Source organism: Notolabrus celidotus, chromosome 4 (assembly GCF_009762535.1).
Source record: "Notolabrus celidotus isolate fNotCel1 chromosome 4, fNotCel1.pri, whole genome shotgun sequence".
NCBI classification, from domain to species: domain Eukaryota; kingdom Metazoa; phylum Chordata; class Actinopteri; order Labriformes; family Labridae; genus Notolabrus; species Notolabrus celidotus.
Genome location: NC_048275.1, coordinates 18708089 through 18996446, shown reverse-complemented (window position 1 = coordinate 18996446; position 288358 = coordinate 18708089). Strand labels below are relative to the sequence as shown.

At 39.8% G+C, this 288358-nt stretch overlaps 13 protein-coding genes and 1 long non-coding RNA gene across 22 annotated transcripts in view; 8 read left to right on the top strand and 6 right to left on the bottom strand.

The window, feature by feature from the left end:
* The window catches only part of lrpprc (leucine-rich pentatricopeptide repeat containing), a 69990-nt gene extending 52074 nt beyond the window's left edge, over window positions 1-17916 (top strand). The window contains 9 exon segments of the mRNA XM_034681294.1: window positions 507-633; window positions 3531-3619; window positions 3700-3904; window positions 5429-5556; window positions 5730-5845; window positions 12126-12200; window positions 12435-12519; window positions 14234-14376; window positions 17624-17916. Coding sequence (XP_034537185.1) covers window positions 507-633; window positions 3531-3619; window positions 3700-3904; window positions 5429-5556; window positions 5730-5845; window positions 12126-12200; window positions 12435-12519; window positions 14234-14376; window positions 17624-17653 — 998 coding nt within the window. The 3' untranslated portion in view covers window positions 17654-17916.
* A 2458-nt stretch (window positions 17917-20374) lies between these two features.
* Window positions 20375-32619, bottom strand: abcg8 (ATP-binding cassette, sub-family G (WHITE), member 8). 5 transcript variants are annotated; one of them, XM_034682192.1, is made up of 17 exons: window positions 32354-32619; window positions 30270-30349; window positions 29663-29852; window positions 29520-29558; window positions 29063-29422; window positions 27552-27653; window positions 27259-27406; window positions 26652-26890; window positions 26404-26536; window positions 24941-25210; window positions 24667-24826; window positions 24377-24478; window positions 24093-24292; window positions 22177-22253; window positions 21689-21956; window positions 21468-21595; window positions 20375-21264 (listed from the first exon to the last, which is right to left on the bottom strand). In XM_034682192.1, exons 5-17 carry the CDS (start codon window positions 29105-29107, stop codon window positions 21127-21129), a joined length of 2010 nt encoding a protein of 669 aa, XP_034538083.1. In that variant the 5' UTR covers window positions 29108-29422; window positions 29520-29558; window positions 29663-29852; window positions 30270-30349; window positions 32354-32619; the 3' UTR covers window positions 20375-21126. The 5 variants fall into 5 exon arrangements, with proteins under 5 accessions (XP_034538083.1, XP_034538081.1, XP_034538079.1 ...); XM_034682190.1 differs by having other exon boundaries at window positions 32387-32619; XM_034682188.1 differs by lacking the exon at window positions 32354-32619 and adding an exon at window positions 30595-32322 and having other exon boundaries at window positions 30270-30371.
* Window positions 29686-42207, top strand: abcg5 (ATP-binding cassette, sub-family G (WHITE), member 5). Its single transcript, XM_034682304.1, is given in 16 exon segments — window positions 29686-29864; window positions 30241-30362; window positions 30612-30748; window positions 31812-31910; window positions 32411-32543; window positions 33559-33620; window positions 33622-33668; window positions 33670-33697; window positions 35476-35605; window positions 35768-35981; window positions 36184-36389; window positions 39341-39479; window positions 39591-39664; window positions 39922-40033; window positions 40551-40663; window positions 41172-42207. Coding segments are annotated over 16 exon segments (1980 nt in total). The 3' UTR covers window positions 41357-42207.
* Window positions 41799-48264, bottom strand: dync2li1 (dynein, cytoplasmic 2, light intermediate chain 1). Its single transcript, XM_034682193.1, has 13 exons — window positions 48131-48264; window positions 47888-48026; window positions 47754-47788; window positions 47353-47422; window positions 47053-47141; window positions 46641-46839; window positions 46144-46212; window positions 45919-45996; window positions 45727-45806; window positions 45542-45612; window positions 45254-45351; window positions 44725-44817; window positions 41799-42070 (listed from the first exon to the last, which is right to left on the bottom strand). The coding sequence occupies exons 1-13, from the start codon at window positions 48142-48144 to the stop codon at window positions 42008-42010; spliced, it is 1098 nt and encodes a 365-aa protein (XP_034538084.1). The 5' UTR covers window positions 48145-48264; the 3' UTR covers window positions 41799-42007.
* Window positions 48265-50098: 1834 nt separating this feature from the next.
* lyrm7 (LYR motif containing 7) lies at window positions 50099-52618 on the bottom strand. Its single transcript, XM_034682294.1, has 5 exons — window positions 52493-52618; window positions 52219-52291; window positions 52049-52119; window positions 50721-50802; window positions 50099-50548 (listed from the first exon to the last, which is right to left on the bottom strand). Exons 1-5 carry the CDS (start codon window positions 52508-52510, stop codon window positions 50478-50480), a joined length of 315 nt encoding a protein of 104 aa, XP_034538185.1. The 5' UTR covers window positions 52511-52618; the 3' UTR covers window positions 50099-50477.
* Window positions 52619-52625: 7 nt separating this feature from the next.
* hint1 (histidine triad nucleotide binding protein 1) lies at window positions 52626-63171 on the top strand. Its single transcript, XM_034682292.1, has 3 exons — window positions 52626-52788; window positions 62588-62692; window positions 62867-63171. The coding sequence occupies exons 1-3, from the start codon at window positions 52678-52680 to the stop codon at window positions 63029-63031; spliced, it is 381 nt and encodes a 126-aa protein (XP_034538183.1). The 5' UTR covers window positions 52626-52677; the 3' UTR covers window positions 63032-63171.
* Window positions 63172-64321: 1150 nt separating this feature from the next.
* On the bottom strand, window positions 64322-109878 carry cep170aa (centrosomal protein 170Aa). Of its 4 annotated transcripts, none has more exons than XM_034682219.1 (22): window positions 109747-109878; window positions 97605-97664; window positions 97261-97397; window positions 92264-92353; window positions 89636-89714; window positions 89385-89443; window positions 89015-89246; window positions 87103-87228; window positions 82280-82447; window positions 81560-81865; window positions 75827-76180; window positions 75405-75694; window positions 73497-73589; window positions 72615-72732; window positions 70948-72507; window positions 69243-69516; window positions 68812-69043; window positions 68207-68374; window positions 68014-68102; window positions 67318-67411; window positions 67179-67230; window positions 64322-66990 (listed from the first exon to the last, which is right to left on the bottom strand). In XM_034682219.1, exons 3-22 carry the CDS (start codon window positions 97363-97365, stop codon window positions 66686-66688), a joined length of 4794 nt encoding a protein of 1597 aa, XP_034538110.1. In that variant the 5' UTR covers window positions 97366-97397; window positions 97605-97664; window positions 109747-109878; the 3' UTR covers window positions 64322-66685. The 4 variants fall into 4 exon arrangements, with proteins under 4 accessions (XP_034538110.1, XP_034538111.1, XP_034538113.1 ...); XM_034682220.1 differs by having other exon boundaries at window positions 68812-69022; XM_034682222.1 differs by having other exon boundaries at window positions 68863-69022.
* A 3048-nt stretch (window positions 109879-112926) lies between these two features.
* On the top strand, window positions 112927-124741 carry rtkn2a (rhotekin 2a). The gene is made up of 12 exons (XM_034681833.1): window positions 112927-113131; window positions 115593-115792; window positions 115982-116040; window positions 117292-117345; window positions 117444-117561; window positions 117824-118024; window positions 118566-118660; window positions 119678-119784; window positions 119869-120000; window positions 120450-120618; window positions 120857-120964; window positions 121853-124741. Exons 1-12 carry the CDS (start codon window positions 112970-112972, stop codon window positions 122536-122538), a joined length of 2091 nt encoding a protein of 696 aa, XP_034537724.1. The 5' UTR covers window positions 112927-112969; the 3' UTR covers window positions 122539-124741.
* Window positions 124742-125135: 394 nt separating this feature from the next.
* Window positions 125136-210791, bottom strand: arid5b (AT-rich interaction domain 5B). Its single transcript, XM_034681832.1, has 10 exons — window positions 210681-210791; window positions 210096-210350; window positions 199264-199498; window positions 175423-175653; window positions 151030-151193; window positions 147474-147753; window positions 140190-140242; window positions 139031-139128; window positions 129321-129531; window positions 125136-129193 (listed from the first exon to the last, which is right to left on the bottom strand). Exons 1-10 carry the CDS (start codon window positions 210699-210701, stop codon window positions 127223-127225), a joined length of 3519 nt encoding a protein of 1172 aa, XP_034537723.1. The 5' UTR covers window positions 210702-210791; the 3' UTR covers window positions 125136-127222.
* A 12089-nt stretch (window positions 210792-222880) lies between these two features.
* On the top strand, window positions 222881-232659 carry LOC117811608 (transmembrane protein 26-like). Its single transcript, XM_034681988.1, has 6 exons — window positions 222881-223360; window positions 224261-224357; window positions 224617-224688; window positions 228063-228271; window positions 228529-228608; window positions 230758-232659. The coding sequence occupies exons 1-6, from the start codon at window positions 223170-223172 to the stop codon at window positions 231063-231065; spliced, it is 957 nt and encodes a 318-aa protein (XP_034537879.1). The 5' UTR covers window positions 222881-223169; the 3' UTR covers window positions 231066-232659.
* Window positions 232660-233178: 519 nt separating this feature from the next.
* On the bottom strand, window positions 233179-233473 carry LOC117812024. The gene is made up of 2 exons (XR_004631110.1): window positions 233374-233473; window positions 233179-233274 (listed from the first exon to the last, which is right to left on the bottom strand). It is a non-coding gene; the product is annotated as an uncharacterized LOC117812024 (long non-coding RNA).
* A 2347-nt stretch (window positions 233474-235820) lies between these two features.
* Window positions 235821-249833, top strand: perp (p53 apoptosis effector related to pmp22). The gene is made up of 3 exons (XM_034681987.1): window positions 235821-236252; window positions 242985-243125; window positions 247672-249833. Exons 1-3 carry the CDS (start codon window positions 236048-236050, stop codon window positions 247881-247883), a joined length of 558 nt encoding a protein of 185 aa, XP_034537878.1. The 5' UTR covers window positions 235821-236047; the 3' UTR covers window positions 247884-249833.
* Window positions 249834-259500: 9667 nt separating this feature from the next.
* Window positions 259501-271606, top strand: tnfaip3 (tumor necrosis factor, alpha-induced protein 3). 2 transcript variants are annotated; one of them, XM_034682564.1, is made up of 9 exons: window positions 259501-259819; window positions 261469-261881; window positions 265548-265738; window positions 265879-266020; window positions 266369-266539; window positions 266659-266839; window positions 267070-268067; window positions 268233-268399; window positions 268607-271606. In XM_034682564.1, exons 2-9 carry the CDS (start codon window positions 261575-261577, stop codon window positions 268892-268894), a joined length of 2445 nt encoding a protein of 814 aa, XP_034538455.1. In that variant the 5' UTR covers window positions 259501-259819; window positions 261469-261574; the 3' UTR covers window positions 268895-271606. The 2 variants fall into 2 exon arrangements, with proteins under 2 accessions (XP_034538455.1, XP_034538454.1); XM_034682563.1 differs by having other exon boundaries at window positions 259532-259819; window positions 268233-268438.
* A 4185-nt stretch (window positions 271607-275791) lies between these two features.
* Window positions 275792-288358, top strand: part of sdccag8 (SHH signaling and ciliogenesis regulator sdccag8) — a 56143-nt gene continuing 43576 nt past the window's right edge. Inside the window, exons 1-13 of the mRNA XM_034681642.1 lie at window positions 275792-276229; window positions 277808-277963; window positions 278124-278209; window positions 278345-278458; window positions 278563-278688; window positions 279006-279086; window positions 279762-279826; window positions 279967-280167; window positions 280281-280419; window positions 280603-280755; window positions 280997-281131; window positions 282751-282867; window positions 283406-283548. Coding sequence (XP_034537533.1) covers window positions 276163-276229; window positions 277808-277963; window positions 278124-278209; window positions 278345-278458; window positions 278563-278688; window positions 279006-279086; window positions 279762-279826; window positions 279967-280167; window positions 280281-280419; window positions 280603-280755; window positions 280997-281131; window positions 282751-282867; window positions 283406-283548 — 1583 coding nt within the window. The 5' untranslated portion in view covers window positions 275792-276162. The remainder of the gene's footprint in view (window positions 276230-277807; window positions 277964-278123; window positions 278210-278344; window positions 278459-278562; window positions 278689-279005; window positions 279087-279761; window positions 279827-279966; window positions 280168-280280; window positions 280420-280602; window positions 280756-280996; window positions 281132-282750; window positions 282868-283405; window positions 283549-288358) is intronic.

Here is a 288358-nt window from a genome sequence, read left to right as displayed (position 1 = left end):
CAATGCAGCAGCAAATTGGGCTTGCATTTTGAGTCTCATGTTAGGAATATTAGTTTGTTGCAAACTCATCTGATAGTACTCGTTCAGAAACATGAGAATGTGTTTCTAGACTCGAACATGGACCACTCTAGATCTCTGACTTTCAATCACACGGTGGACATAATGCATTGAATAGGAGTTTCTGCTTGAAACAGCATTTTATAATGGCACTGTTAGCCGGGCTGCTAGGTGACCACTATAAAGTGTAATACAAATATGAAAAAGACCGGTTAGCATAAAATGAACTCGTATCAACATATAACTCAAGTTATTCATTGTTAATACAGAAAGTAATTTGTCTTGCATCTGTAACTATAAGCTATAAAATGACAAGAAGATACTGCCTTTGGACTTCTCTGCTGTATCCATATTTCTTACATAGATTACATGACTTTGCTTTTTCTTCATCACGTCAAGCCTCCTATATATTTTTGATCTTCCTCCCTCCTGTACATCTCTTCCTACAGAAGCCTATGGGATGCTGAAGGATGCCGACAAAAAGGGTGTGGCATTAGGCCCCGCCCCTTACGACCACCTGATCCGTGCCCTGTTAGCCGAGGGGTCCATGGAAGATGCCATGATCGTGAAGGACATGTAAGTGCTTTCAAAGTTGATGCTGCAGCCACAAAGGAAGCCAGTTTGCAAAGAAAAGAAAGAAAGATCATTCATATTTGGCTTGAGTGATACTAAGTATATATTATTAGGAGTATATGACAGGGTATACATTTTAAATATCATTACTTCTTAACTTTTCTTTACATAACTTTTGCGACTTGTCCCTTCTTTCAGTTCAGTCCATTTAATTTCTTTCATAAAAAAATTCACTGCTACAAAAGACTCATCCTTTTCAATGTGTTTCTTAGTTCAAACAGTCATAAATCTAGAGTTATTAAATGAGAATACTGTATAAGAAATAAATAAATAGTAATAGATTTTCACAGCTTAGATATCTTGTGTTTAAACCTACAAACGGACAAACTGAGCATGCATGACGGTCAGCCTGTTGTACTGGGTCGCCTCAGGCTAAAACTCCTCAATACACATGAGGATTATAAACTGATTGTGTGCTAACACATTCAGTCCTGCTGGATATGAACAGTGGTTCTTACTAAGCCCAAAAATACACACCCACACACACACAAAGGTACAGATTAATTTTGGTTTTCTGAGAAGCGCTTGACTTTTCGTGAAAACATCAATCTCTTTCCAATTAGTAATGTATCATGTGTTGTTGTCTTGCCGGGGTCATATCAGAGCTTGAGCCTGGAGACAAATAGATGGACAGACAGAGGTATTAGAGATCTGAGCTTAGTGCAGGGCTGATCTTCTCAACTCTGTTTGTCTTTTTATGTAATCTCCTCGTTTCTTCTTTATCTCTCTTTGCCCCTTTTCTTTATATCACTTTCTCCCATGCAGAGGAGAAACACAAACACAAAGTGGTCAGAAAAGAGGAGAATAATATGAAGACACAATACTCTGAAAGAGATGACGCAGTCACTAATTTGCGGGGAAGAAAAAAAGGATGTAAAAACATCTATTACACTATCAGTCTCTGCCCTTGTTTTCGCCTCTCTCCATGGTTCACTCTCTCATGTTATGAAGAATAATTGTATCAAATTTTGACCCGTGTTTCAACAAGCGCGAGGCAATACGAGTGATAACCCATCTCCGGTCTGTGTTTGAATTGGTTTATGGCATCCCTGCATGGATAAAAGCCTCAGTTATCTGCGCTCTAAATGAGAAGTGAAATGAGCTGAGAGGAGAGTGAAGATGAGGAGGAGAGGAAGCAGATAAAACGAGCTAAATGGGAAAGGAGCAGTGAATAGAGGAAGGAGGGCAAGATTTAATCACGTACGGGGTTAATGAAGACGCTATAGGCATTAATTCTCTGTGCGTGTGGGTGTTTGTGTATTTGTTTTGGGGTAATCTGCACAGAATTGAGCAGCAGGGTGCTTATGGCGAGATTAAGGGATTGGGAGAGAGTGATGATGATGAGAGAGAGAAGAGGTGGATGATGGATTCATTGGCTGAAGCACAATACCCCTCGAAGGAGAAGGCAAGAGAGAGCATCAGTGTGTGTGTTTGTGTGTGTGGGGAAAAGGTGAATGGGAGGAGGCCTCTGGAGATTTTCTTCCAACCGATAAGAATAATTCTGACCCTGCGTCCCCCCTCCTTCTCTACTCAGTCTCCACTGCAATCCGTCGGCAACCCTGTTCTCACTCCAATCTCCGCCATGACCCTGTCACTCCGGCTGCTGGATGCCGCTTGGCCTGGTGTCGCCGCAGTGATAAGGATTGCCGGCCTGATGCTCAATTGAGCGGAAGGATTAATCTGGTTGTGGGGCTATAATAAGAAATAAAAAAAAAAGACGGGAGGCGAGCTTGATTGAGGTTTTAGAGGCAAATAAATGAAAAGGAGGAGGGCTGAAAAGGACAGCATATAGACGAAGCAAGGGAGGGGTGGCGATGAGGAGCCAGGGATCTCAGTATGGTAGCATCCAGCCTGTCCCACATAATACCACACACAGATATACAAACGCACATGTAAGAGCTCAGCAGGAAGTAATCAACTGTTTGATGTCTGTATTATTGTCAGGGTCACAGCAGGCGCTTTACAAGAGGCTCAGACTCGCCGTTGATCACATTTGTTCCCATTGTCTTGTCTATTTTCTGCCTTTCAGCTCAATATATCCACTCTGCATGTCTGATATGGTTTTCAAAACATGATTCAGAACGGCCACACGCAGAATCCGAAGAGTGAAACGACAAACAGATATTAAGTCAGTAATCATAGATTTAAAAGGTTTCTTTTTAGTGGAGGACTTAGAAGTAATGGACTTCCTAATAGAGATAGTCTGATATTAATGTACCACTCAGATATGTTGATGAAATCTTCTCTTATGGTATACATAATCTCAAATCACAATATTGAAATATATGTGATTGAATTTTCCTATTTTTCTGCTAACATTTGGATAACACAATACATCATGAGACTTTCTGTTGATGACATGCAGCCTCTGTGCTTTAATAAGTATGTTAGCGAATGAAATATAAATATTTGATATTATAGTTTAGCCTATGTCCAATCTGTTGACATGGAGGAGGCAGGCTCTATGATTGCACTAAAATCAGTCAGTAAGGGCAGCTCCAAATGTTTTGGCCTTGACTTCAGGGATCTCTTGGTATGCGGTCAGGGGTTGGTTTGCAGTGGACAAGCATACTCACTGCCATAATGTTAATTTTGAATATGAATTTGTGAATGTTATTTAAGATACTGCATCTTAATTATTTTACACAGTGGGGCTAGGTCTCTGACAAGTTCCTACGATCATATACTCAATTTTATCATTTATACAAAAGTTCAACAGTCATATTGCTGCAGTTTGAGATCCCTAACCTGCATTAACAACCAAAAGAAGTTTAAAATAATGTTATTTTTCGTTGTTTAAAGAAGTTAGAGGCTAAAAGGAAACATTTTCTCCTTCTCAGTGCTCTGGCTCATGTGCCAGGCTTCCAGCTCAGTGATATCGCCAGCAGTTTGCTCATCACCACACAGAGTAAGAAAGGCCAGACCGAAGGTAAGAAACACACACAAACACACAGTTACACACACACACTGTACACACACAGCCTCACTTCTTGCATTCCTCCCCCATAGATGCTGTTGAGAAACTGAAGTCGATGCTTCAGACCGACCAAGTGCCGGGGCAACTTGCCATCACCAGACTTGTTCAGGCTCTGGGTAATAAGGGCGATGTCGCAGGGATACAGGAAGTAGAGTCACTTATAAAAGACCATGGGACATCCCTCAACCTGTCCAGCATGGTGTTTATCAACAACAAGGCCCTGGCGTACATCAAGAAGTAAGACTGCAGAGCATATGCTGTGTTTGGTGATTAAGGTTTGTTACTGAATTATGAGCGTGCGTCTTATTTTTCACTTTGGACACCTCAGTATCATCTTAAGTCCTAAAAAAAAACCTAAATCTGAAAGATTTTATAATCCACAAGAAGGGGCTTCAAATGATGATTTTGGTCGTGTATGTCACGTTTGGGAAAGAACAACTTTTCAGATTTTCCCCCAAAATAGATCTTCTATGGAAATTGTGGAATATTGTGCAGAAAAATACCAACCATATATAGGCAGATAATTCACAGACACTAAAAAAGAAAAATATATATTGTTGAGCAAAACATCATAATTTTCATCAATGCCAAAATTTACCATCCAATATGTAGTCATCTAAACTAATTTGCAAACTCTTATTAGCATGCAGAACACAAAGACAAACAGTTTATTGCATTGCCAGCAGCAAAGTATGACAAGACCCAGACTGACACACTCTTAAAGTAAGAGCTCACAGGGCGAGTGGAGCGTCAAGTACAAATAGGAAACACGGGCATAATAGGATTATTCATGGATTCCTTTTAATGTCATAAAACACCCACCCTCCACCGCTGCTTTGTCGCTTCTCAAACAACAGAGAACAAAATATGAAACACGTTTTGCATCAAACTTTCATCGCACCACTTTCAGCATTAGTGCTGTCCCCCAGCTCGGCCTGCATTGTTGTCATGCCAGCTTGGAGGGGACAGCAGGAAGTGAAGAATGGCACAACGGTCTCACGCCCGATTGGCCATCGCAGCGCGGGCCTGTCAGCTTGAACCCTGACCTCTGGGAGCAGGGCTCTGAGTGTCTCTGACACGTGCGTCCCCACTGTATCTGACTCAAGCTGACTGGTTAAGAGCCGGGGCGGAAAAAAAAGCGAGCAGGCCCGGAAAGCGGAGCACCACATTTAGAGGGGCCCCCTGCTGAATTATTCAGACGGTCCCAGTCGCAACAATCAGCGTAGATATGTTCCCCCACCTCTGAACGCTCTCACATATACATACACGGAGACGCAAACACACCCTGTGTGTTAAATATTCATCATGATTGGTGACGGTGGGGAGGGAACAGGCAGCGGAAAGTGTTAGTAGCGAGGTCAGGTTGCCAGATTGAGTTGTTTTAGATTTGTAATGCTTTGGTGTTCAGGCTTTGTTTTTGGTTTGGGCAACCTCAGCAGAAAAACATTTTCCTGTCGGAGTGCGTTTGAGCCAGCGTCAGTGGAAGAGTGGGGGGGTCTGCACTCTGGGAGGTAATGGTGGGCAAAATGAAACCAGTATCATTTCAATAAATTATAAAAAGTCTGAAAAGTGTGTTTTTCACTGTTCTGTAATCTAGCCTTGTTTTTGCATTTTATATTTTATGTAAATGTTCCTCCCGAAGGGGTCACCTAACTTAAATCTTACAGTCTCAGAGTTAAATGAGTTTTGTTTGTTTATTCTTCTCCAACTGACCTTTTCTTTCCCTCCCTCTCATCAACTCTCACCTCCCACCGTCTCTAGAGGTGATATGGATTTGGCCGTGGAGGAGTTGGAGGCAGTTTTTACAAATCCAGGCAGCAAATTTCCCAGTATTTCATTTGTCTTCAGGAAGGTCCTGGAAGAAGACAATGACAAAGCCTTAGACAAGTGTAAGAAGCTCACTCACAACATACATGTTTATCAAAAATTAATGAAGACATTTATTATTAGACCACAAGATGAATGACTGATGAGTAGAAATCAGTAGAATTATGACATCAAATCCCTCATAATAAAACACTGTGAAGATGTCCCAGTTGACTATATGGATGTTGTTTTACAGTGAGTGTGATGGTAGAGCGGCTAGCCAATCATTTTGCCTGCTACAAACCTGCCACAGATCTCTTCCTGCAGCTGCTGGATGCGGGCAAAGTCGAGGATGCAAAGTTCATGCTGGCTGTAAGTATGAGTGTGTGTGTGTGTGTATGGGGTGTGTGTATGGTGTGTGTGTGTGTGTGTGTGTGTGTGTGTGTGTGTGTGTGTGTGTGTGTGTGTGTGTGTGTGTGTGTGTGTGTGTGTGTGTGTGTGTGTACCCAAAGCCAAAGAGCAAACAAATGTACACACTAAATAGAAGACTAGCACTTTCTAAATGCATCACATCAGATATGAACTAAATACTTTTTACAACTTGTTTTTCATTTTTGAGTGTGTGGTTTGGTTGAGCTACAGATTCTTACATGTATCTGCTCATTTTGTTTCATAGAGACTGGCACCACCTGTATTAGAATTTTAAGAAATAATTTTTTGCTCTCTCTTCCCTTCATCACTATTTTAATATGATGTGAAGAAATCTGCTATTTTCAGGTCAGACTTGTCTTTTTTGTTATATTTTATTCCTTTTTCCATTTTTTTTTCACATTTAAGTATAAACAAAAAATTCATCGTACAGCAATGAGACTAAAGAAGATATACACTATAACAAAACAGAATAAAAACATTCAAAAAAACGCATACAATTTAAAAAATATTAAAGAGAAATAAGAAAAAAAAAATAACAGAGCCTAAAAAACCAACTCCTATATATGGCACCTTGAGATACTGATTACTACTTGTTTATCACTATTATTTTATTATTTATCCTTAGAATTTAAGATCTAGTATTTTATTAATAGGTAATATTCCCACCTGTTAGTCTGTCTATGGGAAGCTTTAACTAATGAAACCATCCTCTGAAGTTCTATCAACCACTCTTTATGTCTTTCTCCTTTCCTCAGTCAAGTCTGTCCACTCTGTTCTATAAACTGCTGATTCAGCTTATATGAAAGAAACTGAATACCTTACTGGAGGAAAACCATGTTTTGCCTTTGATTGACTCTAAAGTTTTAATTGTTAACAAAAAAATGCAAAAACTTTTTTTTCTTCATCTCCAAACAATGATCTTCAGTGTTGAGTGTTATACTCTGTTTCAGAACAGCACATTATGCAGCTTTTAGTCCCAGCCTGCTGCTTCTTGATGTTTAGGTCGGATGAGAATCGAAATCAGCACGACACAAGGACAGCTCTGAGAAATGTTACTTTTTGTGACCACTTTAAATTAATTTTAAATAATACGAAGCACTTTGTCCCGATGCGCACTCCCCCGTTGAGTGTCTTGCACTTGGCTGCATTTTGAATTAGTATCTTAAAGTAATTAAAATCTGCAAAAAAAAGAAGAATCAACAAGGGAAGCTGGGATGAATTTAGTCCATCACAACTCCCTGATGTATTCGTCCAGTTGTCGAGCCCGCCGCTATCGCTGACTTATTTATCCACAGTCACATTTGTGTCAGGAAATGCTTGCCCACACTCCTCCGCTGAGTCTGGTGGTCTGAAATTGGCCTCCTCCTGCTTCACTTATTTAACACAGTTCATACATTACAGCTCGATGGCTTTGCATTGAGTCGGGGGACATGAATATGTAGGAGGTGGATGAGTGAGAGACAGGAGGAAAGTTGAAGAGGAGGAGGAAGAGCTCTCTGAGAAGGGAACACAAACTGAGATAAAGATGCTGCTTTTCTATAACAGAGTGTATTTTTGTCTACCACCCTTGCTTCCAGCAATTCATTACCTTTTTAGACCGGAACATAAGAAATCCACGTTTCTAAGGTTCTTATGTTTTTGTTACCCAATCTTCGCAACTTTTATTTTTTTTAATTTTATTGTTTGTTTTGGACATCTTTAAATAAAATGTAACTCCTTTAATTCTGATTCATACTGAAAGAAGTACGGTCAAAACAGCGAAAAAAGGCGGCTAATGCAACAGACATGAGTATTTAGTATGTTTAGGTCTCTTGCAAAAGAGATTTTTAATCTTAAAGCGACTTCCTGGTTAAATACAATTTTAAAAAATGCAACAAAAGGACCAATGTGCAGCATTTTAATTAGATTCATCATTTGAAGATACTGTAGAAGAGAAAGCATGTTTTTAAACAGTAGTTCCTCTGAACAGTGAAGAAAGTGGGTTCTGAAATGACTTTGTCGACAAGAAATATCTTAAGCCAGCTTTGTGCTCAGACCTGATTTGGTCTTTTTATCTTTTATTTATTATGTAGGTCAGTTTAAACAGCTTCCCTGCTCCAGACTAACCGAGAGGGATACTTAAAGACGCACAGAAATCAAAACCCCTGGTAGATCCACTCAGACATGGAAGCGACATGTGTCTGCTCCTCTTTCATCCCTGACATCTTGAGTAATTATCCCTCTCAATCTTTAAACAGGGATGTCTGACGAGCATGCATGTTAATGAACAGATACATTTCTCGCCACTCTCATCTTCATCACTATTTAAAAGCAAACTATGGATTACATGATTTTGAAGCTATAATATGCTTCTTGCTTGATATGCAGCTTGATTTGAATTTTCCCATTCCTCTCATTAAGATGGAAGACTGACATGAAGTAACAAACACTGGTTATCAACAGGGGAATATATTTACAGCACACTTATTGATGCGTTATAATATATATTGAAACTCCAACAGTTAGTGAAATACAACGTTAAATACTGATAGAGAAATGGTAATGGACTTGTACTTATATAGCACTTTTCTAGTCTGTCTGACTACTCAAAGCGCTTTTACACACTACTCAAAATCTTGTTTATATGTATAGATTTGGAAGTTGTTTTGGTGTAGATACAAATAGACTTCCAAAAATAAAAGCAATGAACAGCACATTTGAAAGAAGATGAAAATAACAGAATTCAAACCCTGCTCCTACTTTCTACTTGAACTGAAATGATGTTATTATTAACTCGGAATCAGTGAAAGGCAACGATATGACATGACACTAACGACACTACACGATACAATAAAATACCCAATACTTGGAATTTGGTTTGGTTTTACTGACATGAAACAATACTCATGTTTTAAGTCTTCAAACTAAGTTTACAGAACAACTTTAAAAGCTGTGTAAAGATACACAACTCTTTGAATATTGCACATTTCAAAATAGATGCACTTTTTTGTGTGTAAACCAACAAAATCAGCTTGTCTATGTGAATCACTCTCAACCTTTATTACAGAGACTTGTTATGTTAACCTAATCACTGTACAGTTGTATTCAACTACAGCCAGGCCTTTTTTAAGCATCTATCCCTCGGTACCCTTCAGTAAAAAGATTTGCAACAAGAGAGCACAGCTGTAGGTCTTATGCATAACGCTAGTTTGTTGCACTTATCCACTTACTGCCAAGAAAATAGGCAGGAATTGCCATGTAGGTCTCTGTGTACCGTGAGGTCCACCTATCGCAGGTGAGTGAAACTCTCTGCAGAGTCTCCTCATAAAAAGCTGGGAGAGCTTTTTCTCTTGTCATTCTTTTTTTTGAGAGATTTTGAAAGTATCTAGCGCATCCCTTCGCTTATTTTCACTGCAGTGTGGCATCCTGCTTTGGTTAGTTAACTGCCATTCATGTTCCTCTCATTCATGTCATTAGCGCCACCGCCAGGAGTCATCAAGTGGTGACGTGTTGCTCCTTTCCCCCCTCCTCCTAACCTCTCTCCCAGGGTCACTGGAGGGTAACGGCCTTACTCCTCCATCCCAGCATAAGTGGAGCAAGACCAAAACTCTGAAAAGCTTTTAAGTAGGCAAGCAGACAATAATGACGACAAGGCTATCAGGAGAGAAGGAGGTGAGGTCGATGGGGAGCGAGAGGAGAGCGAGAGGGATGAAATCAGTCATTAAGAAGCGAAGCAGGCGGACTCGGCTACAACTGCTTACGTGCGTGTGTGTGTGCTGGGAGGGTTGATTGAGGAAAAGGAGGAAGCATTCCCTGGGTATGAAGAGCTTTTAGGCGGTATGTGCGAGAGGCAGGGGAGACTGTAGGCCCGGACGGTTGTGGCATCACCTTTGGGAGCGGTCCGTGTAGTGATGGGGGTAAAAGGGAAAAAAGGGAGAGAGTGAGAGCACGGAGCAAAGTTGAGTGAAGTGGCACTGTGTTGGTCTAATTGACTGATTGTGCTAAAGCCATTTTGCTGCTTGGTGACTCAGAAAGTCAGCAGCTTACCGCTCAATGTGTGTGTGTGCGTGTGTGTGTGTGTGTGTGTGCGTGTGTGTGTGGCGTGTGTGTGTGTGTGTGTGTGTTAGGGGGGGCTGTTAAAAGCCTCACAGGCCACTTGCTTTTAATTCGGTTTAAGGTGGAGGAGAACTGAAACACGTCAGTTTACGACTCGCTAGTAATCAGACCTCATTGCTGCTCAGTAGAACACATTCATTCACTGAGAGCGCAGCAATGTTAATGCCTTTCACACACTCACTCAATGTTTGGTATGTATGTTTGCATGCCATCATAGGCAGCCATGTGAGGGTTAAATCTTTGGTTAAGGCATGCTCTCAGACTAGAGTTGGAAGTCAGATTCAAATGTAATTTAACTTCAACTAAAAGTCCTTACAGCGGCAATTCAATCACAAATAACCACTTTAATGTTTTCTTACGCTAAGTTCAGGTTGAATATAAATAAATGTTTTACATTTTGCCTTTTTAGTTTAATACGGAAGAGGATTCGGGCCTTTTTTTTTTTTTAAAAAGGGCCAATTTATATTTTTTATTAATATGACTATTCTGAGAAAAAAGTCAGAATTCTGAGATTAAAGTCAGAATTTTGACTTTTCTCTCAGAATTTAGTAGGGTTTTTTTTTGACATTCTGACTTTAATCTCAGAATTCTGACTTTATTCTCAGAATCCTGACTTAAATCTCAGAATAATAGTAATAGTGATACCAAAAACATTGGCCCCTTTTTTTTTTTTTTTAAGTGGCCCTAATCCTTTTCCGTAAGTTTAAGGAGATATAAAAATACAAAATTGTTGCAGAGAGACGGAGAAGATATGGTTGAAGGTGTACAAAAAAGAGCCAGTTACCTATATTTGTCAACCACAAACCCTAATAGAGTTAATCTTTAAAGGAATGCATGTTAATTTATGTTTTGAAATCTTTGGTATTTGCTTCAAATAATTCCAGTTTTCATAACAATAAAGATACATTTATTCCAGAAGCATTTCCAATGTTTTCCCTTTTTAGTGTGTACCACTCAGGGAATCTTTTTTGTCTGAGACTATTTTGACAAAAGAAGTCACCGTTTCTTGTAAACCGCAAGTGATAACCTCCATGTGTTGAGAAATGGAGCCAATGTACAAGTGGAGCACTGCCGTTTTTATAACTCATCCGTTTTGACGATATTAAGGCTGAAAGTTTAGCATAATTTTGAATTACTCAACTCCACCTCTTTGGTTGTTTGTAGATTAGCTGAAAGTAAGTTGGAGTCAAGCGTCAACCTCCGGTCTAAAAATAGTCCAATGAAGTGCTAAAAACTGCAGTTCATCGAGGATCCGCTTGAGGCTGGCTCTGGAAGTACTGGAAGTCACATACACATGAAAGGGAAAAAGACGATCTTTACAGCAGAAATAAACATGTTTACAGCCTGGTACAAAAGACGAGTGTAGTCTGGATAGCTCATTTCTCGATCTGCTCACACTGTACGGGGGTGAATTTATTTCTAACGCGGCAATTTCTAAGATATTGAGATTACAGGTCTTCCAATGAGAGGCACAGCTGGCTGCACCGAAGCTGTTGGCTAGGAGGCTCAAAGCCCGCCTCTTTACGTCACAATCGCTCGACAGCAGTAATATGGCTCCCGCCACCGATTGGCCTTAAACAGCTCTTCAGATACAGATGGGTGACATCACGGATAATACGTCCATATTTTATACAGTCTATGGTAGAGTCCAATATGGTGACCACCATTTTGGCTTCCCTAACACCTCTTCAGAAACCAATGGCTGACATCACTAAGACTACATTTGTCCTTTAAACAGCTCATAGGCAGCCCATATGGCTTATAATTATTAAACTCCTATAATTGATCAAAATTTAAAAGCTTTACAGGTGACTGTAAAACAATGAAAAGGTTGAGGCTCCACGTACATTTTCACTCTGTACTAGATTTGTCTTTTCAATGTATGTTCATGTTAATGTTCATGATACTATCTAATGTGAGCAGTGCGTAATTAAAATTATTGAGAGAAAAGAGTAGTTGTCACATCCATACTTAGTCTTTAATTTGAGTGTGAATGTGCAGGTGTGTTTACTGTTTGTATACAAGGAGTTCAGGTTGGAGGGTCTTCATGACATATATTGCACTGCCTTCCTCACGTCATCTCTTTCCCGCTCTGTCTCTTTTTGTCCCTCTTGTCCTGGTGTAGCGCTGCAATGCCGTGGCTGAACAGAAAGACTTGCTGTTGTCCTACGTGACACGAAAGGCCACAAGTCCTGGACAGGTACAATAACACATGAAGAGATAAATGTAAAACTCAAGCTGTAGAAATGAGGAATTATACTTCAACTGCCTGTTAAAGCTTGACATAGATTTTAGATATAACTTAAAACAAATATTTAAATGGTACAGCTTTTTTCTTGAGCATATAAATGAATAATTTATTATCACATTTTCTGTTATTTGTGAAGTCAATTATGTATCTGAAAACACTGACAGTTGATGTTTGTGTGCATAGCTGGACAAGATCAATGCCCTGCTCAACCTGATCCCAGATTTCGCGGAGAAGGATGTGCTGAATGCATACCTGATAAAATGTCATGGTAAGATTCTCTCTCTCTCTCTCTCTCTCTCTCTCACTCTCACTCTCACTCTCACTCTCACACGCACACGCACATGCACACGCACACACACACACACATGAGCACCAGTTCCCGATGTGTCTTGTGGAGCAGCTAACGGTGCGGCTGGCGGCTCGCTGGACTGTGGCTAAGTCAACATTAGCGTATCCATTAACAATGCATCAGGTCAAGAAGTGTGTGTGTGCATATGTGTGTGTGTAGTCAGACATTCAGAGGTTAGAGGAACACATGTCCCCTAATGAGGTAGCTGTCCTGGCTAGCCTAGCGTGCTAATTGCAACACGGTCCAGCACTCAACTTTCCTTCTTTTTTTTTTTTGCTACACACATTTTTCCTCCTTTCTTCTTGATCTCCCAAACCTTTCACTCCTCTCTGTCTTTGCTTGTCCTCAGCTTTTCCTTGTCCTTCTCTGCTTCCTTCTCCCTTCATCGTCACATGTCCTCACCTCATTTCCTCCCCTTTATTTCACCTTTTCACCCTCCCGTTTCCCCTTGTTTTGTACCTTGTCAAACCAGAGATGAGCAGACATGACTATTTAATCAGCATTAGCTAGCTGGTCGCTCAAGGCAGCCATAGGGGAGACAATTATAGATGCTCTGCTGGCGTCTGTTCTCTGCACAGTCTGTGTACTTTTTTTTTTCTTTTTATGAAGATTTTCTTTTCACTTATTTCTTGAACTCTCCTCCTTTGAGAGCTGTGACCTTACTTTCTTTACTTCTGACTTTTTGATGCACAGAATCACTCACACATTTATGTTAATCATATGATTTAGATAGATGATTAGCGTCATGATTTCCAACATGTTTAAACCCATTGTTCAGTTGTGTCTACCTAAAGAGAGAGGTGGTGTGTAGAAAGTGACTGAGTTCAGCTCTCTAATGTTTAACTATCTGATATGTGTAAAGAATCATGTCTTTATTTGGGACTTTATCCCCAAGCAGCTTTATTTTAACAAGTGCACTTAACCCTCCTGTTATGTTCGTTTCTCTGGAACAGCATTAATGTTCCTGGTTCAATTTGACCTGGGGCGTATTCAATTATCCAAAAGTGTCAGAACCCCAAAAAATCCTAATACACATTTTTTTAATCTAATTTTTAACTCCATTACTAACCATTTAAATCAAGATTTAGTCCATTGGTGTTCTTTAATTCTGACAGATCATGGTTCAATGAGGATAAATCACTCGTTTTTCATTAAAAGTAATGTTAAAACTTTTTTTAATATACATTGGAAAGCCCTAAATATAAATACAACAGTTTTACACCTTCTCTGTCACATGCTGCCCAGATTTTTATGCTGCATTTAGCTAGTTTGGACGCCATATATTGCCTAAAATAGACTTTAAAAAGGGCCAATTTGACCCGCTACATAACAGGAGGGCCAAGAGTTCCTTTCATATAAAGTTAAGGCAAACTCTGATTTTCAAACAGTGTTTTCAAACACCTTTGCCTGTTTTTTCTATTGGTGGATTTAAGATGGAACAAAGTCATTTTCACATGATAATAGACTGAGATAAAAAAAGAACAGGATTATTTCATCATCATAAAACATGCGGCGTATTTTTCTCTCTTGCACTTGTACATTTTTCTGAAATGTCTACATTCAAATACCATGTTTAGTTTTCTGTCTCATTTCCTCCCTTTCCTCTCTGTCTCTCGCCCCTATCATCTGGCAGTTCTGGATAAGGACTTACCGGGAGCCAAGGCTCTGTACGAGCAGATGCAGAAGGAGGGGATGGTCGTAGACGAGCTGTCACTCAAACGGCTGGCTGTGCTTTACCGCAGTGCAGGAGAGACGGCACCCTTCTCTGAACCGCCTGTGAGTCTCTTGCACACCAATATACACATACAGTGTAAACACTAAACATGTGCCAAAGAGACGCCCCACACAATCACTCAGCTGCATGTGTGATTGGCTGATGTATTTTGGGATATAACACAGGTATTTAATTTTACTATGCTGGGGAAAATCTAATCTGTATTTACAGAATTTGGAATCTGTGGCAAGTGGGCCTTGCTTGTAGTATGGGAAGTGTTTGGGTTTCCCTTTGTTGTACATTTCTACTCCAAGGAGTGTTGATCAATCATGAATTGGTAAGCATTGGTGTAAGCAGGAAAACAAATCTGTATGGAGAGCAAAAGCAAGTGGAGCATAATCCAGCGTAGCAACATTTCAGCTACCATAGATGTTAATCTGACAATGTTTTATTTACAAATCTAATCAATTTCAATCCATTTTGGGTCAATAATAATGTCAAATTTAGCAACAACTTTGTTGTGAAAGCCAGGAAGTCAGATGTCCTGACTTCCTTGAATGCATCAGAAATCCTCAAATATTATAAAAAAAAAAAGCTTTTTAAAACTTTTTTTTCCCCTCCTCCCAAGACTAACTGGACAAAGTTCGCATTTCACTTTTATAACTCTGCATCATGATGCTTTTATATTGGAAAACTTGAGATTGATTAATTGCAGGAAATCAAAACAAAAATAGGTAAGCCAAAGTTAGGCCTCTTTGTTACTCAATATTTACAGTGAAACTGAGACTCACAAACAGTTGAACACTCCTCCGGGGATATCATGAAGCGGGAAACGACAGTTTTTCTTTGCAGACATATCTGAAGATCTGAACACACAGTGGTTTCTCAAGTTGCTAGTTGGACTGTAAACAACATTGCAGCTGGTAAAGGAAGTTTAGGCTGGAAGTCTGTTGTGGCTAGTCATTTGAAAGACCAGAATGCCTACATATTGATACATAGAGGCAAAAATATGACCATATATAGATCCATGCACAAATATATAAACATGCACACCTCACAGCAGCCTAACCAGTGCTGGCAGTCACTCGGCTGGTCTCCGAACGTGTGCCATAGTGTGTGTGTGCTGTGTGTGTGGGTGCTGTAGTAATGTGACAGAGCAGTCTGCCTGCTCAGAGTAGTTCAATTTACAGATGCCTGCAGCTAGCGTCCTGTGTTTGTTACAGTGTGTGTGTGTGTGTGTGTGTGTGTGTGTGTGTGTGTGTGTCAGAAACTTTGCCCAGCTTCACAGAGTACATATATTGTGTAAGCGAGATGGTGTCACTGCAATAGCAGCTCTCTTTCCCCGGCTTCTAGTGTTTTTGAGCGTTTCAGCACATTGCACATTTTGTAAGTTGATGTAGCCCTATTTTTGGCAGAGGACCCACATACTCATACACACACACACACACTCACACACACACACACACACACACACACACACACCACACACACACACACACACACACACACTTGCAGGCCTCTCAACCCCATCACTTTGGTGTGCTGTCCCCTCGAGGCAGGTGTAGACCAGAGCCCACCTCTTACCTTGCCATCACTCACCTGCAGTGCAAAGATAGAAGGAGAAAGAGGGATGAAGGTGGAGAAGCTGCTGCATAATTCACTGAGTGTCAGGATAGTTAAGTGATGGCTGGTTTTATAAGCAAAGGAGAGCCAGAGGAGGTACAAGGAGAGGGAAAGGTGAATATAGTACACGTCTTCAGAAGTTTCTACCAGTGAGTCATAGAAACCTTCCCCTGCCTTCCTAGCTGCTCATACTCCTCTCTGTCTATATATAGGTTCTATTTGTGTTATAATATTTGTGAATATGCCTTCAAAGCCTTCATCGGGGCTTGCACAGAAGTTTGATATTTGAACCTAAATCAATTAAATATAAACAAAGTGTAAATCAATATCCTGTTTACAGCATCATGGTGATATAAAATATGATTGTGAAGATTCAGGAATAGAACAAAAATAGAAGTTCTTCAAAGTTTGAGAACCCCTGCTCGAGACTCTAGAGCAGGGGTTCTCAAACTTTTGGAGCCAGGGGACTCCTTACAGGTGAGAAAATTGTCCAAGGACCCCCTCATAATTGTAACACAGATTAAGGCATGACTACTACCATTTGCACTCTTATTTGCCCTTGGAAGTAATTTGTATTGTAAAACGTATCAATGTAAATCCTTCAGCCCTGTACCATCGTGAATAAACAGATAACACTTCAATTTGAATCAAGTAAATCCCACTTGTATCCTTTAAAACAGAGGGTCATTTCATTCCTTATGGACTCAACATGACAACATTTATACTTTTCAAGTAATTGATCTTAAACGCTTTCAGAAAATTAACATTAGCAAGACTCACATATGCCACCAAATGGTATCATAACAATGGTGTATATACTGTTTTGTAATGACAGCACAATTTTATGATTTATTAGAAATGTATTCTAATTATTTCACGGACCCCCCACGCTATTGTTCGCGGACCCAGGGGTCCCAGGACCCCACTTTGAGAACCACTGCTCTAGAGCACTGTTTGTGGAAATCAATATTGCATCACAATCACATAAAATTAATTTGTAATTCCTCTAAGCAACACAAATTATGTGTGTTGGTAGAGGCCAAAATCTCAGACTTGATATCGCGAAACCTGGACAAAACAGCTAGTTCCTGAGGGCAATATGTTTTTGTTATTAGGGTAAAGTGACCCTTTTGAAAGAGTTCCAAACCCCCACCAGGATCTCTCTCTCTATCGCTTTGTGTATTTACACAGCTGTTTTATCAGCCTTAATTACTACATAAAAAAGCAAATATATGTTGTAAGAAGCCGACGTAATCTGCAGAAAAGCTCTCACCTTGTCCTCTGCAGAAAAAACACACCCAGCGCAACACTTTGTGTGGATCAAACACACGATTAATTAGCCAGAACAGAGGCTGAGAGGGAAGAGTGTGTTTGGGGAATGAACTACAATCCCTTATTGTGTATTAATGGGGATTTAAAGATGAAACGAGACAACCTGGTCGGAGAGTGGAGACTATTTAGACGGACCCAGGAGGGCTACCACAGCTGCTTACTTTTGGAAAGAGGCGAGACAGAAACACACACACACACACACACACACACACACACACACACACACACACAACACACACACACACACACCACACACACACACACACACACACACACACTCTACAGCAGGTGACGTTTTTAACTTTGTCTTAGTTCATGTTTGATTCTGAATCGTCTTTCTTTTTTCTTTTACAGGAGTCCTTTAAGTTTATGCAGACAAGCTGAAAGAGAAAGCTGCCAAAACCCAGGAGACACCTGAGGAATAAAGACGCATCCTCCTCTCATCTTACCCTCCATCCACATCCCTGTGCCCTTCCTTCCTTCCCTCCTTTTTTATAAGTTGTGTCATCTAAAATGTTGGGTATTGGTTATTATAGCTGTCTGATGTGTGAGTCTGTCTGCTACACCAAGGACAATGTTGAAAATGAAGGTGATGTTGAGAATGTACAGAAGTATTTATGCTAATAAATGATGTTAGGAATCCACAATACTTGTCAGATCTTTTGTTTGGTTTGAAAGTTGATGAATCAGTGGATCTTTTATGAGGGCAGCAGGGTAAGCACACATTGCTGCTGGCTAACCATGTTTTAGTTTCTCAGTGGGCTAAAAGATCACTTATAGAATGAATTTCCCATCCACAGAAAATTACAAAGCACATTTACTCGAGTGCTTTACTTATAAGGACTTGCTTTGTTGTTCGCCAATACTTCATTTAATTCATTGTGTAATGTGTATTTAAAGTTTCCTTGAGAACTTTTGTCATGCTGTTAGGAAAGCTTGTAATGAAACAGACTGAAATAATCACTGATGCTTTCATGTGATCTACAAAAGCACATAAGACCATCAGTAACATGTTTTTTTTCCCACTCTATTATTTTACACACCTGTCAGACCTGCTGTGAGGAAGGTGTGAGGCGAAGGTGATAAACCTAAACATGTTTTTTTATTCGTTGTCCCAAAGAGTTATCTGGATTTAGACTCTTCTGATTGGCTTATTTTGAAACTCCCTCGAGTAACACTGAAATGTTGTCGATCAGCATTTTCCATTGATGCCCCTAAATCATGGAATACCCCCCAACAGACTTTAAGCTGACATCCATTCCCTCTTTTGCAGAATTTAAGACTTCAATCACAGACCACTGTGTTACAATGTATCCGTTTTAATTAATATATTATTTGTGAATGATTGTGTGTGTTTGTTGCTGTTTCTAATGTGCCTGTGGAAATCTCAATGCATTTTCGAGAATAAATAAAGGTTTGAGACATTGTTCTTTAAAATTCGAATTAGATATTTTGTCAGAAAACTCTTTCCACATGCGCAGGAAGAGATCAGCTTATAGATGAGACTTTTAGTTACAGGTGCTGCCAAAAGCATCATGACCTGAATGTTCCTCCACTGGAGACTCGATTTAACACCAATGCCTCTGATGCCTTTTTATGACCTCTGACCTCCTATGTAGATTTTTTTTTTGGTTATTGTTTATAGCAAACAGATCCGTAGAACCTTAGTTTCAGTTTTCCATGGCAATGTTTCAGCATTAAAAAAAAAAAAGTATGTTGACCAGTAAAGAGAAGGGAGATATATTTCAAATTTGAAACATTCAAGTACAGGACAGGATCGAGCACAGGATAAGACACACCAACTTGTCAGCATGGGTGGCCAAAATGTACCTCAAAAAAATATTTTTATTCAGAAAGCCTTTAAACCTTAGCAAATTGAACCTGCTGTTACAGATCAAACTATGCAAAAGTCACTAACAATAGAAATACTGAGCATTAGCTCCTCGTAATTAGCTGATATATTAAACCAGTTATTTTATGTCTGGAACAACAGGAACCCCATTTTTAAAATGCCCTTGCTCTCGTATCAAGAGTACCTTAATTTTGACACCTCAGATATGCTTTAGTAACAGGGCAGAACTTTGATGTACACCATGCTGTGATATTTGCACTCTTTCCACCCTTCTAGTGCATTGTGTTGTGAGATAATCGTTCAGGCTATGTTCAAAGTATATTAAAAAATCAAGTGATTTTTGATGCACGTTTACCCTTTAAAGTTAACTTTATGTCACATTTTCAGCGCTGAAAACTTGCTTCAGGTATGTATGTTTGTATGCAGTATGATTTGGGAAACAGCTGATGTTAGCAGGGAAAAAGTCCCACATCACCTGGAAGTGTCTTCCTCCCTTTACCCGCTTAACTGTGTAATTGAAAATAACGAAGAGATTGTTAGATGGACAATTGAGTTTATATAAGCTCTAATCCCATGTGAAGTTAAATCTTATCCCTGATAACAATTTTTTGATCGCCTATGGAGTGTGTCCCTGTCTCGGCCTGTTGTCTCTTGTGTGCCCTGACCTGAATCTGCAGCATTCATCTGTTTGGCTCTGAACTCTTTCTGCTCTCCAATATCGGCCTCACATATTCCCCTGTCATGTAACACAAGCTGTTCTGGACCCTGAATGAGACACATCTTAGATAACACACACACTGGTTGTGGACTTGGTGACGTCCGAGGGTCAGGCTGGACGGTCAAGCTCATTTTGGATACAAATCAATATGCAGGGAGATAAATATCATCACTGGAAACTTCCGTTAAGAACTAGGGTTTGTGTGTTTTTTTTGTTTTGTTTTGCTTTAAATTTTGTCAATGAAACTTAAACATGTAAAATTGCACTGAAAATTTTTGGATAATTCTCTGGATAGCAGGGTGCATACGTGATTTTAAAGAACCTTTTTTTTTTAATAAAGAAATAGGAAAATTAGATCTTCATATTTCCTGTATGTTTTAACAAAAAAACAATGAGTAGGATAAACACTGGAAATGATCACTTTCATCAATAACATTCAGAGTTTCAAAATTGCACATCTGCAAGTGACAACGCCGTGTAGCAGAACGACGAGGCCAAAAGGATAGCAGACAGTGTGATGACAAAAAAAAACACATTCAAGGGGAGCAATTTGATTTAATACTTCACTAATTTGAACTCAAACCATGTCAGTAAAACATTTATCAGGCTTTTGCACCAGCGCAAAAAACACACAGCTTACATAATCTTCAATCTATGAGGACACGAGTACAAGCTCTTTCTTTTTTTCTGAGTGTGACTTACTAAATCTCCATTAGGCTCTTTTTTCAGTGCTTCCTATACTGGCACACACATTGTTAAGCTTAATAACCTTACATATACAAAAAGATAAAGCTGTAGAAAAAAAAAGAAGATTGAAAAAGGGAACATGCAAAAGCTGCAGATGGATATCTGCCAAAGTGGGGCTCTAATCAGTTACCAAGAAGTAGCAGAGAAGAAAGAAATACAACCTTTTTTTTAATACTGCAGTGCTCTGCTGCCACCCAGCAGCAGACAGAGGTACTGCAATAAGTGCTTCTCAATCAAATTTCAATTAATCCCATATTCAAACTAAATGTGCATGTGTTGAATTTACTTCACACATCATGAACTTGTATACCCTGCTGCAGTATCAGGGTAGTTCAGTCTGCCTTTAGAAATAGTGCAGGAGTTTTCTGATGTAGAAATTATTATAAGAATTATAAGAATATTCTATTAAAATCACAACGCAAAGCACGGCTCGGTGTCGAACCAGTCGAACTAGAGCCCAGATTACTTCCTTCAAATGTTACAAAATAAAACACTTGCTCTAAGTAGAACCCCAATTATTGGAGACTCCTCCAAATGAGTTCACCAGTCCTGACTGGACTTCTGTTTGATGAATCTGAGGGATATGTAATAAAGCCCCATGAAGCACAGAATGACTGCCAGCAGCACCAGATAGCAGGAGTACAGAGGGTACTGGTTCATGTCCATGGACTCCACCACCTGAAAGACAATCAGAGGATGTTACAGAAAGAGAAAGATGTTGTTTCTCAATATTTGAATTTAATAGTATTGTTACTCTTACAAAGAGATTGCTTTACTATGCTGTTTAAAGTGAATCCAAAACTTCTTCATCTATTCGTTGTACTCCACAAATATACAAAAACTTTGATTTACTGATGTTGTACTTTTGTGTTTTAACTCACATGTATGCCGTCCACAGGGATGGTGATGTTTGCGATGGTGATGAGGTACTTGTTGCCCCTGAATTGCACCTGCAGCATGCCCTCAAAACCCCAACGCATGAACGAGATGTGAGAGAGCCAGGAAGCCACTGGGGAATCAAACACATGCAGAAGTATAACAATCACACTCTGAGCAGCATCTTCATTTTATACACAAGTTCTTCTCGTCAGAATCTGCTCACCGAGCCACATGTTCTCCAGGCTGATGACGAACCCGCCGGTCAAATAGAAGACGGTGAAGACGGCGTTTCCCATGAAGGCTGAGGTCTGCAGGGTGGGCAGGGAGGCAGCCACAAACAGAGCCATGGCACGGCTGCAGTACACCATCAGCCATACCAGAAGGAAGTTAAGCAGGAAACGCTCGGGAGCCTCATTCAGCCCGGCCAGCCAGTAGATGGGTAGGCCGTACACCAAGGTGAACACACAGTGCTCCGGTAACTCTCCCAGGATCTGAGTATAAAACAGATTTATAGATTTTAATAGACTAAAACAGACAGGAAACCCCACACATCTTCAGTGTTTGAATGCTCTTTATCAAAATTCCTTTTTACTTTCCAACTCCACATTACAGTACTGTACACTACTGTGGTTGTACTTACACTGAAGTGTTTCAGTATGGAGTAAGACTGCCCCCTGCTGGAGTAGCAGTTTTATTTTCACTGTGGTTTACCTTGGCGAAGAAGTAAGAGGTGACAGAGTACATGCCGTCCTCCAGCTCATGGTACAGCATCGCTCTCTCTGTGTGACCTGCAGAGAACACAAAGACTTTATCCCCAGACATCCTCAAGGATTCATACTGTTCTTGATTTACTTGTACACTATACCACCACACAGAAAGAATGACCACAGGTTCAGACTCTGAAGCAACACCAGTTACGTGTTTTTATTGTGATTCCAAAGGTTTTCTACATGCGTTTGTCCTCTGTTATATGCAGTCTGTAACTCTGAGTCAGGAGTGAACTTTGAATAAATTTATAACCTTCATCGGCCTTGACCTTACTTTAAACTGTCCCTTGATGGCTGTGTGCCAGGATCAGTCTTTCTATCTGAGCAATAGTTGGGACTGATTATAAAATCACTTGGAGTGAAGGGACAGGACGTCAAACTCTATCATCTAAATATCTGATAACTCTTGGATGACTTTCACTTCAGTGTACCACGCCTGCGTATCGAGAGTTTAAAGATGTTTACAGTTTACTGAAACAGCAGAAAAGCACTGTATACGTTGTGAACAAGTGAGGATGTTAAAAAGAACATTCTGTGCATTTTTGTTTCTAGTTTTTGTAGGTTTGTAGGATTGTAAGTTGTCTCTGGAGTCTTATAATTCCCTCTGTATCTGTAACGGCATTTGCACCTGTCTACTGATACTGAATGGTACTATATAAAAATAATACGTTTTTTCACTGATTGTCTCTTTTGTATCTGTCGGTCATATATAGGCAAACATTTTCATTTTGGTCTATTTTATCACCAGACTAAAAAAAAGAACATTAAATATGTTTCCTATATTATTGTCTTATAATAACTATGTTCTCATTTCATGCGTTGTCCCTTATTTACTTGAAAGGAAATTGTATTGTTATCAACTGCAATCAAGAATGCAGGGAGCACAACTTAAACTGAATTTTCTAACTTTCAGTCATTTGTGCAAAATTTTGATTTCTTGATTTGATTTCATTTGATGTCTTTATTTCGAACATGTAAAAGTAAAATAGAAAAAAAAAAAAAAAAAGCATACAAGTAGAAAAGAAGAAATAGTTATGCAAAAGAAACAAAATCAATATTAGCAAGCACTGAAACATTTTACTATACATGTGTGAAAAGGAGTAGGAAGAAGTTAAAACTTATCTAATCCTACCCCTTCATTCACTATTATCTGGCATTATACTAGTGCACTCCCACAAGTCAAATCTTCATATATTATCTTCATATTTACACCTACAATCAAAGTAAACCCTTGTGATAATCAAGACTTGTCTTCCTCCTTGAACACTCACAATCTTTAATCTTAACTTCCCTCTTAAGTTATAACCCCCCCCCCCCCCCCACACACACACACACACACACACACACACCCATTAATATGCACCATATAACATATGGACGTAGATTTATTTCAAGTAAATAGGGCTCTCCATGTACAGCCAACGTATGCACTCAGGGGCCAGTTGTTTGGAGGAACAGACGTATGGAAAAACGTGTTGTTCGCTCACAGTAAAGTCAGAGTAAAGTCATTTCAGTGTGCAGCAGTCAATTTATTAATTTCCATAGATTTTATTTCTGGCTTTCTTGTTTTTGTTTATTCTGATTCAGTCCTTCTGTGTACAATATGTTGTGTTGCTTGCTTTAATGTCAATACTTGCTCAAATGAGATGTTCTATATCTGTGAAACTTTATTATATTTCAATGAATATTTAAAAAAAACTATTATTAGGAGATCTAGCAGATGTCAGACACTTGAGTGAAGTCTTATTCTCAAATAATCCTCAATCTTGCTCCAATTGAAGACGTACCTGTTTTCTGCTATCATACAAACGTTTCAGTTTGTATGCTGATAAACATAATCATGAAGTTTGCTTTACTTACATTTAGCTATGACGTCCAGCACCACAGCGAATGGAGTGAGAGCACCGATCATGTAGAGGAGAGCCACTGTGTCCTGAATGCTCAGACGATTTTCTCCCGCCCCATAGTACAGACAACCGACCAGCAGTGACATGAGGAGGGCCTCGAAGCCGTGGACCAATAAGGTGACCAGGTCTCTGTAGTCATTGTACATGTGACGCCTTGAGGAGAGGACAGGAAGGGAGATCACTATTCACATGAGTCCCTTTTGAGTGCTTTAAGACATCTCTGTGTGCTGTCCATACCTGATGAGGGTTGTGAATTGATGTAGACGACCAGGTAATCTGTTTGCTTTCTCTGAAATAGTGATGACTTCCTCTTCTTTAACCTTGCTCAGCTGCTGAGAGCTGCAGGTAGGAGAAGAGAAGCAAGTTATCTGTGTTAGAACACAGGAACCAGAATCCCATAAACTACAAATACTGAAGGGTGAAGCTCTGAAAAAAAAAATCTATGATTGTCTTTAAGAACGTTTTGTACCAAGATGTTGTTCTTACTTAAAACAAGAAGAACAGAGGCCAATAACACACACTGCTACCTTTCAGTTTGAGTCTGTGCTGAGTCAACCACAGTTGGTTTCCACATGTGATCGTCTGTGTCTTGGACCTTTTCCATGAACTTCCGAGACAGAACTGTGGCCCGCTCTAAACACTCAGCCTCCCGCTCTGGACTGCGTCGGTCTATACTGATCAGATCAACTACACAAACACAAAAAAGCACACACACATGAAATAAGTCTCAAAAACATGGGTCATATTTGACACCACAGTTTTGGTGTTTTGAGAGTTTCTACATTATTTTCACTAACTAACCATAGAAGTCAGATGGGTTGCAGTATCGTGGGCAGGGGTATCCAAGGGCAGTAAAGTAAGGCACCATGTCACGAGCAGGGCCAAAGTAAACGGCTGAACCCGATGATAGCAGGACGACGAGGTCGAAGAGCTGAAAGATATCTGAGCGAGGTTGGTGGACTGACAGCAGGACTAGACGGTTTCCCCGGGCCAGGCGGGACAGTGTAATGACCAGGTTGTGGGCTGTGAAGCTGTCCAGACCAGACGTTGGCTCGTCCAGGATTAAGATTCCTGAAATATAAAGGCCCCTACAGTAATCCATGAAAAGCTACAACTCTGGTGCTGTGGGTTATAAGAAAAAAAACATGTTCTATTGCTGATGAAGATGATGATAATAAATGTTTAGCAAGGACAGCAGGTGAAAGCTTAGCAGTTAGAGTATGCGCCCCATGTACAGAGGCCTAATCTTCGTCGCAGTGATCATTGCTATGACTCACGGCTGTGACCATTTGTTACATGTCTACCCAAACTATCTACTATCCACACTTCCTGTCCCTCTCTAGCTGTCCTAACTGTTTGAGGCAAAATGGCCCAAAAAAGTAACTAAATAAAAAGTTCTACTGTCACAAGATAAACATTACATTTTTTATAATTAACCCTCCTGTTATGTTCGTTTCTCTGGAACAGCAATAATGTTCCTAGGTCAATTTGACCCCAGGCATATTCAATGATCCAAAAGTGTCAGAAACCAAAAAGTCCCAATACACATTTTTTTAAATCTAATTTTAACTCCATTACTAACCATTTAAATCCAGATTTAGTCCATTAGTGTTCTTTAATTCTCACAGATCATGGTTCAATGAGGATAACTCACTCATTTTTCATTTAAATTACTGTTAAAACTTTTCTTAATATACATTGGAAAGCCCTAAATACAAATCCAATAGTTTTACATGAAATTGATTTTTGTTTATTTTATTTTACATTTAGTTTTATTTATTTTTTATGAAGTGATGTTGAAAAATTAACATGACACCTCATCTGTCACATGTCACATGCTGCCTAGATTTTTATGCTGCATTTAGCTGGTTTGGAAGGCATATATTACCTAAAATAGACTTAAAAAGGGTAAATTTGACCCTTTTTAAAGTCTATTTTAGGTAATATATGCCTGAGGAGGGTTAAACCAATAGTATATTTTTATTTGGAGTGTTAAACATAAAACCTGAAACTCACTCATGACTTTCTTTGCCACTACCTGACAACATTATATGTCTGTGCTTTCATGTCTTCACTTTTGCTATGTCTTTTTTCCCCTCTAGGTATGGTAGGTTGACATGTAAAACACCACATAGAGCTGATTTTGAAGTTGAAATTAAAGTCAGTTCATGAAATGTTTTTTTGTCCAAAAAGTCAGAAAGATGAAAAGTTAAAATTTCAAAATCAAGAAGAACAGTTAAGACTTGTCTCTTTTTTTCTTTCACCTGGGTTCCAGAGAAGTTGGACAGCTATACTGACTCTTCTCCTTTCTCCTCCAGACACTCCTCTCACGTAGTCGTTTCCCACCCTGGTGTGAGCACACTGTCGCAGACGCAGCTCTGCAATGACATCATCAACCTATGGCAGAAAAATAAAAGCAGATTACAGGAAATTATATGTAAAGATCAATGTCGGTAATGGAAGGTGAATATTCTGTATCTGTTGGGTGTAATGGGACGATTTGCGACCTTACCCTCTGGTCCCTCTGAGCCTGTGTGAAGTGTGTGGGGAGCCTCAGTTTGGCAACGAAAGAGAGAGTTTCCCGGACAGTGAGATGAGGAAGAAGTCGGTCATCTTGGCGGACATGAGCGATGTTTTTCTTCACCAGCTGGGGAGTGTTCGGCTTCCCGTTAATCAGAACCTGACCGGATGCCATTGTGCCGCCCTCATCACGGCATGTTATGATGTCCAACAAAGATGTTTTACCACAGCCTTAAAGAAGAGAGAAAACCTTCTGTCAGCCACAAAACTCCCCATCCAATTTAAACTCTACACCAGGTTCTTTTTGATGAAGTTGAAAATGAACTTTTTGGACTCTAAGTGTGACTGATTTTCTCCTGTTGTCCACCTATTTCACACACCTTGAATTCCCCACATTATATGACAATTTTGATTATATATAAGTTAGATCTAGATGTTAGAAGTTGGGGGTTTCAATGTCCTTGTGATTAGAGCTGATACAGGACCCAGTTTGACAATGAAACATCAAGTGTATGATTGATGAATGATGATCAATCCAGGAGGCTGTTACATTAACTTTCTGGATAAGGAAGGTTAATATTTAAAGCTGTATGTTTCACCTGAGCTACCGATGACAGCCAGCATCTGTCCACTGCGAACTCGAAGGCTGAGCTTGTTGATGGCTGTCTGCTTGTTTCCGTTTATCTCCCATGGTAACTTGAACTCTGACAACCTCTCATACCAGGGGATCTGAGCTGCTGTGTCGACCTAAGTGTTGCAAATACAAATACATACAATTTATCAATCAGTAGATGCATGATGCACTTATCTAGTACAGATATGCACTTACAGGGAGAGAAAATACATTTAAAGATGGCTGGGTATTAGAGCGGAGAAGCTGCCCTTCAGTTACCTCATAGTGCAGATCGCTGACCTCAAGCTCATTGCACCCTCCACTGTAGGTGAAGTAGAGACTACTGTCTTCTTCAGACGAGAATAACTCTGTGTCAGGATGCTGTTAGAGAAGAGCAGACAGGTCAATGAGTTTCATGGAGACAGGGACTTTTAATCTGCATCCATATCAGTTCTGCAAGGACACACAGCATTAACACTGACAGCAATAAAACTATTTTAATAGAGCTCAAGATTTACAAGATAACTGAGAGAATCTGAAGAGGAATAAATTAGGACTTACGAAGAACACACTGTATAGCAAACTGTTTTTTTAGTTTACATTGGAACAAACCATTAACAGCAATGCAAATGTCCAAAAAGATGGTCAGTTAGTTCAGAAACATCTCTAAAATGAGTTTTGTAGCCAAACACAGATAATGAATTATCATCGTTTTATCGCCTGAGATCATCGTGCCGTATCTTTTAAGTGCTGTGCTATTCTTACATCGCAGATTAAAACCTTATCAGCTATATTTTATTTGACAATTTCAAGGACTAATAATTTGTTTATGACCATGTGCACGCAAATATTTGTGAGCATGTGTCAGCTGTTCCAACACGTGACTCTGCTTGTGTGTATTCACATGCACTTCTGTGGTTTTGAGTTCAGACAGTTGTCTGAGAGCATTTGAGGGTTCAGGGTCAGTTGAAAATGGCGACAACATATCCATTATGTAATCTCAAAAATCGTCAATTCCTTGTAAATCTACCGTAGATACAGTTGATCATTCTCTGTTTACTACTGTTTATCTTGTAAATGTGGAAGTAAACTGCTCTATGTGTTTTTGAATAACGTGAACTTTCAGGCTTATGGTAACTTTTGGCTTTCTATCACCATACTACCTGGATGTAAACAAATGAAAATTAGCTAATTGCACACAATTATTATAAACAAAAACTTAATAGATGTAGTCAACAGAAGAAATGAGTAGATCCTGTGTCCAGTGCTATCAACATAGTGATCTACAGCTGCAAAATCAGAATAAGAAATTGATAGAAAACCAACACTAGAAGTGACATTCACAAGAAGCATTCATACTTGCTCTCATTCATACTAGATATTGTATATTTATAGCTAAATATGGATTCATAAAATGTTTAAATGAGTGCATAATTATAATCAATAAAAATTAAAATAGCGTTTGAAGTTAATTGATTAATAAAGAAATATGTTCTTTTTTTGTTTGGTTATATTTATATTTTTTATATGATTAGACCACTGTTAAAACCTTTTTTAATTTCTTTTTGTACAATAAACCTAGTCATTCAAATCTGTAGTTTTGTGGTAGTCAAAAAAAGCTCTTCAATAGTTGTGTGGATTAGAAGCAGTAGCGAGGAAGTAGGTAAGGAAGTAAGAGCTTTTTCATTTAACAAATGTAAATCAAAACATAAGAACAGTACAATGACTGTTTTTTACTAATGACTGTAAGACAGCTCAAAATGCTAACATGTTGTAGTCTTGATGTTTACCTGTGAGGAGCCGTTAGTATGATTAAATCCAGTCTCTTTGTCCATAATGATGCAAGATGCTGGTCAAAGCTTGTGGGGTCAAGAGGTCATCAATTCCCTTTTTCTTCTCCAGCTTGATTCCTCTCTTTTTCCTGTAAAGGTCTCTGCCCTGTAGATCACCTGTACCCCTGCCTTCTCTTCCTTCACTCTGTGAGATAGTTTGACTTCAGTCCAGCTGAAGATCTCCTAGGGTTTTACCTCACACAGCGTCCCTCTCAAAGCGTCCAGGTTCATGTCATGTCAGCTCTTCCTCTGCTCTGCCCTATCAGTCATTGCATTTCTGACTTGGTCACAGCGTTTTATTTGAGAACTGAAGAGAGACTGACAGCCCATCAATGTATTCAGCATGTGTTTTTTTTTTTTTGGTCTTCCTTATGCAACTGCAGATCAAAGTTCTCTGAGATAACGCAACACTCACTGTGTGTTTATGGTTCCAGCCTGTTCTCACACTGCTGCTCTGTACGGGAATTGTGAACAGAGAAACAAAGTTAGACGACTAAACTGCAGTGTTCCACATGATGTTTACGTGCCCAGTGGATGTAATCTGAGAGAAACCGATACCTTTGTTGTTTTTGAGGATCAAAATGGCCGCGGACAATAACAGATTTTATTCCATGCAGACAGAGGAGCCTAACGGGACCAAAGTCAGAGAGTCATTCAAGTTTGTGTCGGAGGAGAAGAGAGATGTCTGGAGGGACGTTGGAGAGGAGCAAGCGGAACCCTCCTGCAGTCTCAGCGTCAGCAATATCTCCTACACGGTCAGGTAAAGAAAATATCATAGACTCAGATGGAGCCGACAGGAGGATGATTTGGAGACAGATGCAAAAACATTCAGAGAATCAAACATTTTACTAATGTTTTGTTATTCTGTATAAATCAGACAGGTTTGGTTCTAATTATCTTTGAACTTTTGTGACAAACCTCTAATTTACAATGGCACTGTTGTAAGGTACACATAGAAGACATAAATGTGCAGTTTTGTATATGTAAGGCAAAATTAAACCCATCAGATTATTATATTTTATCATTAAATAACAATACTTTCTACAGAGGGGTTAAATCTCCTCTATGAATATTAGAAATATTAAATATATATATGTCTCTGTCCATGTACGTGTGTGTGTTTGTTTGTGTTTCAGTGAGCGTGTGGGTCCATGGTGGGACTTACCCTCCTTCAGGAGGCGATGGACTCGTCAGATCCTCAGTAACGTCTCCTTCCATGTTGACAGTGGGCAGATCATGGGCATACTGGGAAATTCAGGTTTGCACACTGCTTATAATTAATTGTAATAATGAATGTATGGTAAAATAAATTATATTTCTGAAAAATACACCAGAAAAGAAAATGACAAGAAAAGTTTTTAAAATATATTTTTATGGCTAAAATAATTGGCGAAATATCTTGTGACTCTGAGAAGGATTCAATAAATTCTTCTTTAATATCTGACCAGATAAAACATGCTTTTTTTCTGTAATAAAATGTGTATCACTACATCTTTGAACTGTGAAGGATCAGGAAAGACCACTTTGCTGGATGCCATCTCAGGAAGAATTGTAAACACTGGCACACTGTTGGGTGAGGTGTTTGTTAACGGCAGGAAGATGAAAAGAGAAGAGTATCAGGACTGCTTCTCTTATGTGCTGCAGGTAACAGAAAAAAACACTTATTTGTGACCTTTAAGAATCACACACACACACACACACACACACACACACACACACACACACACACACACATAAATATTACCCTTTGCCCCAGTTCTCATCACACACTGACATCCGGTTAAACTTTGCCCCTCAGTATAACATGTGTGTGTGTTGTATGTACTTCAGTTGCCTGAGGTCTACCCACCACAAATACCAAACCAAACTCAATGAGCACACTCAATCTTGCTAAAACTCCTGCAAAGGTTGCCCTGGCCTCTGGATGAAATTAACTAAAGACCTTTGCTAGCCTCCTCATATACTTAATCTCTCAATGAGAGGTGCTCAAGTGTATCCAAAGCCTGAATTAAAAACACTGGCTTAAAACCGGCCTTGCTTCCTTTCAAATCATCTCTCTCTTCTGGCTGATAGCAACCCCTTCTGCTCTCTAAGCCTCGTCATTAACTTCCCCTGCTAAGCTGTAGATGAGGAGGTGATATGAGCTCCTGATATTAAAGTCATTCAGATGAGAGACTGAGGGGAAGTGGGATTGGGAGGCCCAACGTGTTAATTGAAGCAGGCAGCAGGTTCAGGAGGTTCAAGCAATGAATTTGTGTTTGTGTGCATGTGTGTGTGACCGCAATTTTGTGGGCCTAAAGTATGTTACAGTTAGTTTGCATTTATACATTCAGCTATGCATTATTCTGTGGTATTGGTGTCCTGTATGGATGTACATCTAATGTGCAGGGATAATAAGCAAAGATACTGTTGATAAATCCTCCTGCTGTTAAAAATTGTTGCAATGTGGATAATTACAGAAAATCTCATGGCCTTCATGCCGTTAACTTTTAATATACTGTAGTTGGCTCAGTGATTAAGATAAAAAAAGATGGAATTGATTGTACTTTATTCAAGCAGCATATTTTACTTAAAAGCCCTTAAGAGTCGATTTTATGATAAATCCTCAATAAGTACGAAGGATCCATCAGATATATGTCTGCCTCACTTCATCTCTTTGCAGTTTCTTTTCATCTTCACTCTCTGTCTTTGTCTCTTTCTTTTCCAGAGTGATAACTTGTTGAGTTATCTGACAGTGGAGGAGACTCTGACCTACACAGCTCAGCTGGCCCTGCGGAAACACTCCGCCAAAGCTATCAAGAAAAAGGTGACTTTTGATAGCCTCCTCTGCCCTGTCCACTCTCTGTTAGTTTTCCTCAGCTTGAATTTGACATTTTCTCCCAGCTAAGGAAAAAATACAGAAAGGAGACTAATGGAGAACTACAGGGTTTTCAGCACATTGATGTTTGTAGCATGAATTCTCTTCTCCTTCAAATAACTTTTACGTTGTTTCTCCTTTTGTGCAGTATGTTTAACTATCTTAGCTTAATATGTTTGAGTTACAAAGTTCTTTCATTTACATTTTCTGTCATAAAAATGAGTTGTAAATACTTATTTTGTTTGGTCTCTGTTTCAAATTCACATAAACGAGTTTACCCTTATTTATATATGCTTATTGCTCCAGGCAGTAATAGTTCTAGTGTATCCAGTGCTTTAACTTATACCGTGACTTATCATATTCCTGTTAATTGGAAACCATTGTCAGCTGACCTGTTAACGGTGGTAATTCTCTTGTCACCTGACCTTTGACCTCTGACTCCTGTGCAGGTGTCGGCGGTGATGGCCGAGCTGAGTCTGAGTCATGTGGCCCAAAGCGTTATCGGAGGTCGAGTTTTCGCAGGGATCTCTGGGGGTGAGAGGAGGAGGGTCTCTATCGCCAGCCAGCTCCTCCAGGACCCGAGTGAGTTCCTCTGCAGCCGGGAAATGTTTATCTGTGTATCATAAACATTAGACTTCTGCAGGATGCTACTGCTGCAAATTAGAATCGTGGAAATGAGTTAAATTGATATATAAGCTGTTATTCATGAAATTCCTGACAAAGATGAGGAGTTATAAAGATAAAGAGAAGCGTTAGAAATGAGACATTAAAGCTTTGACACATTAGGGACACAGAATATAGAACAGAGGATGCCATATCAGAGCGATGTTCCCTTGTTTAGTCATTTTATGATAATCAAACTTAATATCTTTTACATTTTGGAAGCTGTAATACTGAAGTGAGGACTGTGCCATCACAAGAAGAGCAGAAAGTTCACCAAAGTTCTCCCCAAAGAGTTTTAGAAGTCCACACTGAAAAACAAAAGGATCTAAGTGAGAGGGGAGTGAGGAAAGGACAACGAGAGGGAAAGATGGAGGAGAGTAATGAAAGTCTGGGTTATCACACCACCAAGGGAATGAGCACAGACCTGCGTCTGTGTGTGAGTGTGTGTGTGAGAGAGAGCAGGCCCATACTCATCCCAGGTGTGGTTTATCAGGTCTAAAGTTCCCTCGGGAGGATGAAGGGTCTCAGTCCTCATTCAGGATTAGAAGGGGCCATGGACACACACACACACACACACACACACAGAGTGGCACACAGAGTAATGAGGAGTTCCCATTCACTGCCTCTCCAATCAACCAGGAAATGAATTAATCTCACAATTAAAGCATCTGCTAATTCCACTCTGCTTTCATAATGCAAAGAGGCAATCTTTTAATTGTCCTAATTAGAGTAATTAAGTACAAAAAAAAAGAACTCGCTTATCTCCACAAGTTAGGTTGGCCCCACGGAGAGTCCTGCTTGTGCCACTTAATAAAAAGTACAAGTAAAAGTTTCCAACTTAAAAGAAGAAAAAAATGTTATCACCCTGCCTTTGTCCTGCTACCAGTGTTTTGACATGTGACTCGCCTGTGTGATGGTGATGATGTCATTGCAGGGTTGATCCTATTGGACGAGCCGACCACGGGCCTAGACAGCATGACGGCCAATCAGATCGTGGGTGCTACTAGCAGAGCTGGCCAGGAGGAATCGGATAGTCATTGTGACATCCACCACCACGCTCCGAGCTCTTCAGGGTGGGTTTCAAGAATGACCTAGGAGAAAAGATACAAATAGAGATAGACTTAACTTTCTCAGGGAACACTCACATTTTTAACCCTCCTGTTATGTTAGTTTCGCTGGAACAGCATAATGTTCCTGGGTCAATTTGACCCGGGGCATATTCAATTAGGCTATCCAAAGTGCCAGAACCCCAAAAATCCCAATACACATTTTTTTAAATCGAATTGTTAACTCCATTACTAACCCTTTAAATCAAGATTTGGTCCATTGGTGTTCTTTAATTCTCACAGATCATGGTTCAATGAGGATAACTCACTAATTTTTCATTAAAATTTATGTTAAAACTTTTTTTAATGTACATTGGAAAGCCCTAAATATAAATACAATAGTTTGACATGATATAGATTTTTGTATTTATTTATTTTACATTTTGAATTTTTTTATTTCTATGAAGTGATGTTGATAATTAACATGACAACCTCATCTGTCACATGCTGCCCTGATTTTTATGCTGCATTTAGCTGGCTTGGAAGGCATATATTGACTAAAATAGACTTTAAAGGTGACATATCATGCCAAATCTACTTTTTAATGATTCTCTACCTGAAAAATGTGTCCCTGGCATGTCTACAAACCCCCCGAAAATAAAAAAAATCCATTCTGCCCCTGTTCTGATTTCTCCACCTTTCTGTAAATGTGTGCTGAAACGAGCCGTTTCAGTTTTCAGTGTTTTTCATACGTCGCAACGCCATCCGGTCTGTAACAGAAGTCAGAGCTCTGAACTTGTTCAGCCCATAGACTGTATAAAATACAACTCAACCCCTCCTCCGTTTTTCATTACCTGCACACATGTGTGCTAACAAGGAGCTTAGAAGGGAGGCATGCTAGTTGTAGGCTGTCTTAATAAACACAAAGGTCGGTTTTACTCCCCACGTCTGCAGATTTGAAGATCTAGTGGTTTTTTTTAATTTTTCATGGAAAAGTGCTAGCGCTAGTTAGCATAGCCACATAGCTACATGTTCGTAGCTGTGTACCAAGACACACGTCGACATATTGACAAATAAAACGACAAGAAACACAAAATCTGTGACCAATGGTTCAGAAAGGTCCTGCTGCAGGCACCTCTCTGTCAGGATCAGATTCTGGATCAAATTCAGAGGGTTGAAGCAACGCGGGTCTGTGAGCAGCCATGTATATGCAGCCAACATGTAAACATTAGATCAACGTGCTGGAGAGCCGAGGCCACATCCACTTCCTGAGGGGGCGTGGTCAGAGAGCTTATTCTCATTTAAAGGCACAGACACAGAAAACAGCCTGTTCTGAGCAGGGCTGAAAAAGAGGGGTTTACAGGCATACCACAATCTGATCTCGAAGTGTTTTTTTGAGCAATAAACTTTAAAGACATGTTTTGGGGACCTCTTAGACCAATATATTTTGATGAAAAAGAGCATAATATGTCACCTTTAAAAAGGGTCAATTTGACCCACAACATAACAGGAGGGTTAAGAGTCTGTCAAAACACTGCCCACAAGCACATGGATATTGCTCCTCCTATCCATACTGGTTCCAAGGAGATGACCTCTTCGAGGGAATGTCAGTGAAGTTATGTTTTTTCTGACACTGATGAGGTGATAAGGCGCTAGGTCAGATCCAGAGCTTATCTTCTTAAGCTGAGACCTTTGAGGAGAGTTTGTTTATTTACACAGTGAATGTTTCCCTGCATGTTGAATGAATGTTTGCACAAAGAAACAGGATAATGTGTTGGTTGTTTGTTTGTGTGTGTATGCCTCAGGTGTTTAGCAGGATAGCCATAATGAGTCGTGGAGAGCTGGTGTTCTGTGGGCAGCCAGAGGAGATGGTTGACTTCTTCAGCCAATGTGGATATGAGTGTCCAGAGTACTGCAATCCCTTTGACACCTATGGTACTGTTGCTATGATCCCGGATTACTTTATCTTTACTTTTAAGCTTTTAAGCTTTGATGAAGCCCCAAAATATAATATGTTAAATAAGAATAGACTGTATTGAAAAGTATGAAAATGTGTAACCCTTAGAATAAATTCAAATTGCTCTGATGTTTGAACAGTTGACTTCACCTCAGTGGACACACGTAACAGTGAAAGGGAGGCAGCTACCTTCAATCGTATGCATGAGATCACTTCATCCTATCAGAAATCTGACATCTACCAGAGCATGCTGGGAAAAATGGACCACAGCCTGCAGTTGACAGACAAGCCAGCCATTCCCTTTAAAAGCAAAGAGTCACCCAGTGGTGCAGCCAAACTGGAAGTTCTGCTCAGGTCAGTGATGGGTGAGACTTCAGTCCCCTTGCTTTGTGTGTTGACAGCAACTAGCAAAATTCAAATCATCATCATTAATGTGTTTTCATCGACAAGGATTTTGACAGTGTCTTACATATATGTTTAAAGGTCATCTTCTGTCTATCATGTTGTGTTATGAATACCTGAGGTCATGTATTCCTGTTTGTGTGCTTACATGTAGGCGAACATTAAGAAACCTTTCCAGAGACAGGATGGGTGTCCTGATGCGTCTGTCTCAGAATCTGATCTACGGCCTCTTTGTGGCCTTCTTTGTGATGCGGTTGGACGATGATGTCACCAAAGGCGCCGTGCAGGATCGCATAGGCATCATCTATCAGAGCGTTGCAGCTTCCCCTTACACTGGCATGCTGAATGCTGTAGCTCTCTGTGAGTTCCACCAACAACATACATCTGAACATAGAAGGGAAAAAGAAACATTTGATTCATTATTTCATCAATCAATAATTTTTATTATAGAGCCAAAACACAACTTACTTATATCAAAAAACTTTACCTAAAGAGCAGGTCCAGACCCCATAGTCTTCGTCATATCAATAGAGAAACCAAACATTGTTTCACCAGAGGCAAAGGTGGCGAGGGAAACTTCTTTTTGAAAAGCAGAAACCTACAAAAAGGGGCTGAATATATGGGGTAGAGTGAGGTAGAAAAAGAGAGATGTATAGACACACAGTAACATGAGGTTACTGCATACTGATGAAGTGAGGAACAGGAGCTCTCTCAGTCCAACGGCAGCCAAAGCCTATAACAGCAGGACAAGGGGCTGGTCCAAGACAACCCTGACCCAGCTCCAACCATGAATTTCATCAAAAAGGAATAGTTTTTGCTTACTCTCACAAGTAGAGGGGGCATTTGCTTGAAGATGATCTGAAGACAATGGCTTGATTATTGATGCCTCTGCCTCCCATGATACTTTTGGAAACTTTAGTTTCCACTGCACTTTGGGGGTTCAATGTGCTAGAAAACTCTTAACCTACTCTAACAGAGAGAGAGATTCTCTGCTTCCCGGATCCAAGCTGTAGTTGATTTCAAAGGACAGGGGTCCGATCAACAAAAACCTCTGCCTCCAAAACGATTTCTTAAGGCTTTGTTTACCTCTGTATTTGGAAGCACAGGGTGCTAGAGGGGCTGTCGGGCAATATAAGCTTTTGATACGATGTTACCTGTAGTTAAGAAGAAAGATTCTGAATTCTATTAAAGGTTTTATAGGGCTAGTGTAGAGAAGCTAATATGGGAGAGATTTGATTTATTTTCCTAGTTCTTGTCTGTATATGTGCAGCAGCATTTAGGACCACCTGAAGAGTCTTAGGAAATGTCTTAGAGCAGCCTGGTAATAGTGTTTGAGGGTCTGAGGTTGTCTTTTCAAAATAATAAATCGATTGTCCAAGACAAGATACATCAAGCTTTAAGTGTGTATCGAGTTCCATAATTTTGCTAGTACACAACACAGTAGCTGTGTTGCAGGAACATCTAGGTGACACTCTATTCTTTTTACCTGCATGTATCTGATAACATAACCTAATAAATATCTACACCATGTGGACACAATGTCTTCAGGGAAATTCTGAAGTGCATGTGGTCTGTCATCTACGTTAAAGTGATCTATTATCTTCGTTAAACAACATGTTTGAAACGTCTTATCTCTTCTGTGTAAGCTGGCTTATCTCTTGTTCAGTAGGTGAGAGGGGACTGCAGTCTGCAGTATTTTGGGTTCCCTTCAGCAAAAATGTGTGAAGTCTAGCTTTGATTTTCTCATGCTGATAGTACCAGTAGAGAGACTTCTTGTACTTTCAGCATCTCTCTAAAGTCAGCGTAAAATATTAAGTGTTGGTTTGGTGTTAGGTGTTGAACAACCAATGTGCCAGTATTAGTTTGGAACCACAGTTGATCATAATCACAAATATTGTCAAATGTCATTGTAAATCTTTATTTTTTACTTGAATAGCTTTATTTTTAGTCACTTAAAGGGCACTAATATGATGTTTTATTTACGTTGGATTTACACACAGCTTTACAAGTGGGTATGACCCTTACTCTATTTACACCACAATGAACCTAAGTAACCTTTTACCTGCAGACCTACAGTACCTTTACTATCTATACTGTAAGTGTGTACAGGTATGTGTCCCTTCCTGTTCAATGAGTTTGAGGTTAGTATTTATAGCTGCTGCTGTGACTTGTGTAAGTGAAAGAGTAAACAAATTTATGCAAATACAGAGAGAAACTTAACTAAACATGCACTCTCTGCCCTGCAAGACCCTCTGCAAACTACAACTACCAGTGCCTGCAAGAGGATATTCTATATACTATTGGTGTGAAATGCAAGGTTGTATTTTAAAGTGTGTTATGTGATTCTAGACAGTCATTTTATAATTCAAAAGCTTATTTTTTGGTGTTGTGGTATATATTTAGAGTTGTTTGTAACATGGTAGTTTTGCAGCGAAAACACTGAAAAAGAGATTTTTTGGCGTGTCAATTAATTTTTTACATGTCGAATTAAGATTTAGAACTTTTTTTAAGTGACTATGTTATAAGGCCTCACTAAAATCCATTTTGGCACTTACGTCCTTCATGAGGTACATGGTATGAGATGTTATAGATAAAAACCTGTGATGATATTGGCAGTATCAAATGATTATCTGTTCAATATCTTCCTCAGTTATCAGCTCCATCTAAACTTTTAGCCTCAGGTCCTTGGCTGTCACAGACACTGGTGATAAGAGATGTGATAAAACACTGGGCTGAGTGGGAGTCACACTAGAGTTAAATGGTAATTAAAAGCCAGCTCAAAGCACCCAAACAGCCAGAGGTAGTGATTGCGGATATCACACTGACCTTGAATCTCAATGATAACACTGATACAACACCATGCAGCTGTTTGTTCTAAGAGACAGGTTTAGTGAGTTGTCTGGGAAACTTTGCGGAACTGGAAACAAGTGGATGAGGAAATCTGGAACTTCGAATGATGTCTGTAAAGCCAGTTTGAGTTTTATTCAGTCATGGAATTCCTCAAATTTTCCTGGTCAGGTTTGATTCTTATGGGAGTTGTTATAGTGATGGAAAATAGCAAAGATGATTAATAATTGCATGATGCATCACATGTCAAAATCAACATTCCCCAATGTGATAGCTATATTAAAGATGAAGTATTCTGACCCTAAAATTGCATTATTAAAAAGCATCATAGGCTTTCATCTTCGTCCTTCCAATTCATCCCATTATCTGTGCTCTCTCTCTCTCTCTCTCTCTCTCTCTCTCTCTCTCTCTCTCTCTCTCTCTCGCTCTCTCTCTCTCTCTCTCTCTATCTCTCTGTCTGTCAGTCCCAGCATTGCGAGCCATCAGTGATCAGGAGAGTCAGGACGGTCTGTACACTAAATGGCAAATGTTCTTGGCTTACATCTTTCACATCCTGCCCTTCAGTATCCTGAGTGTAGTTATCTTCACCTCCTTCCTTTACTGGTGTGTACTGAGTGTGTTTTCATGGATTAATGGATTTCATATAGTTGACATATTTGCAGCCCTATCATAATTCAGTACTAACTCTTTTTGTTCTGCCTGCATTTCTCTCAGGACAGTGGGAATGCACCCTGAAACCTTGCGCTTCCTGTTTTTCACTGCTGTAGTCCTGGTCCCACATATTATAGGTGAGAGGATAAAGTAAACTCATTGTTTTCAAAACATTGGCTTCTCCACATTACAAGAGCATAATTAGCGGCAGGCAGGTCTTTCGTCTCCATTACTTCTTTCAGCCAACACTTTTACAGAGATAGACTATAAATATTCAGTTGTAATTATATAAAAATACATTCCTCTAATATTTAAGATCCCTTTAATTTAATGTTGCATCTTCTTGTGTATTTTAGTTTAATTTGTTGGTATGCTTTTTTTTAATGTTCTACAGGTGAGATGCTGACTGTAGTGCTTCTAGGAGTGGTCCAAGACCCTAACATGGTCAACACTGGAGTGGCTCTGCTCAATATTGCAGGAATATTGGTCGGATCTGGCTTTCTAAGGTGAGGTGTCAAACTTATACAGAATAGTCCTGGTTTAGAACTTGTAAATTGTTGAAAAAGGCTTCTATACCTTGCTGACCTCCTCTACCAACACACTCCATCCCGGAACCTACGGTCTCCGGACCTGGGTCTCCTCTCCATCCCCCGGACTAAGCTGCAGACTTTTGGAGACAGAGCCTTCAGTGTGGCAGCCCCCACTCTGTGGAACTCTCTCCCCCCCCGACATCTGCAGCGCCCAAACCCTGGACACTTTTAGGAAAGAAGTCAAAACGCACTTTTATCTCAAGGCCTTTTCCCATTACATAGTGTTATCCCCACCTACCCCCCAGACCCCTACCCGCCCCTGGGAAGCGACCTTGGGTTTCTTGAAAGGCGCTATATAAATACCAGTTATTATTATTATTATTATTATTATTATTATTATTATTATTATTATTATTATTATATTAAAGCCACAGCTAACTTTCCATAAATATGGTAACAATAACACACCTGCTTTCCCTTTTCTTCTTAATAGGAGCACCCTGCAGATGCCTGTTGTCTTCCAGTGGCTCAGCTACCTGACCTTCCAGAAGTACAGCTGTGAGCTGCTCATCGTCACAGAGTTCCATGGCCTCAACTTCACATGCAGTAAGATATTTTTATGATTGGACCATCCTCATCTAACCTGAGAATTAAAAGGGACACATTATCATAGTAATTAATATCTCTACAAGTTTTATTTAAAGATCACAAACTTGTCCTGTTATATTTCAATATTGGGGTTATCCACGAAAAAAAAACACTACAAAGTGATTGACAATTACTTTCCGCACAGCCTTAACTTACCAAAGTGCTTTGCAACAGGATATCAAATATGAAGTAATAAGACAAAAAGCATTGAGAAGAATAATTATCAACGACAATAAAAACAAGCACAGAATTACAAATGTGACAACAGATACTGTATAGTCCAAGATTCTTAGCAACCTGAATTCCGTTTATGAATTTCACTGCTAATCATTACGCTCCGTTTAGAGTTCAAGGATATTTGGCAGTATAGAGTGAAGGACACTCAGGCTGTTATGTGAACTAAAATTGTGTCTATAAAACCACACAACTGTGAACCCTTTCAACCTGATGTGTTGTGTTGTTGCAGGTACTTCCAACCCTTTACCCGGAGCTTGTCTGATTACTAATGGCGATCACATCATTGATGAGGGCTACCCTGGTGCTCTGTCAAGATATACACAAGACTTTATTCTCCTCTACTCCTTCCTCCCTGCACTGCTGTTGCTCGGCATGATCAGCTTTAAGATCAGAGACAAGATTGCGCGTCACTAAAATCAAACACATGAAGAAAGATTTAATGTACAGTTTTGCAGTATGATTTGATCCAGAGAGGACAAGGTGTACTAAATTACTGTGGCTGTTTTTGCACTTGACCTTTTTCTTCAACATTCAATGAATATTTCAGTGTTAGCATTTACCTTAAAGTTTTACAGAAGACAGTGTTTTATGGTTTAAGTATTGTGGCAAGTTGAAAGAGCTTCTGCTGAAAATCCCCTTTGAAAAAATTGCACTAGTGTCATATTAATCAATTGTAAATAAATGTATAGACGGAGCGACACATGTGTACAAGAAACTACAAGTTTGACTTAAAAGATGTGATACTGTCTGTTATCAAGTAGTGAGAGTTTCCAAAGCACTTAAGTGCCACCTGTGTATAGAAATAATGTCGACTTCCTTACATATTTTGATTATTGTATGTAATAAAACAAACATGTTTATTTTTTGGAACACATTTTTATCAGAAGTACACAGTTTCTGAAGTATTTAGAGAAAAATACATGTGGACTATAAAACTGGTGTATGAATTGAAAAGTATTAACAAAAATGTTAGAAATGACTCAAAAATAAATACATATTTCAAAATGAAGATTGTATTAACACTAATATGTCATGTTTGTGTGTGAACATGTATCTGATTATCTCTCATGTGTCCAGCTCCAGCCCTTTCCATGACTTAGCTGCATTCCTCTTATATTGATCCAACTCCTGAAAAACAGACACACAAGAAAAGGAGATGTTAGAATTTGATGAAGTATGATGAAAAAGTTCAAGTAATTGCTCAGATATTCTTTAAACTATAACACAGTTAATATCTATTATTTTTAACTAATATTAGCTTTTATGATGTTGTGTTTTAAGCCTGTAAAGCACTTTGGTAAACAGCGGTTGTTTTAAAAGGTGCTTTATAAATAAACTTTGACTTGACTTGACTTGACAGTTAAGTAAATACGTATTTTTTGCCCCCCATCCATTAACACAGATAGAGGCAACATATGACATGTCCAGAACACTAGCACAAATGACACATTTAAAAGACACTGCAGTATATACAATTAGCTTAAGAACTCCAAACATCAGTCGTCAAAGTGGATCATTTTACTTTTTCCTCCTTTGAGCCTGGACTTTGGGAAAAGTCATGACACTTGCTGGCTGGTGTTAGGTGATGCAGAACAGATTTGGTTTGAGTGTTGGAAACAGATGAGGACACTTTGTTCACTTTTGGTAAATGCAGTAATGACTTTGTCATATATTTTACTTTGTAAGGGTAATGTAGAGATCTGCATTTTATACAACTTTTACCACTTATATGATAAAGTAAGGCAATGATGATTCAAAGGAGGGTGTATAGATAAGATGAAACCGGAGAAGTTTAGCCTTCATTGATTCTCAGGGGAGATGTGTGTTTGATCAAAAATATAAGTACACAGATAGTCCTAAATAAAAATAAATAAATGAAAAGGTAATGGGGTAAAACCAAGCGTGCCGGATACGGCCCTGGTGGTGAGGCTTTCAGCAGTGTGACTGCCCCCTGGTGGCTGGCTGCAGTATAGGTAAAAAAATCCGTCTCCCCCATTCATTTGAATGGGGGAGCAGTCAAACTTTAAAAAATAAATACACGTCGTACGAATGTTTCTCACATCCGTATGCTGTGGTTATATGTAGTTAGTATTTGACTGTTTTGTGTCCAAGGCCTCTTTTTTTCTGAAAAGTTTCTTTTTCTTTAGTTATTAGAGTTTAAAAAACGGGGTTTTACTTCCGGGTTTCCTTTGATTCACAGCCGCCGTAGAACGAAACTTCAAAGGACACACAGTGTCTTGTGACGTTACGCTGTAGGACGGAGCTTATTACAAAGGCTTCACAGGCTCTGGCTGCACAATGGCGGCGCCCAGGAGAGGGATTTTTTGGCTTCAGAACTGTACAACGGGAAGAGGCGGAGCAACGCTGTCCATTTTTATTTACAGTCTATGGGTAAAACTAGAATAAAATAATGATACAAATTAAATACATGTTTCTGCTCATCTTGGTCTACCTTGTAAAAAAAAATCTCTGCTCTCATTAAAACCAGGTTAAATAAAAAAAACTCCAATGTGTATACAACAATTTCCCCAGGTGCAGTTTGGTGATTTGTCTCCTCTGCCTAATATACATTTTTAAATATAACTAGTTGCAATTTGGGCAACAGGTTAGAAGTGTTTTATATCACACTGTGCACTGAATAATAATAGCAGATGCACAAATTGGCATGTGGGTTGGACTTCATCTTTTAGCATTAGATGAGACAGAAATATGGTTTGTGTGAAGGATGAGTCCAGACAATCTTACATAACATGCAAATGGACCTTTATAAAATTGTTCTCTACACTCTGTTGGAATAAACCTTTGGCCCTTTTCCCTTTATGGTTATCCAGAACAATAACATTACAAGCTGTTCAATGAACGGCATCAGGTGAGACTCAGTCAGTGATAACAGGGTTGTGACTCCAGCAGGTTACTGTAGTTCAAGTGCCAGAGTGGCACTAGGGCAGGCCTGCAAGGAGACTCCTAATCTCAGTGGCCATGAACACAGGATATATCACAGACAGTAAATGAGATCACTAAAGTTAGAGTAGTAAACTCAGGATTCTGAGAGGGGAAGGGTTACTCTGGGGCATTACCCTTGTTTGGGAAAGTTGTGAAGGAGAGTGCAGAACACAGAGGTCAACAACAGCAGATCATTAACATAATATGTATTTATATGGTGCAGTCATATGACAGCTGACCCCATTTGTGTATTTAAGGCTCATCCCTAAAAAACACAATATATCCACATTGTGTATCTCAAATAAAATGTTCCTAATACTCAAAATGAAAAAATGGAAGAACACCAGTTGACCATTATACTTCCAAGTTGTGAGTCTTGACACTGATTAAGAAGCACAGCCTGTCCAGGGTGTAAGCCCATGCCTGGTGTGTCAGTGTGAGTACTTGAGCTGGGAACAGCACCCTCACTACCTTCTGTTCATTTGTCAAACAAAGAAGAGTTGAATCCCACTCAACTGTCCTTCCCCAGTACCATTAAAATTAAGATGCAACGGAAATAACAAAAACAGGTCTGTTTTATGTTATTGTGCGTACCTTAAGTGGATCACACCCATAGACAACATATGAGAATCATTAAATTATGAGTGAGCGTACAGGTAACATGCACACACACAAAAAGGGCTGAGGGGTTTGATGGTGGAGGAGATTTGTTGCTGTGGACGAACAGATTTAGGGATACATGTGACTGAACCAATCACCTCCTCTGCCTCTCTACCATACTTGGCATATGAAGTATATAGTGCAGCAACCCAAGCATGTGATTGGTGGAGATGTGTTACCTGGTCTTTCTGGACTCTCATGGCATCAATCTGAGGCTCACTGTACCGTGGGTCTTTGGCTGGATCCTTCAGCTCCCTCTGCTCACTGGTATTCTGTAAACACAAATTAAGTTAAATGAATATGTACTCATCACACTTAAATATAATTAACTTCATAGTGTAGTGCTTTTAGCTTTTTATATTTTATTATTGGGTTGATAGTCCCTGTTATTGTATAGTGGTTATGTATTATTGTGTAGCTGTTTAAATGATGTACTGTTTGTTTTTAACAGAGGCATTTGTTGTACAACTAAATGGCTGTACACTGTCTCTGTTGAAATAAACAAACAAACAAACAAACAAATAAATAAATAGATATATAAATAACAGACAGCAATGCATTTGAAATGGACTGTTAATAGAGGCTTCTTATTTTGTTAACATTAGTATGACACTTTTTTTTAAACTGTTATTTTGTATGAAGGTGAATGTCCAGTGTCAGAGTTGTAATTCCGAACGAAAAGATAAGTGTCATCAGTGATTCAGCTACCTCTTGGGGGAAAACTCGCTCATAGACTTTCTTCCAGAGGTCCTTTGGGTTTTTGGCGTGAAGAGAAGTAATGTCCACATCAGAAGTGGGAGGGGATCCTAATGCAAAAGAGTGTTATTCTATACAATATAAAACAGCATCACATCATGTTCATGTCTACAAATGTAAAGCTAAATTGTGCTTATCAAACGAAGAATGTTTCTGTGTCTTCAAAACAGCCATGCTCTTAATTTCTAACTCAGTTTAAATGCATTACTGCTTTTGGCCACAGGGTGGTGCTGTGCTCACCTATTTGGGTGAAGGAGTCAAAGCCGGCTGGAATGATGAGAGGCTTGGTGGGGTCACTGGTCACAGTTTTCCTGAACACACCATTAAATAAATAAAACAAATTGTAGTGATAACAAACTAAAGAATGTCAGCCTGAGTCTTTGTCCTCAACTATTCTATGTAAAATGCTGTGTTATCTCCCTCACCCTCTGTCCAGACCAAAAGCCAGGTGAGAGAAGAAACTCTTGGTTTTTGACATGAGGCTCTCTGACTTGATGCTTGTGAACTGATAGGAAGTTAAGGGACAGGAAAACAATAAATATAAAATCAAAGAAAAGTGGAACAGTGAGATATTGATTGACTGGATAAGAAATATATTTTGGTAAATTAATACTTACAACAAGAGAGGCTGCATAGTAGTGGGCTATAAAACGCAGTGTTTTACTAACCACTTTCCTCTTGTCCGAGTCAAAATCCTGAAACACAAATGTGTTAAACAAGTCATCCATGAAGATAACTACTTAAGAAAGATGCCATTGTAACTATATTTCAACAGCATACTTCCATGTCTACAAAAGGTCATATGCTAATAAGTTACATTCCGATTTTGGCATGTGTTTTACCTGAAAGAGATCATATTTGCTTCCAATGATGAGCAAAGGGACAGGAAAGGGACTGATCAGCTCTCTGTCCTGTTAACAGAGGCACAGTAAGCTCAGGATACATGTTGCATCCATTATCTGTACTGGACAAACACTGTTTTATGTCTGTGAGGGTTCTCAGTCATCCAGGTCAACTTGAGTTGGTCAAAATTCTTGAAATTGTTTCACCTCTTATCTAAAAGGCATCCTAAGTTTTCTTTAGTTCTCCCAGCCTTTCAGATGAGAGGCGAAACACCTGCAAGAACTTCAACCAAGTCCACCTGCCTTTTAGCTCCAAAAAATTGACTGATCTAAAAATCTCTAAAAAGTCACTAAACGTAATGCCTGATGTCCTGATAGGGTGGATATACTGTATATGTAATTCATGTTAATCAACACTTGTTTAAATGGCTTAAAGAAATACTTTTATATAGGCTCAAGCGTTCTTCAAACTTGCAAATACTGAGCTGAAGTCTTACTGGGAAATCTTTGGGTAAGACGCGTGCTGCTGAGTGGACAGAGGTCTGGTGTTTAGTGCCAGATTTGGTCTTCTGCCCTTGCTGAGCAAGGGAAAAGACTTTCTCCAGCTGATCCTGTGCTGCCTGCAGGAGCTTCTCCATGGTTCCCCACAGGGCATTGGGTTTAGACAAGTCCAGAATGAGGATGACAGAGAGAGACCTGGGGAAAAACAAGGAAGATCATTTCCACAGACTTTATATATAAAAGAAGAAGTATGGTCAGTGCTGTTTAAACCACACTGCTGCTAGATACACTTAAAAAATCAACAATATTCACATTCTAAAACGTCCTACTCTAGACATATTAAAAACACGGAAACAGTGAGCTGTGAAGGAGACAACAAGACCACTGAGAAGTGTTTATGTGACAAACCTGATGCTGACAGGAGAAATTGGGATCTGGACCAGGTCCGACAAAGAAGTTCCTCCTCCAAGCTCCCATAGGTGGGCTATATCTTTAGGCTGGAAGAGAAAACCACCTCACAGTAAGCCTGGATAACCAAACTGGATTATCTGGAGAGCTGGGAAAGGGGTTTGTGGGGGATTCTATGTTCTACCCTTTGTATCTATTAACAGAATTGGCCTTTTACAAAGCTCCCTTTATAGGACTTGTTGTTATGTGTCTTAATCCCAGTCGGTAAGACATTGGTCAAAGAGTCTTGAACGTCCTTACTGTGTTGTGTCCTCGGGCTCTTCTACCAAAAGTGTACTCCAGTGCCAGGGTTGGCTTGGAAGGTTCATCCCTGGTGGATTAAAAAAAACAGTGTAAATGTTCTGTAACAATGTTATCCAAGCAAAAAGATCTATTGACATGCTTTCTGTGCTTTCCAACCCCGGTTATAATAAGCTTTATTCCCTTACAAAAACTATGAGAATAAAGCTTGGAGAGGAATTTGAGATCTTCGATTCTCATATTATTGTTAATAACTCTCATGTTGGTTTTGTTTTGTTTTGTGAGAACTGATATTGGCCTGCATTCATACTGAGAAGAGAGCAGAGAGTTGGTGTAGGTACATTATGACGCCGAGATGTTAATTTACAGCTAACAGTTTCTGGATAGTAAATGATACACACCTGTCGAGACATCTGAGAAGGATTGTCGTTTTACCCTGGGGAAAAAAGCAAAGTAAGCTTGTTAACGTAGCTGTATATAATGTGGGTAATTACAAGGTCTTATTTTTCTTTGCTCTGGTATGATAAAGACACACCCCCGCCTTGCTCCCCATCAGAAACACGGTCCTCTCGCTGACTGACTCTCCTCCATCCTCTCCTCCTCCATCCTCTTCTCCTCCTCCAGTTTCTCTGCTGTGAACCTCGGCTGCTGCCAGCTCCCACAGTGTGTCCGAGCTGACAAATAACACACAGTGGCGTCAATTCGTTTTCGTTGAAAAACACATTGCACCTTTAATTTTTTTAAAACGCAGTCATAACACGAACAACATCATCCTCACCTTATTCTCGGCATCACATTTGAAAAGTTCCAAGCTAGGTTAGCTAAGTGGCGGAGTTGCCGTTACAAGCGTTGCCAGAGGAACGGCGGACGCGATTTGATGATGTAATAATATATTACCGGGCATTGTGGGAAATGTTGTTCTTTCGTTGAGTCTATAGTTGAGTCCATAGACTGTATAAAATGATGGTTGAGACTGAAATGTACGGTGGCCCTGAAGGACTAAACAAATTTACAAAAGATGACACACTTTTACAAAGTTGGAGACAAATTTACATTTTGGAAAACAAATTTACATTTAAGAAAACAAAATTACAAAATCAAAAAGCAGTTTTACCAGCGGTTAGACCAGGGGTCGGCAACCTTTAACACTCAAAGAGCCATTTGGACCCGGTTTCCACAATAAAGAAAACACCGGGAGCCGCAAATCCTTTTTAACATTAAAATGAAGATAACTGTGCATATATTGTTTTTCTACCTTTATGCTATGTATAAAAAACTATAGTGTGTTGCTTATGACATCAATGAAGTGCTACAGAGAAAATTAAATTTTATTTCTGTATACAAAGAAAACATTTTAAACATTTTAAACTATGGGGAAAAACAACATGCTGTGAAGGTTTATGTCATAAAAAGCCAAACTTAAATTATCCATCTGCAAAACAAAAATGCTATGTGCTGTCATCCTTCTTGTACCAGAAATACACATATTTGCAAAATGTAAGTGCTGATGTGTGAGATCCACCGCGGGGAATTTATAAGATTGTGATGCATATTTTGAGCAACAAAAAATTAAACAAATAAAGCTGCTTTTTATTTTAATATTACAAATTCACAATAATCTTCAAATTTAGAATTACAATTAAAAAATAACTAATGAACAAATTTAAAATGCACTAAAATGTATTACTCATCATTTATTTTCCAAACCCACAGGGAGCCACAGCATAAGAGCGAAAAAGCCGCTTGCGGCTCCTGAGCCTTAGGTTGCTGACCCCTGGGTTAGACAATTTTACAAACGGCTTAACACTTTTATCACTGCTGAAACAAATTTACATTTATTTTAACGGAAAGGGAATGTACCAAATACCAGAAGTGATCCAGGAGTGATCGAGTGAGGGGTCACTTAGTTTGTTTGGATGGAGAGAAACCAAACAGCGCAACGTTTGGTACTGGTACTCCGTTTGGTACTGGTACTCTGTTTAGTACTGGTACTCCGTTTGGTACTGGTACTCTGTTTGGTACTCGATCACTTCCGGTGTTTGGTACATTCCCTTTCTGTTAAAAATAAATGTAAATTTGTTTCAGGAATGGTAAAAGTGTTCCGTTGTTTGTAAAATTGTCTCACCGCTTGTAAATGTGTTTTTTTGATTTTGTAAATTTATTTTCTTAAATGAAAATTTGTTTTGGTCTTGGAAAAAGTGTTTGGCTAATTTTATTTTATTTTATAAAATGTAAAAATGTTTTCCTATATGTAAATTTGTCTCAAACTTTGTAAAAGTGTTTCATCTATTGTAAGTTTGTTTTGTCCTTCAGGGCCACCGTAGAAATGGCTATACCAACAAGATCCATGTCAAACTTTAAGATACCATGGGCGTTTATAACGCTATTATCATTAAACTATTCAAGTCCCATTTCAAAACAGTTAAAAAAAATGATTATCCCATTAAATTACTTTTTTATTAAAAAAAATTAAAATAACAGGCATATTCTGTTTGTATGTAATGTTCGCAAATAGGATGCAACTATCTTACATTCCTTGGTTTTTATTTCACAATATGTTGTTTGAAAAACATGCCTAAAAAAATACATATTTTTCTAATGACCAACCTGTTGCCGTCCCCAACATGTATCAACTATATTACTACTACATTTAATATTCAAAAGCCATAAAATGGTATCCTGGATTATTGCAGATACTAAAAGCTATTCAAAAGTAATTCAACAATTCATAAAACATGACACTCACTCTGGGAATACCCCTCTTTATTTATAACACAATGACATTTTTTGTTTTTTCAGAAGCATCACAGTAACTTGTACATGGTTTAATCATATTATACCACTGAAAAATAGGCAAAATCTCCCAATTGAAATGACAAATCCTTTCAATTACATTTGATAAATACTGTACACAAAAATTTGCCATTTACCTTACACTATTTTTATTGCAGGACAGTTGAGATCTTAAGTGAAATTGAAAACAGGGTTCGGTCTATGTTCCAATGATCTTAAAATTGGTCTTTGTTATGGAGAACAATTTGAAATTTTATTTCAAGGTGAGGACTGATTATAGTGTTTAATAGTAAATCTCTTTCTTTATGTAAAAGATGTTATCAGATGATCTGTCATGACTTTTTCCTTGGCTGGTCACAATAGGGTACATTTTCTAGTAGAAGACTCTCTCTGGGTCGAAGCACTGTGAGAGAAAAAGAAAAGTTAAGTTCACGTCATAACCAAATATAATTTATCTATTACAAAAAAGCAGAAAGAAATCAAGATTTCCATTGTTTATAATTTACATACATTTGCTTCTTTTTTGAATGGTACCAAATAAAAAGAAAGACAAAGATAAGAGAAAAATAACATACAAAGGGATTCTTTTCCAATATGCTCCATTTGTAGCACAGTCTCTCGAAGAACAATTTCCACATCTGAGCCAATTTTAATCATCTGGAAAACAGAAGTTTGAAGAATGATTACAACACATTAGCCTCTTGGACACAAACACAAACATGCTGACATCAAACAAAGCAGCATCCTATTTGTTTTGCATCCCCTTGAAGTATAAACTTAACTCTTTAGTGCTGGTGTGTTTGAAAATTGCAAAACAATCAATTGTCACTGTTACTGTGCTTGAATGCAACACAGTTTATTTTCATACACTGCCACTTTTTGTCAAATAAATTGTATTACAGTCAGTACCAAGTAGGATATAGCAAGAGAACTTTCAATCCATATGTCAACTTCACTGTTAGTTTACTATAGCCATTAATGTGCAGGTAAGTAATACTAAAGAGAAAAAAGTAAAATAAAATACCAAATGAAAATGAAATACAGTCCTTTCAGGCTGAAATGCTCAAAATATAAAAATGTGCCTACAATCAGGATCTGGAGCATCTAAAAAGGAATGTAGTACTATGATTGGATTTCATGACTTGAAAGTTAGAGTAATTTAATCCTGGATTTAATCACTTCCTTACACCTTGCAGCCCTTTAGACCTTGGACATGAGCGTAGAAAACCCTCCTAATTAATCCATGACTCTAGAACAATAATGCTTCTATAAGGCCTGACATTTTTTTTAATGCAGATATGTGTCTGTTGTATAAATTAATTCATGATCAGGCCCCACCACCACTTAAACAATGTGTGTTACTCTGCAGGAACAATCTTAGGGAGACCAGGGCATCAGCAAGAGGAGACTGTTCAGCTAAACGTAGGAAGACTGCATTTGGACAGTCTGCATTTTCAGTCAGAGCGGCAGGAAAATGGAACTCAATTCCTACCAACATTAGAGACTGTACAAGCCTCAGTGTTTTTAGAAGTACACTGAAATTATGGCTCAAGGAAAAACAATTATGTGATCCTCTGAATGCATCAAATTAGAGACAATTAAATGTAATTTTAAATGTGTTGTTATTAGTGATGGACTGTGTTGAGTAGCCTATGTATTGTTTTAAATGCTAGTATGTTTTTTTTTATCATTTGTATTGTACATTTGTTTACATCTTCCTACCCAGGGACCACAGATGAAAATTAGCTTATAGCTAACTCTGGCTTGACAGTTTTTGTTTTGCATGGCCCCTGTCAAATAAACTAATAAATAAAATTAAATCCACCCATTCTTTAAATGTAGTTATGTATAAAAAACGTCACAAATCCAATTTATATTATTCTCTGTTGCACTTATACTGTACCTTCTGGATGTTTTCCTCTGAAGTTTCATTTCTATTTTTGCGGAACTCGTCGTTGATCTTTAATCTTGCAGCTTTGGGAAAAGGAATAAGGTCACTTATTTGTCCTGTTTGATTAATAAAAAAAATCAGATGCTCTTCTAATGAAAAAGAAACACTCTCACACGACTCACCTGTTAGTGCTTTGTTGTCTTCTTTGAAAACAGCTAGCCTTGTTCTGTGCAGCGATTTAAACACGCTCAGAACCTGCATAAATACAGACAATTAGCTTTTGCAATTTCACCATCGTGACAGCTGCTACTTTAACTATCTATGGGTCTCATTTTCAACATTACAGATATAGTGACAGAAACAAGTATTTCTGCAAATGAAACAAGCAAAGATAGGTACAGTTAACATTCCCTTACATTTTAATTTTCACCAATAATAACCATTTCTTTTCCTCACCTTCAAACGAGCACTCATGTTGACTTCTTCAGCTTCCTTCCTGGATTGGGGGCGGTTCTAATGACCCAGTCCAATGACCAATCAGTGAAGACGTTTTAGTGACGTCTTCTCGTAGCCAATGAGCGTTCGTTGTAGTTTTTCAGTACCAAAATCGGCACTGACAGCTGAACTTTGTCTGCGCCAACATGGCTGATGAAACGGCCAAAGCGCAGGTCGCCCAGCCGGGTGGAGACACTATATTTGGAAAGATTATTCGTAAAGAGATTCCTGTCGAGTTACTGCATGAAGATGACCAGGTATGCAGTGATACTTCTTACCAAAATCGCTGTTTGGGTGCACCACGCCTGAGCAGCGTGCCCCAGATCCCTGCAGCTAATGTTTGCTAGCTTTGCATTAGCTGGCTTTGCATGATTATATGTGTTATTGGTGGGTCGTTTATCACACATTTAACAACATCTATACCAAGAGCCTGGTCACAGACTTCAGAAAACGCACCTATGATTAGAACTAAGGGTATGGCAGTAGAAACTGTCAGGTCATTAACCATTTATTTATTTATTTCTGCATGTTCGAAGTTCCTGCTCATGCTGTAATTGCTGCATTTTGCCTCTGCAGAAAGTTGGCTTCCAATCAAATGTCAAACAAAGTCCACTTAGCCAAGATGCATCTCTTGTAAAGCCATTTACTATGTAACTTTTAAAGCTACTGTGAGGAGTTTTAAGTGGTCATGAAATGGACTGAAATTAACAGTGATGGCTTTTTATGACCTAGAAAAGCAAACAAGATTGTTAGAAAAGGAATTGATCATTTCTGTTTTGTTATTTTAAAGCCTGAAATCGCTGTGAGAGGGTAGGTGTCAGATGAGGTGATTGACAGCGCATCAAGAAAACCCCTTTTTCTGCAGTAAATATTCTTAATGAGTGAAATACTTGACTGTTAGTTGAATGCAGGAGGAGATAAAATAATAGTATTACACATGTACAGGACAAAATAAGCAAGATCACTTAGTCCACAGGGGGGCGTCAAAGTCAACACAAACAGAAAGTTCCTCACAGGAGCTTTAAGTTGGGAGCTGTCATCAGTTATTATATCCATGTGTTGCAGCCAAGAATACAGTCGGACGCAGGACGGACGTTTCACTTGTCTCAACTTTATTTACCTTAACAGAACTCTTTTCGACATATTCTCCGGCTGCTCACAGAACACTGCAGCTTCATGCTAACAGCATCTTTCAGTTACAACGTTCCATAAAAACTCTTCTTCTCACTAACACGTCTGTGTATTGCTCCGTTCCTGACTCACAGGCACCACCTAGTGGTGTAAATAATACAGCGCATGTAATCACATGTAAACATCAGCTGCGAAATTAATACTGCAGTTCAGGAAAAGACATTAACTTTCTCAGTTTCGGAACACAAAATGACATCTATAACTATAACAAATTCAAGAAAGACTTATTAAAACCAACAAATACTTATAGAGTCCCTTATTAACATTGTCAACTAAATGGTCCTTGTTGGATCTCTCACACTCTCCCCCACTTCCAAAAATGTCGTCCCGACATTTAATTATACCTGTTTGCCTTACACAGAATTACATGGAGCATTGTTTAATCGATTGGGCATGTTAGCTTTACCTTTATGAGATACTCAGACTACCGTGCACTGCAGACATGAATATACCTGATTTTATCAGTATTTGTGCCCAAAACTTGTGCCATAACGCACATTACAAAGCCCATGAATCCACACACCTAGATGGGTCCACTCCTTTTGTTTTCCGTTTTTATGTTACATAACAGTTAACAATTCTTAGACTCCATCAACCTCAACATAAACACAAATTCAGGAGACAGTCTGTGTTTCTTATTACCAAAACTTAACAAGGCACTAAGTATAATTCAATTTGGTGGGTCTCTTTCTTTCCTTTAATTCTTTTTTTTTTTTTTTTTACCAAGGCCGCCAATAACCACCGACAGCTATCTCTTTGGTAGAAACAGTTCTCTCTGTAAAACTTGGCTGGCCAAGTCTGTCATAAGTCAGAGTCTGGGGTTGCCTCTTTTGTCTCCATGGATACCGTTTCCCTTGTTCTGTCTCCTCAACCTCATCTACCGAACTCTCAGTGTCTGTTGTAGCCACATCACCTGTACTCTCATCTGATGCTGCTGTGTAGACCACGTCCTCCTGTCCCTCCTCAGGAGTTTGAGCAAACTCACACAGTTCTGGAGCAGTCATTTCACCCTGAGGACAAAACTCCTGAGCTGCTGGACTGAGTGCAGGTGAGAATGAGGGTTCTTCTGAAGGCCATTTGAGGATCCCTGGAGGGAAATCTTCATCTGATTCCTCTTCAACATCTGTTTGGTGTATATACTGTGTTCGAGATGTTTGTTGTTTCTTTTGTCTTTTCTTTGTTTGAGCTGAGGTAGGAATCTCAGTTTCAGGAGCAGCCACAGGAAGAAAATCACATGGTAACAGCATGTTTCTGTGCAGTATTCTTGTCCTGCCTCTGCCATTTTCTGGTTCCACCTCAAACACTGGACTGTTCTCACCTTTTTGACTCTTGATGACATAAATGTTGTCTTCCCAGTAGGAGCGGATTTTACCTGGTCCCCCCCTTTCTGCTACGTTTTTCACCAGGACACGGCTGCCTACTTGCAGTGTGGGACCGTACACTCTCTTGTCATACTGTTTTTTTCCTCTCTCAGCTGACTTGGAAGCATTTCTGCAGGCAATGTCATAGGCCGTAGCCATTCTCTCTCTCCACTTCTCCACATAGTCCTGATAGGAGCCTGAACAGTCCTGACTGTCTATACCAAACAGCAGATCGACTGGCAACCTGGGAGGCCTGCCGAAAAGAAGAAAGAATGGAGAGAAGCCTGTAGCTTCGTTAGCAGTGCAGTTATAGGCATGTATGACCTTAGGGAGGTGATTTTTCCAGTCACTTTTCTGTTCTTCGGTGAGAGTTCTTAACATCGAGAGAAGTGTTCTGTTAAACCTCTCTGTTTGTCCATTTCCCTGGGGATGATATGGACTGGTATGAGACCCCTTGACACCAGCAAGCTTTTTCAGGTGGAACAACAGCTTGTTTTCAAATTCTCTTCCAAGATCATGGTGTAGTTTCTCTGGAAAACCAAACTTGAGACAGAAATCATTGAACAATTTTTCTGCCACTGTTTTAGCTGATTTGTTGGTTGTGGCATATGCTTGGGCAAAGCGAGTGTAATGGTCCATTACTACAAGGATGTATTCATAACCTCCTCTACATTCCTCCAAATGCAAGAAGTCCACTGAAACCAGCTGGAATGGGTGAGTGGTCTCAATACTCAACATAGGTGCCCGTGTCTGTCTGTTTGGTTTTCTTTTCTTGAGACACTCACATACATTTGTCACAAAGTGCTCTGTGTCCCTTTGCATTTTGGGCCAAAAGAAGCGGTCCCTGATCAGATTTAATGTCCTTTCTGTGCCCAAGTGGCCCATGTCCTGGTGCAGTTCCTTGAGAACAAGAGGACGGTACACTTCGGGTAGCACAAGCTGACATTTTGTTTGAGTCTTTCGGTGCATTGTCCCATCTGTCCTGATCTGGAGCTTGTCCCACTCCCTGGCTAGAGTTTTCACCTCGGGGCTCTCATCCTGTAGTTCTCGTGCAGTTGGTCTTTTGCTTCTCATTTTGTACTCATAGATTTTGCCTATCACAGGATCTAGCTGTTGAGCTGTTTTTATTTCATCTCTGGCTAATGGCTGAACTGTGTTTAACAGATGTTCTGCTTCTGCCTGCCTCTGCAGAGCACTAAATGAAACTGAACTCAAGAGCGGACTTGGTTCTTGTTGCATACTAATGCCCTGTTCTGTTGCCTTAACAGTGTCTTGACAGATTGACTGCGTACACTGACTCATGTAGCTCTCAAAATTAACTGGCATTCTTGACAACCCATCTGCATCAGCGTTTGCTTTACCTGGCCTGTATTTTATTGTGAAATTAAAATCTGCTAACTCAGCTACCCATCTCTGTCCTACTGCATTCAACTTTGCTGTTGTAAGTATATAGGTGAGTGGATTATTATCTGTATAGACTACGAAAGATGGGGCATGAAACAGGTAGTCTCTGAAGCGCTCACAGATGGCCCACTTAAGTGCCAGAAACTCTAGCTTACCAGAGTGCAGGTGATAGTTTTTTTCTGGAGGGGTCAAAGTTCTGGATCCATAGGCTATCACCTTCAGTCCGCTGTTTCTCCGCTGGTACAACACCGCTCCGAGTCCTGCCTGCGAGGCATCTGTGTGCAGGATGAACGGCTCATTCAGGTCCGGGTAGCCTAGAACTGGAGGGCTGGAGAGTCTGTCCACTAGGTCACTCAGGATCTGGTGATGGCTATCAGTCCAGGAAACTGGTGCTGCTGAAGGACGCTGTCCCTGCTTTCCATTCTTTGTTTTCCCCTTTTTCGACACTTTAAAGTCTTTCTGAGAGAAACATGCAGCAGTTGGTGGGGCTACTAGCAGTTCATACAAGGGCTTTGCTATCCTTGAAAAGTCTTTAATGTATGGTCTGTAGTAAGACAGAAAGCCTAAGATCTGCCTGACTTCTCCCACTGTGCTAGGGTGTCTTTCTTTCAGAGCTTGTACAGGGGCCACCTCTGCTGGATCCATACCATGACCCTCTTTAGACACTATCCTGCCCAAGAATCTGACTTTAGACTTAAACAATTCACACTTCTTTGGTGTGAGTTTGACTCCATGTTGCTGATAACGATGCAAAACTGTTCTTACATGTTCTACATGGTCTATAAAGGACTTACTATGCACTAGGTTATCATCAAGGTAAGGCAGGCAAATATCATCACGTAAACCCCACAAACACTCTTCCATACTTCTTTGGAATTCAGCAGGTGCTGAACTCAAACCAAAGGGGATCCTCACCCATTGGTAAAGGCCCCAGGGGGTAATGAAGGCGGTGAGAGGCTGACTGTCCTCATCTACAAAGCCTTGGTGATATGCCTTACCTTGGTCTAACACTGAAAACAGAGAGCTCCCACTGAGACTGTCCAACATGTCTTGAATTCTCGGAATGGGGTGTCTATCCGGCACAGACTTCCGATTCAGCTCCCGGTAGTCTACACACAGTCTCAATTCACCTGATTTCTTCCTCACACACACAATGGGTGATGAGTAAGGTGATCTTGATTTTGCAATCCAGCCCCTGTTAATTAAGTCTTGAAGATATTCCTTTACCTCCTGATGTAGTGGCTTGGGAACACTGATGTAAGTCTTTTGGACAGGTGTCTGGTCTTTCAGGGTGATGTGCAGACGGAGTGAAGGTATGCAGCCTACATCATTCTCGTCTCGAGAAAAAGCTCTGCACTCCTTCCTGAGCATCTCTCTCACCAAAGTCTGTTGGTCACTAGTTAAATGGTCTAATGCTACAGGTGGGTCCCATGCTTCACCACAGTCAGTGTCAGGGCATTCTGTACCTGGACAATTTGTGTTTCTTGGCGCAGCCCTTTCTGGCCCTCCTTGTGACATGGGTTGTACAGCAGCTGGGTACACAGCTTTCACATTCTCTATGTGTCCCAGGCTAACACGTGGGCCCAGTGTGATGCTGTGTCCTGAAGTGTTAATCACAGAAATAGGGACGGTGGCTGAATTACCTCTCTTCATGGTAAACAGTACTTCTTGGATGTGTAGTCCCTCAGGTAAGCTTGTGTTCATGTTGGGGCAAAACAACATTACAGTGTCTTTCTCAGTCTGTGTGTGTGTGCGACACTTAACTGTGGTGACCTCCCCTGGGTGCAAAACAACTCTACTCTTGCCTGTTCTTACTCTGGTTCCCTCACTGGTGTCTTGGTGAGTGTGTATTAACTGGACAAAAGTTTTTGCAGCACCAGAGTCAATGTCAAAAGCGCCACTGATGATTTCTGTAGCACAGTCACTTGCTGCCACACCTCTCTGTTGTTTGAGTTGTTCATTGATCACTTCCTCTATTACATTGAAGCCAATAATAGGGTCTGATGCCACATTTGGATCACTAGAAACCAGTACTGGCACTAGCAGGTTAGTACTGGTGGCTTCTGACCCACTTAGTTTAAACTCTACAGGTATCCATCCTATGAAAGGTATTTCAGTCTGATTGGCTGCAAGGCCGTTCAGTGGTTCTGGCCCTAAGAGTTCATCTAATGTTCTGATTGAACTGCTGGGTAGGTGTTCTGCTCGCCATCTGTCATTTATAACTGTTGCTTGAGCACCTGTATCCCACAATGCTATCACTGGCACATTATCAAAGGTACACTTGACCATCTTGCGTTTACCTATTAGTTTTATAAGCTTTTTACCTTGTTTTGCAGAGAGGTAATCAACTTGGCAGGTTTCTGGTAGCTTGTTATTTTGTGTGTCTGTCTCAGCTAAGTGTTGCTCAACTAGCCTAACTGCTCTACAAAGAGGTTTGTGTTCCTGCCATTGACACTTCTGACATGTTTTGGAGCAATACACTGTGGCTGAACACCCTGCACATGTCTTGAGCTGTTTGCCTGTGCCCTCCTCCTGTAGGCAGTTGTGGCAGTGGCGGGACTCTGATGGTTGTGGCTGGATCACTGCTGGTCCCTCGGCAGCAACCCTCTGGAGTTTTCCTGCACCTGCCGTAACCCTCTGCATCCTCTGGAGATGTGGCCATGCTGACCACACTTGAAGCAGTGGCTGCAGCTCTCTCCCTCTCCTTTGTCCTGACAGGTCCTGCAGCCCCTCCTATGAATGTCTTTGGACTCTGTTGTACGCTTGGAGTGATGTGGCTTACCAGCACTCATTGAGGCAAGCATCAATCGTTTCATTTCAGCAACCTCTGTTTGAAGTTCTCTTACCAGAGAGTGAACTTCAGGCTCAGGCGGAGGGTGAGACACTTTGGTCTTTTCCTTGGAAAGTTCTGATGAGCCTCTCTCAGGCTTGGTGTTTTGAGGTGAGGAGGAACCATGCGAACTATTCCAAGCGTTGCTCGCTGTCTGCAGCTCATTCACTCTGGTAACCTTTGTGCCGTGTCTTTTCAACTTATTGAGCCTCTCCGTCTCTAGGTTAGCTGCTTCAGTTATCTTTTCAATCAGGGTTTCATCCGTCACACCTGGGTCATCCAGTAGGGGTTTAATCTGATATTTAATATTGTCATTAAGCAGTCCTGTCCCAACTGACCTCAGGAACTTCTTTTTGACTAGGTCTGCACTGTAATGTTCCTCAGACCCTCTCCCCTTGGATGCAAAAAGCAGTCTGTCTTTGAGTTCAATAGCTCTGAACAGAAAATCTTGTGCTGACTCTTTAGGCTCTTGGGAAATGCTGATCAGTTTTTGGTACAGGTCTGACGTGTCATCTTCTTTGTAATGTCCCTTTAATATTGTTGTAAGCTGAGACAACGTCAGATCAGTCTTTATTTCTAGCATGTCACGAAGCTTCAACCCTGGGCTAATAGCCCGTATCACAGCCTCAATGACTTCTGACTCACCATGACCCTTGCGGAGCCCACTCTCTATCTGGTGCATGAGGTTGGTGAAAGACAACTTATCACGTTGTCCTCCTTCACCGATCTGGCCACAAATCCTAAACTCCCGGCGAATTGTCACTTCTGGTACTTTAACAGGAGTCAGGTTCTGGACTGGACTGACTCGAGGACTTTCTGGTATGTTCAACTTTTCACCGATGGTTTTTATTTCCTCATCAAGGGCTTTGCGGGACTGTTGGAGCTCCAGGTATTTTCCCTTCATCTCCGTCATGTAGCGAGATTCCCGCTCTCTTCCCTCGCTGGCCTCCGCCATCTTGTCTTCCACGAATATCAAAAGTTCTTTAACAGTGTCCATTGCTTCGTCTTGTTCTACACTCTGTTCAAGCTCGTCCAAGTAGTTTTCAACAGTTTTTATGAGTGCTCTTCTACTTTTGTTTACACTCTCATCTTCCTTGTCAATGCATTTCAGGTATTTACAGACCTCCAGAATACGGTCCCAGCTCAGCTGACATAAAGCAGTAGAGGTCCGATCAAGGAGAATCTCCAAATCCATCGTGGTTCTTTGCTTTTTCTCGGTTCGTCTCCGGAGTAAAGCTCCTTTCTCCCGCGCAAACACGGCGGCTCGTAGGACTTCACTCCTGGCTAGCTCGCCAAAATATGTTGCAGCCAAGAATACAGTCGGACGCTGGACGGACGTTTCACTTGTCTCAACTTTATTTACCTTAACAGAACTCTTTTCGACATATTCTCCGGCTGCTCACAGAACACTGCAGCTTCATGCTAACAGCATCTTTCAGTTACAACGTTCCATAAAAACTCTTCTTCTCACTAACACGTCTGTGTATTGCTCCGTTCCTGACTCACAGGCACCACCTAGTGGTGTAAATAATACAGCGCATGTAATCACATGTAAACATCAGCTGCGAAATTAATACTGCAGTTCAGGAAAAGACATTAACTTTCTCAGTTTCGGAACACAAAATGACATCTATAACTATAACAAATTCAAGAAAGACTTATTAAAACCAACAAATACTTATAGAGTCCCTTATTAACATTGTCAACTAAATGGTCCTTGTTGGATCTCTCACACATGCTTTGGATTGATATCAGTAAGTATCAAGCTGATTTCATAATAAAGACGTATTAATCCCTGCTACTGTGATCACTGCTGAAGGGTACCACACACCCAACTAAACAGGCCTGACTGCATTGTGTTCATGAGTCATAACAATCACTTGAACTAGTGATGGGAAAAAAAAGGGTGTGTTGTTTTAATACAGTATGAATCAACATTACTGCAAATATCCAATGTGTATCATATGCTGACAGCTGGGGATCTGTGTCGTTAGACTGGCTGTAAGTTAATTCAGAGCTGGGAAAATCTGCTTTTGGCTTTTTTGCACCATCTGCATGGAACTCCCTTCAAAGCACTTTAAAAATGAATGCATTTGTTTCTTTTAGTCATTTTAAATCATCATTTTAAAACGTTTTAACCTCTGATTGCACCTGTTTTAACTGACTTTGTGTTAACATTACTTTTCAATGGTTTTAACATTACTTTTTAATTGTTGTATATTTTTTTCTTTTTTTTTTTAAACAGAGTTTTATTGTTTTTTGTTTTTCCACAAACAGAGGAGAATTAAATCAGATCATACAACTTGTCTTCAAACAACATTACACATTTAAAGTAAAACATTGAGAGTGGATTATATAAAGACATTTACATTAGAAAGAGAAGAGAAGGAAGAAGAGAAAAAATAAAAAAAATACATAAAACAAAATAACATACTGCCACCATATCATACATTCCAAATAAGGAAAACCCAGCTGCCAGACCACTCCCCCCACAGGTTGATATCATGCATATTGCCATAGTAATATGATTTCAATACCTGATTTAGAAAAAAAAAAAAAAGGGCAAAGCCAGCTAAGCTACACCGACATTAGAGACTCAATAAAAAAAGAAAAAGAAAAAGCAGTCTGTTTTTAATTGATCATCATTGTTTTAAGGTTTTATCTTTTATTTGCTTTTCATGCATTTTAATGTTTGTTTATATGCTCAACGTCATTGTAAATGAGGGCTTCGCTCTCAATTATTTTCAAGTTTAAATAAAGATAATTATAAGTTACATTACTCTACATACACACGTAAAAGATGAACAAGGAAAAAGGCAGCTGTGTGTACTGTCCAGTCATCTTAAGTAAACTTTGTTTAGTTTGCTGTCTCTGTATAAGAACAGGCTCATACATCAGTTACTGCTTGTTAAGCAGCCTGATAGCAGAATGGGCAAAATAGTTACTGTTGAGTCTAGTTCCTTTTTCCAGACACAGGATTTAAGATCTTCTGAACTTCTTGGTAATCCCAGTGTAATATAAATATGGCTGAGTCTTGATTTGTAAAAAGAAGATTCACTGATTATGTAGCATCCGCTAGACCTCAAGCGTGAGTTAAATTTCACAAAATGCAGCTCAACATATTGAACGATATCAATGGAAGTCAACACAAATTGAAGTACCATTCACTGCTCTTTTCATCTAGATGTGACCTTTTGTTTTATCCCCTTGATGTGAATAAACAGCCAGTTGTCAGCCCACGTTTGATTCATGTTTTCTGTTGTGTTTCAGTGTGTAGCTTTCAATGATATTTCACCTCAAGCTCCCACTCACATCCTCGTGGTGCCAAAAAAACCAATTGTGAGGCTGTCTGACGCAGAGGACAGTGATGCTGCAGTAAGTATGATTGCTTGAACTTCGGTGCTAGAATTTCTGAACACTGTAGACTGACCTATGTTTTCTATCTAGTTTCTGTCATTGACCACTAGATGGAGTCTTTACATCAAACTTGTTGTTTTTCTGGACAGTCACAGCAGAATTTCAACACATTCATTTTTCTTCCTCTCTTAGTTGTTGGGCCACTTGATGATAGTTGCAAAGAAGTGTGCTCAAACTGCGGGTCTGGCTAAAGGCTACAGGATCGTCATCAATGATGGAGCCGACGGTGGCCAGTCAGTCTACCACATCCACATCCACGTCCTGGGTGGTCGTAGTATGGGATGGCCCCCCGGCTAACCTCTACCTCCAAGCATAGACCGTCCTGCTATAAGTGTTCAACCTGTGCTGTTAAATTTGAACTAAAACTGTTCGTCATGTAAAACAAGTCAAAGAAAACCGGGAAATTCATCAATGATAATAAAATGCACTTCACAACAGGTTGTCTTTGTATCTATATCTCTCTTTATCTTATTCTATAAAAAAATTAGAAATACATTCTAATTGAATCTTTGAAACTTTGACTTTCTCTGATGAAATTGGTCTAGTTTTCTTGTACTATCACTATCATCTCTCTCCTAATCTTCTCTATCCCTCTTACCAACCCCAACTCGGTCTCAGCAGATGGATGTCTAACATGAGTCCGGTTCTGCTCAAGGTTTCTGCCTGTTAAAAGAAACATTTTTCCTCAACACTGTAACTAGCTAAATACTGCGAGGTTCAATGCTCATGGTGGATTAAGATTAGAGATAGACCAATACGTTTTTTTCAGGGCCGATACCGATTAGTAGTAGACAACCGATATTTGGATCCGATATTCATTTGCAGTAAAAGGGGAAATATTGGCGTCAAAATTTTGAATAATACAAACAAAAAGTGCAGGGTGCTCCCAGGCTCAGCAGCATGTCTTATAAAATTTAATGAAAACTTAAACAAATAAATGGCTCCCTAAAGTTTTCTACAGTAAATAAAGTTTTTCAAAATGTCAAAATAACTAAAATGTTAATCTTTCACTTATCTTTGTTTTATGGGGGTATTTCAGTTTTTTTTAAGTGGGGTTGTATGAGTTTTAAATCACTAGTAGTTGTAGGGGTCACAACGGATGCTGCTCAGCTCGTCCCCTGTAATGAGAAACTGCAGGGAGAAATGGAACACAAGCTAGGCTACAGTTTCTGCAGACGTTGTCATTTCTGCCACGTGATTAAGTGAATTTTGAGTCAAAATAACCCAGTTTTAAATTGATCTCTTATTGTCCGTCGGATTTTTAAAAAAGGCGGATGCCGATATGCGTCAAAATGCCGAATATCGGTCTATCCCTAATTAAGATGAGATCAGACTGAGTCCTGTCTGTAAGAGGGGACTGGATCTTATCCTGTCTTGATGTTGGGTCTTCGTTAATAATTAAACATAGGGTATGGTCTAGGCCTGCTATGTTTGTGAAAGAGTGTTGAGATAACGTTTGTTGTGATTTGGCAGTATATGAATACAGATTGATTGATTCAGTAAAGACTAAATTCCATAGAAATGAAAGTCTAAAATCAACTTAGTTCATATAAATGAATACCAGTCAGATAAAACCGGAGACACAAGTGAATGGCTCTCTTTTAATATCAGTAAGAAACAATGCAGGTAGTCGGAACAAATATAAAATACATGAAACATCCACAAAATATTAAACAAAAAATAAATAAAATGGTGTTTTTTTTCTTTACAAAAATAACAAAAAAAGAACACTGATCAGATGACACTTAGAATTTCAAAAATAAACATGTACCTAGCATTCACAGTCCCCTAACTTCACTTCTTGATAAAACAGGGAGGAGGGAAAGAAACACGATTAGAGGCTTCATTTGTACAAACAGAAAAGTTTCAGAGAGGCAAGGCAGTCACTTCTGATATCAGGCAGAGTGATACTCTTCGTCAAGCTATTTGACATCTGATGCAGCCTTTCACTTCTTCTGTATGAAAAAAACACCACAGCCTGATGTGCAAAATAAGAGATTTGTTTTTACATATTTTCTTTTACTCAATGCCCTTTACTAGTTGAAATGGGCACTTAGAGGCATTGAAAATCATTTTACAGTACAGTATAGAGAGAGAGGAAAATGAACATGTATCCTGGTACCTAAACTCACTATTGCAAACATTTCTAAATTCTACTATACTGCTTTACTCTAGTACACAGACTACACGCTGAGAGACTCAGCAAACGGTTAGTCCCCGTGAAGTAACCAGAGAACCAGCAAAGTCAATGAGAAAGGTTAACTGTACTGTCTCTGCAGTTCCACTGTTTCAGGAACTTCTCCTCCTCGTGGTGATAGAACAATTCCCCTAGAGTATTATATACACCAATATGAGGCGATATTATGAGCATTTCCTTTTCAAAGATGTGTTCATTTCCACTTACTGGAAATTCATTAAATGAAAGAGTGAAAGGCCTCTTTGTGAGTTGCCTGTGTTCTTTTCAACTTAAACAAACAGCAGCAGGTTTTGTGTGGACTCAAGAATTTGATGTCAGGTGACTTCAATTGTTAAAGAGAAAGATCTGCGATTTTGTAGTAACCGTATCTAAATGTCATAAAATATATAGTTCAAACTATAATTTTCTTTCTGCTAGTTTCAAAACATGTCCCATCAACTGTGACCAACCAAAGTAAAAAAACGAATTAGACATCATACAGTAGAACACTTGAATGGGTGTACTGCTAAAAGCAAAGTGCAACAATGACACAGGCCACACAAGCTATGACAGCAGAGATTAAACTAGAGTGTCATTACATTAAATAAAATTCTTGAGCGTTTGATTTCGTTGACAGAAAAATGGCGTCGACATTCAGAGAAACTGCAGAAATGGTTAGAGACATATGAGACAAGCTGCACTATTTGAAATACAGTTTCTCAAGATTTTGCACAACAGATGAATTTCAACATGGCTCAACTGTTAAAAAATGACAGCATCATTACTGTTGTTTACTTTGGTAAGTGATTACTTTGAGTGAAGATGATCATTGGTTTCCAGGATGCTCTAACTAAAGTGAAAAAAAACATTAGTACGATCGACACAGACACCAACTCTCAGGAGGAAAGCTCTCAGCTCTGTCCTGGACATGCTACTGGAGTTATACACTGTGTGTAAAACTACAGGGAGATAAAGAAGGGAGAGAGTAAAACATACAGGGGGAGGGAGGAGGCACTGAACTTTCCTTTTCAACAGATTCAGTTTGAGAGATTCTTCAATGGACGGTTAGTTACTGAGTATCAAAACTTCTGATAAATGATGATGATGCATGTGTTACTTAAGGCTGCTGAAATATCTTCTTATAAATCATCATGGTATTTTGCATTATACAATAGAGTAAATATGTCAGTGGAAGTATTTTACAATGCATTGTTTTTCTTAATGTTATACTTCAATAAAAAGTCTTATTAAAGTTGAATATTATTTGAGGGGAAGAGAGGCTGCTACTATGGAGGGTGTGTTTTAAGGCATGTCCTTAGTGTAGGTAGGGTCCAGACACATGGAAAAGGCAAGAGGAAGAGACTGAAGGAGACTGTACAAGCAGATATCTGTCCACTGAGAGAGCAGCCAGGTAGTCTTCTGTCTATCAGGAAGTCAGGTCGGCAAGTTAGCATGAAGAGTTTTTAGGTTGACCGTGGCAGTCCATGTGTTAATTGGCTAATTTCCTTAGAAGGTTTATCCATGATGACACAGTTGGGGTTTTGCATTGAGTCCAAATGTCGTATTGGAGCGCTTCATTTTCAGCCTGATAATACTTCAAGGTTTGTTTACATTACACTCATAATCCTGGACTGGTGTACTGAGTAGAATGGCAGCTGTTCAAATAATTCCCCGCCTGCTTCATTGCTGTGAACACAAATCATCCACCAACTGCACTCCAATCCAGACTCTCTCTTCTTTATTCACACGACAATGATTGCAGGAAAACCTTCTGTTCACTTCTGCGCGATGGCCTCTTCTCCGCTGGGCCGTATGCGGTTGAAGGACAGTCCTCCGACTCCTGTTAACCCCAAACCCACGCTAGGATCTCGTACAGTCGACTCTGTGCTGGCTGTTGATCCTCCAGGACCTGGTAAGACCCCGGGGAGTGGTTCTTTGGCTTGGAGCGCAAACCCAGGGCTGGTGGCAGAAGGGGAAGTTGTTTTGGCGGTTAGGGGTTTAGTAGGGGTGGTGGGGCTGGTCAGACCGAGGTTGGCCAGGGCATCCAAAGTCCCATCTGGATCTACCATAACATTGATGACTGTGACGAAAACAGGGAGAGTTTTAATATATGTTGGTGATCCCTGGTTTGATATAAAGCCCTTGAAAACAGATTAGGTTATTTCGCGTGAAGGATTCAAGATTGAAGATTTCATGATTCAGGATCTTTACTGATACATGCTCATACGCATGGGCACAAAAAAAAACCTTATGTGAGTGTGTCTTTACCTTGAAGCTGCTTTTCAACTCTCTTCAGTTCGAGCAAAATTGAGGAGATCTCCTGATATGAAGAAACAACACAATTAGCTCCACACAAGTCTTTGTTTCATTATGTACCAAATAGTGTTCAGACGGATAGGCTGTGTACCTTGTTTGAGGTTTTCAGGAGCGGTATGTCACTCTCTGATCGCAGTTTGCCCTCAATTTCATCCCAGTTCCTGTCCTTGTCCTTGAATAATATTCTAAGGAAAAGGTAGCACACAACAGGAAAAATGTTTATTTATAGTTGAATTGGCCACATAAAGAAACACAACAGTACACAGGGGGCAAACTCACACTAGGAAACTCCATACATTGCCCAAGCACGTTCAACCCCTAAAGTCCAGTTTGTTTGACTAGTGTGAGTGCTTTGTACCGTGTCCTTAGCCCTGGCATGGTTGAAAGAGGGGCGGTTCCACATGCATTATTCCTCTGGACAACCATTTTTAAAAATTGTGGCAAAGGGTCTATGTTGGTGTGATGTACGAGTGTTAGAGTAGCAGTATCTGAGCAAAACGCCATTAAGTCAGTGAAGTTGCAGCCATGTTCTCTGGGTTGTCCATTGTACTGAATTTGAAGCTTCAAATTAAGGATGCAACATGAAGACGGAAATCCATGCCGTGTATGTGTGCTCAGGTTTATTTGGGCAATATGAGTGAGTTATGTTGCTCCAGGCCAACAGAGGATGCTTCAGCACAGTACATGGTAACTGGGCCTAGTGTGAGTGTGCCCTGATTGACAGATGCATTGAAAATACACTTGTTACATTTTAATGAAAACTTATACCATGAAAAGGCATTCTAACCTGATTTTTCCTGCTGTTTTGTCAATGGAGGACCTGATCTTGGTGGAGAGCTGAGAAACTGAGTTGAGCAGCAGGCTGTCCAAAACTGCCTGGATACACAGAAGAACAGAAAAGAGGTTTGACATGTGCAGATCTGGAGGTGATTACCTCTATGTTGATACATTTATATCTTGTGTTTTCTGCTGCTTTGTACCTCCTCTCGGTTCCAGGTGCGCCTCCTCAGAGCTCGGGGCTCAAGAGTGTCAGGAGCACGGGGGCGGAGCTCAACCGGCTTGCCGTTAATCTCTGGTGCCTTATTGGTTGAAATCACAGGAGGGATCTTCCTGAAATTGAGGCTCTCATCAAACACCCGATCCACCAGCTGATACAGAGATGTAGAAGAGAGAGAAATGGGAAAACACATTTAAAACTTTAAAACATTTTTTTTCTCTTTAGTGCTACTCAAGCTTAATTTAATTGTTTAATGGAGTTTAGTAAAGGTTTGAGAAAAATGAGGGAATTAGGAACTCTGCCAGAGGGGTAAGCAGCACTAAAGCTTTTAATGTCTCACCAAAGGAAGTGAGATATTAATCCAATAGAGCTAAAATATGTAAATCCTTTCATGCAAAAAAAATACGACTAAAAAAGTTAAGGAATGAAAGTGGAGATAATTGGAGAGTAATAAATGAATACCTCTCGCAGCAGATGAAAGCTTGAAAGCAACAAAGAGGCGGCCGGTTGTTTTAAATTAAGGATGGCAAAAGTGCAATGGAAGCACACACGCAGTCATGATAGTAGTAGAAGAAGAAAAACGGGCACCTTTCTCATGCTCTCCTGTATTTCCGGCTGCGTGGGACGTGCAGGGCCTACCTCTTCCCGGGTGTCTATAGCTGATCCGGGGGTGGTGGCGGCGGTGCTGACGGTGGTGCTGGGTGCTGTGCCAGATGAGCTGACCGAGTCTATCTCACCAGCTACATCGTGTATCTCACGAGCCAAGATGGCCAAATCCTTAGCCAGGTCCTGGCTGATCCTGCGCACACATGGGAATAACCTGTTAACCATCAGACAGATGGAGGAGTTCTTTAGGACACAAGAACACATGCAGCGTGCATACAATACAACATACATGTCACAGTTACATTTCTGTACCTAAACCTAATCAAACATTGCATTACAACATCCTATTAAAACTTTAAATACATTACATCAATGAATGAATCTGTCTTTTATAGAAAGGCATGGATCACTACCTGGCTATCTCCTCGCTGTGTGCTGTCCAATCCCTGATGTACTCCTCCTGCTCTTTCATGCGGTGTTTGACCCCAACTCCACCTGGACCTGTCACCACACTGGAGCCTGGGCTTGCAGTGGTGTTAAGTCTTGAGCTGCGGTGTGGAACGAGGTGATGAGGCCGTACGTGAGAGCGTCCGCCGTGCTTTGGAGAATTACGATTAGAGCCAAACTCTTCCTCTGAGGTGGAGCCATACTCCGGCGGCAGACGTCTCCATCTGCTGCTACTGGACACTGTGAAGGACATGGAATGGTAATGAGATGTTTTTCAGAGTTCAGTGTTACTGTACTTTTCTCCTGCGACAATATTTGTTATTTATGATGTTAATAAATGAGTTTGTGAGCGTGAGGAGGTAAGTTACTGCAGCTGGCCCTGACCAATCCTGCTTTGATCTGACAGTCTTTAAATATTATGCATGAAGAGGTGCTAAATCTGTATTGTCAAGTATAAGATTATGAAGGAGAAAGGATTAATATATTCAAACTTTTTAGATATGCTTTATTTCACAAAGATCAGGAAGATGAATTAGAATTTCTAATAATGTGTTATTTTCTGCATATACTTCTTTTATCCAATAATCCATCAGTCTCTGCATAATCCGTGTTTTCAAAAGTAAAAATGTTATTAAGAAAGATTGGTGAAGCAGAGCTTTTACTTTCTTTTCATTCGTTTTTTAAGTTGTTGTTCATCAACAGCTTCAAGGATATTTATACAACATTCACAGCAGGAAATAAAACTTATGAGTTCATCTGAAAGCTCCAACCCAAGCCGGCCAACAAAAGAATACAACACAGGACGAAAAAACCTTGACAGAGCCAGAATATGTTAATGCTTCACGATGATCACATAACAAATGCATTAATGTAGCTGCACTATGATGAGACAACCCCATGCTCTCTCAGCTCTCAGGGTAAAATGGAACAAAGTGATAGTGTCAAGAATAAAAACCTCCACAAGGTGGAGCACTGTTTCAAAATCCTTTGCTTATAGGTTCTGAAGTTTTGAAATGTTTTGATGGTGAGAGCGAGTGTGAGTAGAGCATTTGGGTCATCATCACAGCATCACTTAATGGATGTCAAGGAGGAGACACAGAGTTAACATGGACACATATGCTAGAGCTGGGTCATCATACTTAAACTTAAAATGTCTCTATGAGATTCCCTCATAAAAAAAAAACAACCTACAGTTTACAAGAGGCAAATAAAGAGGATGTTGCTGCAAAATGTTTAACATAAAGGATGAGTGTGTAAATTGCTGAGACCCAGGTCTGACACAAAAACACACACATACACACACACACACACTGTTAAATCAAGGCTCTACAGGTCTGGTACAGTACCCGGCAGCTCTTCCTCAGCATCACAACCCTCGGGTTCAGGCTGAGAGCTCTCTGAACAATGACAACCAACGCACAAGTTTGTCACAACACAGTGGAAATGTTTGGAGACAAATGATTACACACACACTGACACAATATGAAATATGCAATGGTGACCTACTTTTGGACCTGACCCTTACACCACAGGATTTTATGCGTGTACAATAACGTTACAAATAAAATAGAAATAGATCATTTTATATAAAATATTCCTCTTTTATCGTTCCTCAACAGATTCAGAATATCCCGTAAAATACCCCTTAAAATAGGCAGTTGAAGAGCTCACCTGTGGGAGAACAGTATCCAGCTGAAGTGGTCTTAGTCTTAGCCTCATTCAGTTTAGACACACTGCTGGCCCTCATCCTTGGTGTCAGCCTGTTTTCTGTTGGGGTTGAAGAGCGCAGGCCCAGACGCAGAGCTGTCTCAGCGGACAGGCGAGGTGAAGAGGTGGAGCTCCGTGTCATCGTGCACTCTGAGTCACTGCGAGCTGAGATGGAGCCCACACGGTTTCGACGCGGCTGAGCCAGCATGTCCAGTCTTGACAATCCCTTCCGACCGGATGGTGGCTTGGAGGTGGAGCTGGTCGTGGACACCTCAGAAGCCACTGACACCCTGTCTGCATCAGCTAGATCTGTGTCCGATGTATCTCCCAATCTCGCTCTTCGAAGAAGGGAGGCTCTCGTTGGCCGTGGCTGAGGCAGTGAGGCCTGCTTGTTGAGGGAGGAGGCTGTGGCTGCCTGGAGAGTGCGGCTGTTTTTGGAGGCTCCACTGGCGGAGTTTTTAGCAGACCTGCTGTCAAATTTGGAATGCCCCAAAGGTCCAGAATAGGTTTCCTGGTCTGAGGAGAAATTGTCGGAGATAGGGAATGAGGAAGTCTGGTCGTCATCGGTGAGGTCCAGAGAAGGCTGGCGTGCTCTGGAAGAGCCAGAGGAAGGCTGAACAGAGCGGCGTGTGTCAGTCCGGCTTGTAGTTTCTGTAGTTCTTGTTTTAGACTTCCTCTCAAGTCGTTCGCGGGCACTTGCATTGGTGATGCTGGTCCTAGAAGTTGTGCTCATGTTGCTCTTCTCTCGATGCATACTGCTAAAGGAACGGCGTTTTTGTTCATTACTACCTAATCCTTTCCTCTCTGCCTCTCCAGCTACATGGCTAGCTGTGCTGGCCGTGTCCACATCCGACTCAGGAGAGATGGAGCCAGTCCGACCAGGCACACCAGAACCTGAACCCTGAGTGGTTTTACTACTTTTCTGGTCAAGTTTGTTTTCATCTCTTAGCTTGGCCTCCAGGAATGCCATGACAGCTTCAGTGTCCTTCAGGAGCGTGGCAGTATCCATGCTGCCCACAGAGTCACTACGTTCACGCCCATTGCTGCCTTTGTTTATGCGCGGGATGAGCTCTGCGGGGACATTAGCGCTGGGCTTCTCTATTGTGAAGCTGCCCTGTCGTACTAGAGGTTTCCCGGACTTCTCTCCTACTTCTCCAGCTCCAGCTCCAGCTCCAGCTCCAGCTCCTCCTCCTTTGCGCTCCTCTGACCTCTTCCTCCGATCAGTACTGCCAGAGGTCCGGGCAGGAGTCTTGGATGGAGAAGATGTGGAGCTTTGCTTCCGTTTACTGATCATCTCAGCGTCCCCAGTGGGAATCGGGGACTCCCCGTCTCCCTTGTTCTCTTTTTCCTGGGGTTCAGTATCCTGTTTCTCCCCAATCTCAGATCTCACTCCTAGAGCCTTGTTGCTGGATTTAGCCCTGGGGTCATCCACTGGGAGCTGGGGGAGGGTCCTGCGCTTTCGATCAGTCAGACTGGAGGAGGATTCACCTCTGCTGAGGGATGCCCCAGACTCAAAGGCATCAGCTTTAAAAGAAGGAAAAACAAAGTCACTTAAGTGAGACTGAAGACTTTTCAGCTGAGTGAAAGACACACTGAAGTGAAGCTTCTCTGGTAGTCCAGTGACTATGTACCTCTCTCTTTGTGCAGGAAGGCGGCTGTTTCTGCTCCTGAGCCCTCTGGGTCTGTCCTGGTGTGATTGGCTGCCAGACTGGCCCACTCAGAGACCCAGCTCCTGTCACCAGGATGAGCCTAAAGGGGGCACGAAAGCAGGGTGGAGTGACAAGTGAAGGAGTGACGAAATCAGAAAAAAGGGAAGTTTAGTCAAAAAGAAGCAGATCATGAGAGAAATTTTAAATAATGTGTTCACTGGAAATGTAATACATGATGATGGATGTCATTTAGTCTGCTGGAATGAATGGTAGCATTATCAAGACCAATTCCTGTGTTTTATTTTTCTCTGGATATCAAAATGTCCCTTTAGAGGCTGCTTGTAAGCATTAAACAAACACAACAATGCAATCCTCATACTATCAAGAAAGTTTAAAAAAAGGCTAGTCACCATTTAAATCAGAAAAAGACACCTGCCTTAAAAGTTGTAAGTTGTAGTTACAGAAAGACTGTCAGTGCTCATATACATTGCCCTCCCCTCCATCTTATGAAATAGCCTGGAGGGCGACGTGTGTCTCTCTACATCTTGCTATGATCTAGGTCAGACACAGGGAGGACTAGCCCACTCCCATGAGCTGGCCAAGGGAGTTGAGCGGTCAAGCAATGGGAGTGACTGTGACTCACATTGTGAAACGCAGCCACAAGACTATGTCTACCTCCTACAAATATTACACTGGACTGTGATGCACCATGAAACACTGGGAGTAGAAGGTCATTTTGTCACCATGGAATTTATCTAATCAAATTCAATTAACAAAGAATAAGTCATCATGACAACATGTAAAAATGGGAACTAAAACCAAACAAAAGAAGAACACACAAGCTGTCAGAGTATGGTTTTCTACCTCTTTCCCTGCCTCTCCCGTCTCCTTTCCTTTCACTTCTGCTTTAAGGTCTGACAAAATAGAGGGGTCCTGGCTCTGCTGCACACCAAACACCTAAAATATTTTTTGGGGGAAAGGATGCAAAAAAAAAAAAACAGTCATGCTGGATATAAAGTGTAATTCATACAAGTCTTAAAGCATTCAGTATGTCTGTATTTTCAATATACTAATACAAGTTTAGAAGCACATTATCTGTTGTGCACATTCAAGAGCCAAATGGTATATAAATACTATGGTAATAATACTCTGCAGCACTGTTGATCAAACTTAACAGACAGAAGAAGATGCTGCAATAATTATTAAGGATTTGAACTTGACAGTTTAGAATCATGGCAACGAAAAGGGATCATGCACACTCACTTGCAAACACACACTACTAACAAAAGGCAGAGGGAATGGAAGCGGACACACTGTGAGCAGTGTGCCAATTAGTGTGTCAGCTAATTACAGGAATTAGCATAACAACGCTTGCAGTTTTGAATGTAATGCACTCAGACTTACATGGTCTAGAAATACACCCCACTAATTATATCACTGCTCCTCGTAGGATTACACCTTTTCATCACTTTAAGGGACAGCTGCTTCTTTAAGATGTCATTTAGTGAAACTGAAATAGTGTCCTTGTAAATTCCTAGAAAGAATTAGATATGCTGCCAGTGCCAACTTCCAAAACTGTTAAATAGCAATTAAAAAGCCTAGTGAGCTTCTGTTTACAATCGTTTATCACTTCTAACTTCTTTTTAAATCCTGCTGTACTTGTAATGATGGTCAAAAGTCATGCAAGCACTCCTCCTGTTTCTATTTTAGCTGCAGCCAATAAATCGTACTCTGAAACTAACATTAAAGCTGCTCTCTTTGAGACCAACACTTTCCCCTTTCAGACACGTTTTCTGTTGACCATGAGAAACTGCTGTGCCATCAGAAAGGGTAGAAAAAGAAACTAATGGTGGTTTTCCAGCCTCCCCGAGGCACTGTTTCATTGAACAGGGCAGAGCTTGAATTGAGCAAGTCTCCGTGGGCCATTGCAGAAGCATTAGGTTTTCCAAAGGGACAGAAAAGATGGAGTGGTGGTCAAACTTGGCAACAGAGAGCAGCCTTGTTTCAGTGGCAATAACACAAAACAGCCTCAAAGGACAAGCTGACCTTAAAAGTGCCAACTAAGCAGGTAATACAGAGACAATTAACCTTGCTCTGGTCTTCTCTTTAGATTTACTGTGCAGTAGGTTTTAATGATAGTCTTATGGATAGCACTTGGGTAGAAGTTTCTGTTTCAATACATTTTCTTTTCTTTTTAATTGCAGCAATCTCAATTTAAAGGCCAAACATTTAAAAAATGAAATAGTAGCATGCCAAATTACCTCATTTTGATATTTCAAACCATTGTGACAAACAAAGTATATTTTTTATTATTTTTATCTTCAAAGACTTCTCTGGGCATTCGATTCAAAAGAAGTTGAAATGTACTTCAAAAGAGGATGAATACACAAAATACAATCTCCCTCAGGTTGTGGCCGACTTTAGAGATTTTTATAGTAACTACTCAGTTGTGGTCAATTATTTTAATTACATGAAGCCATGCAAAAGAAAATCAATATGTGAGCTTGCAGCAGTATTGTGTGTATTGTGTAGTGGGATAATGTGAGACTTTAGATAGAAATTTAATTGGGTTTTGTTGTAGTTTCATGCAAAGCATTCTTTAACAGTAAAATATGTTGATAAAAGTAGTAGCATAACATGCAAAAAGTTATTCAAAAGAAATTCCCCAATCTTTCACTAATTTGGGCGGAGAAAAAAAAGTGATAAAGTCAAGAGAAACTATTGTAATCCCATATGGTACAGCAAGGTGTGAAGACCTCTGGCCTCTCCTACCTTATCTATCATACGCCTGGCCTCCTCTTCCTCTGGATTCCTGTTCTCCAGTTCAATAGTGTAAGTCCCCTTGTCACTGTGGTCGTCCTCTGCTTCCCCTCCAGCAGTTCCCCCTCCTCTTCCCACGATGGATGTGTCTTCGCTGGGGCTGGTGGGGCTGCCTGTCGCCAGCCCTGTGCTGACTGAGCTGCGGCCAATACTCAGGTCCTCTGACCTCTGCTTGAGGAGGACACGGGCAGCTGTAGGGGCACCTGCAGTTACTGTAGCAGGGATTGGAGCTGGAACCTTGCCTGGAGGTAACAAAACATAGAGCACAAGCATAGCTATTAGATTTACATGGACACACACACACACACACACACATACAATGCTTCAACAGAGAATCCCAATAGAGAGATGGTAAAATAAAAAAGTTTCATTACCAGAATCTGAGGCTGAGGCAGAAGACGTGGAAATGCTGAACACCTTTGGGTGAGAGGGAGGCTGAGGGCACAATCCCTCCCCACTTGTTCCCCCCACCTGCAGGGGTGCAGTCTGGGAAAAGGAATAGGATCTGCGCTTGCGAGGGTTTTCCTCGTCAATGAACTCGATCATGAAGGCAGTGCGGGAACCTGTTCCTCTGGACCCACTCACTGTGATGTTACCCCCTCCCACACCTCCCCCCACGCCGCTGTGTGCTGCTTTCAGGCGTTCCTCGAGGGCATGGCGGCGGTTGGCAAAACGCAGGCCCGGCCCATTCTCAGAGTCACTCTGGGTGCCATCCTCATGCTTGCTGCCTGATGGGATGGAAAAGATAGGATACAGTTAAGCTTCAGTCACACTTGATCTTGAACAACAACTAAATACTTAATGGAAAATATATACAAAAAACTAGGACTGAATTTAATAGGATAACATTAACATGAGTCTTATATTTAAGTTCAGACTATTATTTTGCTGACCTGACAGGGAGCTTAATTCAAAAGATAATTACAAATACTGATCTTCATGTACTGTAAACTACATGTGCTGGAAATCTGTAGAATGCTGTTCACATAAAAAATGTTTACACACCACTAACATATCAACAGACAATTGATGTTTGCATTCATTCAAAATCTACAGATGGAACAGTCTTACAAAATAATACAATGTCTAAAGCTATGAGAAGAAAGTAGAAGAAAATGAAGACAAAGAAGAAGAGAAAAAAAAGAGGAAATCTATAGTCCCAAACAGATGATGCCAAAGACCCAAATCTTCTTGAGGGCACCTCCTTAGAAGATAACACAACACAAATGTAATCTTTGCTAGTCTTCATGCTCTAAATGGACTATGAACTTTTTATCTTTTATAGCCTGAATCTCCTTCAACTATCACAACAGACCCTACATCCTCCATGCCTGGTGTACATACCACATTACTTCCATTTCTACATTCTGTTCAGTCTGGATTGAATCAGCATGTCCCCTCAGTGTTGTACGAACGCAGACAGTGTGCCACACTAATCCAGACATGCCACCCACACGTTTACTAGCCCTGCCTACTGGCAGTGAGAGGCAGTGAGTAGGGGGAGGGGAGGAGGTGAACATGGAGGGGGAAGTGGGGTAGGAATTGAGCATTTGAAGAGGAGAGAAAAGGCTTCAGGGATGGAAGAGGAGGAGGAGGAGGGAATGTGAAAGGAGGCTGGGAAAGAAAAAGGGAGGAGGATGGGAGGGATGAGGAAAGGAGAGACGCTGAATTAGATGTAGAAAAGAAAAAGACAGCCAGAGAGAGAAAGAGAGAAAGTGACTGGGAACCCTTAACTGAAGGAGGCTCAGGATGTAGTGTATTGCCACTGGTTGTGAGTGACAGCCACTCACACAATCAGCCTGTCTGTTAACTAGCCAACAGTCAGTCAGGAGAGCGAACACCACGAGAGTGTTGTTGCAGACCCCAATCAGAAAAACATGTCCTCTTCACATACCACTTTCATTATTCATTTCTCAGGTTTGTATGATGAAAAATACATGTATTGCAATTTATTTGTCAAATTTTCTTCCAACTATTGCTCAAAAAGATACTACAGCATCACTGTGACGTAGGGTCTGCATCTGTTCAACTTCAGGGGGAAATCATGAAGAATGGATGGACTGGTAGCTCCAAGAATTGTGCATCACTCGCCCCCACAGTCTGCTCCATCTCAAGGTCTGATTTACAAAGCAAATTGCTCTGATGATATTCAAGCTCAAAAACACCCACAGATTTCTGCAGCTCTGTGCAGTTCGCTCCAGTTTACACCTGCTTGTCACTGAGATGAGCTGCCACATCTTCACTCTGTGCAGAGCTAAACTGTGAGGTCTCATCCTGATGGTGCTAAATTCTATCTACATATGTGATGAGCTGAATGGAGAGGGGAAGTCCTTACCATTTTATTCAGGAGTCCATTCATGACAGATGTGACACACAATTTAGTTTGTAACCAGCTTACTTCATGGGGAGCTAGCAAAAAGCAGCTTGTTAAAATTAATACATGATGAATAAAAACACTCTGCTGCATATTATGGCACAGCCCATGTGTGCAGGAGTTCAGCCTAAGACAGCCCCAGACTGATTTAACCTCTGATTATTATAACAACAGTAGTGACAAAGTTATATTAGCATACTTCATGTACAGATATGTTGTTCTTAGGTCATCTAGAGATGGAAATGTTGTTAAGACTGAAAAGTTTGAGCGTAACCATAGTTATAAACATTGTGGCTCTATTACCACCAGCTCTCAGCAGACGATAAGGCCTGTTCACACCAGTGAACTAGAGGCGTTTTTCGACCGCAGGAACTTTACCCCGGAACTAGGGGCTTTACCCCTGAACTACATGCGTTTCGAACCAGGGTCTAAATTTAGTTCAGAGGTAGATAATCTCCCCCCTGAAAAGCCCCTGCTTGAGGGGCAGTACTTTTCAAAGGTCCTGGGACTTTCCACTGAACGTTACGGTGTTTGTGGAGTTTACAAAGATGTTGAAACACAGAGGGAGTTCCTGGGAATGCATACTAGTTTAGTTTTTTATTAAGATTTCAAAATATTATTGAATCTAATTATTTTTCTCCATACGTCACTGGCCTGATTTGCACAATCTATCCGGGACTTCAGCCCAGGGTTGAAACGCAGACAATCATGGGGGCACAGGAACCTTTTAGTTCCGGGGAAAGTAGTTCTGGGGGCTAAAAGACCCGGGAGCTAAACTGTTTGCACATGCTTTGTGAATTAGATGATGTCTTTTCGTCTCATTGCACACATTAGGGCTGAAAAGCCAAGCAACCTTTTAATAAAGTAAGGTGTAATGTATAAACTAATGTAATGATAGAATTAATAGCTGACATAACATCAAATATGTTGGGTAATGTATTTCAAATGACCCCGCTTATCAGTAGTATCATTCTGAATATTGATTTAGGTATTCAGCCTGTGCACTTCACTGATTTACAAACACATCAGGATCTATTTACTTGTTTGATCAATGGTTGGTACTACTCAGCCTGACAGAGCAGTTGTAAAATGTCTCCTGTAGCTGGAGGAGTTTTGTCAGGTCTGTGTGAAACAACTTAGTTTGAAAGACAGGAGGAGTCTCATGGAAGACGCCATGTAAGATTAAGGGATTGTAGGATCCTAATTTTTTTTAGGTTGAGCCATCCTAAGGTCATATTTCAAGGAATATAAGTCTGTTGCTTTCCTTTTTATTAAAAGAATCCATCTCTCACATTTCCTTTCCTTTGTGAACAGCATGAATCAAACTAAAGAGTAAAGTGGCAGTGTTATGGCAGTAGTTTGAGCAGATCAGCAGATAAACAGACACAGAGAGGCAGGTCTTTCATGCTGTGTGCCCCAGACAAAGAAGCCGTTGGCAGAGCCAGAGGAGAACAGAGGTATCTGTGAGAATCCAGCGCTCTGCCCCGCTTGCCCCGCCATGACTCACAGTGGGGCCGGCCCCTGCCTCAACTGCTGGTTGTACACACATACACACAGACACACACATGTGCACATACACACACACACACACACACACACACACAACTAAGCACCCAACCCAAGGATGCACTCACTTAATATGCATACACAGTTTCAAGCAAAACATGCAACCCCAATTATGCTTTTGTGTAGTAACTCAGCACAGAATACAAAAAGCCTCTCTTGTACATGTACTGTAGTGCATATCTGAATAGTGAATGTGCATGAAGTTTTATCACAAAATGCATATGAGTTCAGCCTCACACTGATCGTTATTGCATCTTTTGGTGATGAAAATGCCGATTTCACAAAACTCAAAATAAAAAACAGAAACAAATATATTCTCCCACCATCACTCTATTCAGCAAGAAGAAAAAGACTCACCTTGATGCTAACAATCAGAAGCAAATCAGAAGCAAATCAGAACGCTCCGCTTCCCTCTCTGTCTAGTACCTCCACGACACACCCTGAACACATCTCACACGCCTCCTCTCCTGCACATGCTGCACTGCTTGTCTTGAGATCAGCACTGAGCATGTCACAAAAACACACATGCAGCCAATGCAGACACACAATGGATTTTAGCCCCGCAAATCCACATGTGATGTGAGCAGCATACGCTTCACACACGCCCTTCACACATCAGGAGTAACATGCATTTCTCACACACACCTATCTGGCAGCTTCCTCACAAACACAGACACAAAGAGATGATCAACGCCAGTTTTTTTCTATTTGTAAAAATTGTGTCAGTAGTCTCTCTTTCCCTGCCATCACTGTTACTATAACAACTATCTGCCAAAAACTGCTCTCTCCTCTTACCCTCATACACTGCAGTCCAGGCAACAAGCCTCTCTCTCTCTTTCTCTCTCTCTCTCTCTCTCTCTCTCTCTCTCTCTCTCTCTCTCTCTCTCTCTGTCTGTTTCTCTTTCTATGTCTCTCTGTTTCTCTCTCTCTCTCTGTTTCTCTCTCTCTCTCTCTCTCTCTCTCTGTCTGTCCATTCACCTTTGCTGTTATTGCTGCAAACGCTGCTCTCAGTGAGCTTCTCCCGCCTTTCTCATCCTCTCACCACACTCTCTGCTATAGCTTTCATCAAACATATTCATAGCTGGCATTGACAGGCAGCGCTCCATCCAGCTGTCCACCTTGCCCTCTAACCATCCCTCTTTGTCCTCCTTTTCACCCCACCCTTCTTTTCAATCCTCATTACTCCGTATTCTGCAGATATTCTTGGTTTTTCACTTACTTATCTCACACAGCACACTTTCTTTAGGGAACCAAGCTGATCAAGTACCAATCAGAGACATTCAACTAGAAAACTCAGTCAAATAATCAGTTAGCATCATAAATATCCATCAGAGGAGCCGCTCTGTCATCCAGTTGACAAGCATGTAGCGCTATCTCAATCTAGTAAATTAGCCGTCCTGCTTTTAACTTTAGTTTCAAAAGATTTCCATTTTCATTGGCTCCTGATTGCTGGTCCCTCCCCCCAGACATGTCAGCAACATCATAAATAGGCCTCCATTTAATTAACTCTTGACCAGCATGTATTCTCGGATTCATTTCTCTATCCTGGCAGCATGAAGCCTTGCCTTGTTCATCCGTTCTCACAAACCCCCCCGTGCAGCAGGAGCATACTCTGCAGTTGGCTTCTTTCAGGTAGAGGGAACAAAGAGATGCAGAGAAGCATGCAATTCACATGGCAATCTCAAACCTTACCCCAAAGATACATAGCAACAAGCCCGCAGAGGCACACAGCAACAACATAAAGGTCCACGGAAAAGAAAAAGTAAAACCAAAAGCAAATTCAAACTATCTTAGTCAGGTAGTCATTTCCCTAAACCAATACATATGTAGAGTATATGAGTATGTGCTTCAACTGGTCTGTAAAGGCTGAAAAAAAAGAAACTGAAGGGGGGGCTTACTCTTGCTAAGCTGCCTTGTTATTGGATGTTAAAGCAGTTGAGTAGATAGGGGTTTGAATGTTTCTGTATGCTAGCTGCTAATCCCCTGGTTTGGTTACGACTGCCAACAACCACTGCTATCAAACAATAAAGCTAGTCTCCACATTGTATGGGAAAAAAAGCAAGGTCAAATAAATAAAAGAAGTAGAGAACCCCCCAAAAAAGGTAGTTTATATACTAATTTTACACAAACCGCATACATATAAATGTTAACAGGAATCAAAACTTACCTTTAAGTCTTTTCAGATGGACCGGCACATCGCTCTTGATGCTTTTGCTGTCATCCTCCGTTGACTCGCTGCGCACCAGAGTGGGGTCATTCTGGGCCAGCCAATCTGCTACCTTGCTTTCCGATGCCATCATAGCGGCTTGCAGTGTGCTCAAGTCTCTCCCTCCTGCTCCTCCACTTCCAGTTCCACTCTTCTTGGAGCGAGATCTGGGGTGGTCTGGTGTGAACTTTGACACATGGTCTTTAATGGTGACTTTCCCAGGAGAGGTGTTGTCGAACTCTATAGTGAAGGAGGCGTGACCCTGAGCTGTGGAGCAGAGATTTAAAGTTTTGTAACTGTGTCAGTCACCGTCAGTCAGAATAAGATCAACTAAATACTGGTGGAGCTAGGCGGGGCACTTTGAAAGACTTACTTCTGAGCATAGGACTGTGATTTTGCATAGTTAAATGAATACATGGATATTTATACAAATATGTTCAAGTCAGCTGATTGCTTCTGTGTCAGAATGCTTGCTTCTCTGTTTGTGCTGGTAAACAGTCTTTACTTCCTGTTCTGTGTTGTAAAATAATTTCCATTCATGCCACAATAAAATTCTCAGAAAGGCAGACTCATCAGACCGACATGTTTACAAGAGTTTTAAGCCAAGTACAGTTGAAAAAATAATTTACAAACACAGTTACATTTATTGCCTGGAAATGGGAATACATTAAATATATTTACCTGCTGCAGTGGCGCCACCCTCTGTATCTTTGGTGGGAATCTCATGGATGCCATTATTGGCCATGTGACCTTCCTTGGTGGGGAGCTCAAAGTAACTGGAATCATGGGCGGCGGTTGCATGAAGGCTGTCCTCTTTAGCTTTCTCCCCTCTACGTGCCTCTTTGCTGTCTGTTAAAAAAAAAAAAGACATCAGGATGTTAGGAAGATAAATAATTTCAATTCTGATGTTTAGGTTGGCTATTTCCAAATTAAAAAATGTAAGTTCAAGCGTATTGAGAACAAGTTATCAAAGCCGATCTGTATGGCTGGTATAAGAAGACAATATCTATTTCACAAAAAAGTTGTTTATGAGGATTGTTTCTAAACTTGAGTTTACTATTTATCATGAAAACATACAATCCTCTCCAGCTGATCTAGGACACGGGTGAATAATTTCACTTTAACTACTTATAGTAAAATGTCAAAGTGAGAGATACAGTCTAGGCTTTGTTATAAAAAGTCAAAGAGAAAGGTCAAAAAAGACACAAAATAATCCAATGCAATGATGGTTCTCTCTTTAATGTGTGTGTTTTACCATTTATCAAAAATAAAATCTCCTTCAGGAGAAAACGCAGCCTTGTGTGCAAATATACATCCTGTCTCTGTTTCCGTGTCCACATACATAAAAGACACAGAAACACGTCACAGAAATGGATCCAAAAGTGCTTACACAGCTCTTTAAAGCCTGCTTTGGGGGAGTCACAGTATGGAGCACTTATTTTGTCATCTGCTCATATTAACAAACAAAGCCTCTGTGGGATCTGAATATGATAAATGATACTTTCAGAAATTAGAGTGGCCATCTGTTCCATGTTGGGAAGCAAATGGGGGAACATATGGCAATCAGCAAGAAGAAGTAAGAGACAGAATCTGACATTGCAGAATTTAACTCATTTTGAGTTAATTTCTCATGAATAATGTTTTCTAAAAAAGTGATTGTGCAGCTTCATGACTCAAGAGACAAAGCAGGATTTTCCCAGAAACAAGCTCTGAATGAACTTGGTCAATTAACTCTTCAATTCCATCATAATCACAGAAGTATACTGTGCAATAAAATCTCTTTTGACTTGTTTATGAAACTGTTGGCAGCATAAGCTGCTCTACAGGTTTAAAGAGATTAACAACATGGATTTAAACAAAGTGCAGATATTAACATCTGGAGATCAAGTATACTAAATGATGCTTAAGACACAATGACTTAACTGAGAAAGTAATACAATGAAAACAAAACTGAAAATAATTTGACTATTAATTACTGTTATGCAGTGCTCATTTTCCATCAATGCACTACATCATCTATCAAAATACAAATATAAAACACAAGGAATAACACTGTCTCTTTTTGCTCATCTATTGATGTAATAATGACCTGACTTGGCTCCCTGTATCACACACACACGTGTAATAAGTGTCAGTAGGTCTGAGTATAATCAGAGCTTCTATTGACGTCACTTTCAATCACATGGCTTATCTGGAAAGCACCTGGTAGTGTCTGTGAAGTTACAAGTTTTGCAGATGGAGACAATGCAGACTAATGCTGACTGTGCTGCATAATTATGTTTTATTGGTGTTGTTAGCTTACTGTAAAAATGCTAAAGCCAGGCTTTACATATGAAGCTTTTAATTTTCTAAATTATTTTTGCTGACAACAAAGACAAATATTATAAGAAAAATAATATATAACAAAATCTTTAATTTAGGGGCATGAAACACATACAAAATGCATGTGCTGTGAGGCAAGTGGGACTTTAAATAATCATGTCAAAACTAAAAATAAAACTTAATTTGGGACCTTAAGTGCTTCAACTTTGAAAAAAAAATAAGATAAAGACAGTGATCTGATACTTCCTGAAATAGTAACAGCAAGTGACTAAAGTCAGATGTAAAGTAAATAAAACGTTTTTTATATTCAAATGAAATTTTTTTACTAGCTCCATTAGCAGAATTATCTATGGAAGTGAGAGCAATACTTACAGGGGATTAGAGAGTGGTTAGCTAAAGAACGCTGCAGTGTAGAGTGAGCGTGTGGTCTGTTTAAATGCTGTCTTAGTGTGTGTGTAATGGGAGGAATGGGGGAGCTGGTGCAATGGTGTAACCCAATCACAGTGAGTGACAGTACACAAGAAGGAAGGGGGGGGCTCTGACAACACAGCCTATTCACTAGCCGGGAGAAAAGGACAGGCACTAAACCTAACTGACATACACATGCATGTGACAAAAACACTGTCAAACAAAATCACTTCCTAAATCTAAAAACTCTTACACTTCCTCTTTATTGCTATAATTGATTTTAACAGTTTGTCACAGAGAGCTGGCTCATACTATTTTAAAAAAAGCTTGTGGAGCATGCTGCTCCACAAACAAATGGAACATCAAAACATCTATTCAGGGCTCAGTCAAATAGTCAATGCTCCAAAAAGGCAAAATGCCCTCCACTCACCCACTTCCATGACTGAAGTAGCCAATCCCATCAGCCTGATTTTTGGAAAGCCTTTGGGGTTTCAAATCACTGGGCCGTGCTTTCTCACATTTACTCCAAAATTAGACACTAATTTAAACTCACTCTTACTGAAAAATAGTAAAAAAAAAACATCTGCATTGTATAACACATAAAAAATAGTCGCAAAAATTGATAGTTAAAAGAGCTGTTAAACAAAGTATTCCTTGTTAGGCTGCTGAAGACGCTGCCAGGCAATCCATCCAGATGTGGTGAGAGATTTAAGGACTCTTCAGTCTGCTCCAATGTTTGTGATTAACCTCCCCCCACTCCTTCAGAGCACACTTGTCCACTCTAAACAAGCCTGGCACAGAATGATTTCACAGCACTGAGCTGTTTCACTATTGGTGTAGCCTCTAATCCTGTTACTCTGGCTATCCAGCACCAGTTAGTGGGATCCCCCCAGTCCAACAGTCCAACAACCGATATGCACACACACGCACATATTGTATGCAAACAAACACACAGACTGAAAAAAGCCTTTGTGCGCACTATACGCTGTTATACATTCAAACACATACTCTGGCAGGCCATTAGCCCTTCATGCTCAACACAGAGCAAATAAACAGAGGTAGAGGGCAGTAATATCAACGTATGTTTCTCTGCTAGAACAGAATTATCTGCACTGTATGTTTCAAATCACCATTTAAATGTCTCATCATCATTTAGTTTTGTTTTACTCAATAAACAAGGAAAAATAGCATTTGTACACACTGCAGAATGATATGTGTGTTGTCGCTATTGTCATGTAAGACAAATCTATCATAATATTCTGCACATTCGTTTAGAAGTGTACAATGTTGTTTTACACTCTGAACTTTATTTTTAATTTATGTATCATGCTAACTGTTGTCCTGTTAAAATATATTGAGACCTTTACATAGCTTAGAGAAGCACGTAAACAAAGCTTAGTCCACTTTAAGGAAAAATGTTTAAAGACAAAGCCGTTATTCAAAAAATCATCAAGCTTCCATCCACTTACACCACGGATGTTTCAACATTATTTATGTCAACACTTGGACCACTGTATCCAGTGCTTTAAGTGGCATTAATCAGTGCAAGTACTCCCCTTATTTATTGTGCCGTGTGTATCGTGCTGACAGTGTCAATAACTCATTACTATTACACTGTAAATTTCTACAGTAAATAAAAGATACCAGATAATGTTGATTTTCACAACATGCATTTATTAAAAAACCTACTTAAGAATGTCACACACAAAAATAAACTTTGTGTATCTGCATCACCATGCCTCTATCAATTTTCAGCCCTTTTGGAGCAAGGCCAACATTGCTTTTGTTATCTTTTTACTCAGATTTTCCCCATTTATCCAACACGGCAGAATCTTAAGAGTTCATGTTAGTTTGCCATCACTCTCTGGCAAACACGAGCATCACATTCAACTCGTCAAACTTTATTTCTTCATCCTCCTAAATGTTTTACCTGTAGAAGTCAATTCTCAATACGTTTCAGGGGCAGCAAATTCTGGAATATTTATTCCAATGTGGCGAAAAACTGTTTATCTTTAAAATGTTATAAAGGATGCTTGCAAAAACTTTTAACCTCTGCTACTTACTTATACTCATCATGCTCAACCACATACTCATAGAGTAGGTGTCCATACACATCATATTCATATTTTTTGTACTTTTTAATTCTGTTGATGTAATAACTGTATTTATATTAATTGTTAATTTTGTATACTCTTGTGTTTTTTTATTTTTAGAATCAACTATTGTCTTTATACGTGTCAATTTAGTTGTTTTTAATTAATTTTTGATATTAGAACACTATTTGAGTGGAGGCTTCAGATAAGCTCTCTGAGTTTTCTGCCTCTTCTTGCACAGTATATTATTTATCTTTACTCTTTTTTGTATGTATTTTCTTTTATTTGTGAAAATAAATAAACGTAAACATAAACACATAACATCCATGAACATATTTTAGGAGCTATGATGAATAACCAAGAGGAACTGTAACATAGAGGGAACAGTCAGATGGTTAAGAAGTCCAGGTACACCAAGGGGTTCAATTTTGAGATGGCAGCACTAGGTACCTGAGTGTAGAGGCCCCGTTTATAGCAGGGACTGTATCCACCTTCTTTTTATTTTTTAATAAAGTGATTTCAGTACGGTTGTTTTTAAGGTGTATTGTTTTAGATATATTTATACCTTTTTAGAATTTTTTTATTGTTACATCATTGTGGGCTGGGAGAACAGCATGTCTTCTTTTTTAATGTACGCAGGTGGGTAAGGAAAATGACAAACAGAACAAGAGTCCACCCTACCATCATGTTTTTTGCTGGATGGCTTTGTTTCCTGTTTGAAGGAGTTCTCATCGTCTGCATCCCCATCCCCCCACCAAGAAGGCTGGCCGTACAGAGGGGTTCCACGAGGCAGTGCTGTAACATCCCCTGAGAAAAAGACATAAATGCACATGATTTCAGAAAACCTTAGAGAAAGTAGAGCATTACGTGTAGTTCTAACTGTGGCCTGTATAACGTGTTTATAGTAAACTTTGCATGCTCTGATACTGTCAACATGAACTACTCATTGGATCATGATGACTCAAAGTGAGCCCAGCTGCTCTTTGTGTATCTGTGTGTTTGTGCACTAATTCCCCTCTGGTGGGGTCTTGCACCACTGACCTATTTTCCAAACTTTAGCCAGCAGAATGGACACACACGTGCACACTGTCTATCATGCTCTCTTTTTTTCTCTCTTTTCCTCACTTTCTAACTGTTCTCTTGCTCTCTCTCAGACACGTGCAATGAAAAAGGGACTTTCCATTTGCCTTTCTGTCCCTGTTTTAATGAAAGCTAACATGGGATGAGCTTCCCGTGGTAACTCCTTTTTTAAAGAAACTGGACAGCAAAGTAGAAAAGAGAAAGGAAAAAGTTGAAAAGAGAAACAGGCTGACATGCAAAAAGGTCTCCAGCTGGCAGAGAAATAGCCATGTTTTGACAACTTCTGCTCCAGCCTTTTTCCTTTACCTCCTTTTGCTTTAACTACCTTTAGCTATGTAATTCTAATGACCGCTTACCCAGATAATTTTAGGTGCTCTATGTGAAATTGCATGCAGGAGGAAGGAGCTTTCTATATTAAAGCTACAGAATGTATGCACACTACAGGGTATAATATGTGGGTAGGGCCTGGTGTTACTTCTCTAGAACCACAGAGGGGATGTCATTAAAAACCTGAACGGCAGATGAAGAGACATGTAACACCGAATGCGAGTATGCTTGTTTGTGGTCCAAATGTAATATTCATTCGTCTGAATCTTACTGTACTTTAAGAAAAATAGTACGGGCAGATGGGTTGGCATAATGCAGGCACTGTGACCCTGTTACTGCGTAATCTGTCCAACAATTCTAGCCTTGTGTGGCCTTGTTTCAACATCTGGAGCTTAACCAGGACCCCTGCTAGCACCCCAGCCTGATCAGTGATGTCAATTAATACAGTCACTCATAGACCTGAATCCCGCTCTTGTTAACACTGAGTGACTGCATGTTGGTGTGGTGGGTGAAGCCCTTTCCCCTGTGACTATGTCCACCCCCTGCTGGCCTAAGAAAAAAACCCACTACAATTAAATTCATCCCATTGTATTTGAAAAATCTTTTTGTTGGGGGAAAGTCAGTGTAAAACAGAAATTACTGCAATTATCTACAATTATGTGAATATTAATATCTCACCAGCTACACAAAATTAATGCAGGACATATTATTCTAAAGCTGTGGCTGAGCTATAGCAGTCAATACATCTAGGATATAAGGACACAATATACATATTTGATACAATACGGGGTCAAAATCTCACACAATACCAGGCCGCTTCTGAATTCTTAGTTTGATCACATCTTTGATAACACGTTTTAAGTACTGGTCTTTTAGCCTCCCCTGTTTTTATCTGTTCTTTCAACCCACTTTTAGCAAAGACATTTTAAGGACCATTTTATTGTTTTATTTATTTTAAGTGGTACAATTTTAGAACATCTGACACAAGAACAATAAATCTGTTTTGTACCAGAGAGATTATTGTTTTAAACCTCTTTTATTGGTGACAGTGCTGCTCTCACACCTGATAATTCAAACCTATCTGTCCATCATTTTCTCCTCTTCTTATCACCACTACTCACTCTGCTACAGTACCTTACATACCTGAAAATACACACACATCTTATTTGTGTGATCTGACACTTACCTCCTAACCTCTCCTCTGCTTTGTGAGAATCGACAGGTCTAGCTTGTAGGTCTCTGGAGGAAAGGACCCCGTCTGTTGATCTACTCTCTGCTGGCCTTGGGCTGCTTCCACTTGGGGACTTAAGTGCCTTTGTGGGTGTCTTCGCAGGAGACTTGCTAGTGGTTGTGGTGCTAGTGGTTTCCCCGTTAGATGGCTTCTTGGTCAGCTGCAGGCCACTGGTGAATTTTTCATGCTAGAGGGAGATTAACAATAAGAGAAACAGTCCAACAAAGCATATCATGGTGGCGACTGATATTTGACAGAGCTAGGGTACAGGTTGTGTGTGTGTGTGTGTGTGTGTGTGTGTGTGTGTGTGTGTGTGTGTTTTTACCTTTAAAGCCTCTTCAGGCACAGTAAGCTCTCCCCTCACCACCGTGAACAGGTTGGTATGTGAGACAAACAGGTTAAGGTATATTGACGCACAATAATGAAACATGAGCATGCACAGATACGCAAACATATGCATGTAAAAAGGTACAACGGAAATTATATAATATCTACTTAAACTGGTTAAAAAATCTAATCTAGAGTTCTGCAAAGAAAAAAAAGGGATGTTAGAAGGTCAGAAAAGTGAAAGGATATCATATCCAAACCTCAGCTTGTCCTCCAACTTCAGAGTGATGTACATCTGCTCCTGAATGCGGACATCATTTACGAAAGTCTGCAGAGGGAGTAAAAAAGCAAGACATGAACCAATATAATGACATTAGTCAAATGCAATCATGAAATGAGCAAAAAACTGAAAATCCACCAGTTTAACAACAATCTGTGTTAATGTGAACAATTAGAATGAAAAAATATGAATCAGTTGCTTTCCTGCTTATTAATCTTAAATCCACTGATCAAATATTTGTCTATTTGACTAGTTGTATTCCGTTGTAAATCAAACTCTTAAAGGCTGTAGGATGTAACTAAGCTATTTGTTTCTGGTGTCAGGATATTGAAAGCGGAAACCATCAAGGAAACTCCTGCTGCCAGTCAGTGGTAGTGAACCTGCATGAGGTCAGTGATGGTCAGGTTTGAATAAAACCATTGTGAACATTTCAATCAGCTGATCCTTGTGTCCTTAAAAGAAACCAGCCTGAACAGCCAGGTCTGAAGGCAGAATGGCCATTATGTCTTCACCTCCAGCTGCTTTTCTTCCTGTCTCTTTCTTTCTCCCTCTCCCATTTCCCCTTTTCACTCCTCCTATGACCATGCAGCTCTGAGACTGATCAGGTTTCACTGAACTGTAAATGAAATTCTATCATTGCTCTGTTGTAATAAAACATTCCTGCCCCCCTCTAGTGCGAAAAATTCCAGACAGCCTAACAAAACAGCCATGACACTCCTGGAGTAGGAGGAAAATTTGTGACACTGCCAAAACACAGCTTTTTACTCAGAGCAGTTGCAAATCTCTATATATCTACTGACTCAGCAGGAGAAAACTTCCTGTAAATCCTGCCAAAAAAGCTGGATGGTCAATGACACAGCAGGAAGTGGCTCTGACTCTTGTCTTCCTGACTGAGAGCTCAAGAGGATGTGAGAGAAGAGAAGTCTGCATATGTGTCCAATCTGGTGTGCTGTGACTGAATGCTAATCACTGCACATGACTAACGGCATGTGGCTGAGTTTTACCAGCCTGTAATGTTTAAGAGAAAAGTGAAGCGTATCTAAACCGAGAGAAACACAGAGTTAATTTATGATTCCCAAAGTAATGACTCAGAATGACTTTCAAAGTTACAGGGATGTTTGTTTGCTCTTGGATATCCATTTTTCCTCAGCTAATCTTTTAAGACCAGACCAGCAATGTGTCATCAAGCAACACTCCACCGGAAGCTGAGGGGGCATGGGGTAGAATCACATACAAATAAGAAAAACATCCTTTTCACACACTGGTAAAACTGAAGGAGCATAACTTTCAATCAATTACCCATAATTTATGGCAAACAAGAAAATAATCATAAGACTTTTTTGAACAAAGGTGTGTTTAATAGGGGTGGTTCAACCCCTGCATTTACAAGCTGTGGTATTACACATGACAGTGTGTCTTGGTTTGTTTGCTGGTTATTATTGAGCTGCTTTTTTAGAGTTTTTGGCAGGCTTTTATGCCCTTATAGAGAGGATAGGGTAGTAGATAGAGAAAGAAACTAGAATAAGATAAGATAAGATAAGATAGAAGAGATCAGATATCCGTTATTCGTCCCACAACGGGGAAATTTAAGTGTTATACTGCAAAACAGTATAAAGCAAACAAGAGCCTATAAAAAGTAATTATTAAAAAGTTATTAGCATTTAAAATTAAAGAAGTAAAAATAAGCATATCTTACAACATACTGTATATACACAACGTATATACACAACTAAATAAGTAAATTTCCAAAACCAATGACGTGGTGAAAAATGTGCACAGACTTGTAGCCTAGGTATAAACAATGTACAGAACAGAACTGGGAAGATGGGTAGAAAGATGCATTTCACATGTAAGAAGAACGAGATGAACTGAGATGAAATAATTATTGCACGTTAATAAATAGATTGGGGAAATATTGCACTTGAGTCCGTTTTGGTGATGTATTTGTTATTAGTTATAGAGTCTGACCACTGCAGGAAGAAAAGAGTTGCTTACAGCTCATCTCAGTTACAATGAAACGCAAACTACAAAGAGCTGCAGAGCTTTGTGGGCATAATTGTGCTAAATATCATTAGTGCAATATGCTTTGTGAATTAGACCTAGAGACGGAGCAGATAGCAACAGTAAATGATTTGCAACTCTTAGTGAAATTAGCGTACGCAATTCATTCTCAGTGAATCCGCCCACATTTTAAGTTATATTTTGACAACAGATTGTGCCCTGAAGTTGTGATTTGCATAATTAGATTTAGATACCAATTGACCTCAGACCTAAAGCAAATCTTCATTGACAGACAGATTGATTAATTAGCAGAAACATAGAGGGTCTTATTGACTCCCAAAAATCAAGTTAACCTCTAACCCCTCAGAGCCTCTGCTCTAAGGTGTGTTCTTTGAATGTCTAATCATTTCTCCACATTTACAGACTCATTAATCTCCTTCTAAGCCTCTCTTGTGTCTCCATTGAATTCAATCCCATCTTCCCATTGCTCATGCATCATGTGACCATGCACTCTCCTCAAACTGTCCTTTCTCTTTTGTCCCTTTATCTTCATCCTTACCTCTCTTTGATTTGCATATTTCTATTTGTGTACTCACCCCATTCAGGCTGCCCAGGTCTTTGACCTTGTGTTCATCAGTGCCTGCCTCGTAGTTGATGACCGCATGCTGCTTATCCACACTGCGGGACTTCAAACAAAAATACAACAAAACATTAACCCAGTGTGGTTGGATGTTGAACACAATTCTTAACAGAGAGTAATAGAAGCATATTCCTCATGTGTGCTCCTCTTCAAATTTGCAAACCTGTCCTGCATTTAAACTACAGTGTGCAAGCTTGATGGTGAACTGCATGATTTATTTTATAAGAGGGCTGTAAGTGACAGGCGCTTAATGTACAACTTAAAATTTTTTAAGTTTATGACCATTGAATGTCAAGAATGCACTTCTGATAATAAGTGATTCAATGGTTCTATGATGGTTCTACGTGCTGTAATATCAGCATAAAGAACATCAGCAGGAATTTAAATTACTTTGACACTGCAAACAACAGACCTTCACATTCATACATAGCTCTACACACAAACACACCCACACACACAAACCGAAGGAGAGCAATGGTGCAATGAAGGACTTGAGGTGAAAGTATTGATTTCTGAGGTCCAGAAGACTCTGTCAGCTGTTTTGATAGTGAATTGTTTCTAGCACAACCACTGCAATCTTCTGTACAACAAAAAAAGATGATGTGAGCTTGAGATGGAAATATGAGGCTCACAATGTTACATTTTGTAAATATTTCTCTCTCACGTATCGATACACAGCCTGAAGTATACACTGACATGGACTGATAAGCAAATTTTCTGCAGTCCTCAAAAGCCTGTTAGAGCGCTCTTGGTTTAGAAAGCTGCTGGGCCTGAGTTTGCAGCTGCGTAATATCATATTTGGTGTACAGTAAGACATTTCTCAATGATTAGCTCATCATTTGGAGTTGCTGGAGCAGAACAAACACAGTGATGTTATCTGATAAATATCTAAGACAACTTCATATGAACACAGTGCTGAAGCAGCATCCACCTTTGACCATGCTTTAAAGTTTAAAGCATGCTAGCACTAAAATCTTTTCACCAAAAAGTAACACACTTACACATTGAGATCTAAAGAACAACAAAGAAGAACAACTCATGATTCTCTGAGCTGAATGTCATTTTCAATTCTCATACAGATCTCTTTAACCTTATTTCTCCTCTTGGGCTGGGCTGTAACATCATGCTGAAAGAAAAAGTATATAACAAGACAGTGTTGCTGAAGTAAAGGCAAGAGAAGCAACTCCAGGGAGCCAACCATGAATCTGATTACCTTGGTGAGATTAGGCTACATCAAACAGAACTGAAACCAACCAAGCTGCATCTGGTGCCTCACTCCAAAAAATTCAGCAGTCTCATGCTGTTATACAGACACACTGCTGACTGGCTGACAGTCTGAATAACCAAAGATCAACTAAAGACATACAGATAAAGGGAGCTCAACTTACTATACAAAAACTGAGAGTCAGCAAAGTGAATACATCTGGTACTAAAAACTTCTACAAAAAGAACTTGCAGGAGTTTATGTGTCAGAGAGTAAACCAAAAGACACAAAATGAAGTTCAGAAGGATAAAAAGACAAAATGCAAATTTGATTATTTGTGAAAACAAGGATAACATAACACATCTTCCAACAAGCACACAACAAACCACAATGTAGCTGTGAGACAGGATATAATTCTAAGAGACAGAAAGTGCCTCACTGACTTTTTGTATTTGGTTGATAGCTACCGGGGGGAAAAGTAATTATATGATTAAGACTTGGGAGGAAACATTTCTCAATCTAAAATTGAACTGTTCGGTACTGCATCCACAGTCCAGTAAGCACTTATGAATTGTGGTATTTTCTGTTTTGCATAGAACTAGCTTCCATGCATTCTATTTCTCTCTGAATTACTTGCGATGAAGTTTGGGGAAGCTGATAATATTGGTGTCAGATTACAATAATTACTTTAACATGGCGACCAGCAATATGAGGAAGCAATGCCATCTTTCAAATCTGTGGTGTGCTCAACAGTAAACAAAAGAAAGACTGTCTATAAACATTAAGCAACAGTTCCTTGCTCATGCCTTCCATCTTACATACTCCAGTGGTTCTGAGAGACAAAATCATAACAAGGGCAGAGGGGGTGTTCTTTGACAAAGATTTGCAGCTGTTTCAAGTAGTAGGAGATGTGAGCTTCCGTCACCTTCAAAAACACTTGATCGGAGCTTCCCTACCTTCTCACACATTTTTCTGCACAGAGGTATCCCTGACCTCTATGAAACAACAAGCAAAGGTATTGAAAACAAATTGGCTTAAGCACAGAGCAACACTCTCACCACAGATAGCTGGACCTTGTGGGCAACAGAGAGTTACCTCACTGGGAGACAGTTTACTCTATGTCGGATTGGGAAGTGAAGAGTGCTGTACTCCAACCTGTCCACTGTATGAGAGCTTAAAAATAAAATGTGTTTTTGAATCAAGAAAATAGCTTTTTATCTCCCCTTGCTGTTGCTGTAAATTTCACCTTAAACATCTGAGAATGTAGAACAAAAATCCCTCTGACAGCTCAGACCATTAGGACTGGACTAAAAGCTGTTACATAGAACCAAGGTACGTATTAAACCGTGGGCTAACTGTATTGTTGCATCCCTTATTAAGACTGACTCTGTTCCTGTCTTTATTTCTTTCTTTCTCTTTACCAGTTCCAGTTACTAGTCATTATGCCTGGGTCTGTAAACAGCACTGTTAAAACCATTGATATACATGTAATTGATGAACAGTTCAGTGAGATGACATCAAAGCATTTACCAGTCAGTCAGATCACACAAGTCGTAGTGTCATAATTCTCTGTCACTGGAAGTTTGCTACTCTTTCAATGTGTGTGTGTGTGTGTGTGTGTGTGTGTGTGTGTGTGTGTGTGTGTGTGTGTGTGTGTGTGTGTGTGTGTGTTTAATTCGGTGCATGCAGTGCTTAGCATTTAGCCCTGTGATTAGACCATGGCTTGATAAAGCAGTCACATGGAGGACAACTGTAAGCAACCACGCAAAGTGATGTTCTCACACACACATACACATGCACACAGACACACACGCATAGACAGACACACACACACACACACACACACACACACACACACACACGCACGCACTCACGCAGACAGACAGACAGACAGACCAAAGGCCAAAAATGTCCTCAATTTCAAAGATTCCAAATATCTTTCAATCATTCTAAGGACATCACAAATGCACAGACGAACACTCATGCATGGTTAGGGTTACATGGAGATATGCTTGAGAATTTGCTTGAATAATAACAACCCTGACATGACCTTTGAAAAACTCTTCATGCTTCAGTAAATGACCTTAAATACTCCTTAATTTTACTCATCAAAGAAAAGAACTTTTAGAGGCATTAGGCCAGCTGAGACACTTAGAAAAACTCAGCAATCAGCAGACTGAAAGGGCAACAAGGTCAGCTTTAAGACACAGTGCTGCTGTGTTCAAAACTGTGTCCTCATAATTAATGTAGTATTTTCCACTTGAGATAAAAATTTCAAAAAATGAACAAAAAGGAATCCTGAAATCCTGTGATCACTCAAAAAAGTATAGCTGAGACAGCTTAGTGTCAAAACCCCTGTCAGCACTCCAGCTCAACCCTCTTGTCCAAACATGGTAACTTCAGTTTGAACAGAAAAAAAACGCTATGGCATTAAGCAGAAAACAATTTCCTTGTCCTTAACAATCAACTTTTACAACTGAACAGCTTGAACGAAATATTTTAGGCTGTTTGAAATGTGTGAGAAATGCCATGTTAGGACTTAGATGTAAATAAAATTAACCCTCAAAGAAAAAAATTAAGAAGAAAGTGTACCTATACTGTGCATTGCATAGGAAAACTCAACATGAAGTCAATTAAATTCAAACAATTTAATTTATCCCTGTAGGGGCAATTAACTGATTAAAACTATTGTTCAATCACAAACAAAATGTATACTGTATGCCTTAGATCATTCTGTTTTATGTTTTAGTCCCTCTGACTCCAAAACCCTAAAGCAGATTACATTTCTATTAGGGCTGTCACACATTAATCCAACATGAGTAAGAAATGTTTTACAATGTTAATATTGACTCAAAAACGGTTTTGAAATGCAAAATTATGAAATTCTAAAACATGTGATCAAAAATGAAGTTAATTGTGATTAACAACCTAAATTCTGGCCTAATTTCTACACATCTTTGAATATTGGATTTTACAACACTTGTAAAATAAATGGTATGTATTCATGCATGTTTTTAAAGCTTCTAAGTATTATCAGAAAAACCTCAGAGGATTTGCAGACCACTAATAAAGCCGTGCAGAAAGCAGAAATCATAATATATTTTTATACTATTGCGTAGACAGCCACCCTGATAGAATTGACAGTTTATAAAGTAAGGCCTTTTTACAACAACACAGTAAAAATGTATTGATAAATGTGTTCTTCACGGTCAAACTCTCCTAAGGGTACTGGTACCAGTCAAATTCCCTCAACACCTAATGTCATAACAGAGACTGCTACCATGGTTGCACCCTCTACCCAAAACAACCGAGTCCATTAGATAAGATCTAACTCGGGAGGTATCTGCCCCACTTTCTATTAATAGTGAGGCAACCAGAGGTACACATGAGCAAACGCATGGTCTCACTGGACGTATGCACAGCTGCACAGACACCACCTCAGGACACACGGACACACAAGCATGAAGATGTATAAACAAGTTCTGTTACTGCAAGAGAAAGAGCATGAGCCGTGAAGTCACTCTGTGATCACTCACACACATCAGCTTATTAAACTGACTGTAGAGAGGTCAGCAGGTTATTTATATGACAGAGAAGAACCTTTAATGAATGTCAGGCTTTTTGTATTCAATTGTAATCATCTCAAAATGAGCCGCTTGCTGAGACTCAGACTATCATTTGTTGCAAGAAAAGAGCACCTAAATGCAACAATGAAATTCTGTCTGCTCTGGTTCATTGAGTGTTCTCACCTGAAGCATCAGCTCACAATCATCCCGGCCAACAAAGATCATTTCCCGAGGCAGTCTGTGACGAGTCCCCCCACTGCTCACCAGGAACCAGGAGGTCACACTCATCTCTGCAATCTGCTTCTGCCTCTGGTACACACCTACAGGGACAGGCAGACGAGAAGTAGAAGAGGTTCAGCTAATCTGTGTGGGCTAATAAACAGAGGTGTCTTTCTAGCAGCTGTTAACTGCTCTTAAAGGATTAAATGTGTATAGGGAATGCTGGAATTTGAACTCTGGCAACTTTGGATCTCAAATATGAAGGAACAAATATGATGTACAATACAATAGTGAGCTTAATTACAAACCTTTGGTCCGAGAAGCTCACTGCCGATAGACTGCCAACAACACAACACAGCTAGGCCATCCTGAATGAGGAGAAAAGGGAAAATGTTTTACTTCTTTTCATTTATAACCACAGACACAAGCAAACACATGTTGCTTGTTTGCAATACGATAGAAAGAGTGACAATGGAAAAAATAATGAAGTAATGAGACAGTGGGGTAGTGATGCACTAAATCAAAACTCATAATATGGCTTCATTTTGTTTTGCTGGTTGGGGGAATGAGGTTGAGTAGGCGGTCTTGTAATGTGATGCCTCAGTGTCTACGCCTGGAAATGAACACTAAGCCAACCAGTAAGATACATCCTCCCTTTTTCTCTGCCTGCCCTGATCATTGCCAGATGTTAGAGGAGGAAGTGATGTAGGAATGTTGGCTGGCCTCCGCAGCAGGACATTTATTTTCCCTCTTGCCTTCCTCCTCCCCTCGCTCTCCTTCAGCTGAGCTGGAAAAGAGGTCAAAGACAGCCACTTTGACTCTCAAACTTTTTCAGACCTGGAAGGACTGACGGGCATTACTATATCCATGACGATATTCAAACTGACTGTCTGAATTGTTAGAAGTTTAGTTTGATAGCTGGGTGAAGGACTGTTGGGAATTATTCTGTCAGCATCTTTTGTAAAGCTTCATTTTTGGCACTGATAATGAAACACCTCAGAGGGAAGTAGGATTTTTATGCATAAATTACCTTTTTTGTTTAAATTGATAGAGAGGTTTAGATCATTTTGATACAATAAATGTTTATGTATTTTAACATTTAACAGGTTTAAATGGGAGGTTTAAGAAACACTCAAGTAACAGGCGCTCCATCATGTTAAAAGTGCCAAGAAAAGCCCATCAGAGAGGGAATTAAAGATTATTGAGCTTAGCTCCTGCTCACTTGACCTCATAAGTACTGGATATACCAACTCAATAATCCCCTGGGTAAAATTTTAATCAACTACACACCTCTAACGGTTCCTTGCACACTGTTGTTGGGAACATGACTGCACCAGAGCAACAGCTGTCTCTGATGGAAGAGGGATCAGCTTTTTAGTCTTAGATCATCCAAGGACTTTATATCATATGAGAACATTTAATGTGGGAATTTAAGACAGTTATAAATTAATGTGATAGACGATAAGTTGGGAATGCAAAATGCTGTCATAGCTAAGTATTTTTTAAACATATTCAATGCTACATCTTGCTCTTCCATACATCACTGATCTCCTGTCATTCTATGTTCCAACCACATCACTAAGGTCCTCGAATGCTTCCCTTTTAATTGTTCCTCGTGTGTCTCACACAAGCGCCAGCCAGAGAGCTTTCTGTTTTTATGCCCCTAAGCTGTGGAACTCTCTGCCTCTGGACGTTAAGACTGCGAGCTCTCTGGGTGTTTTTAAAAGTAAACTTAAGACTTACCTTTTTAATCTAGCTTTTAATTTGGAGTCATTTATTTTTAGCCCCGGATTGCATTGTTATAATTTTTTTTTATTATTATTATTTTTACTATTATTTTAACCATTATTATTTAAATCATTGCTTTAACATTTATTTGTCTTATTTTAATTATTTATTCATCTATTTATTTATTGTGTTCATCTGATCTTGTTAATGCTACCTTATTTTTAACTTTTCTTTCCACTATTACTTATTTTATTAATTTTACTGTATTGATTTTATTTTATTTTTAAGTATTTTATTCATAACCCTGCCTTTTATAATTTTACTATTGCTGTTGTTTTCTGTCTCTCTGTTATTCTCTGAAGCACTTTGGGCTGAATGTTTTATGCATGAGAGGTGCTATATAAATAAAGTTGAGTTGAGTTGAGAGCAAGTTTTGCCGTTGTGGTGTTGTTATTGGAGAGGGAAAGAAAACATGTGGACAAAGAAGGATGGGATGTCTTATGACACATTAGTTTGTCAAAATTGTCCTAGACATACTACAGCTGAACAATAGTTGAACAACATAATCCATTAAAGCTGTAACTGGTCAGATTCCAGCTCCGCATCTCACGCTATAGGATTTGCATCCTCTGCTTGGTAAACATGTTTCTTCAACAGCCATGACAACACAGTCATATGACCACTTTACATGTTTGGCATGGAACATAAATTATGTTCATGCAGACTCTGCATTCATTAACATAGATAGTCTACAGAGAAGAACAGCATTGCTATTACACTGCAATTATGTGAGGTTCCCGTTCCCACTGAAACCAAAGCATCTGAAGGCTTGCCATCAATAACCACTACACACTCAGTACAGAATGAAGAGTAAACGATAATGTGGTTGAGGAGTCTGAATACAATGAAGGCCAGCCTGTGCAGTGCCATTAAAAATTCCTCTTGCTAGCACACATGAAAGACACGGCATACAGGAGGAACGCTGCGGTGGATCTGAAAAGGGAGCTGCAGCTGTCTGCTGCACATGTGCTCTTTGAGCCAGATGTTATATCTTGGACAGCTGTAGGCTGATATGCTAGCTCTGCTGACGTTAGACACAAAGGATAACCAATTTGACACTGTTTACAGACTCTGTGATCACTTCTTTAGCTATGTTAAATAAATTGTACTCAATTGTGACTGTTGTCTGAGTGTTTTCTAACCTATTGATTAATCAGTTGGTCGGAATTTAAACTTCAGTTTAGACCACTAGGAAGTGAGTTGCTTCGGAACGTCCCTATGTACTACTTATTTAGTAACTGTGGTGTTTGGGCTCTACTTACATCTACAAATTACACCTTGGGTTCTTTAAATCCTTGTGAACAGTTTTTAATCCTTTTTGACATTTGATATAGGGATGCACCAGAAATTCGGCCACCGAAAAGTGCATTTTGAGCCGAAAGACTTTTATCACCGAAACAACACGACCATAACATAATGTTGTGATGACGCAAGCAAAAAACGGGACCAGTACGCTTGTCTGGATAAGATCCAACATGTCTGCATCCGTTATTCCTTTAATTGCAGCACTAAAGCGTCTTCTAAGCAAAGAGGTTGAGACGGACCACAGAGTGAAAACAATGGAAAGTACTCTCTTAGAATCTGTCAGCACACGTTTCACTGAGATCTATTCGGATCCTCTGCACTTCATCGCCACTTTCCTTGATCCGCATTATAAAGATCATTACTTGGATGACGGAATAAAGCAGTGCGCACGAGAAATGATCCAGGCCGCGATGGATGTGGAGAACCCGCTTGGAGACGGAGAAGCGCACAGCGCAGGAGAAGGAGAACAGAGCACAGAAAAAAGGACTCATCTCTCTGAACCAGATGAGGGGCATGCACCCTCGTTGTCTGATAAGTTCAATGAGATCCTTGATGTTAGTGAGGTTAGTTCACAGTCAGAGCCATAAATGCAATGGTAGGGGAGACCGGGGACAGTTGTAACATTTTTGACATTTCTGTCTCTAACTTTGAGCTCCTTTTACCCAGTGTTCAAACTGCTATACAAACTAGCTGCAACTAAACTGCGTGTGCAGAGTGAATCAGGTGATTCCTACCTTGTTCCTGATTGGAGCAAGTGCAAGTGTTACAACTGACCCATGTTACAACTGTCCCCGGTGTCCCCACTAATAATTGGCATAATAATTTATTTCAGTGTTTCAGTGTCCAGTTTTCAGCCTTGGTTTCCTCGTTTTCGTTTTTTTTCATTTCGGTGCATCCCTGATTTGATATTCAAAGTATTGAATGATTAACCAAGGAAGATAATGACCGTTTACTTCTTCAAGCTTCTTCAAACTGCATAAACGCCATTTCTTAACCTCTGAAATTTAAAACAATAGGAGATGCAAAACCCTGCTTGTTAGTACTGGCTCTTCACAATTTCGATGTTTAAACATTTGCAAAAACATACACCATTATTCTCTGAATTTAATCTCATACCCACTCTACTCTTACAGCAACTCCAACTCACAGTGGTGCGAAAAAGGAGGAATAGTGACTTCATAGTTTTGAAAGGAATTCCCCAGCCCACAGACCTAACACACAGAATTAAGGAGTGAAAGGGAAGGATTATTCCGAGATGACTGTGAATTCTTTGTAAAGAGGAGAGGCTAGTGAACAGGCATAAGTGTGCACAGCGCTTCCTGTGGTGAACAGCTTACTTGTATTTGAATCTACAGAAGATATGATGTGAATTTATGTGGGTTACATAAACCAAGTGTCAGATTCAATGTGGCTGCTCTTTCGCAGCTCAAAAAATAGAATATAATGTCATGAGGAAGTCATCTTAAACACTAACAGAGAGACAGATTAAAAGCTAATTAGGATTTATTATACAATAATAAGGAACTATAAACAATCAAATATGCAGACATGTGGGTGATTACAAAGCTGTGTTGTATTATCTCATTTATTGGCCCTCATTAATTGTTCTTCAATGTTCCCATTTTCTGCAAATATTTACACAAGCAGTCTTTTGTCTTTCTGTCATTTCATATCTGTTCCCTCCCGCCAATTACAAACACCGACTTACAGAGGACAGGAAGTGATGCCACTGAGTACAAGTTTATTTACTGCCATCACTAATAAGTTTCTCTGCTGCAACACATGTCCGCTGCTCTCCACGTAGCATCTGGCTCCAGTGTGTATCACAAGATGATGCAACAGCTGAGTAACCATCAGTGCTACTCATATGCTTCAAAATGTGTTTAACCTCCAAGACTGTCACATCACCACCAAGACCTCGATAGCTGACTAAGACCACATAGCCCCCCACACATAGATTTACACCGACACACACATGCTAAGCACATCATGACAGCAGGAGAAAAAAGAACCAGGGTGGACGAAGGGAGACAACTCATACTCTTGTTACATACATTTCCTCACAGTCTTGTGATGAGAGCCAAACTTAGCTCTAGCAGGGGTGTGGTTGTCTGCTTGGATTGTAAAAATGCTTAAATCACAGAGGAAGAACAGTAAAAATACCAATAACTACAGTATAGTTGAAACAAACTCATAAAGCAAAAAACAAGTTTGTTGTTGACACTTGCTGTGCTGTGCTTCCAGGATAATAGCAAACACAAAATACTCTCATTCTGCTAGTCACTGATAAATAGAGATTCAATTAAAAGGCTTTCAGGCATTTGTTGTTCTGGACTTTCATGTAGTCTTTCCCAGGAGAAATCCTCTGCCAGACAAGAGGTGGTGCATTCAATGTTTACAACAGAAGCAGAAGCTGATGCTTCTGATATAAATAGCACTGTGTAGTCAGCTGGAGAAGTAATAGCCTCCTTGGCTGAAAAGGCAGAGAACAGAGCGGTATCTGGAGGACAATCTGAAGACGATATTATGATTGAAAGTGAGTTCTTCAAGGACAAATTAGTGCCACAGATGCTATAAAAAGAAGACGTGAATTTTTGTGGGTTGTAACATTGAAATGTATGCACTGACATTTATGTTGTTGTAGCCAATATAGCTTTGCAGAACTGGGACAAAAAAGAGCTAAGAAGGTAAAGTGCTGCTGGATAGAACGTTCAACACATAAACAAAAACAATGAAAAGACAGCGCATTGAAGGGGCCAGACAAATGAAGAAAGCAACAACATATTTCCTTGAAAATGCTGAGATAAGGTCAGAAAGTCAATACTTCACAGACTAGGGAGACTGTATTGCACCTGCAACCCTTCAAATCTTTTGGGAGATGGGGAAAAGCCTAGACCCTGAAGGGTGTAAAGAACACAGCTCCCCTGGACACAGACAGACAGACAGACAGACAGACAGACAGACAGACAGACAGACAGACAGACAGACAGACAGACAGACAGACAGACAGACAGATTTTTTACTCCCTAATGGCTGAGTCTACAGTACATACAGACATGAAAGTGTTCAGCGGAAGAGGATCTATTGTTCCACTTTAAACTTCCGACAAAAAGAGGGACTGATGCAGATATCTCAGACACCTAAACAAGCTGAATCCAAGTGTTATTTGAGCTACAATATGATGAGCCTATAAGCCAACATTATGTTTAAAGTTCATATAATTATCCATCTGAAAAACTCACCCAATCACCGGAAGTGCATCATGGTTTCACAGGTTTTCTTTCTTATGCTGTGTTTACAAAACTTCAACACTTTTATTGTACCATTCGAGAAATGATTGTGTGATGCCAACATCAGGCTTACCACTATGAGTAATCTAAATGAGGAGTGAGCTCATCATGTCAAAGCCAGACGCTGAACTCTAGGTGTTCTGAACACAGGGTAAATAAATCTTATCTCTGCAGGGCAGCCGGTCGATCATCAGAAGTTTTGTTTGACATCAGTTAAATAAACAGTATATTAAACGGTCTTGGTCTAAAATTGGGGGTGCACAAAAAAACACTCTGTGGCCCCTCTTGGGATATCAGTCTCGAAGTGTGTGATTCCTTTTGACATTTGAATTAAGCTGCCCTACTTAACCTCACCTCACACATGAAGAACAGGGAAAAACATTCAGTAGCCATATTCTGTTGAAGCGATCACCTCTGTATGTTTAAAGAATGGCGTCTAATGCATAGACTGTATAAATAATGGACGCAGTATCCGTGACGTCACCCATCTGTTTCTCGAGGGCTGATTTGAAACCGATTGTCGGCGGAAGCCATATTGGAAATGCTGAAGTCAACCTATCGTTTGTTGAGCGAAACTGCCTATTATTCTATTGACTCGGCCAAAATTCAGTATGTAGTAAGTAGTATGTGAACAAGAGCAAAATCTGCAGTATGCCAAAGCTCCCCGGATGTCTACTGATTCAGGAACATTTCACAGTATGCATCGGACCAGTCTGCCTCGCTTACTGTTTCCTATAATGCACAGCGCTTGTTCCACTTTTTCTTTTCTCTTCTTTTTTTGACGAAGGGAACTCAGTTTTTAGGTGCAGTGAAAATTATTAAATTCCATATAAACCACTTCCTAACTTTTTAAATCATAAGTGGATACTAAAGAAGCAGTTCATCTATCAGCTTGGCCATTGTTTACTTCCGCTTTCCAAAACCGGAAATCCGGTGACATCTGGCCCAGCGTACTGCAACACAGATCGAACAGAACAGTCATACTACAGACTAAATTCAAATGCAGTAAGTTTTAGGCAGTACCTACTGCCTACTACTTTAGTAGGTAGTATGTAGCAGGCCATTTCGAAAACAGCCCTAGTGTGAGGTAAAGAGGCGGGCTTTGAGCCTCCTCGCCAACAGCTACAGTGTTCCTGCCTGTCAATCAAGTCAGCTGTGCCTCTCATAGTGGAAAACTCCTAATCTTAATATCTTCGAAATTTCCGCGTTATGAAAGAATTCACCCCCCGTACAGTGTGTACCGATGGAGATATAAACGTGTTTATATCTGCTGTAAAAGATTGGCTCTTTTGAATGGGTGTGTATGTGGTTTCCGGTACTTCCAGAGCCAGCCTCAAGAAACTGCAGTTTTTAACACTTCGGCATTGGCTTTAATTCTTGCAGGTGGAGGTTGTTGCTTGGTCAAATGATGGAGGAGGAACACTTTGAAACACATACATTGTAAACTGCACCATTTGCTTTTTTTTCTCTCCTGCTCATTGACCTTTCCAGTAATGACATGGTCATCATATGAGTCAAATCAGAAGGAAATAATTCATCTGAACATGTGGCTGAAATGGGTCATGCTTTCCCTGTTATACTTTTATATAAACTGTAAAATTGGAGTGAATTTAAAGTGCTGCTGTTTATTTATTGAGACAAGCACAAAAAAAGCTCATGAAGGAAGTGATTTGTACATTTCCAAACGTACAAAGCTAATACAGCCAGATAAAGATGATACCCTGACATTAATCTCTTACAACAGGATAATAGCACCATGCAGGATGGTAATAAATCATTACGGTGTCACTAAAGCCCCTCAAATCTGTAGAAACCTGAGTGTGCGTCTTTCTGTATGGGCTTTATGTGTGTTGATGTGGCTTGTAAATGCAGCATGTGGGTGAAAAAAAAACTCCCCATGCAGCAGAAAAGACCATATGGTGCAGAAAAGCAGCCACACACATCACATGAGCAGTTGGCAATATGAACAAACAAGCAAACACCTCCATTAGCCTGCATCCGTCCAGCCTGCCTCATTGTTATCACCATACACAAAGCCAGCACACCCCTCTGGCCTTAAAGACCCACCACATGCTCCATGACCCCAGTATTCCATATGACCCACAGACCTACATATGGGAAATTTATACCTCACGGATACTAAAAACTACACGGTATTTCAGTAAAAAACATAGCCTACGCGTGAGAACTAAGAAAGTGATTCTTCTTGTAAAAGATAAAGAGGGGAAACCAGCACTGTGAAGAATGAAGAAGCTCTCTTGCTGATAAAGATAATAAAGAATAGATGATTAATAATCTATGAGAATTAATGACGCATATGCCCTGCAGCATTGTCTGTTTCAGTGCATGTGATTCACTCTCTGAGGCGTGTGTGTAGTTCATTTTTCAGAGAAAATATACGGAAATACTCCCGTTTCTGGAAGCAGTTTTCTCAACTTGACAAAATAAGGCAGAATATACTTTGTGTAGTCAACTCAAGTGCAACCTTTCACTGAATCAATTTGGTGATAGAAGCAAAGAAACTATTCAAGCCAAAATACAAATAATTTCTGGGTCAAGCTTCTGCAGATTTGTTCAGCTTTGACTAGTTTGTTAGAAGAATAGCGACTTAAAGACGTCACCTTGGCATTAAAAACACAAACTAAAACACAACTATGCATGCACGCACGCACACGCACACACACACACACACACACACACACACACAGACACACACACACACACACACACACACACACACACATTCTCTTACACACACATACTCAATCACACTCAACCTAACCCCCCTTGCCCTCCAGCATATAGACAATTAAGGAATAAAAACGTTTCTATTTAAGGCATTTATTGTTACTTGTTATTTATTGTTTTAGTACCCAACACAAGATCTGCAGTTTTATTTCTTGTCACTCCAGTATTTGTGTCCATTTTTCACTTCACACTGCTCTGCACTACCTTACCATGACTTCTTTGCACATTGGTAAATTATGTTTTTATATATGTATGTATATGTACGTATGTGTGTATGTATATGTATATGTGTATATATGTATATGTATGTATACTGTCGCCTGTAAATTTTGTTTTGTTTTCATAACTATTTTCTTTCTTTTTTACAATCCTTATAATTTATGTGTCTCTTTCTTGTATTCAATACGTGCCTAAAATTGCCCCCCAGGGACAAATACAGTTTTTTGAATTGAATTGAATTAAAGAGGTTATGTAAGCCTTTTCAATAATGTTTGGCAGTTTTACAGACCATCTAAAACCTTTACAAGACACATACTCAATTATAAATGCTATTCCTACAAATGTAATTTTGCAAGCCAAGAACTATTTTAAAGGGGTCTCTACATTCACTGTCTGTAATATCCTTGTGCCAGACTGTAGTGTGAATGAATCACTGTATCATTAATCTTTAGTCGTAGGCTGTTTAAAGTATAGGTTTGCTCTGCTGAGTGCTCTAAGGGCCCTCTTTGGCCCCTGCTGAGTAGATAATGTCTGACCCGTGGCCCTTTCACCGGAACATTAGCATTTGGCCAACCCTGCCACGTTGATTATGGCACCACCAATGTTAAATCCTGCCCATAGCAATAGCCTCAGCAGCAGCACACAAAAATAGTGAACTGTCTCACTCTGAAATCCACACTAGCACTTAGGAGGGAAAAAAACACGTTAGCATAACAGGACAATCAGAGGGAGCCTGGCAGGGCGAGAGATGGGAATGGAAACTGCCCAAATACAAGATCAATATCTGCAGTGGAAAGAAGTCACAGGGGAGTATGTTACACCCCAAAACAGATGTGGAGCTCATCGTGTTTTAGTCTTCATTTTGAGAGGCAAAAAAACGACACACCCCTTCATGTACCATAACAAGGGAGAGGCTGATGATGATGTTTAAAAATTTGTTCAAGCGTTTTTCTTGTTTTCTACTCCACCAAGAAGTCTCTCTTTCACTCCCTACAAATGTCTTACCGCAGACTTTTCTGTTCACTTTCCTATTCTGTCTCTCTGCCCCTGCAGCACACAAGCTGGAGGTGCATCAGGCAAAGCTATCTGCCTCTCATAACCCTTTCAACTTTTCCACTCTGGCAGATTACTGACGTGAGATTCACTGCTATTTTAAGCCACAGGCACCCTGATACAAAAACACTTTTCTGAGCAACTTAAATAGAGTGAAAGAGACTATCAAGACCTAGGCTAGGTTGTTTTTGGTCACAAATATAACTCCCTGGCCACTGAAGTAAAATGAACTCACTTCCTAAACTTCCTACTATACACAATGGCCGTGGGCAGGCCGGACAACAAAGTCCTCAGTCCCATCTGTGGACAAGGGGGAAAAATAAGCCCCTATTATTGAAGTGAAGCCTTACTTGTACAAATTGCTTATTGGTAACCTGGTTATTACAAGAGTTATTTTAGTGAAGCAGAGGCACCTTTAACATAACAACATAGTGAAACTTCAACAGATATAGTACACATAAATATTAATTTGTTACAATAGATTTACATGTTTGTTATTATATGCGCTCTATGTAAATGTACACATATGAAGGCATGGAGGAGGCTGCTTTCTCTCAGTGAGTGCAGCAACGGTCCTGTGACACTGACACACTTTTTAAAAATGCAACCGCCTGAAGAGCAAACCAGCCTGCCGGCAGCCACATTTGCAGGGAGGACAGGAAGCAGGCGGGGAAAAAAAGACAGCGCAAAAGAGAGAAAAGAAAGAAAAGAAAGAAAAGAAAAGAAAAAGAGCAAAACTGGACTGGATGGTATCAACTGCACATGGCTCAATCCCAAAAAATTTGAATTAATACAGCCCAGGAGGGAGGAGACTAGAGGACTTGCTGGTGTGGTGTGCAGCCGCTTTCTCTCTGGCTATTGAAGGAACTCAGTACCTGAACAGCAAACTGTGTTATTAACAGAGACCTGAACCAAGGGGCCTTTAATGGTACATGTAATGCCATCAAATGAAATTGAGATAAATTGTTAATATGAATTAATTTGATCAGCTTCTACTGTTAGGACAAGAATCTCTTTTTTAACACTTGTGTAACTTTGAGTCTATCTGTTATGTATCTCCCACTGGCATGTTGACTTGATTCATAATTTATTCAAAGCAGTCTGAACACCAATAATAAGGAAATAATGACAGTCTGTAAATGCAAGAGGCATGCAAACAACATTTATTTAATATATTTTCTACATACATTGCAACTATAGCTCACATTTTGCAATGTCCCTACGTTTTGTATCTATTTTATATCTGTGTTTATATCTATGTGATGATGACAGCAAAAATCAAACTCAACACAAAGAGAGCGGATGCATGTAGGCCAGCTACATCTGCCCCACCAAAACAAAGCCCCCTCACAGAAGAAGATGAGGGGGGTCCAAGATCGGGGAACCTACTGCAACTGCATTTAAATAGCGAAAGCCTCCACATGAAATCCTTCCTTCAGACAATATAAATAGACTCAAAGAGGACCCTCAGGTTAGTGTGTCTCCACCGAGATGAACACAAAGCGTCCATTGTGACCGACCTTCATTAATGTGCATCCTGTCTCGATAGCCTCCGTGCGGTTAAAGGAGGAAGCAAGTCATAGAGAGAAAAAAGGTCATAAGCAAATGATAACGGGATTTAGAGAAAATGTGGGCAATGTCCTAACAGAGGGAGGAGAGTGGCAAGGCTCTGGATCAATGTACAAAGGAAGAGCAGAGCAGGCTGGTCATGCTGCTGCAAACAACAGTAGCCACATCCAGTTAGCCCACAAGGAGTCAGACCAGTTCTGGGTATTTATAAACTGCGCTTATTGCCACATTGTATCCGTTCATTTGAATATATGCTGATGGTTTTAACATGAGAAGTCCAGTCGTGTCAACCCGGATAGTTTTTTATCATCGTAGAAATTAAACCTCACATTGGCATCAATAGATGGGCAGCAGAACAGCGACTCTTTTCCCTTTCTGTCTGCCGCAAACTTCACTTGCGTTAAAGCGTATTCTTAGTCAGCGTGATTATTATACTGAGTGCTTGGTAATAAAAAAGTGAATTTTGCTCCTCACTTACCCTTTTCCTCTCTGGTGTGTGTTACTGTTGAAGGTGTGTTAGAGCCCAGCCCTGCCGTTGCTGCTGTTCAGTCTAGCTGCGCGCGTCGGCCTTCTCCCCCTCCGTTGCTCAGCAATACGCTACTCCCTGAGAACGAGCGGCGCGCGGAGCGTCATGCAGACAGAGGCGTCAAAGCAGTGGGAACATAAATCGAGACTTCCGGTCACAACTTTCACAATAAAACCAAAGCCTGTGATAAACATTTTAACAGTTTAATTGTAGATTTAGAGAAAAATAGTACTTCAGTTTTCCTTGATCTGGAAGGTTAGATGGGCATCTGGAAAACACTGACATAAAAAAGTGAAGACAACATTTTGCATATTATTTATTTATTATTACTTGTTTATTTTGCTTTCTTGTTAGGCCCAGTTACAGGCATAAAATGACAACAATCAATTGAATTAATGTACAGAAACAATGATGTAAATGTATTTGATTTAGCTGAGGAGCTATTTTACCTATTTTAAGTAAAAAATAAACAGCTGAGGTGACATATCACAATAAGTGCCATATCATAATGATATACAGTGAATAGCAAAAGTCTACACACCCCTGTTAAAATGCCAGGTTTTGTGATGTAAAAAAATGAGACCAAGATCAGAATCAGAATCAGAATCAGAATCAGGTTTATTCGCCAAGTATGCTTGAACACACAAGGAATTTGACTTTGGTAAACTGTGCTCTCTTTGTACAAGGCATAAGAATAGGAATAAGAATAACAACTACAATAAAAAATAAAATAAAAATATAATAACAATAACCTTAGCTATAAATACAAAGAAACAACAAATAGGCTTGACTAATATGTACAGGCTAAAATAATATGATAAAGTGCAGTGGTGAGTTGCAGAGGTAGTTTTACATTATAAAATAGTAGTTAAATAATACAAAAAATAGAAATATGGAATTCTGCTTGAGAATTGTTGCATTGTATATCTACAAGATAAATCATGTCAGAGGTTTTTCCACCTGTAATGTGACTTATAACATGCACAATTCAATTGAAAAATTAAAATATTTTAGGGGGAAGAATAAAAACTAAAAAACTAAAATAATGTGGTTGCACAAGTGTACACACCCTCTTATAACTGGGGATGTTGCTGTGTTCAGAATTAACCAATCACATTCAAACTCATGACAAATAGTAGTCAATATGTCATAATTTAGAGTGACTTTGATTAATCCCAATAAAGATCAGCTGTTCTAGGAGGATTTTCCTGACATGTCCTCAGTTGCATCTTACAGCAAAAGCCATGGTCCACAGAGAGCTTCCAAAGCAGCTGAGGGATCTCATTGTTGAAAGGTATCTGGAGAAGGGTACAAATACTTTTCCAAGGCATTAGATATACCATGGACCACAGTGAAGACAGTCATCATCAAGTGGAGAAAATATGGCACAACAATAAAGGAGCTGCATGGATTTCTGACTAGTACTGGCTGTGTACAAATCACTTTTAGCTGCAAGACAACTGAATACAGCTTATGGTAGGAGAGTTGAAATGAAAATGCCCTACAGGTGGCACAGCTGCAAACTGTACAACATTGGAGCAAATGTGCCTTTATAGTTTAAAGGAAATGTCGTAACTTCCGGAGAGTGTACTTTTATTTCTCTACCTTTACAGAGGTCTTCCATAGCAGCGCCTGCGTCTACACTTCCAACCATGGATGCTTCCAACTCGACCAGAAGCTAGAGAGAACCCGGTGGGCGGGTTTCCTGGAGTCACTGGTCGCGTTTCAGGGTTTTTTGTCCTGTAGCATCAGCTGGGCTGCGTAGGTGACAGAATCTTATTATTAAAGTAAAAATAAAGACAGTGATGATGCGCAGCCCCAATGAACAATGACACACAGGAACCAAACAACAACAAAAAGGAGCAAATGAAAGGAGAATGAGGCATTATAGGAACATAAGAGCCAACATAAAACACAACTATTTTTTTCTTATACATGCAACTATTTAAAGAGAGGTGTGAATGTGACGGTTTAATTAAATGGTGTTGAAGTCCTAACAAAACTCGATAAGACACGGTATTATAAGTTTTGAAGGTTACTGAAATTGTTTGCATTTAAGTACGATTAAGCTTGCTTTCTCTAAAGTTGTTCGATCACTGCAGCCAATCGTAGCAATTGAATGGAATTTGTTCTTTTTCCCTAAAAAATAATAAATCCACCACACTTTAAAGCCGTCAAACAGATAATTGTATGTTATTCTGAACACATTTTTAAACCGAAAACGTAGTGAGTCTTCAAATCGTGGCGTACAACAATGACGTAATGACGCATCGCTTCTGTTTGCTTGGAGCGCTTGGTTTATACATTTGGAAGTACCTTCGGACAAGGCGGTGCCTTAGATTTATATTTATTTTTGAATTGTATGTCCCCCTGTAGGGATCCTCTTCCGTAATAGGGAAGAGGATTAGGGACACTGGGGGGAAAAAAATAATGACAAGGTCAATGTAAAAAAAAAAAAAACATCATTATTCCGAGTTTAAAGTCAGAATTCTGAGATTTCAGAATTCTGAGATTATTGTCGGAATTCTGAGATTATTGTGAGAATTCTGAGGAAAAAGTCAGAATTCTGAGGAAAAAAAAATCAGAATTCTGAGATTAAAGTCAGAATTTTAGATTTCATAATTCTGAGATTAAATTCATAATTCTGAGATTAAAGTCAGAATTCTTACTTGAATCTCAGAATCATGTCTTTTTTTCGTCATAATCATAATAATAATAATAATAATAATAATAATAATAATAATAATAATAATAATAATAATAATAATAATAATAATACAAATTTGACCTTGATTTATTTTTTTCCAGTGGCCCTAATCCCCTTCCGTTCCCCTATTATTTTGTAAGAACCAATTATTTGATTGAAACCACATAATACTTCTTGGTTAATGTTGGTTTGTAGTTAAGCTTTCCCATGTTTATGTCTGTTATCAGTTTAATTAGTAATGTTATCTTTTGCGTTAATAAAAATGTATCGATAATTTCAACGCCATAAACTACCTGTATGAACATTAATCTAAACTTCTAGAAGAGTTTTAGATTTTTTTATGATTTTTTTATATTATAATTTACATTTGTGATTATTCGTCGTTTTAACGGCAGCACGGGTGACACAAATCGAACCTCCCTGTTCGTTGGAGGGGCGTGGCCGCGTGGCTGGAAGTCAGGAGCAGGAATGTCGAGGAGCGAATGGATGTACAACATGGACGACCCGCGGGATGTTCAAATTTCCAAGCGAAACGGGAGCACCAGGTCCATAATGTCGGCAGGTTCCGCGGTGGCAATGGAGATTAAACGGAAGAAAATACGACACAGCACCCTATTCCACCAAACAGAGGTACGGGCACAGAGAAACCGAGACCACGACGGTTGGTTTTGCTGTCAAATTAGAATCACAATGACAGGTCGGTTGACTCTTGAGGAGGGGGGTTCAAAGTGCAACGACCGCAGATAAACTAGTTCACGCTTCATTTTTACTTCACAAACTGATTACAACAGCTGGGGTATTCTGTAAACTATGCTAACATATTTGGTCTATCGTCTTTGTGAGCATTTTACACACCCTGGCCTTCAGTTCCCGAGGACAAAGCGAGCAGGGGGTTTGGGAACTGCCCCCCTTTCAACGTTATTCTGAAACCAGAGCTGTGTGAGCTCTCTCTGCGTTATTGAATGTTTCCTCAGCATCATGTGCAGAAATAATGCTTTTCTGTTTGCTCCTAACATCGCTCAAACTCATTTCATTTCAGACCAAAAGCATGAAACGATGCCTGAGTCTTCTGAATGACACTCAACAGATAGTAGAGGATCTGAATTTGTTGTACATACGACAGATTTCTAAGAAGCTACAGGTGCATATACTGTAGTATGAGGGTCAAAAGGAACATGATGTTGTTTGTATCCATAAATCAGCTGTGCATGCGTTTTAGACAGTCATTTGACTGATTTCCATTTCAAACAGAAAGAGTTGCATTTTCAATTAAAGCTGCTGTGAGGAACTTTTTATTCATATCAACTTTGGCGCCCCATTGTGGACAAAGTGATACCCCTTATATCTTGTTCTCTACATGCAAAAGTAGTGTTTTCAACAAAAACCTCACCCTGCTGTCTTTTAACAGCCACATTTATCACTCAATGTGATTATTTGCCATGAAAACAGCCGAAAAAGGGGGTTTCTAAAGCCAAATGTCAATCATGTGGTCTGACACCTACCCCCTCTGAGTGGTTTAAGGCATTAAAAATGACAACAGAGAAGATATCAATGTTGTTGTTTATGGTTTTGTTTGCTTTTGAAGGTCATAAAGAGGCATCGGTGTTGGTTTCAGTCTGTTTCTCAGCTGGTGAAAAACTCCTCATAGTGCCTTTAAGTTTGATAAGTTTTGACACCTACTTATATCAGACGTCATCATACTCCTTTTGACTTTACATAGGTAACTACCATAGACTGTATAAAATAGGTAACTACCCAGCTAGCAATGATCTGTTCTAAAAACATTCTGTTAATGTTACAGAGAATGTTACTGTAATGTTTTCAGCAGGAAGGTTGCTTTGTGTTCAAAGAATTTTCTCTAGGAACATTCTCTAAAAACATTAATAAAATGTTAGGTAAACATTCATGAAATGTTAAGTGACAACAACAGTGCCCCAATGTTCTTGAAACATTCTCAGCTGGAAGTTTTCTTTATGTTCACAATTTGTTCTCAGATAACGTTCTCTAAAAACATTCAATAATCTGTGAATCAAAGAATGTTAACAAAACATCCTTTGAATTTTAAAGATAAAACTTTCTATCTTTGTTCTAATTAAACATCCCAAGAATATTCTTAAATAAAACATTTTGTGATTTGAGGTGTCAGTGACATCCTGAAAACATTCTTTACATGTTGCTTTGAGAATGTTTATTTTATTCATTCATTCATTTTATAGAAAACATACAATAATCTATACCAAAGAATATTACCAGAACATCATCTGAGTGTTAAAGACAAAATGTTCTTCTTTCATTGATAGTTAACAAAAAAGGAACATTATTTAAATCGATAAACATCCATAAGATGTTCTTTGAATATTTCTCTCAAAATCTCTTGAAACATAATCAGAACGAATAGGGACTGTTAGCCAATGTGGTGAGAACATTCCATGCTAGCTGGGTAGACCAAACTATAGTACTATTTCATATCATTATACACATATTGTTTGCAGCATGCCATCCCGACATTTAAAAACTTCATCCTTGTAATCAAAATTGCCTCTGATCTTAGTTGATTATGTACTAACAATAGTTATTCCATCTAACAAACATAGTTTGTCGTACTCACAACTTTTAGCATTTCACATCATTCCTATTAAAAGTTGCTCTTGAGTGATGAGAACATGTTGGCTACATGGTCTCAAAATTATTTTCAAAACATCAGCCTATCATTGTCAAATAAATTGTGGGTGTACCCTTACTGTATGTTGGTAACTAACAGTGGTTGCCTGAGAGCCTTGTAATACTCCACTTATACCATCATTCATTAGAATGTAGTTTATGATCATAGCAGAGGGTGTGGTGTTAAAGTGAGCAAAATGTATGTCTCTGTGTTTTTCCCCCACATTTATATACATTAAATTATTCTGCTATCAGAGGATTACTCGCTATAGGCTGAATATCAGAATTGGTATGGGGAAGAAAAGAATAGTATCAGAACATCTCTAATTATTATTCAAGAGCAACTTAACTTCAGTAAAATAAACATTTAGAAATCTGATTGAAATCTGAATTATTATTTACACTTTCACCCTTGTATATTCTGTCCAAGAACACTAACATACAGGAGAAGCTGGACTTTGAGATGCGGATGCGTGAGGGTGCCTACAAGCTGCTCCTCGCCTGTAGCAAGAGGGACCAGGTTCTCAATGCCTCCAAGAACTTGCAGACCTGCAATGCCAGGATCAAGGCTTATCTCACACAGCTGCAGAAGAAGAAAGAGGAGCAAGACATGATGGGGGCAGTCGGGAGGTGAGGAGTTGTGAGCTAACTGTGTCCTCATTCCTGGGTTATGTTTTTTAAAGTTTCTGAAACCCAATTTCATGGGTGACTCAGGACAGATCTGAGTGGGTTTTGAATTTGAAGTGCTGTCTTGTTGCAGTGAATTCTGATAAACACAATTTGATTTCTTGTAATCATCGATAACATTTTTTATTTCAGTCTTGTGGACCCAGCTTCAGATGGCCGCATACCTTGCAATGGGACAATTGCAATGTCTGGTAGGACTGCTAATTGCTTTTCGAGAATCATGACTGAAGGGTTGACTGATATTGTTTTTTTTTAAGGGCGATACTTATACCAATTATTAGTAGTTCATGATAACCGATATTTGGAACTAGGGATGCACGATATTGGATTTTTTGCCGATATCCAATATGCCGATATTTTACAACTCATTTAGCCAATTACTGATACCGATACCGATATTTTTTCCCGCACACCTAATGCAGAGATCATCCATTCTCTTCTGTATTGGAATTAGCGTACAGTATTATGGTGATACTCTTATCACATTTGTTATGTAATATCAATTTTTTGTGCAAAATAAGAAAAATACTTAATACTTAAAACTGCATATTTATTTATGACAAATGCTTTCAAACAAAATTCCTACAAAAACCTACTTAAAACTTGGATGATGCTCTCCCTGACATAACAATACCCACAACCAGGGCAAATTTGACCAATTTCACATTTGACATAGTAAGTAAACCTAGCCTCTGTTCACAGGGAACATGTGAAAAGTGCAACTGTACAGCAATTAAACCCAAATTAAATAAAATGGTTTATTCTTTGACAGTAAATGTGCCTAAATGAGTCAGCTACGTGTACCTTACAGACTGCTGCTTAAATTCAAATTTAACTTAAAACATGAGCCCAACATGTAAACGTGTGCAGCAGCCCATTATTCTATCGGTTAATTATATCGGCGGATATCGCCGTGTTGGCCGATATCCGATAGTTCATTTTAAAGCCAATAACGGCCGACAACGATAACGTACCGATAATATCATGCATCCCTATTTGGAACCAATATACATTTTCAATATAAATGAAACACTTACTGTCAAAATTTAGAATTTGGGATATTACAAACTCTTATACAAGACTGTGTATAAATGCCTTTAGCAAATGTCACAAAACAGAACCGTCAACATCATACACACAGTTAACAGTTAACTAGATACAGTACTGTTAGCAAATTAGATCACAGTGGGACCCACAGTTGCACACTTTTTAATGAATTAATTTTATTGTCAATTAATAAAATAAAACACAGATACAGATAATCGTACAAATACAGAATATCGGCGCCTATAAGCGTCCAATGCCGATAACCAGTCTACCTCTACTTAAAAGACAAATGTTGTTTTAATGGACACATTTTCCCAACAAAGTCTTGGCGGGATTTAGAAATTAAATCTGTGTACTGTTGCTTTAACATACCTTTCTCTTCTCTTCCTGTGTAGGGCTGCGACTCCCTTTGATGTGGAGGGATTCAGACCACTTTAACAACAGAGGGAGTACGTTTTTCTCTGCAGTATCAACACTCATGCCCTCTGTTTAGTTTTACCTCACTCTGCGTGGTATAACACACACTTTGCTTTCCTTGTGACAACAGGCTCTCGTCGAGTGGCGTTGTTCTGTCTGATGCAGATTGGCTCAGAGGTGTTTGACACAGAGATGATGGTGGTGGACAGATCAGTCACTGACGTCTGCTTTGAGGGAGTCACCATCTTGTAAGTCATTATTACACATGTTAGATCGGTAATGTCATCAAGTGGAATTAACTTAAATATTTTGTGGATTTACAATAAAAATGTGGTCATATAGTTTTGGACTTATATGCATGAAAAACAGAATGATTATTAAGTTTTAGAGATCAAAATTGTTGTGGAAAAATAAACCATTCTTGATTCTTAAATATTTTGTTTTAACTTTTGCTCTGGATAAAACCTGGTTTAATGTTTGTGCTCTGAATTTCTCCCTCCTCTCTCGTAGTAAAGATGTTGGTCCTCAGTTTGAGCTCAAGGTGGAGCTGTGGAGCTGTGCCCTGGAGGAAGAGCTCACATTAGTCAACACACCAAAGAAGTTTGCCAAGAAGCTCCGCAACTCCCTTGGAAAGACAGCTGGGAAAAAGCTCTGCCCTCTGCTGGAGAGTCATGACCCTGACACTTTCCTGCAGCACAACCCCATACCAGTGTAAGTATTGTGTTATCCCATAAAACCCTTTACAGACTTTTGGCTCTCTATTTAAGGTTTCTGCAGCTGGGAACTGACTCAATCATGGCTTGTTACTGGAAGAAAGGTTTTAGCTGCAGGCTCTCAAACAGGGTTGTAAACAAATCACACTGAATGAGTATTGAAATGAGGGTTAAACCAATATTAGGAATAAAGACCCCCAGGACTTCAAAGATTTTTTTTGTACCAATACATTGAACACTCTCTTTTGTGAAAGCCTTTGATGTTTCTGCCGGCATTTTATTTGTGTCTGCAAAGAAATGTAGTTAACAGCTTTCAGAGCATCAAATGAAAACTGAACATCTGTGAGTGATACAAACCACCTGCCCAGTTTGAGGAGAAACTAACATTGATATAACTTTGTCATTTATTATTTTGGGGGGTTTGGAGTCAAGCATTAAACATTTTTGCAAGAGCTTTGGAAGCCAAGGAATTGTAAAAAGTTGATGTTGTTTACTTGAATAATGCTGAACTTTGTGTTTTTTGTGTCTGTCTATAAAAGAGGAGCCAAGTACAGCCTGCTGGCTTACACTACACTGTGTCTGCCTGAGGCTGAAGGCAGCTTTCAGTCGCATTCCCTCATCGTCCTTCAAAATGGTAAGAAGGAACAAAAGTGTGGATGTAATTGAGTTATGCTTTTGATTCAGTATGATGGTAATAGCACAATATATCTACTACAAAGAAAGCAATAAAAATGAAGCAGATTAATTTTGATTGAATTATCAAAGGACAGCTTGGATTAATTTTCTTCTTTAGCACTAGCAATGTTGATAAAAGTACAAGGAAGTTGGTTCCTAGGCAGATCTTTGTTATGCAGCTCTATTTTCAGTTCTACTACAAGTTTAAAATCCTCACATGTCAAATAGCTTTGTAACGGGAACACACACAACTTGCTTATGTGTGTTTGATGTCATTAACTACACCTGTATAACTGGGAAGTCTGTTGAATTATGTTTGAACCTTGTTACCTCAGATCATGATGATTTAACCCTCCTGATATGTTCGTTTCTCTGGAACAGCAATAAAGTTGCTGGGTCAATTTGACCCAGGGCATATTCAATTATCCAAAAGTGTCAGAAACCCCAAAAAATCCCAATACACATTTTTTAATCTAATTTTTAACTCCATTACTAACCATTTAAATCCAGATTTATTCCATTGGTGTTCTTTAATTCTCACAGATCATGCTTCAATGAGGATAAATCACTTGTTTTTTATTAAAATTCATGTTAAAACTTTTTTTAATGTACATTGGAAAGCCCTAAATATAAATACAATGCAAAAAATGATTATACTTTATTTTTTATTTTTTTATTTTTATGAAGTGATGTTGATAAATTAACAAGACACCTCTTCTGTCACATGCTGCCCAGGTTTTTATGCTGCATTTAGCTGGTTTGGAAGGCATATATTGCCTAAAATAGACTTTTAAAAGGGTCAATTTGACCCACAACATAACAGGAGGGTTAAAGATGTGTCCCTTCGTCTTTACGTAGATTATAGAAGTATTTATGTCATATGAAAGCGTCTGTATATTTGGAGTTTTATTTGCTCTGCTGCTTTTGTTGTGGCATACTCTACCATTGAATCTCCCAATACTTTTCATCCCCTCAGCCGAGTGGTCATCCTGGCTTCCACTATATGGCAACCTCTGCTGCCGGTTGGTGGCCCAGCCGGTCTGCATGACACAGAGCATGATGACTGGCTACCTGAACCAGAAGGTGTGTTGAATGCTCACACCATAGAGCAGTTCCTGGTGATAACAGCACAGTTCCTTTCTTATTTGTTATTCTGGTGATTTATAGCAAAGCGTGGAGGGGATGCACCGCTGCTGCAGTCTGTACTGTGTGTTGAGTGCTGGCGTTTTATCCTGCTACTTCACACCTGAAGAAATTGAGGCTAAAGTGCAGCCAACTCTCAACGTTCCCATCAACAGAGTAAGACAGGATCCAAACGTTCTGTTCCTCGCTGTAGTTTGCCTTTATACTGTATGTTCATGTTTAAATGTTTTTATTAGATGTATCAATGTGAAGGTGTTAATAACACCAAGATGCTGCTGAGGCTGTCCATGTTATTGCTGTTCATGCATTATTATGTTTTAATTGCACAGTCTGGTTAGCAGAATTTTGTATTAGATATAATCCTCACATTCATTCTTACTGATTTAAACCATAGCACTGAGTTTTCCCTAACGTTTGCAGTATAAACAAGATGCCACATTATTCACTGATATGCTGTTTGCATCTTTGGCATTTTGCTGCTGAATTAAAATGTATTTCTGCAATATCAGCGATGTGCTTTTTAGTGCAATTCCTCACAGAGCTCTCATTTGTTTCTATGGAACTAATTTTCAGCTTATAGTAAGTTATTGCGGTTGTTTCTGCAGGAGACTCGAATCCGTGTAATAGAGAAGGAGTCAGCAGGACAGAGATCCAGGAGTCTGTCCATCATGAACCCTTCACCAGAGGGATCTCAGACCCTCGTCTTCAGCACAGATACCAGAGAGGAGCTGGAGGACTGGATGGTCGCCCTGAACCAGCACCTCTATGATCAGAGTGAGATATTATATATGATGTTGATATTAAACTACAGATCCCCTAAAGTGCACCTGTGTTTATACAGAGCAGAAACACATTTCTTTGTTCTGCTAGAAGCTCTTTTATGTGTTTGAGATTAATGAAACAAAGTAAAGTGATTACATTAGTCTGTTGATGCAATATATTTAGCTCACTTCAGAATAGATAGCTCAACCTTTTATCTGTATCTCTGGTGGCTCTCCTTGTTTATAACCAGGCCAGTGGCTGCACTGCTGCAACCAGCTAATGAAGATCGAGGTTGCATCACCACGGAAACCATCTCTTTTCCTCACCAAGCAGGCTGACTCGGTTTACAATGACCTCAGTAAGTGGAATATATGGGACAAGTGGCTGAAGTGAGTTAGATTGAAGTGGATTATTGCTCTTTGCTGTTTTTCAAGATTCATATTTATAGAAATAGAACAAAAACAGAACAATAATTCAAGTTACTTTGTGTCATACACTGGTGTTGACACAATCAAATAGAACCGCAGGAAAATTCAGCAGAGATTAGATTTCTGAAATTTAAGATCATAAAATATTTGAAGTCTGGTTTTCATTTTGTAGAGGTATCACATTTTAGATGGTGCTTTGACTGAGACATACTTTTTCAATTCCATGCTGTCAAGTAGGAGTTGATGCATTTTCATTCATCTTTTGGATTTGATTGTTTATGTGACAGTTCACAACATTTACAACAGTTTATAATAATAATAATAATAATAATAATAATAATAATAATAATAATAATAATAATAATAATGCTTTTTATTTATAAAAGCGCTTTAAAAGTTTCTCAAAGACACTTTACAAGGGAAAAAACAATTGTACTATAGAAAAGCAGAGGAAAACAGTGCAAAAAAGCAAAGGAAAGCAACAAAACAAAACAAAAATCAGTCAATTAAAGGTTAAAAGCCTTTGTAAATAGGTGGGTTTTGAGTCCGGATTTGAATTTGGTGAGTGAAGGAGAGAATCTGAAGTGTTAGTATGTATTCTTTCACAGAGGATGTAAGGAAATTTGGCCACATTATATTGAAGTGGAAACAAAGATTATTAGCAACTTTACAAGATTAAAAAACAAGCAAGTTTTTAAATGTAGGCGATATAGTTGAGTATGCTACGTCTGTGTTAATAGCCACTTACTGCTGTAAGCTGTCCATCATCTGTCTATCTGTTTGACATTATCCTAATGTTCTTCTTCTTGGACATGCAGGTATAAATTCACCTGGCAAATTTGAGAGCATCACAGACATGATCCACAATAAAATCGAGGAGACAGACGGCCACTTTCTCATTGGTCCTGAGGAGGAGAAAGATGCACCTAATTGGTCCACTCTCTTTGACGGGTCCCATTCAGTGCTAGTGCAGAAGAATGTTCTGTCAAAGAGCAAGACCTCCACCCCTTGCTCAAGCCCTAACCCAAGTACCAGCTCTACACCCATCAGCAACAAGAAGCGTCGTGCCCCGCCCCCTCCCCCTGATAGAAAGGCTTATGCTCCTCCTACCCGTCCTGCCAGACCTCCCCCGCCTGTTTCTCTTTATCCTCCTCCTCCTCCTCCTCAAAACCAGGAGAAGGAAAACTCCAGCACTTGCACTTCACGCCCACCTACGAGGTCCAAAACTGGCAGACCGTCTCTGGACGCCAAATTTTCTGCGATCATCCAGCAGCTCCAGAGGAACAACACAGGAGGTACTGGAGCCATCAGCCGCAAAAATGCTCCATTGGGTGTCCTCGAGGTACAACCACAAAGTCAGCCTCTCCAGCAGCTGGAGTACCAGACCAGCGAAGCCAGTGATGAACACGGCTTCTTTAGACCAAGTCACGGTCCCGGTCCTGTCCCTGCACCTGCACCGAGGAGTAAACTGAGGAAGTCTTTCAGAGAGAGGATGAACCTGTAAGCCTTTGACCACATCTAGATTCAACCAACTAGTCCTACCTTATATCATAACCACTAAAACAAACAAGTGTAACAACACATAGACTTTAAAATCTAGTTCCAATAGAATTAGATATTTGACTTTACCTCAGTAATAATGTGCTGATGTTTCTGGCATTAGTTGGTTCTAAAAATTGACGTCATGAAATACTGCGTATATGCTTCCACTCATACCTTCTCATTAGATATGAACTGAGAGCCAGGAGATGGTTAGCTTGGCTTAGCACTGAGATCTGAAAAAAATGTGTGAAAGTGCACTTCAGCGCTTTAAGGTTGCAATTTTTTACAGACTAAACAAGATAAATGTGATTGATGAGCTGAAGAGATTAAGCTAACCATCTCTTGACTGGCTTTATTTTGGGCTGACAAATAAGAGTGGTATCAGTCTACATAAATGGATTTCCCTGTGATGTTGAATTATGTCTCGTAACTAAAGGATGGTTGGATGATTTTATCACTTAAGAAAAGATCCTCACTGTCCATCATGGCAACTCAAATCCCAGTTGACACCTCATGCCACAATATCAATACTACATTGATGCACCTCCAGCTCCATTACTCTCTTATAAACTTTCTCATGTGCAGCTAACCCATAGATGAATCTGAGAGCTGAATGTTGGCTCGAGCTCCACCATCATCAATCCCACTAAAATGGAAAAGGCTTATTTCTCAGCTCTGCCACTGGAACATGGAGCGAAGAAAGAGCCCTTGCAAAAGCACTCAAATTGGAATTGATCCATTGGCCGACTGTGGACGAGTCATTCCTTTTGGAACTATTGACTTATTCCACTCACTGTGACAATTTTATGACCACTAGAGCTGATTTTAAGGGAACAAGATTTTAGGAGCAATTGCAGGCACTAATGTGACTTCTCCATTTCCCAGAGGTCTTTATAATGAAGTGACCTCGGCTTTCAGTGGCTACACAGTATGTTCAACATAATTTAACACTGCAGCCCATAACTGCCTGGAGCATAATTGAATGAATGAGTCTTTTAGTGGCTAAAATAATAAATGGCCTTGTTTTCGTGTTTTAAACTTATCCAGTACTGGCAACCACGGAATATTTTAAACACTTAACAATCACATGCTGAAGAATGGGCCTCTTTATAACACAGAAAGTGCAAAACATTTAGATACTTTCTCTGAAACGGCTTGGCAGGATGAAGCAATATGGAGAAAGCTACAATCCCATTTTATTTTATCTCACCCTCTAAATTCCTTTTAATCAAGAGAGGGGGATGTACTGTAGATTTTGGGGGGAGGCGGATTACAGGAGGATTTAGTTAAAGCCGTGAAAGACCCGAGAATGGGTTGTATAAAGGGAATGCTGCTTAATATGAGGAGTTTTTTTCCTGAATGTTTCTGTGAACTAACAGTACAGTAGTCACTTTGATGTTGGACTGTGAAAACCTGAAAAAACAAAGAGAATTTAAAAAGGCAGGTCTTGCAGCATTAGATTGACTGATGTGGATTTGTTTACATATTAGCCCAATTACTATAGTACAGATTATTTATACTCCATCAAAACTTCGATCATTTTCAGCTGGATAAAGTGTGCAAGAGACAAACAGCATGTTTATTATTTTGGAAGCTAATCTTAAACAGTATTTCAGATTAACTGTAACAACAGTGAATTTAGTTTCATGCACCCCTTGGGGGAAATGTCACTCCTCTGAACATAATGTTCTGTGGAGGGCATGTGATCTAAATGTAGCAACCAAACAAAGACTGAACATTCTCAACTTTGATCAAAGTAATGAAACAATTAGTTTAATCTGTGTTTTAAAAATGTCTTTATATTTGTCCTCTCCATTTTAACACTATAGGACAGCAATTCCAGGGCCAGCATTTATTTGTAGTTTTGTTAAAAAGAAAATGTCCTCTTTTGATTTAACAGTATGATCCTGTCATCTCAATGTTCCTTTTAGCAAATTAATTATTTAGACTTTAGGGGGCACTTTGTTTATGTACTTGTAAGTAGGACTACATTAATCTTGCCCTAGTGCTGAATAATTTGTGTATAGTGCAATGTGAAAAATATCATAGTTATTTTTGTTTCTCAATAAGTGCAATTCTCCACTCTCTCTTTCTTCACTGTTGTCTTGGAAGCTAACTGTATTTTTTTATTCTCGCTGATCTGCAATAAAACGGCCTACTTTCTACCCCGGTGAGGCTGCTTTATTTTTGCTGAGCTCGAAAGTATTACTGAATATTTTTCATGGTAAAGATTTACCAGGGGGTGGCAATAAAAGTCAAAGGATAGCTTTTATTATAGCCCAACACACATCCCAGAGAGATACACGCATGGGCACATTTCTCCACTGCAGCAAACACTGGAGAGGATTCTCTGGCTGGGAGCCCAGAAGTAGCCTGTTGTGAAGATTAAGGCGGATGGAATCTCATAGCCAGATAATGGTATTACAATAATACAAGCCCATTCACACTGAATGTACTCAGGGAAAAATAGAACATTACATTGATGTTCGTACACTGGTGTTAGATATCACTTTATTCAGCCCTGGTAATTAAGTTAAAGAACACACCTGAAGAAACGTGTTTAGATAGTAAAATATTTTAATTAAATATACAGGAGGTCATATACAAAATGTCATTTTTTTGTCTTGCTTGCCAGCTGGGTGATTGGTAAACAGATGGCTACTGTATCAAAAACACTTTCAGGATGCACATTAATGAAAACAACATGGAAACAAAAAGTGAAACGACAACAAATAAAAAAAGTATCCTAATTCTTTAAATTGTAGTGTTTGTTTAAATCCAACATGAATCACGGTGGCCTTGAAACAGAGCAAACAAGGACACAGCTAGATTGTGTAACCCACTTTTATACTGTTTTTTTAATACTATTTACAGATTATAACAGTTTATATGATAACAACCACGCGGTACTATCTACAGTGTTATTTACACAGAAAATAAGACAAGAGAGAGGGGTTGTCATGAGTTGATCCCGTATGAATGATCTGTACAGGAGCCAGCACTAATGCCAGTTATACCTACATACAGCAATGTACAGTACTTAATCAGAAATGAATGTTTTTACCTAAGCATTCAGTAAATCTTTACACTTTTTTTTCTTCTTTTCAAACACATGTTGAACGTGTACTTTGACTATCCTGGGTTGCATTTATAGTGGTTGTAAAAGTCAGAGCAGGTGTTCTCTCCACCTCAGGCTATGGAGCACAGTATGCATACTTTACGGAGTCTGGTACCTTTTCATCACATAGAAGACAACATGCCCTGCGGATGACAGACACCAGACCTGTGTAAATATTAGCTATCAGTAAATCTTTACAGATTATTCTATAATCAACTGTCTGACACAGCTTAAGCTGAGTAAATAGAATGACGAAAGCACAAATAGTGGCCCTAACTGTTTAAAAAACCTTAAATCTTGTGCCTTACCTATCAAGTCTTGTGTGACAGTAATAATGATATTCCTACCCTGCTACAGAAGAAAAACCTTAACAACTGTAGTGCTAACTCTAATCCAAGACTGCGAAAGGCACAGATATTTGCAAAGCAATATTTTAAGTGACAACATTCCTATTCAAAATCATACAGTCAGTCTTTTTTCAGCGTGTTGAATAAAAGAGTCTCTTCATGGAAACAACAAAAAAAAAGAGCTTTTCAAGTCAAGAACAAAAAGACGAAATGCTGATTTCTTGTGGTGAGCATTCCACAGCAGACGGCTGCTTCATTATGCTGGTCCTACAGTCAAAAACAAGCTGCTACAGTCTACTCATCACAAAGGGTGTTCGGGGTCTAATAACTTTCAGGGTAGAAAGTCAACCTGCTTTTGTTAACTCTAAAAAGAACATTCATGATTTGTCAACACACTGAACGTGAAAACTGCTTGTGATGTGTGATCTGGACTGAAATACGATTTAGTGAATACAAACCTGAACTGAGCATAAAAGTGAGTCTACAGTACATCTGGTACACACAGCACCTCTGAATGTTACGATGAATCTATAATCCATGTTACGCAGCACCGCGGTGAGTGTTAATGTCTATTCCAAAGGAGTCCAGGTGGATTTACTGTGGCACAAACAGCTTTCAGCGTGGAGAGAGACATGTAAACAGATGCAACACAACTGGCTGCCTAAAAGTGTAATAATGCACTAAACAGCTGTTGAAGATTACCTCTAGTTATATAAAGGATTTCATTTACGTCGTCATGTTACTTGTAGTGTTTTTAAGCAAAAAAGTTTAGCCCTCAGACGCAGTAAACAAATGGCTTTTCTCTGTTGCCCTCCACTTTTCACACGTCCAGAGCAACGACCTGACTCATGGTGACCGAGAGCGGCAAACTGATTCGTGAGCACAAACACATGAGCACTGTGCAAATAAGTATACAACAACAACAACAACAACAACAATAACAAACAACAACAAAAAAGATACAGTAAGTGGTGATAAAAAATAAAGAACAGTGCAAAGTATATAAACAGATGCATACACAAATAAAAAAAAGAAAATGGAATTTCCACTCTGCATCAGTCTGTTATCAGTCAGTGTTTCCTTTCTACAATCCCCGAGCAAGAGAGACAGAAAGAGAAGCTGAAAATGTTTCTGAGGATGAGGAAGGAGAGGAAGAGGGAGAACAACCCCTCCTCTCTCCCTCACAGTCTGGTGCTGGGGTGTACCGAGGAGAGCTGAGGTGGAGGGAGGGTGGAGAGGGGGTATAGGTGGTGCAGCAGGTCCCCGTACAGTGCTGCCCCGCCAGGGTGCCTGTAGAAGTGGTGGGGGGAGGGGCTGGAGGCCAGCAGCTGCCTGTGCAGCAACATGGTGTGGAAATTTAAAGGGGGCACTAGAGGCGACACCGCAGACTGGCTCTTCAGGTACTGTAGACCTGGATGCTGGAGCCCGTCCTGCGCTCCAGGTGAGACCAAGCTCGGGTACATGCTGGGGTAAAAGGATGCAGCATGGTGTGGGGGGTATGTGGTTGCAGGGTGGCCTTCAGGGAGATGGTTGTTGAGGTGAACACCATGGGCTGGTTCAGCTGGTTTGAGCTCTTCTGGGTCGCTGCGTCTGATTGCGCCTGCAGGGTGAATCGGCGTCACCACACGGACTTTCCTCTCTGGGACATCTTCACCCTCTGGTTCCGTGAGGCTCCGCTTACTGGGCCGAACAGGACTAGTGAGTGTTGAATCACCTGATGCTTTCGGGCTGGGGTACGGCTGCGGTGATGACTCTAATGAGCTTTGTTTTGCAGGTGAGATGGTCATTGGAGTTACCCGGCAAGCCTTGGGGTGGGAATCCATGCTCTGGTGCATGATGGAATAAGGGAGATTGCAGAAGGAGGGCTTGGAGAAGGAGGAGGACAACCTCTGAGAAAGAGGTTTGGAGATTGTGAAGTCTCTGGGCTCATCTTCAGCCTCTCTCCTCTCGCAGTGTGTTTGAGTCCGGTCACTGTAGTGAGATCTGTAAGCCAGGCCCTCTTGCTCCAGCCTGCCACAGATGAAGGCCTGGTTACCCTCACGTTCTCGGATGTAGTGCTCCCTCCGCTCTCCGTTGGTGAGGCCAGCCATCCTCTCCTGACTCAGGCAGCTCTCAGTTTGTCGGTACAGGTTGTGGAGGTGAGGGGAGGAGTAGCAGTCACTTGCGTAGCTCCGGGACTGAGCCGATGAAACCTGAAGTACAGACTCTCCATTGTTCTCCATACCATCCACGGCGTGGTTGCGGGGCAGAAATGGCTGCCATGGGAGACTGACATGCGGCTGGAGGTGGTGGCTAGTATGGTAAGTGTCTAAATGCTCCCCGCTAGTGCTCCTTTCTGATAGGCCGCTGCTGGCTTGTTGGTGGGACTTGCTGCTCTGGGCGTGCTGAATGACTGACGGCCTGAAAATGGGTGCTACTTCTGGGATGTTGCCTCCCACCTCATCCTCACCCTTCCTCTTGTCCTTCTCCCTTTCAGATACATCAGAGAGCAAGGAGGTGGCTGTGGAAGGTGGAGGCTGTAGAGAAGACGTAAAGGAGTAAGGGTTGGACTCACAAACTTGGGAGAGGAGCTTCTTTTTGGCTAAAGGAGACATGACGCCCTGGCTGGCTTTGCAGTAGGCTGCCGTCTGCGTCGATTCCTTCTTAATCACCCCATAGTCTTCTTTCTCTGGGAAGGTATCAATGCTTAAGTCTATACACTGTATCTCCTGCTTACACATGGGTAACACCTTCCCCACTCTTCCACCGTGGCTTTCAGAGTCTTTGACCCTAGAGGAGGGCTCAGGCAGAGCTACTAGTCCGGGAGGTTTGCTCTGATCCCAGCGGTGAGGCAGGTAGGGGTGTTTAGGAATGAAAGGCCCTTCAGTTTGCTGTTCACAGGAGAGTTTCGCTTGAAGGGCCTCGCTTACATGCATCCATTCAGGCTGGGGACCGGCCCCCACATGTAGGAGGGGTAGACTAGCATGTGGGCCCCTCTTTGGGTCAGGCTCTTTAGGGCGGCGTGAAGAAGGTTGCTCCACTGCTAAGGACTCCTCTTTCTTTAGGGTGACATGTAGCTCTTCCTCCTCTATTATGATTGGTTCGTCTCTAAGAGATACTTCCTGTTTTATGGCTGAGGACAGCTCATGATTCTCTGCTTTCCCCTTGGAGTCCTGCATGCAGAAAAATGACAGTTGTTAGAGTTGTTGTTGTTTTTGTCTTGTGGAGAAAAAAATGAACTGAAGTTAAAGCGAGCAGGGACTGTGATGCGGCAGCAGATGTTAGAGAGCAGTGACTGACCTGTGATTGTTCTTGGCCTATCTCTGTCTCCTCTTCGTCCGTTTTACACTCCAGCTTGGGATTGCCAGCCCCTTTCAATTTCTTAGCCCCCACTGCTTTGACTTTGGCTCCTGATGCTTTCTCCTGGCCGCCCTCCTGCTTCTTGGGTTTGGGAAAGGGGAGGGGCTTGTCTGTTTCGCCTTTAATGTGCCTCTCGTACGGGAGGAGGAGCCTGTGGGAGAAAAAGCAGGTGAAGGATGAGCATGTGATATCATCATGTTATGCTATATCAAGACATAATATCATAACTAGAACAGAAATTAATTTTAACCAAACATTTAAAGATGGAAGAAACACAAAACTTCCATTTTAAAAGCCTTTCTAAACATACAACCTCCTTTTTGTGTCCATATAAAGAGAAAAGGGAGATTATAACAAACAACTAAAGTATAGTTGAGCTAACACAAAGAAACAGAATGAGCTGTAGTGTAGACACAGGCTTGCAGAGTATAAACCTCCTATTTTAATACCTGGCAAGCATTGAGAATCCCAAAGTAATTAATCTAAGTTAGGGGAAATCCAGGTTCAGATGTGTGCCAGAGTAAGTGTGTGTGTGTGAGAATGTGCATAACCAGTAATCTCCTGCTGAGATAGATCACATTTGGTATTACTTAAGCCATGAGAGAGAAGAATGTGTGTGTGCGTGTTGTGTTTGTGGGTGTTAAGCTAATGTGGTCAGAGTGAAAATGAGGAAATCGTCTGGGAGAATTGAAATCAAATATTTAGAGGAACCTTACAGCGTATGATACTGCATTACGATACTAACATGATTAATCACAGAAGCTGCATGAGTAATGAACATTGTATGCGTATGCTCTAGTTCTCAAGAAAATGTCCATTACACAAGAGTAAATGCAGTTTGACATGATTAAACGAGGGGAATCTGGATATACTCGTACTCAATTAAGTCTTTACAACTTGAGAAAAAACATACTGCAGAAAAAACCCAACATGAAACTATTTTTGACTTCTGTTATTTCTGAGCTGAAAACTTCCCATGTTGTTTTTTTCCGTATCTAATGTCATTACTAATGGGAACATTAAGATCTGGATAACATAAAAATACCCATGTGTAAAATAATGACGTGAAGAAACCAGCAAGGGAAACTTTGAGACTTTTATTGCTCAGAAAAAGAAAATGGAAATTGGCACTAGACCAGAAATAAGGAACATAGTGGAAGAGGAAACCAGGACAACTGAAAAACTACAACACTTCAATCTTCAATAAGCTGCTCTGAAAACCTCGCCAGCTCCTCTGTCAGGGTTTTATTTTTTTACAATAACAATCCATAAAAGCCAGACAGAAACATGACTTTCTCAGTCATGTGAAAAAAATAAGGTCTTCTCGTGTAACGACAAGAGACGGTTGCAGTCTTCCTTTTAAGGGACATGGCGGTAAAACAAACAATGAATCAAGAGCTGTTTCGCCTCCTCTTCAAAAGGAAGAAAAAAAAAAGCCTCGGAGAGTTCAAGAGGCTCTGTGGGATTTTTTGTTATTTTTCCTCTGAACAAAAGTGCTGGCAGGGAAAGCGGTGAAACTACATTTCATACAGCTGGTCTGGCACCAGGCCCCAGGCCAAGAAAGGAAATGTACTATTAAATGTGACTTATTGGAAAGAGGGAGAGCAAAGGGGTTGTGAAAGAGAAAAAAAGGGAGGGAGGGAAAAGAAACAGAGGGAGAGAGGGAGTGAAAGAGGGGATAATGACATGTTAATGAAGAGGAAAAATGATTCTCAATGAAGAATCCTTGAAACCCCCAGATAAAGAATATGCAGCCTTTTTCACTTGAAATAGCAGCAGAGTTATTTATTACAAATAGGGAAGTGGTTCTCAGGCCTCCTATAATTAGACATTATTTTATGCATAGAAAAAACAGGTTTATTAAATGTTCCACCATAATGACTCCGTTTTTTTTTTCAGCCTGATAAATGTGTGTTCAACATGTGCAGCCATGCTATTAGTGATCAAAGGGCTGGAAAAGTGGCATACACATACAATATATAACAGGGTGCACTGTTGACTATCACAATGATCTGTGGGAAAGAGACGGCTGCCTTGGCCTGGGTCAGCTTTATGGAATGTCAATATGGGGTGGAGGGTGGAGGAGGGGGGGTGTGGCAGGGCCCGGATAATGTAAGAGCTGAGCCCGGGAAATTACTGAAGCCTTAAATAGTTCCAAATGGAAAGACTGAGATGCTTTGTGGGCGAGGGAAAATCAGAAATTGTTCTCAGGAAGCTTTCAAAATTATTGGAATCATTTGCTTTGTTCTGCTTAACAAAATAGGATGATTTCCAAAAAGTGTAGCCTGCTTTATTTCTAAAAGTACAACCTTCAATGAGACAAGCACTTTTTGTTTATTTTTTTTTCAAAGAAAAGGCTGAGTAAGCAAAGAAGGTTCAGGCTACAGAACACTCACTCCTATTCCCATTTAACTCTATCTTTTACAAAGAGAAGTGTGAAGCCCTCAGTGTGAATCACTAGAGTAATTTCAGGCAGTATAAATATATATAACCCAGTCATGATCATGTAATATAGAACTCATAATACAATACCACTTATATAAGTAGCAATTTCCTTCAAGGAAAGAGAAGGGTTGATCTTGGCAGCCTCTGCTGTACTTGAGAGGGAGCCAGGTGTAGTTATTAATATAAGCCACTAGGGGGCGTTTGTGGCACTGAGAGATTCCAGGAAAGAATTTCATTAAGGCGGGAGGAGAGGCAACATTTTTATGAGGTCAATAAATACTTAACTTCCTCTCATGCCAATTTATCAGCCGGCTTTTGTTTAAGCAGCCGTTTTCCATGTTGATAACAAGCAACTAAAATATGCAGAGAAGAGATTAGATGTTGAATAGGCACAGATAGACAAAAGCCCATGTAATTAGGATGGAAAATATGACTTTATATGTACACATATAAAGCTTGGTATATGACTGATGTATCTCCAGTAAGATCAATAACAGCGTAAAACCTCTACATCAAACCACAACTGTCTACTAAGCATGTCTGTGCCTTTGAAATAATGGATTGCACACAAAGCACCTCCTCCTAAAAAACACAACTTGGCAAAAACAAGGTGACTTTACCAGCAATGTGCTGCTCTCATCTGAGTTTTGTGTTACAGGAACAAGCAGCGTGCTAGAATCCAAGAAATGCCTAAGTCACCAAATAAGTGGAAAAAGCCTGCAGGCTGTTCCATTTCAACAGTTTCCCTCCCATCCGTGCTGAAATTAATTTAAACTGGTGTTGTGTTAAGATCACAAGAGCCTCTTCGTGCGTTAAAAAAGGGGGGAAAGAACTATTTAAAGAGCTGGTGGACAAGCCCCAGAGGCTGTAGAAAGATTCAGAGGAGAGAAAATGACTTACTTTTACAAGCCTGTGAGGAAAAGAGAATAAAATTAGAAAGATAAAATCAAATCTTTAACAAATCTAAATGCGATGATTAAGCATCATCACAGCCATGATGAGGAAAACAATGGCTGCTGCAGAGAAAGAGAGACAAGTTGCCAGCAGACGGATAAACAGACATTGTAGCTGCTCCCTCTGCTTTGGATTCATGCCTCAAAGCGCCTCTTTTGTCTGGAAGCCAAACCACTTGAGGTGACCCTCATTCATGCAGTTAAAACAGGAGGGCAGCACAGGAATGTATGAAAACTTAAGTCCTTTGTCAAGTCTGAAAATACCAGATTTAAAATGACCTCTACTGTTCCCCCGGGGTTTGCTCTCATTAGCTGCTGCGGCTGCAGCTCGCAGTAAATGTTCACCATAGCAGGTGTGAGCCAAGAGAGAGAACTGTTAAAAATAAATGTGTAGTATTCTGTCAAAAGAAACATTCAAGAATTAGTACCCAGGAATACAAAGCGTTTGCTCTCTCTTGCTGCCCTGCAGTGGAGTGAAATCTCTGCAAGAATGTCATTAATTTAATTTGCTACACTGAACTAGTTATTAATCTCAGCAGACTTGAATAGATTCTCACACACTCAACTAGCTGTCACACGTCAGTGCCGTAATTTGTGATTTCTCGTCGCCACCGGGGGAGAGGAACCTTGGACCTTTGATTTAATCCAAACATAAAGAAATTACCCAGTGTTGTGATTTGTAAGATGGCTGCAGAAAAAGAGATTTTATCACTGAAAGCTCAATGAAGCATGATGTCTCGGGGAAACCATCTAGCTCTCAGAGGTTAAAATAGCTGCCTGCTATTTTAGTGTAAAGAACAAGCAGCTCTTTGGCTGCTTTCCCACACAAGCTGAAGTCCAGATTGAGTACAAGAGTCGTGGATATACAGAGTTTGGCCGTGCTTTTGATGGGGACGACATAGTGAGACATTGTTTATAGTGCCTTTAAAGAATGCTGACAGGCACCATGTTCTCTGCTGCTTTTCTTGGCTTGTTTCATCCTAATATTGAACCAGTTTTGCTTTTTAAACCCTGCCATAGTGTTTGTATTTTCTCTCTCTCCACTCATCTCTCTCTCTATGGAATAAATAAAAAGCAGGGTGATATTTTCTTCCCAGGACCACTTATTGTAATCCAGCTATAGTTTTAGATGCAGACAAGAGTGAATGAAATCTCTGTTTTAGGTTTAGTATTAGACGAGGCAAGCTTAAATATAATGCGCCACTTTTGATGTTCCTGCAATACATCAAGGACAATGCAGAGAGATGCTGACAAGAGCTAGATACTGAGAATGTAGCAGAATAAAATTGAAAAAACAATCTCTAGTCCACTGTCTCTTATAAAATCAAAACTCTTCTCTATTCTATTTCTTGGAGGGACTGGCTCAAGGTTTCCTTATAATCATGAGCAACAAATGTATTTTTATATCTGGAGAGCAGCTTTAGTGAATGCGGAGGAACATTGATTCCAGGAGGAATGAATAAAGGCTGAATCAATAAAACATCTAGTCGACTAAAATTGGAACAGGCGCGCATCTGTCTTAAAAGAAACACATATCTGCATGATCTGAGCCGGGGAATATTTCACAGGCCTGAGTCTCTCTGTGCAGTGCATCTGGCAAACATCTAATACTTTTAAGAAGAAATGATCTCATCCCAAAAAAAAAGGACAAAATACCCTCATCTGTGTTGTCTGCTTCTGCCCAAAAACCTCACAGTTTTTTAAATAGCAAATTATTCTAAATAGCTTCTCTGTTGCCATGGATATACCCCCTCCCCTCTTTTCCAACCCCCCCCCCCCCCCCCCCCCCCCCCCCCCCCCTCCCCCCCCCCCCCCCCCGCACCAATGCCAACCCCGTTGTGCAATTACATTAGAGTGCCAAAGCATGGGGAGGTATTAAAAACCGGTAACAGGCAGAAATGAACAGAGATAGTGAAATGTGATGTTTCTGTAACAAGAGATCACGTAGGAAAGCAGGAAGATTAAATATGTAGGAGCTGTTAAAAGGCGCTGACCTGTATAATGAAAGAAACAGCATGAAGTGCAAGGAAGGGAGGGGATAGAGAGAGAGAGAGAGAGAGAGAGAGAGGGAGAGAGTGAGAGAGAGAGAGAGAGAGAGAGGGAGGGAGGGGGTGAGGGGGGGTGCATAGAGAAAACGGCACAGCACAGAAGCAAAAGGCAGTCTATTTCAAGGTTATTGATGCCATCTTTTTCATGACCTCATTTTTAATTCAGAGCGCCGGGCCCTGACAGCTAATCTCGGGAAACGGTTTAAATAAATATCATTAAAGCTTCCCCGTAGCTGCAGCAGGAGCTGCAGACCTCTGCGTGGACGTTTTCTACATTGATCCCCCCCCCCCCCCCCTCTTCGTGCACTAATGAACGGCACTCTGCGACCCAAAAAAACAGAAACTTTGAAGATGACAATTAGCTGAGGTTATCTCCTGTCCAATTCCAACTATGTAACTCCATTACTAGCAGTGATTACTACCTGCTCCTGGACAGCATAAATACAGTGATTATACCCACGACTCCATTTTTCACAATAACATCTCCTAGGAAACCATTTCACATGATTTGACCATTGGGGCTATAAAAGGATAATGTGTGTAATTTACAATGAGCTCTGGATTCTTGTGTATACTCAGACTTTAATGCAAATAACTCAAGGACAGCCACTAATATCAACTTAATTTACAGCAATTGTGCCCTGAAATATTATTTCCTTTCTCCCTGCCCGCTCGAGACTTTTGTGTTTCCTGCTCTCCTCCACTGAGACGAATCAGAAGTGATCCTTCTGAGAGAGGAGGAAAACATAAGTGCTGTTCCAGTTTGCTTGCTGTACATTCTTCCCCGTGAATTATATTTCTGTAGCACATTGACTAATGATTAAAGGTGGAAACAAAGACGCCTCTGGGGAACAAACACACACTTCAGCGAGCCCACAAACAGCCTCATTCATCATGCGGAGAGAATGGCCGTGTTTGCTGAGTTAATACAATGAAGCTAATTGCCCTCCAAGCAGCCCAAACACCGAGGCTCAGCTAAAATTATTCCCCTGAATGGAAACTTGCTTCAGCTGATCTCTCTCTCTCTCTCTCTCTCTCTCTCTCTCTTTTCCTTGCTCTCTCGCCCCCCACCCACCCCCCTCCAGATTTACACCTTCCCTCTCTGTCAGCCTGATATTCACTGCAGTGTGTGGATATTATTGCCTTGTATTGATTCAGCATTATTTTCTCTCAGCTGCTTCTCGGTGGCTGGAGAGGGAATGGCCAGCGCAGCAGCAGTCACACCTCAGTGCTTCCCACAAGCTTTTTCGTCCAGCCTCCCTACCACCATATTTATGCCTTATAAACTCATGAACACTGTGGCTTTTTTTTCACCACTGGCTTCAAAGAAATTCCGAGCAGAGACAGACCCATTTCAAAGAAAGATAAAAAAGTAACAAAACAGGGATCAAAGACACATTCTGTCTTTTGAAATAAAGTGATATTCAGCTCGCATCATCTCTGACTCTGGGTGTTGAAAGTCAAATCTATTATTAGTCTAAATACGGAACTCCTCCTTTAAAACATAACCCTGTTACAAGCATTTGTTTAACCTTGGATGGGTGGGCGTGTGTGTGTGTGTGTGTGTGTGTGTGTGTGTGTGTGTGTGTGTGTGTGTGTGTGTGTGTGTGTGTATTTCAGGGAGTGAAGAAGAACTGCTACGTAAACACTGAGAGCACCCTTTGCTGTACATTTACAGACAGATGATTGAACTGCTGAATAAAAGACTCTTACACCTACAGCAGGAACGTTCTTTTGTCAAAGGAGGAAACTTGTGGAAAAGTTTGAAGAAATTGAAAAAACATATTTAACTTTGAGGATTTAAAAAGATGTTAATGTTTAAAGATGAGGTGTGACAAACATGAAAAGATTGAAACTATTTGTTTATTTGAGACTTGCAATTTTTTGTTGCTTTCTTGTTTCATTATGATGAAACTTAAAGGTAGTAGTTAGAGGGTTGTTAAACTGATAATTTTACATAAAAGTTAGGTATAATAAGCTTAAGTTTCAACCTACAACTTATTTTGTTTGTAAAGGAATAAATAAATTTCCCCCCTTTGTAATTAATCTTATTTTATTGACAATTTTAGATACAAGGCAAGGCAAGGCAACTTTATTTGTATAGCGCATTTCATACACGAGGGAAACTCAATGTGCTTTACATTAAAAAATCAAAAGCATTGGTAAAATTAAGACAAGCATAAAAGAACACAATTAAAATTACAAATATAATAAAACAGAAAAGATAAGGAAAATTAGAAATATATTAAAAATTACATTAAAATTTGCATTTAAAATGAGTTAAAATAAGCTAAGATTGGAAGGCAGTGGCAAATAAAGAAGTATCAATCTTTGATTTAAAAGAGGTGAGAGTTGGATTGGACTTACAGCTTTCAGGGAGTGTGTTCCAGATATGTGGTGCATAATGACTAAATGCTGCTTCACCATATTTCGTTCTGACTCTCAGGACTGAAAGCAGACCAGTACCTGATGACCTCAGAGGTCAAGATGGTTCATAAAGTAGCAGCAGATCAGCAATGAACTACTACTTCAATATATTTTGTTAGAAAGACAAGGCATGTGCGTATCAGGCAAAAATACTATTCAATAGTTCGTAGAAATACTTTACGATTACTCAAATAGTTCACCCCCCTGTCTGCACACGCATACATTAGGAGGGAAAGAGACCCATGGCCGTGCATAGCTGCTGTAGATATGCTAGTTTGATATATGTACGGATATCGTGGTATGTTAGTTTGCACTTGACCTCATTTTCATTCATTTTTCATGAAAGTTCCACACACAAGTCTTTAACAGCTACAGGAGTCTCTGCTTTTTTCTCCAGTTCTCAGTCTCACATCACTGCACCAGTTCTGCCAGCAACTGCTTTCTTCTTCTTTAGTTATTTAATGGCAGGTAGCAAACAGCTTTCAGGTGTGCTACAGCCACCACCTGGCAGTTTTCTGTATTGTAACCAGGAGCTGGTCAGAAACAACTGAAAGTGTAGATTTAAAAAATGAGCTACATATCCAAAAATCCCAAACTGACACTAATTCAGGATGAATTTTTTTAAAAACATTTTCCTGGAAGAGCTTCTATCTTCCCTCCACTGTCTTATTTTGCAAATCCACCTACTTCCTACAGTCTTGACACAGTATAAACCTGCCCAGCTCCCTTATATCATACTGCTGCCATATCTCTGGATAACTGACAGGTGTGGTTGAATATGAGAATATGTTTGAGTGTGTGTGCATGTGTCTGAGTGTGTGTGTGTATGTGTGTGAACAGCTGGAGGGAGGAGGAGGAGAGGGTCTTGTGCTTCATGAGCTCTCATAGTTAGCTCTCTTTGTGAGGATCATATCTGGCGTTTGTTTAACCTTGGAAAAGTGGGCGTGTGTGCGTGTGCATTTGTGCGTCTGCATTACATCGTCACAGCTCCCTCAGGATCATATCAATATGCTCGCCTTAGTTTGGAAACACCATCAGAGATATTGTAATGTGTGAGTTCAAAAAAGCTGCAGAATCCATCTGCTTGAACAAGTGGGTGAATACATAAAAATTGTGATTGCATTTTATCTTGCACCGCAGCTCTGTGTGTTTTAAATGCATGGATGGTTGAAAGAGTCATTACTGTATATGCTGCATATGTATGTGTATCCAGGCGGGTCAGTTAATAATTCAAAAGTTTGCTGTTTTTTGGGAGCTTTTAAATCCTCTTTAGTTTGTAAAGCAGCATGAGTGGAATTTACTGCATAATCAGTTCCATAGTGCACACAAATACTCAATTAATCCTGAGAAAACAACAGAATCTCATCTAATCATGACAGATTTAGACCCATAAATACTATTAGTACTGAGTGGTATAATGTGTTGAACAGTGAGGAGTGATTTGCAAAGAAGTGTACAGTTACAAAAGCCCTATTCCTCATGTATGTGTAATTGCATCAACATCCTCAGAGTGAGATCAATATTTGTCTTGTAGTGTCCTGGTGTTATGAATAAAGCACTGTGCAATCCTATTTGATGCAGCTGTTTGTGTGTGTGTGTGTGTGTGTGTGTGTGTGTGTGTGTGTGTGTGTGTGTGTGTGTGTGTGTGTGTGTGTGTGTGTGAGTGAGTGAGGGGAGGGGGGGTGGGGGGTCAGACACTCTGGGCGATGCAAACTGTTCCATGTGTGCATGCATAGTAATAACGTGTCATATGTAACTGCCATACATAATAACTCACCTCTCGTAGTGTCTGCGTGTACACGTGGCCGCGCTTGTGCTGCTGGGGTTCCCGCCCAATTCATCATACACATGCTTCCACTGTCTGCGGACTGTGATCTAAAGGGAGACAAAGAGGAATAAGACAAAGAGGAAAAAGACACAGAGGACAATGAGATGAATGCGAAAGTTGGGGGGGGGATTAAAAAAACATGAAGGGAAGAGAGAATATGAAAAAGAAAAACATGAGGGGTTGACATCATTTTGAGGTCTTGGGGAGTTACTGAGTCATGATGTTCCAGTTATTGAATCCTACAACACTCAATTCTCTAACATAATAAGCTCTGTTAACATCATGCAGTCAGTTGTTCCTGCTATAACCCCTTATCCCATAACAGATGACAGGCACAAAACACAAAACTGCTGGGCTAACAAAGCCTAGGCATGAAATGTGAGATAATCAGCTGCAGATATGAGGCTTTTAAAAAGGGATATGAGCCTCGATTATATGAGCTGTATCCTGTTTATGGCCTGGTCTGGCTGTCTGTTTGGATGACATTATAGCGGCTAAGCTAATGAAGAAACAGGCATGAGCAGTATGATTTGACGACTTAACATCAAACATTGACTTCACGCTGGAAACACGTCGCACATGAATAGTGAATGAATAATCGTCAGGTAAGGCTGCCAAGTTAAATGCCTCATACTCACTTTGGTTGTGTGTGTGTGTGTGTGTGTGTGTGTGTGTGTGTGTGTGTGTGTGTGTGTGTGTGTGTGTGCGTGTGCGTACAGTACATGTGGGTATATATGTGCGTTTCACTTCATCACCAACATGGGAAAAAATGAGCGATTTGACTAATTTCCGTCCGACCAGTGCAAAGCAGAAGAACATGTGTTTTCCACTCCAAGGGGGTTTTGAAACAACGGCATCATCTTTTGCTAAATGTGGCTCAGAGCTCGACTTTCTTCTTGGGAAAATAGTGGCTGACCTCAAAGGGGCAAAAGGAGGGCAGAAAGAGAGAAAGGGAGGAAAGAAGAGACATAGGTAGATAGAGAGGAAGGGATAATGGAGGAAAAGAGGAGGAGAAGGGAAGGAGAAAGTGAGGGGGGAAGACAGAAGAAAGGAGGGAAGGGCTTTGAGGAGAGCGTAGGAATATATTGCCACATATGTGAATACTTACCAGCTCATATCCTCCGAGTTTCTGAGCAGCTTGAAACATGGTCCAAAGGTTGACTGTGGGAGACAGAAGACAAACAAGGCAGTTAGGAACTCTGGGAAAGGACTTGAGCTGCAGCACATAACGTCATATACAGTCATTACACCAGAGAGCAGTGGATAAATACAGTACTGGAGGAAGTATTTAGATCCCGTTGTTAAGTAATGGAGCAAATACCAAATGAGAAAACACTCCAGGATGAGTTCATGTCCTTCATTGGAAGACTAGGACCAAATTGTATTTACAGTTTTTCTCAGTCGCTTTGGTACATTTCTCAGATCAGAATTTAAATTCTCAAAACTACTTGTTCAATCTTCAAATCATTGTGTCACTTGTGCACATCAAAAAAGCAGTTTCTCATTTCTTTGAACAAGTTGCAAATGCTTTGGTAAATCCATGCAAATGATTATGTACAGTTCTCTGCTGTTTCCTACATTATCAAATGCTTATGTCATGTTGATCAAAATGTATTATAATGGGTCTCTGTTGAATAGTCTCACCCTCCACAACAATTAGGCATTAGTTCATCACACAAGTCTTCACATGCAAAATGGTTGAACATGTTGTCAGAATATGTCAGTCATATTTCTGTATATTTCCCTTAGACTGTTTTCTAAATCTGTCCTGAATTGATAAATTGCTCTCAGGTGAATCTTGACTTTCTCTAACGAAGAGAAATGTGTGAAGCATTAGATCAACCAATGATCAACCAGTTTTCTGAAATAGCTCAAAGGTGCATCTCATGAACCATCAACTGGCAAGTATAGATATACTTATAAATATATATACCATTTACTTATACGTAAATGTGAATCTTGTCTAGTCTCTTGCAATCAATCTCCCACATACACTAAGGTGTAACTTACAATTTACAATAACTGTCATCAAAACTTTAGCCAAAGTTTAAATCAGAACGTCCCTCCAGAGAACACTGTTATATTGACAACATGACTAAGCAATTTGACTGTCTTCTCCGTACACAATGACAGAAGGACTTGTCATTCTGATGGCACTGACATGTTCACTGACACAGATATTTACGTTTGAGAGATGAACTAAGGAATTTGAGCAAGATACTGGCTTTTGCAGGTAATCCATGGTGTTTTTCTATTTGTACGAATTGTTTTGAGAAATGCACTTACTGTTTTGAAAATGTCGAGGATGATTTGAGAAATGTACCAAAGCGACTGAGAAAAAATGTAAGTACTTCAGAGGGTTTATTGTCATGTCTGACATCGCACAGTTATCAGTGCTTTTGTCAATATGTAAGTAGTATTGTATGTAGCAGGACTTTACATACTGGATTCAACATGATTAATAGTTATTAGTGTGGCATCAAACAGTATGAACAATTTACATGGACAAATAATAAACAGATGATAGACATACAGATGACAATCGCATAGATAGATAGATAGATAGATAGATAGATAGATAGATAGATAGATAGATAGATAGATAGATAGATAGATAGATAGATAGATAGATAGATAGACAGACAGACAGACAGACAGACAGATCCATAGACAGAGACTGATTGATTGATGAACCTCACAGTGGTTGTCATATTTTTGGGATCATCTCAAAATAATCCAGTGATTATATATTCGTAGACGGGCACAATGAAAACAGCTTTTTATCATTTCCACACAAAGCGAGGCTGCTCTTGAGCTGAAAGGATGCAAATGAATATTGAACAGTTGTACAATCACAAGTGTGTGATAAAATACAGCATATGCTTCATCCTGACAAAAAGATTTGTTAACCCTCAGCTGCAGCCTGCAGGTATGAATGAAAACCATTACAGTCATCAAACGCTTGGCAATATGCTCAAACTTCTGTTTGAACTAATGCAAATTCATTTGCATTGATTTCCCCATGCAAATACCGCATGACAGGCCATATCAAAATACAAGTCTTTTGTAACATTTTCCTAAAAATAGCAGTGTGAGCTTTCATAAAGCTTTCAAACGGCTGTCTGTCTTTGGAAGAAAATATTTCCCACAAACAAAGAAGCACAGGTTCATTGGGGGACTTTTTTGTGCCAATGACATTTGTATTTGCTTTCTGTAACATCATTGTTTAACATTTTTATATGAAGGCCTATAAATAAAAAAAAGGAGGCCTCGCCTGGGGAGAAATCCATCAAAATTCAATCTGTGCGTACACAAAGCCTTGCATTTGTCAAAATGACATTTTCCTATCTCCGCATTTGACAGCATTGATTTTTTCCTTCCCTCCTCTCTGCGACCGTTGTCAATGCACGGGTGGAATAACAAAGGGAGCTGGGTAGGTTTTTCTGTTTGAACTGAGCACTCCGGCGTATTGTGCTTTCTGACTGGAGAAACAGAAAGATGGTCTATTTAACTAGCTTGTTATGCATCGACTGTAATTACCACAATAGCACACAGGGACGGGGAGGGAACAGAACAGATAAAGGAAATGAGTGAACATGCCTTTTCTTAGATGTCTTGTCATTAGCAATTTCTTTTCTTAATTCCCCTCTATTTGGCAGGGGCAATTATCACTGAGATAAGGATGACAAAACAGCAACACAATGCAGCCTCAATGACACACCGATGGCATGGCAATTAGACAACACGGCTGAAAGAGGGAGACAAATTGGAACTGATGTTCACAATCACATGCTGATGCCCAAGCAGCAAACACACACACACACACACACACACACACACACACACACACACACACACACAGAGACGTCTGAAACAGTTACTCACACACAGCTACCAGTTAATCTTGCATATCAAGAGTGTTCAGAGTATAAAATGTAACCACAACTACTCCTAGTTTATTCCTTCTGACTCCACTATCGCTCATTTCTCTCAACGCCTTGGCTGCACCCGCAAAAACTTCAATGGCAGCAGCTGAAGAGCAAAGTCAATATTAACAAAGTGATGAAAAAAATAGAGGGACAGCAACTTGCTTGAATAAGCTGCAGCAGAAAATGTTTTCTTCTCCCTCTGTACTGCAATAGTCAACTATTTTCATTTCATTTCCTGTGATTCAGGTTCCTCTTGAGCATTCAGCCTCTGTGAATGGGTTTACTGAGGTAATTTAGAGCCACATTTTCCTTCTTTAAAGAAAGCAGTTAGTGGAGGACCGTTAAATGGAGCATTTTTTAGGTGCTTTCAAAGCATATGTTTTCAGAAAAAAGAAATGTACATCTGAAAAGATTAGCTGATCAAAAGAAAAGTATATGCAATTATCCCTTTGAAACTGTTACTGTATAGAAAAGATCTTTAACTATTTTTTTGTTTCTCTTTTATCTTCTTTATCTCTTTCACTGCACTTCATTCGATTTAGATGCTAGTGCAAGTATATATAGGCATGTTTATATCACACAACTCTTGATGCAGCAATCTTATTAAATAGGTTCTTATAAATGTATCTACATTTTATGTTTGGAGGATATATAGACTAACCAATCACCACATAACAGAGTGGCACCAAACACATATATAGGCTGTTTTTGAAATGGCCTGCTACATACTACCTAGTAATTTGGTAGGCAGTATGTACTGCCTCCTACATACTGCGTTTGAATTTAGTATGTAGTATGACTGTTCTGTTCAGTCTGTGTTGCAGTACGCTGGGCCAGACGTCACTAAATTTTTCGGTTTCGGAATGCGGAAGTAAACAACGGCCAAGCTGATAGAGAAACTGCTTCTTTATCATCCACTTATGATTTAAAAAGTTAAGAAGTGGTTTATATGGAAATTAATAATTTTAAAAGCACCTAAAAACGGAGTTCCCCTCGTCAAAATAAGAAGAGAAAAGAAAAAGCGGAATGAGCGCTGTGCATTATTGGAAACAGTAAGCGAGTCAGACTGGTCCGATGTATACTGAGAAAAGTTCTCGAATCAGTAGACACCCGGGGAGTTTTGGCATACTCCAGATTTTGCTCTTGTTCACATACTACTTACTACATACTGAATTTTGGCCAAATCAGTACGTACTGCTAGTATAGTAGGCGGTTTTGAAAACAGCCATGGTTCCTTCATTCTGTCCCTAATAAATAAAAAGACACCGTACCTTTAAAAGTAAGCTATATTCAAAGGAAACATTCAAAAGTGCAGTCACATTTTAAACAACCACTAAGATTACAATAAACAGAACTGGGGGGGAAAGCATTGGTTGGGACAAAATTGTGTTTAACTTTCTATATAATACAATATTAATATAATATTCTATTATATATTATATACAACAAAATGTTGACTTAGGTCCTGCCATCCACCAAACTGACAGCCAGTCATGGTACCTAATTAGAAGGCCCCTAAACCAGTTCCTTAAACTGCCTCTACAATATAAACATAATTATAAGTAGTCTGAAATGTCAACAAAAGAATAACACTAAGTTTGTATCAGAGCAACGATTACAATAGCTCTCAATAATCCAGCTCCAGCCTCTTAAAAGCAGATTTGCTACTTTCCCCATAATGTTGTTCAATTTAGAAAACTGAATACTTGTTATTATTACAGACATGAGGTTAAAAGGCTCAATGGTCTCACATCAGCACCTGTGCTCTAAGATGTTTAATGCACACAAACCCTGGAGTCAAATATAAATGTGGCATGGGAGTGAGATGGGCACAGAATGGAGAGCTTTGTTGAAACAACAAACTTAATATTACTGGGATTAAAAAGATGTTTTGAGCCAATTTTAGTGCTTCATGTGTCTCTGCTGGGCTGTAAAGAGCTACAGTTGCAGCCCTTAAAAAACAAGAATCAGGTAAGAGTCCACAGCGGGAAGATGAGGTTCATCTTGGTCCGGGGATTCAGATGGGTTTTTTTGTAGCTGAGCCAACAAAGCATGGGTAAGTCTGGTGAATCATTCAACCATCTGTTGCTTTGTTAAACTCCAGAGGACTCCATAAAAAGATTATTACTCAAACGCAACTAAAATAACATAATTTCAATTTCCATTGCGGGAAAGCAGGTCCTTTGATCTTTTAATGCATTTGTAGCGAGTTTAAAGGGAAGAATATGAAAACGGTGCCTGATTACATCTAAGGGTTTGTTGTATTAATTATGATGTGTTTTTCCTTTTTTTTCCCTCCTCTTTACATGTGCTGATGTGTGCTCGCTGCCAAGGACGAAGTTTAAACAGCATGATTTCACCATTTAATGAGGGCCTTGCTTATGATGTGTCTGGTTTTCAGATTCAAAGCATGTACTGTATGTAAAACAGTTGGCGCGTGGACCTCGACTTTATTCTCAGCTCAAATCAAGAAATGCCAACTAGAAGTAGAAGCATGTTGGGTTTGTAATTTCTCCCTCCGTCTCTCTCTCTCTCTCTCTCTCTCTCTCTCTCTCTCTCTCTCTCTCTCTCTGACTTTCTCTCTCTATCTCCGTCAACCACAATGACCTATTTAAGCAACAACATGTCGGCAGTCAAGATGACAGGATTGTCAAAATACCGCGGTGAGGTTAGAAGAAGGAGGCGACCACAGCTTACCTTCATGTAATAGTTTAGAGTAATGACTTTTTTACTGTGCTATAAACTGTCACTGTTAAATCCAGAAGACATCACTTTCTCTCCCTCTCCTGCCTCTCATTAATTTGCTGATGTTGTCGTGCTGATGTGAACGGCTAAATCTTTCTTGGCTCGTTCAACGTGAATGCAAATGCGATTTCCTTCCTGGAATAAAGACGAAAAAGAAGAAAAAAAAAGAGTAGATTTGAAAGCCACAGTTTGAGATGAGTACCCACGTTCCTACCTCGAGATCAAACACATAAAACAAACGCTCTTCTTCAGTTTCAGGAGACCAGAGTGCGCCCTTTATGATGTTTACGTGCATGTTTCTCCTCTTTGTACCGTGCACACCTGGTGCAAGCTAAGCATCCGACCTATATTAGAAATGTTTCATCTTGGGGCAGACGTGTTTCCCATACATGTGATGTTCTTTTCTGCTCTGTTAGAGGACGTTCTTGGCCTTCACAGGAAGCCCCTTTGACAAGTGTGAGAAGATATTCTCTGCTCATATAAAAGCCAGCCAAAATGTGGTGTGACAGCGAGCCTCCAGAGTCTTTTACTTACCACTAGATGATATTTTTTTCTCTCAGCATACACAATTATTCCTTTAGTTTATTATTACCGCAGATTGAATGTGTGCTTTTTTACACTTTAGCAGTGGTGTAATTTAGAGACTTTTGGGCATAATGCCTGCAGCAGTTGGCAGCCGTCTCCACTTTTTCCCCTTAAGCTCTTATAGTGTGGATAGTTAGGACAAAGTCTGCCCTTGACTTGACTGAAAAGCAGCTACTGCTTTCCTCATGTGATCACAACAGGGGGGCACTATAGATAACATGTGGTTAGAGTAGCTGATTAAAATCCAAACTGGGTTTTTCCCTGCGTGGATTTTAATGACTTACAGTTACAGAGTGCAGTTTCACTCTGATATCTCAACTCTAACTGGAAACATAGACTTCTGATTCTTTTTCCTCCCCATACACAAGACATTTTCAGCTTCAGCTCATTTGTTTATTTTTTTTTTCACTTTGCAAAAAAACTCTTAATTTGGTACATTTCTGTCCCATCAAGTTGTCTTTTCTCCAAGTGTCAGCCAGATTATATTACCAACTGTAAATCTACAATAAAACCCAAATCCATCTCTGAAGTCATTGACCATTGTTTGACGACTTTATATGCCACAGAGCATTCCACTGAAGCCAGTGGTTAGCCATAAAAAGCTTCTTTGTGCACTGCATTGTTTACAGTCAAATTAGCCACTTGAAAAAAAAAGAGTGTGTTCGTTTCAAAACGAAATTTGAAACTCCATATATCTTTGCAAAGTAAATGCTTTCATTTGTTGGTTCATTACCTCCCCAAGAGTAGCACAAATTCATCTGTTTCTAGTGAGTCTCAGTTTCACTGAAGACAGTTAGTTACACAGAGGCTACACTCTAACTTCAACAGTTTAACCAAAAAGAAAGCAGTTTTCTTCAGACAGTTTTTAAACTGCTAAAATAACATCATGATGCAGATTTGAAAAGGAAAGCTTTGTCAAGGGAACAACTTTTTAATCTGTTGGATGGAGATCAGATACCCACATTTAAAACCAGACGCTAAGTTTCCATTTACAGATATTTATGTAGCATCTGTAAACACAGGATAAACCCAAATATACATACCTCTGAAAACTTTACTTTACAGCTATTGACTCTGTTCCTTTGTTTAAACATTTCCGGTGGGGGAATAAGAGAATAAGTTGTCCTACTCACTCTGTTTGAAGCCAAGGAAGGGGATCCTCTCTATGGGCGTGTCTCTTTCTTTCATGTATTTGTAGAGCGCTACCAAGAAAGCCTGCTCCTCCGCTCGACTCTCCTCTGATGTTTCATCCTCTTTCTTCTCCTCCTCATTCCTCTCCTCCTTTTCCCTTTCCCTTTCCCTCTCTTTCCCTCGCTCCTTCTCCTCAACTGAGGTTCTCTTCAGTACGTTGGCCTTGTGTCTGGCCGAGGGGGTTATTTTTCCGTTGGGTACCGTTTTACAGCTGGGTTTGACCTGTGAAGACAAAGCCAGGAGAGTCAGTGCATGTAGCTGCACATCAAAATAAACCTTTATCAGAGAGTTCTCAAAATGAAACACTTTGGATGAAATGGGTTCAAGCACAAACAAATATCCGTACAGGCCACAGAGGCTGCCTCTCATTGATTATCAATAGAGCAGCTCTTCTTGCCATCACAGATTAGGTGCAGATTAGTTTGACTCCAGCTACGAGAGAGAATTGCTAATATTGATTCAACTGTCCAAGGTCGGAGGAATAAGAGCGTGGAAGAGCTTTTAAGGTGGATATTTCCTTCACTTTAAATATTACAACCAATGCCAGATGGGAGCTCAATAATAAGGATTACTGTAAAATACAGAAATGCTGAATCAATGGCTCAAAGTCTTTTAAAGTGAGCTGAAAATCATTCATCAAGTGGATTACAAACATCTGCAAACAGGATGTGATGATTTCACTTGTTTCTTATATAAATAAGATTTTAATTTCCCTCATCGACTAACAGGATTCTGTTTATACAAAATTTATTTTACTTCCATGTTCGCAATACTGCCTGCTGTTTTTATGAGAATGCTTCATAAATCAGTGTAAACATCTTGTTCCACTGTGGGATCATGTTGCTCTTGTTTGAATGAGTATTAAATGGTTTGAGGAAGAGGAAAGACAAACAGAGTGCTGCTTTACGAGTAAGCTAACATGACACATCTATGAAAAAGAAATGAGTCAGATAAACATAAATTATGTTTTTTTACAGACAGGAAGATTGGTCTAAATGATCTATGGATTATTTGATATATCCTTTCATTGCTGGATTCATTGTTGACGCTGTTGTGAAGAACTTCCAGTTCGGTGCCTCTGATGGACAAAGTGGCACCGCTGGTCTCTTTGCTGATTTTCTCGTAAACATGTGTTTGCGGTGTTTTTCAGCAAAAATCTCACCCTGCTTTCTTTTAATAGTCAAAGGTATCACTCATCAAGGATCTACGCCAAGAAAAAAAGTGTGAAAAAAAACTACTGTCAAAGTGCTGTTTATCACTTTATCTGGCACTTACCTCACTGGCACCTAATGATAACAGTACAGAAATACTCACTCTTGTTACTAATGGTCTAGTTTGCTTTTGTAGGTCATATAGATGCATCAAAGTTAATTTTAGTCTGTTCCATAAACAGCTAAAATATATGTATTAGCTTCTATGTGAGGATCTCCTGTTTTTTAAAGCCTTATTTAACCCTCCTGTTATGTTGCAGGTCAAATTGACCCTTTTTAAAGTTAAAAAAATCCCCCAAAAATTGTTAAAAGTATTTTTTCGGTATGAAACTTCTGCGGCTTGGCTAAATAGTTGAATGAACATATAACGTGAAAATGGTTCATTTGCAACCACCCCTGCATGTTTCTAGACATAGATACTGTTTGTGGGTCAATTTGACCCGGCAGTCAAAGTGGAGGCTTAAAGGGGTCAGATGTGTCAAATACTAATTGTTTTTTTGCAACTGTGTTACATATTTCCCCCCAATCACATATACACAAACACACAACCTTTTAACATGAAGAACAAGGGCGTTATCCTCATTAACTACAGATCACTGTGCGCCAAAACAACACGCCATAAGAACAGTTTCTTCCCCCAGGCTGTCACTCTGATGAACATTAAACCATAACAGTGTCATACCTGTTGGATCAATACTCTCTGTAAATATACATGCAAATATACAATGCAACAATTCTCCAAGCAGGATTCCATATTTCTATTTTTTGTACTATTTAACTACTATTTTTTTAATGTAAAAACTACCTCTGCTACTCACCATTGCACTTTATCATATTATTTTAGCCTGTACATATTAGTCATGCCTATTTGTTGTTCTTTTGTATTTATAGCTGATGTTATTGTTATTATTTTTATTTTATTTTTATTTGTATGTCTTATTCTTATGCCTTGTACAAAGAGAGCACAGTTTACCTAAGTCTAATTCCTTGTGTGTTCAAGCATACCTGGCCAATAAAGCAGATTCTGATTCTGATTCTGATTAAACCATGATCTATGAGAATTAAAGAACACTATTGCACTTAATATCAATTTAAATGGTTAGTAATGAAGTTAATAATGAGATTTAAAAAAAATGTTTATTGGGATTTTTTGGGTTCTGACATTTTTTGATAATTAAATCTGTCCCATGTTAAATTGCCCCAGGAACATTATTGTTGTTCTTGAGAAACAAACATAACAGGAGGGTTAATAGTATGTTGATGACTTTTTCTATGTTCTATACTCTTTTTAAACAGGAATCTTCATGACACTCATGGGACTCCAGGAAACTGTAATCTAAGTTGTTTGTTGAGTACTTGACTGGCAGTTTAATCAACTATTACAGTTATAAGTGGCAGACTTACATTTTATGACCTAGTGTGCCATAAATAATACATTTGTCAGAAGTGAGCACTGTTTCCTGTTGTTAGAAACAACAGTTCCTTCTATTTATATGAAACCAGACCATCATAGGAATATTTAATATTTCTATAAAGTTTCTTTGAATACCTGTCAACACTGCAAAACAGGCTGGTGTCAGATGACATATTTTACAGCATGCAGACAGTGCCTTTGATTACAGCTTTGACTGGAAAGACTCACAGGAAGTGATACATTTTAGTTTTGCATGGCAGCAATGTGAGATTTTCACAAAACACCACCTATGAAATAGCCAAGACCAGCAAAGAGAGAGGAGATGCTGATTTGTTCACAGGAGGCACCAAAATAAAAAAAGAAAATGCATACCAAAAGTAAACAGCAGTTTAAATTTCAAACTACAATCTAATATAAAAAAGTACTTCTCCTTAAGTAAACTCTTTGTGGTAGGACAAGAACAAACAGATGTAATATCAGTGTCACACCAGATCAACTCCAAATAAAAGGTGGCCTTCACTATGGTGAGTTTTGCTGCATGTACTGAACAGATTGTGTCTCACAGAGAATTCTTCAAGAAACTAAAATGCTGCAACCTTCATCTGTAACTAAGAACACAAGGACAACCTGAAGAGCAACACAAGCTCCTCCACAAAAGGAGACTTTAACTACCATTAACTTTATAACCCTCTTTAGTTATCATACATTATTTACCTACAAAATATCTAGAAGCTTATGAGCTCTACTTTTCATAAAGGACCTCTGTTGCACAAATATCTTTCATATACTTTAATTCAGTGTAATGCATCATGGTATTAAATGTTTTATTATTATCTTCAGCTATTGTAGTATTATCTAATTCATTTTTCCTACCTTGGTAGTATTTTTACTCTCGGGGCTGCTGGGGTCCAGTGCTACCACTGCTGCTGACCCCTGTGTGGACCCTACTGACCCCTGACCCTGAGTCTGACCCTGGGAGTCCCTCCTTTGAGAGATGGACAGCTTCTTTTTCCGGGGTCGCCCCTTCAGGTTGGGAGCTGGGGGGACAGAAAGAAATACACAAAAGAGAAGATTAACATAGTTGTAGCCGCATTGTGAGATTAAATCTGTGAGTTTGTGTTGCCAAGTGTGATGATTTTATTTTCAAACAATGTTATTACACAACAATGAAGAACAGAAATAAAACACATCTGAAAATGTTTATAGCCCAAAATGCATTTCCTCCCTGGGAACACTGACTTTCAGCTGTGGAAAACGGAGGCTATGACGGGAACATTTACAATCAGGGAAAGGAATTTCACAGGCTTGCTAGCCTGTAGCTAATTATTTTAAAACTGGATTAGTGCAACATTGTGCTGAATGGGGTAGGAGGCTGCCAAATTGCTCCAGTGTGCTAGTAAACACCATCCTCAAGTTGCCTCTCAGCCTCGAAGAGAAACTGTATTTGAATTCAGACAGATGTATTTTTAAGATTTCCAAAGAGGGCATCGTAACAGTCAAGTAATTAGTACAATACTGTAAATGACAGATGCGGGATAACCCACAAACCCATAAAAAAGAAGACAATTTAAATAGTTTCTGCTAGAAGAATTAGTCGATATAGTGCTAGTAAAATTAAGAGCATGTGTGTGGCTTCTTGTTTTTCACAGTAGCCATCTTATCTTCAGCTGCTAGCTTTTTAAAGCATTATATTATACTTAGATGTACTGATCGTCATGCCTCTACTTCTCTGTTTAGCCTGCTCATGTCTTAAAGCTGAACGCTGTTAATTAAAAACACATGAACCTGCCTGATAGGAGCTCTTTGTTTGAAAGGCTGGCAGATATAATTGCTCAGTTCACATTACACACACAATAAAGTATTTAAGCCCTCCAAGTCCTTTGTACACCCACGTTTATGTCAACCCGCGACTGTAATGTAACTTCTTGGCAGAGAGCCTTGCCTCCACGCAGCAACACAAACAGAGATAAGCTCAAATGAGAGAGAGAGGGAGAGAGAGAGAGAGAGAGAGAGAGAGAGAGAGAGAGAGAGAGAGAGAGAGAGAGAGAGAGGCAGAAACTTCAAATAATCCAAGTTCAGTCACGTATTTCACAGCGTCAACATTCTTTCCCTCCATCTGCAATGACAATTAAATCACATCCAAGGTTGTTCTCTGCCAAAGGGCCTGTGTGATTATTTTTGTCGGATCAAATTCCCATCAAGAAAATGTTACAATAACACTGGAGCTGAATAAAAAAAAAAAAAGAGAGGCAGTCATTAAAAAGGGTAAAATGATCACGACTCAGCAACCTATCACTTCATGTTGTTATTTTCACAAAACACTGCGCCGTAGAGAAACAGTGCAGGGGAAACTTCCAAGGGCATTTGTTGTGCATTTGTCATCCCTTTGGCACTAAAACAAGTTCTCAACACTGTAATCTTTACTTAGAAAGCTCTGGGTGTGTTTCCTCTCTCTGATGTTTTCTCATTCTGCTGCTCACTCTGTCTCTTTTATCCTGCCAATTACTCATTAATGCAGAGAAATTACATAAACCCTGGGATTTATTTATGTAGTCGTATTTATTTTTAAAGAGACAGATACATAGGCAGCACGTTTCATTGCACTCTGAAGCCCAAGCCTGTGCTATTGTATGAACTATTTAAAAGGAAAAAAAGAGCTAAAAGACAAAGAAATTTCATTACATGTGTTTTGAAACAGAGAACACTGCCAGAAAGCACGCACAAAAACATTATGTGATTTGTGTTTGCAAGTTTGTGCATGAGATTTATTGGTTAACATGTGACATCTGTTTTAACAAAGGGTGCAGTGGTTTGAGTGAGGTCACACTCCTGGTGCGGTGCTGTTTTTAGTCCAATCACTAACCCCCCTGACACCCTACACCGACTTACATAACCTGCCTGTCTGTTTACATTTTTCATCAGGTCAAATACTGCCGCGTAAGAAAATGCTGCAATTACAGCAAAACGCTGCTGCATAACACACAGTGACATGACAGCGAGCCGGTTTAAATTCATTGACTTATTGATGGAGGACAACCTGAAACACAGTCAAACAACCAAAAGTAGATGCTTGCTGTAAAAACGGAGGTCAAACAGTGCATTCAAGTATTTCTGTAAACACACACACACACACATGCACACACACAAACATACAAGAGCAGGCACACAAGGTTAAGCGCTGGCAATCTTTCTGTGCTGCAGAACTGCTGATCTGCCTTCCTCATGGCAGGAGTTGCATAAGGGAGGAGTCATCAGCTTTAGAATAACACAAAGAAAAATAAAACACCGGCTGACTGTGCAGATTGATTTTCTGGATAGAAACATGTATGGACATTTATAGTCTGGAGAAAACCAAGTCGACATCACAATGGAATGATTTTTCCCTGGGGGATGGGATATTTTTACAGCTCTGCGGGCATTAAGTGTTTTCGTCAATGTACGAGAAAAGAGAGAGATCATTTAAGTATACATGATACTACCCTCCAACAGGCCTAAATTAAGCACTTCAGTCATTCACCAAAAATGGCAGCTGACAAAGCTGAAGAGTTCCTGTTCGCTTCCCATCAAGTTACTTATTTGTCAGTCTGTGGCTTTCTGCTTATCTGGGCTGCTGACATGAGTTGGAGACGTGCCTTGAAGTGACCAGTGGACTCTTGCCTGGTCCTTCAGGAACCCCAGAGGGCATAATGTGCTCACACAAGCTCACAAAGTCACACACTGCTCATGAAGCTGAACAAAATTCAGGCTCACAGCTTGTCGAGGGGAGGCGAGGCCATGCACAAACACACAAAACACATACATTTATAGATAAATACAGGTAAGGGGTATTCCCTGGGGTGTGAATCCATCATGTCTTGTCACACAGAACAACTCCCGAGTCGTGGAAGTCACGACAACTTCAGCACAGCCTGACAACTTGATACCTGGATGCAGCAGAACGCTTTCGGTTGTACAACACACCTTTGTGTAATAATTTCCTCCCCCTTAGATTCAATTAAATACAGCCCTAATACCTTTTTTTCATTGCCATTCAGCTGATGTCACTGATAATGAAAAAGTCATTAGAGAAAGCTCAGGAAGGGGTTCTGACGGTCCTATGCATCAACAGAGAAGAGCCACAGGGAAGCCCAACAAAATGGACTGATTGATTGAGAGGCTGCTGGGAATGCAGAGATATATTAAGCTGACTGGAGGATTCAGCTGATGGGTACCTCAGTGGAAAACACACACATACACACCCACACACACACACACACACACAACTGACTGGAAAAAAAAAGTAATATATGCATGTGTTCAATTAATGATCTTCTCTTTAAAAACTCTCTTTGATGTGGATTGACAAATGACCGGTCTGATGGTGTATACATTATTTTGCGTTTGATCGGCAAACCAAAGTTTTAAGCTCAAGTTTTTTAAGATCTAAAAATCCCTTTGATGTATTAGATAGCAGAAAAGCCTTCCTTTTATTTAGGGGGTTTCAGGATAGCATCTACAGCTTGAAGAATCTGTCACAACTGCTGATGTTTGCGAAAGTTACTGTTTTAGAAATAGGTGGTACATGGTAAATATCGGGGGGGGGGGGAGTACAAAAATATTCAAGTACAAGTACTCAAGTAAAAGTACATTTACTATGACTAAATGTACTTAACTTGGATAGAAGTAAAAGTACTGCTCTGTGAATTCACTCAAGTAAAAGTCCTTTATTTTAAATGTACTTAAAGTGCAAAGTACTGAGTACTTGCTTTTAAACTGGGAGGATGGAGTTGTCTGAGCACCTATGATATATACTAAATATTATACATGCTAAGATATATTGTTAGCATTGTCTCTGTTAGCGTGGTGGCATGCTAATATTAGCATTTAGCTCAAAGTAATGTTATTTTGTGTGTGATAAAAAAAGGAAAACAAGGGCTGGGGGTGGGATCTTTTTCTTAATTTATTCTATTTTTGGTTGTTTTTATGTACAGCACTTTGTGTTACAATGTCATTGTATGAAAAGCGCTTTATAAATAAAGCCTGATTGATTGATTGATTGATACTTCGACTGAAACATAACAGTTCACACACTCCTTAGTGTAGATTTTTGAAAGTAATGCAACATTTTTTTAAGATTTTGGTGATATTCCTTTTTAGAAAATGTGAATTTGATGCTGATATGACTGCTGTATATCTATCTTTCCCTTTTGCCTCTCTTTTGCTCTCTTCCCTCCTTACAATATCACTGATACTTCATTTTCTCCTTCTGGTTAAAGAGTGAGGAGAGGAATGTAGTGAACTTGTACAAAGCCTTGATGTTTTCTGACTTTTATCGAGGTCAAATCAAAATATCTCACTTCTAAATACTTGTAGATAATTACTACAATTAAAAAATTACTGAAGACAGACAAAGAAAACTGTTGATTCGGAACTGAAACCTGCTGAGCTGAATAAACAAACATGATATGGAAATTAAATGTGAACACATACAACTGCCATACTCATCAGACTAAGCAAGCTACACGGAATAGGTCTTATCCCCTCACAAACACACTATGACTTACTGAAGAGGAATCTATAAATGTGCACTTTCATTAAACAAAACACCCGCACAAGTATTCACTCAAACCCTTAATTCAACTGTTTAACTTCCACTTCCTCTCAGCATAATGAGGTCCAAGTTCAAACAAAGAGGTGAAGGAGGAGGAGGAGGAGGATGAGTGAGGCATGACTGGAACAGGCTAGGGTTAGGTGAAAAAACATGTTTCGACATAGTTTGTTGTCTCACTTGGTTGCAAATTCACTAAAAGACCTGACACCCACTCAGCAATTATCAGCAGAGCTCACAGCCAGAGGTAATGCTCATGTTGTAATACAAAGCCGTGTATGAACAGTTCACAATGTCCTCCAGAAAACAACAGAATACAATTTATTACAGCTAAATTATGCAATCATGAATCACTTTTTACATAAACACATTTCTCACTGAGATTAAGGATGCATATGGAAGAGTGCCATGCCAAAAGGGCATTGTACTAAGATGTAAAATTAAATGTCAAACACAAACTTGGTCTTTAGAGAAAGTATACAGCAACCATTTGAAACAGTTCAGCAGCAGAGAGACATTGATAAGTAGTTTCTTTGTTGTAATCGATGTGAATTCTCCCTGAGATCCACTCAGTCAATTTGAAGTCACTCCTTAATGAGTTACACGGTAAAAGGGCAGAGCGGTTAAAGGATTTTTTAACCAAACACAGTGAATAACAGCCCACGAGCTCAGACCACAAAGACAACAGCTTCAGGAGAGATAAATATCCACACAGGTGAGAATCATAATGAAACTCTACCTGTGAACACGCCCACACACAGACAAAGGAGGCGGCTCAGGTCGGGTGTACAGGGTTACAGAAGTCCGTTGGAAATTTACAACCACTCATAAAACATATGGCACCGTGACAGACATTATTTAAGCAGTGAAAGAACTAAGCAAAGGCTTTCTGTGTATATGAAAACAGAAAAAACACCCAGGTAATGGAGCAGTACTGCTGCTGGAAAAGAGAACTATCTAGATGGAAAACAGAAACAGAGTTTTGGAACTCAAATTAGAATATAAATGAATAAAACAGAAATATGATTGTGAGGAACAATAATGGCATCTGGAAAGAGATGAACCAGAGTAAATTAAATCGAACAAACAAACTGAATAAAACCTTACAAATCATATTCCCTGATGCAACTCATGTGACAGACTTTAATCCAGTGAGCAGCAGAGCACTGAACGTGTGATCAGTGAGGTGATATTACACTATGGTGGAACATTTTAACTCTACTGGAGGCACAGGGATGTGACAAGGGAGGCTGCAAAGCAGCAAGACAGTCATACCACAGAGAATACAAAAAAGGCAGCGATGACTGATGTCTCAGCCAGTAGTGACAGGAGACGGCGTGTCTTCACTATACATCAAAGAGCTTAGGGGTCGGAGAGATTTCAAGTATTCCTGCTCAAGGGCTGCTCGTTTCTGACCAGGGTTTCCATTCTGTTAAGAAACACGTCCAAGATTATGTTTCTTTCAAGGAACTATCATGTTTGTTATCTGTGTTTCTTCTTTGATGAGATATGTTACAAGTTTATCAGATCAAAGGGCTTTCTTGTACAAAGTTAGGCCCGCATCAAAAAACCTCAGAAAACAAGATACAAAATGGAAAACTGAAAACTTAGCCTACATTTATGGTTTCATATTATGTAGCTTTTCTTGGTATCATTTTAAGCCAGGCACACACTGACAGACTTTTAAACGCTTTGGAAAATGTGAAGGACCCCACACATGACGATAAAAAATGACAGTCTTCTTCTTAAAATGTGTGGTGTCATGTGACAACTCCAAACTGCAGAACCCCACGCTAACAGATTCTATTCACCAACAACCAGAGTCCCGACTGACTCTCAAAAACTGAAAATCTCGTAAAATCCCTCGCAATTAAACATGACTTTAGAGTAAACAACAGTGATTTATGTTCCCTGTTGTACCTTACAGCTGAAATGTCATGGTTTTTTGTTTGTTTGTTTGTTTTTTGTTAGTTTATTTGTGTGAATGTGTATATACATATCTATATATCTATACACAATTACTCTATGTCTAATTTATTTCATTTTGGTTATTTTTTGTTGTATGTAATTTTTTTAAAGTCGTGACCACTTGTTTAATGCCAGGTGTTGGCAATACTATTACTCTTGTTATAAAAGAAAATGTGAAAAAAAAAGTGTTCAAAAAAAGAGTAAACATTGCTAGCTGCTAAGCTACTTGACACATCCTCTACGGTAACAATTTCTCTTCAATCCATCTCCTTGTCAGTTTGGTTGTGTTGTGTTTTACAGGCCACGCTACATAAACACATGTACTGTTGCGACACATCAACAACTTCGTTCTCTATTTCTGTCGTTAATCTAAGTTTATATTTTGTATTTATACTGACCACATAGTTACGTGTGGAGCACTTCCGTCTTAACTCTGTTTGTTTCCTGATTGGCTATCGCTCCGTTCTATGTGGCAATCCCGGACAATCAATACAGTGCATACTCTTCTATCCTCAGGGTTCCCCTCACACAACTGGATTTCTGATCGTAACTACTGAAGATGTTTAATATTTAACGTGTAGACAACAGGATAATCTGACAACATAATCAAATCAACTGGCCTTATTTGGTTGTAAGGAGTATCTGGCCCAAAACCGGCCCGATTATCTTGTAGTGTGCACCTTGCTTTAAATGAGGAAGATTTATTTTTCCAACTAGTTTTAGAATAGAACACAACATTTATCATTTTACAAAAGAAAGTTTATTCCACTGGGTATCAATGTTTATTTTATTTTCTCTTTCCTTTTTTACTGTTTCAGTTTAGGTGACCAAAAAAAACCTTAAATCTCTTAAATTAGACTTTTTCTTGCAACAAATAATCCACTTGAGAAAAGTGACAATTAAGTAAAATTGAAGATGGCATTCCTCATCATATCATAGCAATACTACAGGATAATTCTGGTATTTTTCTCAGTGTTGTGACAGTTCTAGTTATGAGTCTTTATAGCTTTGCACTTGCCTCTGGGGGACACCAGTAGAAACAATGTCAAAGAGCTGAACTTTTTAAAGTATTCAACCTTATCTTCAAGTTTAGACGGATTTCCCATAAATCATTTTCTGACCCATAGATCCCATGCAGTCTCATTTCTGACTCCTCAGCTAGTTACTCTGGAACGTATTACTCTATCATCTGCTAATAAGGTTGAAGGTTCATGAGCCAGGTGACATTTTGCTTGTGTGGTATAAAATAAATATCTGCTCATACTTTCCCACTGTTGGGATCTACAGGTGGCAGTAGTGGGCCAAATATGCAGCAGTATGTCAACACAGAAGAAGAACAGGCAGAGAGGAACAAAAACAAGGTAGTATCACAGATGTATGCAATGCAGCCTGAGAATCAAAACAGCTGCATGTACCATCAACCTGAGAATAACTCCCTTCTTTGAAAGGCTTTGAATGTATTTTACACACTTCCCTGAAGGAAACAAGCTGCTGTTTAACACATTCTTGATTCAAGAGGTGATGTGTCATGGATACTGCTAGTTTGGCTCTTTTTTTTAATGTTTCCTGTTGCTTTTAGAAATTGTAGGTGTTGTAACATGAAAAGTGTGAAAGTGGAACTGCTTGAGCAGCTTTCTTTGCCGGGGTCAAATAACAGTGAAAAAATGTCTGTACTTGCATTATCTTGCCTGAGTTTCAAAGATAGAGAAAGTCTTATCAGCCAGTAACAGAAGAAATTCCTAAATTTGGCATCTTATTGCATTTCAGACCCTTTATCCTACCTTAGATCAAAAAAAAAAAAGCAGGAATTTAACTGTAAACTAAAGTCTTCTAACTATGGTGACATACACAGGTATTCACAGTGGCATGCCTGTGTATGTGTGTCATGTACACAACACTGCCTGTATTCTGAGTCTCACTTCACTGCTGGCTAGCAAAATTAGCTTGGGTTTGATATGGAGATGCATGAAAATCAATGTCTAATATAATCACACTTGGCTGTCAATAAATACCCATAAATATGGTGTTAAGAATTTAAAGCGTACGTATATCTTACGTTTTTGTGTGTTTTTATTAGGGGTGGGAATCACAGGGTAACTCACGATATGATACAATATGATACAAAATATTGCCAATGAAAACGATAATGTCACGATACAGTGATTCTGCAATAACTGATAATAAACTGTAAGGCGATCATATATATGGTACATCACAATAACGTATTAGCTGAAGTATACAAAAGGCCCCAAAAAGGTCAAGTGCAGGATTAATGTCATTAGTGTCACAGCGATGAGTCATGAAGTTGTAACACTGTGAATCAAGATGTGAGAAAAATCTGTTAAGAGGCCTTTATTAGTTTTATATTAAGAATATTTGGCTGATTATATAATGCCACATCAATACTTTGTCACACTCTTTGTTCATGTCATTCTCTGTTTTCATTTTCATTGCCATGCAAGCCTTACACCTGTATTTACTACCACTTTCAGAAATCATTGTAAATGAAGGGCAGGGTCCATGCCATCCTGACTTAGTATTTCAAACGTGTTTCACTTTTTGATTCTTCTGTAATAGCTATGTTTCAACCCTACAATAGAAACGGATTCTTTTCATACACAAAACTTAACATATTTGGTGTATAAAACATCCTCAGTGTCAAGCTGAACAACTGGGACATTTTTAAACTTGGAGGAGTGTCAAGAGTAGGAACTCTAACTTTATATATTTGACATTTGTTTTATATTATTACTGTATTTATATTGTCTTTCATACGTATTTTCTACCTGTTTTTATTTTATTTGTATTTATCTCATGCACCTTCAGGAGCTGCGCTTCTAATTTCATTGTACTCCTGACAATGACAAATAAAGGCTATTCTATTCTATTCTATTCTATTCTATTCTATTCTATTCTATGAGAAGAATAGATCTTGTCAGTATATGAAACCTTCCAGGCTGAGTAAAGGAGAAATATAATTCAAATAAAATGCAGAATTTCAAATGTGCCTCACAAAAGTTGACTTCTCTCAAAGATGCTCACAATTAGCTTTGAAGTGTAACACTAACAAAACTTTTAATATAACACATTTCATATAAATGTCTAGAAATAAGCAGCTTTCTTTTTTTTCCTGTCTTCTATGCCACCACTTGTAAAACTAAAGAGAAACTCTCGATTTGCCATATATAAAGCAGTAGCTACTGAGCACTCCCCCCTCTCTATCACTTTGCTGCTGACTGTAGTCACCGTCGCATTTCACGTTCTCATATCAGACATTTCTGACGTGCTCATAATTCTCACTTTGTCACATCTGACAGCAGAGTTATTCCTCTGTTCCTGCGCTTCAGGCACGTTTCATTCGAGACACACAGTGACAGCACACAAAAAAATTTAATGAACAGTAATACTTCAAGCATCTCTATCACTGCAATCATCAAAAAAAATTACACAACACGCCCACAGAGTGAGACAGAGTGTGTGGGTGGACAGAATACACTGTTTTATTAATCATCAAACCCTCTGCAGGTTGATAGATGATACAAGTGTTAATTAATTTCTCATAATTATACAGAGGCAGATTATCATTGATAAAGTGGAAAACATTTCACAGCTGAATGTGAGAGTACACTGTTTCATATTAGGTCAACCTCTGGAGGGTTTCACATCAATAATGCTGGAATATTTTCATCACTGCTGTTATTTTCTTGCCTGTTTCTTTTTTGCCCCTGAATGCAACATAAGAAGATATTTTTACACTGCTGTGGCTGAGAGCGATTCTGAATTTAATGAGGAATGCATTTGGCTGCTTCTGAGGCATGACAATGGATACTAGTTACTGTTATTACACAAACACAGCCAAGTTTTGCCAAGCCCTCAACAACAACAACCTCACCTTCCAATAAAACAGAGGGAGAGCACAGTCACAGACAGAGAGAGAGACAGATGGAGAGGAAAAAGCAGTAAACACCAACAAGCAGCGAGAGAAAGATAATTTACATTTTTCAGAGTCAGTGAACAGTGGTGTGTTCTGGACATAGCACCTGTATCAGAAACTCTTGGCCTGACTATACACAGGCCGTCACTGTAATACAAGGCTATTAGAGCATGTACATGAGTCAAAAGAAGGGATTAGTCTGGTTTGCTAAAGAGCTCTAACAACAAAAGTCCCTGAGGTGCAGCGACTCATCCGCAGGTCCTCAACAGCTTCTCATAACACACTCTTTTCTTTTTTTTGACTTGATTTCCTTTTCTAAACCTTTTCTTTTCTTTACTTTACTTTACCCACGCAATACTAAAAAGATCCATTTAGCATGGTGTTGTCGTTCATTTGTCAAAACCTAATTTGTACCGTTAGAGATATCAGTCTGAGATTTATCTTCCCCAGCACAATGGAGGTTTATTGAATTGTACTTGTGATGCTCACAGCATGAAAAATTACATTTGAAAATGTGCTGATGGATTTTTCTCACTGCGATACAATCACCTTTAAAACATAGTTAACAGGGAAGCTATCCCTTGAAACAAGGTGCACATATTTTCCCATATATCAGACATGTTTACTCTCCTTTTAGCTCTGTTTTGGTCACTACCAGCTATACATCAGGCTCTTTTGATGCTAAATGATCCACTTTGTTCACAAATAGCTGTTCACTTTGTGCCTGCTGTTCGATGCTGAACCAAGCGGCAACCTCCGGTCTAAAAATATGAGTCCAACGGGAAGTGCTAAAAACTGCAGTTCATCGAGGATCTGCTAGAGGCTGGCTCCGGAAGTACCGGAAGTCAAATACACATGAATGGGAAAAGCCGATCTTTACAGCAGAAATAAACATGTTTACAGCCTTGTACAAAAGACGAGTGTAGTCTGGATAGCTCATTTCTCGATAGGCTCACACTGTGGGGATAGAGTGATTAGATATTGAGATTACGAGTCTTCCAATGAGAGGCACAGCTGACTGCGGGATCACTGTAGCTGTTGGCTAGGAGGCTCAAAGCCCGCCTCTTTACGTCACAATTACTCGACAGCAGCAATATGGCTGCCGCCGACGATTGGCCTCAAACAGCTCTTCAGAAACAGATGGGTGACGTCACGGATCCTACGTCCATATTTTATACAGTCTATGTGCTGAACATGTAGCATAAGCTGCACATGCCAAACTAAACTTCCTGAAATTGTCAGGGTGGTGGGCTTCATATGTGAGTGTAAACAGTCCCTGACTTTTACCTGCCAGGGGCCTTGTAAAATTTCTGTGTCAAATCGAGTGAGCTGATGAGGGAATACAGCTGTAATATTCAGGAAAATGCAACCGAGCGACACGCAGCAGGATGGATAAAAATATCTAAGGCAGAGGATTATTTTCAAGATGATGTCTGCACCTCTGTCCATTTATACGTATCACTGATATAAATGAAAAAACTGCCATTGTAGCCTAGGTCTCTAGTGCTCCATCCAATGTCATAATGTAAACATTACAGTTTAGCCTTTGCAGCATGCTTTTGGTGTCGTGTCCTGACTCCCAATAGCCCCCCACCATCACCAGCCTTCCCCGGACAGGGAAGGCTTCACACTGTGTGCGACATGTGAACAAGAAAATCTGAAATATTTCAGGGTAGAGCTCATAGAAATTTCCAGAAACGTATATTAGTGAAAGAGGCTATACAGTAGAATTTCCATATTTCACTTTCTGTCTGATGAAAACAGGATGAGTGAAGAGAAACTAATAAATTGTGAGTTATAAAATTTTTAAAAATGCGCTGAGAAATGCTAAAACAGTGTGGGCTATTGTAGAGGTAGTTTACAAACACTTCTAAAGCCCCCGCAAAAAAATTGTCAGTAATGCCACCATGAAATTTCAAATCCCAAATTGTCTTGAGCCTACCACAAAACCTTAATCACAAAACCTTGAGCACTTGAAAGTATGATTGTTAAGTATTTCCAATATTTTCATTTAATAAAAAGAAAAATGGAATGTTAACACCTGCTTTGAGGAATGCAGAAAAAACCTAATCTACCCTCTTGACATTTGATAAGCAACAAAATAAGTGCAAACAGTAGAAGCAGAATTAAAGACCTTTCACCACCTCCACCTGTAGTACTTTCACGGCCCACACTTGGTAAATACTGTCCTGAGATATAATAACGCTAATGATTTCTTTCAATGCTGTGGGCAGAAAAACTAATTCCAATTTACCTCCATTGTCTTTGGGTGGAGACAGAACCCCCTAAACAAATTAAGCACAGGCTGCATAGTTGGATACCACTGGTGTTTTGGAAAAACACAGATTTTAGTAATTTGGTTGGATTCATCCTTTAATCGAAACCCCTTTCTCAATTTGACACTGCTGCCTTTGTTCAGTATGAATATATATGAATACATTCTCACTGCAAAGACAGCAATCCATGCGAGATTTTCTGGTCTGGGGATATTCTCACCAGATCTTTTCTCCTTGTTGCAACAGCTCTGACAACTCGTTCCACTCTATTTCCCAAACCCATCATTTCCTATACAAATACTGCATTATATCGGCTACAGTCTGTTTTTATTTTCCTCAAAGACGATTCCCTTTAGCCGGCTGACTGACAGCTGTGTGTGCATGCATCATTATCTCCTTCACAGAGCCTGTCTATTGCCGTAGCCTGTGGCAGACCTCAATCACACAGTATTAGAAGTGACTTCGGTTTCTATGGAGCGCCAGGCTTTTTTGCCTTCTGCAGGTGTGCAACACATTAAATGAACCACAGTAGGATAAAGGTGAAGTAGTTGTTCTAGCCATCTGGAACCACAGACATGTAAAATCAGGTACTCCGGGGCTAATAAGTTCATTTGATTTAGCTTGCGGAAGCTGAGATATAATGAGAGAGAGAGTGTTGCTGATAATGCGCCTGTTCCTGGAAGCGGAGGTCATTCAGGCCAATAAACTGTTTTAATAAATGAAAGACAAATACAAACATGAATGTGAATTTAATCATTGGGAGAGGCAGCTACTACTTAAAAAGGAGTTATTTTCTCCATTTGTCACATTAAGTCAACACAAATATCCTCTTGTGATGTTTAAACAGATGGAAAAAAGTTAAATATGAAGAGACAGCTGTTAAATTTGAGGTCTAAAATGCTGGTCAGGTGTTTGGTGTCAGCATATCCACAATAAAGGGGTTTGTGCTAATGCTAGTAGATAGTGTGCAGTAGATAAATCATGTTTATAGACTGATGTCCTCGCTGAATATAACAAGATTGCTTCCAATCAGGTCGAAATATGAGATTTATACACGCAAACACGCTGCATTATAAAATAGCGCTCTCGTAGATATGGAATAAAGAGTCTCGCTTACCATTTTAAACCGCAGCCCACCACACAAACTATTATTTGCTGTTTCTATTCAAATATGTGACTATACTGTAAAAAAATGCTGCTTCTTTGTGTTGATCCTGACAATTTGTCAAATTTAAATTCAGCAGCACAGTGAGGAAAGCATCAACTTAAAGTGAAATCAATTCTACCCCCCATCCTCCGCCTCTTTTTGACTTTCTCCCACTCTCCTGCCTTTCCTATCTATTGCTCTTTCCTTTCTGTAATAATTATGCGAGCTGCAGTAAATGTAATTACAAAGGGGTGGGGTTGTGGGGGTTGTGTGTGTGTGTGTTGGGGGGGTGTTTGATTGCTGTGCACGCACAACAAAATGCAACATTAAAAAGCTATTATCAGAAAAGGGAACATTTTGGCAGATATACGGTGGAGGGCAGCTCCCGCCATATGTTTGTGGAGACGGGGACAACAAGTCAGGTAGTAATTATCAATCATCATCAGGAGGAGCTGTCAAAACGCGAGGCTGGGCACGCTCTGACTGGCGTTGCCATGGAGACAAGCCCACATACCGGCAAGTGTGTGTTTACCGGGACATTAAAAATACACTCCTGTATTTTTATCTTGCACTTATAATATTGTGTAAATCGTTGTTGTAGTTTGTGGCAGCCATAAGGGGTGCTAAAACATCTGTGTGTGAGTGTGTGTGTGTGTGTGTGTGTGCGCGTGTACGTGCGTGTGTGTGTGTGTTTGTGTGTGTGTGTGTGTGTGTGTGTACGTGTGTGTGTGTGTGTGTGTGTGTGTGTGTGTGTGTGTGTGTGTGTGTGTGTGCGTTTTGGATTTCCTGCCAAGCCATACGAGAGGAAAGAGATTTTTCAGGGATGGATTTGAGGATAATTTGTAGTTAAAGGTTTGAGTTTTACTGATTTCCTTGCCTTCAGGATTAGGCGTGTTGAAGGTTGTAATTAGCAGATGGATATATAAATGGAAAATTGATACCACTTATAGATCAATGTGTGTTATATATGTGTGTATGTGCACATACATAATGTATATGCCAGTAATGAGGTCATTTATGTGACAATACTGTAGCTGTACATTGACTCCCCATTCAGACTGTCACTGTTAATACTCCCCAGCTAAGAGATGAGGACTTTCTACCAAACCATCATGACTTTGTCAGTTTCAATTTTACATATTCCTTTTTCCTCTTTTGCATAGCCTACATTCACTTTACATACACAGAGGAGCCTTGAAAATCAAATTTCATTTCTTGTAATACAGCCTTTTCAAAGTGCTAGTATTCCAAAAGAGTGTACAGTAAGTGTGACTTTTCACACAATCACACATGAGGAATGTTTCTGGAAGATTTCCAGCTGCAATGCTGCTTTCAGATGACAATCAATTTTCATGTGACCTCGGTGCATAATGATTCCAGGAATTCGGATTATTTTCACTTAAAACAAGCTGAAAATTAAATGTATAAACAAGTGAACATAAAAGGCAAATCATCAGGGGGAGGTGGTGTAAGAGCAATATGATTTTTCCTGCTTTGTTATTGCAGTCATTTGAAAGGAAAAAAAGAAGGCTAGTGCTCTTAATTCATTATTTGTGCGCTGTTGTGCATGCTCCCCCTGGGGAGAAGCAACATTACTCTTTCATCAGATCAAATGAAGCGAAGCCGTGCCGTGCCAGGAAGAGCCAATTAAACTGTTCAAAGAAGTTTATTATTGCGACGGATTATGAAATCATTCTCATCGGATTCATCGGGGTGTGTGTTTCGACAGAGGTGTGAATGTGTGTACTTGCCACCGCGCAAACTCATAAAAAAAAAAAAAAAACACTGTTGACTCGAGCTTTCCATTTGCACAGTAAATAGAAAATTATGGTACGCAGTCACAGCGCTACATGTTTTACAAGAGACATTTCACAAACTCAATTTAGACTGAAAATAAGCTGCAGTTATAGGGAGTGAATCCTTCCTCCTCTGGTGTCTGTTTTTCTTCCTTCTATCTTTCTTTCTTTCTTTCTTTCTTCCTTTCTTTCTTTCTTTCTTTCTTTCTTTCTTTCTTTCTTTCTTTCTTTCTTTCTTTCTGTCTGCCTCATGTGATTGCCTCATGATGGTAGCGTCACCTGTTAAGCACTTATTAGCACACATCACACTCGAGACATAGCTGGGTTTAATCTCAGCCCAGATCCACTGACTGACACACACACTGAGGAATGCAATGACCTCTGACCCCTGGGGGACTTAATAATATCAGCAAGTATTTGGCTCCAAACACACACACACATGCAGAGTGTAATTATAACAAGACAAAAAAGAAACAGTCTACAATGTTGGCTTAAATCCAAAAAGTGCACAATGTTCAATCTGTAAAAACTAGCTGCACTGCTTTGCTGTCAAGAGACAACAAAACTAATTCACTGCAACACAATACAAGCTGGAAATATCAAGTGACTGTGTCACTTCAGCTGTTGGGAAGTAGCACTTAATGGCTATTGTTTCAGGGGGAGGAAACTGAAGAATAAATCCCCTTCTGCAAAAAAAAAGAAATGTTAAGAGCATGCAGAGAGAACTGTCCCAAACACACACCCTGTTTTTTGTTATTTTTTCCAAGCCAAGTGCCAAATGTAAAACAGAGTCAAAGTTACATAATGTGGAGGATTTACTAAAAACGGGATAACCTTCAAACGCTTCCACATCATTGATACTGACAGACTGCAGCAACAACTCGGCAGGACGGCGGCTTTAAAAATACAGTATTTCAATTTGGCTTTTGGAGGGAGAGACAGAGACAGAGAGAGTGAGGGGAGGGTAGGGGAGGGAGGGAGGGAAAGATGAAAGGGAGCAGTGGATAAGCTTCAAGGCTTATCCTATTCATTACTGGAGGAAAAAAAAAATCACAGCATCGACCTATAAATAAATGAATGCCAGGATAAACAAGAAGCCCAAACATCAATAAAACATATGTATTCTAATAGATCACGCTCTAGTTACACTTGATGGGATTGAGTCGACCAATGAGCCCAATCAGGGGGACTTTATCATTTTGAAAAGCTACAAAGCAATAAGCCACGGTTATTATAAATAATCAGCATTCCCAGGACAAACCGGCCAATGGATACTTTCATCTCTCTGTCCATTTTTTCTTCTTCATATGTGAAATGATTGCATTTCAGGGAGTTTATTCTACCTATTCAAAAAACAAAACAAGCACTATCATAGCTCTCATTACATTTCTTTAGACTTATGACTTCCAGCACTGACTCCTGCCCTCTTTTCCTAAGAAATATCTGCTTCATTTTTTTTTTTTTTTTGGGGGGGGGGGAGACACATCAATCAAAGTCATGAGGTACAGTGTAATCCTCACTTTGCTACTTTCATATATCAGCGCTGAAAAAAAAAAAAAAAAGACACTTGACGTCACTTAAGTTACACAAGCTCTTTTCAGAAACAACAACCGACAACAACAAGCCTCTACCTGCAGACGAGTGAAAAGATGCTCAGCACTTTAACCTGACAAACCCGGCTGCAGAGGACTGAGCTGTCTTTGTAAACAGCATCTACAGTTACACTGATGAGTCAGACGTGCACGCTCCAGGTTGCAACATGCTGTTCTGTAATTTTTATTAGGGACATTCAGGAGTTGGATTGCAGCTCACAATTGGGATTTCTTAAGTTTTGAGGTGTTGTCTATTACAGCTACAAACCTTTGATGGAAATGTAATCGACCATAAACCATACTTACTAGCACTAATTATTCAGTTTGATATGTGTATGAATGAAAAAATCATCTAAGATTAAACAAATGAGGTGAAGTCTGCCTAGTCAGTGAAAGTGTTAAGTAATTAACAACATACAGTGCAGTTTGACGCACTTTTAAATCACAAAAAAGGCTTTTAACCCTCCTGTTATGTCCCTTTCTCTGGAACAGCAATAATGTTCCCGGGTCAATTTGACTCGGTGCATATTCAATTATCCAAAAGTGTCAGAAACCAAAAAAATCCCAATACACATTATCTAAAATCTAGTTTTTGACTCCATTACTAACCATTTAAATCAAGATTTAGTCCATTGGTGTTTTTTAATTCTCACAGATCATGGTTCAATGAGGATAACTCACTCGGTTTTTCATTAAAATTAAGGTAAAAACTTTTTTCAATGTACATTAGAAAGCCCTAAATATAAATACAATAGTTTTACATGACATAGATTTTTGTTCATTTTATTATATATTTTAATTTTAATTTTGTTTATAAAGTGATGTTGATAAATTAACACGACACCTCTTCTGTCACATGCTGCCCAGATTTTTATGCTGCATTTAGCTGGTTTGGAAGGCAGATATCACCTATTTTCAGGTGATTATACATCGGTGTAAATATACAGCACGTATGAATGTTATGTGTTATTAACAAATGAATCCACTTAAATCTTACTCACTGGTCTTTTAAACCACTGCTTTGAGAGCAAGACAGAAACTTCGCACCTCCTTCTTCTTCTTTCTCTAGAAAGATTTCAAAGAGGAAATTAAACTGAAACAGGATGTGACAAAAAAAGATCATTTTGAGAAGTGTTGGGGACACGTCATAGTAAAACCCTTTAAATAAAGTTAGTGCATAAACTGATATTTCTACGTCTGTGATTCATCAATAATCCTCAGTGCTGCTCCTTTGTGAAAACTTTGAACCTTGAATACAAGGAACAAACCTTTGAGAAGCCTCTCTTTGAGTATCTCCATGTGCTTTGTCTAAAAATAGACAGGCAGCAATGCAAAGTAATATGTGAAGAGCTGGTGAACAACTGATGACATAATGGGGATAATCAAGAAGATTTTGTCTTATTCTGCCCAGAGGTCAGACTAATGCTGCTGATACTCTTACAAGAGAGTGCTTTCAGTTATAATAGCATCAATAGTAGGTTATCAGAGAAATGATAAGACCAACTGTACCATATAGCATGACATGTTTAAGTTATATAACATGGCTTAAATGTAAAAATAGGTCTGTTTCATTTCCTGTTAAAATTAAAAGATATAGCAAAGACAATGCTGCATTATAAGTGGCCCTCACCGGATGTTCAGCTGTTGTTGTATACAGTTCACGTCCTGATTATGAAATCAGACTATAGAGCTACAACATGTCCTCTTTTCTCCTCTAAATTTCTCCTCTACGGCCTCTGTACACCATGACATATGGACGATGAAAAATTCATGGGCCGGTGGTTAACACAAATCTGCAGAGGAGATGGGAAAACATGAGCTTAGCAAGCAGTTTGCCTATTACATTAACAGACAGGGCTGTCATGGGACAGTATCGCAATATGCATATTTCATCTTATCTGATTTCATGTTTAAAGAGCGAGCGAGAAAGTGGTTCAAGTTGTGGAAACAATGACATCATACTGTATGTTCAATCTGGTGACCCAGCCCAATCAAGCTAACGGGGACTGAATGTTTTGAAAGATGTTATCTCACAGTGCAAGGTTAAGATTTTAGCATGCTTTTCATTTTCATTCTCCTCAGCTGTCCTTTACTTCAGTTCAGTATGTTTCAGGATCAGTTTCAGTTATGGGAACAGAGACCGAACAGGAAATTTCTCTTTCTCTGTCAAACTCAGATGCAACTAACTTAGACAGGCAGAAACACCCTCATAACTACAGACCAAGCACCACCAAAACTCAGCCACAGATGTAGAAAAACTAGCACACACGCAACACAGATCCAAAATAGACTGTAAAAATTCAGTTTATGATCAGTGCATCTGGACAATTTTAATATATTGAAGCAATAAATAGTTTTTTATACTCCTCCCACCCTTAGGGGATTACAGAAAAGGGATTCCAAAGGATTGCTCTCGAAATGTTTCTTTTTAATAAAAATCAAACCAGCTCTGAGTGAGAGATATTTCAAACAAAACACACTGAGCCGAGCATGAAATATATAGTTTCTGTGCCAAGGAGAGAGACCTGGGGAATATATAGCACAGAAGAGAAAAAGCAAAAAAGGGGGGAGAGGAGTACGGAGGGAGGGGGGGCAGCTGCTCTGAACTGTGTTGCCTCAAACATGATTGCCTCACTAACTTTCAAAATGCTGTTGATTTAAGCAGTGTGCACACAAGGAGGGTTAGGTTTCTAAAGACGAGGGGGAGAGGAAGGTCAGCATAACTCCGAAATCAGAGAAATGAGAAAAATGTTGGTCATAATATTTTCCTTAACAGACGCCCAAATGTGCGACAGCCGAGCTGCTCTGTGCTACGTAAATGGTGAAATATCTCACAGGTCCAGCTTACAAATGTTTATGTTGTTGCTTTGTCGCACACACAGAATGTGAGCCAAATGAATATGAGTAATACTAAACACAGTGACAGCTAATAAGAAAACCTTCAACCTTGTCATCTGTCGTTCGGTGCTACAAAGGCCTGGCCCACTCAAACTATTCCTGGCTTTTTCTCACAACAGAGGAGCTGGCAGTTATGCCAATATTATTCTAGTACAGTATGTAAGACCTGCTTTATTCTTAGATTTATATAAGAGCTTGTTTTTTTATTCAGAATGTCAGGCAGTAAGTACTGTAAGGATTATGTGTCTTCAGACCCACTTATTTTCTTTCTTCTGCCATTGTGCGGTGCTGATATTACTTTCCTCCTGGCAAGAAAATTAAATTGGGGACACAAAGTAGCAATGGGTATAATCAATCCACGCTGGCAGAGAGTGCATGATAATTATAAACAAAAACTGTGTCATTCCCCATGAGGAAAGCAGCTGCAGGGGTGACAGGCAATGCTGAACATAAATATGGATCACAGGACTAAAAGATCTGTGATCTGACGCAACCACAGTTTTTGCTCCTGCTGGTTTCAAAAGCAGGCTGGTGACGATGATGAAAAAAAAGAGAAAATAGATTGAGTTAGAAAGAGCTCAGACAACTGTCCATGACATAGCGAGGATGGCCTTACATCATTGAGTGAAGTCAGAGTAAATATTTGAGATATCAAAGTGATTGTGTACACAAGAGCAGCAGGAGAAGGCTGCTCACCTCAAAAAGTAAAGATACATCAGAATGAGAGGGAAAAAGATTCATATGCCTGGTTACATAAGAAATCTGTGCATATTTACGCTCTACAAATACACCCAAGTGATGTTTTGAAGCCATGATAAAGCTACCAAGAATAGACTATATTTCAACACTGTGCTTTTTATCTGATAGCTACATTTCACACAACACTGAACCAACAGGCTTGCTGAAAATCTGCACTAGCACTTCTTTTTTTTTTTTTTTCCTGAGGCCTCTCTTCTTCTCCCCCCCTGAGGTAGCCTGACACACTTTCATGAATTAGCCGAGACAAGACGGACGGCTATTAGAGCTGCCACAGCAGATTTGGCTGAATATAAAAGGTCAGAATTAGCATTAAGAGAAGCAAAGAAGAAAGTCCTAAAACTGCTCCCCAGATCAATTTTTAACTTTTTAATATTTCTCAGCTGCACAGTATTTCCTTCTTACATGTCCACAGCGCTGGTATTTACCCTAATAAAGGTGGATTTTATATGGCTTTTATTGCTGCTTTTTTGATACGGAGCCTGTAAATGGCAGGAGAACTTTACTCAGCAGTTGTGTGTGATTCTAAGTGCAAATGTGCAAACGTTCATGTGTGTGTTTGTGCCTATAAGTAAGGCCCCCCTTGGGGCCTTAGTTCACTTGGCAGAGAGATGGAAATTACTTAGCTCTGCTGTTTTGAAACAAATCACAAACAAGTCTCCTAGCAGCAATTCAAGCAGATATAAAAGCTTGCTTCAAACCTAGTAAAACCTTCATGTGAATAACTTTAGAAATCTGGTTGCAAAAAAAAAAAAAAGTCGAGCTCCCTTAGGCTCTGAAAATAAACCTTTAGCTTAAATGTGGCTCACAGAGGAATGGCATTATTGAGCCAAGCGAATGAGCAACAGCAGCCACAGGATGTTAGCGTTACTATTCATAACTTATTTTCCTATGCCTAAAACCGTTTTCCCTTCTGGTCTCACCTCTGCCGCACTCTTAAAAATGCAATTACCTGCTGGCAAATTTACAGGAAAAGAAAAACAATGACTTTTGACCAGAGGAGCCGTTACTGTGAATGTCAAATTGATGCTGCACAAGAGCCCGCTGAGCTCCACTGTGCAAACCGAGCAGAGGAAATATAAAGAGAGATGAATCACATTATTCCTTTGTTTTAGCCCAGCTCGGGGTTAATAAAATGTGTGGATTCATGAGCGGCGGGGAAAGCACAGTGAATGGCAAATAGACATGTTCCAGCACTTCAAAATTCCTCACTGGAACCACAGAATGCTTTTCATAGGTGTGACTGGTGAGAGTGTTTGAATGGAGGTCACTTGTTTTCGTAAACAGAGAGGCCCATCTGAGGTCAAATGAACTGAAATAAAAAACAATTCTGACAGCCTGTTGGAGAGCAAAGAATGATCAACACTATTGCCCCATACTTGAGCCTTTAAGTAATAATTAACTATACAACACAAAAAGTGGATGTAGAGTTTAAATAGCTTTAATTTACTCGGGGAAATTAAAGCTCAAATGTAGCATTGTTATAAAAGCAACAAAGGAGTGATGAGGGAATTGAGGCCAAGCAAGCAAGCTAATCATTCCCAGCCAAACTCAAATCACAGTAATGGAAGAATTTACAAGGATTTCCTCCTTATTAGTTCTATACAACACATATAGAAATCCACATTGCTGTTTATTACACTCTCTTTTTGTCTCTTTTTATATCTCTATATCTTTCATTTGATGCCAGCTGAACCAACATGTTTATAAACAATAATTTGAAGTTCCCTAGAAGGAGAAAATCTGTGTACTATTTAGCTACGGAGATTACTTAAATATATAATTGAAGTACAGTACTCAGAACTACAGTAAACAAAAGCTCAAAATCCAAGATGGCTGCTCCCAGCATCAACAGCAAAACAACTTTACTTTAATGGTGTTTATTAGGGGTGAGTATTGGCAAGAACTTCACGATACGATACGCATCACGATACTTGGGTCACCATATGACAGTATCACGATATATCACGATATCACAATATTGTGATATATTGCAATATTCTACACAGTTAACTAAGAAAAAAATATAGATGGTGTTTATGTAAATCACACAATATCACTCAGAATTGAAAGGACAAATTAAGTCAAAACTATTTAATTGAAAATAAGTTTTCCACTTTATTGTTTCTGAATACTGAAGTCGTATTTTAGTTCCAACTCGGCTAAAATATGAATTTTTATTTTTGCAAAAAATCGATATTAAGAGTTGAAATATCGATAATGTATCAGCAGTCAAAGTATTGCGATATATTGCTGTATCGATATTTTTTCACACCTCTAGTGTTTATGAGCAACAGAGTTTTGTTTTGTGTAATCAAATCAACCATACCAATAGTATTGTTCATGTCTATCTGTAGAGATGGACTTATGTTGCTTTTGTGTGCAAACCAGCGTGTCATTACTGCCTGGTATCTTACAATGCTAACAATAACGGTAGCTAATGACTAAACAACTTTCTGACTATGTTTTCAACTTGTAGCTATAACGCAGTTACTCAGATGTGTCTACTGTTTAAATATTTGTGTTATGGATGTAGACTTCCTGGCTTAAACACATATTAGCTAGTATGCAAGTTGTGCTTGTAGTATTATGATAATTAGCACATTAAGTCTCATTATTAGTGAGATTATTATCTGTGCTATCTTCAAGTGCATCTGTTATGCTATCTAAAGTGGCTAATTGAGACTTATTTATTTTCAATATGCTGCAATACTTTTTAGCTTACGCAGAGGTACCCACAAAAATCTATAAACAGACTTTGAAATGTAAGGTTGTGATGACGCATTTTCCAGAAGAGCAGAATTTTAAAGTGGACACTTTTTTTCTCATCTTATTCCATGCTGCTGTTTTAAAATAGTGTTTTTTTCACAGGTGAGCAGTTTTGTTTGACTTTGAATAAAAAATAATATTCTTTCTTCCTTTTCTTTGGCCTTTAATAGTCTACAATTTGACTGTCAAACCTTACAAAGTTAACAATTGAATGGATTCAAGTGCATTTCCTGGGATTTAACACAATGGAATCAAGGAGCTTGGCCCAAAAAGTGCACACAGTGTCCATTTTTCACTAAAAGCAGACTTGAACAAATGGTTGGGGTAACCATAATGACATAATTGAAAGTTTGAGTTGAACCAAACTGTGAGAATGAGTTTTAAGTGCCTCCTTACATTCAGAGTTTAGGACATGAGGAGTTTGATGTTTCATTGGGCAATGTGCAACACTCCAAATGCCATAAACTGTCACGGTAATGGCTGTTAGCATTTCGAACGAGCTAATATAATATCTACAATCAAATGTCCAGCTGCCTCACTCACCAAATTCATCACAGATGCTGTCATTCTGCAGCAGGGCGGGATTTTCAAAGGTGTCCCGACAGTACAGGATCCTTGTGCTTCCTCCCAACGCTGCAATGCCGCCCAGTGCCAGCACTGTGTGGTCTATGAGCAGGGAGGATGGCTGCTCTCTGAGCCGCGCCAACACTGAGCGGTAGCGACAATACTGGGGGTAACTGAGGACCAAAACCTTCCGTCCGTCCTCCTCCTGACCTGGAAAACACACAAATTACAGACACACAGTTAGCATGGCCTAAGAGAGTATACAAAGTTGGACTTGACATTCAATCTGGGAATTTTTAGGGAAATAAAGAGTGTTTTGTTTTTTAAAGTGCCCCCATAGGATTTGTAGAGTATTAAAGCACTTAATTTTAGAGGACACATTCACTTTTCTTTTTCCTCCTTATATTTTACAACCTGAGTCACTCTCATAGATCATTATCTGACTGCTACTATATCCTGGCACATCTAGTACAACTATGCTTTGAATGTGATCCATTAATTCCTTACTTTTGTCTGTTACAACATTTGAGATCTAAAGATTAAAGGTTTATTTAAACCTTTGTGAGTACCAGATAACCAAAACATAAATATGTGATATATTATTTTCATTATTTTCATTCATTCCTGGTTAGCAATACTATTTGAAGTATGCTAACTGTTATGAAATGTTACCACTTCATTGTTATCTCAAAACAGTTTGCATAAAAGTTTTACACCACTTCCTTGCAGTAACAATACATTCCACTACTCTGACCTGACAGCCTTTCATGTGCACTGTGGAAACATGTTATGTTGTTTGGCTGCATGTTTGAAATGCATGACATGCATCGCTGTTGAGGTGACAAGAGGAATGTCAACAACTCTGGAAGCTCGCAACTTTGACTGACAAGGTCTTTTTAACAAGCAAGTTCAAGATTGGAAAATCCACGGAGCAATTTAGACATGTCAGGGGTGAACGGGTGCTTGTATTCACATGTGTGTGAGTGGTGACCTTGTTACCCTACAAACATAAATGTATGAATCCATTTATACAAGCTGGAAACACATAGTAATTTATGAGAAAACAAATTGTTAAAAGCAAAGTTTGAGTGCACAAAGCATTTCATAATGCTTTAAGATCCACGGTCTCTAGTGTGTGACTGTTGACAAAGTTGGCTGATAAAGTAAGGATACAGTATATTCCATTGGAGACAGACTGTATTACCAAATTGATAGCGTTATCTCTGGTGTGGCGCGTAATTAAAATTCACGGACAGGGTGTGTGTTGTGCTTTATCGCCTGTGACAAAGAACTGGCAAAGAAATCTCTTCTGATAATTTGAAAAACCCTGGAGGAAGTACAAAGTGACCTGACACAGTAAACTGCCATAAAACCAGAAAATGTGCTGATAGATGGACCCAACTGTTAATATTAAACTCAAGAAAATGAAGAAGAGCCAACTGCTTTGTCAATTCAGATAACAAGAGTAATGCTTACCAACTTTTGTTTACCATGATAGCTAAATATGCCCAATTAGCTTTAAAAACTCAGCACAGCTGAGGCTTGAGGGAGTGTTATGATTCGTTTGGCAAATATTCAGTCTTGAACAAATGTACTGAGCAGAACTTGAGAACATTTAACTCATTAACTGTCTAACATACACATTGAACCAGAAGACTTTTTTAATTAAATGAGCCTCATTATTTTGATTCCTTTACCTCTCAATTTAAAGTACACAGTCAGATATATACAGATATAATATCTGAGTGTTATTTGTTGAGCCCACAGATGAAAATAACTGTTTTCATGCAGTCCTGCTAAATTACATCTGAACATCTCCTGCCACCCACATAACTGAAATATCATAATCTACAACTAATTACATGCTCAGTTATTATTTTAATGCAGCAGGAGATGAAACTGAATAAATAAAGCACCATGGAAAGGAATATGTGAATGAGCCCTATAGGAAGTACATACCATGACTCTTTTAGATGGTATTTTAGATGGACCAGATATTGATGCAAGACCTATTCTACAAAATAAAACATCTATTTTGTCTGTTTATTATGTTTGACTTCTTTAAAATAGGCCTAAACTGTACCGCTAAACCTCTAAATATGATCATTTTGGAAGCTGAAATAAAAGAGTTCATTCATTTCTGCTGAAAATGATTCACATGGTTGCTCAGAAAAATAGCTGCTGATTCACTAACCAGTTTAACTGACTAATTGTTTCAGCAATCACATCACATTGTGCAGACTCTAGCTCTCAGTAGCGTGTTGTTTGAAACTGGAGTGCTAATATTTTCCTAGCTTACAAAGCCGACTACACGGTTCAACAGTTGATGAAGCAGAGTCAGGCAGTTTGAAACAGGATTTTTACATGAATTATTCACTGTGCTGTCTGCTTTTACAAAGCCCTCGGACATGACATTCATGGGAATTTCTGCTGCTGAGTTAATATTTCAAGGATGGCTAACTAGCAAAGCTTTTCACCTTGCCTTCCTAAAGACAAACAGAAGGTTTAAAGAGGTCCATTTAAAAATGTATTCTCTGCATTCTTTTATGTTTTTATCAAGCTGGAGGCTGATAGCATCGTGAAACTGCTGCAGAAACAGGGTAGGAAGGACACCATTCACAGCATATTTACAGCAGCTGCATTCCTAACAATCAGCGTAATTAGTTCCACTGTACTCCACTGTGACGACCCCTTCAAAAGAAATTATTAAACCCATTCAACCAGCACACACACACACATATGTAGACACAGAGAAAGACAGCCTATGTGGAGTAAAGCCCCACAAAGCTTACAGATGTATATACTCACATATATATGCACATAGATATCACACTGCACACCCACACATACTCATTAAAGATTGCTGTAGTTGTCGTTTGCAATTACAGCTCAGTAGTAGAGCAGGCTTTGTTTCCAAATGTCAGGATTTTATTGTAAGTGGTCACCGTCAGACCTGCTCTTTCTCCTGAGGACCCTCACAACATTTCACTTGATTAGATTCAATTTGGAGAGAGAGCCTCAGGGCATTAATAACTGTACAAAGGCGTTGCAGTCAGGGTATGCATGTTGATGTGTGTGTTGGTGCGTGTAATGTACATTGAGTCTATGTACACTTTAAAAAAAAAACCTTTTGTTCTTTCAGTGCGACCTTTCAAAATAAAGGACGTCCTTATCTTTATATAAGCTTCCTAATTGGCTGAGGCTGTGGCTGTATCACTTGAAAGCTGGAAGACAGCGTGAGAACATTATGCAGTTTGTTTGTCTCTCTCTCTCTCTCTCTCTCTCTCTCTCTCTCTCTCTCTCTCTCTCTCTCTCTCTCTTTCTCTCTTTTTCTGGATCTCTTTTCTGTTTTCTCTCTCTGTCTGTAAGTCCTCTCCTGGTGGCAGTATAGCGTGTTGATCAAACAGCTGCGGTGCGGGAGATTATTTTCAGAACATGCTGTAAAGCTCCTGACCTCATAAACTACAATAGTGTCAGGGTCATAACTGCTCTGCAGGACAGCTGATGTTACAACCACTCAGCCAGGGCAGAGCTCAATAAATTGTAATATAAAACAATAAAAAGTAAACGAATAAAGTTAGGTAGGTACAAAATGTAGTGCTGTACAGCTGATGCTTTGTACAGAAAATGTACACTTTAAAAGCCACACCGTTAATGCCACACTTCACATCAAGTTTAAGTACATCTCAGTCTGTGGGGAAAGTTGTATAATGTCTTATGCGGCTCTCAAGGAGCTTTCCAAAGTCTGAAAATACCCTGTCGATGTCATCGTGATGTCATCAGGGTTGGGTTGCATGCTACAAATCTATAACAGAAAACATGTGTTACAAACTCAAAGGCATGGAGTATAAAAGACATGGGGAATTACGTGCCGAGAGAGCCCTAATGAAAGATGTACTATTGTGTTGCATCTTGGGAATTGTAGGTTGCAGTGCTTGGATAAAAAGTCTGATATTTGCTTCAAGTTTGACCGCATTTCTGGAATCTTTCTGTATTACTGTAACAAATGAGGAAATATGAATAGGTACAGTTGTATAAAGTAACCAGAGCATAACAATATATAAAAAAAAGGTTCAGCAGACAAACAATGTGTTCCTGAAACAGGTGGGTTTTCAACTGTAGTTTAAAAGTGTTCACACATATCTGACAGTATACTGTATAATAAGTGGTGCAAAGTTTTGGATCAATAAAAAGATATGCTTGTTCACTGTAGTTGGACAGAGAGCGAGGACCTGCATCAGTTTTGTTATGGCTTCTTTTTACTGCTGGTGCTCATAACTTTTATGATTATAGTTGTTGTTGGAGTAGTAGCATAGAAGCTCTGTAACAAAAGATGACACATTACAAGCTGTGCCAGAGGTATGAAACTGTATACACTTCCTGTCTCCTAAACAGGCGTAGTGCCCTCCATCTTAAACCAATAAAACACTTAATACTGAACAGATTTAAAATCTGCACCCAGTGCTGCCACCTGTTTTTATTTGCTGACTTCATATCTGATATCATTCAAATCCCAAGCACTTACAGAACCCTAGCGGAATAATAAAAACATCTGGTATAATTAAGAGAAGAAACAGTTTCTATAATTTTCAAGTTATTATTTCTGCTTTCATGTGTGAAGTCCTCATCATTCTGTCTATCTGAATAAAACACAATATCAGCTACACAGGTCACACATCTGCACTAAGTGAATAAACTCAGGACCTTGTGCTTGCATCCTAAAACAGCAGAGTGTTCATGAAACCCCCGTAACAAAGGTACAAGAAATGAATAAGAATGCTGTTTCCTTTCTGATGGGATATTGGCTGTTTCTGAAATCACAGTCTCAAGACGATATAATGAGCTCATTGGCACATTAAAGATTCCTACTCACCACTCATCATGAAATGAAAACATGTGACTCAGAGTTGGCCATGCAAAAACTAAAAGATAAAACAACTCCTTAAAAATTAGCTCTATGATAATCTGATGATTTATTGAAAGAAGCAACACCAGCGCTGATATTAATGTACGTCTGGTCTTATTTAGGAGTCTGGCAGCAGAACTTTGTTCCAGTTGTAGACACTTCAAGGCTGATTGACTAACTCGAGTACAGAGTACATTACAATAATGTAACCAGGATTTGACAAAGGCATGGATGAGTTCAGCTGTCTTGAGATGACAGGATGAGCCTGATCTTGCTAACTCTCCAGAGATTAAAGAAGCATGACTGAGCCAGTTTTGTAATATGCAAACTGAAATGCAAACAGGAATCACAATTTTTACATTTTTCAGAAGCAGGCTTCGCATGACCACAGGAGGAGTGTGGAAATTAATGAAACTGCTTGTGCAACGTGGTCGGTACTGAAGATTAAAATGTATGCTTCAATTTAAGGCTTGAGCCATCCTCCCCCTGATTTCAGGAGGACAATTATATAAAACGGACAGTCTGTTGAAGTCATTTGTGGTTAGGAATACCTTTAAAATTACATCAGTCTCATAGTTTTACACAACAAAGCTCTCTTTCTTTAAACATGGAAATACACTATACTGTTTCGGGTCTTGTTTAGACCAAAGAAACTGTACAGTGAATCAATAGTGAGTGTTGCTGCTTTAGCTCTGTAAGATTGTTCTTTGTTATGAATCATGACCCAGGGGACAAGACAGATGCCACATAAATGAAAGGGAGCTGAACACAAAGGAAGCTACAGTATATCTGTTTAATTTTCTGAAGACAAAGGCATACAAACATCTGTCACTCAGGAGCAGCAGTATTATCCTTCCAGCACCTCTTTTAATAAAAATTTCGACACGTAGAGATCGAGAGAAAAGCACAGAACAAACAGGGAATAAAAGGAGAAGTTACAGAGCTCAGCTTTTGTTTTTAGACTTATTGATTCTTAAGAAGTGATGTGGCTTACAAGTAGACACTATTATCTTTTCACAACAGTATGAAAATCTACTCACAAAGACCTTCAATTTGCTAATAATACATTCTGTAATACATCACAGAGATTACCATAAATTCCCCCTTTGATGCTGTGTTTAAGGAGGAGGGGAAATTTGAGAGTCGTCTGTTGAACAGAAACTTTTAACGAGAACATGATGAAATTCATATCATCCTTATTGCAACATCTGTATCTGCTTCCTGTCTGTCTTCCTCATAAAACCACGCATGAATGAGATGCTTTTAGCAGCTCACTTCTTTTCTCAGACACCTTGGACCCTGAATTTCCCTTGAACACATCACTACAATATAAATCTAACACACACACACACATCAATAACAGCAGGTTTGGGATTTTTGTCAGTGTTTTTTGCTACATTGGCAGAAATAGTAAATATATACTACAGAGGTTTAAGAACTAGTCCATTAGTCATATTGCAGAAAATGAACTGTCAAATATTTGAGGAGGGTTTTACTGAGCAAAAATTTCACTTATGAATCCATGTTCTCAGCTTTTTATTCATGTATATGTGCTCTGTGTCCCTGTCATTACTGTGATAAGTGATAAGAGAAAAAAATAAACTTAAGGAGTCAAAAGAAAGGCAACAAAGACAAAAGCAAACCTTGTTTGTTGCTGTCAATAGTATTCAAAGCAAACTTAAATAAAATTAACAGAAGTCTTTTGTTTTGTTAACTCTCATAATGATTTTTCATTGATATATATGGTCTTGGTCTTGACTCGGACTCGATCCCTAAATGTTTTGGTCTTGTCTTGGTCTCAGTGCATTCTGGTCTTGGACATGTCTTGGTCTCGGTTAATGTGGCCTTGACTACAACACTACCACGAGCTTTAAGAATCTGAAATAATGCAGTACTACGCGAGGCTATGCTGAAAGGGGCACTCCTGCAGTCCAGAGTTGACTGGTAAAGTCATTAACTCCATGAGCTGTCATGAGACCCTCTACACAGTAAAACTCAGATCTCAACCTACTCCAGCATAGTAAAGCAGCATGTTGTGATATATGAGGACAATATTTGGTTAATAAACATGACAGAAGTATATCTAACAATGCAGGATGGATTTAGTATTTGTGGGGGAAATATTTCAGTGAGCCGACTCGACTTTGAGGAAAAACATTCAATGAAAAAAAGGGATTAGAGGAGACTTCACTGTAATACGACCTATATGAGTAGAAATAAATACGATGGGAACAAGCTCTAAAACTGAATTAAAGCAGAAATAATTAAAGAATATTTTGTGTAATGGAACTGAAAGAAAAATGTCTGCTTCACTTCCATAACCAGCATGATAAATTACTTGTCGTAATCAAAATCTCAGAAATGCTGCATACAACATGAAAGTCATTAGTTGTGGTTGAAGCAGCTGCTCCGCTGGATGAATAGCTATTGCAGTGTTGGATGAAACATCATTGATATCATTGTATTTCAAACCAGAAAAAAAGAAAAAAGGCTGATCTACTGCTGCATGTGGCAGATTTGCTGCTTTTATTGGAGAATTTCGAAGCCTGCTTTTGCAAGTTGAGGATAAAACTAGTCGTAATAAGAGGGCTGCTGACAGTTAAAAGCGGATCTGCGCCGGCTAATTAAAACCCAAATCTGACTCATGTATGTTGTGTCATTTAAACTCACCCAAGCTTAAAATATTCCAAACTGCCCACAAGCTCTGACAAGATCTTTCAGGGCAAGTGTGCTCATTTCTGCTGTCACATAGGAGCAGCAAAAAACTGAAAACCATAACTCTCATGCTCCCTGTCACCCGCTGTAGTCCTTAAATCACTCACTCGCCTCAAATTTGCTGTTGTCAACATTTCCACATTATCTGCCCAGCCGAGGAATTTTACTGGATCCCCCTGCTGCTTTTGTGGGCTTGGCGAGAAATGGCAAGGCATGTAAGCCAAAGCCAATAATGTCACTTTCATATCTAGTGTTTATTTTTGCTGCTTTTCAACACCAAAACAAGTCTAAAAGCTTTAAAAAATTGGCCAAAGTAATAATAGTGGTGAGGACAAGAGAAAGACAGAAGAAAAAAAAAGAGCAAGTTCTTGTTTGGTATTCTGATCCATCCTGAAGGCTCTCGGCTCCGTGCTCTGTATTGATCTCCAAGGCTGCCCTGTTTCCATTTAGCCTCTTCTCATAATATATAACACATCTCTGATTCATCCGCCTTCTCCTTCTCTCTGTCTCTGTCTCTCTCTCTCTCTCTCTCTCTCACTTCTCAATGAGGGGACATGACACTGAGAGGGGGCCACATAAGCAGCAGCAGGCGCCCGATCTGGCTATTGGTTTCATGTTATTGAAACCCGACCAAATAAAGAGGGAACGGCATCTGTCAATGACACCAAATGGAAATGAAGTGAAGGGGAGGGAAAAAGGAGGGGGAAGGTGGGCGTCACAATTTCTCTCGCAACGACGTTTGGTTTTCTATTAAAAAAAAAAAGAATTACATAAAACAATGGAATCATTTCATTTGCATGATTCATCGCTGTCCAATCTGTGAGTGACTACACTATCATAATCAAACAAAATGTGCCAGAACATTCTGCTAATTACAAGCGAGTCAGTACTGTAAACAAAATCATGTTAATTATGTGGAGGATGCAGCATCAATCAATCACTGTATTGGAGTAAAACAAATCAGAGCCATCACCCACGGTATCATCAGCTTGTTTTGTTTAAAGTAAGTCCAATTTTAACAATATTTTACATGTTTTCTGGATCTACAAAGAAACTGTTGAATCTGCTGCTGTCCATCAACAACATTACATCAGACAGAGACACTGATTCGCCTTTCTCCTGCTCATAAACATGAACTGCAATCTAATCCTCATACTCAATCTTACACATCATTCAGAGCTTTCTAAAGGGACTCTTTTCCTAAATATCATCATTTCATCCTTTTCAGATCACATGGAGATTTTAAGTAAGACTAATGTTACAATATACTGTCAGTTTCCCACTTGGGATCAATAGAGTCCTCCTATCAAGAAGCCCTTTTCTCCCATATGTAGTATAGCTGAATCCATGAAGTCTCTTGAAAGATAGAGTTGATGCTTTAGCTGCATAATTAACACTTTATAGAAACTTTTCATTGGTCATGACTTTAGTGTGTGATGTGCAGTTCAATCTGAACACAACTGCTTAAACTTATGATCCGATCATCAACTCAGCAATGCACTTCCCCAAGGCTTGTTTCAATTTATTGTCCACTACTTTCCTGTTGTAGTTTACGCTCCTATCTTTTCATTTCCAAACAGGTGTCAAAAGCAGTTCTTTGCAAAAAAAATCTGAATAAAATGACACCATACACTGCCTGCTTGCATAAATTACAACAATAGACTCATTCAAACAAGTTGCTGGTGAACCAAGATAAGAATTTAGCAGCAAAGAGGCAGGTAGATTTTTGGGGGTGGAGACCAAAGCAGAGTTACGAGAATAGTTATTATTAGAACAACATGTACCACATGACCAAAACCATACATTGAATGAATGTTATGTTGCTTTGTGTCTGTTTTAGTAGTATCTTAACATATTTGAGACATGAAGTTAGAAACTTCAGAAAAGGACAGATTTAAAATGATCAATTCAAACAAAATAACTTTTAACAATAGTAACACTACTTCTGCTCATTGTGGTCACAATAATTTCTAATAAGTCCCTGGGGTAAAATAAATACATTGATACACTGTCTTTTCTGTCCATATGTGGTATGCTCTAAAAATTCATCTTATCCAACAACATCTTTATAAACAGCTGCGTGAGGCATGGTTGGGTTGAATCAGGTTTTTATTTGATTAAGAGAGTAACATTTTAAGTGGCCAGCCTGAGAGCAACTAACTACAGTGCAATTTACGACCAACAAAAGAGCCAGAGGCAGGTTTGTCCAAAGAGTGGGTGACCAGCAGGGTCAGGGACTATTTGGCACAAACAGAGCTTACAATAGAGGGCAGAGAGATTTTCTTTAGGCTGCAGGATTGGTTTCAAAAGTTGAAGCTCCTGTAAGTTGTTTGTTGTCTATTTTGATGCCCTGTGTTGACAAAGAAGTGCATCTAACGTCTACAATGATTTTGTCCTTTACATATGTAAGCAGTGTTTTCTGAAGAAAAAGGTCACCCTGCTTTCTTTTAACTGTCAAACATATCGCTCAGTGTTAACCTTTGCAGTGGAAAGTATCAACAAAAGGCTGTTACAGCAGCGACTTTAACTTACTTCATGCAACACCAACCCAGAGACAGCATTAAAAATTACCATTAAACATTATCCATCTTGTCGCTGATGGTCATGTTTGCTTTTGTAGACCTTATAGAGGTATCAATATCATTCTCAGCCTGTTTCATAAGCAGCTATAAAAGCCCTCACAGGAGCTTTAATATGGTTGTAATTCCATTGAGAATTCAAGCTGATCAAATCTGATCCAATCCCTGATAGACTAACTTAGTGCCTGATATTAGAAGATTCAGTTATCAGGTACAAGAGCTTGAGTACGACTTTAAGCGTTATCTGGCTTTTACACTCAGAGGGCATGTCTGTGCGCTAATTTTTCTTAGATAACCATATCCCACAAAAGGCCACTAACACCCAGAGGAAATGTTCTATTGAAACAGAGGGCAGAGAGAGAGAGTAACACAAGGAGCGACAGATAGAGAGAGAGAGAGGAGTGGAGAGTAGGAGAGAGCCCTCAATGCATGCTGGCTCCTGTTCTTAATTATAGTAAAGCACTAAAGTGCCTCATTCATTTAGCTGGGTGGGGCATCGGCCTGTGACAAAGAAAAAAAAAGAAACATTTATATAATTTTCACCTCAATTTATTCAAGTGTGCGCAAGGATTGAGGACACACAGCTATTCATACTAAAACAAGCACACTTAAGAAGTGCACACATACACACACACACACTCACATAAACACAGAAAATTCAACTTCCCTCAGCTTAATTCCATCCCAGATGTTCTTGTGGTTGACAAAGAGAAAGAAGGGGGTGAAAAATGGCCACAGCCTATTTTCTAAAACACACACCCATATTAAATGTTTTCAGTTTAACAGAGAGAAGAAGAGGAGAAGAGAGAAGAAACAACACGAGCACTTTCCTCCGCTTGATTTATGTGATTCTATTACATTAAACATTCTTTCCCCTGAGCAGGCTCAGCTCCCTAGCAACCATCGCTCGCAGCCCTAATGTGTCTGGCACGCGGCCAGGGAAAGCTGCCTGCCTTATTGATTGCCAGATTGAAAAGTTTGCTTTTAATAGGTCCTGTAATACATGAAGGAATTATTCAGGGAGCGTCCTTGTCAAAAACCCAATTGGTTCTTTGACTATCAAAAAACAACGGGGCCTCGCAACAAATGAGCTATCAGAAAAAGCTCCAAAGGGCCCCCTTTTTTTGTTCCCACAGATGAAATTACACGATGCTTTAGCCTCATCAGAGTCATGCGGAAGAAAAAGAAGTTGAAGCGGTGATTACTGCGAGGTTAGAGGCCGCGTTGTCGCTTCAGATGAGGAAGACAAGTCTGTGCCGTGTTGATCCCCTTTGTGTCGTGATGGATTGGTCCTAAACACTGCTCGCTGTCTGGTCCCCGCCGCATCCCGACTAATGAAAGACTACTGCTGGGTTTTTGGGGGTCAATCCACTTATGGCGCGGGTCAATTCTCAGAGTAAAAACAAGCTGCTCTGCAAGAACAACGAAATGTGCAAATACCACAGGGAGCAAATTTAATCAACTATCCTGGGTTGTAGAAAAGCAGCTGCCTTTTGACGAGACACAAACAAGAGCAACACTCGTCTCAGTGTCTGTTTCCTTCTCCTCAAACACGCCTAAAAGCTCTTACACCCAGGTGATGATACCCTATCTGCTATGACGGCCGCTCTCGTTTGTCACGCAGCTCTGTCCAACTCCAACTCAATCCAGCAGCTGTGATCAGAGATCTCGGAGAGGTTGTCACCAACGCAGACAGAGAGGGATACATAGAGGGTTTTCTTCACAGAACCTCACATTTCCTCTTCCTGCAGAGTGAAATGGATGTCATGTTTGGCTTTAAATGTATCTTTAATGGGACAGCAAGTTCCCATTTGAGGGAGTTCTGCAGGAAGGTTAGAGTAAAGGAGGAGGAAAGGGAGAGAGGGGGGAAAAAACATCTTATCAGGAGATTGGGAATTGGGTCAGGCGAGGAATTACATGCCATTCTAGATCAAAGTTGCCGTGCGTATTTCCTCAAAGAAGGGCCCCCTCATTATCAATGCAGACTTACTGTATTTCTCAGGGCGTATACGTGTAAAAGGAAACATGATTTAATATGTTTGGAGTGAAAGAATGGAGCAAGGAGGGGGAAAATAATACTAGAGGCTATTTAGGACAGGCATGTTTCCCAATGGTAAAATCTGTAATGAGAAATAGAGGGAGGGGTGGGATAGTTGGAGATATTTGAGGGGGGGCTGTCATTCAGCATGGCTCCATTGTGAATTCCTGTCATTATATAAGAAGTGCTCTCTCTCTCTCTCTCTCTCTCTCTCTCTCTATCTCTCTCTCTCTCTCTCTCTCTCTATCTCTCCTCTCTCTCTCTCTCTCTCTCTCTCTCTCTCTCTCTCTCTATCATCAGATCAGTACGGAGGAGGGAGGCTTTAAATAACAGCCCGTTGAGCTAAGCCAACTGGAAACCCTTTTCAATAATTACATCCCGCACAATACTCCATTTACATTGCATTTATTTAGCTGGAGGACTCGACAATGTGGCAAAGAAAAGAGTGACATTAGCGGCGGATGATAACAACTAGAGCGGTGCGCTCCCCTAGGGGGAGACGTTTTAGTCTGTGGATTAGAGGGAGACTTTACAGATAGCAATATGTCATTAAAAACCAGTGCCATCTGTTCACATTTCTTGTTTATGTGCTGTCTGTGGTATCAAGCATATTGAATGTACAAAAAGAAAGTCCCGGAAATGCAAACCAGGGGGATTTTCTTTTGCATATTCTGGTGTTTGCAATTAGCTGTGATTATACTTTTTAAAGAAGAGCCACAAAAAAAGCAACTATTGTTTTCTCTCCACAAGCTCTAATGATGTGCGTTTGAAGTTCCTGCACAAACTGTTTTCAGTAGACTGCTGTGTTATTCATGTGACAAACACAGAATCTGTCTGAAAACAAGCAGGTAATTTCAGATAAACTGCTCCCAGCTTGTCTTTAAACCTCAAGTTCACAGAACACCATCTCTGATGTGGCAAACGTACGCTTTACCCACAGAGCTGTAATCACCTCAACGCAGCACATACATACACTGTTTGCAGCTGCATGTCTCACATTGCACACGAGAGATAAGAACTTCAGTGGAGAATATCTAGAAGGCCTGATAACAAGTTTAAGTCCACTCAGGCCTGACAAACTTCTTATTTTTCTCTCTGTAATATGTCTGTGTTGTTTTTTTAACAACCACTCACACTAAGTCCAACATGAGCTGAAAATGACAGAGTGCATTTTTGGGGTTTATTTTGTGAAACCAATCTCTGGACTGTTATTTATTTTGTATACAGAGTAATAACACAGTAAGAAGAGACATGAAATGACAACAATATGACTCATAGAACTTATTTGGATAAGTCTTTTGTTGTCCTAAAAGTCATAGTGATGACTGGCAGTGTGTGTGTGCGTATGTGTGTGTGTGTATCATAGGCTATAATTGGATGGAAAAACAGGATCCTCATGAAAGCCATATACAGAAATAACGGGTTGGTTTGCTGAATAATGGTCTATTGAATCTGTTCATTCTGACATTCAATAAAGTCAAGCTGCATCTTCCCAGAACATAGTGATTCTGTGACTTGTTAACTTGTGATATTATCTTTTGGCACGTCAAACAAAACAACAGCTTTCCCTGAGTTATGGCTGAAGGGCAAAATCAGGGGAAAAAAATAAGACTGGCTGAATGCCTCTCATTTTGCCAAGTGCTCCTCAGGCCAGTACATAACAAGGAAATGGACTGACAGGTTGAGAAAGAGGACAGAGAGGCATCAATGATCTATTGTTTGCAGCCGAGGCGCTCCTTTCCAACTCCTCTGGCAGTCAGTATATCAAAGAAAGCAAAATATATTACACCATCTGTGCAGAGATGTTTTGAAAATACAAATTACGTCATTTGTGTTTTGTTTGGCTTAATAAAAGCATTAAGAACAGTTATGTATCCGAGCAAGTATGTGTGAGCATGCAGCACACGCACACACACACATATACACACATACTCAGCTCCCACCAAAGGTCTGGAATCTATCAAAGCCTGTATTGCAATTACCTTTCAATGCTGGTAAAATGCATTACCTCTTTGCTGTGAAATGAACACTATGTTATTCCTGCAAGGCTAGAAGTCTATCTTCCACACCGTGACCTACAGTATATACACCCAGCAGCCAGGCTCAGGGACCCTCATGTTTCAGTTCTGCTTTACAGATTATGGCAGATATTAAGTGGAAGTTGTTGGGAAACTGATCTGCAATCAGCGGCGAGAGATTTTTTTTACCTAAGCACAGGTCTAACTAGAAGAAGTGTTTATCTAACACAGTAGGGCGAAGTCAATGTGGTGAATCATTGTTCATACATGGAAGAATACAAGTTCACATAATGAATGAACACAGATAAGTCTTATTAAATTATGATGACAGTAAACCTGTTAATCAGCTTGGACAGTATAGAGCGCAACAACAGAAAATATAATTAAATCCTTTGTTTAATGTATCCTCATTATCTGGATTTTATATGTCCAAGTTAATGTAGTAGTCTGACTCCTGTTCATGTAGCTTTATCTACCACAGTCTCATGTTCATATTCAAGTGTCACTTAAGTCAAAGTGTTATTAGCAAAATGTACTTAAAGTACCACAATTAAAACTACTCATGGACCTACTCAGTAATCAAAAATGGCTCTTATAAGTATACTCTTATATTACTGGGTTATTATCACTGCTGCATTCATGTATAAGTAGTGGTATAAGTAGGTGCTCGAAGTGGAGCTAATTTTAAATTGCTTCTGTACTGTTGTTGGGTAGTTTTATCTTATTTGATTAACTTATTATCATGTTAAAAAGCTCCTGTTAGGAGTTTTCAGCTGATTAAGAAACATACTGAAATGAACAATGATGCCTCTTTGTGAGCTATATAGGCAAGACCATCAGTGAGCAGGATGATGATTTCTTTACAGTAAAGCACATTTACGTGATGTGAAAATAAATAAAGTAGTGATTGTGTTGGTCCAACTAAAACTGGACTTTTAAGATACATTAAAACATGTTTGTCTGATTGAAATCACACTGAGTCGAATTTCTCAAAATCAGACAAACATAGCCAGATAATGTGGTTTGGAATCAATTTTAACAGGACAACTAGGAGAAGATCTTACAGACCCTTAAGCTGAGAGGGGGAACATTACCACTTACCATAGTGGAAGCGGATATACTTTTATCAATAAATCTGATCTTGCCATGTGCTTGTATACTGGGAAAAGGACAGTAGTACAATTAAACTGACAAATCGAGCTATAACTGTAGCTCAACTTAACTGTGCATGTAGTCGTTCTGAGTTATTTTTAATGCTTGTAACCACTGCCACAGGGTAGGCGTTAGTGAAGTCAGTTTAAGCACTCTATCAAAACAGCCTTTGTTTACATTTCCTACTGCAAACATTTACAGTGATTGTTGACAGAAAGCACTAAGAGATTTTGTTTGTCCCAAAATCCTATTCACAAACATACAGGAAAAGATCAGCAAAGATAAAGGAGGACCCACTTTGTCCACAGGGGGCATCAAAAACACTCAGAACCTAAAGTTCCTTACACTAGTCAAAAACAAACTCAAACTGAAAAACTAAGAAGTATGAATCCGCAGGAAAAGCTTAAACAAAGTTCAACTACCTCATTCCAGAAACATGCAGTGTCCCTTTGTGTGTTTTTGTTTGTTGAACTTAAAGTCCTTTTGATAAACAGGCCGCCCAGAAGAGGACAGCTTTAAATGCATTCATAAAGCAGATGGACTGGCATGCTCATGAAATATGCAGAGTTATTATTTGTACAATCTGTTTGTGTGCAGAGCGCCTACTGAGCAGCAAAGAATCATCCATATCTATCTGTTTTTCTACAGTTTCCTGTCTAAAGGCAAACACAACATAACAGGGAGACATGTAGAAAAAGCAGTCATCTGCTAAAACATTAATGTTGCTGTAATACTGGAAATGAGCATCATTTTGACAGAGATGGATATAGAAATCTGTCCAGAAAGCCTGCCGGTTGGGTAACACATAAGTGTGAGTCAGAGTGTAACTGGAACTGGCAGGCAATTTGTTTAAGAAGAGAGAGCAAAATGTTCCTCAATCAACACAATCTCAGATAAAAACCTCCTGATCCGTGTGCTTTTAAGGCTTTTTATAACAAAGAACAATATTACGAAATTACTCTATCAGGAAATTTGTCTCTGAGGCAGATTAGCTGATGTATTAAAACAGAACCTCGCTCACATTTTCTGCCTGTTTAAGATGCCTGGCAGAGGTCCCATCAATAGCATCTATGTTGTTCCAGACCTGAATAATGGAGAGAAGAGAGACACAACTGTTGTAATGGAGAAACAGAGACTCTCCATTTCCTCCGAGGCCGTTCTCATTGTTTAACCATCCACCAGCGCTCGCTCAAGTCGGAAAACACATTATGTGACATACCCGAAATAAAATAACACAAATTATTAATGAATATAGCCATCCAAAGAAGCTGAATTTGATTATGGTGGGAGTCATAACAGGATATGGCTCGGGTGTTGGGTGGTCTCTCTCTCTCTCTTTCTTTCACAGTGTCTCTTTCTCCCATTCAAATTCGAGGCATGCTCAAACATCTAATAGATTTTTCCACCCCGGCACACAATTTACTGCTTACAGATTTAGAATTCTCTGGCTTCCGGCCAGTCAGAAGTGAATTAATGATATGAGCACATCAGTGAGGAAAAACAGCTTGTGATTCTCTCTCCTACAGGTCTGAGCATAATGAAGAAGATACTGCCATAAAGCCACCCCCTCCTAACACCAGCAAAAAGGGAAAAAAAAAAAAAAAACCAAGAAGGAGAGAAAGAGAGGAGGGGGGTGAGAGAGGCACATAATCAATACAAACACTCCATTAAATTACTTCAAAAGGGATTTTTCGACAGTTTGTTGAATTAGTTCTGCGCAAAAAAAGCAGAAGGGGAAGCAAATATGTTTGAGGGGCGGAAAGCAAACGAGTGCAAACGATACAATCTGCCACATATTCTGAATGGATGAGTACAGTGTTGGTGTGTCTTACAAGGAAGAATTCCTTCTCTGTCAGAGTCACAACATGCCATTACTCTTCTTTTTATCTTTTCCAAGAAACCGCTTACTCCCTTCCCACGTTGCAGTCGAAACATAAAACATTTTCATGTGTGATAGCGAGTCAAAGTCCCAAATATTGTTCTGTATTGTCACCAAGGCAAATCAAGCATGAGAAGACAGCATCTGTCTGTTTCCTTATCACCGGCTCCTACCCGTATAAACATTCTGTGACGCTCACAACAGCCTCTGAAAAGGGACAGAATCTACCCTCTACATCAAATTGAAATGTTCCGACTGAAATATTGTCGGGATATCAACATCGGGTATATGTGCCGAGCCTGGCATACAGATCAGATGTTGCATCAGAGAGAAAAAACACAGTGGTTCTTTTTCCCCCCAAGCGGGCAAGGCTGTAAAGAATTTTGAAATGCAGCGATATCACTCTGTGTCTCGCCGGCCTGCTGCACCATCCAGCTCAATCAATGTTCGTTTAGCTCTGATCACATAAAGGGATGTTCAGATGCATCCCAATTCCACACTGCACATTAATCTAACCAAGAAAGTTCTTGGTATAAAGTGAAAGATTCAAATATACTCAAAGAAAAAAAAAAATCTGAGTTTTGACTTTACAAAAGCCTCATTTCTGAGTTTGCAATGCAATGCACTAAGGAAATTGAGGAGCTGCTCAGGGCTGAAAAATGTTTTAATTATAACGCAATTTTGTGGCTCAGTTGGTAGAGAAGGTCACCCATTTATAGTGGGGTTGGTGGTTTGATCCCTTACTTCTCTTGTCCACATGCTAATGAGTCCTTGGGCAAAACAACACCCAACCCCCACCACCACAACCAAAATGATCCTGATGTATGTATATGGAAATAAATCTGGAAAATGCACCTCATAAATGATTGCAATTTAACCTAAAATATACAACATTCTCTGTGATAAAGGTCAGCTGAAATGGATTGCGGGGGAAAAGCCATAATGTCATTTTTCCATTCTTGTAACTCACTGCAAAGAGACTTTTAATTCATATCTATCATGTCAAATTGCGCTCTCGACATTGATGAAGATACTGCATGAAAAACATCCATCAAAGCAAACTAGATTCCTCTTACAGCAAGAGACGCATGGTAAAAAGGTCTCTCTTTGAATTATAATGGCAACAGACCTTCAGTGTCACTGTACCATAAAAACGCTTAAATTTCTTATCTCTAATTAATCCAGCCCACCAAATGTTTAAATGTGTTGTGTGTCTATCAGCAGAATTACGAACATGCAGCAGTGCAGGTTCGGTTGAATAGCTTTGATATTTACAAGTGACAGCAAAAATCCTAATTGTATTCTATTTATCTAAGTTCTCACAAGGTGCTACAGAATGAAAAGCCATATAAGTAGTCTAATGGAGGGTCAACTTCTTTTGAAATTCACTTTTTTTTTTGTCCGCCTGCATGCTTACACATTCCAGTCTGGATGTTTTCTCTGAGAGCACTGATCCTCGCCCTGCTGATGGATGAAGCAACTACAAATGATACTATATGTGAAGGCAGGAGACAGGAACACCGTCTATGTTTCTCTGAATGTAGGAGTCACAAGCTCTGACCTTGTGTAATCCTCTGCAGCATCTAACCTCAGAATCTGCTCACTGGTTGCACAACTGAAGGCTTAACTTAAAGAAAGACAAGAAAAAAAAGCTATTTAGCTATTTAGTGAGCAAGAGCAATCTTTTGTATTTTTTATATATATAGTTTTTTTTTATTATTATTTCCCTTCAACAGCTCTATGTTTCTCAGAGCACCAGCCAACAAACTGTATCAGCAGATACAGCTCTCCAACCCTCGGCCTCCTACTATACGACCAGAAACCAATTTCAGCAGGCAGCAATGAAAAAAAAAATCAGGCCAGTTCTCTGGGGAGAGATAGAGGGGCAGAATGTAAACTTCCCTGGCAAGCTATCCCCAGTGGATTGAACTGTAAAAAGAAGCTCTAATGCTCACTTCAATACAAGATAAACCGAGAGGACGGTTTGCATTACCTGATTAAGTGAACTGCATTACAGATTATGTAATGACTGCAAACTGTAATACATCTGTCTTTAAGCACAAGCAGAATAATGTTTAGGCTCTTCTTGGCTTAGTGTTCTGCACATGGGAAACTGCAGCTCAATGTGTTCATTTATCATGCACAGTATTTGGTCTGAATCAGTGTCCTTTGTGTTATATTTGGATCAAAAAAGGTGCATCTCTAAAAAAATTCATGTATTTAAAGAAAATATTCAACACTGCAACTGGTAGCTAGGTCAGGAGGTTGATACGATACTCATGTGTGTAAGAAATAAAAAGCTAGCTCAAGTAGCATTTTGGTTTAGCATAGTGCAATTACTGGAAACAGGTTTTTTTATGGTTCACTTTTGCTTAACCCTCCTGTTATGTTGGTTTCTCTGGAACAGCAACAATGTTCCTGGGTCAATTTGACCCGGGGCATATTCAATTATCCAAAAGTGTCAGAACGCCAAAAAATCCCAATACACTTTTTTTTTAATCTATTTTTTAACTCCATTACTAACTATTTAAATCAAGATTTAGTCCATTGGTGTTCTTTAATTCTCACAGATCATGGTTCAATGAGGATAAGTCACTAATTTTTCATTAAACTTCATGTTAAAACTTTTTTAAATATACATTGGAAAGCCCTAAATATAAATACAATAGTTTGACATGACATAGATTTTTCTTTATTTTGTTTTAAATTTTGAATTTTTTTATGAAGTGATGTTGATAAATTAACACGACATCTTCTGTCACATGCTGCCCAGATTTTTTTTGCTGCATTTAGCTGGTTTGGACGGCATATATTGCTTAAAATAGACATTTAAAAGGGTCAATTTGACCCGCAACATAACAGGAGGGTTAAATAAAGACACATAATTCAGAATTTTTCTTTCTGCAGCTTGAAGAGAAGATTTAAACCACTTTAATGTGTGTAGTTACAAGAAATATGAGGCTTGTTCCAGCCTTGGGTTAGCTTAGCTTGGTACAGAAACATAAATCAGCTATGGCTGTGTGGCAAGCAGATATACTCCAACATTAATAAGAAACTAATTTCCTAGTCGTTTGAATGGGAATTCAAACTCAGAAACCAGTCAAAATACAGCACATAGCTCTTTACAGGATAGACAGGTCTGTTTTTAAAAACATTACCTATTTAAAGGACAGTTTTTCTATCTAGCTCAGACAGATTGAGTAAATTGAAAGCACATTTGTACGAAAAATATGAAGCTATAGCAGCAACAGCTTGAATTATCTCAGCACAGATGCAAAAACAGGGAGAAAAAGCTAGCATGGCTTGCTAAATTCACATCAAGTCCACCATTCTACCACTTTAAAACTACAACATACCAGTTTTGCATATTTTACCTATTATTTTTGGCATAGTCATGCTAGCCAATTACCCACACTGCATTGATAAGCTAACAGGCTTCAGCTGGTAGGCTCATATTTAGTACACAAAACACCAGAGTGGTATCAGTCTCCTCATCTTGCTCAGGGGAAGAACAGACTGATGCCACTTGTTCAACAAATTGTACAAATTAAATCATTTTTCCTTTTAAGTTTCAGAGGTCTGTGAGAAAGTTGCATCATTCTCAAGGTTCTTTCATGCTAGCTCAGGCGCTCTTTTAAAATACTGCCTTTCATAGCCTTGCTAAAGCTGGAATCTGAATTATGATACCAATCATCTCTCTGCCTCGCAGGTTTTAGAGCCACAGCTGTCGATGCTGCAGGACAGCGGCAGTAAAGGTCACTTGTTTCTCTAATTAATTACTTTAATTTGTGTGACAGTCTTTGCTTTCAATTTATGAGCATTTCTGAGGACATTCAGCTTAGTTCACTTACCAAACTGTAAGGCTGAACATAATGTTTATTAAAAACTATACGATTCTCATGCTGCTATTTGAGGCACATTTGTCTGGTAGTATTTTTCATCTGTGCCTGTGAGACACAAATACATTACACTGCACTTAACTCACCTTGGCAGCGTGCCAGGAAAAGTTAAGATACGCACTTGGAAAAAAAGAGAGAGAGAGAGAGAGAGAGAGAACCGTTTCCCTCGATAACAATGGCACACTTTATTGCTCTTTAGCTCACAATGGTTTTCTGTGCAGCTTGTGGTATTGCTGCAGTATCCTGTTATGGGGAACAATCCAATTCCTCTGACATAGCTACAGATCAGAATAACAATCAGAAAAATACATCATTTAAGCCATTCAGCTAGGAGCCTCCTCGGGCTGTTCTGTTCATAAATACAAACCCAAAAAAAGGAATATAGCTATATCATAAAAAAAGAGTCGGTTTAGTCTATGAGCTAACATATTACAGCAAATTACAGACATTCAGATACAGGATGCTTTAAGGCTTCTTTTATATCTGATCTGCTGCTGCTGTGGCATGAATATTTCATTTGGGTAGTCAGCAGCATTGCAGAGGCATATTTCATATTTCTATGCAAACCCTTGCTCAGAGTAACGTGCATTTGCCTTGATGAATAAGTGATCTCTCCCTCTCTCACTCCCAAACTCTCGGCCCCGCTCATATTGTTACACTGTCAACAACAGAAACACGCCAAAGATGTAGTGAGCAAACAAACAAATGGATAAGTGAATGCACACCACTGATTGTTGGTGTGTAGCATGTGTGTATGCGTGTTAAAGTGTGCGTGTGTGTCTCTGGTGGCCTGCCAGAGTCTGAGCCCGTTCTGCTGAGTGGGCAGATTCTCTGGCGGAGTGTCCCATCGGAGTGACAAGTGCATTTAGAAACAGCCTGATGGAGTCATTAACGGCAGCGCTGCTCATTAGCAACACACGCACGAGCACACACACACTCACAAACACACGCACACACACACAGCCCCTTGGTAACAATAGCGTCATCGTCAGGTTATTACACCGACAGCAGATAAATCCATAAAATGTGGACGATACAGCGCATTTATAGAAAGCCATTATATGGAACATAATATCTTTTAAGACGCACGCTGACACATCTGATTATGAAAGAAAGCAATCACACACACACCACCAGCACGATCAAACTATATTGATTCCTGGAATAACAACAAAGCATCCATTATTGATCTTCTTGTCTTTTTTTTTGCGTATGAGATTCAAGCAAAGTCGAGTAATCAAGGGCATCACAGCATTCCTGGAAGACCCAGAACAGTAAAAGAGAACCAGAGTCATCAATAAAGCACGTTTTCTACTGAAAAATGTCTCATGTTTTGAAGCCTGGAGTGGTTTCACTTCCACGTAGGCTTTAAAAATGATACTATAATGCTATAAATCAGGCTTCCAACACCATGACTTGTATGTTTAACCTGACAAGACAAACTGTCATAGTGATGGTATTTTAAGCATGTTTGCAAAGCTACATTATACCACTCTAATCAGCGTTAGGCATTACATCACAGCCATGTGAGAGGCAGGGAGGCAAATAAGTGGGAAATGGCTTCAAAGGGAACATTATGTTCTTTCTGATTATTAGGCTCAAATGCCAGTTTCCTATTTGCATCCGATGACTCATACACACAGACATCCAGCTTTATGTTGGGCCTGATTCATGGGAAATGCTGTAGCGAGACCCCAGGAGCCCGAGAATGCAAGAATCAAACAATCACTGACACTTAATGGCACCGTGAACATGATGAACACACCAGACAGCCATTGAGACACACGCAGCGATGATCCTTAAAGCTCCCGAGATGCACAGCCAATTACAATCTGAACTGAAGGATAAGAAGGTGTCAGAGGTGCTGTGGACTGCAGTTTAATGTGACTCAATTATTTAAAGACATAACCAGCAGAATGATGTTATTGTTTGCAATGCCGCCTTTGTTGTCTGAAAGAAGATCTGTAGTACAGTAAGCCTGTAATGCATTACTGCCATTACCTCTAGCAGGCCTCTATTACAGTGATTCTCCTCTCATTATATCAGGAAGAATTCAAACTACATGCTGATGAATTACTCCAGTCAAGTCAACACTTGTTAAACCAAGCAAAGGACAATAAACATGAGTTGATTTATGGCAGAGGCAGGACCCAAATACAGGAAAATTCAACACAGCAGCTTGGAGAGACTGAAAACTCAGCAGTAACCTTTTAAAATAAAAATGCTTTGAAAATAAACTAGAAGAAATTGGTGTTTTGCTGGCAGTCACCAAGCTTCAACCCTGAACAGAACCAGAGTTAGTGTTTTCATCAGTCTTAATGTTAATCTAGGCTGGCTGCCTCCAGACTCCAGTTTGGGAATAATCACAGACATAAGATTGGTACTGATCTTCTTGAGTAAATATCAGGGGGAAAAGGTGGATAAGAATTGTTTTTCTAAAATATTAAACTATCCTTTTAAAGGCAATACGCATTAAACCAACCTAACAAGCTGATTTTTGGTGGAGGCAGGACCCAAATACAGAAAGATTCAACACAGCAACCCAAACAAACAGGAAGCTCAGCAGTAACCTTTCAGAATAAAGAACTACTTTAAAAACAAACTTAAATAAATTGAATCTCTGCTGGTGCTCACCTAGCAGCGCCCTCTCCCTCTGGACATCCTTGAAGTTGAGTCCGCTGGTCAGGGTGCTCTCTCGATAGCGGTGGAGAGCCTCCCGCCTCCCATTGGTGCCCAGCTCCCGGAGCACAGAGGGTTTGAGAGGCTCGGCCTTCAGACAGTGGGCCCATCCTGAGAAGTCTGGTACAGTCCACTTCACCAAGTCCTCCAGGCGCACAATCACCTTCTCAGACACAGCAATTACCTCGTGCTGAAAGGAAGCAGGGCACAATCCCAATTACAATCAGAAGCAGAGAGAGGGAGTTACATAAATGCAACTGTGCCAAGGTCATGGGTCATTTCCTTTTAACACAGTTTTATCGTCTGTTTGAAATTGTTTTGTGGAACAGACGCACGGAAACATTTCAGAAACAACTTGTTTTCTTGAATGCAAGATTGAAATTGTGAAATTGAAAAGTATCTTCTGTTGTAGATAGCTGCAAAAACGATTTGGGGGATGATAGAAAAAACAATCAAAAAAGGAACAAAAAATGATTCCCGGAAAGCAGTACAATAGAAAACAATACAACTGATCAGAAACACTTTAACTCAACCTATTTCTACCCTCCTTTACAAAACGCTTCACCTATTCAGAGTCATTGCCACATAGCATCTCACTTCATGCAACTTTTGGCTGCTTCCTGGTAGTAATTATTTTTTTTACTTTATGTATTCATTGTTGTTTTTTTAATAGCAAATTCTAAATTGAGACAATTTAATTCAATAGAAAGCAGGTTTGATGGTTCTAATGTTATGTTTTAGCTTTCATCTGAAGTATTCTGTGTATTTCAAGGCTTTATTTTGTAAATATGGAGCACAGTTCAAGATACTTTGCTGTCTTTGAATACTTCAGAGTAGATCAACCTATGGATTTAATGCAACACCCTCCTCAGCATAGCTCCTTTAAGTTTCAAATGAATATTGAGGGGTAAAAAGTAGCTCATATTTCCCTCTGACAGCAGGTGTATGACGCATGAAGCACGCCTAGTCCATTAAATGTGTACTTCACTACAGTAATGGAAGTCATCTGTTGAGTATAGTGTGTGGCCTTACAAAGTGGACATGATGAAGGTCAAAGGTCAGGTTAAATAACAGGATTATAATAAGGACAAAGATCAGACTCGGATTCAGAGCCAGTGGGGGAAAGGGGACAAACAACACAGCGTCCTTATTTATCCGCTAAATTGGTATGTGCGTCAAGCAGCATTACGGCTGTGGATGCACATTAATGTAAGTAAATTACTGCAGCATGAATATGGATGATGTGGATGATTGCTGAATTGAATTTATGCCAGCAGTTAAATCAATGTCAATGAGGACGTTGGATGTTTTGGACTTTTTTGATTAGCATGTAGTTAGAGAAGTTCAGTTCTTGGTACCCACCATGAACGCAGAGATTTGATGCTTTTTAAAGCACAAGTTAAAACGTATGGGAGAGTGGAAGAAATGTCAGGAGAAAGCTGCGGTCTCCTTGACACACAATAAAAGGCTGTCAGGAAACTATAAATGTAAATCTATAGCAGTGATGTGCATAGCTGGATAAAGCAGTGCTGGTTCTGTGTACAGCAGCTTTATTTAATAAGATATGCTCTCTCCAGAAAGTACTTCAACTTTTTTTTTTTCTCTAAAGGTTGATTCAACCTTTTTAAATAACTCTCATACTTGAAAAACAACAAGTCCAGTGTAGAGGGAAGGAAGCAGAGATGCTTAAATGTGTTTCCATTTGAAGGGCTAATGGCTGAAGTGTGTTACCAACAGAGTGGAGTGGCATGCTGGAAGATGGCTATTACAGAAACAGCAAATCTGGAGGACAGATGTGTACTAGCAGAAATGCAGACGCTGAGTAAAGCTCTGGTGTTTACCTTCCTATATAGCAGGCATCTGTCCCTCAAAGAGCCTGTATAGTACTGACATTAAAACAACATTTATTTGCCCTGTATTGACATTTTTATGCACAGCATGTATGAATGTTGAGAGGGTGGACGCAGTAAAAGCTACACCTGTACGATCTAATAAAATCCAAAAGAACAACTGTGCAGTAAATCCTTCCTTTGAGAGGCTTAACATGCCAAGTTTTTATGCAGCATTTTTCATGTTTAAATGGAGTATTTCAAAGACTTCCTGTTATTTTGTTTCCATTTTTCCCAAAACAAACACACGATTTCTCTGCGTTTCAGATTCTCTGAGAGTGCTCTGTCTACACAATTACCCGTATTCAGTTCTCACATCATCTGCAACTACAGGCATATCAAATCCCAACCAGTTGGAGACAGTATTTCCTTATAAAGGAAAAGCCTGCGAGGGATAGCTTGATATAGCTGTGCCTCCCTCACTAAGTAGAAACATCAAACATGGGTTTTCGGTCTTCTTATAATGAGCTGTCTTCAGCTGTCAAGTGGTGGCGGGTGGTTGTAACCGGCTTTCCATGCAATGAAAAACTGACTGCTGTTCGTGCCTTCAGAAAAAGCAGGCCATTTGAATAATGTAAAACAACAGTAAATAGCATTCAGCCTGCAGCTAAAACCACATTGTACTCTTTCTCTGCAGATTTAGCTACTGTACTTTGATACGAATTACTGACAGCACAAAGAGAAACCTAACTGTGAAGTATTTCCATTCAAAACTGAAATAATGTACCGAATGTTCTCCTGCTGGGCTATGAGTCAAACAGAAAAACTTCAAGTAATCCAATAGCACACCAGAGCCTTCACACGCAGCAACAGTGAGCTTTAAAAACACACAGCCTTTCCCTCTATATCAATCAGCTGGATGACACAGTGCCTTGTGTGAGTGTCAACAGATCCTGTTTGGGGACTTGTTCGGCTCGAGAGCGAAACACAACAGGTGAGAGCAATTCAGCAGCTGTCAACACAGTTCAGAATATAATCAGTCTATGAATGCAGCACAAACAGGCTACATCCATTAGCTTTGCTGTATATGGATCTCTCAAACAGCAGCTGAAGTCCAGGGGCTGCTGTATGATGCAGCATATATGGTCAGGAAGCTGAGTACATGCTGTGGTTTGCTTCAGTCATGGTGTGTGATTGTGTAATGTTTAGGCGAGTACTGTAGATTTACGAAAAGTGCAGTGTTTCCATGAGAACAAGTCTGTTGTTGAGAAATGAGAACAGTGTTGCTTCAGCCTGGTTTGCCGCTCTAAAATAAAAAACAGAAGGCCTGCCACCAATGATTGTACGGTTATGAAAACAGTCTGTTGGTTCAGTTCATCTTTTTTGGCTCTGGAGTCTAAAAGAGGAAAAAGGAGCTTCTTATAGTCCAATTTTCTAGTATTTTACAAACCAAACACTGAACCAAGATATTCAGGGAGTGATTGAGGAATGAAAACCGCACTGTCAGCCTAGTTTGCCTCTGTCAAATAAAAACACAAGTTTCTATCAATGATGATCAAGACAAAATAAGTACAGCAACCAATGCTTGTCATCTAAAGACTGATTTGACATTTTACATCTATATAGACACAATAAAAACTCCAATATTCACCTGGTGCTCTCCTTTAATGTATCACTATCATATCTGTTTTGAAAGTGTTGTATCTGGTTATGAAACAAACTGAAATTGAAATGAATGTACCTTCATAACCTACAAAGGCAAACAAGACCATCAGCATAAAGTTATTCTTAATGTATAAAAACACTGCTGAGGTGTTGGGTCAGAAGAAGTGATTAACTGCTTCCACAGCAACAATCATCTATGAGTAATGCATTTAACAAGAAAAGCTTCAAGAAAGCAGGAGCAGATTAGTCTTCTTCTGTTCAAAAACACTACCCAACACATCACGTGTACAAGACAATATAAGCCAAGAGATAAGAGTTACCCTCACAGAGGGGGGAAATGAACAATAAAAGTTCCTCAGAGTAGCTTTGAGCATGTTCAATGGTTTTGAATATACTACTTTGGGTTAATGTTCTACTTTGTAGGGGTACAGTAATTCATCAACGTTGGTGTCAAAATGTATTCTTGACATACTTAATTGATGATACTTAATAATATCATTGGGTGTTTTCATGTTGATCACAGACATAATATCATTTTCCAGAGTTGAACTTCTGAGGAGTGAGACATTTTGCAGCCTTACTGTCTCTGCTGATACTGGTGCTTGCGAAAGCAAACCTTGCTTATCATTGAAACATGTCAGTAATGCACAAGCGTCTGAGAGGAAGGCAAGTTAGATGGCTGTCTTTAAAAAAAAAACAAAGTGTTATTTAGCTGAACGGTCCATTGTGTATGAGAGCCACTGTTTAGTCCCTCACCTTAAAATCTTTCCCCCATAACACTTCATTCCTCCTCTCATACCTCTGAACAATGGAGCAAACTCTTACCATGTACTTTAGTAACCATGCTACACATGAAAACAAAATCCATTGTCATGTAGTGAGGCTAAAAAGCTCATATCTGAATAAGAACCATTAAGTCATGCTGATCAGATAATTAACCATTATAATGATCATTTTTAAGTAGCGTAAATTCTCACAGATGAGCAAAAGAAATGTTGTATTGGTACTTTTTCGATGACTTCTTTCAGTCAAATGTTCTCATATTTGATAAATCAATCACTGACCATGGTTAATAGTTTTCGGATTGATTGATTGGTTGAAAACAATCACTTTGCAATGCTGATTTTTTTCTTATACAAATTAATGGCTCTAACAGCCAATAAATAAAACTCCACTCCAGCTGTTAGAATAAAGTTGTTGTTAATTAATATTCTGTCAAATCAATTAACTAACTAATTGTTTCAGCACCACACATAACTCAAACAAGAGAGATCAGTCCAGCTGTACTCATCAGCCCTGCAGGGCTCTTGTACTTGGATTTTTGGTTGTAAAATTGAGCTTTGGGAAACTTGCTCTTGTGTAAATGCAGTCTGTCCACACTGTCCTGTCACATCGAGTTAGGCAGCTGATAGTTTAGCCGAGCTGCAGACACAGCCAGCAGGCCACTTGATAATATAGGTCAGAGAACTGTAAGCCCACAGCCAAGAGGTGACACTCCACATCAGCAACATACCAAAGTGCCGGGTGTCATTTCACTGACACTTCCTACACACATGCATTAAGACCGTTTATACACTCTGAATCCCAGACTTAATGTCTTAATGTACTACCATTATTTCACCTCCAGGAAGTCAATACACGCGCATGCTGTCTAACTGCTCATTTTTATGATTGAGTTAGAATGCATGGTAACACATTAACAGCTGAATGTTACATTCTGTCTCCGTTCTTCCATCAATAATTCATGTTATTACTGCAGCAGCGTGATATCTCCAAAAACATTACTGACTGAATTTATTGCTCTGACTGCACATAATGGACTGAAAGTGGGGGGAAAAAATAATCTGCTGTGAAACTGTAGATAACTCTGTTCCAGCGAACGCATGACTCCAGAAATCTCATTGAAAAATTAAACTCGCTAAAATCCATATCATTCAATTTATATGGACACTGCAGTGTACTGGTGGCAAAAACAGCACATAAAGGGACATTCCCAGTTTTATGTATACTGGGTGATCCAATTAGAGTCAATGCACCCTGAAATATTCCATATCACTCCCAACAATTCCCAGTGAGAAACAGTGAGGGAGACATTCCTGACTGTCAGCGTTCTTCGCCGGACCGTCTCATCGCTCGGACAGGACTTTCAGCTCTGGAGTCAATGGGGTGCATGCTCCCAGTGGGTGGGTGTCTTTCTATACTGTGGGTACACACACATACACACACAGAGCACTCCTGTCATGCTGGGAAGGTTTCAGCCTGCTGCCTCCGAGGGGTCAGAGCTGGAATTCGTAAGGCCAAAGGAGATTAGTAATTGAGTAATGGACATGGTGACATGGACAATGAGGAGACAGAGAAAGAGAAAGAACGGGAAGGAGGAAGGAGAGAGACAGAGGGAGAGAGAATGAAGGTATGAAACACAATATGAGTTCATTATCGTTCTCCCCGCCCCATGCCTGACCTTGGCTTCAGTGTCCCAAAACAAACTTATCTTGGAATTAAAAAGCAGCTCTGGGGAGTAAGCCAGGCACAATTGAATTAGAATATGTTTCCCTCAAGTCTAGAAAGAGTTCAAGGTATAATATCTCAAAGGTGAGAATCATTGTACATAATGTTCTGCCACTTAATGCATGCAGTTTATTTGTATGCATAAAAAGTTGCTGTAATATCTGCAGGGTGCTGGCTCATCTTTTATTCACTGATTCCATTAAGAGATTGCTCAGGTGATATATGAACTGAAAGCATTCTTTTGCGATTATAACGACAGAGAAAAATAGCGAGATAACAGGAGGTTTCAAAGCCTCTCTGAAAGTGGGTGAGGCATCCATCATGTAAGGTGACACCACAAAAAAAGGCTCTGTCAGCTCCTTTGAAACGCTGCATCTTTGTACTCTTGTATTTTAGCAAATATATGCACACAAGGAGGAAAAGGAGACAAAATGCCTGATGATCCCATATGCTCCATCTAAGGATGAAAAATATTGGCTGCAGCATTAAGCTACAGCCTCTCATCTGCGTCTGCATTCTCCTCAAAGGTTAAAATAACGATCCACTGTAGCTGGGGGCGCTGGAGTCATGCATCAAGGCAAATGTTTGCCTGTTCGAGTGGTTAGTCAATGACAAAGTGGAAAAAACTGACGCTAAAGAGCACTGAAAGACTTTGCTGTGTTGACGCTGCTGAAATATATCATTACTGCGATAGGAAAGACACAAAAGTTTGGCGAGAAGAATCAGAAGATTGTGAAGGACAAGTATGACAACTTCTTTACCAATGGGAAATGTTAGCGGGGGGTTTTATAGCCTTTGAAGTCCAGGGTATTCAATTTTAAAGGTTTTAAATTACACTATCCTAAAAAGCTGGTAATAATTTACATGCTATTTCAGCAATGGTGAGGAATTCACTGGAGGGCAGTGTTCGGAGTTAATGACTTGTTCTGCTGCAGGAGGAGGTACACATTCGCACACGCCACACATGCACACAAAAAGCCCCCCTCCTCCTCCTCCTCCTCCTCCTCCTCCTCCTCTCTGCTACTACCCCAACTCTAAATTCCTGCCATTGTTGTGTGAATGGGGAGATTTGGTATAATGCACAGACTGGCCAAAGACAAGGACGCTGTAAAAAGATCACTGTAAAAATGTGCCATATCACATTTACACTGGAGTCATTCAGCAGAACGACCTTATCCATCAAAATGCTGGTCGCATATCTAAGCCACTTACACTTAATTCAACCAGCATCCCAGATGCTTGAATTACCCATTCAGGGTTTTTCCCTTAGGAAAAATCAAAGAAGCAGCAAATGAATACAATCTAATTTCCCTACAAGCTGGCTTTCCAAGCACTGAAACACATGCATGGACTCCTGCCATGGACTGAAGAAATGGCCCTGGATGCATGCCAAAGTGTTTTCCACAGCAATCAATACTGGCCTACTGCTGCAGTCCCCTGCCTGTCAGTGAGTGTGTGTGTGTAGGTGTGTATGTGTGTGTGTGAGTGCCAAAGCCTTGTCAGCTAGAGGGACAGAATAGAGGAGAAGAGAGGTCAGATGAAATCAGAGGTGATGATAATAGCACATTAATATAACATGATCCAGAAATATTCTCTGCGGTTGTGAATTCCCATTAAGAGCGCTGTGCTGTATTTGCACTAAAGTGGAATATATAGTATTAGATAAGAATAAGCAATTAAGCGCCTGAAGCGGAGTGTACAATAAGTGGGTGTTGTGAGGGGCGAGCTGTTATCTACTCATGGCTCTCTCCTGAAATGGGGAGTCCAAAAGCAGACAGAGGCAGGCCAAGAAATAATGTGTCACTCAGTGAGTTTTAAAACACATGTGACTGTTTAGTCGGTGGCAGTTTGCAGGCAGACAAATAGAGCAGAGGCCCCAATGGAGGGTTTGTCATAATGGGTGAGCAGCTCGGCACAAAGCCTGTTTAAAGAGCAAGCAGAGCTCAACTGGTGGGGGTAAACATTGCTTGTCAGGCTGAGACACAAAGAAAAATAGAGCTTCCTCCACATATGGACTTAATAATTAACTTCATAGATTAATAAATTCCCCTCTGGTTTTGTTTATCAACTATTCAGCAAACTCAGGCTCAGAGAGTTTAAGTTTATTCAATGAATCATTATTTCTATTTCCAGCCTGCATGGGTTTTAAAGCTGGCTGCGTTTAAAAGGAATTGACCTCTGACCCTGCAACAGAAGAAAAACAAGCACAGTAGGTCATGGGTTGGTTCCTCTTGTCACTGCACAGCGCAGCAAAAACACAGCAGCACAGGAGAGGCTGGGAGCAAACAAATACCTGAGAAATAACCAGGAAATTACATCATACCTCTGCGCAGAGAACACAAGTGAATCAGTAATCCAATTCCAGTGAGCAAGCTCAATATAAGGCTGTTGTGATGTTCTTGAAAGAGTCATGCCTCGTGGTATTTGGAGGATATTGGCTCAAAGCTTAAGATAATACCAATCTGCAAGATATGAGGCACGATTTCATAGAGATTGCGAGCAACATGGCAGCAGCATGTCAAATGTAGAAAAACATCCAGTCTGTTTTTATGTTGAGTTGAAATATTCAAATGTAAATCTAACATGATCTAAGACTAAAAGTCTTCAGCCTCAATGACACCGAGCTGTGGCTTCACCTCTCAAGGCTGCCTGTGCTCATTTAGTACTCAAATCTTGTGAAAACAGCACACTTCCTGAGAACTGGATGCTATCAGGTTCATATCTGTATGACTCACTCAGCTAATTTTCAGCCAGTCAATTACAGATTTACAATCCTGAGCAACTCTACAGCCATTAATCTGTCTTTATGTGCTCCCAAAGAAAAATGACTAATGATAGGTTTATAAACTCTACTTCCCAGTGTGGCTATAAATGAACTCCTCTTCATCTTCTTGTTTACATTCTGAAACAAACAATCTTTTCACACATGCATCACCAGGGTGCAGATTTAACAGCCAGAGAGTTGTTTTAACATCACAGCTTTTTTTGTGAAGTGGGTTTACCCTTCCTGTTTGTTTTTTGGATTATGGCTTGCATCTGTAAGCGCTCCTCGCTGACTCATGCAGGGCAGATTAGTGTTACAGGGCAAAGTCAGCGAGAATCTGAATGGGCTCAGTGAAGGTCATAAACTGACTTGAAGTTGTCAGGGCAATTTCCACTGTGTAATATACAGTAAGTAGTCTGATTCGCTGAGAGCAGGAGGTTTGACAAGGCCCTTTAATTGAGGTCAGCCTGCAGGCACTTACATTGCACTTCAACATATCATCCTCAAATTATCTTATTTGATAGTTTGACTTATTCTGTAATCAGTCTGTAGCTTCAAAGCATCTGCAGGGTTGTGTGATGCAAGTCGCTGCATAATTCATGCGTTCTGTTCCTCTTGTGATTTCACTCTGTTATCAAATACACAAGCTGTATCATTCTGTGCAGCACTTTATGTCCCAAATTCTTTGAGATTTCGTTTGCATTGCCAGTGCAGCACATAATATTTTCCAGATATACCCCAATGGACTGGAATGCAAGCACTTTGCAATGCAAATAAGTCTTTGGGAAAGGGGGCGGAGCTGATGTGTCGTTGCGCAAGTGTGGCTTCCAAATCGGCGATGCATGCTCTCAAAGTAATTACTAAATAATTGCGGCGTGTTAAGGGCTAAAGTGAGAGGGCTGCAGGAGATGATACCCGTTTACAGAAGAATTCTGCCACAAAGATGATAGCTTGTCTAAGCGGCAGGGCCATAAATAGCCACCTTTCTCATGAAAGGGAAATGTGATAGCCACTCTATTACTCAAGAGGAAAGAATGTAAGTAAGCCATCAGCGGAAGAGTCGAGTACAAACACGGCTTTGTCCTTCCCTATAAACAATATAACAGCAGCAGAGAATCATTTCCATCCAGCCGCAAGTGATCAAAAGCAGAGAGGAGTAATTAAAGTGCTGTTGTCGCTCGCGGAGGAATATCAGAGAGAAAACAACACGGCGTTTGTTTAACTCTCGATATCAGAGTAATGCCATTCAGACCAGCAATGTAACCGGATCACAAGCGCCACATATGGCCACAGTCAATCATAACTATTGCTTTCCTGTGCCAACAAGCGGCGTCATGTAACACAGCGGCGATGTAAGTGCTGCGAGCTGACAATATCACATTGTTGCGGATGGAAATGTCCACATGGAAAATTATGCAAAGCTTGGAGAGTAGTTAAAACGTGTCAGCGCTGGCTTTGCTTTGCCGCCACGCTTTATGACTCGCTCTGCCCCTTTCAACATCAGGCAGCATTACAAAATATCTAATAACTATCACAGCGACAGATCTGTGCCAGGTTGACCCCCATGCATTCATTGTCGTTTCGCAATTTCCGCCCATATGCCAGTATTTGACACGCTTACCAAGAAATGAAATGACGGAGTCTAGGCGCAGGATTGTTGCGGATTTTCCCCTTTATAACACAATTAACCCCATAGAGCGCAGCGGCAGCCTTATTGAGCGCAGCTGGACAAGTGCACATTCAGCAGTTGACACCACAATAGGCAAATAGGCTAAAAGTAAAACTAGAGAACAAACACAGCCGTGGGTCAATCCTTTTACTGCTCGGATACATCAATGTCAGTATTAATACGCGCGTTTATGAAAGCCTGCCTCAGTAGGATACACATCCACTGCCAACTCTTAATGCAGTAAAGATGCTGTTTAATAAAAAAGACTCGCGAACGAGGAAGAACACAGAGAAGAAAAAAACAAAAAGCACAAATCATTTATAAATATTCAGCAGCCAACTAATATTCCTACCTCTCCATGGCTGATCGTCCGTCCCTGGGGAGTATCCTCGGGTAAAAAATAAAGTTTGGAGCTTGATAAAAGTTGCTTGCTTGTTCTTTCTTCCCAGAGCAGCTGAAGCTCCGCTATGCAAATAGGATCCTCCGGTTTACATCTGACGAAGAAAAAGTCTCCGAGAGACAGAATCCTCGCTTTGCCGTCCCGGTGAAATTTAAAGGCTTTATAGAATATATATGGTCCATGTAAACCGCAAGACGAGCCCACCCACTGAAGAGGAAAAAACACAGACAGAGAAATTAATGAATGGCTTATATACTCATTTGGTAAACAAATGGTAGCAAAGTGGACAGAAACATTTCAAACATCTCTGTGTGATTACACTCGACTGGTGAATATCACATCAGGATATCTCAGTTTTCTGCACACAATTAGTATCGTGTAACTATTTTTAGACGTTCAACATATGACACAGATGTGGTCATACTACATTTAATGTGGCAAAGTTTTGTGGATTAGGCACGTGCGTATACAGTTTACAGCAGGTGGTGATTGGCATAATGAAAATAAAATAAATCGACGGTTGATAACAAACGTTACCTTCAGTGAGTTCGGCTCCATCTCGACGTTATGAATTGATTAAACTCAACACGCTCTCCAAACTTGCTGGCTTGAATGGATTGCCGAAGGTCCTATAAGGGATGTAGAACTGTGGAGTTTAAAACATCGTGTATTTATCCATAAGAAGCTTAGAAAAAATATATTCTACTGTATATACACGTTAATAAATATTCCTCCAGTGTTGTATGATTATTTATCGTGGTGCATTTGTGATTGTGATTTTTTAGAACATTTTTATGATGCAACAGAACGTATCTAGGTTCAATATTAGCACAGAAACATAAAGATATGAAGGATTTTCAACAACCAGCAAATAGTAGTCGTATATAAAAATAGAAAACAACGTTCACGATGAATAATCTTCCAACATTACTCCACTTTGTTGTAATTTTCCGCATTTATGTTCTATTTTAACTTTATGCACCTTCCAGGACTTGTGTAAAAGACGTTCAGTATGAAAGCACATTTCTCACAGTAATGACACTGAGGCGCTTGCTGTGGATGCCTTCAAGAAACAATGTTACATGAAAGTTAATAGGGCTATCAAATGATTCCTCAAAAGGCAATGTGGGACCCGCGAGGTGCGGGCTTTGCTGTGAGCGGAACTTGTACCGCGTTATGGCTCGGGGAGCCAGGGTATGGCTTTAAGAGTAAAAATAATGGCCTTTTAGATACATTTATATATATTTTTAAGCGAGCATGAAAAGACAAAATTGGCCGAGTTAGAAAGCGGGGCGTCACGAGACAGAATTCACGAGGCGGGCCATTATCCAGACATAAATCATCTTAAAATGCCGCGCTGTCCTTGTGAAGACAGCAGGGTATATATTTGTCACGGGTTAACACATTTGCACGATCAAAGCCTCTTATATAATGATGTTGATTAATATTTTTTATTATGAAACACTATAAACTACAAATCCATAAGATGAACAACATTAACATATTAATTAATAATAAGCTATTTCTATTTATTATTATCATTTTTTCAGAAGTTACTTAAACTTTACGGTTACTATTTGTAGACTCATTGTCCTTTCAGTCTCCGCTGCTGAATGTGTCAGCTGGATTTTATCGGCTGTCTGGAATTATTCATGTGTTGAGAAGTACCAGCTCTGTCCACAGAGCTGCGCTGTTTGTCCACCATCATCCACCCTTTGCCCTGCATTTATCCTCCACTCAGATCACAGTGCATGCAACAGCGACATAGGCCTACTTCTGACACCAGCTATTTCAAGTACTCTATTACGCAATGCGCCTTTTTCTTCCTGAAATGACGGGCAATGCAAACAGGGGCATTGATTCACTTCCAGGAAAGTGTTTTCCTGTCTAATAAGGGACATGTTTTCTTGTTATGCTGCTGCTGCTGCTGCTGCTTGGTGATAATCTTTAAAAGGCACATGGGTTAATTTCAAAGATTAAGTGTCATTAGTCTCCGATAGGCTTATATCAATAAGAGGTTTAATTAACCAATATAATGTAATGTAATTTTAATCATTTTGATACAGCCTAAGATCACAATTCAAGTTTTTTATAGAGCCTCTCTCCACTGCCCTCTTTTCAGAGCAGCAGAACATGATGTATTAATACTAAAATAGCTGAGGTAGTGTTCTGTGACACTCAGATATTTTAAGTACTAGTTTAGTGCATTGTTTCAGAGTAAAAGGTGGATTACACAGAGCCTCATTGTCTCACACATGGCTGCAGCAGTGCTGGGATCCTGCAGTGAATCTAATATAAAGCGTGGCTCTTAGTGTTATCTTCCCTGATTTCTCTCCTAGCCATTTCAGTGGCTGAATCAATGAGGTTGCATTGTTAATGGCAGCCACTATAATGAAGTCCCTGGTTAATCAATGGCACCACTCGAGCTCTTATCTGGCAATTGCAAGTGTTTGCTTGTCAACAGCCACAGAGAGCCCAGCAGCCTCTGCAACATTGTGATGCATATATTGATGTGAATTGGTGTGAATAGAGCTACATGGTGAGAAATCTTTTTTATAAAATAAATCAACCAGAAGATGTTTGGAAAGAGAGACGTTATATGTGAAAGTGTGGTGTCAAAACTTGAGGGAACTTTTGAACCTTGATTGTATTACATATTGCATGATACAAGTTGTGTATGTTGAGTACAACATTTACAATCTCATCTGCTGCCCTCTATCCGAAGAGGTCTTTGTGATTAGAAAAGGTTTAAAAAAGGAAATCAATAAGTCATATTTACATGGTTCTACCTCATGGGTGAACTTGAAACATGACAAGAATGAATCAACATGCTCAAATAAAAAAGAAAAAGGGTTCTAAGCATCTAGAAAGTAGTTTACAGACAAACAAGTACAAACTGCCAGCTGTACTGGATAATTGTACACATATTTGAGGTTTTATAGGAATAATTTAATCATTGAAAAGTTTCCACATTGATGTGCAGGAGCTTAAATCCTCTTTAGTAAATGTTTGACTCAACTTAATATCCAGCCTCACACATGGCTCATGAATCTTGGAGGATACTTTTTAATGTCAGATTGAAGCATTTTGCTTTTTATGCTTTGCAATCACTGCTCACATTTTGCTGAGTAAAATCACCATACACTGTATTATTTGTTTCTTTGCTTACAAATTACCAACATAAAACTATTGTTACTCCTGCCAGCATGTGTTGACTCCATCAGTGAGCATAGAAACCAGAAAAAAATCTACACAAAGGCACTCAAATACCTTTTATTGGAACATATCTGGACAAACTGGTGTACTTGGTTATTTGTTGCCTGCAGCATGCAATGTACAATGAGTGGATAAGTGGTAAAACCTTTCTTTTTCCCAGCACAGGTGTTCCACATTCCACATAATGAGGCAGCCTCAGCAGGGAGCCACAGAATGTGGTTCGAAAGTCACCTCAGTGTGGAGAGCTGCAGTCACAGTTATAACCACAGCAACAAAAAAGCAACACCAACACAATTAAAAGCATATTTCGCATTATTCCGCCCATATGTTTGCTGTAATGAGGGAAATTAATTTAAGTAGTTATAGCTTTGAAATGATATTTACTATTAAACTAATACAGGCAAGAAATCAATCCTCAGACAGCTGCAGAGATCATTTTAAATCAACTATTGGATGGATTCAGCCAAAAGGAAGAAAAGAGGAAATTATTAATATTTTATGATGAATAAATTTTCTATTATGTACATTCATTTTGCACACATCCTTGAAGCAAAAGCTGCACTATATGCCTAGCTATCACATTGGACAATATCCAGAAATATAGTTGTGTTACATGATTATATATGTTTTATTCAGAAGATATATTACACATACATGTACTTGACAGAGGTTGCTTGTAGTGTTAACAAGTGTCTAACAAGCTTTTTTTAAATCTGCAGTTCCCCTGTGCTGCACAATGATTCAGCATGTTAAGCTAGTTGTTTTGACAAAATTAGCCATTCAGCAGCAAACTGGTAAACATGCTGTAGCATTTAGCAAGTTAATGGGAAGCAGAACTGACGTAACTGGAGAGTAATTATTGGACTAACTGTTTTTAGGTGCCCAGAAACATAACTTCAGAATAATTTAGTGATGTGATAACTTAATGTTGATCTGAATCTGATACAAGAGGTTATTATTAAGAGTGCCAGAACCAGAATCAGCCCGTAGAATCAGGCTGATTAATGGCATTTTAAAATAACTGGCACCGGCCCGATGCCAAGGCTGATGCCATGGTCTTTTCTAAACCATATCCTGTTTTTCCCCATCCTAAATGACAGCATGTCAAAGCTAAAGCAGCTACTAGCTGGTGTTTAATATATATTCTGTTATGATGTATTGAATAATGCAGTTTAATATTGCTTCTGACATAAATATCAGTCATAACCCAATGCACTTTTCCATTTCATGAATTAATTAAAAATCCATCTGAAAATGGTTCTGCTAAAATAACCAATAATCAATAAAATCTTCATTATAGTTCAGCAATTTTGTTTCTCATCTGTTAATAATATTAAATTGATGAATTTTATCAAATGCAAAAAAACATCTTGATATCGGCATTATATATTGGCCACTGAAAAACTGATATCTGTCGACCACTAATTATAACATGCTAAATTTAAGGCACGGTTCAATAACAATTGACATAATTAGCAGTATCTGTTCTTAGCTGGTTCTCATGTTAAACGCTTGCCATCGCCAAACTATTTCAGACTTGTAATTTAGTCCACAACCTTTTACTTTCCGACAGACACTTTTAACAGTTGAAGGTGGCTACATCAGAGCACATCAAATCATGTTACCATAGGTTGCTGTTTACAACATTTCATATGTCTGGAATTTCAAATGAAACAGAAAGATATATGGCATGAAATAATATATTAAACAACTGTTCCCCACCTCTCATTCATGTTTTTCATACTTGCAAGATGCCATATTTACAACAGTGGCAGTCATCTTGGTTAGTTTGGAAAATAATATCTCAGTGGGGCTATTTTGTCAGTCATCATGTCATACCAACACAATGTTAATATTTACCAGTGCAAATAACAATAGCTTGTTGAAGCTATTTTTCAACACATATACAAAATGTCTTATGTCATTGTTGATATTTATTTAATTTTGAATTATGGTTAGCAGTGAGAGGTTAAATGCAGATGGCCAAGTATCACTTTTGCTTACAGTAAAAGCTCTCAATATGATATACGGATCCACATTTTTCACTGCACTGCAAGGCATTATGAAAATCTACAAATGACTCACTCAAGAAAGCTTATGAGAAATTAGGGCAAAACACTCTATCTCCGACTCATTCTGCATGCACAATTGCATTACCCAGTGGATATCCATCTATCATCAATGGAAAGCCCTGAGACATCAAATATCCATCAAGTAAATTTGTCCATGGGAACACTTTTGAATAGTAACTTTACACCTGTGCCTTTGTGCTGCAGTATAACAAAGGCTACAGTCTGCAGGCAGCGTGACTTTAGGAAAGGTAACAGGAGCTGTGAGTGATGCTGCAGGGCTAATTTTAGCCTCTTAGACTCATTATGATGTGGTGTTACATTTCTCTCCATTCAGTCACATGTGAGTCATCTATTTGTACAGCACATGAACAAGAAATCCAATTAGTTTATTGAAAGAGTAGCTTTTAATCAAGCTTGATATGGAGGCTGTTTGAGATGATTTCGGTGTATATTTGCAGGTGTCAGCCAGTGATACTGTAGGCTGAATATTAACTGACTGCTCATAAATATCTGGGATGCAGACATATCTCTAGAACATCAAAGGCGTCACTGCATGCAGTGAACCGTGTGGATTATTACTCACAGAATAGACAAATACATTTCTCCCTTTTAGTTCTTATCACTGTTATTTATCCCGGCTACCATATCTCATCATGTTTTATGCATAATTGATGTTTTCTGCAATACATCTTTTCAATTACAATATTCATCACTGAAGTCCCTCATTTCCAACAATCCAATTATTGTATCCATTCATGGCTGCAGCCATTGATTACATCTAATAGCATACATTTATATGTTTTTAGGCAGATTAATTCACAAGGAAAACATTGGTTGGCAAAGCCTGAATGACTGCCTTGACAATGAACTAATTGCCTGCAAAACACAATTTCACATTCATGGGCCACTATTACAGCTGAATTGTTTGATAATGTCAAGTGAGTCATTTTATTAAGCGCCACACAAATGTAATCATGCGGCAGGCCAACGTGAATTCGAGTGTATACAAGTGTTAACACCTCTATGGGTTTTGGGTTATTACTGCCGCAGCAAATGTAAATTTGCCTCATTGATGGAGGGTACTCGGCTGAATCAGAAATGTGCAAACCACAAACAAAATAGGCTGCTTCATTCCCCTGCCATCTGCATACACATCAGGACACACACTCCCACTCATAACACACACACACTCTCGCTTTATATCTCCCCATCTGAAACCAGGATTAGAACTATGAATAATGTATTTATGTAAATGCCTGATGGGTATAACTATAAAAGATGAGAGTGATTGAAAAGGCATTTTGTTAGATTGAGTTACAGCCGCCTGTGAGTTATGTGGATGTTTTCAGAGTAGGGAAAGAAGCAAAACATGCTGATTTTTTCAACCAAAAAGGTCATAGTGTCACCTCTACATCTAAGGAATACATTAATAAAGAACCAGGTCTCAGCATTTAAGATGTTCTCCATGCTTCTCAAACATCAGTCACGTTATTTCACCCAGTGGTCAAACCATCATTGACTGTGAAGCCGCTGAGGACAGTGACCTCAGCGTTTACCATCTGTGTAATGCATCACTGCTGCCTTTTTCTGTCAAACACTGAATTGTTATAAAATGGGCATAAATGTCAGCAGACATCTATGATCAGATTATTCACTGGTGCGTGACACCCTCCCATCTCGGCTCAGAGTGCTGCATTATGGATACGTCAAATAACAGCATGTGTACAGGCAATTACAACCCAGCCAGATTTCTGGATTTGTCATGAGGTATTCTATTTAAATAACAGCTTCAGCAATCTGCGTAATCCCTGTGATATATCAGGAGCATAGCAATCAGCCTTTTCACAAGAGGAGACAATGGGTTGGTTTTGAAATATGACAGACAACTGCTGAATTGTTCCATTACAGCAGTGCCGGGAAAGAAAATACAGTATTTTGTTCAGAGCTGAGAGCCTGAGCACACATATTAAAGGAAAAAAAAAACTCTGAGCATTAATAATTTATCACATTTTATAAGGCAATTTAGCAGTCACTTGAAGTTGCTATGGTGACAGGGGGGTATTTTGAGACAACTAATGACCTATGTAAAACCCACTCACTGTAAACTTCACTCAAGCTAAATGAGATTGCTGTCTGTGCTGTGTGTGATACATGGCTGAGAGCTTAATCCCAGCGCTATGCTTGGCCTTTTTCTGCACAGGACAAATTAAGGTTCTTAATATCAATGTAAAACATCTGTGGGCTGTTTACTGTACAGGCAATATGAGCCAAGTGTTAACCGGGGGCCAGCACAGCGCTGCATAATAGTCCTTTGTTTTGATTGCTAATGCAGAATTCATAACAGTTGTCAGGTTGAGGTCAGGAAATAATATCCAGCGAGTGAAAAGAAAATGAATACTCGTGATATGGCCTGAATGTAACTCAATATGTTTCACACCAAATTCCTTTCAATATCTCTTTATTTTTCAGCTTGCGTCAAAGATTCCACATTGGAAAAGCTTTTGAAGACTCACTCTGCTCTGAGGCGAATCATATTTGTCCAATAAGTGCTTGGCTTGTTGCAGCTGTTGAGGCTGAGACAGAATGAGTCATGTGTTACCCATTTAAGCCCAATTTCTTCCATGCAAATGCCTGACATGTGTGACACTGCAGGGCCTTGAGTTAAGACGACCTTTTTAAAACAAGGTAGGAGAATCAAGGCCAGAGCTGCGTAACCATTTAGCCACCTGTTTCACCTATGACCTGGACGGTTTCAAAAAAGTTTAGATTCACTAAAAACAGTCTACTTGTGTTGTTTCTGACTTGGCTTTAAAGCAGACACAGCTGCCATGAAATCAGATGAATAAACAAAGGAGGGGTGGATTTAGGGGTTTCTCCTTAAATGGAGCTCTCTTTTGGAAAGTATGAGTTATATCCTGTGAACTGTGAAAACATTTTTAGAACCTAAAAATAAATCAAAACACAAACAAGGAGCGGTGGCTGCTAATTTTAGTAGCACCTCTTCAGTCCCTCCCCCTTGTTTTCACGCAGTGCTGCTGAGCCTTTTGGCCATAATCATAAATGACAGGCTGACTAATAAAGGTGACTCTCAGAGCTGTTTTACTCTGCTCCAGCTGGAAGCTGTGGTGTTCGGCGCCACCTGTTGGTAAACATCAGTAATAACAGAGCACTGCTGACAGCTGTATTACACAGGATTACAGGGTGTGATTTGTGGTGGAACATGACAGCAGAATGAAAACCTTCAACAAGCTATGGATAAAGCAGTACAGTGACTTTTTACAACACAAAATTAATTTTCAAGAGTAGCTTATTATCCAAACTGAGAGGTTTATGATGTGTGTGTTGGAGAACAAGTATTTTTTGATGAAGGAGATAAATAGGTACATATGGACTAATGGAGTAAAAGCGGTTTATTTTTATCATCGCATCATCAACAGAAAGAGAAAATTTTGTATTTGTTAGAAGAATGAGATTTCCATATTTAAATAGGTAAGGCCTCATCTACCGAGTCTGTCATGCTGCACCTCCAGCAGTCTACAGTAGCCCCAATCAAACAAACAAGCGGGGACAAAAATGTAACAAGTTTTGTTGCCACCACGGGTTCTCATGCATGGCTGGAGCCATTTCTTCTCTGTTGATTGCAATCTGAAAAGTCACCACTAGATGCCGCTAATTCAACACACTGGTGCTTTCATGCATGAATATTCAGTATTAATTCTTTATCTTATGTAGAGTGAAAATGGAATTTTAAATAGCTGCTCAGGCAGGACACACCTAAAATATAACCTGAAGCCTTAAAAAAATCACTGAATAATACACGATGACTCAGTACTTTAAATGCTACCACTTGGGAAACTCAAAGCTAAATGCTTCCACAACATCCACTTTACAGGAATATAAGCAATAAACATGCACTCCCATTGTGAACAGATTGTATGAAGCAATTTTGCTAATGTTGCATGAGTTTTTGATATTTCCAACTTTTAAAACATGAATCTGACAGATATGGATCAGAAGATAAACCCTGAGGGAGAACAGCTACAAAATAATCCATAATGCTTGAGAGAATGTCAACGTATAATGCAATCAACCTCTCTCCATTGTATCATGCTTTATTAACCAAATGTTTCTGGTCTGTTGACTTCATTAAGGTTCTAACCTGGGGTTATTTTCCTTTGACGCCACCCTTAACCGCCTCAGACAACACACTGATGAGGTGAGAGAGCTGAAAATTCAGCATAATAAGCTAAAACAAGGGGTGTGATGTCATTTCATTATGTTGTTGTGGTGGGTGTTAATGCCCCAGTTCTATTTTGTGACACTTTTTCAATGAGTAAAAAATGGGTGTTGTTTTATGTGCAAACACGACCATTGAAACTATGACTTTGGTCACTTGTTCATTTTACTGAATACGCTGTAACTTTATTTTTGCTTAAACAGTTCTAGTTGTCACTTCTTTTCTTATTCTTACCAGTCATCACTCTATGTAGTGATAAAGCGGTTATAACCTGCAGCATTTCAAACATTTACACGGCTGCTGAGATAGATTATTTCTTCACTTTGGTCTTTTTTTATTTTCTCCCACATCACAAAGATTATATTTTTGTGCTGACACAGCAGACAGAGTGGGAGCTTTGTAGCAGTGCTGATTGAAGCAGCAGCACAGAGGGAATCACTGTTCTGTGATCAGTGACCAGAGCCCCTCGGCCATCCCATCATCACACAGCCCAGAGCTGAGTCTTGAACAGCCCCCGGCCCACACAATCACTGGGTAACACTAAGATGAGGGTATGTTGTGAGATAGCCTTATTGTCCCAGTCAACAGAGGTGGATTTGTCCTGTTTTATGATTGCCTGGCTGACTGAATATGTCTCAATGTCTGGGAGATAAAGTTGCTGTCGTCAAAAGAGGGAACCCTCTGACTAGAATTGGTTTGATTTTTGTTACAGTGCTACTTTTTTTGGGGTTTGGACTTCAATAGCTTGGAAACCAGGAAACAGGATAAACACAAGGGACATGTTTCACAAATATACACCCATGGTTTCCTAAAAACAAAACTGCCTGCAATGTGCTTTTTGAAGCAGGATGTAACACAACTCTTTTCTTTCCCTGCATTTCTATGGATACTCTCTAGTATTCTCAAGGCTTTTTTTTTACACTGTCTGAATTTCTCATTGTGATTTCACGTGGTGCAAACCGAAGAATGATGATAGACACTTTGGAACAAAGACAGGAAAAGTCTGTCTTCTTTCCAAGGTCACGGGCCTGTTTCTACTGTTTCCTTTCTCCTGCACTGGCAGCAAGGCCGGATTGATTTGAATAGAAATCTACTCAGCATGCAGCCAAGTAGGGCAAAATGACTCGTGGGTGTGTGTGTGTGTGTGTGTGTGTGTGTGTGTGTGTGTGTGTGTGTGTGTGTGTGTGTGTGTGTGTGTGTGAGTGTGTGTGTGTGTGTGTGCGTGCGTGCGTGTGTGTGCGTGTGTTTAAACCCGGCTGGATTTGCAGTGACGTGTTATTTCCTGCATGGTGAGATAATGAGATATGTGATTAGACTACATGATTGTGGTTTTATGTTGGAGAAATCCTGATGACTGATGAGAAATGTTAAGAGCTGATCTGTATACATTTACATATTTTTAGCTTCATAATTTTGCTTCAGTGTAAAAAACATAAGAATGGGTGAGTGGTGGTTAACAGATCATGTGACATGAGTATTTATGTGTACACTCTGTGCATGTTTGGGTGGTCTTTCATGTGCATTGTTTATGTTATCTATCTCTGACTGTATATTGAATGGACAATGTGCCTCCACCTCCCTCTATTGTAAGTTGTGAAACCTAAATACAGCCTATGTGGGCATTGATATATTAGACTGGTGGAGCCAAAGCATGTGCAGAAACAATCTGGCAGGTGGAGCCACTGGACTGATGTTACACCTCTTCTGCTAACTAAAAGGTGGGTACAGTTCACAGCAGAAACGATTATTGTGTTCATTTGAAATATACACTTATGGTTCCAGAAAGTTCAGAGACTCATGTGTTAGTGTTTGTTGTATTTTCTCTCTCTGTTCCTCCTCTATTCTGCTAATCTGTTATAGCACAGCAGGAGCTCATATTTGTCGAAAGAGTTTTCAATCAATCAGTCTTTTTTTTTTCTTTTTTACATCAAATGACTCATTAAAACTAAACTTCTCTGAGTGTACAGTTGCAAATAAATCAGTATGAAAATAAATAACTACTATGACAGTAAGAATGTTTGAAAAACAAGTTTGACCCATGTTTCTGTTGGAGTAGACAGGTTATACTGAAGACAGTCACCAGGGGGAGCTCTGAAAGTCTTGGCTTCACTTAGGATAGCTGTTGTTCTGTCCAATATTTTATACAGTACAGTCCATGTTCTCTATATTGTGAAATTTTAATATTTTCAAAGCTTTCCTTGTGCTACTATACTTTGAGAAATAATCTAGGTAACTATACATCTTTATGTCTTTATTTTGGACAGTGTATTTGGCTCTATAGTTATTAGAAAAAACAGACAAACCAAGATAAACATTCAGTTAAAAATGTCATGAAATAACAGTCGCTTTGGGAATACTTTCAATGGGGAATTCCCCAAATACACCTCTTTACATCCTGCATAGCTGTATTAAAGGTATTAGGTACCGTACAGTACTTTTTCAAAAGTATTATACTTACTGGACAACATGAGCTGTACTTAAATACACATTTCAGGTACTTTTATTTATTATCATTTATTTTATACCCATATTTGACAGGACATATCCATCTGTCAGTAAAGTTGGGTGTTATTTCTGTATGAATTAATTTGCATCTTATATATTAATTTAAGTTAAAAAACAAACAGCCTATTAAATAGTTAAAAATCATGTTTGCCTCCAGCACATTAATACATCAGAAAATTAACAAACTGGTAATAGATCAGCTATTAGACAAAAACGTCTATGCCATAATACTTCAAGCAGGCTATTTTGCTGATGATGCTCCTACAGCCTACTTTTAAAAAAAAAATTGTATTTACAACTCTTGCTTGCAGCACTTTCCCCTATCATTATTCTGTGGTAGGCTATTGTTATTCCCTGTGGTCTATTTATATTTCAGTGAAAATAACTGTACTGGACGTATTGGACATATAGTCAGTTTGTTATTCTACTTCAAAGCTAAGTGTGAGGCCGTATATTAAATTTTCCTAGAACACAAACCAACAGAGGAAGCGTTATTCCTGGGTAATGAACACATGATGTGATGCTGCCCTCTCCTGTACACTCACTGAGCTTGTAAGAGGTTCCCTCATAAATCATTAAATATTCTCAATGAGCCAACACGCACACGCACACGCGCACACACACACACACACACACACACACACACACACACACACACACACACACACACACACACAGAGAGAGAGAGAGAGAGAGAGAGAGAGAGAGAGAGAGAGAGAGAGAGAGAGAGAGAGAGAGAGTGCTTTTTCACGGATTGAAGTGCAGCCCATTGGGTCCGGAGCAGCGCCGTTACTCTCCAGTATCTGATCCCAGGTCAGGTAGAACAGGATGGGACCATGTCTCTAGGCGGGGCTTAAAAGTTTGGGGACTTCGTTCGAAAACTACATTCAACAGAGTTGTGTCCTCTCACCGGGGAGACTGCCCAAGCCGACGCACTCGGACTTTGCGTTTAGAATAAACTCAGATGCACCAAAACCGTCCTGCAACAAGCTCGTCATGGGTCTGTTCAAGTTTCTGTGTGCGATCATAACCAGAGCGTTATTCATTCTGGTCTCTCTGACCGGGGTCTGGAGGGTGACACGGGTGAAGGAGGACCCCTACTACTGGTTACTCACTTGCCTCTTCTTACCCCTTGTCGCTGAAATGGTCATAACGCTGAGGAGGAGAAAAGGACAAGACTACAAATGGTGAGATGGTGTGCATTTATGTGAGTGTCTGTAATGTAAGTAGCCTAATTATTTCACGCCTGAGGTTGCAAATAGCCCCCATACTCATAACCCATTACCTAGATGATCTAACTTCCTAGTTTAACATACTTTCTCTGCTGAACTGATTTCATCAAATTAAGCATGCATTTTACCCTTCCCCCAATTCTTAAAATACTCTGCATCCTGCCTGTTCCTGCTCTGCTATTGTTCAGCCGGGCGGTGATAGTGAGGATGGGGTGTACCCCTTTACTGTTATTCAAGAGACTCAACTGCTTCCTCCATATCTCATCTTAATCTGCAAACAAAAACCTGCTTTCCATTCTCTTGACATGTACAGCTTTCTTTTCTTGCTCATGAACCTGGGATATTTGCAGATATTTTAATGTCACATAAAATCAATACAATAGACAGTATTTCAGCTTTTGTTCTGAAGAAAAGCACCCACCCATGAATATCCTCTGCCAAGCTTGGATATATTTAAAACATGTGTTTCACTAATCAGAATTTATTGTTAGGCCTCACAAGAAACTGGGAGATAATCAACAATAAAAACACAGAATCAGTGATTATTTACATCATCAGTTATTGGATTAAAGATGACTTCTTATTCTACTAAAGATATTATTTTCATGTTCATATATGTCAAACAAAAGGAGCATTATTTTGCACTTTGCTAGAAACTTTTTCAGAGACATTATTTCATTGCTGATATAATTTCTAGTAATTATGTCACCTCTAATATTTAAAGAGATATATGAGATAAATGCGAGCTTTGGACATTGTTTAATTTTTTATGTGTGACTAGTTTGTTAAGTATTACATATTTTTCCCCTTGTGCCTTTATGCAGGATTAATAAAGCGCTCTTGGTTATGTTGCAGGTTTTCGCCCCCCATCTTTCTTTTCCTTATCAGTATCATCCCCTCCATCTGGATCCTGGAGCTCCACTACCAGCAGGACAAAGCCAGTGACACTCAGGTACTCCACGCCAAAAGAAAACACATGTCTCATGCTTTCCAGACATGTAATCTAATGACGGCTGTTGGTGGGTGGAAGGGTTACAAAACTGTAGCTTTTTGTACAAATAGACACACTTCCTCATTCATCCGTTATGTCCATCAATTACAACACTTGTTTCTAAGACTTGAAACATTTAAGTTGCAGTTATCATGAAATAATACAAATTTAGTCTGTGAAATTCAGCCTGTGAAATTTTCTTTCATCTTTTTTTCTTCAGTGCAAAAAGCTTGACTCGTGGGAGAATATGCGCAATGTAATCACTTTTAACGAGACCCAGGGAAACCTTAAGGTAAGAGTGACACGCTGAAAAATTTATTTGAACTCCCCTGCATATTCCCTTTCATGAAAGGCCTGTATAAAACACTAGTGGGGATGTGGATATATATTCCTTGGAAGCTGGTTACACTTAGGTTACAGATCATACATCATATTTGGAGTAGTAGAGCAATGAAGCATCAGAAAGTTTCAGATTTCTCAAGAAGCTCTCAGGGAAATCACTTACCAGTCTCTCTTGCTTTCCATTTGCTAATTCAGTTTCACTGTTTGACATGGAGTCAACGTGAGGCTGCAGGAAATCAGTCATTCAGAAGTCACTTCACTTTGACGAATGTAGTTTAGCACCCAACCGTCATAAATTTGAGCTTTTACTCTTTGGTTTTTGTGTCAGTAAACAAATTATCTTCCTAGTATTAGTGAAGATTTGTTCCACCCTGCTTCCAGTTTTTGCACTAATCTAAACTAACTGACTTGTGGCCATGTAGCTTCACATTAAAAAGCAAAGATATTGCATGAGAGAAGTACTGATCTTTTCATCAAACTCTCCAAAAGAAAGCTTTTACTATATTGCTTGGTTCAGTGTTGGTGTCATATCTATTCTAGTCAGCTGATGAGGATAAAATATTTTATTTGTGACAAAGCTCTACTTCCATTTTTCAAAACTGTAATTTTTAATAGTGGTTTTATGGCTTTTATGCCTTTATTTGGAATAGATAGGACAGTGGATAGAGCAGTTGGGACACAGAGTGGGGAGTGACCTGTGGGAAAGGAGTTGGAAGTTGGAACCCAACCCAGGCTGTCAGCTTGAGGAGTATAGATTCTGTAAATGGGGCGTGCACTTGAAACGCTAGGCCAAAAGTGCCCCTGAAGACTGTAATGTTTTAAACCAAAGCTGATAGTTTCAGGTATATTTGTGTGTTAGCTGTATTATATCCATCTAGAGACTTTTTTTAAAAGCTTAGACAAAAAACAAACAATGTGAAGAGAAGTCATTTTGAAGAGATTAATGCTTTTTAGGATGCATTTCATCTGCAATTTTCTGCAGAAAACCAAATATAATTTATGTTAAACTTTGTAAAATGAATAAATCTGACTGCTTCTTCTGTTGCGAAGGGAAAAACACAAGGGAATTAAGAAAAAAAGATCAAGCAACCATGATAGTGTGAGGTGTTTACCCAAACCCTGGTTAGAAGCTAGTACTGAGGTGATGAGGAATCCCTGAGGAGGCTTGTTTGATGATTGAGGAGGAGAAATTTGAACTGTCCGTTTTGAAAATGCAGAAGAGAAAAGCTTTATACAGCAATATAACCTTAGAGCTAAAGAAACCAGAAAGAACCCAGCAGAGGGAGCGACAAGAGGAACTCCCCACAAATAGAGGCATACATTTTTGAAAGTTTCCCCCTTCTCTCCATTATCTCTGGAGGATCTGTGAGAAGGTCAGCAGGATTTTAACAGTGAGTTTATTGGGCCGGATTGATAAGGGGTCGAAGGAATGTTTTCTGCAGCCAGTAGGAAAACTGTATAAAATGTCATGTGTTTATCTTTGAGTAGTTGTTGATTTGAGCAGTGGGAATCAGAAGTCTGATCATCAGCAAAGACAAGAATTTATATTATGTTGTGGTTTTAGATATGAATGCTTATGTATATGCAGGCAGTGGAGTAAGTTATGTAAAGAGGAAGTGCTGGTTCTGTTGGTGGAGTGGGCGCCGTGTGTCTGAGGTCTGTGGTCCTCATCACATTAGTCGTTTGCTCTACTCCTGGTCCTCACAGCATTTGGTGCACGATTTACAGATACATCACATTCCCACCATATGAATGATAAATGATGGATCATTTTTACTAAAGGAGCATATCAATGGAGAATGAAAGAGTTCCTAAAACTGACACCTGGGGGGCACCACGACACACCAAGGCCAAATTAAAAGACCCATCCCAGCAACTCAACCAAACTTCTAAGACAATCCTAGTATAATTAACAGTGCAGAATGTGCATTTAGTCAAGAAGGACATGAATGTAACTTTCACCCTGATCCTGCTGCAACGGGATGTCATCGGACGAGCTGTTTTTTCTGCTTTCTTCTTCTGATGAAGAGAGAAACAGAACCGAGAATACACTTAAACATGTGACATAAAGAGCAGCATGGAAAGCAGTCTCTAAATAAATGACTAAGAAATACAAATGTGTGTGTTGATATTTGCATTGCAAAAAGATAATAAAAAAAAGTGAAGTTTTATGCCATTAGTTTGATCACCTGTGCCTGATAAGCCCCACCTTCCCAGTATGTTAAGTTATTATCCTTCCGTGTCTCTGGGCAAAGACACTTTTATATTTTTTGACAGTGTTCTGGCTCTCCCAGTGTTTATCTCTACCTGTTTTGGACCTCTTCTTTTATTTTCTCCTTGCCTGTGTTTAGACTTTTGATTTTCTTTCACCCCCTGGATTAGGTTTTAGGTTTTGGAGCTCTGCACAAACTCTGAAGTCACAGTCTGCCTCAAGGCTCCATCTTATATGTTACACTTTCCCTATTTCTCACAAGACAATTTGCTAGTGTCTGCACTGATACTTGGCCTGTTATCTACACGAAAAATACCGTAAATTGCTACGGACTTTTCTTCATTCTCCAAGATAAAGATATCAACATTTCTGAATTCCTGCCATTGTCAACATCATAAGAGTTTGAAAACCAGTGTGACCAATAAAATTGAGAGCAGAGAGGTCCAAGTGTGTCATATAAACAGCAAGAGCCCCACCACACCCATTTAACTCAGGAGAATTATAAAGTCAAATCTGGTGGGCACACCTCCAAAAACAGGCTACAGGCCTCAGCCCTTTAATGTGGTTTGAGTTAGAAAAGCAACGTCAAAGGTCTGTAACATAATGTCACCATTAAAGGCCAAATCTGTGTTTTCATTGTCAAGAAACCTGATATGAAGAGAATGGCTCTATAATCTTTTCAAGTATCAGAATCTTGCTATAGTGCTATAGCTGTAAAATGCCTACAACAAGTGCTTAGTTTACCTGTTTTAGTAACTTTTGCCCAGAGGGGAATTGTCAAGTCTTGTTTTATATTTAACTGTATAATTCATATCTGTTGAAAACGCCAGTGCTTTGGGCTGATGTTGGAAATTAGAAAGAAGACTTTTCCACTGAATATTGGTTTATTGCTTCAGAACTTGACAGGTATTTATGTTCAGGAAACATCTAAACAAATGTTATGTGAAGCAGAGATTTATTGCTGGAATAAAATGAAACAGAAGCTGTTAGTCATAGTTTTAGCAGATTATTATTGGTAGCAAATCCTGATAATCAGAGACATCGTAGCTATCCTACAAAAACTCCCAAAGTTGTTGTCTAAGAAATACACTTGATTCTCTTTGCCTCTCCAGAACTTCAACCAGGTGTTATCAGCTGTCTGCTCCAACGACTGGATCCTGGCTCTTCATCAGATCCTGCTCATCCTCCTCATTGTGGGAAAGTGGCTTCTTCCTCTGGGAGGCGGGGTCACACGTGACGAGCTATCGCAGCTCCTGCTCATTTTCGTCGGCACTGCTGCAGACATCCTGGAATTCACCAGTGAGACGCTGTCAGATGTTAAGTGGGTGTCTTATGGCTTTGCTCATTGGTCATGAATTGTTTTGTCCTGTATGTGAACATCTGTTGGGTTTGCATATTAGTATGCTCTAAACCCATGTTTTGACAATTATGCAATTGAGTATAAAGTACGTCTAAGGTGATGTTACTCAATCCCTGTCCTAAAATCCTATCCCTTAAGTGTGTTTAATATATCAAAAGCAGCTTCCCTGTGACATTTCATAAACTCATGGCTCTGACTCTGACTGTGCTTTTTTTCAGAGAGAACAGTCCCCAGCTGGTCTACATCATCCTAGCTGTATGGACTTGGAGCATGCTGCAGTTCCCCCTACATCTGGCAGGTCAGTGTGTTTGTGTGCTAAACCCAAAACGTATGTGCTTTTCAAGCTGTTACAGCCTAAAATGCAGCTGTTATTGTTGTGCATTACCCCCGTCCAGAGAGGGACCATCTAAACCATGTGTTTAGAAATGAGAAATACGTTAGTAAAGTCAGCAATGTCCAGGCCAGTGCTGTAAGTAAACAATTTGGCTTAAATCACTCCCTCCATTATCTCCAGCTATGTCAAATGATTAACCCGAGAATCTGTTTTCACAAGCCTAGAATAAACCACAAGGGCTTTTATCTGGAGCATGGGAATGTCCCTACTTTAAGATATATACTTCTAAAACAGACTTACCAAAAACGGAATACTAACAGGAAGGAACCATTTGAGAAGTTTGTATAAATGTTGACAGCCTTCAGGGGGGAACTTCAGTCCCACAATCTGACACATAAATAATCCTGTCTGATAACATCAGGCTGAAAAGAGATCGCCATTATCAGGAAAAAGCCCAACTAGAGGAATCTGTCTAAACATCTGACACTTAGTACAGAAATAATTGAAACCATCGCCTTAGACAAGACATTATAATGTGATTAGACACACTGCAACTTTGTTCCCGTAAAACACAACTCCCATTAATACTGTCCATTATTCATAATCCAGTCTTTAATAATTTACAAATGAATCTGCTTCCTAACATTGCTGCTTTAATGTGAAGCTTTACTCTCAGTGCATTTAGAGCACTCAGCTTGAGCTTGTGTTTACAAGTGAAGTGTGGACAGTGTGTGTCTGTGTCCACTCACGCGGGTGTGTCTGTTTGTTAATGTAACCTTGCAGTTACCCACAGTGTGTTTGAATGCAGTGTAAACACAGCAAGTGTTGACACACAGGTGCCACATGTTCATAGATCAGAGTTTTAAAGTTATTTTTCTAATTTGGAAAAGAAGGTAAGTTAGATCCATTTAGTAGCTGTGCTGGAGCTTAAGATAAGTATCACAATACTCATCAGCTTTTAGAGTTAGCCCACTGGTCACAAAATTGTTAGTCTGACTCACCGGATGTAGAAAGAGTTCTGACATCTATAAGCTATTTGCCTGTTACTGTTACCACCATCCAGGGGTGCCAAAAGGGGTAAGGAAGGATGGGTTGGCCCATGACTCACAGAAGAGACAAAAAAACAAAAACAAAAGCAACAGCTGTAACAACAACAACAACAAAAATATTAACACTAATAATGACGTGATGAGGATTAATGGGATATATCTTCATGGGGCTCAAACTCCCTGGCAGTGATTCTTTCACTATAAAAAGAAAAGAAGATTGCAGAACTTTGTTTCTTCAATAAGATGAAGTGTACATCTCTTATTTTCAAGTTGAGTAAGTCTTTAATTAAAAGTAGGCTACCTAGAGGGAGTCTAAGAGGGAGTGTTTAGAATTGGAAGGCACAGCTTTCAAAATTTGGATGGGCTTGGGTGTGTCCAGAAGAACAACCAAGGGTGGAATCCCCCCCCACTGGCCACTCCAAAATCTTAGAAGTTGATTGGCTATTTGCCTTTCCAAAGGTGAGACTTGTATAAAAATCCATCCTTTGGACTGTATTATAACAGGCTGCTTGTAGCTTTGCATTTGAATATAACGCATTAACAAATGAATGCATTTTGGACTGTGAGGCAATTTGCAGGACATGGTTTGCATTTTTTTTAGGTACTTTAAATTATGACCTTGACCTTGTTTTTGAGTCCTAATAAAATTAAGCCAAGAAAATAAATGGAAATGAAAATATAAATTGAATTAAATGATGATCCAATTATGGGAATCAGCTGTACTTCTTGATTCGATTCTTATTTTCAGTGGATGAATTTTACTACAAGAAGTGAGGACTACTGGTGTTTCAGCAGGCATTGACTGTAGGCATAAAAACTGCCAGGTCAGGAGAATGAGGCAGAATGCAGGTCAAAACAACTGCACAGGCAAACTGATACAACAGATTGTTCATTTTTATGTTGCCTTGTAAAGAGATTTAACTCTGAGGTTTATGTCAGGGTGGCTTCATTGCAACTTAAGCCAATCCATTAAGAAGACCAGCAGAACATGACAGCCAAAAATAGAAAGACATTGAATACTTGTTTCTGGCTAACATCATTTTTATCTGTTTGTTTTCTTAAAGTGGTGAACTCCAAACCAGACAATGAGGGTGAGCTGGGGGCCAAGGAGGTTTCCCTTCTGATCAAACACAGCACCGACATATGGAACATCGTGATGGCCTTGTTTATCCAGGACGGACCTTTCCTGGTTGTCAGGCTCACTGTCATGACTTACTTTGATGTCGTCCACCAGATGCTGGTTTTCTTCGCCATCAAGAACTTCATGGTGGTCATACTAAACTTGTACAGGTTGGCTATAATATGCCTGGACTTCCGACCCTCCAGCAGCAGCACAGGCACCAGCGAGGTCAACACTGTCCTCGAACTTTGACGATTCAGGGAGAGGGAGAGATGTTACTGCCAAAGCTTTGCAGCTATAGTGAACTGGTGATAACAACCTTTGGGGCAGGAAAAGAGGGAAATACTTGCCCTCTTTTTACTTTTTACAATGTACTCAGATCTGTGGAATTACTTAGTTGTGAAAAATTAATGCTTTAGGAGCAGAAAAGTGCTATCACACATTTTCTTACACTTTCAATGGGATGAAGTCTGACTCATTTCAGAGGTCATATTTTACCCCAGTCACATGTCAGTCTCCCAGGAGCTAACCTCAGTGAGCTTGGTGAGAACTCCACCCTTTATTCAGTATTTGAATGTGACATCGCACACATGCATGATGAAATCTGGGGACACCAAGGAAGGAAGCAGGGCAGGGAAGAAGGAATTGGGGTTAAGTGAAAAAATACTATAATATGGTGCAGCGTGAACTGATGAACTGATGATGATTTTACCGAACCTGTCAGCTGAATGAATCAAATGAAAGCAGTCTCAGTACAACACCGTCAGTAACAGAAGGCATCGACTACTAATTTATAGGAGCCCATTTCTCCTACTGACTTCAATCTAGCATCAATTTTAATTTGGACTATTTTATTCTACTTCTTTATTCCAGTTTGTGAGAAAAGCTTTTATTGAAGCCCTCTTCTAGTGCAACATCTTAAACTGCTCTTTTATTTTTTCTCCTGGCCTGACTTTATTTGACTGAAGTAATCATCTTTTCAGATATCAGAAAGACCCCAAAGAGAAAGTGACCTGCTTTTAACTAGGTCACTTCAACATCAGTAGTTACAAGATCAAATTCATTTTTATGTCAGGCTTTGGCAAATTAATACTTAAAATTCTCTTTTTAATCCTAAAGGGGCATTCATGAAAATATTTTATCTCCAAACAAGATGAGGTTTTTTTTCTGATGAAGCAAAGAACAGTCTGTTGTAAGCAGGATTAGTTTCCTCCGGAACATTTCCTTTACAGAAAATTCTGCTGTCTAGGTTGGGTGGAAGTGAGAACAGAGAGAAGAGGAAGCGGGGAAGACAGAGAGATACAGTATATCCAACCCTGTGACACAAAAGCTTTAAGTGTTGGCACAATCAATTTTCCTGTCTCAAGCCAGACAGGAAGTTAAAAAAAACCCTCCCCTGTCACAGGAGGCAGATAGAATAAAACAACATTTGATGTGGGGAACCATACATTCTCATATTTAGGAGTTTTCAATGGTAAAGAAATGAGGAAGAAAATTATAATCTTTCCTTTTGCTTAACTTTATTTTGTACCTCTTGAATCTTTTCTTCTTAAAAGGGATAGACATATGCTATTTACACACAAAGACATCTAATTAGATACCACAAAGTGATACTACTTTTACTGAGCTTTGAGCTTCAAATATGTGACCTCATAGACATGTTTTTGCATTTCTGCAGTATCTCTCAAAAGAGAGACATGAAACATAAGATTGCACTCAGGTAAGCAACTCAGTTTGAGTTGTGTGTGTTACCATTTTAAACTATTGTTGTTTTTTTTATTGCCAAAGAATCAGCATTATGACCCCATGGTTCATGTGAAGTTGTAAAAACAACCTCAGCACAAAATGTTTTGGGCCTTTTTAAAATTTCATAGCCCAAAAAAATATACAAAAAAGAATCATATCTCAGACTAAGTGTTATATCTGTTACTTATATTTATCATTTTTATATGTATGTGGCTTTACTTGGTGCTGACCAAATAAAACAAATGTAATGATTGTCAATCCTCTTTTATTTGTCATCAAATTTGTTCTTAAAATTTCATTTTGACATAAGCAGGAGTTTCTAGATTAGGCTAAATGCTTTGAGGTGTTATTTTGAACAAAAATCCTAACTACATAATACTGCTACAGTTTTCCAGTATTGAAAAGTAACCTAGTAACTTATGTTAACTTTGTATGTTTCCTCAAGCACTGAACTGAAGTACTAACATCAGGTCAGTGACATTTAGCCAATTTATGCAACATTAAACTGCAACACATTATATGAAGAAAATATATTTCTGTGTTATAATTTAATCTATTACAATACATATGTCAGGGTGTGCTCTCAACAGAGGGACCCAGGAGCTGAGACAGAGACAAATTGAAGAGTACAATCAATTTATTGTGGAGACAACTGAAGTAAAACAAAAATATCCAGGAAGCCAGCTCCAAGACGCCTGGTGAAAAAGGAGGATCGCTGCACACGGAGAGAAAAACACAGCACGTTAGGCATGTAGGGAAAAAACTCTGATCTTTAGACACACTTGAGGACTAAGTACTTGACGATTATAATCACCCATGGCAAAGGAACAATCCGGCACTGAAGTGGCAGGAGGACCAGGTATTTGTAGTGCTGCTGATTCAGATCACTCACAGGTGTGTCTCCTGAGCCACACCTTCACCAAGCACACAGGAAGGAGGGGTCAAAGGCAGAGAGGAGGGTTAACACAACAGGGGAGAGAAGGCACTGCCACAGCCGTGACAACATAGCTACATTTATTTGATATACAACATTTGATTAGCTTTAAAACAAACAGTGCACTTATGCTGTAGTGAAAAGGAAAAGCATTCAGTGAGGAAGTCCACTGCATTGATCTGATTACATGAAAACTGAGGATTTTTTATGAAGTGCCCTGATTACATGACTCTGAATACTTTGGAAGATTGTATCTAAATAAATCTAACCTGATTTCTTGTGACAAGTTAATCTGATTACATGTAATCTGACACTCATGACAAGTCCTTAAATGACATCCTTCCATGATATTTGAATACTTCAGGTTAAGTACCCCGATTATATGGCATTGGACCACTTAAGTAGAAGTCCTCTGACACATGTAATCTTATTACTTTATTATACACTTCTGTATAAAAGGAAATCTGACAACTTTAGAAAAGGTACTCTGAATACATGTCATTTGAGAGGATAGAGAGGGTGTTATGTGTGCTCAGTGTCAATAGAAGGAGAGAAGTCCTGCGGCTGATGGGACAAATATCCAATCACAGTGTAGGACTTTGGAGTCATGACTGATGCGCAATCAAATTACAATGGCCACCCCTGACTATTCCCCTGATCCGCCCCTGTGTGGGCATTGAATATCAGAAAGCTGAGGACAGAAGCTTAGATTTGTATGGTGGTCACAAACAGTGGTGGACAAAGTACACAGCTTCATTACTTTAGTCAAAGTATAGATCCTCAATGTCAAATATTACTCCAATACAAGTGAAAGTTGCTCTGTCAGATTATTACTTGAGTTAAAATATTGAAGAACTTGATTTTAAAAATACTTTAGTATTCAAAGTACTTCTTAAAAAATCTCAAAACTTTGTATTTTCAAAATACACAAGTGCAGTCAAGAATACATAGAAGTACATTGGTTAAATCATGTTTATTTAGAAAACATTACTTGAAATCTCTAAAAACTATACCATGGAATAAAAACAGGAACTAAGTTACTCCAAGCACAGACAACTTAGTTTGAAATGTTCATCTGGAATGAAAAAATGATACATAGCTCAACACGCTTTCTCAGGTGGGACAGTGAATGTTTGTATGTTTACGGCAGAGTGGGAAACAGGGTGAACATTTCAAATGGTACGTAACATTCTTCATTTCAAAAACATGGGCTGAAGATATGTACATGGGTTCTCAGGTGGAGAAATACAGCCATCATTAGGCGGCAGTAGCTCAGTCCATAGGGACTTGGCTTGGGAACCGAAAGGTCGCCGGTTCGAGTCCCAGTATGGATGAAGTTTGGCAAGTGCACTGGTGGCTGGAGAGGTGCTGGTTCACCTACCTGGGCGCTGAGGTGCCCTTGAGCAAGGCACCGAACCCCCAACTGCTCGGGATGCGCTGGTTGACGGCAGTATCCTCACTCTGACATCTCTCCCTAAGCATGTTCACTGCATGTGTGTGCATTTGTATGTATATACCAAAAAAACTGTATGTGTAGCATGCCCAAAATAGCATGAGTGGAAAAATTGAATTTCCCCCCTGTGGATCAATAAAGTACCTTTCTCTTCGCATTACCAACTCTACATGAACTGCTGAGTGAAACATGCTCTGTGTTTGCTCCACGTTCAACCGTGGAGACGCACGATATGCAGGTATACAGGTACTAAACCAGAGACAAACAGAACCACACAAACACATTTTACTGTCTTAGGATCAGATTTCAGAAAAGAGAAGGAAATTCATGAGCTGACTTCAAAGCAAAAGTAGTGAGTAACTATGGCATTGATAGAAATGTAGTGGAGTAAAAAGTACAATAATTGTCTTCTAAATGTAGTGGAGTAAAAAGTACAATAATTGTCTTCTAAATGTAGTGGAGTAAAAGTAATAAGTTCCTCAAAAAAACAATACTCAAGTAATGTACAGGTACTCGAAAAATGTACCTAAGTGCAGTATTCAAGTAAATTTTCTTTGTTGCTGTCCACCACTGCTCACAAACACATACATTGAACTGCTATAGCCCTAGTTGAAGTGAGCTCGGCTGCCATCTTGGGGTCAACTTATAAACTGCATCATCACACAGTTTGTCTTATTTCTCTCTTTTATTAACCCAAATCTCTCACAGTGAACAATCCCAACCAAGTCCATGACGAACTGTTGTAACCTATGGTTGTAACCAAGTCTTATAAATTATTTTTGAGTGCTTAAAGTAATTCATGGGAGTGAGTTCTGGGCTTTCACAGGCGGTGGAAGTTTGTGGGTGTAATATGACACAGTGAATGGGGCTGGGCTTGACTCAGCTCTCACAGCCAAACAAGCCCAGCCCTCCAGGTCCTAAAACAGGTTTGCATTACACATTCGGGTGGGGTTGTTATCTGGTATTCACACCACACCCTCTGACTGACTGTCTTTTACTAAGAAGACGAGCAGCACGCTGTATAATCGGCCAGATATCTCCGCGGCAGCCCACACCTCGTCCTTGCTCGGTTCCCCGCTATACACGCTCTAATCCTCGGTCATGTTCCGCTGTGGGATCGCCTACCCCCGGTGCAGGTGGATTGTGCCCCTGCTGCTGCTCTTCGCCATTATTTTTGACATTATCGCCATCGCTGCCACATCAGGATGGGTGGAGGACGAGGACGCCAAGTCTCACTATGCCAATATGTGGGAACACTGCCGAGGCAGGAATGACAACTGGGACTGCAAGTCTCTCATGGAGTTATGTAAGTGCCCACATACAGTACTTACTATGAAAAGAATGGGACCATGCAGAGCGTATGGTAGTAAAGTCGAGAAATGTATAATTTATAAAGCCATTTACAAAATGTTATTTGGAGAAAGTGTTACAGGGGTGTAAAATTCAACATTTGTTAAAGGTCTTGACCTCTGATAGTATCTGTGAAGTCCAGGCTGAGAGGGAAAGTTAGGCCTACAGGACTCTAAGTCAGACTGAACTTTGGTCTTCAATTGGCCTTTATCACTTCCAGGCTGGGTAAATACAGTAGGAAGGATGGAGGTTGAATGTAGGTGTCACAGGAAAGGTTTGTGTCATGTTTACTTGAATGTTTACAAATAAAAAGACTTCTTTCATTTCCACCCTTTCTATAATTTGAGTTTAGAACTATGGAGCCTATAGACTTGTATTACACTCAAGACCCACAACATCAATGTTTCCATCTAGAAACATTACATAAAGTAACACATCTTTTAAAGTTAACAAATAGAGGTAATTCAGACTACAATAAAATGGAAAAAGAAAACTAAAGAACCCAAAATTGTACCATTTGTAATTAAACCAACTAGATGAGTATACAGTTTTCATTAGAAGTCTGTAGTGTTGATCAGAGCTGCTCTGTAACCTGTGGCTCCTTCTCAGACTTGTTACTGCCTGGTGATAGCAGATTTTACTCTTTATTTAGACTTCAATATGAATGGGGATTTAATATGAGCTGCAGGCCAATGTTATTTCAGAATGATACAATAACAGTGTGTTAGATTAAATCTCATAAGGAACACAGTGACAGTGTGTTCAAAGCCATCTCAGTTTTTGCACCTTTAAAATGTATTTTTCTACCAGAAAGTAGCAGAACATTGTTACAGATTTCCTTTCTGGCACAAACACTTCACTATTACAGCATTGTTTTTACTTAGGACAGCTATTTCTAATGTATCAGACAGTTGGATAACATCTCAGTCATTAGATGAAGAATGTAAAAATGTGGCTTTACTCTTTCAAAACTGTGACAATGTGCTCTCTTGACATTAGTTTGCTGGGGGCGAACACCTCAAGCAGATGCTGAATATTTTGAATCCTTTATGATCCATAATTACCACAGTGAAAAAAAAAAGGATTAGAGGATGTTATGGTGCCATCCCTCTGTTAGGCCTTTTTACGCACAGATGCATTTTTATTAGTTTTTATTGTTTGATTTTCAACCAAAGACATAAAAAATCACTGAAACAAACATAAAGTCTGAAACGTTATGGAACAATAACTTTAAACAGAAACAACTCCTGTCCTCTCTCCTTGTGTCTTCTCAGGTTGTATTTCTGTTACTCCACACCCACAGTCTCTAACAAAAGCCTGTATTGTTTTCCTTCATCTGACTCTATAGAAGGAAAGCTAATAGCACGTAGCTCCATGTGGTTATCTGCTAAACAAGTTCCCAACACTGACTACATTACAAAATACTTTCTTTATCTTATTGGATTTGGACCATTTCAGTCCTGCTCTCCTCAAAATTGACGCCTGTATAAAAAGCTATGATACTGCAGAGTCTTTAATCTAAGCTCAATTGACCCAAATATTCCCTCACATTTAAAGTCTGCTATATTTGGCTGCTGGAAACTTAAATATTTAAGTCTTAAGTTTTAAATATGCAAATATTTGATGGCTCCAGTTTCCCAATTATGACAATTCCCAGTTTTCATTGGTCTAACATGATGGTAAATTGAATTTCAGGGTTTCCCTTTAACTGTTGGTTTTATCAAATTCAACTTTTGATGATTACCTTTTTGGCTTGATATCAATTATCACTCTAAAGGTTACAAGTTTTGCTGTTTATAGTAACATTTGTTGTCAGTTACGTAAAATCCTCTCAAACTGGGCTCGACCTCTCTCATCTTAACATTAATTCAAAACTTTAACTTCTAAACTGTCTATTAAGTTCCCACAAAAGTTGAATAGGAACCTGCCAGGGGTGAAATTATTTGCCTTTCTCACCCCATCTTGGTTTAGGTACGACAACAATACCAATGTCCTTAAACAAAATAATAAGGAGCTAAAACTAATAGGTACTAATCACATTGATATTAACATAAGAGGATTCAACACAACTTTTTAGTTACAAAGTTAAAAATGCTGTGCCCTAAGTCAATCGTGTGAAGTGAGGAATTTCCCTTCTCTATTTTCCTGTCATGTTATTGTCTTCTTTGAAGTTTCATTTCACATAATTTCACTCTTTGTCTGAACTGTTTGCTGCCTCTGTTTTGGCGTCCCTTTTAGTCCCAGCAGGACTGACGCTGTTAAACAAAAGACGATCTCCACTGCCAAAACACTGCTGGCATTTTTGCCCCGAGGTTTCCCTGAGCACTCTTGTGTCACAGCTCTGGCCCAGACACTTGTGGTGATAGGCTGTTAAAGTGAAAACTGAGGAGACAAACTGAACCAGCAAAAATGAATGTGTGTTGTAAGGCTGCTCCCATTACAGAAAGGAAGGCCGCAGCTTTCCTGTGAACTACAGGAACAAACATGTTTCGTGTTCCTGTGTAAGCATGTCATTGGTGAAACACATGGAGGGTGGATAATAACCGGTTAAAAAGGAATCATGGCGCAATATGATTCACGTTTGAGACCATAAGAGAATAAGACATTTTCTACCAGTTGAAGCATCTATTGAAATACTTTGAGTTATATTTCTGAATTAGCCAAAAGCAGACATTTAAGTCTCTGTTTTATGTCCAGTTGCCTTTTAATTTTAAGTATTTCTCTTATACTTGACAGTTTCACACAATTTATATGAATTTTACAATATAAAATTAAGGGCTGTAACTGTTTTAGTACAGATGCATCTGCATTATTTGCATGTATATATTTTTTCAACTAATTGCTTGTCAGGAAAATGTTAAAGAGCAATAAGAAACATATTTTTAAGAACACAAAGAGCTCAAATTCTCAATTTAGTCCGACCAAGAGTCTAAAATCCCAAAATTGAGCAACAGCAAAACCTGATTCAGCATTTTTGCCTTACAACTAACTTGATTTATGGTAACATGGTTTCCACATTATTGTTAGAATATACATTTCTTACTAAGGATTCACTCTTCTACTAGCATAACCGCCTGTTGAATTCCAGGTCGGCTTGTTAACTCATGCATTGAGAATTTTTCTTTCTCAGCCAAGCAAGTAGCTACCAAAGAAAGTCTTTGTAAAGCATGAATTGAAACATTAAAACTGTGCGCCCAGGTCTAGGAGCTGCTGGCAGGGGCAGGTGTCCCATTAAAATCTTTCCAGGGAAAGTGCAGGGTGTCAGTTTGATCCGCGCTCCCTGCATGAAAGCTTTTCTTTCTGTGAGCTTTGATGGTTATTATCCTTGACTGTAAGACCAGGGCTGCCCTCAATACTTCAGAGCAAACACACTTGTCAGGGTCAGAGCTTTATGTGCTGCATGCAGCAGAGTCTGAGTCTTCATAGGTGTGCATCAGTACAAAAACAAAAGTTCAGAACGAGGTTTGGTAAAAGTGTAGCAGTGAAGTGAATCTCTTCTAACAGATCAGGAAGACTGATGTGTAACAGTTGGATGGCTTCAAGTTACAGGTCACACACCCAGACATCTTCATGATGTTGATCAAGCAGAAAACATAACATAAAACCTTAAACTAACAAACAGCACAACAATACCAAGCTGCAGTTTTCTACATCGTTACATAAACTGTGAGTAGTGGATTAGCACTCACAGAGGAAACACAAGAACCAAGCTGGAAACAGATGCAAGCTGACTGCTGCTAAGGTCTCCATAAAAGTAACAGTGATTAAGGAACATTTTAAAAACTTAAAGGACTTCTAATACATATTTTCCAAGATGTCAATGAGAAGACAATCTCTGTTATGACCTCTTAAAAGTGTATTTTAAGTCCAAAGAAGCAAAGAAAAAGAGAGAACAATTACATCTTTGGACATGCCAAACACTGACCAAAAGTGAGTTAAAGCACACCTCAGCACTTTTAAGTAATGACCGTAACTTGAAATCAAAAATAAATTGTCCTCCTACTCAGTCTGAAGACATTTAATACAAACTGAGCATGCTGAAACTCCATGTTTATTCTGCATTATATTTTAAGTTGAGTTGTGCTATTGTATACAATTAGAATGAAAATATATATTAAACATTAGACTTAAATAAATTACACTGACAGGGAGCATGATGCAATAGTGGCTGCTAAACAGTAAACAGGAAACAATTCTAATGATCCCACACTCCTTTTACAACATTATCAAACTACATCTTTGGTTAATGTTGGGATTTAGGGACCTCTAGCTACAAAGGACATACTGTGTGCTTGATTAAGAATTTCAATTAGTGTCTCTCACCTATCTAAACATGACAGTGGAGACAAACTTAGAGTGGATTCAAACCTTAAATTCACAGCAGCACTGATAATGTTTGTGACAGGCAACCACTGAATGCCAGGCCAGGCTGTGCTCATTATGTTTAGCATTTTCAGTCAGTCATTTGGAAGAATAACAGCCCTCTGCTTCAAAGAGAAAGCACTAAACCTTCAGAGAGACTGCAGGGTAATTACTGTGCAGCTGATTTCTGCGACTACATGACTGTTTTTACCGATACCTGTTTTGTTGCTATTATTTTTGTGAGAAAGTCTGAACTTCCCGGACTCACAGATATCATCCAAATGCTTTGTTTATGACCAGTCTTATCTGAAGGAGGGGTATACAAACACACTCTGATGCTGTGTGTAGACATTACAGGGGTAGTAAGTTAATTATTCTTAGGATGAGTCCCAGTTCAATATTCTGGTCCTGGACGTGTATGAAGGACACATCAGGATACTGTGTGTCGTTGGTGAGCATGATTTCCACTCAGCATTATGAGGCGTGGGATTGAAAACTGAACCAGTTGAACTAGTCCGGTGTGTCAGTGTATACATGATGACAGAAATACCTCAGGCTGAGGCGGGTAGGGCATCACCTGAACACACACTCACACAATAATACACACAGGTATGAATAATTTAGGGTGTTGTCTGATCCAGTTACAGGGAGTTGGGTGTGACAGATGTAGGAAGCACAGTGTTCGTTGACTGTAGTCTTACTATATAAGTTAATGTAAGGAGAAAATGCAGTGGTTAATTATAGCTGTATTGACCTGTGTTATGCTAATTATTCCCTGGAATTTAGTCCATGAATGCTTTAAAAGCTTTTTAGTGTCCAGTAAAGTCATAAACACAAAACAGTTCTAGATAATTGTGATGTTTTCAGCGGTTTATATTAAGAGAATGTTTCATAAACAGACATGCTTGGTAAGATCTGCTTGTTTTCGGTGTTATCTGTTCCCTATAATTACAGAGGCCATGTCTGCACAGCGTCACAGAGTGAGTGAAAGTGTTGTTAAGAGTGCGCCATGTGTGTGCAGCAAGTAGACAGCTGCGCCCCCTCTCCCCTTGATATCAGTTTGAACTCCACTTGTGGAATGTGACTCCATGAGTTCTTGTCAGTGATGAGGGTGAGCTGAGGCAGTTACTGAGGACACATTGCACAACTCATGACTCATTTATTCCCAGAAATTAGCCTAAATGCTTAAACAGCTTCATAATAATCAGACAGAAGAAATACAGCTTGAACAAAGCTTGGATTATAGTTAAAATAAATAGAATGTAAAAAGCCTTTATAGCTTTTTGTGCTACACATGAACTCACAAGGTTTGGTGTCTTAAGTTGAGGGAGAACACTTATACAATTCTTACAGCAACAAAACTGAAAAAAGGATTGTCATAAAAACAACTGTATGAGTTATTTACTGTAGAATGCAGACTATACATCAAGAAGGGGACACAGCCACATTGACATCAGCCATGGGATTGTGGACAGATTTTTGAAGCCCCAAGTTTGAAGTTTTGGCCATCACCATGTTGTTTTTTCAAAACCAGAAGTGACCATATTTGGATGAGAGTAAATACAAGCTGCATCTCAATCCTAATTGACAGTTCTCAGTTATAACGATTCATCGATAGCAAGCCACGCCCTTGTACAAACTCGGCTTTGTGGAGGATAGATTCTTTAAATGTGGTCATGATTTGCCAAATCAACAGTGTTTTATTGAGGAGGACTTGAAACTAGGGAGTAAGACAAAAACTACTTTAAAAAGTTTTTGCAGAGATAGTGAATCCAGCCAGAAGCAGGGCCTTTTTCTCATAGACATCTACAGAAGTTGTGTTGAAGTTTTGTTTTACAACCAGTGGCGTCGCCTCCTGCTGGCCTTTCAAAGAATGCAAATTAAGGGCACTTAAAATCCTCGTACTTCCTGTTTTTGAATAGTATTTGTTTGCAGAGCTGAACTGAACGCTGCAGTTTCAGGACAGCAATTATGGGACCACATCTCTAAGATCCACAGAGATTATGGTTAGGGTTAAGGTTACTAAATAGTGTATACGTTAGACACTTAAATTGCAGTCTACGGTGCTTCTATGCACTGAGTGGTGCCGTTACAAACAACCACAGTCTTAGATTCTTGGTCCCAGAAATGCAGTCCCGAATCTGCAGCCACTGGGTCTGCAGACACATCAGCAGATCTTATCTGAATACTGGTTCAGGGCAGTTAGAGAACAATGTTTACAGGGACGTCCTTAAGACCTGATTAAGTATAACTGTGAGAGTTTGATTGCCAGGTTTTAAGGAGTATTTTTGTATGCTAACCTGCATGTTGTCTTTTTGAATTCTAGCTTGGGCTCAGGCAGTGGCAGCTCTGATGATCATCGGCCTCCTCATCCTCATTGTAGCCTTCATCGTCTCCTGTGTGGCTCTGTGCTGCTCACTCAACATCACCCTGCTGCCCTTCATAGGAGTTCTGCTGATCATAGTTGGTAAGTCACACACACACACACACACACACACACACACACACACACACACACACACACACACACACACACACACACACACACACACACACACACACACACACACACACACAAATGCATTGATAAACAGATGAGCGCCAAATATTTGGAAACAAATTAAAAATGCTTAAAGCAGAGTAACAGGGTGTTGGCAGAAACAAGGAATAAAGCATCGTAAAATCTACAAATTGGCTTTGAAAATAATCAAATTAAGATCAGCCCTCAATAAGACTTACTGACACTGATAACAGAAATGCCTCCAGTCCTACGGTGTGTGATATTCCATCATCTGAGAACATGTTTATGCCTGCCTGTGGAAGAGTTCTTATAATATCTCTCCACTTTCAGAAGCAGCCTGAAGGCAAATGAAAAAAATAACTACATATTTTCTCACTTAACTCTGGTGGTTATGAGCTTTAAGGTTTAAGATATGATTGCCTTTTCATTATTAGAGTCAAAATTCCCTTCTTCTTTTATGATTATGAACTACTCATGAAAACAAAACTTTGTTTTCTTGCACATATGATGCCAAAGTCCGGAAGGGCTATTCATTCTTAAAAACAAAAAGACATTAAAGGTGTTTGACTAAATAAGAAAGTCCTAACTTTAAAAGTTCATGATTAGAAAGCCAACATTTGGACCATTGACTGTGTATAAACATGGTCAGGGTGTACTCACCTCCTCCAGTTGTACAAAAGTGAAGCCAAAATACCCCCCATGACCGATACAAACATATTTCAAATTTGAGTCTGTGCAGTGGAGCTGCTTTATTGACTCCCCCTCACCTTCTGCTCTCTGAACACACATTAGCTTAACACATTCACACAAGATACAAACATGAAGATTCCTCAGTCCAGGAACTCGGCATGGACCCTGCAGCAGAAGAGATTATTGTGTCTATTTCAAGGACACTTACCACTATGCCGTTCAGTTCACACAGTGTAAGAGACAATGCTCAATCATGGCATTAATCCCTTTTTGAAGCATGAAATAACTTATTAATACTAAACTTCTTTGGGAAATGAACACTCACATTCAAATGGGTATGATAACAACTAACTAAAATAACAGAAACCATGTTTGAGGAAAATTCATTAGACTTGTATTTTGATTTTAAAGTTTGACTCATGTCCCATCTGTTAACATGGAGGAGGCATGCCCTATACTGCAGCAAGTCAGTAGGGGGATCTCCAAATGTTTTGGCTTCACATTCAGATATATTTTTTATGGAACCACAGAATAACAAGTGGGCAACCAAGTCTGGTTTCATGAGAATTGTATGTTCCTCTTTCACTTTGTGACTAAGTGAATATAATTATTGAAAAGTTGGCTTTAAAATATGAAAGTTATATTTTTTCCTTTTGTCTTTTATACTTCAAAAGATCAATTCACGAGGAAAAAGGCTGTTAAAAGGTCCTTAAATAAGTAAGGCGTATAGTTTGAACCAATACAGAATATGAGACAAGTTGAAACAGAGGTTATCCGTTTGTGTTAGAAAGAGGAGTGAAGAAGTTTAAGCTTTTATTCTCAAAGGAAGTGTAAGCCCACAGACAAGTTTCAACATGATGATGTGTGAAAATCTGAAGAAGAATTAAAGAGGGAGTAAGAGTGAAAGGGTGCGTAGGAAGTTAGAAAGAAAGTTCGACTTGGTGGGGAGAGACTGGGGTGAGGTTTTGGTGTGACGTTACCATGGGAACAGCTGGTTTGGTGTGTTTGTCAGACTGACTCACAACACCGAGAGTCTGAGAACATGGGACAGAGCCAGACGCACACAACTTGTCACAAATCAGGTGTTCTGCGATGTCAGTTTAATGTGCCGTGGGGAGCGGAGTGTGTTTTGCACCGCTGTAGTTTGAGAGAAATTTGGCACTTGTCTCCCACAGTTGGCACAAAAGGATCTTTTGTATCAGTTGTGGAAGAAAAAGAGAGGCAGAGATTAGAGAAGGAAAATCAGATCAGAACGATGATTTCAGCTTCTCTCTGTAGTGCTTTAATCTCACCAGCTCAACAATTATTAAAGCAATTCTCATGTCTTTGATCTGGGAGGACTGCAAAACATTACCAAACAGACTCCTCTTTCCAAAGATAGTGAGGCAGACTGCAAGCAACAACCTGATCTTCATCAGTACAATCCGACCTGCAAGCTTAGCAACTTAGAGTGAAGCCTTAGCACAGCAGGCCATGACTGAAAAGACTCATACTGAAAAAAAGATGCTACAGAAATGTCAAATAACCTGTCAACAGAATCCCAACACACTTTAATGGTGTCCTGTTGGTTGGTTGCTTTGGAAGATATGCTCTTACATAATTTGGGGGTCACAAAGGGTCTAAAGTAAGTGAAGTCAATCTTAAAGTAAATTTCAAATTCAGTAGCTTTTATTTTACTTCAGTAGGATCACAGACGGGTAGTTTTACCTCTACTGAAGTCAAACTTTATCAAACCAGCTGTACTTTTACTTGAGTAGAATATTTCAGTACTTTTTTCCTCACAAGTGGTTATGGGTTATCACTGTGTTTGTATTTTACCATTATGAAAACGTTCTACTTTGAACGCCTCATTATCTTTCTGTTGTTGAAGGAAAGTAAAAACATGCAGAATCAAATAGCACTCTGATGGCAGTTTGGATGTAATGTGTCACATTTAGCTTGTTTTGCTGGGGTTATGTTTCAACCCAAGACCCACTGTTACAATAGTTAATGTTCCCTTTTCAGAATCAGAATGAAACAGCATTACGTTAATAAGCATTAATAAACAGAACAAAATGAGTGGTTAACATGTAGACAACAGCCCCAACAATCCCAGTCTACTTCACACTGCTGTTTTTATATATTTTAATTTTTTTGAGAAACCCACAGTGATAGACTTTTACATATTGTGCATTCAAAAGGTTTTTTCTGTTTTAAATGTAAAGTATTTGAAGCAAATGTGCTATAACCAAATCAGTTGGATCATGTCAGCCCAGTTGTGAAACACTGCTGACGTCACAATGTAAAAAAGAACGATGAAGTTCCTGAAGTGAAAGTTAAGAACTCATCAGGACACAAAGGACTACAAGTAGCCTCTGACACCTCACAAACACTCTATAACCACTGCAGCTACTTACCATCAGGACAACAAAACAGGCAAAGTACAGTACAAGTACAAACAAACTTTGTACCAACTCCCATCAGACTTTATTAATAATGCTTTTTTTTTTTTTTTTTAAACCATGTTTTTATTAAGATTTTCAGAAAGTTTTACAGAGTATAAAGAATAAAGTGAGACAGAAAAACAAACAAACAAACCAAAAAGAAACAATAAAAAAACAGGGCTTACATTGCAGGACATTATGCTAAATACATGGCATCACTAGCACAATATTTCTTAATGGCAAATGTTTAAAGAGAGGTAAGCAGTGTGCAGTAAAATCAGTCACTGTTCGGGAACTAGGTCCAATCGGGCAAGATAATCAGAAAAAGGCTGCCAGATGTCGAAAATTTTGGTAAGATTGCCCATCATGCCATACCGGATTTTCTCCATGTGCAGTACACAGGTGAGGTCAGATAGCCAGGTCTTGAACTGGGGCACATTGTCAGACTTCCAGAGATTTAATATCACTTTCTTAGCAATTACCATACCATACATGATTGTGCTCATCACAGAGAGACTTTGATTATATAAAGATGGAGAATGCCCAAATAATGCTATCTCAGGGTCCGGTTTGAACACACAGCCATACATTCCAGAAAACCAGTTGAATATCTCACACCAAAAGGTATACAGCCTTGGACATGTCCAAAAAATGTAGGCCAGGGAGCCCTCAGCAGACTTACAGCGATCACACAGAGAAGAGATTGTGGGGAAGATCCTATGCAATTTAGATTTAGAATAATGGAGCCTGTGTATTACTTTAAATTGAATTAAGACTCAATAATGCTTGAGCTTGACCCACCACCAATGTTTTTATTCACTCATTTATACATAAATGTATTATTTTATTTATGGACACAAAAGAAGTTTGTACTGGATAGATACAGTTATTTGAATTGATTGAAACCAGCCCTGTGTGATTAATAGAGGAGTTAGTTTCTGGATGCGGTATCACACCTGACTCACTGCCTGCCCTGCCTTCACTTCTGGGCAGAAAAGTTATCGCGAAATTCATTTTAACGACTGTGGTGAAAGAAGAGTCCATCCCAGGACAGACGCTGTCACACCTTTCTTTAGAATCTCTGTCTGGAAATTCTGACGAGCAACAATAAGCATCAGCTTTGTGTTTCAGAGATCAGATCTGATCACCGTCATGCTGACTCACCTCCATCTCACAGATGTTGATATGTTGATGTAACTCTTAACACTCTCATGTGAAGGAGTCTTTCACAGAGTGCTGTTAGTGTCACTTGTACTCCTCTAACCGGCTATGAGGCCAACCAGAAGTTTTTTTTTTTCTTAAACTGTCATTTAAACTCCTAGCTAAATTCTCCTGACGTGTGTGTAACAAACCTTTCTCCCTCCTCCTACTCTCTGCAGTCGTTCTTCAGGTCATCGCTCTCATCATCTACCCAGTCAAATTTAATGAGATGATCTTCGAGGGAAACTACTACTACACATGGGCGTATGGATTTGGCTGGGGCGCCACCATCCTCTGCATCGGCTGCGCAATCCTCTTCTGCTGCCTTCCACGTTACGAAGACGAGCTGACCGGCATGGCCAAGACCAAATACATCTACTCCTCTGCTTAAAGACAAAAACCTGCACACACCCAGTTACAGATACCACCATTTCCACTCATCCCTCTGAGCTGGATCTGTGAACATTTTTACGCTGCACCGTTTCACCAAAGATCCACGATGAATCAGACTCGACCATCAGAGAGGAAATTTAGAAAAGAGAGGGTGATTGTCTTTGGAAGTGGACTGTGATTGGATGTTTCATCTGCTTTAATGTTTTAACCTCTATTTTAGGTTAAGTCAGCATCTTAGAAAGTGTTTTTTTTAACCATGTTTTCTTTTTACATTCTGCATTTGAGTGCATTGAAAAACATATTCCTCATTTTGTTTGTATTTTTTTTTTACCAGCGGTTTTCAATGCAAGATCACCCAAGTGCACTTAACCCAAGGGATGTAATTACGTGTAATGCTTTGCTTTAGCCTGAGTTATTTTTAGAACTCCTCACAACATTGAGACTAAACTTTTTGCACAAGATGCAAAAGGAAAAAGGATTATCTATCATTTGGTTTTTGTCCTGTGTCTTATTTGAACATGTCTTTGTTTCTTTTTGTTGCTGTGCATGAGGTAAGAAGGAAGCTTAGCTTGGACTCAGAAGATGAATGTAATCTATCTACATATAAATATGTACATGTAGTGTCAGAGTTGTGTTTGCACCTTTTTAAAGCTGTCTTTTGATCATTCTAACTCTTTCTGTCTCAAGAAGTTTGTATTTTTATTTACTGATTACCAAAAGGGGAATAATTGTGGGGGTTTGCTTTGCTGTCTTTGCATCTGTCCTGAACTCAGATAATGGTGATACAATTTGTAAGTAGACATAAAGGTTTGATTGAAATTGGAAAAAAAAATAATAGTCCCACATAGATATAAGATTAGATGTTTTCCCTAGAGTGAGACAGATTTGTTAGAATTTTCCCTCCATAAGGATGTGGCTAAAATGGCCAAAATATAAAAACCTTTTGAAAATTCGGTCCAACTGAGAGCGTCCTTGTACACCAATGATGTCAAATGTCACTGGGAAAAGGGAAGAGTAAAGACTTGGAGGCTCATTCAGTGTTTTTCATGCTTCTTTGCCCCAAAGAAGCAATGTATAAAGAGTGTGTTCTAATAAGGGATTAAAGATTTAAAGGTATTTTCATTCAAAGTTGACCAACCATGTATTTTTTTAAAGCCTTCCTGATTTTTGCAAGCCATCTGCTGGTTTGTTGTAAAACTGAGACCAATCTACTGGCATACTGTGTGATGTTAAACTTGTGCCTTAGCTTCTTCAGTGTTGTTGCGTTGCTGAATTCATAAGCGTCCTATCGAACTGGTCGATCTGGTTTTACTGACTCATGTATCAGTTTCATCTCTGCACATTGCATTTCGATTCATGCCCAAACAAGACCGATTTATGATGTTTATTATATGACGGAGTTTTAAGGAATTACTTATCCAGTGAATGAAAAAAGTGACGATCGAGCTGGTTTATCACCTAACTTGGAGTGTTTCCAGTTTGCGCACAAACAACTGGAGTTTTATTCCTTAGAGAGATAAGTGTACTGAGAAAGAGCTGCTTCAGACAGATTTTATTTAGGGCGTTTTCACACCTGGATTGATTTGGGACGTTGTTCCCAAACAACCCCTTGGCTCGGATCGTTTGAACATACATGAACAATCGCACTCTGAAACAGAACAACAAGGGAGCCGTAGGTTTGAAAACATCCTTAAAGAAACTTTGCTCGCATGCTTAACAGATGAGATTAAAAAAATTGTACTTAACAGGTAGGAAAATTTGCTTCCAGCACCAGCATTTTCAGTCATTATCAGTAACTTCAAGGATATGAACTGTACTGTAGAGGATGTCTTGATAACATTCGTCCACTCATGAAAATCACCCAGCTGTTCTTCTGCTGTAGTACAAAGTGATTATTTTTGGTAGCCTGTGTATTTTTATCAAATAAAAAGCTTCTTTTGTGAAATGATTCTGTTTTCTGACTAGTTTTTACAATGTAGTGACTATATCTGCTTTAGAGACAGAATTAAAGGAAGCTGGATTTAAACGTAGGAGGAAAGCTTGGAAAGAAGAGGAATTCAAATTTTTAATGCATGCACAAAATATCCAGTGTTTCATAACACAGCTATGACTCTGCATTTGGAGGTGAAGATAATAAGTGTTCAATATTACCGGCAGAGCTACATATTTAAAAATAAACCCATGAAAACACCTGAAATTGACCCTGATATCAAAGTTGATGCTGTTTTTATGTAAGACTGAGCATGTCATTGAAGGAGTCAGTGAGGTCACGCAGACAATCCAGCTGTATCAGGTTGTTTGCAAAAAAAGTGCTCATACTGTTTCATATAAGGCAGTTACCACACACATGCAAAAATGCAACCACGCAGAAGAATGCAGTTAATAGACTACTCACAGATCAACCGATGGGAGTCATGATTTATGATCCACACACACACCCAGAGAGCCCCACCCAGGTTAGGCCTGAGTGAGAAGCGGACTTTGCTCAGCATGTACTGACAGCTCTGGTTTCTGTGTGAAAGGGGTGGAGACAAAAAGAGCGCCCAAGAGAGAGAGAGAGAGAAAATGACATGAAGGTGAGAAATACAGAGAGAAGGAGAAGAGGAGAGAAAGTAAGGAAAAGAAGATACAGATTCAGCAGATGAAATTTTTTAAAGAACAGCTGATATCCCATTGTTCATGTTCGTGCCACGTCCTGTCTCACTTCACTTTATAGTAAATATCAGGGCAGCACTTGACTGTTCTCTATAAGGGTTGACATATTCAAGCATGAAACACCTCGAGCAGCTACAGGTATACAGTATCTGCCACTGCTAGAGGCTTGGCACAAAAGAAAACTCTTACAAAAAACAAACACTGGGAACTTATGGTGGAAATAATCAGCCAAGGTTAGTGAGATTAGATCACTTGTAATGGGCGCCGGTTGGGCTAGTGGTTAAAGTGTGCGCCCCCATGTAAAGAGGCTATAGTATTCGTTGCAGTGGTTGCTGGTTTGACTCTTGGCCATGACCCTTTGCTTCACTCTGTACTCCCAAATGTCCTGTCTCTCTTCAGCTGTCCTATCTATAAAGGCAAAAAGGCAGAAGAATAATGTTACACAGAGGGTGTATCATGTGTAGATGCAGAGTATAATGTTGGTAGGACTCCCTTGCAGAGAATCTGTATGTTTTTCCCCTCCCCTGATGTAGTGATGGGAAGTTCGGCTCTTTTCAGAGAGCCGGCTCTTTCAACTCGGCTCCCGAAGAAGAGCCGGCTCTTTCGACTCCCGAACGGCTCTCAATTTAGGATCTTTTGTAGCCGTATATTTTACCTTAACTTTGCAAAAAATAATGGTTTGTGTTTTTCTTTTTTTTTCAGTATTTTTATGAGAAGCCTTTTAATTGCCCAATTTTGTGCATTTATTCTGTTACAAAACCATTCTTACTTTTGTTAAGGATTTTAATCAAACTTTTTTATTGTACAAATTAACAAAAAACTGCAAACACATCCACAGAACCAGAACCAAAATAGAGTAAACAGAACCAGAACCAAGTCAAGCAAACAGAACAAGAACCAAACTCAAGCAAAAAGAACCAGAACCAAACTCAAGCAAACAGAACCAGAACCAGAACCAAACTCAAGCAAACAGAACCAGAACCAGGTCAAGCAAACAGAACCAGAACCAAACTCAAGCAAACAGAACCAGAACTAACTTAAGCAAACAGAACCAGAACTGAACTCAAGCAAACAGAACCAGAACCAACTTGAGCAAACAGAATCAGAACAGAACTCAAGCAAACAGAACCAGAACCAAACTCAAGCAAACAGAACCAGAACTAACTTAAGCAAACAGAACCAGAACTGAACTCAAGCAAACAGAACCAGAACCAACTTAAGCAAACAGAACCAGAACAGAACTCAAGCAAACAGAACCAGAACCAAACTCAAGCAAACAGAACCAGAACCAGAAGCAACTCAAGCAAACAGAACCAGAACCAAACTCAAGCAAACAGAACCAGAACCAAACTCAAGCAAACAGAACCAGAACCACAAGCAACTCAAGCAAACAGAACCAGAACCAAACTCAAGCAAACAGAACCAGAACCAGAAGCAACTCAAGCAAACAGAACCAGAACCAAACTCAAGCAAACAGAACCAGAACCAAACTCAAGCAAACAGAACCAGAACCACAAGCAACTCAAGCAAACAGAACCAGAACCAAACTCAAGCAAACAGAACCAGAACCAGAAGCAACTCAAGCAAACAGAACCAGAACCAAACTCAAGCAAACAGAACCAGAACCAAACTTGATATGATATGCTTATATGATTAGGGTTAGGGTTATGATTACGGTTAGGGTTAGGGTAAGGGTTATGATTAGGGTTATGATTAGTGTTAGGGTTAGGGTTATGATTAGGGTTAGGGTTATGATTAGTGTTAGGGTTAGGGTTAGGGATAAGGTTAGGGTTATGATTAGTGTTAGGGTTAGGGTTATGATTAGGGTTAGGGTTAGGGATAAGGTTAGGGTTATGATTAGGGATAAGGTTAGGGTTATGATTAGGGATAAGGTTAGGGTTAGGGATATGATTAGGGTTAGGGTTAATAGTGATGGGAAGTTCTGCTCTTTTCAGAGAGCCAGCTCTTTTGACTCACGAACGGCTCTTAATTTAGGATCTTTTTTAGCCATTTCTTTTACCTTAACTTTGCAAATAAATAATGCTTTGTTTGTTGAAATTAACAAATTAACAAAAAACTGCAAACATATCCATAGAACAGAACCAGAACCAAACTCAAGCAAACAGAACCAGAACCAACTCAAGCAAACAGAACCAGAACCAACTCAAGCCAACAGAATCAGAACCAGAACCAAACTCAAGCAAACAGAACCAGAACCAGAACCAATCTCAAGCTAACAGAACCAGAAACTAACTCAAGCAAACAGAAACAGAGCCAAACTCAAGCAAACAGAACCAGAACAAAACTCAACCAAACACAACCACAACCAAACTTAACCAAACACAACCTGAACCAAACTCAAGCAAACAGAACCAGAGCCAAACTCAAGCAAACAGAACCAGAACCAGAACCAACTCAAGCAAACAGAACCAGAACCAAACTCATGTAAACAGAACCAGAACCAAACTCATGTAAACAGAACCAGAACCAAACTCAAGCAAACTGAACCAGAACCAAACTCCAACTAACAGAACCAGAACCAAGTCAAGCAAACAGAACCAAAACCAACTTCAGCTAACAGAACCATAACCAAACTCAAGCAAACGGAAAGTGTGTTTTTTTTTGTGTGTGTGTGTGTGTGTGTGTGTGTGTGTGTGTGTGTGTGTGTGTTTGTGTGTGTGTACATACGTAATTGGGGTGAAATATGTCACACAGTTGCAAAGAAACAATTAGTATTTCACATTTCTGACTCCCTTTAGCCTCCACTTTGACTGCCGGGTCAAATTGACCCACAAGCAGTATCTATGCAATATAAACATGCAGGGGGGGTAAAAATATGTGGAAGGAACCATTTTTATTTTATATGCTGATTACGCTAATTAAGGCAAGTGGAAGAAGTTTCATACCGAAAAAAACACTTTTAATATATATATTTTTTTAAACTTTGAAAAGGGTCAATCTGACCCTGAACATAACAGGAGGGTTAAAGCTGGGGTTGGTAACAGATTTAGATACACTTTTTGTTAAACTGGTTAAAATGATCTTTATATCCTGATGGCAATCAATACATAATGTGTTCCTAAAAAAGAGTGAAAAAAGACACTATCTACAGCCGGAGTAAACCTGGGAAAACACCAACCAATCACCGTTTTTTGTGTGCCAAAATTTTAAACCATTCAAATCCCGTCCTGCCGTTCTGCCCGCCTCCTGCGAGTACATTTCCCCGGCGTGTACTTCTCGTCCCAGTCTCCTGCCTCTGCTTCCCCTGACTCTACTCACTGCCCCTCTCGCTCGACCTCGGGCCTATCCCCTCTGACCCGATGAGGTGCTTTGCTCAGGACTGTCGTTTTGGAGGAGCTCCGAGGGAGGAGGGGAGGGGTTAGACGGAGTCCTGAGGAAATGCTACATTCAAATTCATGCTAGTTTTCCGAGACTACCAACCCCAGCTTTAAGTGACTGGGAAAAACAGACAAATTATAACACATGTATTTGGTTTGTTTTTTCAACAAGTGTGAGCTGAAATCCTCTGCTTCAAATGACTTCCTATGAAGTGCCTAGTCAAATTTATCAGGTTATATTTTTAAGACATACTGATGGGTTAATTTTGGGTAGCTCTGAAGACAAAACAGTATTGGACTGATTCAGATTCATATCCAGATATCGGACTTTGAGGCAACATAGAACAAGATTCAAGACTCCCGGCAAGGCACATAAATAAAAACACACATAAATAAGTAGGTAAAAGTAAAAAAAAAAAACACCCTTAGAATAGAATAAAAATATTTACAAAGAAAGTGAAAGTGCAGCTTAGTGCGAAACATATAGGAATACTCCGATTCACTTGTTCAGAGTTTTAAGCAACATTGTGACTTATGTAGAAAACAGCTGACTTTACAGTTTCTTTATATACTCTTATTGTCAGGTATATGAAAGTCTTTAATAGGTTCAGTAAAGGTGCATTATGTAATTATGTTGCAAGTTATCATTTATAATGTATGTAGTGCTAGTGAAAATAAACAAATGCACATGGCATAAAATAGCACACATTTAAAATATTTACTGTATTACTGTTTTTACTTGAGCGTAGAACAGAATTAGAGGTATTTTATTTTTTAATTACTTAATCTGCTTCTACAACTTGATCTCTTTTAATGCTATATTTTTCCTTTTGGATCATAAAGTACCTCTCATTCTGATAGTTATTCCGATTAAGAGGATGTAAGATTTGACAGCCTGTCTCTTCAAGCTTTAGTCCCTTTTGTCTGGGTTGCTTAATGTTTCCCACTAGAGGTCAGGCTTGTTCAGAAAATGAGCTTCTCTTTTTCATTTTTTTTTCTCTCCCCATGTCCAACCCACACTGCTCTCTCTATCCAGGATAACTTCTAGAGGTGTCTGCTGATCAGTGTCCCTAAAAATAAGACACATAAAAATTGTCCAATGTGAAGTTGCTGTCAGCACTTACCCCTACTCAAACCTGTGTGGAGTGATCTCCAGTGGGGGTGGGTTTCGATCTGCCTCCGAGGTGCTTTCCACTGAGAAGAAGAGCCCCAAGAACGTTGAGCTGCTCCCCTCCACATTTCTCCCTTCAGGGTTCTCCCCACTCTTCTGCAGACTCATATCAGGATGGGGCCCCCAGGCTTCTGGGGCTCTGATGGAAATGATCTTGGTTCAGAAGTCACTGTGAGGGACGGGCCACACTGTCAGAACACAAGAGACATATGACTCTGGAGGACGTATAGAGGTAAGAAGCTCACAGGTTTATGTGAAGTACTTGGATGTGGTTATCATAAAGCCCTGACTTTTTAAATGGGAGGCAGGAAAAGTGCTGTGCTGCTCTCTGTGTCGTCTAACATACTACACTGTTAACTACTGTTTAGGGTTATTAAATACATTGTAACACTTCTAAAAGCTGGGACATATTTGGGGCTGTTTTGATCTGCTTGATGTTGAATTATTAACAGAAAACAGGAAGAGTGGGGGAGGAAAGAGGAAGGCATGTGACAACGATCTCATTTTGGGTTTAAGCCATAGGTTTAAACCCAGGTACAAACTATACATGACATTTAACAAACCCAGTCACAAGATCAGAGCATCTTCTTTCATTCACATCATGTGTTGTGCACTAAAAGTGCTGTGTCATGGGTACCACTCAGGAAAATAAGTAAATGTCAGATTTTTTTAGCTTAAATTTTTCACAGTGGGGTTATCTTTGGTGACTGAAACGTCACTTTGAACTTGTGATGTGTGTGAACATGTTACTTATTATCTATGCGTCTTAAAATGTAATAAAACATAACTAACTTATGGACTGTCTTATCTGGGATGTTTTGTCAGACGGCAAACAGAAGGAAGGAAGGCAAGTAAAGGAGATTGCTATTTTTGTTGTATCTGAAAGAACCCAGAAACAAATGAACAAATAAGAATATGACAGTGTGGACACAGCTCATAGCACCCTTCTTATTAATAGACGAATACACTCATTATATAGGTGCAACTCAAAATATTAGAATATCACGAAACAGTTCTTGTTTTTTTATCATGATTAAATTCAAAAAGGTAAACTTTCATGTATTCTATATTCAGTAGACGTTAAGTGAAACATTTCAAGACATTTTTGCTGGAAGTTTGATGATTATGGCTCATTGGTCGCCAAAATATAATCTTGAAATCTCTCAAAAGATCAATCAAAAAAGGATTTAAAATAGGTAAATATTCAACTTCCTAAAGGTTTGTTGGGCTCTTTTTGCCAGATACCTGAAACTGTCTTGTCTGACACCTACTCTGTGGCAGAGGTTTGAGGCGTGAATGACGATGGTATAGAAATTGTCAGTCTTGTTGCTTTTGTAGGTATAGAGACAACATTATTCATTTCAGGCTTTGATTATAATAGTTTGATTAAAAGACCCATATGCTGTCAAAAACATGTAATAAAGTAAAAGTACAATAATTTAAATATCTGAGAAAATGTTATGTACCTACTGGTCACCTTCAACCATCATTAAAAAAAGTTTAATTTAATTTAATTTAATTTAATTTAATTTAATTTGATTTAATTTAATTTAATTTAATTTAATTATTTAGAATAAGAATCAATATCTGTGTTATTATGGTGGTAGTAGCTTATCAAAGGCCTGACTAAAGTTTGTTCAGCAACTTCTTTTTTATTTTTCATTTTATTTTTATTGTTTTAATTACTTTTGTTGCATATATTGTGTTCTTAACCTCAGGATTGTGGGGTGGGTTTGGAGTCAGGCTGGGGGTGGGATCTTTTTCTTTTTCTTAATTTATTCTATTTTAAGTTGTTTTTATGTACAGCACTTTGTGTTACAATGTCATTGTATGAAAAGCGCTTTATAAATAAAGTCTGATTGATTGATAAAGTGGTGATGCCAAAACTTAAAGAAATTAAGCCCTGCTACAAAAATTCTGATTTTTCTAAACTGACTAAAATTTTTGAATAATGAAAAGGAAATACACATTAAGGATATTTTAATATTCCACACAGACTGCTCTGGTAAGTTAACCTTAAGTCATACTCCAAGCCAAAGTCAGAGTTCTTCAGATTCAGTTTCTCAGCATACGTTGTATCAGATGTGCTGTGTAAGACACTTGGCCAGCGAGGAACTATGAGGCTTGCTCATATTGACCCACCTGGGGATTTGGAACAACGCAGTGGGTCTATTGTCTGGTCTGGGGTTTCCCAACTTCTGATTACTTTGTTGTTTCTTATTCATTGCTTCCACAACCATCTTGTATTGATCATGCCAAACCTGTGACTCAGCAAACATGTAACCCAGAGAGGAACCTGTGAAAAGTTTTAAAGGTTCAGTCATCATTGTTGTTAATTATAGTGTGAACAGTAGCTGACAATACAGGAACCAAACTGTTTAATCATAGCTGGATCCAATTAAAGAAGCAGAAGCTACAAGCCAGTTTGAAACGTAAAAGGTAAGGCTGACTCACTGGGCTCACTCCTCACTAATCCATAGTGTCAGGTGATAACTACACTTTCTGTTCCACTCACAAGTAGATAGAAAAGGAACTGTAGTTTCCAGAGGTGTGGGCATAATAAAAACCAAGGTGTCTTTCCAAAGGGAGAGAAGGAAATAGAAAGAGGGAGTGATTCAGCACGGGGGTTATGGCTTATGTTGAATAACAATAAGATAAGAGCTGACAGCTGTTAATCTAGATGTTCTCCAGCGAAACTCAAACACGATGTTTGGTATCTGATGTACTTCACAGCCTACTTTAACGATTTGTGGGTTATATTTGGGAAATCTGGAGGTCAGATTCCTGGAAAATCTACATTCAATTTTGTAGTACTCTTTTTTTTTTTTATTATTATTAATTATGAGTTAAACTGGAATGCTAAAGAAGTTTATGTGCATGGTCTGCCCCACAAAACATACTTTGTTCTAGAAATACATAGCATAACTGATAAATCCAACAAGATAATATAATTACCAACTTTTTTAACTTATACAGCAAAATATGCTTTTAGATTCCACCCATGACATATGTAATGCTTTTCTTAACATTTATCATAAGTTGTTTAAAACCTGGAGATACCAGACAAATCTAACTAATTAAAGTCATGTGAAATGGGGGGAGAAGTACATATAGAAACTTTGAAATTAATATGTGCTGCAGCTCTTTACTGCAAAAATGAGTCAAAATGTGTTGCAATGGGCCCAGACATACAGGAACATTCATACATTAACATCATATTTCACTGTTATTCATACACACAAACGCATAGTTTGCTAGTTGGTGGGCTGAGATAGGCTGGTTGTCAGTTGACAGATGATGTATATTGTTGCAAATAATGCATCTGTTCAGAAAAAATGCTATTTTTTTTTGTTCTAAGTTAAAAACAAAGACATTTTGAGTGGTAGGCCTATGTGTTGCAGAGTTACTTACGTGTGCAATGCCATCAGGTGTGAAACTATTACAGTGTCATTGATTTTTGAAGGGCCATTTTTTTGTTTTGGAGAATGAAGGAGCTCTAGCCTATTTCATGTTTTATTGCTCATTATTTGATTATTTAAGGGCTGAATTCACCTGTATATAAAAATAGTAATAATAATAAAGTATTATTGTTTTAATCATTACAATGACTATTATCATGCTTTATATATATTAATATTTTGCACATTGGACAACTGTTTTAGTTTACAGTTCTTATAAAAGAAGTAATGATCATGAGAAATATCTCACTGCTAAAGCAGGTCTTTTCAAGGTCTCATAATTCCATTTTAAAAAATGACACAACTACTTAAAAGAGAGCCTAGGGAAACAGAAAAGTTGAATGAATCCTGCACCCATACATTGAACACTAGTAGAAACCCCATATCTGCTTCTGCAGAAAGCCCATATCTAATTCTGACGTGTGCTTGAGCAAGACCTAAACTGCTTTTGATGACAAGAAAGTAAGTTTTACCTCCACAAACATAATTTCCTAATAGTCAAAACAGTATCACATAATCATTGCAATACCTGTGCCCACCCCTACATCCACAAAACACACACATGCATATATTATGTCAGCAAGTCAAAGTCCATAGTCAACTTATCATTTAAGAGATTGGTTTTTCTTTTCTTTCTCCTGACTCATTTGCTGAGGCTGGATTCATAGCTAGATGGTGATTTATTTCTAAGGCTGTCTCATGAAATAGGGTATGACGCTGTCTGTCTGTCTCCCTCAGTGACGCTTCTTTGTGCACAGTAGGTGGGATGTGCTTTTTAGTATTGAGTCAGACAGATAGAGAGAGCTCCCCTTAGAGGCTGGGAGCTGAAACTACATACGGTTGTGACAGAGAGAGAGAGAGAGAGAGAGAGAGAGAGAGAGAGAGAGAGAGAGAGAGAGAGAGAGAGAGAGAGCGAGAGAGAGAGAGAGAGCGCTAGAGAGAGAGAGAGAGAGAGAGAGCGCGAGAGAGCGAGAGAGAGCGAGAGAGAGAGAGAGAGAGAGCGCGAGAGCGAGAGAGAGAGAGAGAGAGAGAGAGAGAGAGAGAGAGAGAGAGAGAGATGGGTGGACGGAAAGTCCCCGTGTGGAAATCCCCATTGTGGTTTTTTGTTTTTTTTTAAACTATCGCTTGCGGACCTCTGTACTCTTTGAAAGGCTTCGCAAGCTGCGAGGACTCAAAATCATCTCTGATAGTGAAGGAAAGAGGAGGTTGAATGGCGCCGAGCACCGCAGCGGTGAGGCTGAGTGAAGTGGCTGAGAGAGGACTAGCCTGAGCATCCGGGAGGGCTTTGTTATTACCCCGACATATTACACAGGTAAGACACCCGTCCTCCCCCTTGTCCACATGTGGAGACAGCATTTTTTCTTAAAAAGAGGGGTTGGACTTGGTGGGCACAACACGTTTAGGGCCTTGAGTAATGTATGGTCGTGTTTCTAGGGGGACATGGAGGAAGCTTGAAGCCTGCTCACGACAGTGGCTTTGACAGCCATTGTTTACAAAGACGTCACCCCCGAGCGCTTAACAGGGCATTTTTACGGCTGAATGGAGCGTTTGCGGCGCCACACTGAGTCGATACCCGCGCAGTGAGACTCTATTGAAGGCTACATTGTTTCAAAGGTAGTTGTCATTGGAATTACGTAAGCCTTTAACGTCAGCAAAGTCTCCTGTTATTGTGTTTTTGTGTAGCCAGCCAGCCTACACCGCAGCGTCCACCTCTGAGACCCCTTTTTCATGCCTGTCTTAAAGTCTTTCAGCAAACAGGGATTGATGACAACACGCTCACTGACATCCAGGTGTCTGTTGTGCACCTCTCATGGAGCCCTCTAGCCTGGCCTAGCCTGTTGTTGCACCTGCTGCTGCTGTTTGGGTAGTAAAGACACAGAGGCCACTGTTACCCAAGTATTCAGGTGTAGTGACTGTCAACTACATAACCAACTGGCAGCTTTAAAGAGGATGTTGTCTTAAGTTAAAAAAAAGTCAGCAAAACTCCAGGCCTCACTTGCTGACCATTACTTTTCTACTTCCTGTACACTGCAATGTGCTGACACTGTTTTAATTTGAGGTGAAATACTCCTTTAAATCCTTAAGAGTGGCATTAACTCTACTCTTCTGCAACACTTGCACAGCCACGGACCATAAGTTGTGTAAGTACCAATGAAGACGTAGCATCAAGTGTGAAAGTGAGCATTCATGTTTGCCCACATTCCTGGTCTTGTTTGCTGAATATCTTAGTCTTAACCAGGGCACTTCTTCGCTAACTTCAGGTTGTATTTTATTTAGGTGAAACTGTTGCTCTTCTGCTGAAATGTACACATACTTTGCTGAATGAAGAAGAGTGTTAAACCTTCCAAACTACCGCATAGGGAAGGTATCATAGCTTGCACAGGGGTCTAAAAATGTCCAAGTATTCCATACTCCGGTTCAGGCAAAGACTTACAGGTTTAAGGTGGTCTTGAGCTGTCAGAAGGAGGTAATGGGCAGCCAGTGTGACCTTACCGGCAGACTAGGAAGCTCTGGGTGGCCTTCAGTTACCTTTTGGAAAGCACCAGTTTTTAAATAGGAAGACTTTGAGCTTGTTGGGACACAGGGAGGTCCTGTTTTAGGGGGAAATCAAATACCATCACAGCAGAAAAGGAGAAGAGAACTTGGTTCAGAAAACAAAAATACAAAGGCTCCTTTTTGTGTATTTACTGCATTCTACCCACCAGAATCTCCAGTAAGACAGCATCAAACAGCTTCCAAAGTGCAATGATCCTGTGTGTGTGTGTGTGTGTGGGGGGGGTGTGCATGTGTGTGTGTGTGTGTGTGTTGGGTGTTTTCCCAGACAAACTGTAAATTAAGTTGTGTCTTGAGTCTCAATTAATGAGGAAGGGGGTTCTCCACTGAAATTTCCCACCAGTCTGTAGTTTTGTTTTTAATGTACTTTGCTCTGTAATAACATCCACTCATGTTCTCTCCTTCTAGTTACCACGTTGTTCGGTAGGCGGTTGGTGCCTCCTCCTCCTCCTCCTCCTTCTCCTTGTTCCTATTCCTCCCCTCCGTCCATCCGCCCAGCCAACACGCATCCGCCATGTCGCAGGGTCAGAACTTCCTCCCCAAATTCCTGTTTGTCTCCAACCTGCTGAAGGCGGTGAAGATCCGACAGCGAGTGCCCAACGACGTGGTGAAGCCGGCTGCCACGGCCGGCCTGATGCACCACCTGCGGGGGATGCACAGGTACACGCTGGAGATGATCGCCATGAACCACTTCCCGCAGGCCTTCAGGGAGGTGGTGCAGGCCGCCATCCTGGACAGAGCCATGCAGGCCTCACTGGAGCAGGAGAAGAAGCTGAACTGGTGTCGGGAGGTGAAGAAGATGGTGCCACTACGGACTAATGGTAAGAAAAGTTGGTCGCAGATTTTTTTCAGGAATCTTCAACAATTCATAGTTGTTGAGAAAATTGGCGAGGGTTTTGGATGTTTTAGCACAGGTTTGGAGTATGAATTAGCAGTTTGTGTCATCTTGGATCCATATAGATAAAGGCTGACTAAACAGGAGGATCTGGTCAGTACAAACAGGAACAATTCAAGACATTGTTGTAGAAATGAAGTCAAACTTTTATTGCTTGATTTCAAAAGCTGCTCGAGTAGCAGGATGTGCTCTTTTGTTTCATTTTCTACAACAGAGGAGGAAGTGCGTTTCTATGAGTCAGGGCTACCTAATATGTAAAATCTGAGATGCCATTACTCACAAGCAGGGTTACTGTAAATGACAACATTGGAGGGACGCTGGCTCTGCTTTCACAACTACTCATTTAGCAGCCCCCTTGGTTTTACTGTGCTGATCTGACTGAGCGTTTGCTAAGTCATGTTTTCTGTTACGTGGATGTTGTAACACGGGAACATCCCAGGGTAGGCAAACATTTAGACACGATTACCTCCGATCATAGGTCTGTGCTGGGAAATTCACATGTTGGACTGTTATTTACTGTTAATGATGTTTCAAACTCGAGTCTTTCCACAGCTTTTCATTTACAACTTAAGGGGTTTGTCCCCACTTTTTCTGTGTAGGTGTGTGTGTAAGGACTGTGAAAGTCACCGATTCTTAAAGCATCTCAATTAAGTTTCACACCAGCTTGAATGACTGGCAGAGGTTTATGTTAAATCAAATGTGACCAAACCCAACTGTGTCTTATTGTCTCGGCAGGCCCTTTTAAATTTGAATTGTAATAACTTGAACACATCTGGTGTGTACATACAGACTATTTTTAGATGAGGGGAAAAAAAGAGACTTTGAAGGGAAACATCAGCTGTAGCGTTCATAACAGAAGAAGGAAGCGGAAATCAAGCTGCATTACAAGTTTGGCGTAAACATGTATGTCTCCAGGGGAAGCATTTTTTCGTTTGCACAGGAAGTGATAAAACGTATCAGAACAAAGTCCTATAGATCTCATCCAAGCTGTAAACTGTCCAGTTACTGGAGAGATGAGGAACTTGTGGGATGTCGTGTGTGTTATGGCCTCTTGTGTGTTTTTTTTTTCGTACATTATGAAAGTCTGTGTGAGGGCCCCTGCTGAGTGTGATTGTGGTAATAGCTAAAGAAGTTACAGTAATGTAACACATAGTTCCTCTTCAGAAAGACCCCAGAGCCGATGACAAACACATCTGACTTCTGCTGCCTGCCAGTAAGTAACCTGGATGGAATTTCCTGGCTTGTGAAGATGATGTCATAAAGATGAGACAGATTTTTAGAGTCGGAGCGTCTAACTCTGAAGGACCCAGACGTGACTTTGAGCAGAGGACGGACAACACACACACACACACACACACACACACACACACACACACACACACACACACACACACACACACACACACACACACACACACACACACACACAGGACTGACTGACTGCTGCTGAGTCACTGGAGCTTAGCAGACACACACACACACACACACACACATACAGAGCGTGAGATAGTAGAGGTCCCTCAGTTGACGTCCAGTCAGGGCAGGTCAGATTAATCAACCCGGGACACAAGTTTACCTGCTAGTCCAGAGTCTTTTTCTCGGGTCATCATCTGTGTGAACTTACAGAACATTCAAACTTCTCAGCTTATCTCTTATCTTTTCCCAAATCCTCACTTCTTTCCCCTCTCTAACAGCTACACTAAACTCTTACTCCATGGCAAAAGTACAACCATCTCCCTGTTTCACGCAACGTTTCCATCCAGTAAAGAGCTCTGTTAGTGAAACTCAGTGCTTCTTCTGTCTTGAACGTCTACTATGCATCCAAGGGTTTTTCCCAACTGCATCCCATGTCTGTCATGTGTCCCCGACAGGCAGGATTTGTTCAGCTGCAACACACTGACTCTACATACTGAAGCAGAAAAAGAGGACACACACAAACTGCCGATTTGTCCACGCTTTAAGCCCAGATTTCAGGTTTCTCTTCGTAACGTGGCATCAACATCATTTGATAAAAAACATGCTGTGTATGCTTTATAACTCCAGTTCTTATCAAAGCTAAAGCAAAAATAGCCTTGGCCTGAGCTTGTTTTGTTGGACTGTTCATATTAGACAGCTTGCCCACAAAGAGTGGGCTGGTTGATGATGAGTGATTAGAAAGGACAACATTGCAAACTTGCGTTGTGTCACCTGGATGGCGACCAGATAAGGATTAAGTGTGGTCGTACACCGGTGTGTTTTCAGGAAGTGTCCCAGCTTGCCACAGAGGAAGTGTCTATATTTAGACAGATGGGACCAGCAGACCGTCTTTCATCTTTAGTCATCAGGCAGCTCAATTCAGGGTCAAGAGTGTGTGTGTTTATGTACACAAGAGGATCTGATGATACAGGCGAGTTTGGGTGTTTGTGCCTATTTTTTGTATGTCTGTGTACATAACTCTTTTGAGGATGCCTTTTTGGATTTTTGTTGGGAGTGATGCAAGAGTGCCGAAATGCAAGAGGAGCTAGATAGACTGAAAAGGAGTAGATGTTTTTTTTTTCTCAAAGTACAGTTGGATGTGTTTGGGTTGAATGAAAACAGCTGTATGTAACATTACAGTCATCTGGCACCTCTCATAGTATAATTTTGAGAAATGAGAAACGTTTGGGTCATGAAAAGACACATAACCCGAGGCTTAACTCATTTCACAGTTTCTATATCGCAGGCTAACATTTGCTTAGCTGTGGTTTTAATAACTTAGCTGTTGCCATGCTAACAGCCTTGTGTGTGTGTGTGCTTCAGGTGCGTGTGAACTATTTCCAGGTAAACATCGAAGCCGAACAAAGAAGCACAGATCATGAAGGCAGACAGACAGTGCATTTGCTTACCTGTGAGAGCACGTGTTATCTCGGCGTTCATTAATCACAGCCTTCATCGGGTGTTGATGGCGGTAGTTAGAGAAATAACATTCCATCCTGTCCAAGCCCCGCCCCTGTGGAAAGTCCAGGACCAGCAGAGTAGCATTGATGAGTTAGGATCATAGCAGGGGAACACACAAGCACACAAAAGGCAGAAATAAGTGCAGGGAAATTCCTATGTTAAGTGTGGTAACAGGGTTTTTCATTGCTACAGATAAACATGGGCTCTACTGTTTCACAATGAGAGAAAGACCCAGCTCTGCTATAGGAGACAAAATAAAATTCCAGGGTTTAAGTCGTGATCTTATAAATCCTTTGAAAAACTGTATCCCATAGAGTAAGCAGTTTTCTTTGACATGAAACAATAAAGATTGATTTATTCTAAAAACTATATTTCATGTGCGTCGAGGATCTGTTTTTTAGAGCTCTGAAGTCTGTGTGCACTTTCACATGTGAGGGTCATATAATAGTCTAGACACCAGATAGTGCAGCAACTGACCTGGCGGCCTGGAATTCCCCAGGCTTTTGTTACGCTTCTGATGGCGCACACTGAAGTTGTCTGTAGAGCATGCTGCGTACACACGGCATGCTCCCTTAACCCCATTTACGACGTTTCTGTTCCTTTTTGCAAGATTAAATGTCTGCATTTTTCATGTCTTAAATATATGTTGGTCTGCCTCTTCTGTGTGTGACTGTAGGAGATGGGAACTGTTTACTCCACGCGGCCTCACAGTACATGCTGGGTGTTCAGGACACGGACCTGGTGCTTCGAAAAGCTCTCCATGGGGTTTTGAAAGAGACCGACACTGGCGTCTTCAGAGCTCGTTTCCAGGCTGAGCTGCTCGGGTCCCAGGAGTTCACCCAGACGGGACTCCGATACACCACCATGGTATGAAGATCAGACTAGATCCATGTCAGATGTCTTTTCTTATTCTCTTTCTTATTGGGCAGCAGAGGCCTGTCATATGTATAAATATATTAGATGAATTACATAAATAAATAATAATGTGTATGTGTGTGTTTTTGTAGAACTGGGAGGAAGAGTGGGAAAAGATTGTGAAGATGGCGTCTCCTGTCTCCAGTAGCAACGGCCTCCAGTTTGACTCTCTGGAGGATATTCATATCTTCGTCCTCTCAAACATTCTCCGCAGACCTATCATCGTCATTGCAGGTACCTGCTTTACATCATTTCAAGTGTGTTTGTTGCTTCCTTTCAGACATGAAAGCCTGGCTGGTCTTGTTTTAACATCTCTTAAGGTTAAAAAGAAGGGCAATGTGTCTATATGACCACAAAGTTTTTTTAAGTTCTTGCCCATGTGATTTACTGAGACGTAAACTTTGTTGGTGTTATTTATAGAAATGTCCAAATTATTAACAGCACCTCTTTTACAAAAGAAAAACAATCACGAAGATGTCAACATGCTAGGTGTTATAAAACATGTATGAAAAACATCTCCAAATAGTCCCTGAAAACAGTTTGACATCTGCAGTAACTCTGATTTCACTCTTCTTTTTACAGACCAGGTGGTCAGAAGTATGAAATCTGGCTCCTCTATCTCTCCTCTGAATGTGGGTGGGATTTATCTGCCTCTACACTGGCCGCCCACGGAGTGCTACAAATACCCAATCGTGCTTGGCTACGACTCCCAACACTTTGCTCCCCTCATCACTATCAAAGACAGTGGTCCAGGTAGGAATCTCTAAGAGACGGGTGCTATGCAACTGACATGACAAATTTAGTAGGAAAAAGGCTTGACATGAAGTCCTCCAGCTTTTATTCCTGTGTAACATCTTTGTCTGATTTCTCAGAGATCAGAGCAGTACCTCTGATAAACCCAGGACGAGGGGGCTTCGAGGAGCTGAAGGTTCACTTCCTAATGGAGAAAGAACAGACGCAGAAAGAGAGGCTCCTCAAAGACTACTTGCTACTGATGGAGATCCCTGTCATAGGCTTGGGCTACGATGCTACACGGATCATCAATGCTGCACGGTATAAGCTCTATTTGCTAATTGGAAAAAATAAAGATAGTAAAAGACAATTGTCCCAGGCCATTGATGTGTTTGCAGTCTTAAATAAAGAGGTTACAGTGATACAGTTCATTCAATTGATTGAAAACTAATCTGCACACTGGTCACCATCATTTTATTGACCTTTAATGTAACTGGAAAGGTTAAAAAAGACCATATGTATATCATATTTATGTATGTCTCTGTCCTCAGTCTGGATGAGGGGAACCTCCCAGAGGATATGAACCTAATGGAGGACTACCTACAGCTTGTCAACCATGAGTACCAGCGATGGCAGGAGGACAAGGAGCAGGCGTGGGCTGCCCAGCCGCAGCGCCCACCACCCTTCTCCGTCTCCCAGCTCTCCCTCATCGAGATCCGCTGTGCCACTCCCCGATGCACCTTTTACGTCTCTGTGGACACGCAGCCTCATTGCCACGAGTGCTTTGAGAAGCGGCAGGCCACCACTGGAGGAGGGGCAAGGATAGAGGGTGTAGTGCAGACCAAGGGAGGAGGCGTACAAGGTGGAGTTGGCGTAATAGTGGGATCAGAGACTGAGGTGAGCTCCAGAGGAGCACGAAGCAGCAGCCCGCCATCCTCCTCGACTGGGAGAGGGGTGGCATTATCCAGCCCCCGCTCAGCCCCACCCACAGCTCCCAGCCTCAGCCTGTACAGTGAAACTCATGCCATGAAGTGCAAGACACCTGGCTGCCTCTTCACCCTCAGCGTGGAGCATGATGGACTTTGTGAGCGCTGCTTCAACTCCAGGCAGAACCATGGGCCCCCTGGAGCTGGAACGGCTGCCACAGCACTCCCAGGACCCAATGGGGGGCCTACAGTTCCTCACCCGGGCCAGGGCTCTGGCTGGACTCAGTGGGGTGGGCGTGAGACAGAGGCAGAGCGCTGCAGCATGTGCAGACAAGAGGCGTTCAGGGTATTTAATGGCCTGTGTCCACCCTGCATGCAGAGACAGCAGGCTCCAGAGAGGGGAGAGCCACAGCAGAACAACCCCAGGACTGAGGCCTCGTCTTCAGCTTGGACCCAGGCCAGGGATGCTGAGCGGCCGTGCCTCACCCTAACCCCGGGTCACACCTCAGCCTGGCAAACCCCTCTGGCCCGGCCTTGTAAAAGATCTGGCTGTCAGTTCTTTGGGACGCCAGAGAAGCTGGGTTTCTGCACTATTTGCTACGTAGACTATCAGACCAACCACCGTAAGTCCTAACACTGAACCAGACACAATGTAACAGACTTTCATTCAGAAAATGTCCTTCACTGCCTTTAAAACATAAGTCATTGTTTATTTACATATAGGTCACTATTGTTGTGTTTCAACTTTTGCTCATTAAGAATAACATTAGATATTGTTTATGTTCCAGATATGACCCCTCCACCTCCTCCAGTCCAGACCCGGCACGGTTTGGAGGCAGGCTTTCAGAACGCAACCCGGTGTCGTGGGCCTAGCTGCGGTGCGGTTGGCAAGACGATGCTGGAGGGCTACTGCGATAAGTGCTACGTCAAGGAGCAAAGCGCACGACTCAACCAGGTGGCACATCGCACACCACACTCCCCTCCTTTAGTCGTGGTAAGAATCTGCCACCACTGAAGTCTTTCTTGCATGCTTACTGTGATACATACAGCTCTACAACAAACTCTTATTATACCCTGCTTGTCCACAGTTGGTTTTCTGTAGCTAATGGACTTTTTTTTGTCTTCTTTTCCTCTGCCCTTTTCTCCCATTCTGAACAAAAAGCGTGACAGAGCAGTCAAACCCAGATCTTCGCAGCAATCCCAGACCCAGACCCAGACTCAGACTCAGTGCCGGCGGAGTGGCTGCAGTAATGTGTCCCCAGGTTGCACAGACCTCTGCCCAGAGTGCCACACACGAGGCCAGGGCAGAGAGGCGGGCAGGCGGGCGCAGGCGCCCAAGGAAAAGTCTAAGCAGCGGTGCCGGACGCAGGGCTGTGACCACTACGCCAACCAAGAAAAACAGGGCTACTGCAACGAGTGTGACCACTTCAAACAGATTTACCGCGGCTGACCACATGCGCATCCACGCATGAACCAACAGTGATGACTCATCGCTAACACGCTAGAGCTGCTGCCCTGCTGTGGGCGCCCCATGCCAGTCAATGCACCTCTGAAACTAACTAACCAACTAACTAACTAGCTAGTGACTAACTAGTAACCTTATGGCCTGAAAATCAAACCCCCCATGTAGAATGTGAAGAGAGAGTGTCTGTACGTGGGGGGTGGGGAGGGTGGGAGGGTGGGAGAGTGTGTGTGTGTGTTTTCACAGTAGACATGGCCTCCAGAATACCTCTTTGTGCAATTATTATCATCTGCTGTGCCCAGTGCACTTAAATGGTGAGAGGTTTGGCTTCATGTCAGAGCAACTGACTTAACTCTTGTGTACAATATGTATTTAGAGGTACGTGTTGAATCGTGCCGGACAAAATGATTGTATGTTGACATAACAAGAAGCATCTGACATTGCTTTTTAGACCACAGCCAAGGATTTTTACCCCTCGTCTGTCTGTTTGTCTGTCTGTCTGTCTGTTGTAACCCAACTGTGTACCTGTCTGCCTGTCTGTCTAGCAGTGCTCTGTAGAGTGAGGGATACAGGAGTTAGAAAAGCCTGGCAACAAATCTATGGAAGTACATAGCAGTAGTGAGCTAAACTGGGCCAAAGCAAAGCTAAAGAAGTGCTTGAAAGCAATTTTTTAATCTCAGTTGTCCTCCTACAAAATGAACAAAACTTAGCCAAAAAAGGCTCTTACAATCAACATTGTGTAACGATCAAGTATGAATTTCTTCCATTAGTCAGTCGATAGCACTGTTGATATTTTTAGCCAAATTTACCTTAGTATTTTTACATATCTTTTATACAAGATGACATGGTAAATTGCTAGATATGGAAAGTGAGACCATGTGTCTAAAGATTGCATGACAGACAGGGCAGGCCCCTGCTAGTTTTGGTGCTACATGTACAGAAACACAAGCCTCTCCATTGTAGCCAACATGCTGGCGGTGTCAGTGGACAGAAGGTAGAGAGCACAGTGGAGACAGGACTCATTCTCTTTCTATTCTCTCCCTGTCCTTCCTTTTTATCCTCCCTCCTCCCCCTCCAAAACAGATCTGTTGCCTTGGACGTTGTTTTCCTGTTTACTGACCACTTAAGCACCTAGAAATGCATAGATATACAAACCTATACATACGCACACAAATGTAGTAGCTCCAGTTCTGTCAGAAGGGGATTGCAAGCTCAAAAGAGAACTAAGACCATAATGAAGGGAGAAGTCTGGATGACTATCCACCTTACCACCACATGCACACATATGCACACACATGCACATGAAAACACAGCTCTGTGAGATTGTACTCGCCCCAACCCCAACCCCAACCCGTGGTGATGTGTAGGTAAACAAACCTGTAGAGCAATGCATTCCCCTCTGCTCCACCCACTGGATGTGCCAAGGCGACAACTTCAAAACTTCATAGAGCAATCCCATTGCCTGCTTTGGCTAATCTTCTTCATCTGAATGTGTTTTGTGCTGCTGCTTCAACATCACACTATTGGGGCTGATCCTCGATAAGTTTTGCCTTTAAGTAGTGATTGAAATTCTATGGACCAGAGGGGCCTGATCAGGGATCCTGGATCAGTGCCCCCACCTATAAAATGCTTTTGTGAATATGGATCTTGGTCCATATTTTTAGGACCTTCCAACCCGATGCCTCATCTGCAAGACACACACACACATACACAAACACACTCAACGCACGCATGCGTGCGTCTGGAATACGCAAAACTGACATTCCTGATTTTTTCTATTTGTTTTGGGATTTTTTTTAATGTATTTTGATATATTTGGTTTTGTTTTTGCCAAAAAAAAAACATGTGCCATCAATCGCCAGACAGTTGTTGTTACCTCCTTAAAAATGGCCAGCCTGGACCATTCTGAACTAACAAGAGCACCACAGGTAGACATCTCCAATTCTGTCTCCACAGACTGCAACTTATCAAGCTCTCTCATGTTGAAAATCCCCAAATGGGCTCCATCTCTTTACAAGTACCTATTTTATCCAGATACAAAGATATATTTATCTATTTGAGAAAACCTCAAGCCTAAAACATTTATCAGACTCACTGAAATGTGATTTCAACAGAAACAGTAATTCCCCTTGTACTTCTACTGAAGAACTCTACTGCTGTACTCAGATGTCCATCTGTGGCTCTAGTTAGAGAAGCATAGACAAACAGGCTCTTGGTCTGCCTTTTCATTCAACTGTATCTAAAGCTGTCGGGCCGGCCCAGGTGTTGACGGCCTGTACGTAGATCTCTGTGTGCTTTAATCACCTCTAGACAAACCTTAATCAATTAAAGGCCAATTAGTGGTCAGCTCATTATGACCCCTTAACAAGGTTTGGGGCGTTGACTGAGTCTGACTGGGAGGAGATCACATAAGTTGCACATAACTTGTCTAAGCTGCTGAGGCATTTAGGAATGGTACTCCGACCTGCTTAGGGACATTCCAACAGTAGGAAGAGCATCAGTTTAAGAGCAGAAGGTGTAACAAAACATGCAAACTGTGTGGAAGTTTCTTTGTGTGATCTTTCGACAATAGGGTATTGTATGAAAAAGCCTGGTTTTATTTGTTAAGTATTTATTCATATCAAGATATCTGTATTGTGTGATTCAATAATTATTTATATGTCGTCCTGAAATGAATTATTTTTATTAAGAAATCTGAAATCTGACTGCTGTGGTTCTTGTCTCTCTAGTTATTGTATGTGTGTGTTTGTGTTTATGTGCGTATTTGCACATACAGTATGTGTGTGTGTGTGTGTGTGTGTGTTGAGATTTCAACATTGCACTCTTATTACAGCATCCCTCACTACTCTGCCCTGTGTTGCCTAATACTTTTTCTGCAGGAAAAGCGTTGCTCACTGTTGGCACTGTTTTTATCTCCAGTGTAGGAAGTACAGTGGGTGCTGCAAAAGTCATCAGATAAACTGATCGCTGAGGCCTGGTTTTGAGTGCACCATTTTCCCTTGCTCAACTGGGTTAGCTTGAATTCTCTTCTATTTTCCGCCTCCGTTTTTTTTCTCTCGTCATTTACATGTAAAAAAGTCATATTTTGAGGTTTGTAATTTTTCTGATCTTTCTAGGCTTGAGTGAGGGTGTCATGCCTGTAAAAAGTAAGTGGGAACCCCCACTCTCTCACAGAAAGACACGGGAGGGCATTAGAATCAGAGCATGATGCAGTGGGAGGGGAGAGTTTGGAATGAGGGGAGATATGCCAGAGACAGAGGGGGGAATTGGTGATGATTATATACAGCAGGGCAGAGGTGACATTTAACAAGTGAGGGACTGCAGTGTAGTGCGTGGGCTTTCTCATCAACCTACAGCTTCTACCACAGTCACATTGGTAGGCTGATGCGGTTTCCTGGAAATACCCCAGCATGCAAACAGTCCCTTGTCATACTTCTTTGCAGAGACAGGCACTGTTTCACTTGGTGAGCAAGCACCGCACTGATGTGGTGCTGTAAACCTTCTCATGTGAAGCTTATACAATGATTACGTGAAGTGAAAATGTTACTCAAAAGATAAGAACTGAAATCTTGTGGAGGTGCAAAATTGCTTCTCTTCTTCATTACATATGATATGTGGTTGAATAGAACTAGCACACAGCAATCATCCAGTATTGAGCAACCAGTGCAGCAGTTCCAGAGAAGAGCTACAAAGAGTTTTGTCTGAAGAAATTAAAATCACATTTATTCTGATGTCACTTACCGTCGCAATCCAGTTGCAAGTTTATCTATTAAGGAATCAAACTGATAATTGTTTGGTCATAAAAAAGCTTTATATATTGAGTATTTAAAGCCACTATGAGGAGTTTTAACCTTAACATGAAACAGACTGAAATGAGTACTTCTGCCTCTTTATGACCTAGAAAGACAAACAAGAAAATCAGCAACAAGACTTATCATTTGTAGACATTTATTGTCAATACTTGTAACCACTGCAAGGGGTAGGTGGGAGGTGAGTATGCTGAAAAAACAACTTTCTTTTCTATATTTACCGCACCAGATACTCACACAAGTGAGACATTTCACTGCAAAAAAGACAGCAGGATTAGATATTTCATCATAACAGACCAACTATATTCATGAACAGGACAAGACCATCAAAGAAAATAGGATAGACTGCAAATTAGACACAAAACAAACTTGAGCTGTACTTTAAGTTGACTTGGAATACGTAATGTGGACTTCTGAGTTTGAAAATACGGCAACAATCAGGGCACAAACATAGGATTTTTTGTCCTTGATAAAGTGGTTCTTTATTCTTCGGTAGTTCCTGGAGATACGACCTCTGGCTGTTCCCCTTCTCCATGCACACTAGAAGCAGATGAGTTGGGTCTGCTTGCTTATTATCAAAGTCATGTTATAAACATATTGTCACATTACTGTTCAGCTGAAAATCCAAACTGATCATGTTGAACTAAAGGCCCAGTCTTAATTTTTTAACAATATACAAAAGCAATTTGAATTAACAACTTATAAAATCTCATTTAGATCAGTGTCAAATGTTGGATATGTCCTTCACATATGGTTGTTAAAGTAGTTATAAAATAGTAATATAAAATAGCATCTCTGGTATTACAATGATCAGGCCTCTCTGTATGCATTGTGTATGAACAGGCCAGTGGTGCTCATAAAAGGGAGGTAGTACTTTAACTTAAAGTTTCTGTGTATTAGTGTATGATTAACACAAGTGTATCCAGGAATATGAGCCATAGCAAACACAATGTAAAATAAAACATAAAGGTCATAACTTGATTTAACCAGATGGAGGCTTCATCATAAATGGGCTCTATCATATTGTAGTACTAAAGCTGTAATCATTGATTTTATACAAACTCAGGATTATATGAAGAGCTCAATCCTAGTTTGAAACCAACAGACCATTATCAGACCATTGTAGCTTTCACTTCTCCAGTGGCCAAATTCATGAATGTAAATTTACCAAAATCAATTTTTTAGAATGACCAAAATTCACAAGTATGCAAACTGTGTTTCAAGTTGAGTCTAGAACACACCACAGTGTCTATTTATGAATGAACCCACCAAAGTCTGACTCACCGTCTCTTCTATTGAGAAACTTAAATGTCGCAAAAATCAAAAGTACATTTGTGTCTCAATCAGCAGGAAGTTATCTGTTGTTATGAAATAGGAAGAGGGTGTATCCATGGTTACCTTTATCTGACCCTTTTGTGAACAGCAGCCAACATAGATCTGAGATATACTCTTCCTCTGAATAGTACACAGAATGCCACTTGAAAACTTCCCTTGTCTCTGTCTTCTGTAACTAGAACTTGTGTGCTCTTGTAGTCAATCTTTGTAAAATGAATAATCTCAATCTCAGATTCTAATCTCATTTTAAACATTACTCCATTTTGTTTGTCATTAATAAAAAGAGGTCAACTACTTTTATTTGATATGCATCTCTCTTTCAGGGTTTATTTTTGCTATAATGGCCACCCTCTTGTACGTCATTGCCTACATAATAAACTGATGCAGCATTTTTTTTTCTTTAAAAAATATTCTTACTCATTTAAACTTAAAAAAAAAAATTCCAGGTAACTGATCAAAAGTTGAAATACCCTTATTTGTTTAAAATCACTATATAGTGGTTAATAAACCACTTATATTCTACTAAGTACACATGGTGTATGAATGGGATTCTATGAAATGTCCACAATTTCACAACACATCCTATTTATGAACTAAAAAGTTTTTCTGAGTAATCCCGCAAGTGATCATCTAGGCCTTCGCCTTCAATCAGATCTTCATGAGAAATTCTGTATATACATGTGGAAGTGCTCCTCAAGTATGACTCACTAAGCTGCAAAAATAGGGTGATAAGAGAATTGAAAGTCAACAGAGCAAAGCACAGCAAATTGGTACAAACCACTCCGAACATCAGGTGCTCTGTATAGCCACAAGAGTCTAAAATAAAGCTGTTTCTCTGTTATAAAAAACGGTTATTTTGCAATCTTATGTTCGTGTTCTTTTCTAGTGTCTGCTGTAGCAGCAACTTTCTCACTGGGGTCAGTAATTTCCAATTAAAAATAACAAAAGGTACCACAAAGAACCTATAAGGTAATTTCTTATGCAAACACTTCAGAACTTCTATTCAAGTCAAAATATGAGAATTTAGATGTTTGTCTTGTGATGCAGTACTTTCACATTTTGATATTTATTTGGCATAGTGAACAACCTGAGTATTGTTCCATAAGGAATACAGTCTATGGTAAAAACAAACAAACTGTATAATCTATCTCTGTTAGTTTTTCATAGCTGCTAAGGTAACTGATCTTGCCTGTCTGTTTGCAACTAACTGACAGCTTGCAAAGCTAACATCCACATATGCAGATAGCTGACAGTCTGGGATGCAGCTTAAGCCCAGAAGTCACAGCCAAGTTTTGCTCAACCTTAGACAAGAATGTTGGTGAAAATATTAAGCCTTGAATACCCAAACAAATGTGGTAAATATTGCTTGGCCAGAGCTGGGTACTATTTTCTCTGCGAGTTAATTGAAAAATACAGTCAATTCAAATAATAAAACAATATATAGCAAAATTAAAAATAAGAAAAATCAAAATAATAGAATACATGTTATTTTTAATGTTTATATCTCAATATTAAAAACTGGTTATTTGCCTTTGATCATCATGCAGTTTGGTTGCAAGAGCAAAACACAAGCTTTTCATGTCTCATGATAATGCAACTGGAGCCTAACATATTTTCAAAGTAGTTTTATCTTGCAATATTTCGTTACATGGCATAATAATAGATACTTTTTATTTGAAGAATGAACAAAGGGTATCACTTGTGATATTGTTGTCAAATGTTTTGAATCAAACTAGTCTTTAATTCCCCGTATTCACCGCTGAGGGGCGGGCGTGCAACTACTAACTGCGTCTCCAAAGAAATGACTACAACAACCATAGACATATGACTACAACTCCCAGCATCCGGCTGAGTTGACGGAAGTCGGCGCGGTTTGCAGCTGGTTACCTTGTTTTGAAATTCATGGACTGAAATCCACAACGGGCGATAAGGCGATAATACACAGATTACATAGTAAAGCCGAGAACACCGCCCGCTCAGGAGGGCAGAGGTGTTAAAACGAACCTGTTTCTGCTGAGAACCAGTGACCGTGACGACGTGCAGTTGTTGTAGTTTATGAGGATAGCATGTGAAGTCTGAAACAAAGCGTGATCCAGCGTGTGTAGAGAATTAATGAAACCCTTAGACTCAGACGAGGAGGAAGAGGAGCAGCTAGGTGCTTATCACAAGGAGCTGAGACGTAAGTTTGAGTTGCACCTTAGCTTATTTTGCTAATGACTAATTAAAAAGCCCAGTGTGAAAGGTAAACCTTGTTCATATGTGATATTTTCAGTTTTAGCCATGGAGTTACGTTGCATACAAAGTTATGATGATTTCATTTAGCTGACACTTGTGTCCCAAAATGGCCCAAGCGAGTTAGTCCATCAGGGGTGCAGTTAAAGAACATGCCACTCCCACCTGTTGCTCTCCGACTGATCCCCACTTCAATTGTAACCAGTGGTGAACAGTAACAAAGTAAATTTGCGTGAGTACTGTACTAAAGTAAATTTTTTGAGTATCTGTACTTTACTTGAGTATTATTTTTTGGGGATATTTATTACTTTTACTCCACTACATTCAGAAGACAATTATTGTGCTTTTTACTCCACTACATTTCTATCAATGCTCTAGTTACTCACTACTTTTGCTTTGAAGTCAGCTCATGAATTTCCTTCTCTTTTCTGAAATCTGATCCCTAAGACAGTAAAAAGTGTTTGTGTAGTGCTGTTTGTCTCAGTGGTTTAGTTGTACCTGTATATCGTGAGTCTCCATGGTTGAACGTGGAGCAAACACAGAGAAAATATCACTCAGATCAGGCAGTTCATGTAGAGGTGGTAATGATTGCTATAATTCTCCACCTGAACACCCATGTCCATCTTCAGCCTGTGTTAGAGGTTTTTAAATGAAGAATGATACGTATTGTGAAATGTTCCTCTTGTTTCCCACTCTGCCGTAAACATACAAACATTCACTGTCCAACCTGAGAAAGCGTGTTGAGCTATGTAACATTTTTTCATTCCAGATGAAAATTTCAAACTAAGTTGTCTGTGCTTGGAGTAACTTAGTTCCTGTTTTTATTCCATGGTATAGTTTTTAGAGATTCAAGTAATGGTTTCTAAATAAACATAATGTACTTCTATGTAGTCTTGACTGCACTCATGCTTTGTGATGATGCTAAGTTTTGAGATATTTTCAAAAGTACTTTGAATAATTAAGTATTTTTAAAAGAATGTGTTCCAGTACTCTAACTCAAGCAATAATTTGACTGAGCAACTTTCAATTGTATTGGAGTAATATTGGACCTGGAGTATCTATACGTTGACTTAAGTAATGAAGCTGTGTACTTTGTCCACCACTGATTGTAAGGCAAAGCATCCTGATGGAAATGTATCATCTATGGTTACTTTTTCAACATAACAAACACTTTGGCTTCATAATCAGATTTGAGTTAGTTATTACAGTGTAATTGATCACAAAGGTGCAACTTATTTGAAGAATTCAGCAGTATTCAGTAAAGGAGCTATACTAAGTCACTGTAGAAAGTGAATAAATGTTTTAGACATTTGGACTTAACATTAACATTTAGAAATAGTGATGCAAGCAATTATAGATTTAACTAAAAGACAGAGTTTGCATTGTTTTATTGTTGTATTTGTTGTGTGCAAAAAAGTAATATGTCCCATTTATTTAATTTAGATTTTTACTTTTTACAAGTTTAACTGTCATTAGGCACACCTATCATGTACTTTATGACACTCTGTATACACATTGTTTTCAGAGCGGGCTAACCAGAGCATACAGCAGCTGAGCAGTACTCTGGATCAGCTGACGCCTGATGGAGAAGAGGTGGAGGAGCCCAGAGGCAGTGATGTTAGACCCTTCACTGCCATGTCAGAGGAGGCTGCATGGAGCCAAAAGACACAGAGTGAAGCAGGTAACCCTGCGAATGACTGCATGATGTTTGTCTGACAAAGACTTGGCACGGAGCTGGAGATTTCCCTACTCTACTATCTTGATGACAGATTGTGCACAAAGTTGTGACAAAAATACATTTTGTGTGTGTGTGATTGTGTTTGTGTCTTTTGGTATTGTAGTTAATCAGTTGAAGAGCCTTCTACTGAAGCAGTGTAAAGAAATTCCTTCATCTCTCTCACCTTCAAAGAAACAGTCTCCGTCCAAGGTAGAGCGTGCAGCTTTGTTTGGAAAACTGATTTGTAGACCAAAAAAAAAAACCCATAACAGATTGTATCAATGTTTACCTGCTATTCCATTGTGCGACACGTTTTTGTTAATCACTCTGTTCTTCTTCTGTTAGAGGGTTCAACAGGAAGGAAGGTCCAGTTTGCCTGCTTTTCAGGATCTGGTCCCAATGAGTCACAACCAGTCAGAGTACATCCAACACCTGGAAGCTGAGGTCAAATTTTGCAAAGTATGTCAGAAAATGTATGTGTGTGTGGGTTTTTTATATTCAAATTCTTTATTTGGATAATGTTGATACCTTTTGGATCATCCCTCCAATATGTCTGACTTTAGGAAGAGCTGCAGGGGTTGAAACAGCGGGTCAGAGTGGTGGTGATCGAGAACGAGAAGCTGCATTCAGAAATTAAATCCAAAGCTGCCGAGGACTCTTTGAAAGATTACACCATCGGAAACGCCACGGTAATGTGTTCATGTTGGTGTCCTTTCTATTCATATTAGGGCACATACAGCATAATAGGTCAAATAATGGATGAAATACTTTTGACAGATTTTCAGAAATACAGTTACAATCATTACCATGCGGAAGTTATGGTCATAGATATAATCTAAAGTTAGTTGTTAAGTTGTTATATACAGCATACATTGTTATATATAGCAATGATTGCAGCAGTTTTACTTCCCTGAACACTGTCCAGTAGAAGTCTCAATCAGCCCATGCTTAGGTTGAAACTTTCTTTGAGAAAGCAGCTCATGATCTGTCCTGATCTATTCTTCAGGTGAATGAGAGTTTGGCAGCCTCCAAATCAGGCCACAGTGTGCTGCAGAGTCCTGAACACACCACATGGAAAAACGAGCTGGTAGGGATGGTGGATTTGTTCTCTCCTTTCTCTGAGTTACCGTTCTCTTCTTCTACTCCACCTGCAACCTGCATAGTTTACAGTATTTGTAGCGACTACAAAGAGCCGAAAGCTGCTAAGAGGCTGAGGTTGGGCCTAGTTAGTGTCGGACGCGCTAAAAGCAAAAATCACTAATGCACAAAAAAGTATGTTTTACCTTTTATTAACGAAAAAGGATAATCAACTCATGATAAAGTGCACAAACAGAAAATAGCTAAAATAAGCCATAAATTATAATCATAAGCGGTCAACAAAAAGTACGAAGACCCAGCTCACCCCCTCTCTCTACCTGCAAACAAAAGAAAACAGGTGGCCTAAATGAACTCAATATCCCCGCCCCTAACACATGACACCTAAATAACCTAATTAACTGACCCCATAATGAACCATACCATAAACAAACAACAAAAATAAAACCACAAAACATATACAAACAATAACCTACCCTAAACCTCAAAATAAGATACTATATGAACATTTGAATCCTTCATGGCTCCTACAGTATTCATAAAACTTCTTCACTATCATAGATTTTTGTGTTGTTTGTTTTAGGCCAGGTTAGGCTTAGGTTTGAATGTTTTATTCTTCTTTAAAGGTACACTAATATTCTGTTTTGAAAATGTCTTTATTCACCAGGAACAGTTGAAAGGGATCTACCAGGCTCAGACTGGAAGCTTGGAGGCTCAGGTCATCTCTCTTAGGTCTGTGTAAACTCTAAATATGACTAAAGAGTAGCCAGTCACATTTCTCTTCTCTTCTATTATAAGAGCATTTTTCATTTCCCTATTTGACTCTGTGCCCCCTCTGTTTTTTCACTTTCATGTCTTGCTTCCATCCTCAGGAAGGATCTGTCAGTCAGTCAAAGGGAGTGTGAGGAGCTGAAAGTTCGTCTGAGACACAGGGAGAAACAGGCTGCAGATAAACAGAGGTCTGGCGGGGCCCCTTGTGTTGCAGGATTGTGTCTGAAGTGTGCACAGCATGAGGCTGTATTGGCCGGGACTCACACGAATCTACATGTCCAGGCCATTGACAGGCTCACAAAGTCAGTAGATGTATACACAAACACACACACACACATGCACACGCACACACACAGATGCAGAAATAATTTACCCAGTATTTTACGTGTGCATTTCTTGTTTGTCAAACTTTCAGGGAGCGTGATGAGTTACTTGTGGCTCTGCAAGCTGTGCGTGCCAGTCAACAGGAGGCCCAACAGAGGGAGTGGTCAGCCTGTCTTCAGGTCAAACAGGCCGTGGAGATGGCTGAAGAAGCAAATCTGTATAAAGCGAGGGTCAGAGAAACATATACACACCCTTTCCTTCTGTGTTTGCCAAACTTTTTTTTAATACATTTGTAAAGCTGTGTCCACGAGGAGAAAAGATTACCCTAAAGTTGTACTCCAAAATGTTGTTTGCTGTTTCTACTGTGGTCTACTCCGTTCAGCAAACCAATTGCATTGTCTGTATGCCTGCAGGTGGAGGTGCAGTTTGAGCAGCTGTCCAGGGAGCTCACTCGACAGAGGGAACAAAGAGAACAAGAAGCACAGGCTTTGCCAAAGAGACTTGCTGAGGCCAGAGAGGAGGGTCGAGCTGAGGCTCGCAAACAGAAAGAGGAGCTGGCACATACAGTAATTTCACTCATTCCCTTCTTGTGTTAAGATAACTATAGCATATGTATTGAGTTACATCTCTCGTACTTCACTGCTGTTTTAGAAATATGGAAGGGGGATGCTTATTTTGTTTAGTAGAAGAATGAGATTAAAGTTCCATTCAATAACATATGTCACATCTTTGTATAAGCCCATAAAAGTGCTGCAAACAGGAAACACTAACAGGATTATTGTTCAGTGAAACTGTGTGTGGGTTTAGGTGTCCAGCCTCTCCCAGCAAGTTGCTGAGCTGGAAGGGCAGCTAGACAGAGCTCATCGAGACAAGAGCTCGCTGACCAATCAACTGGATGATACTCTCCACAGACTGACCACTCAGGAACAAGACAATACCAAGGTACACTGTGCACATTGTCCAACCAAACCCCCAGTTAACCTATACGTATCTTTACTCTTCATTGGTGTTTGCTCAGACTTTGTTCTGATTCACAGTTGGTAGGAAAGGCTGTTTAAAGGACTGAAGGAAACAGCCCCTGTATTGTAATAAAAGATAGAAATGCACTTTTTCTTTTAATACGATTCTGACTTTGAAGGCGAAAGGGTAAAGATCACTCTCAGTGATTGGCAGAAGTGGTATGGAGCCAAAACGATGACTTTAATGTTTGGTATTGAAAATGAAATTTGGCATTGAAAACACCCTGAAACTGAAAAAAGGAACATTGGCATTCAAACACTTGTATTGTAAAAAATTGTAATGGCATCAAAACAGGTATTGGCATTGAAAAGTTTCACTGAAGTTAAAATCACACATATCAAATGTTACATTATTTAATTTCTAGTAATTTTTGCATTCTAATATGTTTTTGAATAACAATCATATTATATTTATTTGATCTCATTTTTTTCAATGACAGATTGTTTTTTTTCAATGACGTTTTCTTTTTTTGAATGCAGTTTCTTTTCCAATGATCGTTTTTTTCAGTTTCAACTTTTTGTCACAGTTTTTGGCGTGGAGGGGAGGGTTTGAGGGGAGGAGCTATGAGGGCATGATTTACAAAATCTCAAAATCATATTAGAATACAAACATTTCTAGTCATATTATTTCTATAATATAACATTTGATGTCTGTGATCTTAACTTCAGTGAAACGTTTTCAATGCCAATACCTGTTTTGATGCCGTTACAATTTTTTTACAATACAAGTGTTTCAATGCCAATGTTTCTTTTTTCAGTTTCAGAGTGTGTTTTCAATGCCAAATTTTATTTTCAATACCAAACATTAAAGTCATCGTTTTGGCCCCATAGAAGTCTGTATTGTCTTCTTGTAATGCTGTTGTAAAGCCACTGGGAGGCAGCAAAGGTTAACCTATTTCAGTCTTAAAATGAGGCTGCCGGAAGATTCAATTTGCTATTCGAGCACAAATTCATTGCAGTTAGGTAGATAATGGAGCTGCATGTGTAGTTGCGTTGCTCGGGTTTGAATTATGTTGTTTTGTAAATCTATGTAAGTATAAATGGTAGCACGGCAGTAACAATATTGTTATGTAGGTTTGCATCTCTTGCTGAAGCATCTGAATGATTTCAATACCAGCACTAGTTTCTGTGTTAAACTCTTATCTCTGAGTGTGTTGCACATTTTTATGATCTCACAGTCATGTGTTTTTATTTTGTTACACCAATATTTATTATTGCTACAATGATGATAAAGTGAAGAAGCACTTAAAGGAGTCATTTTGAACATACAGAATTAACTTTCAGTAATCATATAATTAGTAGCGGGATTTAATTGCCCGAAATCAAACTTGGTGCTTTAAGGAGGTTAAACTCACAGAGCCTGCTAAAGGGCTGAGTACATAACACGGACTGATGATGCAAATGAAAAACCTTCCTAGATGGGGTAAGGGTGAGGTGTTGAAAAGGCAAATCTAAATCTGGGAAATTATTGAGGAACTTACAGAAAGTAATATTTGTGTATCAAAGGGCTGGCTCTTTTTAATAATTGTCCGTCATCTTTAGGTGTGTGTGGATCTGCGTTATCAACTCAGCCAGGCCCAGCTGAAAAAAGAGGAGGCAGAGAGTGAGCTCCGAGAGCTCAACACCAAGACCAGTAGACGGATGGAAAAGGCTGCACAGGTACATCAGCTTTGTGTTTGAGGGGTGTAGATTTTTTTTTCAATAGTTTTAATCAATCCTGTTGTCATTTTAGATAACCAATGATCACTCAGTCTTTACAATAAGGTGACGATTAGAAGGCAGGCAGTATTTTGGTGAAGCTGTACTGCGGTGTTATCCAGACCTCCTCAGATATTTTTCTTCCTAAATGTATAAATGTTTCCAATTTGATCAAGCTTCAGTTGTGCAGCAGATATAATGTGTCTATATGCTATGCACTGAAGAGAGTGTAATGGTTACACTTTTAACTGACATAGAGCCTGTTAAATATTGTGCCGTATTCAAATATATGAACTGCTCTAATGTTTCATATGATTTTAGCATTTAGAATAAACCAGTTTTCAAATTCAGATGAAGCGATGTCCTCATCTAACTCTTGAGGTCACGTGATAATCAATCAAGGCCTCTAACATGTTGTTTATCTGAGGGCATAAGGTGGTTTGTTGTGAAAGATTTCCTCACCTCCTCTTCCCTCTCTCCGTCCATCTCTGCGGGACAGGAAGTGGAAAGGCTGAGCTCAGAGCTGGTTGGCTGCCGGCAGCATCTGGAGGCGGTCCAAAAGGACGGGAGCCAATGGCAGGCCGAAGCCCTGAGCCTAGCAGAACAGCTGGCAAATGCCCAGCGCCAACTGCACCTCACCAGGTAGTACCTAATCCTATTATACATGCCACCACACTCACACGCACACACATATACATACACATACACAGCACTCCCCTCTGCCCAGCTCCTGCCCAGCACAGCCCAGTCCAGTCCAGTTCAGACCAGCACACCAACTGTACCGCACCAGGTAACGGCTAATCCTATTATACAAACCACACACACACATAAACACACATTAACACACATACGCGCCGCTGTGCCATGGTCCCGGCACCAACTGGACCTCACCAGGTCACCTCTAATCCTGTTAAGCATGCCACAACATAATGCAACACACACACACACACATAAACACAGTGCCCGGTCTGTGCCACCAGGCCAGTGCCCATCCCAGCAACAGCTCCAGCAGAGCCAAAATGGCGCCTGAGCCTTTCTTCTGTCCCTGGCGTGCACGCATACACACACACTGACACACACACAGGAAAAAGTGTGGCTGATGGTCACTGGACAGCCTGGCCTTAGTGCCACCTGCCACTGCCCTGCACCCGTTCTCACGACAGGCGCTACCGGCTCCCCTCCTTCCTACCTCCACCTTCTTTCTTTTTTTAATCTATTCCTGCCTCTCTCTATCATTTCCTTGGTTGGTTCCCTCTATCACTTCTTCTGTTATCCTTCCATCTATGTATCTGTCCCATCATTTCATTTCATGCCTTTATTTTACCAGCAGCTCTCACCTTTAGCTTGTATCTGCCCATCTTTTACTTTTCTTTCCTCTCTTTCACATTCTTCTCTTCCCTGCCCCTTAAATTCCTCTCTTCATTTTCCCCTTCCTGCTTTCCCTTCTGTCATCAGCTGGCTGTAGGTCCCTCTAACACTAGCCAATGCCAGGGCCATGCCAGCCCATGCCAGCCGCCCAGGGCACTGTCTCACCCCCGCTGCCCACAGCCGAGGTGTCTGAGATGGGCACAGATGTGGCAGTGGTGCCCTGTGGTGCTCGAGGCTGCGGGATGTAAGTTTGTGTAATCTGTGTGTGCATGCACGTGTATTTGCGTGTGTGTCTGTTAGCTCGGTGGTCCACCGCAGCCCCTGGCTTGATCTGTGTTTAAGTGTGTTTGTCTGTCAGCTGGCCAGCGCTTACACATTGGCTGCATGGCGGGCTGTCATGTGTTTAAGGGATGAGGAAAGGACTGTGTTGGTGTGTTTGTGAGTGGGTGTGTGTGTGTGGGTGTAAGTGTGTTTGCAGCCAGCTGTGGAGAATGACATGCATATTAATATGGCAACATGATGACTTTGACCTGTACTAAAGGAGCCACTGGACTAAACCATTTAACTGCCATGTGTGCGGGTGTCTGTGGATGAGAGAGTTTATAGTTTTATCTCTCTGCAGATGCATACTGGGTGTTTGACAGCTGTTGACTTGGCTGAGCATGTAGCCATTCAAATTCAATTTTTGGTCATTAGTAGTAAAAGCCACTTCTCACACTGACATCATTTTGGTGTCTTTCCCTCCAGTAGTGCCTTAGAAGAATGTTCACATTCAGTTTTAAATAATCATATTTAATGTCGAGCATGAGATCAAAGATTTTAGAAAGTAATGTTGTGTCGAGGAATTTACACGAATCGGAGGACATGGAAATAACACACCTTTGTTTTTCACACTGGTTGAGTGGGAACAGATGTGTAAATAAAAGTGAAGAGTAAATACAGCACCAAAAGTTTTTAAAGACCTCCATGTCAGTATCAAGCGGCAACCTCCGGTCTAAAAATATGAGTCCAATGCGGAAGTGCTAAAAACTACAGTTCACTAAGGGTCCACTTGAGGCTGGCTCCAGAAGTACCGGAAACCACATACACACCAATTCAAAAAAGCTGATCTTTACAGCAGAAATAAACATGTTTACAGCCTGGTACAAAAGACGAGTGTAGTCTGGATAGCTGATTTATCGATCGGCACACACTGTGAGGGGGGTGAATTTTTTTCTAACGCGGCTATTTCAAAATATTGAGATTACGAGTCTTCCAATGGAGGCACAGCTGACTTGATTGACAGGCGGGAACACTGTAGCTCATGGCTAGGAGGCTCAAAGCCCGCCTCTTTACGTCACAATCGTAAAAAAATGCTCAGAAAGCAGTCAAAATTGAGAAAAAAATGATTTAATGTGGTCAAACAAAGGATCAAAGAGTCTGTGGGCAAAAAATCTCAAATTTCTTTGCCAAGTTTGTCTTACATCAGCAGAGCTAGCACCACCAGTGTTTGGTCCTCCTTGCAGGTTGGCATCCACATGCCTGTGCTGGTTACACTTTCCTTAAGTCAGTTATATGCCTGTTTAACCAAACACAGCCTATGTACAACTTTATCTCCATATTCTGACTCAAAATACTGAAAAACTGAGCTGCGCCACCCTCTGCCATGTGTTCTGTTTTACATCCAGCTAGTAGAGCTTTATGGCATTACGGCAGAAGCATAGACTGTATAAAATATGGACGTAGTATCCGTGACGTCACCCATCTGTTTCTGAAGCGCTGTTTTGAGGCCAATCTGCGGCGGCGGCCATATTGCTGCTGTCGAGCCAGTGTGACGTAAAAAGGCGGGCTTTGAGCCTCCTAGCCAACAGCTACAGTGTTCCCACCTGTCAATCAAGTCAGCTGTGCCTCTCATTTGAAGACTCGTAATCTCAATATTTTCGAAATTGACGCGTTTGAAAAAAAATCACCCCCCGTAGAGTATGTGCCACTTGAGAAATTAGCTATCCAGACTACACTTGTCTTTTGTACCAGGCTGTAAACATGTTGATTTCTGCTGTAAAGATGGGCTTTTTTGAATTGGTGTGTATGTGGTTTCCGGTACTTCCAGAGCCAGCCTCAAGTGGATCCTCGATGAACTGCAGTTTTTAGCACTTCCGCATTGAACTCATATTTTTAGATCAGAGGTTGCCGCTTGGGCAGAAGCCATTACCCAAGCTACAACTCTGGCTGGTAGCAGCATAATGCAATATAGATGTTAGTCTTTAAGTATCAGAACATGCTTCTGACTTTTTAAAGTTAAATTCTTATATGTAGGAGGACATTTTACCAAACAGGGAACTAAGGCATCCTTTTTTAGCATCTTGGAACGTAAGCTTAGATGCCCACATGCACGCACATCTACATGTCACAAACACACCTGCTGAGCTTTGGTCACAGCCTTGGTCCATCCTAGGGCCAGGGCCACGTTTTGAACTTTTCCTTTTTTTGTTAATCCCTTTTTCCTTACTTGTCATGCTCTCTATTCCTTTTATTCATGCTGTTCCAAACGAAACAATTAAAACCTTAAGCATGTCTCCCTCCTCTCCTTCTCTACCTCTGTCTCTTGCTTCCTCTCTCTCTTTGTCTATCTATCTGTTGCCCTTCTGGGGTTATGCAGAACATGTAGTTCATTCATAGTCATGCCTCTGTTTGCCCTCTCTTGTTCTTCACTACAGAGCCACACACACTCTTTGTAGCTGCTGTGTGCCGCTCTGTGTTGTTGCTGTGTTTGTGTGTGTTGTCAGAAGGAGCGTGAGATTCACAGTAGCGAGGCTGGAAGGCGTTTTTTGGGGCCAGCCTTGGAAGGCAGCTCTTTGATTCTGTTGCTGCAACTTGCTCACTCCCTTCTTTCATTCTGTCCTCCTCTCGTGGCCCAAATGATCACAGCCCACCTTCAAACCGGGCACATGAAGCAATGAAGCACAAAAAGCCTCTGCTTGATTTCGGATAGCCCTACCTTTCATCTGATTAGCATACACACACACACACACACACACACACACACACACACACACACACACACACACACACACACACACACACACACACACACACACACACACTTGTTTGTACAACTGCATGCCTGCAAATGTGCACACTGATACTCACATCAGTCCAATCCACATGCCTGTACACAGACACAAACACACACACTCCACACACACAGATGCATGCACGCATCCGGGGGTCCCATGGCGGCTGGTGCGCTGCGCTGCGCTCCAGGATTGGATCATCAGCCAGCTGTGAGTTGGACAGCCCAGGATCTGTCCTAATCCCCACCACTCTGTTCACATCGCCTCACACACACACATACACACACTCCAGTCCCGGCCCCAGCCCAGCAGAGGGCTTTACCAAGTTTGTTTTGTTTGTTTGCTCCTGTCTTTCTTCACTTTCTTTCTTTTCTTCTTTCCTTGTCTCCATCCGGCCCTGTCTCTCCCTGTGTTGTGATCACAGATCCCAAAGGCCACAGAGAAAACTGCCCGGCATAACTTCTGTCTCAACACATGCCAGATAGGCGTGAATGGGTAGATGTGTGTTTGCATGCGTTATTGTTTCTGTGGATTGTTGAGACCTGTGTGCCTGCTTTGCAGTTTGGACTAGTAGATTGTTTGTGATGCCCCAAATCTTCCTCCGGTTTTGTTATCCCTGTGAAATCAAGCATCCATGTTCATGAGGGTGCTTGCTTAAAGCTGTAGATGTGAACTGAAATTTACTCCCTCTAAAAAGTTTACTTGCTGTCCTTTGCTCTTCTTCATTTTGAAACTATAGATTCTTGGACCAGGAAGTCTCTGAACATAGCTTTAATTCATGCATGCACACTTAAAACTAGGGCTACCTCCTAATGGAGACTTTCCAAGGCAACCAGGTGCAGACAGTTTAAGCCAAATAATTAATAGATGTCTGTAGTTGAGAGACTGCTTGTTTCTTTCCTGCTGATTATGTTAGCTATAGCCTTCATACCAAGCAGCAACCTCCGGTCTCAAAACATGAAGCCCATGTAGAAGTGTTATAAACTGCAGTTCATCGAGCGTCCGCTTGAGGCTGGCTGCAGAAACACCAG

What these genes read in the sequence shown, in the direction of transcription:
- abcg8 (XM_034682192.1), bottom strand. Translation starts at nt 29,107, where the DNA reads ATGGACAAAGAGACTGGATTTAATCATACTAACGGCTCCTCACAG. An exon ending in TCAGCGATCTGCACTATGAG is followed by an intron (nt 27,407 to 27,551) that starts GTAACTGAAGGG and finishes TGCAACACTTAG; the next exon opens with GTCGACACAGCAGCTCAGAT. An exon ending in GCACAGACTCAAACTGAAAG is followed by an intron (nt 24,479 to 24,666) that starts GTAGCAGTGTGT and finishes TCCTACCTGCAG; the next exon opens with CTCTCAGCAGCTGAGCAAGG.
- dync2li1 (XM_034682193.1), bottom strand. An exon ending in GAGCCCGAGGACACAACACA is followed by an intron (nt 47,142 to 47,352) that starts GTAAGGACGTTC and finishes TTTCTCTTCCAG; the next exon opens with CCTAAAGATATAGCCCACCT. An exon ending in ACTATGCAGCCTCTCTTGTT is followed by an intron (nt 45,807 to 45,918) that starts GTAAGTATTAAT and finishes ACTTCCTATCAG; the next exon opens with TTCACAAGCATCAAGTCAGA.
- lyrm7 (XM_034682294.1), bottom strand. An exon ending in AGACAACAAAGCACTAACAG is followed by an intron (nt 52,120 to 52,218) that starts GTGAGTCGTGTG and finishes CTTTTCCCAAAG; the next exon opens with CTGCAAGATTAAAGATCAAC. An exon ending in TATTGGAAAAGAATCCCTTT is followed by an intron (nt 50,549 to 50,720) that starts GTATGTTATTTT and finishes TTTCTCTCACAG; the next exon opens with TGCTTCGACCCAGAGAGAGT.
- hint1 (XM_034682292.1), top strand. Translation starts at nt 52,678, where the DNA reads ATGGCTGATGAAACGGCCAAAGCGCAGGTCGCCCAGCCGGGTGGAGAC. An exon ending in TACTGCATGAAGATGACCAG is followed by an intron (nt 52,789 to 62,587) that starts GTATGCAGTGAT and finishes GTTGTGTTTCAG; the next exon opens with TGTGTAGCTTTCAATGATAT. An exon ending in CAGAGGACAGTGATGCTGCA is followed by an intron (nt 62,693 to 62,866) that starts GTAAGTATGATT and finishes TTCCTCTCTTAG; the next exon opens with TTGTTGGGCCACTTGATGAT.
- cep170aa (XM_034682219.1), bottom strand. Translation starts at nt 97,365, where the DNA reads ATGAGTGTGACCTCCTGGTTCCTGGTGAGCAGTGGGGGGACTCGTCAC. An exon ending in TGCCTCAGCCTCAGATTCTG is followed by an intron (nt 75,695 to 75,826) that starts GTAATGAAACTT and finishes TGTTACCTCCAG; the next exon opens with GCAAGGTTCCAGCTCCAATC. An exon ending in AAAACAGCAGGAAAAATCAG is followed by an intron (nt 67,412 to 68,013) that starts GTTAGAATGCCT and finishes CCTTTTCCTTAG; the next exon opens with AATATTATTCAAGGACAAGG.
- rtkn2a (XM_034681833.1), top strand. Translation starts at nt 112,970, where the DNA reads ATGTCGAGGAGCGAATGGATGTACAACATGGACGACCCGCGGGATGTT. An exon ending in CTGGCTACCTGAACCAGAAG is followed by an intron (nt 119,785 to 119,868) that starts GTGTGTTGAATG and finishes GGTGATTTATAG; the next exon opens with CAAAGCGTGGAGGGGATGCA. An exon ending in CTCGGTTTACAATGACCTCA is followed by an intron (nt 120,965 to 121,852) that starts GTAAGTGGAATA and finishes TTGGACATGCAG; the next exon opens with GTATAAATTCACCTGGCAAA.
- arid5b (XM_034681832.1), bottom strand. Translation starts at nt 210,701, where the DNA reads ATGGAGCCGAACTCACTGAAG. An exon ending in GAGGGAGAGGGCGCTGCTAG is followed by an intron (nt 175,654 to 199,263) that starts GTGAGCACCAGC and finishes TGTGTTTTCCAG; the next exon opens with GTCAGGAGGAGGACGGACGG. An exon ending in AACTCGGAGGATATGAGCTG is followed by an intron (nt 139,129 to 140,189) that starts GTAAGTATTCAC and finishes GTCTCCCTTTAG; the next exon opens with ATCACAGTCCGCAGACAGTG.
- LOC117811608 (XM_034681988.1), top strand. Translation starts at nt 223,170, where the DNA reads ATGGGTCTGTTCAAGTTTCTGTGTGCGATCATAACCAGAGCGTTATTC. An exon ending in GAGACGCTGTCAGATGTTAA is followed by an intron (nt 228,272 to 228,528) that starts GTGGGTGTCTTA and finishes GCTTTTTTTCAG; the next exon opens with AGAGAACAGTCCCCAGCTGG. An exon ending in GTTCCCCCTACATCTGGCAG is followed by an intron (nt 228,609 to 230,757) that starts GTCAGTGTGTTT and finishes GTTTTCTTAAAG; the next exon opens with TGGTGAACTCCAAACCAGAC.
- perp (XM_034681987.1), top strand. Translation starts at nt 236,048, where the DNA reads ATGTTCCGCTGTGGGATCGCCTACCCCCGGTGCAGGTGGATTGTGCCC. An exon ending in CAAGTCTCTCATGGAGTTAT is followed by an intron (nt 236,253 to 242,984) that starts GTAAGTGCCCAC and finishes TTTGAATTCTAG; the next exon opens with CTTGGGCTCAGGCAGTGGCA. An exon ending in AGTTCTGCTGATCATAGTTG is followed by an intron (nt 243,126 to 247,671) that starts GTAAGTCACACA and finishes TACTCTCTGCAG; the next exon opens with TCGTTCTTCAGGTCATCGCT.
- tnfaip3 (XM_034682563.1), top strand. Translation starts at nt 261,575, where the DNA reads ATGTCGCAGGGTCAGAACTTCCTCCCCAAATTCCTGTTTGTCTCCAAC. An exon ending in GGTGCCACTACGGACTAATG is followed by an intron (nt 261,882 to 265,547) that starts GTAAGAAAAGTT and finishes GTGTGACTGTAG; the next exon opens with GAGATGGGAACTGTTTACTC. An exon ending in GACTCCGATACACCACCATG is followed by an intron (nt 265,739 to 265,878) that starts GTATGAAGATCA and finishes GTGTTTTTGTAG; the next exon opens with AACTGGGAGGAAGAGTGGGA.